This window comes from Sminthopsis crassicaudata, chromosome 4 (assembly GCF_048593235.1).
Source record: "Sminthopsis crassicaudata isolate SCR6 chromosome 4, ASM4859323v1, whole genome shotgun sequence".
Taxonomy (NCBI): domain Eukaryota; kingdom Metazoa; phylum Chordata; class Mammalia; order Dasyuromorphia; family Dasyuridae; genus Sminthopsis; species Sminthopsis crassicaudata.
Genome location: NC_133620.1, coordinates 68,283,485 through 68,571,842, shown reverse-complemented (window position 1 = coordinate 68,571,842; position 288,358 = coordinate 68,283,485). Strand labels below are relative to the sequence as shown.

The 288,358-nt window shown below is 37.4% G+C and overlaps 4 protein-coding genes and 1 pseudogene across 11 annotated transcripts; 3 read left to right on the top strand and 2 right to left on the bottom strand.

The window, feature by feature from the left end:
- Window positions 1-16,354: 16,354 nt before the first annotated feature.
- On the bottom strand, window positions 16,355-53,776 carry TOR1AIP1 (torsin 1A interacting protein 1). Of its 4 annotated transcripts, none has more exons than XM_074308505.1 (12): window positions 53,580-53,776; window positions 50,879-51,063; window positions 47,261-47,338; window positions 39,748-39,810; window positions 39,090-39,137; window positions 33,067-33,105; window positions 32,055-32,150; window positions 26,542-26,583; window positions 25,768-25,836; window positions 22,239-22,283; window positions 20,174-20,230; window positions 16,355-18,755 (listed from the first exon to the last, which is right to left on the bottom strand). In XM_074308505.1, the coding sequence occupies exons 1-12, from the start codon at window positions 53,651-53,653 to the stop codon at window positions 17,977-17,979; spliced, it is 1,575 nt and encodes a 524-aa protein (XP_074164606.1). In that variant the 5' UTR covers window positions 53,654-53,776; the 3' UTR covers window positions 16,355-17,976. The 4 variants fall into 4 exon arrangements, with proteins under 4 accessions (XP_074164606.1, XP_074164607.1, XP_074164604.1 ...); XM_074308506.1 differs by having other exon boundaries at window positions 50,912-51,063; XM_074308503.1 differs by lacking the exon at window positions 53,580-53,776 and having other exon boundaries at window positions 50,879-51,389.
- Window positions 53,777-59,930: 6,154 nt separating this feature from the next.
- Window positions 59,931-71,504, top strand: TOR1AIP2 (torsin 1A interacting protein 2). The gene is made up of 5 exons (XM_074308502.1): window positions 59,931-60,087; window positions 64,618-64,809; window positions 66,034-66,459; window positions 69,776-69,934; window positions 70,320-71,504. The coding sequence occupies exons 2-5, from the start codon at window positions 64,776-64,778 to the stop codon at window positions 71,081-71,083; spliced, it is 1,383 nt and encodes a 460-aa protein (XP_074164603.1). The 5' UTR covers window positions 59,931-60,087; window positions 64,618-64,775; the 3' UTR covers window positions 71,084-71,504.
- An 18,001-nt stretch (window positions 71,505-89,505) lies between these two features.
- LOC141565444 (ADAMTS-like protein 2) lies at window positions 89,506-121,471 on the top strand. Of its 3 annotated transcripts, none has more exons than XM_074308500.1 (18): window positions 89,507-89,814; window positions 96,373-96,515; window positions 98,792-98,867; window positions 99,093-99,195; window positions 100,164-100,309; window positions 103,374-103,497; window positions 105,042-105,122; window positions 105,604-105,779; window positions 107,030-107,465; window positions 111,217-111,661; window positions 112,897-113,003; window positions 113,334-113,460; window positions 115,604-115,817; window positions 116,297-116,452; window positions 116,851-117,021; window positions 119,259-119,435; window positions 120,594-120,738; window positions 120,840-121,471. In XM_074308500.1, exons 1-18 carry the CDS (start codon window positions 89,701-89,703, stop codon window positions 120,956-120,958), a joined length of 3,060 nt encoding a protein of 1,019 aa, XP_074164601.1. In that variant the 5' UTR covers window positions 89,507-89,700; the 3' UTR covers window positions 120,959-121,471. The 3 variants fall into 3 exon arrangements, with proteins under 3 accessions (XP_074164602.1, XP_074164601.1, XP_074164600.1); XM_074308499.1 differs by having other exon boundaries at window positions 89,508-89,814; window positions 113,331-113,460; XM_074308501.1 differs by lacking the exon at window positions 120,840-121,471 and having other exon boundaries at window positions 89,506-89,814; window positions 113,331-113,460; window positions 120,599-120,731.
- A 2,670-nt stretch (window positions 121,472-124,141) lies between these two features.
- Window positions 124,142-246,260, bottom strand: LOC141565443 (protein FAM163A-like). Of its 3 annotated transcripts, none has more exons than XM_074308497.1 (3): window positions 246,006-246,260; window positions 131,866-131,980; window positions 124,142-125,146 (listed from the first exon to the last, which is right to left on the bottom strand). In XM_074308497.1, the coding sequence occupies exons 2-3, from the start codon at window positions 131,956-131,958 to the stop codon at window positions 124,751-124,753; spliced, it is 489 nt and encodes a 162-aa protein (XP_074164598.1). In that variant the 5' UTR covers window positions 131,959-131,980; window positions 246,006-246,260; the 3' UTR covers window positions 124,142-124,750. The 3 variants fall into 3 exon arrangements, with proteins under 3 accessions (XP_074164598.1, XP_074164597.1, XP_074164596.1); XM_074308496.1 differs by lacking the exon at window positions 246,006-246,260 and adding an exon at window positions 132,304-133,004; XM_074308495.1 differs by lacking the exon at window positions 246,006-246,260 and adding an exon at window positions 132,495-133,003.
- A 3,633-nt stretch (window positions 246,261-249,893) lies between these two features.
- On the top strand, window positions 249,894-250,440 carry LOC141540550 (polyadenylate-binding protein 2 pseudogene; annotated as a pseudogene).
- The last annotated feature ends 37,918 nt before the right edge of the window (window positions 250,441-288,358 follow it).

Here is a 288,358-nt window from a genome sequence, read left to right as displayed (position 1 = left end):
CTTCCCCTCTCATAGTAATAAGCTCCAGTCCCACACACTCTTCCATGAGAGAGGATCAACATGCTTTTTTCTTCCAATGTTGTGCCCTTGGTTTTTTCTACAATAAAGATGTTAAGAATCTATATTAATATCCCAAAATGGTCAAAAAGTATGAGAACCACTACTGGCCCTAGATATGGAGATAAATAGGGTATAGCTAGATTTGTCTAGATCTGGGTCAATTCAGAACAGATAATGAAAGTACTTTATCTCATATCCTTTTTTCAAAAACTTTCTGATTCAAACATACAATGTTACTTACACAAATTTACATTTATACAATAATAGAATGGCAACAGAAGCCATGAAAATAGCTGTGAAGTAGTAATTATGAGGTATATCTCTACTACAGGCAGAGAATTAAACATTTTGGACTAGTAATTTTACATAAGTCCCCTAAAGTCCTACTTCAAAATTTGATCATGTTGTAGAGATAACTCTGAGTTCCCAAATGCAATGCTGTCTTCTTATAGGTTCCATCAATTTGAAAAAGCTTCAGGTATAAGCCCAGTGACAGACAGTATGCCTTATCATCTGAAAGCTATTGTAAATTTAGAGAACCACCAGGGGTTTGGTTACTAGGCAATGATTGTAGTTTCGTAAATTATGGAATGGGTTCTAATCTATGTCAATGATTGAAGCCACAAATCCTTAAAGTATTAAAATACTTTAAAAAATTACTATAAAATATATTTGTTTTATTCCAGGGGATGAAAATTATATATATATATATATATATATATATTTTTTTTTTTTTTTTTTTTTTTGCAAAACACAATCCATTTCTTATTTGTGTATCCCATTTATCTTTTTTCTTTTTTACTTAAGTGTTTGTATTTAGTAAGACTTGGGGGGTGAGGTGGTAATTATAAGTAATTAATAAATGTGGGGAATTCCTGGTATGAAAATACATCCACAAATACAATTTAGAAAGTCATCTGTAACTTACATTCTTAAAGGTTTCCAAAGAAACCTGCCTCAGACATCACTAATATCTGTCAGAGGCAAGATTTGTCATGTGTTCCTAATTCCGAGGCTAGCCCTCTATATTCACTAGATTGTCTGTCTTAATAAGGATGTACTTATATGGTCCACATCATTATGCCATGATCACATGATTGATGTTAATTGAAACACAGGATCAAAGAAAGAAACAGAGTGTCCTAGTGGGAGTTGAGTGGGGTGGGAGTTGAGCCAAGAAATTTAGTAGTAAATAGACTTCTTCTAGATTAGAAGACCCTACTTTCTAGATTAACAAGTGGACCTTGTCACTTAAAAAGGGAGTGGACTAAAAGGAGGGTGGGTCAGTTGTTAATTTGATGAGCCTTCCAATAAAAATCAATGCTCAACAAAAAAACAATCTCCTGTCTGTACTAATAACTGATTCAACTTGTTGCTAAAGCCATGATTCACTTATGATGAATAGTCCTCAAATAATGATATATAAACAGGCACAGTGTGGTACTTATTCCCTTCTCAAAAATATCATAATATAGAACATCCTTTAGCTTTCTTTGAAGAGTGCTGTCCTAGCTGTGCTTTCAAATCATTTGTAATCATATTAATCTTAATTATCATAGATATTTCATCTAAAAAGAGAAAGAAGATCCTTATGAATGGACCACAGATCTGACCCAGAATGGCAATTTCTATGTATCCCCTATAGTAACCAAACTTTTTAGTAAATAGGAAGTTAGAATTAATACCAGTGGATCCCCAAGGAAACTTCAAACTTCTCAAAAGTTGAGCAAGCATTTGACTGATCACTTCACAACCCCAAGTTGATATAAAGAAAAATTATTATTGAACAGATTTTAGAAAAATGAAAACAGAATCCTCTTCATACCTGGATTTGGTTTATTACATGCTATTGACCCAAGCCAAGTCATCCCAGGACACTGAAGGGTAGGTAGGGGTCCTGATCAATTGGTTCTTTTCCTATGCAATGATGGGAATATTCTCAATTCTTACTCCCCTTGGGGTTCAGAGTTGACATTTAGTAAAGTGAAAACACTTTTCTCCCTTACTTGTTCTCTTCATGTTCTTATCCTTATTCACCTCAACCCTATCTTTTGGAGTCCATACCTTCCTCTATCTGCTCTTTCATTTTGTTGTGCTCTCTGGAACTCCCACTCTATTGTTAACACCCTTTCATTCTGGATCTTTTCACTACCTATTCTTTTTAACTTCTTGGATTAAGGGAAGCCTGAAGAGAAATAAGAATAACGCTTGCTTCTCAATGCCATATCCAGATCGTCCCTTTGGTAAAGTTGCTCATCAGCCTCTTCTGCTTTGAAATCTGATCTCTCCAGATATATCAGAAAGTCCAACTCTGTGTTGCAATAAAAAAGAACTTCTTTTTCAAGGTTTTTAATATATGACCCACAACTTTTCTCTTTACTCTAATCCCTACCTTCATTCAAAGGACTTTAATACACACTTTATTGTCTTCTCAAATATTCTAGTGTTCCTCTACCACTTTACTTCCTAGCTACATCTTCATTTCACTTTATTCATCTTTAGGGATGCTCATGCCTTTGATTTCATCACTATTTTTAACTATGCTACCTCTATAATACAAGACTCTGAAATTCCTTTCATTGATCATAACCACTCATCCTTCCATCTTTTCCCATGCCTCAGTGGTTCATTCACTCAACAAGCATGTATTTTCTATGAGTCTGACCAGCAAGAGACACTTCTGGTTACTTACATGATCCTGTTTAATCAATCATACTCTTACCACCACATTTTTGCACTCCATCTAGCACCAAAGAGAAACTGATTCCACGTGATTCTCAGAAAGGAAAGTGGACCTCCTTTGGGTCCACTCCCTGTTTAGGTGACAACATCTACTTGTTAGTCTAATAGTGGGGTCTATGTGGAATTTACCACTAAATTTCTTGGCTTAACACCCACTGACTAGGAGACTCTGCTTTCTTTGTTTGATCCTGTGTTTTCAATTAACATCAATCATGTGATCATGGCTTAATGATGTGGGCCATATAAACATGACTTAACTGAATGTATCACAGAACCAAAAGGAATAAAATCATATATATTAAAACAACTTCCACATGAACTGTCTATCTTTGACTCCTTCCAAACTCAGATAATCCTAAACAAGTCTATAGGCATATCCCTAATTCAAGAAGTTCAAGAGATACAGTTCAGATGCTTAGGCTCAGTCCCCCCAAGTCAGACACTCCTAGTTGGGAACTGGTTATTTTTTCTTATTTTTTTTATTTTGTTAAAGCTTTTTATTTACAAAACATATGCATGAGTAATTTTTCAACATTGATCCTTGCATAACTTTCTATTCCAAATTTTCCCCTCCTTCCCCTCACACACTCCCCTACGTGGCAGGTAGTCCAATTCATGTCAAATATGTTAAATATATCTCAAACATAATATATGTATACATATTTATAATTATCTTGCTGCACAAGAAAAATTGGATCAAGAAGGGAAAAAAAAAACTTGAGAAAGAAAACAAAATGCAAGCAAACATCAATAAAAAGAGTGAAAATGCTGTGTTGTGGTCCACACTCAGGAACTGGTTATTTTTTCCCATCTGCTTTTCTAATCATGGTCTTCCAAAGGGTCAGTGTTCAGTAAACAGGGGAATTTGGAACCTGTGGCACTAATTATTCTTCCTTGTGCTTGTGTGATAGAGTGTGCTTGAAGGCAGATGTTGGCATGGAGACTCTTCCCATACCCACACTACATTCTCTTGTCTTGGAACTCTCTCCTTGGATTACACAATCTCTATCATTTCTGCCCCAGTTGGCACACTTGATAACACCTACTCCCCTTTCATCTTCCTCCTCCTGTTTGATGACTACATTCCTATCCCATTAATCAGAGGAGTAGGGTAAAGCAAAGAACAAGAACATGTGCAGGACACTATGGTAGATGCTAAGGATACAAAAATATAATGAAACATTCCTTGCCCTCAAGAAGCTTACATTTTTCTGAAGGGAAACAAAACAGATAAGTTTATTCATGTATATATTTCACATATTGGGGGAGAGAGAAGGGAAAAGTGGGAAGTACTAACATGGAGAAGTATTAGGAAGAGTCTTGTACAGGAGACGGCACCCAAGCTGAGCCTTAAAAAGCTAGATATCAAACAGAGGCAAAAATAAGGAGGGTATGCTTTCTAAACTTGGAGGACAATTTATGCAAAGAAAGGAAATGAATGATCAGTAGACCAATTTGGCTGTAATATAGATTTTGTGAGGGGAGATAATATGAAATCGATTTGGAAAGATTCCAAAACCTTTTCTTTATTCTGTCATTCCTGCTCTGGTGTGACTTTCCTCCCTTCACTATCTTGATCTTCTGGTTAGTCTGGTAAAAAATTAAATATCATCCTCTACCCTTGAATCCCTTATACCCATCTCATGTTGCCAAACACCTTGCAAACTTTGTGTTATTCTCATCATCTACCTTCTTCACTTATAGTCTCACATAACTCAGTGTTAATGGGGAAAGTATGCCCTCATGCTGATTGGTTCTACTACAGATTTATATCAACTAATCTCAACTGAATCCTCATTACTGTATAGAAATCCATTTATTTTTTCCTTATTGACTGTCAGGTTCTCCCCATCAGGTATTCTAAATCATATCACATCTTCTGTCCTCAACACTCTTTCCCTCTCAGGAGAAGATCTTGGCTCCTTCCTTAATGAAAACATAAAGGCCATCTGATGTCATCTTCTTCTTCTATCCTAGTCTACATCTCAACATCCCCATCATCCCCTTTCTTTGTTTCATTGCTTCAGTCTCAGAGGAAGAGATGACACTTTTCCTTGCCAAAACCAGCCCCACCACTTATAATTTTGCTCTTAATTCCTCCAAATCTCTTCTAGAACCTTACTCTTTCTGTTATTTGCTTCTATGGGTTCCATTATAATTTGGATGACTTCCAGATCTATCTAGTCCCTGTTTCTTTCCTGAACTTTGGTACTACAACATCAACAGCTTACTGGATTATCACCACCTGAAGGTCTCAGAATATCCCAGAATCTCAAACTTAATATGTCCAAAATGGAATTCCTCCAAAACTCATTCCTTCTCCATAGTTCTCTGTTTCTGTTGAAGTCATTACTTCTCTTCTAAATCACCCAAGTTTTCAATCTCTGAGCCATCCTTAATTTTTTTCTTCCCTGTATTCAGCTGGTTGCTAAGTTTTATCAATTTTATCTCCATAGCATTTCCTTTTTTGATATGCATATAGCCCCTAATTCATCATTGGTCCTTTGGAATACTGACTGGTCATTGAATTGATCAGAATTCTTAAATCTTTCAAAGTTGTTTTTCTTTATAATGTTATTACTACTGTATAAAAGCTCCAGGTTCTACACAAAGAAGGTACTTCCCTTTATCAGTACACCTTCTCTGCAACTTTAGAGTGCCAAGAGACCAGTTTAAAGCATTGAAGGGTTAGGGAATTTGCCCAAGCTTCCACAACAGTATGAGTTAGAAGGAGACCTTAAATTCAGATGATCCTGGCTTCAAGGTTAGATTCCTATTTACTATGTAATTTTGCCTCAACAGATGCCCTAAGAAAGTGAAAGATTACTCTTTGTAAGAAAAATAGTATATGGTCCAGTGTCCCAAATTGGTCCCTGGAAATTGGCTTTTCATCATTATATCCCAATATATTATTTCACCTATCATGTCCTGTCTTGCAGATGCCATGAGGTCACCCTTCACATACTTTATATATTTTTGTTTTTGAGAGGCAATTTGCATTAAATAATGCATCCAGGCTTACATAACTAGTAAGTTTCTGAAGCCAGATTTGAACTGAGGTTCTCCAGTGCATCCACTGCTTCACTTAACTATCTACCTCCTCTCCTTTCATATATATATGAGAGATTACAGGGAAATTTCAGAAAAACTTGGAAAGACTCATTGAACTGATGTAAAGTGAAATAAGAAGAACCAGGAGATCATTGTACAGAGTAACAAAAACATCAACTGTGATCATCTGTTCTCATCAATAAAATGATTCAAAATAATTCTGACGGACTCATGATGGAAAATGCTATCCACATCCAGAAAAAGAACTGATAGATTTTTTAATGCAGATAGAAGCATAATATTTTCACTATTTGTGTGGGTGTGTTTCCTTTTAACCTGTTTCTCAACATGAATATGGAAATATGTTTTACATGATTGCACATATATAATATATTAAATTGCTTGCCATCTTAGGAAGAAAGAATAGGAGGGAGGGAGAAGATGTAAAAATGAATGCTAAAAAGTGTCTTTACACATAATTAGGACAAATTGAAGCATACTCTTTTTAAAAACTATTTTTCTTGAGGGTTTTGGGGGTAGAGATCTATGTGTTCTTTCACAATGTGACTTTTGTGGAAATGTTTTGCATTATGTCACATGTCCCTTCTTAATGGTGGGATGAAGGTGGGAAGAAAGAGAAAACCTAGAACTTAAAGTTTTAAAAATTAATGTAAAAATTGTTTTACATGTAAGTGGGGAAAATAAAAAAATATTAAATACTTAAAAGTTAAAAGGTACACATAATTGGAAAAGTAAAATATGGCTTTTTAAAAAATGCTCATGTAACATGTCTCTTTTCAACACTGAGGTGATTCAGGCCAGTTCCTATGGTCTTGTAATGAAGGGAGCCAACTGCATCCAGAAAGAGGATTGTGGAGAATTGAATGTGGATCACAACATAGTCTTTTCAACTTTTTTGTTGTTAGCTCGTTTTTTTTCTCATTTTTTTCCTTTTTGATCTGATTTTTCTTGTATAGCATGATAAATATGTATGGAAGAATTGAACATATCTAACCTATATTGGATTACTTGCTATCTAGGGGATGGGGTGGAGGGAAAGGAGGGAGAAAACTTTGGAACATAAGATTTTGTGAATGCTGAAAGAATGTGAAAGAAGGGTGAATGCTGAAAACTATCTTTGCATAATTTTGAAAATAAAAAGCTATAATTAAAAAAAATTCTCCAGGTTCTTTTCACTTGATTCTGTACTAGTTCATACAATTCTTTCCAGGTTTCTTTAAAATTATCACTTTCATCATTTCTGATGGGAGCAGTCACGTTTTATAACACTCATATACTATGATCTATTTGGTTATTCCCCATTACAAAAAGAGATGTTATAAATATTTTGTATGCTGGCAACTAGGTGGATAGACCCTTGCACTTGGAGTCATGAAGAGGTAACTTTCAAATATGACCACATACATTTACTAACTCTGACTCTGAAAAAGTTGCTTAACATCTCTTTGTCTCAGTTTACTCATCTGCAAATTAGGTATAGTAGAATAATAATTACACTTACCATTTGTAAAACATTTAGCACAGTGTTTGGCAAACAATAAGCACTAATAAATGCTTGCTAAATCTAAATCTAGTTAAATGCATCATAGATTTAATCCTAGGAAGATTTTTTTAAAATTTAAAGAAATTTTAAAATTTAAATTATTTCTTTGCATACTCCTGTTATAGATGACATTATGTTGATTTGGAGCAGCAAATGGTACAGTGAATAGAGCTCTGGGCCTGGAGTTAGGAACAATTAAGTTCAAATCTGTCCTTAGATACTTTCTAGCTGTGTGATCCTGAGCAAGTAATTTAATCAACATTTGCCTTAGTTTCTTCATCTGTAAAATGGGGACAATAATAGCAGGTTTTTACAAGTGGTTACAAGTGCAAAATAAACTGGATCCAGAACTGAAGAAGGAGCACAGTAAGGCAGATTGCTCTTGAGAAAATGCACCATGTCTTTATAACCCTAAAACAGAATCCATCTTTTTAGTAATATCATTCCAGTGATATTATCCAACCCTGAGATATAAAATAATAAACCTCAGAGTCATCTAAAAGGTCACAGAGAAATGTATGCTTAGATGGGCCTAGGTAATAAAAATGAAGAATTGCCTGCAAGAAATGGGGTAAAGGATTCATCAGGGAGCTATGCGTATGACTAGAACTAATCGTGGGAAGAACAAAAAGAAGATCCCCGCCCTGTGATAATGGATCTTTTATGGAAGAATTTGGACAAGAGTGACACACAATGAGTAAGCATAGATGAGTTGCTGCTGTATGCATCACTGGAGGGAGTACCACATCAGTGAGAACACAGGTCCATATTTGTTTCCTAATAATGATTGTAAATCTTCATTTTGAAAATGTCTTTGAAATCTGGTATTTCCATCAAATCAACCAAATCAGAATTTCCCATATTCAACCTTCCTGTTGACCTTTCAAATCTCTCCAAACATTTGTACCATTTAATGGTCAGCAATGAAAAAGAAGTAGCATTTCCTTTTCTTCAAAACTGGGAAGTCATGATTTAGAATCAGAAGACCTAGGTCAGAATTGTAATTTTATTTCCTTACTACCTTTATGATCTTGGGCAAATGACTAATCTTTTGGGGCCTCAGTCTCCTTACCTGTAGGAGAGATTAGATTTGATGATCTCTAAGGTTCTTTAAATCTAATTCTGAGATTCCTTGCTGGCACCCCCTTTAGATAATATAATTAACAAATATGGCAGTTCAATTAACCACAGGCAAAGTAAATGCTTTATAGAAAACGAGTTCATACAGATTTCAGGATTACCTAACATGAACAAGTGGTGTAAAATACAATATGTTGCGGAACATCTTTTAGCAAGACAGCTGCAATTCTAAAGAAACAAAAATATTTGGTGATATGAAGCTGCCAGGGGACATGTGTAATGAGACCAGGCCATATTTTGCAGGATGATCTTTCTCTGCTTCAGCAGGCTGTGGGAAGTTGTCCACTCTTGGCAGGAGATCTGTGTTACCCTTCTAAAAATAGAAAGAGGCAGCTGGGTGCCAGTTCTGAAAAAAGACCCACAGGTTTTAATGAGGCATATCAGTTATTGAAAATGCTCCTGGAATTCTGAGACTGGATGCCTCCACCTGTTGAAAGAGAACACTGGAGCATTCAGTTGCAAATCCAACTTCATTTTCTAACAAAATTGGAATTAAATTGCACAATTGCATTATTATTTATTTTACATATATAACAATGCATCTATCAGAGAACATTTTACATCCAGAAGGTTTGAGGTAGTAAACATGTATGTGGATTTCACTGCAAATGAGCAGTGACCAAGATAAAAAAGCTAGTAATTGGGATTTTGTGGTGCTGAAAAAGGAGCCTTTCTATTTACTGGGCTTATTTCTTCCTTCCCTTGCTGTCTATCCATTTCCTTGTACATGAAAGAGAAAATAAAAAGAGTACAATAGAAAAAAAATTTATGTTCACACAAAGAAAACATCTGAAAATCAATTTTTTATGCCTGAATATCTAGAGTTAAGAATGCTGCATTCATCCCCAATAATGTCAAAGACTTGAAAAGGGTAAGTCTGTTTAGGGATGTGGATATATAATTCCTTGCACTGGTTTAGGGCTTATTGCAGTACATGGCTGCTAAAAAAGAAACCTTTAATCCTCTCCTCAGGCCTTAGCAAAGAAGGTATCCATTTTTCAATGCCCCCATCTAAAAATATACTTAGAGTTCACATTTAATTACATATGGTACCTCAAGTACATCATTTTTTATCCTGTTTTTCCAACTTAATGTTAGCTCAAGAGTCTGCAAAGATCATTTAAACTTCATGTTTACTCATTTTTTTTAGACAAGCAGTATTAAGTGAATATGGAAACTTGTTTTTTTTTTCTGACAGGATGAAAAAAGATCTATGAGAAAATTTTTACTAATGAAAAAGGGTGAGTAGAATTTTTGAAGTAGCATTATTAACCTCTGCTTGTGCAGAATAAGAATACCTTTTGGCCTCATGACATTTGCAGGATCCAGTCAGAATTTGGAAAGGATCCAAATTATGAAACAATCTCTAGACTTCTTTTCTCCCAGGGGAAAAAAAAACAAAACACTGCAACCACTGAAGGCAAAATGGTGTGATTCCACTGCAACTCGAGTGGAATTTGAGTCAATTTTATTAAAACAACCCAAACTAAGAGATTCTATCTTCAAAAATTAACTCCTCTAATTACCTTTCTCCACAAGGAACTAGAAAAAGATCTGCCAAAGTTAATTATGGTAGAATATATAAGATGTTTTTTAAGAAGGTTTATGAAAATCCATGTAAATGATTTCCTTTTCTTTTTTAAGGGTTTGGGAAGGTGCCCCTTGTGATTAAGTCATAGAAAAAGGAAACCTGAAATCCTGGATGACATTATTTCCAGCTCAACTACTGACTCATTCTATCTTCTTAGGCAAGCCTTTTAATCTCTTGGTATCTCAGTTTATCCACCTATAAATTGTGAGTAATAACATTTACTATGAGATAATGTCAGTGAAGTGCCTAAAAATCCTCAGATGAAAGGCGCCAGAAGTATTTTGTTATCTGAAGTATGACTTCATATCACATGAGAAATGGATTCTGTTTGGCTTCTTGATTTGCCCAGAACTTTAAACACTTTCTTCTTAAATAAGGAAGATTACTTTTTCTGTTCCGCATAGTTCTCTACTTCACTCATGTCTATTTGTACAGTTGGTAATGTTTTTGTAGAGAGTGGACTGCTTTGAGGAAAACTTAAAAATGACTTTTTTTCTGTTCCATAGAAATATTCTGGCATTTAAGATTTTTGAACAGTTTTCAAATAAAGGGAGATGGCTAGAGTGAAATTAAAAAAAAAAAAGTCTAAATCTACCAACTCCTCTAAATAATTTAATTTTCATTATATTTTATTATTGATAGCACATGCTCTGGAGTTCCTTTACCAATGTCACTCACAGTGAGTAGTTGGATCCCTGAACATGACTATTATAACCCATGAGAGCTCTAAGATTAGCCCTGAGAGATGCATACAAACCTTTATGTTTTGAAGGTCTTCATCTCAGTTCTCACTGAAACTGACTAATGGGATTCAGAGGACTGGTTTTATCTTCTTCTTAGGGTTTTATGGGTATCTCAGTGAGATAATAAAGTGTTTCCTGTCAGCTTGAGCCCCCATTTGCTTGTCTTAGTGGAGGATGAATTAGAAATTCTATTTGGATGATTTTGTAAAGTCAGGGTTGCATTGGGAGAAATTTCAGGTGCTATTTTTTTTTCAGTTTTCTTTTTTAAAAATTCTTTTATTAACAGTATTTTATTTTTCTAAATACATGCAAAGATAGTTTTCAACATTCACCTTTGCAAAACTTTGTGTTCTAAATTTTTCTTCCTTTCTTCTCTCCTTGCGCCCTCCTCAGGACAGCAAGCAATCTGCTATAGGATAAACATGTGCAATTCTTCTACACATATTTGTTATGCTGTGTAAGAACTATCTGATCAAAAGGGGGGGGGGGGACAAGGAACCAATCCCTCCAAAAAAAGATGAAAATACTATGTTTTGATCCACATTCAGTCATAGTTATTTCTGGTTGTGGATGGCACTTTCTTCCATTACAAGTCTACTGGAATTAACTTCAACCTCAGGTGCTGTTTAGCATAGGAACCTAGGGAAAATTTTCTTGTAATTCTAAAGGGGTAACTCATGGCACATAAACCCCTGGAGAAAAATTGGTATGCCCAGTGTAGAAAGGGACACCAAGAAATGTTGTCTGGACTGAGAAGGAATGTTCAGGCAGGTCCAGGAGGAGTGATATTGCAGAATCCTGAAAAGGAGTGTCAAGGATAAGATAATATCACAAGCTACAGAGGTGTCTAAGGAGGATGAGGGCAGAGAAAAGCCCATTCAATTTGGCAATTGAGAGTTTATTAATAACTTTGGGGGGAGCAGTTTCAGTTGAATGATGAGGTCAGAAATCAGAATGTAGAGTTCACAAGAGGAAAGACAGCAGTGATACCAATTGTAGATTGCTTTCTCAAGGAATTTAATCACAAAAAAGAAATGAGATAATACCTAATGGGGAAGGATCAAGTGAAAGTTTATTTGAGGATAGGGTAGACTTGAGCATGTGTAAGCAACAGGAAAGCAGCCAGTAGATAAAGACTAAAGAAAAGTGAAAGAATGTGGATAAATGGAGGGGGCAGATGGAAAAGATGGATGGATGAGATCACTTTAGTGGATAGAGGGCTTAGCAAGAAGGATCACCTCTTCATCTTGGCAGAAGGCACCTAAATGAGGAGCAGACTGAGAATGGAGTAGACAACGTGATGATAGTAAAAAAAAACCAAACTAAACTTTAGAATTATTAAAGGAAGATATAGAGTAAAAAAGACTAAGCTTTAGAATTATAAAAGGAGACAGAGTAAAAAAAAGATTAAACTTTAGAATTATAAAAGAAAGATATAGAGTAAAAAAGACTAAAATTTAGAATTATAAAAGGGAGACAGTAAAAAAAAAGACTAAACTTTAGAATTATAAAAGGGAGATATTGTTTCATTGCTGGAGAGATGCTCAGAACTAAATCTGTGATCGGTTTTAGCATTTAAACTATAGTCTACACTGCTAATTTCTAAAAACTGAAATTGCTGAAGGTAAGAAGTTGAAGACCTTTCAGGAATAGAAAGTTTTTGTGACGTAACACTGGTACAGTGTTCGAGGTCAGGCAGAGTTAGTGGATTGAGGAGTTGAATTTCCCTTTGACTAATGCACCTTTTCTCTTGGGTTTGAACAGACTTGACATTTACAAACCCGCTTCTCCTAGGGGAGCAGAAATATTTCAAAGGGAAGAATTTTGGCTTTTGGAACATACCAATTTATGTCACAAGATACAATATATTTTGGAAATTTTATTATGGTATGGCATTTCTGCCATCTAAGGAGTTTTCTTACAAATTATCAAATTCAAACACTAAGTCATTGATGAAGTCATGAAGCCACTGGGAGTGAAGAGTCATGAGATTACCAAAGGGGTCTTTCAAGTGAGCTTGCTTCCCAAGCACCTGGTACTTTGATTCATGGATTTCTCAGACTGTAGTATCACCTGCTTCTCTAAATTTCCTTTTAAAAGCTGGACAGTGACATTATAAGCACCCAAATAACTTTAATTGAGTTATCCTTTTAAGTTATTCATTTCCATGACTGTTATATTTCTAACATAGAAGAGGGCTAAATGTTTAGCAGGAAGTCAAATTATTTCTGGAGCATGAGTCCGTTTTGCTGTTTTTGCTCCTTATGAAATTGAAATTATGTAATAATGAAGCATATTTTCCTCAGGTTTGCAGATACCACCAAGGTTTTGGATAAATACCTGTCCTTACTTTTTCTGCTGAGAAAGCTCAGAGAGGAAGAATGGAAATGATAACTCTTTGGTTGTTGTCTTTGGTAGTAAGAATATTTTTATTATAACTTATTTCCTATTTATGACACGATTTGCTGAAATACCATTATATACATACATGAAATGCCACGAGAAACTTTATCAGGTTTGTCCTGTTTAAGTCCTGCCCATGACACTATCTATGTGACCATAGGCAAGTTTAACCACTTGGATTTCCAAAGCAACCCATCCAAGAATATTTGTTGCTAATATATTACTGATTTGAATCCATGGAAGGGATTTTCCATAAAGTACTCATGATATGATGTCAATGAAATCACAGGTCTCTATGAAAAAACAATTACATGTGTGTAACTTTTAAGATACTAGCTCTGTGTGGTTCTAAGTAAGTCTTCTAATCATTCAAGCTTTCTCATATGTAAAATGGGGATAATAGTATCTACTTATAACTTATAGGGTTTGTGAGTTTTGTAAACTTTAAGTGCTATATAAATGTTAATGATTAATAAGTACTAATTATTAGTAACTACTCTGATAGAATGTTTGAATACAGGGAATTTTGTTTTTTTGTTTCTGTATTCTCAGGCCTAGCACATTAGTAGGTTCTTAATAGTGTAATTTTTACATTACATTTTATATTAAAAATGTGTACTTACACATCTTGTCTATCCTAGATTTTAAGCTTCTTTAAAAAAAAAAATCCATTTCCCCAAAGTACCTAAGTATAGAACTTCGAACATAATAGGGATGAAATATTTAACAATTTTGACTTCTGTTTGGTCTGTTTATTTATTAAAAATCAAGTCTGCTTTACAGCCTTATCTCCTTTTAGCATACACATTCAAAAAACATCACTCATAAGTTCCATCAGAATAATCACTTTACCTTCATTTAATTCCAATTAACTACTACAATGAAGCCCATTTTGAGAAGGTATGCTACCATCAAGAATCTGGGCTTTAGCTTTCAACCCTATGCAAGAGGCTTGTATAGCCCCAATGATGGGCTGTACAAGTTATTTCCTACATATACTTTCCTTACGACTCCTTTTTTGAAGATCAGTGGTCTTTTTAAACTCATCTTACTCGAGAGGTGCCAAATACAAAAATTATGTAAACAAAAGCAGACTGGTAGTATCTTAACAGTTCTTAAGCTGTAAATCAATTCTCTTGTTTTCCTCAATGAAAAAAATGAGAATTTACTCAATTTTCTAGAATTTTGCACTGATGCTTATGGAAATACTTAGTTGATTTTTTTTTCTGAAGAGGATTATGAAGTACATAACTTATTAGTAAGTCAATATGCTCCCTACATCTTTGCTTACAGAAATCATCACTTCAAGATTTAGCTCTAATGTTACCACTTCAGTGAAGTCTCTCAAGGTCCACCCACAGCTAAAAGGGATCGCTGTATTTCCAAATTTCTTGTCCTTATACATAGTAAGCTCTTAGCATCAGTTGAATTGAATGATATTTGTGAAGGACACACAACTTTTTTTAGCCTTAGTGTCTCTTAGCAAGAGTAACCAAAACATAAATAAATCTCCAAATGTAAAAACAAGCTCCTTCAAAAACTGTTCAATTCGAAACTATATCACTCATATGAAAGAGTGTTCCAAATCACTACTGATCAGAGAAATGCAAATTAAGACAACTCTGAGATACCACTACACACCTGTCAGATTGGCTAAGATGACAGGAACAAATAATGATGAATGTTGGAGGGGATGTGGGAAAACTGGGACACTGATACATTGTTGGTGGAGTTGTGAAAGAATCTGGCCATTTTGGAGAGCAATTTGGAACTATGCCCAAAAAGTTATCAAACCTTTTAATCCAGCAGTACTAAATTCACGCTTATATCCCAAAGAAATACTAAAGAGCAGAAAGGGACGTGTATGTGCCAAAAATGTTTGTGGCAGCTCTTTTTGTAGTAGCTAGAGACTGGAAGTTGAATGGATGTCCATCAATTGGAGAATGGTTGGGTAAATTATGGTATATGAAGGTTATGGAATATTATTGCTCTGTAAGAAATGACCAACAGGAGAAATACAGAGAGGCTTGGAGAACATCAACTGATGCTGAGTGAAATGAACAGAACCAGAAGATCACTGTACACTTCAATGTTGATCCACTCCAGTTGATCAATGATGGACAGAAATAACTACACCCAGAGAAGGAACACTGCGAATTGAATGTAAACTGTTAGCACTACTGTCTATCTACCCAGGTTACTTATACCTTCGGAATCTAATACTTAATGTGCAACAAGAAAATGGTATTTACACACATATATTGTATCTAGGTTATATTGTAACATATGTAAAATGTATGGGATTGCCTGTCATCAAGGGGAGGGAGTGGAGGGAGGGAGGGGATAATTTGGAAAAATGAATACAAGGGAAAATATTATTAAAAAAAATTACTCGTGCATATATACTGTGGGAAAAAAATTCTAAATAAAAAAAAGATTTTGAGTTCAACAGACAATTCTCAGATGATGAAATTGAAACTATATCCACTCATATGAGTGTTCCAATTCACTACTGATCAGAGAAATGCAAATTAAGACAACTCTGAGATACCACTACACACCTGTCAGATTGGCTAAGATGACAGGAACAAATAATGATGAATACGTATATACTGTGGAAAAAAAATTCTAAATAAAAAAAAAAAAAACTTCAATTCAACAATTATTTATTTAGCACCTACTATGTGTGAAGGAATTGTTGAATGCTGGGAATACAAAGGGAAAAAATGAAACAGGCCTGTTCTCAAGGAGCTCACATTCTACTGAGAGATTATTACAGGTACACAGATGAGCAAATACATAATTACACAAAGCAATTTCAGGAGGGAAATGTCTAACAAACTTGTAGAAGAAAAGTTTGCTACAAAAGGTAACATCTAAAAAAAAAAAGGTAACATCTGAGCTGTGGTTTGGAGGACACTAATAAAATCTATATGATCCACGGTGAGAAGAAAGTACATTTCAGACATGCAAAGGGACAGAGGTAAGAGATAGAAAGTGACATGTCGACAATGCAGACAACAACAAAGAATGTACTGTCATTAAGTTCACACCATATTCAGAATAAAAACCAAAAAAGTAAATTTATTTAAATTACTAAAATAGTTTTGAAAGTCATTTACAAATCAGCTGCTACAATTAATGTTTCCAAAGGTACAATAAGTAGCATATTAATCACTTAAAATTATTTGGTCAGCAAAACATTTAATAAAAAACATTAACTTCCCTATCCAATTCTTTTTGTAGGTATAAAATGACAATATATCTATCATTTCCTGTTCATTTGGAAACTTTTTTTGTAAGATGATTCAAATGATATGACTTTGGATTGCCAGAAAAATCATTTTAATAAGGATGTGGTTTATGAAATGTAGGTAGCCTCACCAAAGAACTGAACTACCTATCCATTTATTTACTATCAAATGTAGGTCATTCAAAGGCAATTATGAAATCAATGTCTAGCTCTAACAACACTCAAAGAATAAAGATTTCCCAAGTTTTACAAACAAAAAAACTCCATAGGTCACTCCATAATTATAAGAATATAAGAAAAACTACAGCAACTTAAGAGACAGGAATACTATAAATTACAGATTGAAAGTTAAAACTGAAATATATAAGTACATTCAATATACATTTAAAAATTCTTCATCTGTGGTACTTTATTTTCTTTTTGGCATGAGGCATTCAAAATAAACTTATATGCATAGTAAATCTTCATATTCTTCATGGAGTTTCATTAAATGACTCAGAATAAAACACATATACAGAAAGAGAAGTTAATATTATTTACTGATCCTGCAAGTTTAAATTTTTATTAAAATAAAAAGTTTAACCTTTATGTTTACCAATAAACTACCTAGAATTTACCCACCCTTTCAAGAAGTGGGCTTGAACTTAGTCTTGTAATATACAATGCCTTCCAAATCTTATTAGGATCAGAAATTTCTTATGGGAAGAATATTTTAAGATGGCTATACTAAAAAGGAAAAATTGAATCATTAACTGAGATGTTAAGGATGCTATAAAACACCTAGATCATTCCAAGTCTCAATGGCTTATTGTTAAATTTAATTTTGTGCAAGATTCCTGTCCATCTCTCCCCATTTCCCCAACACTTAAAAACTTCCAGTGCTTCTGTTATTCTAAGAAATAGAATGCCTAAAAAGAAAAATGTGCTAGGGAAAGAGAACAGAAAAGTCCATAACTGAGGAGCTGCCATACTATTAAGCCAAAGGATAAGCACTGCGGGTGGGGGTATCGAGAGCAGGGGCAGGGCAGGTGGCAAAGAAAGCTTTGGAAGAAAACTCAAACTAAAAAATTGGAAAAGTGTTGGGAAGGGAAGTCTATCAATTCATTAATCAGACCAAATGTAGAATGATTCTGCCCCAGTTTCTCCAAGAGAACTCTTTGTAGAACCTGCAAACAAACTGAAACTTTTAACTTTTTGCTATTCTGCAAGTAACAAAGAAACAAGATCCTTTTTAGACCTTATTAAGATGACTCAGAAATTAAAAGCATTTACAGTGCTTTGCATTCACTATGTCCTATTGTTTACAACAGAACTTTAATTTCCTTTAAAAAGAAAATAGTTCTTGCAAAAAGAGCTCTGATTCTTATTACTGGTCAAAGGGCTTGAGAAGTTCTTGAGATGTGAGGCATATTTCCTTTTCTCCCAACAGTTATAAACACACCCCACTTTTCAGGGAATTTTCAGGCTGGACAGGTAATACTAGATGGGAGATACGGCTCCACAGTCCACTTAATTTGTCTGAATCCATGTGATTATAGGAGTTAGGGGTGTCTGAACTGGTAAACTTGGCCTTGAGAAAATCCCTCACTTTTTCTTCAATCTCTTTCAGGCCTAAATCAGTTCCCAAGGTCTTTTCTTCCAGTAGGACTGTAAGAATTAGGGCCACATCTTTGAAGGCAGCATTTTCATGATCACAGTACTTATAGAAGATGAGAGTGGAGCCTGCAGGGAGGGATTCAAAACGGTGAACCACAGCTGCATTCTGGCCATTCTTGAACCCATCATTCAGTTTCTGATCAACTTGCAATTTCACATAGTCACTGTCTTGCGTAGATTTGTCAGTCCCATTAATTCGGATTGCACGGACCCTATGGAAGGAGGAGTAGGCGTCTGCAATCTGTTCACTTAGACATTTTAGCGTTTCTTCAGCATCCTGGGCAGCAGTAAGCAACAAGATGGCGGGCTGTGGCCGAGGATGAGAGCTATTCAGATGTTTCTCCAGGAACATCTGGCTTCTTTTCCATAACTTTTCATCCTGACTTCGGTACTTATTCATAAGTTTTTTCATCTGGTTCTGGAATTTCTGCACAGCAGTTGTTTCTACACTTGGGGTTGAAGTCCAGAAAAAGAAGAAACTGGAGGTAACAAGGGATAGTGCTAACCCTACCAGCAGCCACACTTTGACAGAAGACTTCTTTTTGGACTGATCTGCTCCAGGATAACAGAAGTGACAAACACAAATATTATTTTCTCAGCACCATAGAAAGATAACTTGTTGAAATTTAACATTAAACTTTGCAACATGCCATTTAGTTCTTTTAGAAATACTTAGAAGATAAAGGGTAGTGAAAAAAAGAAGGGTTGAAGAAATAGAAGGATATAATTTCTTCAACTAAAGACATAGTTATTACATTTCAAAAGAGAGCAACCTATTAAATTACACATATGCAAAAATATTCAAGATTGCATAAGAAAATATGTGTTATGATTCTTTTGATATGGCACTAGGTAACAGGAGATTATTTCTAAGATTCTAATCTAAGAAATCCAAGATTTCTAAAATTCTAAAGCTGTAGACATGGTTTAAAAAATAACCTTAAAGTAATAAATAAAAAAAAATGAAGCAAGAAGCTCAGAAATAACAGCACAGAGCATATCTAAATATAATTTATTTCTGCTGTGGCACAGGACAATATAAAATTAGGAACAGTATTAGACCAAATTTATAAAATATGATTTCTTATTATAGGAAATTAACAGTTCATATAACACCTAAAAGATGGACAATTTTAGATTAAATGTTTTCTAATACTGCAACTGTAATATGAGAATAAAAATAAAAGGATAATTTAATCTCATGTATCACTAATAACAGCTGTGGTTTTGCTTTTATATTCAGTCTTCTATGAAATCTAACTTTTCCAGTTGCTAGAGCTTTCCCTCCTTCCCAATTATCTTATCTTTTGAATATACCCATATATATATACACGGAACCCTCGAATATGTACTAATCCCAGTCTCAGTGTACACAGCACTGTCACATTAGTAAGTGCATAATAAATACTGGAAATGTTATGTTTTTTTCTGTGATATGAACAATTTAACACTAGCAAAACTGAGTTGTTTTTTTTTTCTCATCCTTGATTACAAAAGAATGAAAATGGGGCTGCTTTGTTCTTCAGCTTCACATATTATTTTAAGAAGCAGAATTCTGAAAGGTCCAACTTAAGTAATCATTAGCATTAAAAATATCTCAAAGTCTATTCTGGTCTGTTCACTTCCTGCATCCTTCTGATTGTGAGACCAACAAAATTTAAAGGGAAGATTCCCATGTGTGGTTTTTCTGATATTAAATGTTTAACAGACTCTAAAATCAATGTTTTCTTGAAGTATTCAAGTCACCTTTAAGAGCAGCAGGCTTTAACAATCCTATTGTCAAAACAATACAGAAAACTTAATTGTGGAACAATTAGAAAGGAATCTTGGCTCAGGTTTGAGGTATAAATTAGAGTACGTGGTCTCCAAGATCTATTTCAATTCTGAGACTTCTATTTTTGTGAATTACCTTTTATTATCAACATAATTTCATTGAAGAACAAAGTCAAGTAGAAATTAAAAATACTTACTTTGGTTGACAGATAATGATGATTTGTTTCTAAGTTTTGCTTTATGGAAGTTATCATCTGTTGAAAGGATTGAAAAAGACAATACAGTTAGGTAATTTAGATTTTAAAATTTTGGTATTTCTCTCTAAAATAAGAAAAATAACTCTTTAATTACATGGTAAAATAAAAACTCTATCATATCATAAAAGAAATTAAACAAGAGAGTGTGGTCTGCCTTTCAACTCCACAGCTTCTGTTTTTACTCTCTTTCCATCTTTCCAATCATCTAAGAGGAGGTCACTTCCTTTTCCTAAATGGGTCTCTTCACTCATCACTGCCTCCTCCCTTTCTCCTTTCTCTTTTGATTCTCTTTTTCCATGAAGCTAATTTCACCATACTGATAAACATTTTAAAAGAATAGTCATCCAATGTCTCTTTTTCCTCACCACCTACTCATTTCTAAATATCTTGCAATATGGATTCCAATTTTTCCCCCTACCTCAACTGACTCTCTTGAAACTACTTCCCCCAAAAGTTACCAGAAAACTTCAAAGTCAAGGGCCTCCTCAATTCTGACCCCATTCTGACAGCTCAGTAGCATCTAGTAATGCTATTATTACTACCCTCATTTCTGATTCTACCTCCTGCCTTCACCTTCATTTAAGAGGGGTTTTTAATTTAAGGTCCATAAACTAGCTTTTAAAAATACCTTGATGAGGACATCTGAATATAACTGATTTCCTTTGTAATCCTTTATGACCAAGAAGGGGTCTAGTGTTTACCAGATTGCTGAAGAGGTCCATAGCATGAAAAAGTTTAAAAAAAAAAAGACCTACTTTAGTAAGTCTACCAAAGTAAGTACTTTGCATGGCTGAGCATTACTAGGGAGTAATTTTTTCCACACAACCTTGAGCTAACATAGTTTCTCCCTTCTGGAATTTCTAATTTTTTTTCCTCTCCTATTAAATAGCATAACCTGTGTTGGGTTCTATTGTTGCTGGTGCTTTGCACATATTTTAGGTATTGAACTGAATTTGAACTCTATATATTCAAGATTGAGCTCATCATTATTCTCTTAAATTTTATTCATCATGTTTGCCTTCCTCATTTCCATTAATAGCCTAACTATTGTCCGAATAATCACTGCTAGAAATTCTAGGGATCTGGGCACAACACTCTATAGCAAGTGCCAGATAGCCATTCTCTGAGTGAACCAAAGCAACCAAGTAAACATCCCTTAACATTAAAAAATTAAGGGACAACACAATTTAGCTCCAGGAAAAAGGGGCTTCACCATTGGATCCTGAGAGATCGTGTTACATGTGAAAATAAGATGAGAAAAATCCTGGAACCCCCCCACTTGGGGGGCTAGACTCGCTTAAGTTCAACTTCTCTATGCCTCAGTTTCCTCATCTGCAAAATGAGGATGGTGGACTAGATGGCTCTAGTTCCTAAAGATGATGGCAGGTATTGATAGGGCTTGAAATTAAATCTGGGGCCAGATAGTGAATGATTGAGTTCAAATCTCAGTTTTTCCACATTCTACTTTTGTGATTAAAGTCCAGTGACTGCCTGGGCCTGTTTCCTCATCTATAAAAGTTAAACCAGATGAACTTTTAAAAGTTTTTTCCAGCTCTAAATCTCAGACTTCATGATTGAAACTCCCCGCCCCCCACCTAAACTAGAAAGGACCTATTTCTCTTCTGATTTCTTTATTAATTTATAAATTTTTTTTTAATTTTATCTCTGTACTTCTTTCAGGGCCTAGGCTTTGTATATAATAAAAAGTCAATATTGTTTGTCAAATAGAAGATTAAACTGCCCATCAAATTATAAAATCCTTATAAAAGTAGATCAACACATAGCTTATATGTTATGTAGTAGTTGTAATTTGAAGTAGTTATAATTATAAAGTAGTTATAATTTGAAGATCCAATACTGAAAGTTCTGATAAGGTCTTTTAAGTCAATTAAAGTATCACCATCTTTTTTTACTCTTAATTATTTAACAGGAGTAGAGAATGTTCTGGGATAAGGGAAAGAAGAAAACAGGTCAAGCACATGATAAAATTTAACATGCATCATACCATCTGAAAAATGATCATGAATCAAGTTCTGGCCTACTGTAGATGCTGTAAGGAAAAGAAAAGAATTAAATGTAGGCTTACTGTAGACTTTTTCAAATAAATTTTGATATCTGGTGTCTGCAATACCCAAATATAGGACACTTAAAAAAATTTTTTAAACTAACATTAGATGCTTTTTCCCCAGATAAAAAGAAGTTTTGTTTTCCAAATATCCCCCATGTGATATCCAGGTTAAGAATCCCTGGAATAGATAAATTTTTGGCCTCAAGATGAAAAAGCAAATACACCCAGAGAAAGAACACTGGGAAATGAATGTGAACTACTTGCATTTTTGTTTTTCTTCCCAGGTCATTTTTACCCTTTCTGAATTTGATTTTTCTTGTGCAACAAGTGAACTTTTCGGTTTTGCACACATATATTGTATTTAAAATATACTTTAACATGTTTAACATGTATGAGACTGCCTGCCATCTAGAGGAGGGGGTGGAGGGAAGGAAGGGAAAAAGTTGGAACAGAAGTGATTGAAAGAGACAATGTTGAAAAATTACCCATTTATATGTTCTATCAATAAAAAGCTCTTAAAAAATGAAAAAGCAAAAAAAGCAAAAAGCTATATATATTAAAAATTTTTTTAAATCCCCAAAAGCCTCAAGACAATTATGAACTCACTAGCATCATCAAAATAAGTCTAGCTGAGATAACTCATTACCTATAACAGTACTTACTCAAACTGATTTTAAAAATTCCCATCATGATGAGGTTGCCATAATAGTTATTATGTAACATAGCTAAAAGTCAATTAATTAAAAAAAAAAAAAAAAGCTGACATATAGTTACCACTCTCAAATGGCCAATATACAATAACAATACCATTGGTAAGGCAGGACACGTTCTAAAATCAGTATATAGAACACTGTCCATACTTAACAATAAAATCAAAATTTTGAAAGTAGTACAATTTTCCAGAATGAAACTTTCATAGACTGAGGCTCCAATCATTCCTGCCCAAAGAGTGGAGTGATTAATTACTTGCTGCCTATGAAGTAAGAGTCCTATGGCTTCAATCCTTTGATCCTCATCAGTAACAGATAGCTTTCTAAGGAGGAGACAAGTTATTAACACATCAACATGGAAATGAGACAATGCAGTATATAGGTCAGGAAAGTGTAGAAAAAAAGCCAACCTCAGGTTCAAGTCTCAACCTTTCCACATACTAATTATGGTGACTGTGGGTTTTGGCCAGTTACTTTATCTCTCCTGTACTTCAGCTTCTTTGTCTATAAAAAATGAGGGGGCAAGGTATTGGAACAGATGATCCCTATGGTCCTTTCCAACTTTAATCAGACTCCTGTTTGAGGCCCCAGCACCAACACTAACTGGCCATGTAACTTTGGGCATACCCCTGACCCCAAGTTTCTTCATCCGTATCACACTGACATGATTTATATGACACCAAGTGCTAACTGTGAGATTATCATCATTATTCCACAGTAATTTACGTGACACCAACAATCTGAAGGGACAATAACATAGCTGAAAACAATGTCTTTGGCTCATCCATTTCTCTGTTCTTTGCTATTCTGAAGCTGAAAACTGGAGGAAATGCCCTTATTAGGAAGGAAAACAGACCCGTTCGTCATTTACCCTAAAATACTGGTATAAAACCACTAGTGACAGTAGTAGTATAGTACTGCTTTCTATCTGAGCTGAAGCATGAATTCTGGAATGCTGAGGAAAGGAAAGTAAGTCATTAGTTTGGGGAAAGAGTGAAGAGGAGAGAAAGTTACTTCTCTTCTGAAGTAAATGTAGAATTCTACAGTTCTTCCCCAAACAAATAGACATCTTATTATCTAAATCTTTATTATTGCCACTCCAGGCACTACAGTTTAAAATAGTAACTATATCGCCTAGAATTTTTACTTCTCCCTCTACATTTGCAATGTTTTTAAAGCACTTATGAAATGCTTTAAAATGACATCATGGACAGGTTTTGTAAGTTATATACTCAACACAGATAATAATTTCATTTTCTATAATCTTGAACTACAACCTGGAATGATATTAAGGTATTCTTGGGAGGAGGGTACTTTAGACTCACTATATCATAAAAAACAGATGTCTTTTAGGTAACTGATACTGATCTTGGAAACAGCAGCTACAGAAATTAACTATGAATAGGTAAGGGAGGGAAGGAGAATAGATTGAGCCAAAAAGGAATGTTAAGAAAGTCTGCCGAGGATTATTCCAAGGCCTGATAAACAGCAGCAAATAGTAGGAACATAAAATAAGGAAAAGATAGGGAGACTATGCTGTCCTGTACAGAAAAGAAAGGACAGAGAATATGTATTCTAGGGATGATAATAGACAATAAGAAATATTAATAGCATATAAACATACACATACAAGTGGCCAGGAGAATGTTATCTTAACGATAACCAATGATATCTAGATTATATACTTAAGCCCAATTATAATAAAACATAGGTAAAGATTATGAAAAAGTTTAATAGGAAAAAGACCAATTTTATTACAAAGTCCCCAACTCTTATTTTGTGGAAAAGCATAGGTGAGAATAAACTATATCTTCTCTGCACTCTTTACATTTCCATTCATTCATCTAGCTTCACGAGCCCCACTATATTACTGACCTCTATGTGTCCTATATGAATGAATGCGGAGTAGACACTTGGGTTTTATGACACTTCAGACTTAAGTACTATATAAATTTTATCCAAAAAATTGACATTTTTCTGCTTAAAATATTTTGCACATTGAGTTTTTAATGTCATTCTGGTCCATGATGAAAAGTTAAAGAATTTCTTAAGTTCTTTAAAAACAGATCAAATAGGCTACCCAAACTATATAGCTACAAACAAAATCAAAAGGCTATAGCCATTATTTCTTCAGACTGAAGTAAATTAAGCTTTTGCAAATAATGTAGGTATGTTACACAAACTAAACTCAAATGTCTTAGTGGTAGAGAGGGCATCTCCAGAAAAAGGAATCATCAGGTAAAGAAGTAGCAATATGATATAAGAAAAATGTACCATTAAAACTGTCATTCTATCAATTTAAAAAGAGCCTACACATCTTAATATGTCACTGCAAATCTACAGAGCAAGTTTGAGCCCCACCTTGGAATTTTGGTGTTTTGTTTTTGTTTTTTTGCTCATCATGAAAGCAAATTTTTATAACATCATTACTAACTCACCAACAGCCAAATGTTGATAATACAGAAATTAAATATTCTTTAAAAAATTTTTAAAAATATATGTAAGTTTAATAAGGCAGCAAAAGAACTGCTGTTTGTAATTTTCTATCCCTTTCTGTTTTCTTCTGTACACTTTTTTAAAAATGTAGGACTAATTATTGTCCTGTGAGAATTAGGTAAAATAATCTTTTTTTTAGGAAAAAGCTTTTTTTCTTCATCAACAACAAAAATAACATTTCCACATACAAAATAGAACTTTAGGAGGATTATATCTCTTAGAATATAATCTTTATAACAAGCAGAAATTTGTCCTCTTACTTGGTGATTTTGTCCGTAGTCTTGCATTCTGTCCAGACCACTCCTGAGTTTTTATTGGAGCCTGGGAGGCTGGAGTAAAGGAAAGGAAATGAAAACTTGAAAACCTCAAAGCACAGATTTTTTAGAAATAATCATGTCCATTAAGACTATAGTGTTATGAAATGAGTGAGTCAGAAAGGCCAAAACAAGACTAAGAAATAAAGGTAAAAGGCAAGAGAGTGGGGAGATGGCCAAGGTCACTGTTATGCCAGGCAGGATACAAGAGATCAGGATAGGTAAAACCTTTTAATCCCCATTTGACATGATCTTTATATCCCATGTGTTTACTCTACTCATCCTTAAATGTCATGGCACTAGTAAGACAGAAAATAAATATCTAATCAGGGAGGGATCACTTCTTAATTGAGAAGAATTATATAAATAAAATTCTATTTCATCTTGTAGTGTAATTTTTAACAAATGGCATGCATTTAAAAACTGGTAAATAAATGATCTTTCTCATTTTTCTAACCTGCTGTTACAGTTCGGTATTAATGTCAAAAAGGGGGGAAAATTTCAACTTTAATCTGGATGACACATGAAAATACATTTGCACTACATACATTATATCTGTAATGCACATACATACAATATATCTGTAATGTATCTCTGATTTAAGAGGAAAAAAAGAAGCCAAATAATTTGAGTTCCTATTATTATATTTTTTATGGAAAGAAAGCAAGATTATGCCCTTTGTCAGCAGGGGGAAAAAAGCAAACACATTCATGGACTTACTTAGCAATGGTAACTGCTTATTGGGAAGTTTTATTTCTTGGCCTGCAACAGAAAGTAGAGATAAAATAAAACAGAAACTTAGACAAAAATGTTTTTACAGATCAGAATTTGGTCTTTGTTGCTTTCATTTTTTTCCCCCCATTTTAAAGAGGAAGAAAAAATTAACAATCCCAAGATTTTAATGGCCCAAGGTGACCAGAAACCTGACTCCAGGTCTCAATGATTCAAGGTCTCTTTCTCCTTCCTTTCTCTCTTTATTAGTAGAAGAGTCAGGCTTTTTCAATATACCATCTGTCTAATACTAATAACATTTTCTTCATATGGTTGATATTAGCACACATATGAAAAAACTATCTCCAGGTTTACATAAAACATTATCAATTAAATACCCTGAGTATTACCTATGGACAACTTTGTGGCCATTGCCAGATAGATGATCCCAAAACAAGAGTTACATACTCTACCATGTGAAACTTCCAAGTGATAGTTAAGAACCATAAGACTCATGCAGCCAAGTATGAAACTAAAAAATGATTTATTATAACAAGTTTTCCCTAAAAGTACTTATTTTGTTAACACTTGGACATGTTATAGAGAGAGAGATTGAAATTTAAACTTTTCTAAGATCTTAGAAGCAAAAGGCATATAAAGATGATGGTGTTTCTGCTGTGGCTGCCACTGGGGCTACAACAGCACTAAAGAAATGACCATACCATACCCCAACAACACTACAGAAATGACCATACCATACCCCATGGCCATGGGCCTCGACTAGGGCCACCAAATTATCAAAAACGTTTCAAAGCTGTGACATTGCCACCACTGTGGGCACCTGGCCAAACACACCAAGTTTGTGAGATATGAGATCTGGGAGGCATGTGGCTTGGCTCCTTATGAGGCAGGCCATGAAACTGTCAAAGGTCCACTAGAATAATCAAGCCTTAAATTCATCAAAACAAAACAAAAACCAGTTGGGAACTCACATCCGGGCCAAGAGGAAGAAAGAGGAGCTGCCATGAGGAAGGCTGCTGCCAACTAGGACTAAACTACACCATGCCTTCCTTACCCCTCACTTAATAAAGATTTTTATTTTTTTGCTGAGGCAAACGGGGTTAAGTGATTTGTCCAGGGTTCATACTAGGAAGTGTTAAAGGTCTGAGACCAGATTTGAACTGACTTCAGGACTGGTGTTCTATCCACTGTGCCACCTAGCTGCTTCACTTAAAGATTTAACCAAAAATAAATAAATAGAGATAATGGCAGATTTAGAAAAGCAATTTTTTCAAGTATTCTTACTCCATTCTCAGTATTATTTCTATCTTGCCTTGTTTGAGCTGAAATTCAGGCAAAAGAATGAAAGAACAAAATCAACATCTGAAAAAGTTATAAAAGAAACTATTTCAACCCTCAAGTTTTTTAGTTAGAGAATTTTGCAAAAGGGAATTGGGGGAATAAGCTTTAAGCTTGTGTGAAATTTAATTACAATGTAATTTGGAGGTTTGACAGAAAAATTACATCAATTTTTTGGTGCATCCAATCCAAGAAAGTAGAGCAAAGAAGTTCCTCTGTTCCTAACCAAAGGATGCAAGTAGGTTCAAATTGATTCATGATCAATGTAGTCAAATCTAATGAATAGAATCACAAAGCCACTATCAACATTGAATCAATGAAGATCAAATTCAAGCCTGACAGTACACATGGGGAATTCAAGAAATTCAGACACTATAAGATGTATGCTTTCCCTCAGCTTTTTTCTCACTAATTCTCTTTATTGCTTGCTATACTTAACCTGCATAAGAGGAACTGGAAAAACAAGGAAAACAGCACCTGAGCCTACCACAAAAAGAAAAGAAAGAAAGAAATATGCCTAAAAAACAAGCTCTTTGATGGCTTCTGGACATTGACTAGAAGATTTTTATGTTTTAAAAACACAATTTATGTAAGTCCTATTTTAAGTTCTACAATTTAAAAAAGGAAGCTATACTATAAGGTAAGGATTGAAAACAAAAATCAATCACAGAATCTGAAATATTATTTGCTAGAACTATATAATGCACTGTTTGTGGAGCTGTGAGTTGGCCCAAACAAGAAAATGGAATTATACTATAAAAGACCCTGAATTGTACCTGGACTAAGTTAGACTCAGTGACACTACCATTAAGCATTATTATGACCAAGAAGATAGCTGGAAAGATCATCTACATTAGAATTTAAAAGATGTTTAAAGCAGCAGCAATTCTTATAATTTCTGGGGAAAAAAGGATGCCCATCCACTGGGAGTAGGATGAATAAATTCATATATGAACTTGACAGAAAATTATTTCCTTAGAAGAAATGGCCTAGATGAATTGAGAGAAATTTGGAAAGACAAGTCTGAACAGATTCAGATCAAAGTAAAAAGAATGAGGATGATTTGCACAATGAATATATATTCATGGGAGGGAAACCAACACTAAAAGTCCTCAGAATGCTGATCAATGTAGTGAACAGGAATGACTTTTGAGGACTGATTATTTTCTTGTTAGAGAAGTAATAAACTTCAGGTGGTGAGGAAGAGGTATGGTTATATGTTTTCAGGCATGGCTGGCATGCTAACTTATTTCGCTTAATTGCACTTAACTGTTAATGGAAGTCCCAGTTATGTAAAAAAAGAAAAAAAAATCACTGATTTTTGCTTTCCCTCATATACTTTTTGGAGATAATTTTAACAAGACATAGAATATGGCACAGAGGAATGGTGATTAAAAACCTTTTAGTTGTGTAAAACTAATGATTCAAAATGACAAGGCCACAGCAGAGTATTAGAACATTAGAGCAAGAAGGGATCTTAGAGGTTTTCTAGTTTAAATCACTCATTTAATAAAAAACTGAGGCTTCAAAGAAGGAATATGACTTCTCCAGATAAGTTAAAGATAGTGAGAGTAGACCTCAGAGGTCTCTGGACTCCCAACTGAATGTTATTTTTCTTTTAAGTAAACACACATGCCAAAAAGATTTAGATTTAAAATAACAAAAGTTAGCAAACTGATTGAAAGTTGCTGCAAGCAAATCATGATACTAACTCACAGAGAAGAATGAATCCCAGAGGAAAATAAAAATTTCATGTTGATGAAGAAGTAGATCAGGAAGTAAAGCCATAGTTGTCATTGTCTTTTATGTTCAATGACCTAAAATGGACATGCTATTTGTAGAACTGGTTTGTTATATACAGTATTAGGTACTTCAAATAACCTTTAGTTGGTATCATGTTCTTTGATACCTCACTGATTTCATGTTATTGATCATTTAAACAGAGTAAGATTTTTTGGATCTTTGAGCTTCAGAGAAATCATAAATTTCTTGAGCCCATGGTCAGAGAAAGTTATGGTTCTCCCATTTTATAGTAAGATTATGAACATTCACATAAAGTAGAAAATAAAATATAACATATTACTTTCCTGCATGCTTAAGGACTTTCATATTTGTGAGATATTATGCTGCAATATAATCTATTGTGGTTATAATTTTTAAATTAATTTACTTAATTTTACTTGTTAATTGCCACTATATCTAATCTTCCTTTAGAGTATGTACTATATATCAGTATCTGAATTAAATTAAAAGTAATGAAACTCAAATTCCTTTACAAATAAGAAATTTTTAAGGTAATAAATTCACATTTCTATAATTTTGCTTTAACTACATCCTAAGTCAGATAACTTATAATTCACTATTAACAGATGGCAAATACTAAGTAATCCAGGAATCATTAAAAAATTTCAAAAATCCATTCTATTTGATTAAAAAAAAAAGTTCTGAATGACTTAATATTTCTTAAGAATAGTAGCTAGCATTTACATAGAACTTTTAAAACCTGTAAATCAATACTCCTGTTATTTCATCTAATCCTCACAACAATGCGATGAATTACATTTCACAATCCAAGAAACTGAGGCAGTAAGGGCTAAATGACTTGCACAGGGTTGCACAGTTAACATCTCAGACTGAATTTGAACTGAGGCCTTCTTAACTCAAGTCTAGAGTTCTAACCACTGTATCATGTTGTTGCCCAATTTTTACATATTGTTAGAAGATGAAATTTAGTCACCTTCAGGGCAGTCCCCATTAAACATAACTAGACAATACAGCAACATCTCTCCTCTGTCCATACACCTCATTTTTCTTCTCTAGTAATATTCTTCCTACCTACCTTTGTGTTAAGAAATTTGCTTCACTGATCAGCAAACAATTTTCCAAACCCTTAGCCACTGTGATAGAGTTGCAAATACAAAGACACATGCCACCTTCTCATGGAGCTTAGGAGAAGAGGAGGAAGGGACAATATGGAGGCAAATAACATATAGCCGTGTCACTGGGGATAATCACCATTAACTGAAGAAGGCCTTTTGAGCTATGGTGGGGGGAGCCAGTCCAAGGAAAGCCTTGAGAAGTCCCAGGCAGTCACACACTCCCCTAGATAAGCAATGGCATAAAGCTGTTAACTGCCACTTGCCTCCCTCCACCTCCAGAGCTCTGTTTTCTGGCTGTACTTTCTCAGCTATTAAAAGCAATGGCAGAAGCACAGCCTGTATATGCTGACCCTCAATGGTAACTATAAGCTTTTACTTCGGGAGTGTTTTCACAAGAGCTGTGAGAGGAAAGTTTGAGAGTCAACATTGTAGAGGGACTAAAGCACAGACCACTGGTTCCACTGAGTTAAAATTCTGTATTTGAGCATCTTCTTGTTATCACTGGTGCTTTTCCCTTTTTGGATAAATTCTCCCTTGATTGGGGCTGAACAACTGAGAAGACCAGTAAAGTACAGAGGAAAGAGCACCAGCTTTGGAATCAAAGCCCTCCCCTTTGACACTTAACCCAAGTGAATGTGTTCAGATTGTTCCCCTGCTCTTTGGCCTCAGTTTTCTGTATGTAAAATGAAGGAGTCAGACTCGACGGTCTGTGAGGTATCTACCAATTCTAGACTTATGAATCACAGAATAACAATTGCTGATGTGGAGCTGAATTTAAACCAGAGCTAGGGATAATATTTTGGTTAAAATTACTATCAATTTCTTAAAGCCAGAAAAATCTTTAGGAACTGGCATACCAATGTCAACATAATTTCTCTTAAACTTTCAAAAAACTAGAATAATGGTAAAAATTTTTAACTGACACATTTAAGTTAGAATTTTTTTTTGCCAGTATTGAGAGGCAATATGACAGAAGAGAAAGGATAACAGTTGTATTAGTCAGAGGACCTGGGTCCAAACCTGGGTAACTCACAATCTCTTTTCATCTCTGTTTCTTCATTGCTAAAATAAGAGGAGTAGGGAAGGTCCTTCTCAATTCTATGATCTTGTGATTAAAGTATGCTAAAAGCTGGTTAACTTTGCTCAAACATTATGATTCATCTCATCAAGTTTTTCCAGAATATATAAGAACCAAAAAATTTTAACAATGCTCATTTAAAATGTATGTGATACCAAAGTTTTTCATACACATTTACCAAATATCTATCAAATATTGTCATTTACCTCTTGACTTAGTAGAATCCTCATCACTGTGGCTGAGAGGATTCACATCATTGTCAGAGATGTTGTGGTGTTCTGCCTCTTCCTCTTCAGTTTCTCCTGGAAGTGTATAAAATTTGTTTAAAAGAATTACTGGTAGAAAAAGGCTTACAGTCCAATATTCAAAAGCCTTGATTTGATCATGTTTCTAGAAAACTCATGTATTTATCAAATAGGCAAATTTTTAAATCATGTTATGTACAGAAATGCTTTTTCATTTATTATGTTTATTTTTTGTTATTGCACTTTATTTAACTATCTTTTTTTTCACCAAAAGACTTTCAGTGCTTTCAATATGATTACAGGTTAGTCTCACTTCATAGTTAATAAGAATATATGAGACAGGGTTAACAAATGCTGTCTGTGTCTTCACCATCTCTTTTGAATGAGCAAACCACACAGGTGTCTATTACCTGAATAAATACTTAAAGACAAATCTTAAAAAGTAACTTCCTAAACTTAACATAGAAATCACAGAGAGAATAAATATTCACTAAGTATTAGAAATGTGAGCAAGAAAACCTATAGTTTAATATATAACTGAGGACTAGTAAGCATACCAGTTGTGGGTTGACAATTACAATAGAAAATAAAGACTCTTAAAAAGATCAACTGCAAACAGAATGATATGAAACCTTGGAACATATGATTTAAAAAAATTACAGTAATAAAATCTAGGATGTATCAAGAGCTTGTAATTTCCCAAAAATGTTGTGGAAAAGATACTACATATATACAGAATATAACAATTTCTAAAAACTACTCTTATCAGCTCAGCTCATTCTGTATTTTGTCTAAGTATGCTGAAAAAGGCATGTTTAAGTACATGTAGACCCCTTTTTCTATGAATTTCAACCCCAAAGGACATTTTGTTTTCTTCTTGGCCCAACCTCTAGTTTTAATATTACTTATAACCAGAATTAAATTGCTTGTGAGGTAACAAATATTGAATTAGACAAATGCATGAATACAGTACCTTCTTCAGAGAACTCAACCTTCTGCATTCTAGTGGCTCCTAAGGGAAGAAAAGTAAGTTGTATATAATTGTATATAGTTTCAGTGGCAAAAAATAAAGGTGTAAATTATACTTAAGTTAGTAATTCTGCAAAGAGAAAATGAAGAAATATGACTCCAATCACTCCATCATTTTCAGCTGGATAAAACTGTTAACATTCTCCAGAGTTGCTTTAAGACTCAATGAGATATCTTTGGCTAGGGGGCACAATAGAGTGTCCTGAGCACCGAGAAGCAGAAGACAGAAATTTTAATTTGGCTTCAGATACTTATTAAATGTGATCCTGAAAAGTCACTTGAGTACTGCTGGCCCTGAATCTCCTCATCAATTATATGAAGATAATAATAGCACCTGCATCCCCAGGGTTGTTGTGAGGATCAACTTTTTTTTTTTTCTAATATTTTAATAGTTTTTATTTACCAGATATATGCATGGGTAATTTTACAACAACTGCCAAACCCTTTGTTCCAATTTTTCCCCTCCTTCCTCCCCGCGCCCAAGATGGCAGTTTGACCAATACATGTTAAATATGTTAGAGTATAAATTAAATACAATATATATACATGTCCAAACAGTTGTTTTGCTGTACCAAAAAAATCGGACTTTGAAATACTGTATAATTAGCCTGTGAAGGAAATCCAAAATGCAGGCGGACAAAAATAGAGGGATTGGGAATTCTATGTAGTGGTTCATAGTTATCTCCCAGAGTTCTTTCACTGGGTGTAGCTGGTTCAGTTCATTACTGCTCTATTGGAACTGATTTGGTTCATCTCATTGTTGAAGATGGTCACATCCATCAGAATTGAGGATCAACATTTTGTAAAGATCATATTTGTAAAGTGTGTGTAATAGTGTCTGGCACCTAGAAGGTTTTATGTAAATGGTGGTGGCTATTGTTACTGGATGTATACTTGGCTAATTTAGAAATCACCCTGGAGGGTGTTTTTGATGACACAGAAGTTTTTGTTATTATAGCATAACAGCAATTCCCACTAATATATTAAATTTCTGACTACAAACAAAAAACTGAAGGACTAAGGGGAAAAAATAATTAATATGAAGACTAGAAATGAGAATAAGTGCTACTGTATTTTTAGGGGTTACTAGAAGGCACAGTAGATAAGAATGTCGGCCCTAGAGTCAAGAGGACCTGACACTTCTTAGCTGTGTGACTCTGGTCAAGTCACTTCATCCTGTTTGCCTCAGTTTCCTCATCAGTAAAATCAATTGAAGAAGAAAATGGCAAACCACTCTAGGATCTCTGCCAAGAAAATCCCCAATGGGATTATGAAGAGTTGGACACAACTGATAGAGTAAACAACAATTCTAGAATAAACAAATTAGATTTTAAAAATCCTAGACAATTGGCCAAGAGAAATAATTTTTCTGATGAAACTGTCACTGTAATTGACTAATACATCACAAAGGAAGAGAGAAGACTGAAGCAAGTTTCTCTCAGCATAAGTAAAAATTTATGCCTTGTACTTCTGTCTTTGGATTGTTGAAAGATGAATTTATTTAACCAAGAATAATAAACTTACCTAAATGTGCAAAAAACTCAACAACTTATTATAAATAAAGTATTTTATTTTAATTTCAATAAAAGCTTTTTTACACTATGCATTAATTTCAATAAAAGCTTTTTTACACTATGCATTAATTTCAATAAAAGCTTTTTTACACTATGCATTTTTTATATCGCATTCAATAATGAATGCGTTCCTTCCCTTCTACTGTACATTTAAGAAGCTTTTGCTTGTAGTAAAGATTAATGATACTAGAAAATTAACCAACAGCAAAAATTATCATTGATTGAATTTTTAAAAATCCTCCAGGGGGAAACATTTTGCTAGCCGATTTCTATTTCATGTATATACCTGAGAGTAACAAAACTATATATTCTTATATATTTTAAAAAAGACATAATAATTTACACTTTTATATTGTTCAGATACCTGGGTGCTGGAAATAAAAATACAAAAATATGAAAACAAATGTTACTCTCAAAGAGATTACATTTTAACATAGTTATTTAATTAGGTATTCTCAGAGTATCCAATTGAGAAACAAGGTACTGGGTAGTGAATGAGGTTATTTGGCAATGTTAATTATTTATTAGTCTTACCTAGTTTTTAAATAAAACATTTAAATTTTAATAGGGTTAGAATTCCTATTTTAGTAAATAAGAATTCCAAATTGAATCTGATAGACCTCATGCCCAAAATTAATTCCTAAAACAGTTATGGCTAAATTTAAAATGCTATTTTATTACAAAGAATGAATTAATTTCTCATATTTCACAGCTCTTAAATGTCTTCAAAAAGTATTTCTGGAATTGGTTCACTTTGCAGTTTTAGGATAATGACACAGCAACAACTCATGGACAGTTTGGTCATCTGCTATAAAACCATATTAAAATAGTGATGGAAAAGATATTTTTGCTTGTATTTTAAGATGCAACAGGAGGCAGAGGCAAGAAACTCAGGAAAGTATTAACCAACAGGCTAAGGCTGGGCTCAGATTTAATGCAGGGTTCAAATGTGATTTAATGAAATTTACAAAAACTACTGACAAACATAAATATTTAAAAGTAAGCCAGACCGTGAATTGGTAACTTCTCAGTCTAAGTTTCAATTTCACTTCTCTAACAGATATTTCAACTTCCTATGTTTCAACTTGCTTCTCAAAGGGAATTAAAATTTGTTTCTTCTCAATGTCATTCAGACGCTTTATTTTAAAAAATCCTATTTAGGGACAAAAAAATCTTGACAAAAAAGAATTATAAATGCTTTAAGATATATTTTTTAAAAATAAGAAATCAGACAGGCAGCTAAGGTAATTTCTAAGTTCTTTTAGTATCCTTAAGATAAATAACTTCCAAAGATTAAGGAAATAAAGAATGGTGATTTTGTTGACATAATGTTAACATTTAAGTAGTGCTTTAGGGTTTGTAGACTATTTAAGCTTTACAACAATTCTGTGAGGCAATGTCCTATGATTATTTTTTCATTGCAAATGGAGAAACAGGCAAAGGGGATGATTTGCCCAGCCAGGTCATAAGTCTAGTAAATATCTGAGTCAGAATTTGAACTCAGCTCTTCCTGATTCCAAGTTTGGTGCTTTTTTGCTTGTTCTCCCTTAGCTACCTTCATCTCCAACCTCATGAATTAACTCATTTTTTCCCCCAGGTATATTCATTTTGACTCATCCTTCAGTTGGTAACCCCAAAGAACTCCTTATAAATTACATTCAAACAACTCCAATTTCATTATAAACGACTATTATCCAGTGATTTATTGGCTCCACTGGAGGCTGGAGAGAGAATACTGAAAGGGGAGAAAGAAGGTTAGAAAGGGAAGGGAGGAGGGTTTTAGCAGAGGAATAAAACAGATTAACACAGCTCCCAGTTTCACCTACTTGTCAAGTATAGAAAAATGATATCATCAAGAAAATCAAGATGTTGTTCAAAGACAGTCTTCTAAAGTAGACGGACTCCTGAGGTCCAATGACATTGCGTTTCTCTTGTCTACACTTTTGGCAAGACAACTTAGGAGTTGTTTAATAACAGTAAGAGAGCTACCCAAAAATTAGAATGGAAGGCCACAGACCCCAGCCTTCAAGCACAGGCCCACTGAAGCTACTGGACACATGTTGGATTTCTGTAGGGGAAATGTTTATTCTGGTGGGCGTTGATCTATGTGACCTCTGAGGTAATTTCCAACTCAAAGATGGATGACATATTTAATAGCATTTGAACATAATTGCATCATCCATATGAATGAGTTTTTGCTTACTGACCAATTGAATGTGATTCCATTAGAACAGATATTTCAAATTTAGAATCAACAACATATACTAAACACAGTGCTAGATACTAGGATTAAAAGATTGTTTTAAAATGACAGTGCTTGTCCACAAGGAGATTAAAATCTGTTGGGTGTGGTAGAGGAAGTAAGATATACAGCTAAATAGGTCAGGGCTAAAAGGGAGATAAAAAAGTGCTCTAGGAAAATGTGAGGAGGGAGAGAATTTTCAACTAGAAGTTAATATCAGGGATGATGTTAAAGAAAAGACAGAAGGAGATGAGCCTAAAAGAAAGAGGAGGATCCTGAAAAACAAAGATAAAGTAGGAAAACATTCAAAGCCCTAAGGGAAGCCTAAACAAATGCAAGATGACAAAAGTGCTGTTCTAGTCCAGCACTACTACAGGAGCCAGTCAGGCTAGCTGTGGCAAGTGAATGAAGGGAAGTAACAGAAAATACAAATAGGAAGGTTGGTTAAAAATAAGAGTTAAAAATTATGTTCAGGACAATTGATGCTTAAAGAAAAAAAGGGAGAGGCACTACAATAATTTGTGGAAATCATTTCAATTGAAGCTTAATGTTTCTACTGCATGTTCCTAGTTGTTCTGAAATTGGGGTACAATTAATCAGAAGGACCCACACTTCAGGGATAACTACATAATTTTATTTTAGTGTTTTAACTAGTGATTTATATTTGTTTTGGTTGTTTAAAAAATGGCTTAATAGTATTTGTAAACATTCATCTGGAAAATAAGGGTATTGAAGCAAATGATCTCTGGGGCCTTTCCAGTTTTATTACAAAACAAATTAATTTTATGATAGCATTTGAGAAAGAGCCACCTTTCAAAGCTCAATAGTCATAAGATGTAAATTTTGGAAAAAAATGACACTAGTTTAACTCTAAGCTGCGCTTCATACCAAAGAACAGTTTCTTTTAAAGAAAGAAAAACCCCAAGCCTTTCCCTTTTTGACTCATTGCGAAATTAAGCTGTTACAAGATAAGAATCGAAACTAATGGGCCCAGCAGCTCCCCACAATAAAAGCAGATTCACCTCAATGCAAGGCAATCTGGCATAATACAAAGAATCACAGATTTAAAACTGGGAAGAGATCAAAGAAGTTAACTGGTTCAAAACTCCTGTTCAAATCATGAATCTTATATTGAAATCACAAACAAGTAGCTTTCCAATCTCTCTCTGAGGCTAAGAAGAAACTCAATTACTTTCTGAGACAATCCTATCAAAAAGTCAAGTTGGACTCACTTCTGGGAAATTTTTATGTGGAAAAAACTGTAACTTCTACCCATTGATCCAAGTCCTTTTAGTCAGGGCAGTTAGCAGAGGAAGTCTGACTCCTCTGAATGCCAGCCTTTCAAATATATGAGACCTCTATGCACTGTGATGCAATGTGGTGGAACTAGATTGTCATCTGAGCTCTGTCAGGTACCACCTAACTGACCTCAAACAGGTGATTTCCCCTCTTCATCTGTAAAGCAAGAATGTTGGATAGACCCCCCCAAACCTATGATCACCTGTCCCTGCCCACCCCAGCTCCCAGGTTTTCTCTTCTTCAGCTTAAATACGTCTAAAGTTCCTTAAACAAATCCAAAGGGCAATTTTTAGTCCCTTCATTATCCTGCTTGCTCTCTTTTCCTTTGGATGTGTCTCCATTTGCCAAAAGCTCCCAAACAGGCCACAATATTTCAAATGGGATCTGCAGAGGAAGGTCACATAAGAATCATTACTTCCCTTGCTTTGGACATTAAGCCTCTTTTAATGTGGCAGTAAATCATATGGGCTTTTTTGCTAGATTATTAGCCTACATCAGCAGATGCCTATTGAGTTAGAGATTCAAGAAATCTGAGGTCTTTTTCAAATTAACTGTTTTCTAGCCATGTAATTTACCCCTCTCCTCCTCGAAAGTGTAAATTTGAAAGAAGTCAAAACAAATGAAAAATATTTTTCAGGAATCCATGAGTTGAAACAATTGTTTAATAAACAAATTTGCTATCTCATAATTGCCTATTTTTTTTTGGTAAATCTGAAACCACAACTTACAGGTCAGAATGCTGTTGTAATAGAGGATATATTATTTTTGGTACAGTAAGCCCTCAAACCTCAATTATATTCTTAGAGTCACAAATCAGAAATTCCACAAAGAACAAATTAAAAAGTCACTAACCTGTTTCCTTCATTTTAGTATTTCCATTTGTCCCAAATGAGGAGTAATCTGCAACAAAGAACAAAAAAATGAAGAAAACAAATCACATACTTCCTGCCACCCAAAAGGAAGCAAGAAGCAGTGTTCTTCTAAAAGTCAAAAATGGCAGAATTAAAAATAATTAAAAAAAAAAAAAAAAAAAAGAGGGAGGACATGGAGGCAGAAAACCTCTGGAAAGGAAAGGAAAGGAAAGTACCTTTTCAATTCATCTGTTATTATTACAGTCATGTATCTTTTAGGTATTAGTCAATATGCTGACATTAAGAATAAGTAGAGTCTTATAAGGAATATGTTATTTCAGCCCCTCCTGATGGAAAAGCAACTAGCAGACAATACAATTATTTAAAAAGCTTTGGTCATAAAATAAGTGTAAGCAAAAGCATACACACACACACACACACACACACACACACACACACACACACACACACACACACACACACACATATATGCCTGATTACATAAGATAATTTTATGGTTCTAAGACAAAATCTTTTGGTTGGTTTTTTTTTTTTTAATTATCAAGAAAATTTATAGACATGAAAACGTTTTTCTTAATCTTAAAAATCACCATGGTAATAAATTGAACTATAATAAAACATAGAAAATAAGCTCTTACCAGATCCGGAACTTTTTATAGGTGGTCTAAGAAGGTCAGCTACAACTGTAGAATCCTTATTAGCTATTAGTATGGAAGAAAATACATTTAAGGGATTAGAAATCATAAATATATTATACATATACTAAATTACTCTCCTTACTTCTAGCCAACTCTAAACTTGTCACACATCAAAGAATAATTTAATGTCAAAAGATCTGTGATTTAATACTGTTTCAACCTTTTGGTAGGTCCCTTCCCATTCTTCTTCCTTCCTTCCTTTAAAATCCAATCTTGCAGGGCTCCTTCTGGAGATGAACTGTCCTGGCTTTTGCCATGCTGTGGCCCTTAGACAACAGACAACAGGCAATGTCTTTGCTGTCCTGTGCTCAAAGCCTTTCCAAAGCAAGCCAATATTTGCCTTTTGTGAGTATCTGACATTTCTACACTATGATGAAAAATCAAAGCTGGGGAAAAAAGTAAATGAGCAATATGACATTCATAAGAGGAAACACTGAATAAGTCCTTGATTTTCTTCAACTCAAAAAAATAAATAAAATCCCAAAATATATAATTTGATTTAAAATTTATCTCATGTTTGTCATTATCTGTTTTATGAATTATCTTTGGAAATTTTAAATTCAAATTTGGTTTCCAACTACCCAGCACATTCTTTTTCTACTTGATTAGCTTGAATTTACTTAAGAAATGCAAATTAACTTTAATTATTAAAAATTTAATAGTTAAGTTAGGAAAAACAACACTACAAAGGTAATTTGCTTAAAAAAATAAAAATAAAAACGCCCCTTCCCTCCCTGGACAATTTAATGTATTCTCAAACCAACATAATATGTCTTTCAAACCAACATAATATGTCTTTTACTTTAGCTAATGCTCTACATTAATCATTAGCATTTAAGAAACTTATCAAGCATCTTTTTTGCCAGATGCTATTCTTTTAAAGTGCTACTCCAGCTCTACCATTGAGGCAAGTGGGTAGTTGCAGGAGTGAGACACTAAACCTGGAATCAGGAAGACCACAGGCAACTCCATTTTCCAGCACTTACTAGTTATATGATCCTGGGGGAGTTACCAGTCTTTTCTTTCTGTCTACCTCAGTTTCCTCAAATCTGAATGGGCACAGTAATAACACCCACCTCCTAGGGTTGCTTATATAATGCCTGGCACATAGGAGGTGCTTAATAAATGCTTATTTCTTAACTTCCTTCATTATGGCACAGAGATTATTGATTTAGGTTTCTAGTGGCCAATGGAATACAAGTCCTCCTAAGTACTATCCATCTGAAATGGCTTTGAGTATAGGCTCAATGATTATTAGAAGACCAGTTCAGGTCAATTTGGTGAGATTCATCAGGAAACTGGCTTCAGGGTGATGAGTTCTTTGCCTTTGGCAGCTCTGGCAAGACTTTCTAAGAAAATAGGCTCTGTACTTGTTACATCACTTCTCTAGCTCTACAGCACAGATAATGGCATTGATGATGCATCGTTTAAAAACATATATTCTTTATATATTAACATTTTTCCTTAAAGCAAAACTATTCAGTTAAGCAACAATAATTCTTAAGTTATTATGTGCCCTCCTTTTCCTGTGACAGGTGCTGCAAGCTACAAAGGGGAGAAAGGGCATCAGCGCTGGCCAGGGGATCTGACACATCCATAAGTAAATAAAAAGTAGCATATGACTGGAGGACAGGAGGAAGGCTAGGATGGAATGTTTTCAGTTCCACACCAGCATGGCTCCATGCGAGGCTCTTTTTTCAGAAGGCATTCTACATTCTAGACAAATAGCCTGCTAGCTGGACCCCAGCACTGGGTGGCCATGGTCATGTCCTCGCATGGGCTGCTCATGGCCAGAAGGGACTCCCACCTCTCCAGGGCCTCACAGAGTCCTTGGCTTCCTCCCAGGCTCAGATCACACCAAATCTTGGCTGTTTTTTTCTAGCCTCCCCTCCTCAAATTACCTTTTATTTCCCTATCTTCAGATAAGAGATTAGGAGAATAAGGCTAGAGACCTCAAGTTGAAAGAGACTATCTAGTCCAACTCCTGGTGGTTATGTACAAAAAGGAAACTCCAACATGGTAGGGTTTATTTGCTTCTTATCTCTGTGTCACCAGCACCTAGCACAGGGTTTCACATGTAGACATCTGTGGCACAGAACCAAGGGAGCAGCACCTGAGTAGAGCTCTGAAAGAAGACTTTCTTTAGCAGGCAAAGGAGTAAAGTTCAGGCATCAGAAGGATGAGAGTAGTCTCCACAGATGCAGGGAGGTGGGAGGACACAGGGTAAGGCAGAGGAAAAGTTTCTAAGTCCCCCTGGATATGTGGAAGAGACTTGTGTAAAATTCTATAAAGACACCTTAGACCCAGACTGGAAAGGACTCAAGGATTCAAGCACTGTCTAGGCTAATGATTCTCCAGACTACTTATTTAGCCCTAACCTCTCCACTGGGCTTCAGTCTTCTACCTCCAACTGGATGTTTTCAAAACAGCTTAAATTCAACCCGTCCAAACCAAACTTCCTTCCTGAACTATCCCTCCCTAAATTTCCCTGCTACTGTTGAGGGGGCCACCATCCTCCCCAGTCTCCCAGGCTTGGAAGCCAATGTTTGATCTTAATTCTCCCACCAGCCCTCTCCATCCCATAGTAAATCTGTTGTCAAGTTTGGCTATTTCGACCTTCATAAATTCTGACATTGCTACCATGCTTATCACCTCAAGCCTGATATCCTGAGGTAGCCTCTCCCAGTTCAGTTCAGTTCAGTTCCACCTCCACTTAGTGGTCAAACGGATCTTCCTAAACCAGTATCATACCCTTGCTCAGTGCTTCCCTGCCACCTTTGGCTTTCAAAGCCCTACCTAACTTGGCCTTTCCCCTACTTTCTAGTCCTCTGTACCCTCCCTCCCCCCCACATGCCCTCTGACCCAGCGGCCCTCCTTGCACAAGACTCTCCATCCCTGGGCTACAGGGATTTTTTCTGGCAGTCTCCCATGCCTGGAAGGCTCTTCCTCCTTACCTCCCCTTCCTGGCTTTCCTGGCTCCCTTCAAATCCCAGGTAAAATCCAGTATTCTACAAGAAGACTTTCCCAGGCCCTCTTAGCCATAAAGTGCCTTCTTTCTGTCGATAAGTGCCAGCTGGTTCTGCCCGTGGCTTATGTGCAGTTGTTTCCATGTTGTCTCCTTCATTAGATTGTGATCTCCTTGAGAGCAGGGACTTAATTTTTGTCTTCCTTTCACTTAGGACAGTGCCTGGCACACAGCAGGTGCTTAATACATTTGTAATGACTGTCAGAGTTGCCTTGTCCTTCACTAGCAATAGGGATCATCAGGGTCAGATTGGTGCATTAGAGAGATTCTGGTAGCTGGGTTTAGATGTAGACTAGGGTGGATGCCCATCAATTGGAGAATGGCTGAATAAATTGTGGTATATGAATGTTATGGAATATTATTGCTCTGTAAGAAATGACCAGCAGGATGATTTCAGAAAGACCTGGAGAGACTTACATCAACTGATGCTGAGTGAAGTGAAATGAGCAGGACCAGGAGATCGTTGTATACTTCAACAAAAATACTATATGATGATCAATTCTGATGGACGTGGCCCTCTTCAACAATGAGATGAACCAAATCAGTTCCAATAGAGCAGTAACGAAATGAACCAGCTACACCCAGCAAAAGAACTCTGGGAATTGAGTGTGAACCATTACATTGCATTTCCAATCCCTCTATTTAGGTCTGCTTGCATTTTTTATTTCTCACAGGCTAATTGTACATAATTTCAAAGTCCAATTCTTTGTGTGCAGTAAAATAACTATATGGATATGTATACATATTTTATTTAACATATACTTTAACATATGTAACATGTATTGGTCAACCTGCCATCTGGGGGAAGGGGTGGGGGAAGGAGGGGATAAGTTGAAACAAAAGGTTTTGCAATTGTCAATGCTGAAAAATTACCTATGCATATATCTTGTAAATAAAAAGCTATAATAATAAAAAAAAAAAATAAAATGATGTAGGGTAGGGAGGCTCTTCCAATGGCCCAGTGGAAAGGAGGTGAAGGCTTGATGTGGACTGATCTGTAGCCACATGAAGAGGAAAACACAAATGTGCAATGCTGCCGAGGTGGAATCAAAAGGCCAAAATGGATTTCACCTTCATTCTTCCCAGAGCTTTTAACCTAGCACCCAACAGTCTTTTTCAGTTCTTCTTTCAGCCCTTTCAGCCCTGCACATGTCCCTGGGCCTCAGAGTTCCAGCAGTAATTCTGAAAGGAAGCCTCTACTTGTGAAGATGAGTGGAAGCTGATTTGGGGTTCCTCCTGATTAGTGACCATTCTCCTCCGAGCTTCCTGGGCTGTTTTCCCTATTAATCCCCTCCAACAGTCTGAGGGACAGTGAACTGGCCCCCTATTTAAAAAGTTTGAGGACCACTGCTCTAAAGCATCTCATAAATCATCTCATTTCATTCTTAGAACAATTCTGTGTGACAGGCAATACAAGCACCATTATTCTCACTTTATAAAAAACTAAGGTTTGCAAAGGCAATCTTCACAAGACCTCTACTGGAAGAACACTAGATGGCATCTACTCCAATTTAATCTGAATGAGAAGCTCCTCAAACTGTACTCATGACAAGTAGTCATTCCATCTTTGCTGATATTTTCCAATTTGGGCAGAGGGACAGTAGAGGGAGGTACAGATGAAGGACAGCCAATGATCCCATGTTTAGGGAACTATCACTATCAATAGCCCTCACCTGGAGTTAATGAATGGCAGAGGGCCAAGATCTTGACCCAAATTTTTGAATTCCAAGTCTATTATTAATCTCTAACTAAATAGTCATCCTTATGTATCAAATACCCTTCCCCTTTCTTTTTTTCTCTTCTCCAGTACTTTCTCTATCCTTTTTTCAAAGGGATGCTGATTTTTTCAAACATCTTTTGTATTACTGAATTATTTTTACCTTCCTTGTCCTTAATTTTAAAAAGTACTAGATGCAGCTAAATGGCAGTGAATAGAGCACAGACCCTGTCCTGAGTTCAAATCCAGGCTCATATACTTGATCCTTACTATCTGTGTGATCCTGGGCAAGTAACTTAATCTTGAATGCCTTGTATCCTCTCAAAATTATTGAATTGAATATTTTATTTTTTCTAAGAAAGAAAAAAAAAATCAGATTAAGCTTCTTTATGTATGAGAGGATTGAGAGCCTCTCTATGGTCTCATGTGCTCTTGAAGTTTTTTTCCTTGTAGGTCATTTGCTCAGGTAATAAAGAATAATATCAAGTAATAGTGTTTTAGGAAGATTAATCTGGCAGCATTTGGGAGACTGTTGTATTAATGCAGATATGAAGAGATAAAAACTTAAAGGTAGTTACAGATGAAATTAATTAGATTTCTAAGGAAGAATTATTCGGTTTGTTGATTATAAAGAAGGATTTGATGGTATATGGAGGAAAAAGAGGAAGGATTTTATTATTACTTAAATTTTTTGAGCCTAGTACTTCAAATAATAGTGGTAAAACTTAACATAATGCGTTTGGCTTGGAATATGTAGAATCTGAGTTATAAATAATAACAACAACAATAAGCATTTCTATAGTTTTTCAAAGTTTGCAAAGTACTTTATACAAAATCAATCATTTGATCTTCACAACAATCTCAGGAAGTAAGTATTATTACTATTTCCATTTTACATGGCCATAACTGTGCTACCAAAGTAAAAATGCTTATGTATTTTTGAGGATAATAGAACCTATAGTAGGGGTTCAATATGTAAAATTAGCTCAATAAGTAATTCAAATTTAAAGTTTGGGGGAAATAAAAAGCTATTAACATTCAGGCTCATATAAAAAATGTTTGATAAACACACTAATAACTAGAAAGCCATAAAAATGTATAAATCTTATCAAGTCCTACTCAGGTATTCTGTAATAGAATTGATTTTGGATTTTCATCAAAAGCTACACTAAGGGAATACAAACTTTAGGCTCTACTAATCTAGAAAGCTATTAGGTACAAGATGCTAATGAATTATGGCTACTGCCCAAGATTCAGCAAAAAGTGATTTATCACCAGAAGACTAACACTTAGGTGACGAATATTTTTGGTCACAGAAAGTCGCAAAAACAAAGAAGGATTACAATCTACTTTAGTGAATAGAGGTCCCACAAAAAAAGGTTAAAAGGAAAAAAGGTAAGGAAATACAAGTATGTACATTAATTCTGAATCTCCAAATTATTTTATTACACTGAAATTTTGCTATATTAAGTGGATCACATTTTAGGAATTGAAATTCTAAAGATTTTTCTACTGTTATGATAGAGGCACTGCAGTGGATAAAGCTTAGGACTTGGGAGTCAGGAAGACCTGAGTTTAACCCCTACCTGACATTTTCTAGTTGTGTGACCTTGGGCAAATCAATTGATGCTTGTCTGCTTGTAAAATTGGGATGATAGCAGCTACCTCCCAGTATTGTGAGGATGACATAATAATTGTAAAATCTTCTGCAAACCTAAAAGCAATATATATATTGTGCTAGCCATTCTTCTTCTTTTTGGCTGATGTAGGAAATGACTTCTGCTGTTGCTAATATAATGCGGTTATGCTGAATAAAGCAGCGTCTCTCAAGAGATAATACCATATGTATCACCATCATGCTATGCTTTATTGTCAGTCATTGATCCTTACTGGGTATATGGCATAGTAGTAGTTATTCTAGTTCTCCTTCAAACTTATAATAATTTACAACTAATATTTATATAAAGCTTTAAGATTTACAAAGTGCTTTGTAGATATTAACACATTTGGTCATATTTGAAAAGAGAATTTGTTTTCCTGTAACCATTCAGTAAAGCTATTCACTAGACAACATTAACAATTTACAGTTTTACTAATTGGTCTTCTATATTTTGAAGGACTTCTTAAGCTGGTTCCATTATAAGCTAAACTTATAATCACACAGATTTTATTAAATATTCAGCTAATAAAACTAGGTCAAGAAATTTATTTTTAAAAAGGGAAGGAAAGAGAACTTAACCAGCAAGTGGCTCTGAGATGCTTTAACTCAACATAAATTAGCTTTTTAAAAATTATTATTATCTTATCTACTTCTCCTGTATTATCTCATTGCATCTAAAATCTAATTGCAATCTAAAATCCTTCATTCTCTGCTAGTTCATTAATGACTACATCCCAATAGGATGATTTTTGTTGGTATTATCAGGAAGCAGGAAAAATATTTTGCAAGTTTTTTTCAAAATACATTTAACAACAAAATAATAACATACAGTACTATAATACTGAATATTATTGCAGGGCAACATCATAAATGCAAGGCAACAATTGGAATACTGTCTCCAATTTTCTGGATGCTATAGTTCAGGAAGGACATTGTTAAGCTTGAGAACAGAAATAGTATATATTCTGAAAAATCAACTTTAAGAGATTTGATATGTAGTCAGATGGCAAAGAACAGCAAATGACAAGAAAGAAAAGCAGACTTTTCTTACCTGGTGTCTCTTGTGCTTTCCTGAATGATTTCTTTGAGACTGTCTGGCTTATGATGGTTTGGGAAGATGGTTCATCCTCTAAAGAACAAAACACATTAACAGTTAAAATTGAGCATATATGTACAGGGAGAAAAATTCATTCAGCTCAAGTGCCTAATCTCCTTGGGCTGAAAAGCATTCATTGCTTTTTCAACATATTTTTTTAAATTTATTTTTCAAAATTAATTTTATAATTATAACATTTTTGACAGTACATATGCATAGGAAATTTTTTTACAACGTTATCCCTTGTACTCCCTTCTGTTCCAAATTTTCCCCTCCTTCCCTCCCCCCCCCCCTCCCCTAGATGGCAAGCATTCTCATACATGTTAAATGTGTTATAGTATATCCTAGGTACAATATATATGTGCAGAACCAAATTTTGTTGTTGTTGTTGTTGCAAAGGAAGAATTTGATTCGAAAGGTAAAAATAATCTCGGGAGAAAAACAAAAAATGCTAACAGTTTACACTCATTTCCCAGTGTTCCTTTTCTGGATGTAGCTAATTCGTTGATCAATTGGAACTGAATTCAATCTTCTCTTTGTCGAAGATATCCACTTCCATCAGAATACATCCTCATACAGTATTGTTGTTGAAGTGTCTAATGATCTCTTAGTTCTGCTCATTTCACTCAGCATCAGTCAACATATTTTTTAAAACAAAATTTCATTCTACCTTTCTCTATTCATATTCCACTTTGTATCATACTCATTTGTTATGTTCTCATCTTCCTCCTTGGGGAGAAAAACTGTATCCCAAGCCTTTAAAGGCCATGCACTTTGTAGTTGTTGAATAAAAAACTGTTAAATACAATACCTTTTGCACATATTTAAATTTTAAACCTTTATATGTTAATGTTTTAAAGCTAATTTCTCTAAGTGTCTCCTACAAGGCCATAAGCTATAAGATTTTATTCACTTATTTTTTAGCACCTAGCACAGTACTATATTGTGTATATAGACAATTAATAAATTTAACTGCATTAAGGTTAAAAAAAAAAAGGGATGTACAAAGTCAGAAATAGTGCAAGTAGTTATGAAGACATGAAAGTGGAAGAAAGAGAAAATATTTCTAAATAAATTCAGGTTTACTTGAAAAGCCTACAGAAGTAGTAGTAAAGAAGTGAAACCAGTATTTCCCTTTGGGGCCTTCTACTATGTGGACAAAATGAAAAAGGAAGGATAGGCTTCCATCTGCACTGAAGGACTATACTCTCAAGTTGATGAGATGAAAAATCCACTAAAAAGCCGAGAACATAGTGCTTCTTTAACTTTTCTCAATTAGTGACCATCAATTGAACACTCATTATGTGCACTGTTATTGGGGGTAGGATACAGAAAAAAATATCAAGACCCCAAATCTACCCTCAGGAGTATTTATCTTGCTACATACACACACAAACTATTTTAGAGAAAATATACATTAAGGCAGCAAATCTGGGTGAATGTGAAATGTAAAATCAACAAGTCTTCAAATGTCATCAAATGCCACAAAAAAAATAATATAGCTAGTATTTATAATGAACATTATTCATAGAACCCCTTTAACAGAAAATAAGGCTATAGAGAATGGCTCTGGGAGTTTACTGATTATCACAGAACTGGGGAAAGAGGGAGCTACTCCCTCTAGCAGTGAAGACAGCCTTTTACCTTCGGGTAATTCACAAAGTCAGCTTCTGTCGGGAGTCAGGACTTGAATCTGGATTTCACTTTGCCTCTTATAATACAGATAGGATACACACTAGTATGTATATATGCACACACTCTTATTTTCATTTTACTGATGAACTTGGAATTAAGGTCTAGAGATTCCATTAGGTTGTGAACTCCTTGAGGGCAGGATCTATTCTTTGACTTTTTGCTTGACACACAGTAGGCACTTAATAAATGTTTAATAATTGAGAGGTTAAAAGACTTAACAAAATGATCTCCATAAAGTATAGGTTATTCCCCTAACTCAATAAACTTCAGGGGCCCCCCACCACTCCCTTCATGATCAAATATAAATTCCTTTGGCTTTTAAAGCCCTTTATAACTGGGCCCCCTTATCATCTCTGCAAAGTCTTGTGCTCAGGATCCTTTTATTTCTTGCATACAACTTCTGTGTTTTCATCAGCTGCCCCATATCCCTAGAACGCTTTCTCCTTTCTGCCTCTCGCTTCTTTCAAGATTCGAGATTCAAACCCTTTATTCTGCAAGTTGTCTTCGCAGCTCCCCTCTACAATACCGTGACTTTTCTGAGATTACCTCCAATGGATCCTATTTAAATATGCTAATGTATATTTTAATCTTGCAAATGGATAGCTGTTTGCGGGTTTGTTTCCACCAATAAAACGAGAGCTACTAGCAGACGGGGAGTTTTTAATCTCTCCTTGTACCCCCAGCACTAAGCACAGTGGCGGGCGCACCATCAGTGATCTTACTCTGTAATTCAAACCCGGGTGTCGGTCAGACCTCACTAGTGACTCACATCCTTTGCATGATATTTCGCTATGAGTCAGTGTCACCCCCCCTCCCCGCACACGCACCCCTTGGGGTAATTTCCAGCCTCCACTCTACCTGGAATTACCAAACGCAGGTGTAGCCCTCTCCTCCACACACAAGAGCTCCTGACACAGAGCAGGCTCTTAACCGATGTTCCCTGGCGTGAATCACCCTGTGTCGGGTTTCTTCATAACCAGAGCAGGTTCTCATCTCTTCTTCCCGACTACGGAGACCCTCTTCTCCCCTCCCCCCAACTCTTTCAGGGCAAGGACCCTTAAGAAGGAGATCTCTTAGAGGGGGGAAGACTTCAGTTTGCTGAGTCCCTCGATACCGGACGCTCCGTCCTCCAGCATTTGCCTCGGTTGCTCCTCCTGCCTGGGATACCCTTATGTCCTTACCTCAGCCTCCGGACTACTTCAAAAGTCCAGCTCAAACCCACCTTCTACTCCCGACCCCCCCTTGTGTTAATACCTTCGAAGCCTCAGAGGAGGACCACCCCGCCCCCCATTGCTTCTGCAAGTCTTATTTATGCATGTTAATATCTTGACAGACATTAAGCTCCTTAAATGCAGGGATGCTTTTGGCCTTCTTGGATTCCCAGAGCCCTCACGGTGCCCGGCACACAACAGGAGCTTAATAAGTGCTTACTAAGATCTCTCAAGGATCAGGACAGATGCCAAAATTCCCAGTGAGGGTGGGGTCAGCGCTCCCCATCAAGCACAAGGGTTAAAAGCCTCGCCTCTCTCTATTCTCAGCGGGGGGAGGGTATGACAGGTGAGAAGGGGGGATGGGGGGGACCCCTTCCCGAGGAAATGTGCCCGGGGGGGCTGCTGAAGGGTTTGTTCCGCTCTTGCCGTCCCACTCCCTCCTTTCTCTCCCTACTAGGACGGCCCGTATCCCCCCAGACCCGCTCCACTAGCAGCGGATTCTTCCTCTTCCTCCACCTCCACCTTCAGGGGTCCCCTCCCGGAACCCCTCCCTCGCGAGAGGCCGAGCCCGGGAAGAGAAGAGGGCCCCCCGGGGCGCGGAGCAGCGCCCGCCCGAGGCGGGAAACATCCCTCCCGCCCAGGCGCGCGCGCCTCTCCAGCCCGTTACCTCGGCGGCGGCGGCCGGCTCCGCTGGCCTCACCTTCGGAGGACTGCAGGTCCCGCAGCCCTCTCCTCGTGGTGGCCGGCGAGGGCGGCTGCGGAGTCTGGGCCTCCTGCTGCTGGAGCCGGGTGGATCTTCTCGTATTCATCTCCGCCGGTCCCGAGCGCGAGGGGTGTGCTTGCGGCCGAGACCTAAGGTAATAATAGGCTCTCTCGTCTACTTCCTCTCTCTCCGGCGCAAGGCGGAACTCTCGTGTCGGAGTCCGTTTTTCCACCGGAGCACTTCCCCCGGACGCCAGCGGCTCGAAGTCGCCGTACACTTGGGGCGGGAGCTCCGAGAATCTCACTTCCCGTCGGCGACTACGCCGAGCTGAGGGGCTTCCGTACGCGAGCGCGTTCCTTCCGTCGCCATCTTGAGGGGCGGGCGGCCGTCTCCCTTGTCGCAGGGGGGCCCTGGGGGTGACGTGCGCTGTCCACCCCTCGAGCTCCGGCTCGCTGCGCCACCCCTCGCCTGCCATGGTCCGCGGGCCTGGGCTGGCGCCAGCGCGGCCTGGGGGCCGGGGGCCTCTCCGGAGCGGCTGCGGGGACTTCGCGGCCGTCAAGGAGGCAGTTGCGAGTCTCCGGGGCCGCCGGGGCCGCCGCTTGTGTCGCTGTCGCTGCCGCGCTGTCCGGCCTCCTCTGGGCCCATGGTAGCTCCGCCGGGTTGTGAGGCAGGCAGGCAGTGCCGGGCTCGGTCAGCTGCTGCTGGGTGGATGTCACCCCCGCCCTCCTGGCCTCAGGCCCGAAGGAGGAGGAGAAGGAGCGACCGGCCCTTCTTTGGGGAGCCGGCCCCAAAGAGCACGTCACGGGGGCGGCGGGCAGAAGGACGGCCGACCTTGGCCGGGAGCCGCTGTGGCGCAGCAGTCCTGATCGGGGCCGCCGGAGGCTGCCTCTGTGCCTCCCGCCGGGGGTCTCCCCCGGGGCCGGCGGGGGCCGCCAAACCTTGGGCCCCCGGCTCTCCGAAAAAGGCCTACCCGCAGCAGGAGCCTTGAATCCCCCGTTTCCTTAAATCCCAACCAGCCAAACCACCGCCTTTCTGCATTTGCCCCTTTGGAAAGCGCTCACGCTGACCACTCGCTGTCAGCTGTCTCACCCTGGCTGGTGGTGTTGTGACGGAGCCTTTCACGTTTTGCACTCGAGTCATGTTTTTGTAGGAAAGAAAAAAAGCTTGTTAAATGGGGGAAAAAAAAAAAAAACACCCGCCAAGTGGAAGTGTATACAGGTTTGTTTTCAGTCACTTGAAGAAAAAGCTACTGTTTTTGAAGTCCACTATTAAAGAAGTTGAGAAATCTACACAAAGAATGACCCAGTCACCTTCCAAAAGCAGAATTTGAGTAACGCAAGAAATAACAAGACAGTTTATCGATTAGCCATGTAATACACTAAAGTGGTTTTGGAGAGCTGCTCACAAACGTTTGTGCTTGTTCTGCAGCGGGATTCCTTTCACTTAGGCTTGCTGGGCCACTTAGTTCCTCATTAAAATGAAGACATATAATCCCTTTAGAAACTGACATTTCTCTATTGTGAAATTAGTCTCCTTTCTGCTTCATTAGCAGTTTGGTAAGGTCGTCTCTTTTTGTTTTTCCTTTTTTAATCTGAGGATCATTTTATATAAGCTTATTTTGGATATATTCTGTAATTCCTAAGCTTAGTTTACTATCAATCAAGCACTTATTAAGTTCTGAGTCTGCAACAAAAAATAAAATAGGAAATCTCGAAAGGTAGAAGCAAAGGAATAATATACATAGCACTTTCCTCATACTTAAGAAGAACCACTTTGAAATCCCCAGGGTTACCAGAGGTAGTCAGAATTGGTGAAAAGCCTGATGTCTTAAAAAAAAAAAAAATTAAGGACACAGTAACTAGCACTAGTCTAACATCTCTTTGAGACCAGGGAAGATGATTTAGTGAATGAATAAAAAGAAGTATTCCTGTAACAGTTTTGTGTAGAGGGTGACAAATACTTGAGCATGCTTTGAAATTAAGGAATTTAAAGTCCTTACAATCTTAACTACTCTTGGTATATATGAACTTCAGTATCTCAAATTTTAAGTGATCACAAAATCAAGAATTAACATTTAAAAGTTTGCTGTTATTTGACCTTTATCATAAAATATAGAAGCTGATTATAAGTATTGGTAAAGGATAGTCTTGGTATTAGGTAACACCATACAGAGATGTAATGGTACTTTTTAAAAAACAGTAACTTTTTTTTTTTTACATGTTTGATATGAACACTGCTCTGCAGTAAAATAATAGAGCAAGTGTCAAAAAAAAAAAGGAAGAATACTAAGGAAGAAATAGCTCTTTATTGCCTTTTGCTTTTTACTGTCTTCTATGGAAGGGAAAGTGAAAGTGATCTGTTTTAGTTTAAGGGACATACTTGAGACCACATTTGTTTTGCTGCTTTTAAAATCATTTAAAAGCATAGAGTAAGTTGTTAACTAGCATTTGGTATTATAGAAATCTCTCTTAATAGGAGTATAGTATTAACATAAAAAAAACCCACTGTTGCTACTTAGTTGGCTGTACAATAATATTAAATTATATTGTCTACAATAAATCAAATGCTATAATGATTAGACATTGTCATTAGAGCCCTCAAGGGCCTCATTTTTTTAAAGGATAGATTAATATGAACAAAAATAATAGAGGCATGAAAAACTTACCTTTGGGCCCTTTTTGTTGTGGAGGGTATTTGTTTAATTTCTTTTGTGTATGGTGTAGAAAGGAAGGGGTTCATCTACTATTATACTTAGTGGTGCACTGCTAAAAATAGATCAAGAATGGCTTCCCCAAAGAAATGAATTTTTTAAAAAAGAAAAGGCACAGGCAATTTTAGACAGAGGTTTGCTTATTTGTGATCTTGGTCTCTCTGAGAGGACCACTTATATCCTGGCCCCTCCTCTGTTTGTGAGGTGGCAGCAGAAGCTACAGATACCTAACAGCATAGGCATTTCACCCAGCAACCCTTCAAAGCTCAACCTAGAGAAGAGTTTTATGACAGCTGTCCCACTGTGGAACTGACTATCTTCAGGAGTCCCTATTGGGATGATAGATTTAGAGCTGGAAAAGACTTCAAAAGCCATCTAATCCTACCCCTTATTTTACAGATAAGGAAACAGGCTCAGAGAGAAAGAGCAAGTGACTTGAAGGTTCACTGGTAATCAGAGATGAGATTTGATCCTTCAGCCTCTGATTCTAGAGTTAATGTAATTTGTGTACTCGAGCACAGAATTTATCTCTTAGGTCTGTATAAGGGATTCATTCCTTCATGTCAGATTAGTTTTAACACCAGTAAAAACTTTTTGTCATTTCAGTTACCAGTCTCTGAAAATTACTGTAACAACCTTTAACAAGGGTTTGGCTAGGATTTGTAGTTCTCTGTTGGGAAAGACTGCAACCCTGTAAACTGGCAAGAACTACAGATCCCATTGTATTTTGTGGCTAGCCAATTCCTTGCTAGGGGTTGTTTGATTACAGTGATGAAATTTTTCTTAGTAAAGCGCCTAGGATGTTTGGAGAAAAATTTTGTCTTTTAAAGCTTCAAAGCTTTATTCAATGCTAAATTCCATTCTGAACTTCTGTGTGGGGGAATTGCCCCCTCCTCAGTCATTTAGGTTCAAAACCTTGTCCTGTTCTTTATTCCTTACTCTTGTTGCTCAAATTCAGTCTGTTATCATCAGATCTTATCATTTCTACTTTTATGACTTCTCTCATACATCCCATTCTCTCTACTCATACAGCCAGAACTTCAGTTCAGGTCTTTCCTAATTCCAATCTATCTTCAATCAGCCCCTGGAGTAGTTTTTCTTAAGTGTGAACCTAATTCTGACACAACCTTGAATTCTGGGGCTCCCTATTTCAAGATGAAATAAAAGACTTCACTTTGGCTTTTAAAGCTTTTCATAATCTGCCTTATTCCTCTTTAAATTTTTAAACTTTACTCAATTATGTACCCATTGTAAGCTAGCTGAGTTTTCAGTTCTTGCTCCTGGTTCTTTGCTAAATTCTTTTTGGAATTTAGCCAGCTGTTATTAGCAATAAATCTTTGCCTCTTAATTGGAGACAAACTGAGTTTGGGAATTCTTTTTGCCATATCTGTGACACCAACCTGAGGACCTTAACATTGTTGGGGTGTCTTCCGCCTCAATATTACTTGTAGTCCAATGTTCTAATATACACTCTAACAATAATAGCCAATGACCTTTGATCCTACTCTGCTCTCCAGCTGCTACTATCCCATCTCAGTGTAGCAGACATAATTTGACATTATGTAATGAAATCATTGGCTTCAATTATAAATATGTTAGTATAAGAAATTTTATAGAGTAAGTTTAGTAACTCAGAATTTTTTTTTTAAATTTATTTTTTGGGGTAGGTTTTAGGTTCTGAACTGCCTCTCTCTCTTTCCACCTTAACTAGAAAAAAACAGTTTGACACAACACTGTGGATAAGTTCACTTGCCTTGGCAATATACTTTCTAGGACTGTCCACATTGATAATGAGATTGACACATATTGCCAAAGCTAGTTTAGTGTTTGAGAGGCTTGGAAAGAAAGTGTAGGAGAGGAGAAGTATTAGACTGGCTGCTACACAAAGTCTACAGAACCTTTGTGCTGACCTCATTATTGTAAGCCTTTGAAACCTGGACAGTATGTCAACATCATGCCAGTAAACTGAATTGCTTCCATTTGAATTGTCTTAGGAAGATTCTGAAGATCACCTGGTAGGATAAAGATACCAAATAATGAGATCTTTTCTCAAACTAAACTGCCAAGCATAGTGCAGAAAGCTCAGTTTGGCTGGCTACATTATTTGAATGCCAGATATACACTTGTCAAAAAAAATATGTACAACTCCCACCATAAGAGCTCATAAGGGGTTCAAAAAAAAAAAGTGATTCAAAGACACTCTCAAGGAATGAAATTGATTGACATAGGAGAAACTGACACAAGACGATCTAATATGACATTAAAGAAGGTGCTGTGCTTTATGAACAAAATAGAATTGAATTTGCTCAGAAGAAACATGAGATGTGTAGTTAGAGAAGCCACCCCGGTATTCATTGGAGCTATTTGTGTCGGACATGTTGCAGAGTATTCTGAGCTCATATTGGTTTGATAGCCACAGTTGGACACACTATAACTTTATTCTTAACATAGTGGTGTCATTTTGGTTCTCTTTGAGAACAACAATCTATCCTTATACACACACACATACACATATGGACATATATATATATGTAAAATTATGTATATTTCTAGTTATCAATTTTTCTGGAGGTGAATAACTTCTTAACTCCTTTATAGTTGGTTTAAGTATTTATAAAACTTAGAATAACTATGACTAAATTTACATATGAACTTTATTCATAGTTTTTCTTCACACAACATTGCTATTATTGCATTCAACATTCTTTTGGTTCTGCTTATTTCATTCTTCATTATGTCTTGTAAGCTTTCCCATGTTTTTCCAAAATCAAACTGCTCATCATTTATTACAACACAGTGATTTCCTATAATAATCATAATACTACTTGTTTAGCCATTCTGCACTTGATGGGCATCCTCTCCATTTTCAGTTTTATGTCACTACAAAGAGAGCTGCTATACATATTTTAAAACATGGAGGTTCTATTTTTCTTTTCCTTTGATCCCCTTGAGAGACAGACTTAATAGTTGAATTGCTGGGTCAAAGGGTATACACAGTTTTATAACTCTTTGCACATAATTCCAGTTGCTTTTCCAAATGGTTAGATCAGTTAATAGTTCCACCATTAGTATAAAATAGTGTCCATATCCCCTTCAACACTTATTTTCCCTATTATTTAGGCCAATCTGATAGATGTGACATATCTCAAAAGTTGTTTTAGTTTGCATTTCTCTAATAATTTAGAGCATTTTTTCATGGGATTACATACAACTTTTATTTCTTCATCAGAAAACTGCCTATTTATATTTTTTGATCATATTTGACTCATATTCTTGTATATTTGACAAAATTCTCCATTTTAGATATATATCTGATATATGCAATATATATACATAACATTATGTATATATATAGATAGATAGCTATAGATCTATATAGATTTATATATAGATCTATATATATCTATTTCTGAGACTATAAAATTCCCTTTCCCCCAATTTTTTACTCTCCAGTCTTGGCTACATTGGTTTCATTTTTACAAAACCTTTTAAATTTAATGTAATCAAAATTATTTATTTTATATCTCTCAAATGTTCTTTCATTTATTCTTAAGTTTTTCTATAAGTTAATCGTTAACATGTTCCCTGTTCCTTAATTATCATATTTCCCTTTTTATTATCTACATTATGTATACATTTTTTATCGTGGTAAATAGGTCTGTATCCAATTTTTGCCAGACAATTTTTCATTTTTCCCAACAATTTTTTTTACCAAATAATGAATTCTTATTCCATGAGCTTAAATCTTTACATTTGTCAAATGTAAGGTTACTGTAATCATTTCCTACTTATTATTATATGTCTACTCTGTTTTACAGATCTATTTTTTATTTCTTAGCTAGTAACAGATAGTTTTAATAATTACTGTTTTATAATACAGTTGAAGATCTGGTACCGTTAAAACTTCCTTCCTGTACATTAAAAAAAATTAGATTCCTTTGATATTCTTGACCTTTTGTTCTTCCAAATGAATTATTATTTTTTCTTGCTCAATAAAATAATTTTTTGTTGATTTAATTAGGATGACAATTGAATAAGAAGATTGTGGGTAAAACTCACTTTTAAAATTGGTTCTGACTCCCTATGAACAATTAGTATTTCTCTACTTATTTAAATCTGATTTTATTTTTATAAAATGTTTTATAATTACATTCATATAGTTTCTGGATTTCTCTTGTGGGTATAATCTCAAGTATTTTTATTATATTATTTATAAATAGGGTATTCCTATCTTTTTTGGAGTACAAAATGGATGTTGATTTTTAAAATAATAGCTTTTTTTCAAAATACATGCAAAGATAGTTTTCAACATTCACTCTTGCAAAACCTCATGTTCCAAATTTTTCTCCCTCTTTCCCCCTAACCTAGACAGCAATATAGATTAACGTGTATAATTCTTATAAACATAGTTCCATGTTTATCATGCTGAGCAAGAAAAATCAGATCAAAGGGGAAAAGAGAAAGAAAAAAAACAAACAACAAAGGTGAAAATACTATACTATGATCCACATTTAGTTTCCATAGTCGTCTCTCTGGATCCGGATAGTTCTTTCTATCAGAAGTTTATTGTGTTTATTTTTTTGCTGAGGCAATTGGGTTAAGTGACTTGCCCAGGGTCACATAGCTAGGAAGTGTTAGAGTCTGAGATCTGATTTGAACTCAGGTTCTTCTGACTTCAGGGCTGGTGTTGTATCCGCTGGGCCACCTAGCTGCCCCCACAAGTCCATTGTTAAAAAGAACCAAGTTCATCAAGTTGATCATCATAAGATCTTTTTGTGTTTAATGTTCTTTTGGTTCTACTCACCTCATTCAGCATCAATTCACTTAAGTCTTCCCAGTCTTTTCTATAATCAGCCTGCTCATCATTTCTTATCGAACAATAATATTCCATTACATTCATATGTCATAACTTTAAATAGAATATTTCATTTACATCTCTACTTGCAAGGTTTGTTGATTATACAGTAACTCAGAAAACTTAAGTGGAAGATGAACTGAGCTGCTAATGTTAGCCTTCTGTCTTTTTCTTTTTTAATTTCAAGGTGGTTGATATTTTATTTTACATGAATAAAATTATGCATTGAAAATTTTGCTACAATTAAGCAAATCATATTGATAGCATTGATAGCATCTCTTATATCAAATAGGAATTTAACTTTCTGTCTTGCTGATTTACTAACATAGTTCTTTAAAAAGCTCTTTATTCCTAATGCCTTAAGTTCTTAATTACCTGTACTTAATGTTTTTTTGAATTTCTGATCCAATCTGTCAGACTGGAATTGCTGCCTCAAAAAATACTAGTGATCACTAAATTGTCTAATACCGGTCTTTTGTTCCAGTGCTAATTAGTTACCTTACCTAATTTCCTTATGAATGCTATATGTTCTTAATTATCATTACTATAATGTATATGTGATGCTTTGAGCTTCATAGCTTTCTTTACAACAACAACACAACAACTGAGCAGTTCAGTGCCGGTGTTGTTGTTATCCCCATTAATGTAGATAGAGATTAAGGCTCTCAGGGGGACTGTCGACCATGACTTCCTATCTAGTAAGTTTGATAGTCACTTGAAGTAAATGGGATTGTTTATCCTAGAAAAGAGTAAGCAGGGAGAAGAATATTATAGCTATATTCAAATATTCCAGGGAAAGAACTAGGAGCAACAGATTAAAAAAAAGTAAAAGGGAAAATTAGATCTTTGCATTAGGAAATTTTCATAAAAATTGTCCAAAATTATACATCAGAACATAATGGGTTTTTTCTTCGCTGGGAGTTTTCAAGGGATCCTTTTTTGTATTTGGATTGGGCTGGATCTCTTCAAGCTCTGAGATGCTGTGATTCTATACATTTAAAGTGACCAGAATAATTTAGAGTACTTTATAGGTTGGGAGGTAGCTAAAAAATTGGTAATAGTTAGGTTTGCAAAAGCACTTTACTTTGATTTTGCATGTAAACTCTTGATCCTCACTACACCCCTGAGAGGTAAGTGCTATTGTTATTATTCTAGAACTGAGACTGAGAGTAGTGTTGGGACTTGTTGGAGAGAGAGTGAAGTGTCCCTCTGTTAATAGCTGTCAACTATTAGATGTCAGCAGAAGATGGGAGCATATCTTTAGAATTTTCACAATTTTCTGAAAATAAGAATTTTGATGTGCTACTTGCCAAAACAAAATGTGACATGTATGTGTTGATCATTGTTGCAACTTGTAGTAACATAAACTTCCTTATAGGAAGGATAGAAAAAACTACTACTCCCAGCATTCCACTAGAGGTCTTTTCCCTGGGGCAGAGTTCACAGTCTCTGACTGGGAAGGATTTGAAGGCACGGGTGTGTATACCTGTTTTTCCTGTCCGGGTTGAAAACCGAAAAGTTTCATGCCTTTGGAATTTGATTATTGAAGTGAGCTTTGATTCAAAATCCACTATTAAGAAGGTTTTTCCTCTCATCAAGGATCTATGAGTAAGTAAATTCAATTTTTTCATCTGAAACAGATAAAGAGCTTAGATAATTAATCTTTAAGTCCTAGCTGAAAAAATTCTGTGATTAAAATACTCAGCTTCACATAGTTTCATTTTCCAAAATGCTTGCTTTTTACTAGTGTCCTTTTACTAATCCCCTCCCTTATCCAAAAAAAAAAAAAAAAAAAAATCCATCAAATAAGGAAACATATTTTGTGTTTTGGTGAAAAGGTGTTAAAAAAAAGGGAAATTCTTATAAAATTTTATATTTTTTTAGAGAATGAACTAGAAATCTAGCCCTTGGGTCTGGTTGAAACCCTATTCAGTTAGCTATATAGTAAAGTTAAGAGTAGTGAAGAGTTGAAGACGGAACTTCAGGATGAATTTCTCTCAAGCATTTAAGAGTTGGGAAGGAGCAAAGTTTGAAGCTTCTGAACACGTCGGTTCTCCAATGCATCTAACACTTTGGTTACGTAATATAAATGTGCGGACCCTCTTTTGTCTTCAAATCACATGATATTTTGAATGACTTTGCATTGTATCAGTCAGTAAGTATTAACAGGTACTATACAAAGCGGTGGAGATACTTATGGAAATGAATCCAGTCCTGCTTTCCTACTAATACAGTGTTTGTTGAACTGATATTATTTGAATTATCTAAAACTCAACTGTACCCAGCAGGCCTCTATAACTGTTCTTTCTGTTAGCAGAAATGCTGAATTGTGAAACTTTTTTTCCCACCAGACCTCTAGTGTCAGCTGTATTAGTTCCCTGTGAGGAACTCTTCCTCACCAAGTAGAACAGGCCTGCATACATCCTACTAGAGGCTTCTCAGGTTGCTTAAGTGACTTCCCCAGAGTCATACATGTATGTGTATAAAAGGCAGGATTTGAACCCAACTCTTAGAGGTCAGCACACTCTCAAAACTTTATATTTTAACTTTGTATTGTTAACTAAAATGGATCTTCCTACCTGGACAGACATCTTTAATGTTGTTTCAATTCTTATATTAATAATAAAATAATAATAATCATAACAATAATAGTAGTTTTGCCTCAACTTATTTTCTCAATTCTCTTAAAATTAAATTTGAAGGCTCTAACCTAATACTTTTTTAATGTACCTTATTAGTAAATAAATAACCCATTTGGGGTAATAAAAATTAAATCACCTAATAGTAGGAGAGTAAAAAAACATTTTTTAAAACCTCACTTAATTCTTGGGGCACTCCAATGTATTCTAAACAATTTGAGGAAACAAAGGTACCAGACATGGGGTAAAGTGTTTATAGGGAAACACACACTTCTTGGTATGGTGGTAGGTAGATCTGAATTCGATGACCAGTTACTCTGTAAATTTATCATGTAGCCTTTGATCAAGTGAGTCACAGATTCTTTTATTTACTTGACTTTGTAATGTAGAGATAATAGCACTGGCCGGAAGAGTTTTGCTCGGTAATTGGCAGCAGGGTAGAAAGAGCATTGGGCTTGGAGTAAGAACCTGTGATATAAGTTTCCACACAGATAATAAAATGGCAGTAAGAATTTGAACTTAAGCTTCAGATTCCAAATGCTTTTTCTTTTACATCACTGTGCCTTGATAGTTGTCAAAATCTGAGTACAGTCAAACTAAGAACGCTTTCAAAGGATTACATATACAAAGCTTACAAGGGAAACTCTCCTAAAAATGAAATGTAATATTATGGACTAGGAAAGTCTTGAAAATTAAATTTGCCATAAAGGAAACACACACACATATACGTATATTTTATATACATTTTTAAATTTTGAATTCCAAATTCTCTCTCCTTCCATACTCATTTTTTATCCATTGAGAAGGCAGACAATAATTGATGCCCATTATACATGTGGAGTCTTGCGAAACATTTTCATATTAGCTAAGTTGGGGGGGAAGGGAAGGGAAGAAAAATAAGTGGAAAAAAATGTTTGAATATGTAGTCGAAGTTCATCAGTTCACTTCCTTCAGATGGATAGTATTTTTTATCGTGAGTACTTTGCAGTTGTTATGGATCATTATATTGATCAGAGTAGCTGTCTTTCATAGTTGATTATCTTTGTGATATTGCTCTTAGTAATACTACTATTACTCTCCTTGTTCGGTTCATTTCACTTTGTATCTGGATGTTTATATAAATCTTTTCAGGTTTTTCTGAAGCCATGCCCCTTGTCATTTCTTTTAGCACAATAGTATACCATCACAATCATTTACTACAACTTATTTAGTCATTCTCCAATTGATAGGCATCCCCTCAATTTCCAATTTTTTTGCTATCATAAAAAGAACTGTTGTAAATATTTTTATACACATGAATCCTTTTCTTTTTTCTTTGATCTTTTTAGGATATAGACCTAATGGTGCTATTGCTGTATATTATAAATGAGAACCCCAAAGTTTTACAAAAGTTTTCTGTATCATATGAAAATTTAGCTGATTAAAATTACCCAGAGGAAGTTTCTTTTATCTTCTGTCAGAAACTGCAAATTATTATTACCAGTGAAAGATCCAGGGGATTTTTCCTTTAATAAAGTAATTGTATAATTTCTATTTAGGAAAAAGCAAGTGGTAAAGAAAGGTAATGATGTTAGGTGAGGGAAAAGTACAGAAGACAATAATCTCTGACTTCTCAGAACTGATATTCTAACCCAATTAAACCTGAAAATTTGACTTAAGTATTAAGAGAAGAAATGTTTTGTATTCTGATGTCAAAGTATGAACTTCTTTTGAGCTATACTTAACTTTGTAATACAAGTTTAGGAAAGATCCTTCAGAACAGCCTAGGGTTTGTGCTTTTTTCATATACAGTATTGTAAGATAGATTTGTATGGGAATGTCAGCAGAATGGCTTTTCTATCATTATCCCTGAACTAGCAATTAAATTACAAATAATGATTCTTGGTACTAGTTTTGGTCTAAATTGATCCTTTCAACTGTAGATATTTTTGAAAGTAAGTTTTATTGATGACTTCCATTTTTATGTCACATTTTCAGATAAGCCCCTCTCCTCCAACCTTTATTCCTTCTTTGTAACAAAGAAAAAATTAAGGAAAATCAACTCATACAGTAAACACCTCTGAGAGTGCTTATATACAACACTCTAAAACTGTGGTGTCCCATACCTCTAATGAATGGAGAGAAATCATCTCTCCTCCATGAAATTATTCCTTCTAATCAGAGTCTGGCTTCTTTTTACCACTCTTTCTATTTTTATTATTGTATTCATGGTACAATTAGTCCTCTGTGTTCTGCTTATTACGCTTTGTTTCAGTTCATATTAGTCTTCCCATGTTTGTCTGAATTCCTTTAGAAGGCAGAACCAGGAATAATGGTTGGAAGATTCAAAGAAGGAAATTCAAGTCAGGAAAACATCCTAAGGTTCAAAGACATCCATAAGTTGAATGGGGGTGGGAGAAGGTAGGTTGAGAAATAAATTTGTGTTCCATTAGAAGTTTCTGAGCAGAGACTGGATTACCACTTTCTCAGGTATGTTATAGAGAAGATTCCTTTTTGGTTATGAGTTGAACTCAAGATAGTTGGTGAGATCCCTTCTAAATATATTTGGAAATTTTGTGATTGTGGTAAATAATAGCTTCAGATGAACAGTAACGATTGTATTGATCCATGTGAACTAGGGGAAGTGGATTGAAGTCTCATGAAGAATATAGTATTGAATACAAATAATATTTTAGCAATGATTTTCTTTTCATTTTAATTCAATTCTAGCATTTTAAAGATTCATTTAAAAACATTAATGTTTGTATAGCTTCTCTCAAATATAGGCTTACAACATGCTCCATCATTTTTGACATAGGAATATCTTTATTTATAATACTTGGCAGTGATATAGTTATTTTTAGTTATGTTTATGACTTCAGGACCATGAGTTCCATCCCCATTATAGCTGGATAGTTTTTGTCCCTTTGTTTTCCCAAATGTTTCGTAGTGGAAATAAATCTTTTTAAAAAATTAAAAACAATAATTAATGAATTGTTTTCATATTATGCCTAATTATAAGACATTATACAGGATATTGAAGGAAGTACAGAGATAAATAATACACTGGCTCTACTCACAAGGAGTTTACAATCAAGTAGGAGAGATGAAGCATATTTGCAAATAATTATAATACAAAATAAATATGAAAAATTCAGACTAAGAGACTTCAGCAGCAGGGGAAATCACTTTCATTTAGGAGAGTAAGAGGGGGTCACTAAAGATTTCATAGATGGGATGGGATTTGAGTAGGGCTGTAAAGGAATTATACATGCATACACACACACACACACACACACACACACACACACACATATATATATATATATATATATATATACATATATATATATATATAAATAGTTTCAAAAGGAAGTAAAAATGAGGAGAAGATATTATAAGCACAAGAAATGTAAATGTTTTACTACAATTTTGTTTTTGCCATCATGTGCATAGAAACTCATTCATTAATTTATTTCATGTTTGCATTAATCTACTGTATTTTTGTGTTTGCCTTAAGGTACTCTGAGGCCTGGTCTTTGGGCCCAGGGAGGCATGAACTTATTGAGGTTGAAAGAGTTGTTTCTGAACAAAATAAAAGGAACCAAGATATCATCATAAGGAAAACCTGGGAGTGAAACTGATTACATTACATCCAGAAAAGAGAGGGGCACAAAAATGACTGACAATGAATATAGAAATCCTCAAGAAGGTATGTCCGATCTTTGTGGTACTGAAATCAGAGGCTCATGGTCTCTATTCTAGGAGACAAGATGCATTAAAACAGAAAATTGCTGTCTATTAAGCACATTTTTAGAAAAAATTTTAGGGAAAATATTTGAGTTAGTTTCTCTAGTTTGGCATAGGTTAATTAGCTGTGACTACTATTATTTAAATTTTGTTGGACATCAGAATGATAGTAAGCACATGATAGTTAATGTATGGGGTAGCTGATAGAAGACCAACCTTGGAATTATGAACACTTAAGGTTTTAAGTCCTGCCTCTGACCCATTTATGTTGTATGATCACAGTACCTCAGGCAACTTTTTAATATTACATGGTATAGAATATGTACATCTTCATTGGTGGAAAGAGCATTTAAGAGGTCTCTATACTGTTAACATTTCAGGTTCAGGGAAAACAAAAAGAAAATCAAGCATTTTATCAGCATTTAAGATAGAGACACATATACAGTCTCCTTCCTCTCATCCTCCCTCTCCCTCTCCCCTTCTCTTCTTCTTCTTCTCCCTCTCTCTCCCCCTCTTTAAGAAGACATGCCCAAATTGGTGATCTGTAATTTTGGATAATGATGATATAATTCACAAACGATAGATAAGTTAAAATTTAAAGGGCATTGGTATTTTGTCTAAATGGGTGAGCTCTGATAATTTTCATAACTAGGGAATAACTCTATTTAAAAATTCCAGCCTGCCAATAGATATATAAGAAATAGATGAAGAGTTTTTCCAGGATAAAAATTGATATATTTTATAAGTCACTTAATAAGAGCTTACTAAGTCTGTGGGATAAAATTATGACAAACCAGGTAGTCTGTACTAATGGGGAGCTTACATTCTCAGGGGAGAAGATAGTACATTAAGTGGAGCAAGAACTGGATGGGGAGGATCTAAGGGGTAGAATCTAGGTAACTGGGAAAGAGATTGAGATAAAAATCCAAATAGAGAATGAAGGATGAGGCAAATTGGGCCAGGATGGGCTGTGGAAAGATAAAGTAAAAACTCACCTAGTAGTAAAATCAAGAAAACCAAGAATAAAACTTAGGTAATTGGTGATTTAAAGAAAATATGGCTCTTCAAAAGTAGAATGATAATAATATTAATATGATGTTTAGGTGACCAATTTTTTAAAAGGCAGAGGAACATTTTCAGTCATTCTCAAGAAAGTATACTAAATTGTGAATTTTTATCTAAACAGAATGTCAAATGGAAGAGAACTTGGAAGAAGACCCAACAATGACTCTTCAGTCTCAGGAGGCTATAACAGTATCAAATGCAATTGAAGAAATCCAGACTGGATGTCCTGTTTCTGGACTTGAGACAGAGCAGGAGGAAAACCAAGATGATCCCAGGAGTAAACAAGGGGATCCTCACAATTCAGAGGGATCGTGTGAAAAAGTGTTAGATCAGAACACTAACAATTCTTTAAATGAAAAGGAAAGTCTGTCCCTTCCCCAGGAGAACATTTCTGCTGTTCTCAGAGAAGATAATGAAAAATCCAGTACTTCACAGGAGCTTAATACTGATCAAAAGTTTCCAGACACTGTGGAAACCCAGAGCTTAGTTCCTACTAAAGAAGCATTAGAGACTGATGTTATGGTGAGGAAACGATTTGCAGTACAAGGTAAGGAAAAAAATTTCAGTCAAGTAAAGTAGCTAATCTACATTTTAAAAAACATACTAATTCTATTACTGTTAACATGATTTGAATTAGTACCCAAGTTATCTCAAAACCCTCATCATTGGTGCTATATCTGTATCTACCTACATTTCTTTTCAATTGCTTAAACTGTTCCTCATACATGACTTTCCAACTTCTGTGCCTTTGGATAGGCTGGCCCCCAGGCCTGGAATGCATTCCTTTTTTACTTTACTTAGCCTATTAAAATCCTTCTATTTTAGTTTTATTCAAAACTCAGCTCAAATATGAGATATTTATGAGATCTTGCCAAGTCCTCTGAACTGCTGTAACACCCCAGCACCCAAAAAATTACTTTTGTATTTATTCCTATTTTGTGTGTGTGTGTGTGGGAAAAACTTGTAAAATATAATAATCCCATTTATGTACAAACACCCAGAAAAAAAATAATTCAATACAGTTTTCAGTTTATCCTTAAGTTTAGTGGATTTTTCCCTTGATACTTGTCTCATAAGAGGGAGGCCTCCCTATTAATTTTGCCTCCTAAATGTGTCTCAAGTTAAATTTAGGTGTGCCTGTATTTTTCCCTCTAGAAGGCCAATAGCCTGGTGGTAAGAATGCATCTTAATCTACCATAAGCAGAAAGAACTAATGTAGAACTTTTACCACCTTGAGTAAAAACTGATTGTAACTTTATCATTTATTTTGGAAGCTATTTGTTAATGTATTATTGGGTACATAAATTAGCTATTAGCCAAAAATTAAATTTTGTTTACAACATCATGTAGCAGAAGCAGCACTGGAGAAGAAAGGAGTCAGGATACCGGAATTCTAGGCCTGATTCTGCATCAATTTGAGTCATCATCTTAAATCATTTTTTACCCTCTATGAACCTGATATACCTGATCCGGAGGGTATGGAGATTGGAATAAGGCACCTTGTAAAGTTCATTCCAGTTCAATATTAGTTTAATCAATCAATTAACTTTTTTTAATTAAGGTTTACTGTATGTCAGTCCCTCTGTTAGAAATTGGGGAGACAAAGACAAAAAAGAAATTGTCTTGAGTCCTCAGGTAGATTCTATTCTGGCAGGAGTGACAGACCATCTCTCTATTCTGGCAGGAGTGACAGACCATCTCTCTATACATATACTCGTATGTGCAAAGTGATAGAGTTATTGGAGGAAGGACCTGGAGCTGGGAGACTTAGCGGATGGCATTTAAGCTTAGCTTTAGATGAAACTAAACCAGGTATTTGGGGAGGCTGGCTTGAGGAGGAGGAAAGTCTTCCAAGCTTAGGGAGATGAGATGTCATGTGGAAAAGACATATTAAGAAGGACATTATGAGTAGGCTATAGTGTAGGTGAATGAAAAAATTTGGAAAGATAGGCCAGAGCTAGATTGGGAAGGCTTTAATGCTGAACAAAGAAGATTGTATTTTTACCTAGAGTTAATAAGGCATTTTGATTGTCTGTTAAGCTGAAGAGCTACAAAGTCTAATGTGTTGGGGAATTGCTTTTGTGGAGAATGGATTTGAGAAAGGAGAGACTTGAAGCAGGAAAGCCAATTAGGAGACTAGCAGTACTAGGCCAGAGGACCTGAAGGGGATGCCTAGCTGTATGAGTGAGTAAAGGGGACAGATGCAACAGATGTTGTGGAGATAACATCTATAAAACTTGACAATTGATTAGATATGGGGTGTAAGTTTTTTTTTTTTTTTTTTCTGAGGCAATCAGGATTAAGTGACTGGCCCAGGGTCACACAGCTAGGAAGTGTTAAATGTCTGAGAGTCAAATTTGAACTCAGGTCATCCTGACTTCAGGGCTGGTACTCTATCTACTGTGCCACCTAGCTGCCCCTAATTTTTTTTTTTTTTTTTTTTGGCTGAGGTAATTGGGGTTAAGTGACTTGCCCAGGGTCACACAGCTAGGAAGTGATAAATGTCTGAGTCAGGAGTCAAGGGCGATTCCAAGGTCATGAATCTGTAAGACCAGAAGGATGATCATGATCTCCACAGAAATAAGGAAATTTGGTGATATTCAATTATTCAATGTAGAACTGATAAAGTTGTTAAGAAAGGGAATGTAGAGTATAACCTATGTCAGGTAAGGCGTGGGGAGGTAAGGGAAGGAGAGAGAAAAAAACTTGGAACTCAAAATCTTATGAAAATGAATGCTGAAAACTATCTTTGCATGTAATTGGAAAAAATAAAATACTCTTAAAATTTTTTTAAAGGATACATAGAAAAGGACTCAGGAAAGAATCTATGGATATAATCAATGTTAGGGGGAGGTTATGAGATCTAGCAAAAGAGTGTTAAAAATAGCAATTGGAGAGGTAGTAGGAGAATCCAGAGAGAACAGCCATGAAACTCATTGAGGTGTATTAGTGTGTCAAAAGCTACAGAGAAGTTAAAGAAGTACTGATAACTTTGGAGAGAGCAGTTTGTTGGGTTATGAGGTCAAAAGCAGAAATAAGAGAGAAAATGGAAGAACTGAACAAAGACAGCTTTTTCTAGGAGGTTATCTGTGAAAAGTAGTAGAGAGATAAAGATAGAAGAATGCAGTAGGTTAAAGGGATGTAGAGTTAGTTTTTTTTAGGATGGAAAGACCCAAGTGTGAGACTCAAAGGTAGTCTTATTTTTACATATGACTCTCAAGATACTTTTGCAAATCTCTTACTAAGCAAAAGAGCCTCATGACTAATTCTGTCCCATAGAGTTCATATAATGTAAAATTCTAATACAGAAATTCAGAATCTTGAAAAATCATAGGTTTTTGATGACTTAAGAGCCAGAATATTTATCTGTTATTTTATGGTGGTGATTCACTTTCAAATATTTAATAAATTTCTATTTCATTACATTTTCAAACTACTTTTGTACTTTTTCCTTGTACTTTTAAGATCTTCTTTTCGGTAGTGAAAACTACTACATTTATTTGTCAAGATAATTTCATGCTGAGTTCACATTCTTAGATTTGGCTTCATAGTCTTGTTTCAGGTTATCACTGCAGTATCTTAAACTGAAAGGAATTAAAAATCTTTGGATACAGTGTCCTTCCCTTATGAGGTAATGAGTTTCACTTCTTTCCAGTTACTAATATTTTGTGTTCTCCCTTACTGGAAGGAAAATAAATGTCAAGTCTTAAAGAAAAGTGAGAGTTATAAGACAAATAACTTTCATTTTAGATTTGTACTGTTACAGAGTATAAAAATCCCTTGTGGAAACTAATCTTTTAGGTCAGTGATAGCTAGTAGAATTCTTTTAGTGATTTGTCATGTTTTTCTTCTTTTGTTCCTAGAGGTTAAAAGTCATCAACAAGAACCAGTGGAAACACTCATATCTGGAGAAAGCAAAGAGAGGACCCAGGATGTGGGAAAGAACCTTGAAGAGAATCTCTGGAGCAAATTAGCTACTTGTTCCAAAATTCTAAAAAATAACTCAAAATATACATTTGCAGGTAAAAAAAAGAAAAAGAAAAAAAGAAAAAGAAAGTTGGTGCATTAGATAATTGATACATTATTACATTGAGAGCTGGCAAGCAGCTTTGCTGTGTGTAGCAATATAGAAGTTCCCAAAATAGGAAGGAAGTGTCACAAGATAAACTGAAAGTAATCTGGTGTTAGTCATTTTTAAAGGTTGGTTGGCATTTTCTTCCTGACCTTTGTGATATTAGATCTTCTTAAGAGGAGAGAATGGCTATCTAGGGGACTTTGGATAGAGAAAAGGTCAAAGAAATTAAGGGACCAGCCAAAAGGGATGTGGGGAGCATTGTCTCTATTGGTTCCTCTTTAAATTTGTCCTGAGATTTGTGTGTGGCTCATGCTTCCTCTACCTTCTTGCAGGACGCTTCATCTGTCTTTTGGCTGTGTGCCTTTTTGTGGTGGTCATTGTCTCCAGGTGTGGCAGCTTCTCTTCCCAGGCCCAGCGGGTGCCAAGAAACCCTGCTCTGGAAGCCTTCTTGGATCAGTTCAGTCAACTGAAGGACAAGTTTCCAGGGCAGAGTTCTTACCTTTGGCAGCGGGGGCGCAAGTTCCTTCAGAAGCACCTGAATGCTTCCAACCCCACAGAGCCAGCCACTATCATCTTCACAGCTGCTCAGGAGGGAAAGGAGACCTTGAAGTGCCTGAGCCACCACATTGCTGATGCCTACACTTTCTTCCAGAATGTCTCTGCCATCAGGATCGATGGCGCTCAGCGTGTCTCCGAGGACAGTGACACTATCAAGCTGCTGGTGGATATTGAGCTAAGCACTGGGTTTGAGGTTGGACATAAAGCCGCTGTGGTCCATCGCTTTGAGTCCCTGCCTGCAGGTTCCACTTTGATCTTCTACAAATATTGTGACCATGAGAATGCAGCTTTCAAGGATGTCGCTCTAGTGCTGACAGTTCTACTAGAAGAGGAGACACTTGATGCAGGTGTGGGACCACGGGAAACTGAAGAAAAAGTAAGGGATTTGCTTTGGGCTAGGTTCACTAACTCATCCACTCCCAGCTCCTTCAATCACATGGATTCAGACAAACTGAGCGGCCTGTGGAGTCGCATCTCCCACCTGGTGCTGCCAGTCCAACCAGTCAAGAAGATAGAAGAAAAGGGTTGTCTTCTATAAAGCTAAGCACAGAATTCTATCAAGTATAGGCTTTTATACTAAGGACAACGTAGATATGATTGGTCTTCGAAAATTTTTGAGAGATTCACTCTGAAAAGCAGCATACTAATTTTAGGACAATTTTGCACTTTTTAAATCTTTTTACCTCTTGTGGAAGCTTCCTCAATGAAAACTGATGAAATCAATCGGGTCTGAAATGCTGCACAATAGTTTTTTTTCAATTGAGAGTTCTTTTAAAATATGACTAGATAACATCACAGTTAACTGCATTAGGACAATATTTTTCCAAGGTTTTACTACAGGGTCTTCAGTCTCACTCTCTTAAGTGAGAATATAAGAAAGCATCTCCTTATCAGAGAGTTAATATTCTCATTAGAGGATTCTAGTCAAACACACAATAAAGTTTTATTGAAGACGACAACACCAGGTAGATTTTTCTAAGGTTTAAATGACCAGTATTTTCCAAAGTGAAAACAGACCAAGGATCAGGTTTCCAGGTAGTTGAATTGTTGCATCCAGAACTCTGACCATATAGTGAGCTGTTTGTAATATATTTGATCTCATGATGGGGGTTAGTGTGCTTTTTTGGGGGGGAGGGGCATCTTGTTTCTGTGTGAAGTTCAGGATAAAAGAAGACATCAAAGAAATTACAGAGAAAGGTAGTTGAATGTATCAAAACAATAGAAGGATCTGGAATTTGTTGAGAAAAAAAGATCGTGGGGTGAACTGAGGTACATTATTTTTATTTAAAAAGAGAACAAGGATTTATCAAAGTGTTTTGGGAAATAAGTATAATGGAAAAATACATAGACTTTTAAATCAAGTCTTTTCTTTGAGGTTAGGCTTAGTTTGGCAGGAGGTAGCCCAACTTTAGTTTTGTAATTTTCTGATTTAATGATGGAATCTCATCCAAATTGAGGTAAGATATAAAACATTAATGGGTAATTAATATCCTCATGGTAATATAAAATATAATATAAAAACATAAAAAGAAAAAGAGTCAGAAAAAGTGATCTAGTTATGTTTTGGTCCTCTAATATAAGTAAAACCAATGGTGCCTTGAAGAACTATTACTTTGGTCCACAGAAATGTGCTACCTCAGCTCTGATCTAAGGTTCTGTTTTGTTAGCACTTGATACTGGGATTTTTTCTTTATCCACTTCAACTTCATTTTTCATCACCTCCACTTCAAGTTTTGACCAAAAAATATTCTTAGTGATTTATTCTTTGCTTTTATTAAAAACACACATAAAGATCAAAGCTAATTCTCTCAAGATATTTATCAAGTTTATGTATTTAGCTTCAAAGACCATTTTAATAAGAGCACTATATTAAGAGATCTTCTTACATCTTCTTACATGAGGATTATTTTTAAAGCTCAAGACCGTATTTTTAAAACAAAAACTGACCAAATTATGTAATCTATTATAATCTCTTAAATTATTCTCAACAGATTCTTATAAATGCTATTCAGATTTTAAAATAACCTGTTCATACTACTTCATGTTTCATTACTTATATGTTACTTGCTTGGCTTAAAAGAATTGTTTTCTTAGACATAGACAGTACATAATATATCACTTGTAGCTTTAAATTTTTTTATGTATACATCTGAATTAAAAATAAGCAAGCATAGAAACCAACCCTTTAATGTTAAGGTTGGAAAAGAAATCTGAAATCACAAATCTTGCCTGTCGATTAAGACTCTGCCTTTATCCTAAGCTTCAGTTGTTCATCTAATGGCTGTTAGTGTACTTGCTTTAAAAAAAAAAAAAAAAAAGGGCTATTACTATCATATTCATCCAAGAGAAGTTTCTAATATCATTAGTGTAGCATCATTCAGATTACTTTTCAAATGTGCCTTTTCTCTGGTTTATGCTAAAGTTCTAGATCTCAGGTTGTAATATAATTGATGATGAGGTCTCAAATTCCGAAACCCCTGAGTGAAGAATTTATTAATTAAGCTCATTTCCACTGCCCTTAACCTCTGGCTCTATAGTGGTGTTTCTCAAACTTTTTAATTTTTTTAAAAATAAAGAATATAATGTATTAAGCTGTATGAGAGCATGAGAACAAAACCAATAGGTTCTAAAGTCCTTGTGTATTCAAAGGATAATTTACAGAGAGTTAACAAAGAACTGCATAACATATATTTACCCCTTCCCTTCCCAAACTGATCCCTTTCTTCCCAAATCATTTCTATTTTGTTTTTCAGCTTCTATTAATTTTTTGGAAAAAACCCATAAATTGGTTACTGTAATGCAAGAAACATCCTTATACTCTTTTCTCTTATTGAAAGAGCCAATTTTATCCTCTAGAAAGATGACATTTCTGATTAAAAAAAGACCTAAGTATTCTGAAGCAGTATGTTTGGAAACACTGCCATTGAGGGAGGAAAGGATGTTGGCCCTCAAACCATATTTAATTATGTAAATTAAGAGTGGTATTTGTATTAATATCAAAATTCCTGATAATTCCCCAGGTCCTTTCACAATTTCACCATTATGTAAAAGTGGCTGCTTTTGCATTTATTTTTCTTGGATGATAAGGAATGTGCCTTATTCAATATAGTTTGTCATAACCAAAAATAAAATCCAGTAATTTATTCTAAATAACTGATTCTTGACTGAGGCTGATGAAATTAATACATTGCAGTTTTCAGGTTATTGTGATATGCTTTTCATTTGGCAACAGTTGAGTCTAAAAAGAAGAATCAAGAATATTAGATGTATCAAGTGACTTTGTAATAATCAGCTTTGTAAGGGCATCTGTGCCTGGAATCTACCACTTTCATTTAGAGACCTTGCTATTTTCATTTAGTATCCCTCAAAGTAATAACTTTCTTTCTGCTATTGATCACGTTAAATTTAATATGAAATAATTTGTCTATAGTAAGGGTGGGTGATAGCTGTGAGTCTTAAGGGAAATGAAGTGATCTTAATGCAACTAAGAGATGATGGTGAAGGGACATGCTAGTCGGTAGCTCAGACGGAAGCTCTCTTCAACTTTTCATTTTCAGAAACTCAATTTTACCAGTTCATCCAGTAAGTGATCAAACTCTAGGAAACTGGATAACATGAACCAGATTTATAAGAGATTCATTAATTAATAAATTAGGATATTAGTATATTACTTTACAATTGGGATATACCATTTTGGTGACCAAAATAATCATATTTGTGATCCAGAGCTGTTGGCTTTTCTTTTAATAATTCTGGAGAAACTAAATTATTAATAGTAATAGCTGATTAGTATAGTAAATTAAAGTTCACAAAGCATTTTTCATACATTATCTCATTTGTTCCTTGTTCTGCTATGAAGCAGGTGTAACATCAATATTCTCTCTTTTACTATTGAGGAAACTGAGACTGAGGAATTAAGTGTCACGGTAAAGCAGAGTCAAAGCCACTTTTTGTCTTCTTTTAGCTCTCACCTTCTTTCTCCCATACCATTGTGAGTTTCCCACTTTTTACTCTAACATATATTTTCTTAGTGACTAGGATACTTGCATCCATCAGATAGAGTATTGCTTTTCCTTTAGCAATGCCGGATAACTGAAAAATTAAATTCAATTCCTTTGAAACATTTCTTATTAAGAATTTTCATTCTTGTCCCTGAATTCTGAGAAAATGTCCTATTTGAGGCTTATCATTCCTCTATTCATTGACTACAGGCCTTAAACTTTCTAGGGAATTTTATATTTGTGTAATTTGCTTTAATAATTGTTTGGGTAAATAAAAATACTACATGCTTAGAAATATGACTTGGTAGTAATATTGCTCAGCTGTTATTAATTAAACGTGTTGTGTCCCCTGAATCTGACCTTCAGAGAAAATTTCTGAAACACTTCAATGAAAAGTACACCTCTACTATCAAAACCTCTCTCAAATCTTTCATCATATAACTGAGCATTCAGTCAAGCACAGCAAGAGTCAGGTTCTAGTTTCTTGTTCTTGATGTGTTCAGGGGAATAAAAGGTAAAGGAGGAATTTTTTTATGCTGGTAAGTATTGAACATAAAGAAACTATGCCATATTCAGAAATAACAAGGAAAGATTTAAAATTACATAAAATTAATCGCTACTCAGCCTTGTTTTAAATAGCCAGCCTGTAAAGAAATAACAGGACAGCTAGTTGGGGTAAGTAGATAAAGTACTGGGCTTGGAACCAGAAAAACTGATCTTTTTGAGACACTCAGACACAAGCTGTGTGACCCTGGGCAAGTCACTTAACTATTACTTCAATTCCTCAACTATAAAACGAGAAGAGAAAGAAATGGCAAACCACTGCAGTATTTCTGCCAAGAAGACCCTAAATGGGGTCATGGAAAATTGAACACTGTTGAAAAACGACTTCACAAAAAAAGCAGGGAAATAACTCAGAACTATACCTAGAACCAAGCTTCTTAAACTGTTGGTCTTGACTCAATATGGGGTTTTGTAATGAATGTGGGAGTCATGAAATTATGATTTATTATCAGTAAATGTTTGGCTTGCATATCTATTTTATATTCCTATATACTTGGGATCATATAAAAATTTCACAGGCGAAAAGGAGTTGCAAATAGAAAAAGTTTTAAGAAGCCCTGCTCTAAAATACTTTGCATGAGAATTCCCTTACTTTGGTAGACTACAACCTTGAATTTTAAAATAAAGAAGCCTGGCTAGTATACTTTCTCTACATGTAATGACAGTGGTAAAGGCAGGAGAGTACGTACCCCTCTACAACTCAGGTTAGAGCTTGTAATAAAGTTGTTCAAAGCAATGCCATTTTGCATTATCATTAAGCCCCTTCATTCCTTCAACCAATCCTAATATGCACAACTAGCTTAGCTTTTGTTTCCCAGTTTAAATATTCATTTATATTGCTAAGTATCACAGGGAGATTTTAAGCACTTTATATATAATTAGGACAGCAGAAGTTCCATTTACAGCAAAGAAATTAATTTCACCTACTTGTTATTGGACATGAAAACAAAAAAAAAAAAAAAGTGAGGATTTAAAAAAATATAAACTTTGAAGGCAGCTAGATAGCACAGTGGATGGAGCACAGGCCCTGAAGTCAGGAGGACCTGAGTTTAAATCCCTTCTCAGACAATACTTCCTAGTTGTGTGACCCTGGGCTAGTCATTTAACCCCAATTGCTTCAGCAATATATATATATATATATATACACACATACCTGGGCTAGTCATTTAACCCCAATTGCTTCAGCAATATATATTTGCACTTTAAGCCAAATTTACACATTGTCCACAAAGGTGGATTAAAATTATGCAACTGTTCAGGCTTGATATCTAATCAATCTAATCCGCTTTTGACATTACACATAGCTCACAACTTGTCCATTGTTTCATTGCTTAGTTCCTTTGGAGAGATGGGTCGACTGTAGTTTTTATTGTTATAGAAACTATCCAAACTCATCTGGGAGTTATCATTAGATTTGACAGAAGTCAGAGATTTTCAGGAGAGAAAAGAGAAGTTCTTCCCATCTCCTTTCATTTGTTTATGTCTGCTAGCCACCCTGCCCCTCTCACCCCCAGGAACCTCCAGGATCATGTATTGAGAGCTGGGCAGGGCTTTAGAGATTATCTCATGCAATCCTCTTGTTTTACAGATGAGGAATCTGGAGAAATAAAGTGATTTAACCCTAAGCAATAAGTTATAGAACTGAGATTTGAATTTGCATTCTGGGACTTCCAAGTTCAACATTCTTTCCTCTGTACTAGTTGCCCACCTCTAGTCTCCTTCAGATAAAAATGTCCTATAGCTGATAGGGTTTATAAGCAGCCTTACTGAATCAAGGCCTAATATAGTCTCTAATTTCTGTGTAGATTTTAAGCTTTTAATTTTGGTTACTTATAAATATCTACCATAATTTTATAACTTATTGCTAGGAGGTGAACTGCTTCTGGCAATGTTGTTCCACCTCAAGCTATGTTTTTATGGGATCAATTCACATTAGGTAGAGTATTTCTGCACCAAAAAAACCCCCCCAAAATTTCTATTTTCAGATGACATGATTACATATTTTAAGAAAATAGTATATTCAACAAACATAAATTGATGTGTTAAACAATTTTATCAATGTTGAGTGTATAAGCTAAATGAACAAAATTTGCTTTTTATATGTTTCAAATGTCAAGACAAAACAATTTACAGTAATAACAAAATTTCAAATATATGGGCATTAAGATGAAATCATTTATTATATTTTATATATATATTATATATATAGTATATATAATATTATATATTAAAGAACTGAACAAATGGAAAGATATACTATGAATGCCACTGGGTCAAACCTAGTTAATATAATAAAAGTGTCAATACTTCCTAAATTAATTTATGTGTTACATATAATTTCTATGATAATTGGATATTTTATAAAATGACAAGTTTAAGAGAAAATAAAGTCCAGAGGAACAACATAATCAATAAAGGGGAACTTTTGCCTTAATAGATTTCAAAAGATACTATAAAACTAGAATTACTAAAACTATCTGCTAACAAGCAACAAAATAGAAAAAAAATCAAAGTAGAAAATCCATAACAAAATCCAAATATATGCAAAGCATTGGTGCTTAATAAATGCAACTTTGGGTGACAGGAAACACTGAATTAAAAAGTTGTAGAAATTGGGTAGTTGTATGAGGAAAAATGAGTTCAGACTCAGCTTAATTTCCACTTGGATCAAGAGCCCAAGTATATGATGTGGTTCAATGTTGAGCTAATAAAGCTTTAATAGTTCTGAGAGACTGGCCAAAATCTGGTATCGTTCTACTTCTTGCCTCAGTCATAGAGGCCAAAGGATGAATTAGGACCCTCTGATAATGCATGTCCTGTAGTCAGAGACATAGGCACAGATGAATCAAACATTAAGCACCTCCTGGATACCAAGGACCAGGCTAACTCTGGAAATACAAAGAGGAAAAAGACAGTTCTTCAAGATGCTCACAATCTAATAGGAGACATGTAAACAGTTACATACAAACAAGTTATATTCAGGATAAGTAGGAAATAATTAACAAAGGGAAGATAATAGAATTAAGAGAGTTGGTAAAGGCTCCCTGTAAGAGGTTTGAATTAGCACTTAAGGATAGCATGAAAGTCAGCAGAGTTGTGGAGGGAGACTATTCCAGGTGGAATGTCTTGTTCTGGAACACAGAGGCCAGGGTCACTATATTGAAGATTATGTGGCAAGGGAATAAGGTGTTGTAAGAAGGCTGGAAAGGTTCAAGGAGGCTATTATAAAGGACTTTTCATTTTTTTCTCAATAATATTTTTCCTATAATTAGTTTTCAACATTCATTTTTTTAAAAAATTGCTTTTTATTTTCAAAATACAAAGATAATTTTCAACATTCACCCTTGCAAAACCTTGTGTTCCAAATTTTTCTCCCTCCATTCCCCCACCTCTCCCCTAGATAGCAAGTAATCCAATATATTTTAAACATTCAACATTCATTTTTGTACAACTCGTGTTCCAAAGTTTTTTTTCCCTTTCTTACCTTCCTCCTCCCCAAGAGTGTAAGCAATCTGATATAGGTTAAATAGGTGCAATTCTTTTAATTATATTTCCATATTTGTCATGTTATGCAAGAAAAATCAGATCAAAGGGGGAAAAAAACTTGAGAAAGAAAAAAACAAGCAAACAAGAACAACAAAAGGTAAAAATGCTATGCTTCAATTGTAAAAGGCTTTGAATGACAACTTATTCTGTATTTGATCTTGGAGGCAACAGGGAGCCATTGGAGTTTATTTAGTAGCAGAGGGTGACATGAGCAGACCTGTCTGTTGGGAAAATCACTTTAATAGATGAGTGTAAGATGATTAGTGGGGAGAGACCTGAGGCAGGCTGACCCACCAGCAGGCTATTGCAATAGTCCAGCCGTGAAGTGATGAGGGCAAAGTACATGATATGTGTGGGTTACTGTGAGGGCCCTCTGTGGGGTCAAATCAGACCACTCCTCTGCTGGGCCAAGCCTCTTACTCCTGAGGTAGTGCTGTGGTCTTTCAGACTAAAAAGAAACTTTTAGTTTGGAATTTGGAGAAGTTTCTGTTCCTTTGGCTGAACTCTGAAGAGTGTACACCTTGGAGGCAGCAGATGGCAGTGCAAATGGGTCTTACTGCTTTTGTAGCACACAGCTCTTGTTTTCTCATGAACCAAACTTTCTAGTTAATATTTTTATTTTCCTCCTTTTCTATCTTCACTTCTTATTGAATAGTTTAATACTGTCTTCTTGAGCCTTTGCCCCCATATCTTGTTGAAGACTTTGCCAAGCCTCAACCTTAAATTACTCTCACTATCCTCTGCCTTCATTTCTATTCAGATACTTTGGTACAAAGCCATTTTGCCTGTTATTTTTCAGACAACTCTGAGTTCAGAGTCAACTAAAATCTCAAGTCTAATTCACACATAACATTCTGCCCTCCATTTTCCCTTGTGCAGATGAATTTTTGAACCTAATCTTACATTTATGCCTATTTAACATCAACTTATTAGATTTGGCCCATTAAAAAAAAATCTTTTGAGGTCTTTTTTTTTGAATCCTGATTCCATCATGTAACGTGTTAATGGTCCCTCCCACATTTTTGTGTCATCTTCAAATTTTGCAAGTATGCCCTCAATCAGCAAGCAGACCATCCTGCACCTTCCATGCTTATGCCGCATCTTAGCTATTCTGCTCCTTGGATGACAGACCCGAAGTTCTTAAATGCTTTTAATTCATGCGTTTGTTCTTGTATTCATTCATTGCCAGGCCCATACATGAAACTTTTCACATTGTGTAGGATCTGTTAGAGCTTGCTCTGTACCTGCATGGCTTTAAAGAACCTAGGGTTACCTCTAATACTAGTATGAAAAATTGGAATAAGACTTTTAATGGAGATGACCAGTCTGGCAACTTTGTCTAAAGGGAGAAAAAAAGAAAATATTAGTCCTGCATGATTTTTGTCTTTTTAAAAAATTACATTTATTGATTCTACTTGTCTTTGAGCACAGTAATTTCCCAATCCCTCTCCAGCCTGAATTTTTCCTTGTGACAAAGAAAAATAATTAGACAGACATCCAATACAGTGAATATGATAATGTACAACATTCAGGAACATCAATCCTCCATATCTCTGCCATGAGTGGGGAGGTATCTGTTCTTTTGAATTTTCATTGGCATTTCCAGGTACTTAGTAAAATTTTAATTTACCTTTTCATAATTGTTTTTATATTGTTCCCTTGGTTCTACCTATTTTACTCTGAAGACTAAGATTATATAATTCTTTCAACATTTCTCTTTCTCATATTTTTTCATTACTGTAGAGTCAAATTCCTTCATATTAGTATAGAATACTTTTTTTCATTTGTTCCTCAATCACATTTTTTTTCTTTGAAGAATTTGTGCTGTCTCATATCACTTTTAACCTATTTAAGTGTCTACAAAATATCTTTTTAGCAATTCGTTCTAGGATTATGTAAAGAATTGAAGTCAAGCTTACCAAAAAGTTTGAAGACTTCTGCTTTAAAAATGTTGGTCCCAATTCTTTAAGAATTTAAATTCATGTTACCATAACTAGGGCATGGCTTCACATGTCCTGTGAGTCCATCCAGCTTTATAACCTCTCTTCATTGTCTGACTTTTCCTTGCTATTGAAATTTTTTTTAAGGGGGTAGAGGATGTCCAGCAGACACAGAAAAATTTCAAGTGATTCTAAAAAATTATTGGAATTCTATAATTCTCCTGATATTCTCCTATGATCCTGTAACCTTAGTGCCTTTGGGCCACCTTTGCCTTGTAGGAGTAATAGGTTCCTTTCACTGTTTCTGAGAAATATGACTAAGGGACTGAATTTCTTTAATTTCTTCTTGCCATTCCTAGATTCTAGTAAGGAATATGCTGTTCCAGATTTTGAGAAGGGAGGATGTAAATCACTAAGCTACAGGTTTTCGTTACACATGCCTTCAAGAGGACATTGTTAGTGTCTGGGTTTGGCTTGCATTATGGATGATTTCCTGGACCACACATGTTGAATCTATCAAGCCTTATAGGTCAGTTCTCTAAATGGCTAATGATTTTTCCAGCTGGAGCATGGGGCTGTAAGTGACCTGAGGAGATTTCATCCGAAACACATAGACACATATATACCAAAGGGAATGATGAACAGGCCTCTGACAGATTTGAGTTGGCGAGCCTTGAAGACCCAGTGGGGATGGACCAGCTGCTCTGCAGAAATGTCCTATATGCAGGGAGAATTCATATAGAGTGTGCTGTGGAAAAGAAAAAAATGCATGAATATCATGAATCTGTTGTATAAAGAGCATCAAATGGCATTATTTAGTTTCTGCCTGCAATGGTCCAATAAATTACATCTTTGATCCACAAATGGGAACTATAAAATAATAATCCACCCTCTGAGGTAGATAATGCAGGATATGGTTATCCACATTTTATAGGTGAAGAAACAGAAATAAAATGATTCAGCTAGGATCTTATAGCCAGTAAGTGTCTGAGGCAGGATTCAACTTCAGCTCCTGACAATAATAAAGCAACTTGACGCAAGGTAGCTTCTTAATAGTACCTATTCCATTCCATTAGATGTCTACTAAGTACATCCAAAAGAGGCATAACCTCCAAGAAACAAGTTTCTGATTTATGTTTTTCACACTTAGGTTTCCTCTTTCTCTTTAGGTTATATGCATGGGGCACATAATTTTCTTCAGGAATTCTGAAAACTGGGCAGTTGGGGGAAGTACATCAAATTAAGGCTAGAGGAAAAAACCCCACTATATCATACTAAGAAGCTGCTTTCTGATACTTTTGGAACAAGCAATAAACAGTCCTACATTTACTATACTTAAATTTTACTATATTTAGTTTTTTGTATGCTATGGTCATTGTGCAATGGAATTTGAAAACACATATAATTTAATGTTCATGAGACTTAACTTTTTCAGAAGATTGTAAAAGTAGATATGATTTGAATCACTGAATTGTTTAAATAATTTAAATATGTACTACAATTCCACCACTCTCCCCTCCCAGGTGTAGAATTTCTTTCTGTGTAGGAATAAATTACCTATCCCATGTTTAATGTATATTTGTCCCACATATGATTCACATTTGTACATTGAATATCTCTTATCAATCTATTTGGAGTTCTATACTAAAGCCATACTTTAAGACATAAATTTGATGCTACAGTGGGAAACTTAATGAAGAATGTGAGTATGGGGAGGTGGTTAATACCCATAATTAGAGATTAGATTTCCCCAAAACTGAACCTCAAATCACTTACAGTGCTTGGGTAAGATTCTGGGACTTGTGGGATCAGTCAGTGGTTCCATTATGTTAGGTAGATGCTGATAGGTACATCAATTTCTATGAAGAAGCTGATATATATTTGTTCAAAACGTGTTCTGTCCACATTGATAATTTTAAAATTTGTTATTTTTCAGTTATGTCTGACTCTTCGTGACCCCATTTGTTTTTTTGTTTGTTTGTTTTTAGCAAATATACTAGAGTGGTTTGCCATTTCCTTCTCCAGCTCATTTTACAGATGAGAAACTGAAACAGTTAAATGACTTGCTTCCCATTGATTGGATATTTGAAAAGAGTATCCAACTGGGGTATATAAAATTGAACTAATCAAAGTTTTTCTTTTTTCTTTTGGACTTCCAAACTGGAGCACATCAGAACAGACTTTGCTTTTGGGAATACTTGTGGGTTGAGGAAGGGAGTTCTACTCTTCTGAGCCACCAGAAGCTCAGAAGAAGAAGCTATGGTGACATAGCAAAAGTCCATGGCAGTAGTCAACATGTCCTGACCTGAGAGGAGAGTTCAAGAACACTATTCCTGAATCCTAGAATCTTGTGTAGAGGAAGGAGACTTTTAGTTCCTTAAATAGTGTGATCTCAGAATCCAGCTTTCTAGCAAAAGGAGGGAAATTTCTTGGGGAGCAGAAGTTTGAGGAGTTTCCTTGTGGATGGCTTTGACACCTAGAATTCAAGAATTTGGTCACTAAATCTTCTGATGCTAAATCTAGTTTCTGATGCAGTGGTAAACCTGGAAGAAAGAAGAGCATAGATTAAATGGTCCTTTGAGATTCCTTACAACTCCAAGATTCTCTTGATGTCTTTGGATGTTCTCAATTTCTCCTTTTCACTTTTCCCTTCCTCTTCATGCTTTCACCTTCCCCTCCCTCCAAGGAGGTAGTTAGATGGCTCAGTGGACCTGGAGTCAAGAAGACAAGTTCAAATTTGGCTTCAGATACTTACTAGCTGTATGACCCTGGACAAGTCACTTAATCTCTAATTGCCATGATGAATTTCTACTTAGCCTTAATCATGGATGCAGACTCAGTCAAACTGTGCCTTAAAAAGCCCAACATCTCCCACTGCATCCAGGGCCATCTCCAGTCATCCTAATCTAGAGACAGGTAACTTTGCACAGCTCTCCCTCACTGAAATCCAATGCACTTATATGTCATAGCATCCCTTCCCTGATGCCATGGTCCTCTTTGAGAATGAAGGACAACAGTCATGGTGGATAGAGTGCTGACTGAGTCAGGAGGATCTGAATTCAGATTTTGCTTCTGACATTAGCTTTGTTAGACCCTAAACAGAACGTTTGCCTTCATAATTTTAAGGCTGGAAACTCAGTCAGTAAACTTATTTTTATTTTTTGCTGAGACAGTTAAGTGATTTGCCCAGAGTCATACTGCTAGGAGGTGTTAAGTGTCTGAGACCAGATTTGAACCCAGGTCCTCCTGACTTCAGGGCTGGTGCTCTATCCACTGCGCCACCTAGCTGCCCCTGTCAGTAAACTTATTAAGCATCTACAATGTGCCCATGGGCTTAGATGGGCTTAGAGCTAGAAGACACCAGAGAAGACATAGAAGGGTCAGCCACTGCATCCCATGCCATTGCTAGCTGTCCTGATTTTGGTTTGCCACTGGACTTTGATGTCTCAGGAAGAAAGAGGGAGGCTGATGACTGTGCAACTCAGCCTCCTTAAATCCAATTGGCAGACAAATCAATATGTTGTGTTGTCATTGGTCCTCTTGCAAATGTAGGATGAACAGCAAGCCTTTAATCCATGGGGGGAGGAAATACTTCAGTACCTTTGCAAAAAAACTTCATGCACAATCTGGTCCATAGGAGCAGGAAGAGCTGGACATGACTGAACAACCACCTCCTCGTTCTGTCTTCTCCCCACTTTGTGTCTTTTTGATGTCCCCTTTGGGCTGCAATTCCTTTTTTCTTCTTTGGTCATTTTTGGCTGCATTCCAGTCCATCCCTAATTTCAGCAAACTGCTTTGATCAGTGATTCCCAGCCCCTCCCTCTCCTGGAGATTCCTCTTCTCTCTAGCCTGAGGCTAGATTGGGAGAGAAATGCTGATCATTTTCCTTCACTAATTATGCCACATCTGGCATGCAGATCCATCCCCAGCTGAATCCCCCAAGTGAAGGGCAAAACACCTGATTCCATTTTTCATCCTCCAAATCCTCAATCTGCATTTGGAGTCAAGTCAGAAAAGGACTGTGGAAGAAGGCATTAAGTTGTGCACATAATAAGATGATTATTAAAAATGCCAATTCAATGGCCATAATTAACAGTAGGCCATCATGACAAATATTGCAACAAGAGAAGTGTATAAAAGAAAAAAATTCCTAAGTTCTAGTCAATTACTCATTTACCACAAGCAAAGTTTTACATTAAAAATTAATATACAATTGAAAAAATAAGATATCATTTGTAATTTATTATACTAGAATTTGCTGTGTACAAGGTACTACATAAATGCAAGGTAGAACAGTATAAATGCATAATTCAAACATAAAAAGGTAGAAATGCTGAAATAGTATGGAATAAACCACTTTGGTGGAGTTGGGGAAGAGATGAGTTTTGGGTCAGTTTTTATTTTTAAAAGGTGATAGATTTGGGGGAGGAGAGGACAACTAAGTAAGATGAGAAGTGGGAATTCTAAGAATGAGGAAGTTGTATATGAGAGCAAAGAGGGGCTATGTTGAAGGGTAACCAGAGTTGAAATTGAAGATATTTTTCTTTAAAAAAGACCCAATATTTTATTAGAAGAAACATTAAACATTCACTTGATTAGTAACTAGCCATATGTAAATTTATTAATATAAATACATAATCAGAACAATTCCTTTAAATCACCATCAGGATCCATTGTCCACCAATCACTTTTAGTGGACATTCCATTTTCCACCTATAATTGTAATTATTTTCATTTTATTCTTCCAGTTCTATGAAAATCCTTAAACTGAGGGGTTTTGGAGGGAAGAAGGGAGATGACATCATTAAGGTATGTCCTAAAAATGGAATATGTCAAAAGGTATGATGATTCTTGTAATTTGTATTTCATATACTTATGTCATTAGTTTAAAAAAAAGCAATGAAAAATACTGGTAAGCTTTTGGAGGATTGGATGTATTCATTTATTTCTGGTATACAGCAAACTTTTAGAATCTTTTTAAAGTTGAAGATTTACTGCAAAGCCATTTGATATATAGTTTGGAATAATAGGAATGTGTATCATTATTACATTCCTATTATTTAAAACCATTCAAAAACAAAAATTATTGCAAAATTTTTATGGTTCAAATTTTCTGAATAGATACCTACCTGTATGCTTTAGAGATCTACCTATAAGGGTAGCAATATGATATAGTATGAAATACACTAGACAGGGTGTTAGTCTATTTGAGGTCTAATGCCAACTCTGCTTTATTTTAGCCAAGCCAATTCTTTTTTAAATTAAAGCTTTTCATTTTCAAAACGTATGCATGGATAATTTTTCAATTTTGATCCTTGCAAAACCTTGTGTTCCAAATTTCTCTCCCTTTACTTCACTAGATGGTAAGTAATCCAATATATGTTAATTATGGGCAATTTATCTATACATATCTCCACAATTATCATGCTGCACAAGAAAAATCAGATCAAAAAGAAAAAAAAAATGAGAAAGAAAACAAAAAGCAAGCAAATGACAAAAAGAATGAAAATGCTATGTTGTGGTCCACACTCAGTTTACACAGTTCTCTCTCTGGGTGTAGATGGCTCTCTTCATTATAAGACCATTGAAATTAAGCAGTAATTTCTTTAAGCCCCAGTTTCCTTATTTGTAAAACCAGGAAATTGGGGTCATTTTCATTTGAAGGTTTCTTGAACTTGAAAATATCTATGCATTATTAAGTGAGACTTAAGTTCCTTGAGGAGATCATGAGAGCAGCCTGTGTAACGACCCACAAATATACTGTAGAATGAAGACTTCAGCAAGTAGTCCAGTTGAGTTGGAACAAAAAAGTGTGAAGGGGAGAATTATGGGGAGGGGGAAGCTGGAAAAATAGACTGGCCTTAGATAATGGAACTCTTTAAATGTTAGGCCTAGAAATATGAATTTTGTCCTGTAGGCAAACAATTAAACATAGAGAGCCACTAATGCAGAGATTCCAGCTTGCAAAGACAGACTTGCACTTTAGGAAGATGATTTTGGGCATTGGATAGAAAGAAAATGTGGAAGCAGAGAATCCATTTAGGAGATTATTGAATGAACATGAAGAGAAGGAGATCAATGTGAGATATAATGTAATGCTGGAGAAACTGAGGCAAGGTAGAGATTAGAGAGTAATAATTTATTTAAAAGGGAGAGATGCACTGGTACCAAATCCATGGTTTAGTCTCAAGGCTGAATGAGATCCAGCAAACAATGTGAGTTCTCAATGACATATATACATGTGGCTCAGTCTTAGGGAGGTAGACTGAGGCAGGGGCAGTGTCAAGGTGCTGAAAGCAGAATGGGACTCTGACAGGGTGGGGTGAGCCACCGGAGAGGGGGATGACATAATAGGGAGAAGCACCCCAGAGATGGGGGGAAGCATCTTGATAAGACTGTTTCTGATATTCTGATAGCTTGAGATGGGGAGAAGCATTCTGATATTCTAAAACAGTGGTCCTCAAACTTTTTAAATAGGGGTCAGTTCACTGTCCCTCAGACTGTGGGAGGGCCCGACTATGTAAAAACAAAAACTCACACTGTCTCCTCCCCTCAGCCCATTTGCCATAACCCAGTGGGCCGCATAAACGTCCTCAGAGGGCAGCATATGGCCCAAGGGCCGTATTTTGATCTTTTATCCTTATCAAATATTCTGATTTAGGGAGGGGTGGTTTTGCAGGACTGAGCAGACAATTATAAACTGAAGCAGAACACTTAGGGAAACCGAGGCAGGACTGGGTGAGGATCATTGGGTAAACTGAGTCAGGACAACAAAAGAGAACTGTGGCATAGCAATAATAGGGAGAGAACTGGTAAGTCCCGGCAAATTATTGCATGTGGGGGGTTAGGGAGAGGGAAATGTCAGGGATGACTCAGAGTCAGGAAAGTAAGGGCTGAAGGAAAAAGAATTTGTGTTGAGGGAAGGGAGGAGTGAATAAAGAGAATATTCAGATTTCTAAAGGGAAAGCCTGTTGTGAAACAATGGAGACTGCGGGCCAACCTCCAAATTCTGCCCCAGCCAAATGTGAAAGAATCCAAGTCTGTTTCATAATGCACTCTTCCTACAAAAATACCTAGTGATCTCATGATCCCTCTCAAACTCCATGGAACACTCCTCCTAGAATGCCTTATCTGGACCTGTCCTCCTAGAAGAGCACACCACAGCCTGGCCCTTTTTAAAATTCTCTTTATATCAAAACACACCTTTCAGAAGGCTTTTTAAGTAGGTGGTATACAACTTGTAGGAGTGGAACTGTGACCAAAAGATTACTCCCTGCTTAGAGTGGTTCTTGAAATTTCACCATAAAATGTTCATTCCATTGGTTTTGAGAGGTCTCAAGAATCCTTTATTAAGATGGTAATTATTGGAAGAGGTAATTTCTAAAAGGTTTGAGCTACTTCCTTAATGTTGGCAATGGAGCTGATCTGGAGCTATTCCTTCACAGATAATTGAAAGAATGGGACAGGACAGTACGGAAAGTAGATGTTTATAAAGTGACTTAAGGGTCTTGAAGACTAACTACTTTTCAATATTATTGTTTTTGTTATTAGCATTAAAAATACTAATTATTCCCAAGTTTTCTCCCAAGAATGAGGTGTGGGGAATGAGATTCAGCATCTTTCATTTTCCTTTGCATCATAATAACCCCTGGGGCTCTTTAAAGATAAGAAAACACTTTTTGTCCCAACTTTAGGAAGTCGGTGTCAGCATTACTACCTCCATTTTAAGGATGAGAAAGCTGAGATTTAGGGAAGCTAAGGAAATTTTTAGGGATGTAACAGGTAGTATTAGTCAAATTTAGATTTCTTGATTCTAACTCCAGCACTTTTTTCTACTCCATCACATTGTGTCTCCACTGTAGCCCATCTCCCTGCTCTTTTTCCTCATGCTCACTATTTCATTTTTTATGAAATTTCATTGTGGAGACTCCTCCAAAACTCAGTACTTAGCCAGCACAGGTAGTAGTGGTAGTAGTAGTAGTAGCAAAGGATTTGAACCCTCTGACTTCAAATTCAGTGTTCTGTTTACCACAAGCCATTATCATCGATAGAAAAAAATGTGCCTTGGGATATAAACTAATTTTTTAATGGATGCTAATTAGCTATTTTACATTTCACTTCAATTGAGTAGCATCTGATCAGATAGCAACCTGGATTTTTTTCTTTGGAGGCCATTTTCTCTCTGATTCCAACTACCATAAAGGTTTGGAGAACTTCCAGGATAGAATCTCTCTCATGCATGTAAATCAACAAACAACTCTGCAACTACATCTTAGAAAGTAACCTATGGCATTGGGAAAGTTGGTGGTGGTGATAAATCATTCACTCAGGGTCACAGAGCTAATATCTGAAAAAGACCAGACTTAAATGCAGGTCTTTCTGATGCTATGCGGGTAGCCCTTCATCCACTAACGCCCTCAGCCTCTTGCCTTCCTTGTTACTAGTACTTAATGTATCACTTGGGCCTGTCTTCCCACAGCTCTTTCAACAATTGACATCTTACATTTTTATCACCTTTTCCAATCTGATGGCACGGGAACCTCAAAATTGTTTTGATTTCTTTTATTGTTAGTGTTTTGGAGTATTTTTCCGTATGGTTGTTGATAGCTTGATTTTCTTCTTTTGAGATCTGTTTATCCAAATTTTCTGACCATTTATACAATGGGAAATGGCTCTTGTTTTTATATATTCATATCAATTTCCTTGGGGATCTTATCAGATTTTTATTGCTGCGAAGGTTTCCTCCCTCATTAAACTGTTTAACTACATTGTGTGTGGGGGTGCCGAAGTGCTTCGGTTGTACATAAAGCTCTGGGCAGTGACACAGCTCCCTTTCTCCCCCTTTCTGTCCTCCTTTCTCCATCCCCTCCCCCACTGCCCATCACCCCAGCTCTCCCTCTTCCATTTCCATCCTTCCCCCTTCCCGGGGGCTGCGGGCCTGGGTGTCTCAGGGCTGCCTGTCAATCACTTCTTGTCGCGGGCCTCCCTGGCTCCCAGGAGTGGAGCAGGTTGTAAAGTCATTAATTACTCAGCCATGCAGGTTTGCATTGAAACCACTGCCAGGCTGCAGCCTCGCCTCGTTGCTCAGGGAGCAGTAGCACAGGATGGCCGCCCGCCTTCCTCCTGCCAGCCTCCGCCGCCGTCTCCTCCTGCTCGCCCTCTTGGTGCTGTCCCGGAGCGGGCTCTCCCGAGCCTCCGCCGCCGCCCTCCGAGCTAAGGTAAGAGCCGTGCGATCGGAGTCCCCCCGCCAGCCAGGGTGCATGCGGAGAGACTACGTATGGGACGCTCACTTGATCCCTCTCCGACCCCCCGAGTCTTTTAATTGTTCTCTCCACCTAACCTGGAGTGCATGGGGAGAGAACTTTTTTCCTGTTTGTTTGTTCCCCCTCCTCACCTTTTGAGCTGACTAGCAGCCTGGATCACAAAGGTAGCTTTGTCCTTTCCCTCTCCTCCCCATCTTTCCTATTTTGAATCAGGACCCTGCATTGTCCTCCACCCACCTCTTCATTTTTCCTTCTTAAAAAACTAAGTGAATTCCACTCACCCCGTCTGAAGAATTCTTGGGGGTTTATAAATGATTATTATTCCTCTTTCTTATCTTTTAAAATTAAATTTTATTTAAACATTAACAGGCATTTATTTTTCCCTCTTACCTTCCCCCTCTCCCTAAAAAAGAAGAAGAAAAAAAAAAAAAAACACTAAAATTTTATAGCAAATATACAAAACAAGGTCATACATTGGCTTGGTGCAAAAATGCGGTTCACTCTCCCTGGAGTCCATCACCTCTCTGTTAGAGAGTGAGGAGCAGATTCCATCAGGAGCCTTCCAGAATTATGTCTGGTGATTGTGTGGATCAAAGTTTTTAAGTCTTTCAAAGTTTATCCCTTTACAGTATTACTCTTATTGCAGAAATTGTTCTGAGCTTGCTCATTTCATTCTTCATCAGTTCATATAAATCTCATCAAATTTCTTTGAAACTCATCATCTTCATCATTTCTTATAGCAATATTGCTTCGGAATTATATATCACAGCTTTGTTCAGTTATTCCCCAAATGAATATTAAAATTAACTGTTCTTTAAATGTTTGACAGAATCTTTTTTTTTTTTTTCCAAACCCACCTGATCTTCGGTTTCTTTTTTTCTTTTGGAACTTATTTATGACTTTTTCAATTTCTTTTTCTAAAATTTTGCTACGTAAGTACTGTAATTCTTGTTCTATTCATCTGGGCATTTTATATTTTTGTAAATATTAATTCATTCTGCTTTAGTTCCTACATTTTCTTAATGGCCCTAAAATGACCCTTTTTGTTATTTCTTATAAAACAAATAATATTCCATTACATTAATATTACATAATTTGTTCAGTGGGCTATATTCTTGTTGAGTTTTCCTATCCATGCCCCATCTGAAAAATCTAGTTACTGGATTCCCCCTCCTCTTACTCTCTCACTTGGCAAGGGGCTAGATGCAGGAGAAGTCGAATTTCAATACTTGGTTGGGGGTGGGGGTAGGGATAAAGTCCAGGCTTTGAATTCAGTCCTGGAAGATATCAGATCATCTGAAGTGAGATTTAGTCATGTGTAGGTTGGTGTTTGCTCCCTTTCTGTGTAAGATCAATATTTGGGAGCCTTCTAGGGTCAGAGACCCAGGGCAAATTTGGTCTCCTAATGCAGACACAGTTTAACTCTTGTTTAAGTCAGGCCAGGTGTTGGGGAAAAGAAACTATGCAATTGTGAGCTTAATTACTGTTTGTGTCAAATCCCCTGCTAGTAGTGCTGGATTCCTCAAAATTAGCCTTCTTTCAGTAAGCTGCTTCATGTGAACCTGAGCTGGGAGACTAGGAGGGCATAACAGACAGAAACTTTCCCCCCAAGCAAATAAACCTCCTTTCTCAGACCCTCACCCAGCTCAGAGAGAATTATGTTGGGAAACAAGGGGGAAGGGTCATTCATCATTTCCAGTTCTAAGTCTCAAGTTGGTTTTTCCCTTACAATGCATCTACTGCTAAAAGAGATCTAATCTGCAAGCAGCTTGCTTTTAACCATTTCCTGGGGAACAAAAATTAGGTTATTTGTGAAAAGATGATCCAAGCCCCACTATTTTTGATATACTTCCCTTTCATGAATAGGAATTTTTCAGTATGGCAGTCTGTCATGTCCATCTGGGCTTTAAATGAACTTCTTGGTTATAATAGTCAATCCTGTATTATCCTCAGATTATTTGCAGGCTTCTCTTCTCTGGTCACAAGGTTTTCTTCTCCTCCTTGTCCAGTATGGCTTTGGGTCAATTTTACTTCCACCAGCTGAATTATAGGTAGAACACAATTCACTTTCTTCTCTTTCAGATTCTCTACACCATTCAATGGAGCATATTTTCTGGAGCTGACAATACGTATTGTGCAACCAAAAAATACAAAATAGGATTTGGAGAATTTATACACAGAGAAACCAAGTAGCTATTGAAGCATCAAGGCTTCCCATTCCAGTCTACCCCAACCCTCCAATCCCAATCATTAAAATCCTTCAGAAGGAGGGGAATTCCGATTGCCTTCCCATGAGTGGAATTCCCATCCGTTATAAAGAAAAAATACTTGATTCGGTTCAGTCCAGTTCAAATAAATATTTTTAAATTTTGTTTTCAATTAACAAAATGTTTTTATCTTTTCCTCCTACCTCCACCCTATTTGGGGTAGAGGAAGGAAAAACAAAACCTTTGTAAGAGATATGCATAGTCATAAGTGTCTACTCTTTGTAAGACACTATGCTGGACATTAGGGCTACAAAGAAATAATGAATGAAACAGTCCCTATCTGCAAAGAAGTATTAGGAGGATTTCCTCATTCCTAAGCCTCAGTACCCCTAGATGGAATGTGAAACAAATTTCTGTAACCTAGGGTCCATTTCACTTGAGGAGTGTGTGTGTGTGTGTGTGTGTGTGTGTGTGTGTGTGTGTGTGTGTGTGTGTTTACTTGCTAGCTTAACTTTAGAAGCAGAGTGTTAATTTTAGCCCCTGATTTCCTGGCTTACCAAGTATAGCATGGACCCATAGGAAATGTTGGTGAGACCAATGGCTATCCTGCTGTCCTTCTATACTCAAGGTTTCAGCCCTTGAAGTTGAATAGCATTATTCCCTAGTTCCTTTTGGAAAGATACAGTCAGTGTTTCAAAAACACTGGTCATTTGATATAGTCTACAGTTGGATTAGAATTAGGATCCTTAATTCTTAGGGCTGCTAAAGAGATGTCCGTTCCTCCTCCAATGGCACACATTCAATAAAATTTTATAGAGCAGCAGTCCTGGTTCAATTAATGATTTTTCTCCCTCTACTCTTTACTCTTCCCTTTCTCCAATTCATCCTTCAGAAAACTGACAAAATAATCTTTCTAATGCACGTTTGAACAGGTCACTACTTGGCTTCAATGGTTCCCCACTGATAAAATGAAAATTCCTCACACTTTGTGAGTCTAACTACACTACAGGTTATTTCCATATCTCATTCTATCCTCTCCTATCCTCATGCATTCATGAAGGCAATACCATTAAAGAATCTCAGTCTCAGAAGGAATTACTGACATTACCTTGTTTCATTAACACCTAATAATCTCTTCTATATCACATGCAACAAATGGTTATCCAGTTTCCATTTGAAAATGCCCAGTACAGGATAGCGTAGGGGGATCTTTTAGCTCCTGTGGTAACCCATAGTACTTTTATTTGTCCTGTACTAATTGTTTGGAAGAGTTTCCTTGAATTGAATCTAATTTTTGTCCTTTGCAACATCCAACCAGTTTTGCCTTCTGAGACCAAGAAATCAAAGTCTAATCTAGCTACTCTATAATAGCCTCTCAAAAATGTAAATATGTGTGTCACATTCCTTCAAAATTTCTTCTTCAGACTAAATATTTCCAACAATTCTCATAGACAGTTCAGCAAGCATTTATTTATTTTTAATTTTTTTATTATAGCTTTTACAAGATATATGCATGGGTGATTTTTCAGCATTGACAATTGCAAAACCTTTTGTTCCAATTTTTCCCCTCCTTCTGCCCACCTCCTCCCCCAGATGGCAGGTTGACCAATACATGTTAAATATGTTAAAGTATAAGTTAAATGCAATATATGTATATATGTCCATAGTTATTTTGCTGCACAAGAAGAATCGGACTTTGAAATAGTGTACAAATAACCTGTGAAGGAAATTTAAAATGCAGGCAGATAAAACAGAGGGACTGGGAATTCTATGTAGTGGTTCATAGTCATCTCCCAGAGTTCTTTCACTGTGTGTAGCTGGTTCAGTTCATTACTGCTCTATTGGAGCTGATTTGGTTCATCTCATTGTTGAAGAGGGCCACGCCCATCAGAATTGTTCATCACACAGTATTGTTGTTGAAGTATACAATGATCTCCTGGTCCTGCTCATTTCACTCAGCATCAGTTCATGCAAATCTCTCCAGGCCTTTCTGAAATCATCCTGCTGGTCATTTCTTACAGAACAAGAATATTCCATAATATTCATATACCACAATTTATTCAGCCATTCTCCAACTGATGGGCATCCGCTCAGTTTCCACTTTCTAGCCATTATGAAAAGAGCTGCCACAAACATACAGGTCCCTTTCCCTTCTTTAAGATCTTTTCAGGATATAAGCCCAGAAGTAATGCTGCTGGATCAAAGGATATGCACAGTTTGATAACTTTTTGAGCATAGTTCCAAATCTCAGCAAGCATTTATTAAATGCCTATTGTTTGAAAGGAATTGGGCTAGATTCTGGGTATGAAAAGTCAATTAAAAAAAAAAAAAGGACCAGTGCTTGCTCTCTAGGAGATTGTGTTTTAGTTTGAGTCCCATTGACATCCTGTTTTTTCACTTCTGAATATGTACAAGTTGTAGAGTCTTTCCTGAAAATGTGGTACTGAACCTGAGCATATTTCAGATATTGTATGATCACAATAGTAAAGAACTATACCATCTCTAATTCTGACACTATACATTTCATAACATGGCCATAAAATCACATTCATTTTTCTGATAGTTATTTTGTGCCATGCATTCATTGGATTTTTAGTGTCTTAAAATTCCCAGATCTTTATTTATAGGAATTCTTGTCAAGCCACACTACCCCCATACTATAATTGTATAGTTTTTTTTTTTTTTAACATAATATAGTTAAATTAGTAAAATTTTAACTTATTATATTTGGTCCATTTTTTTCACCTTTCAAGATCTTTTGGGTTTCTGACATGTTATTTGATACATTAGCTATCTTTGCTAGCACTGTGTTACCTAAAAGCCTTTATCCAAATCACAAGTAAAAATGGTTAACAGCCTTGGGTAAAGAATATGCTCCTGAACTAACTATACCTCTCTCTCAATTGACATTGATCTCTTAATAAGCACTGGTCATTCAACTGGCCCAGAATCTACCTAATAATGCTACTGTCTAGTCTTCATTTGCCTAACTTACGCATGAAGAAAGAAGGAGAAATTTTGTCAAATCTTTTGGTGATATTCCTGTGAATTACTAGTTGGGTAACCCTGTCAGAAAAAGAAAGGAGCTCTTCTGGCATGACCTGTTTCTACCTCTTAGTGATCACAACTTCTCCTTCTAGATCTTAACTAAGGATCCTTTTAATAATAAATTGTAAATTTTTTAGGAATTGTAATCAAGTTTATTGGCAAATTATTTGAAAAGTTTTCTTTTGTCTCTTTCTGTTGACTAATCAGAATAAATTGTGGTATATGAATGTAAATGAGATAATATTTATCAAATGTTAAGCACAAGTTCTTGGCACATAATAGGTGATTAATAAACTTATCCCTTCTCTCTTTGCTATTCTCTTCTTCTCCCCTAATGGAAATAATGAAGAGTTAATTCTGAAGAAATATAAGACTTTTATGAACTGATCTAGAATGAAATTAGCAGACCAGAGAATAATTTATACAATAACTATAACAATTTACAAAGACTTTGAAAAACTCGAGATTCCTGATCAACTTATTGGCCAGCAAAGATTCTGGAGGATAAGTGATAAAGATCATTACCCACTTTCTGACAGAAAGATAATAGACTCAATATGCTAAATGAGACATAGGCTTTTTGGACATGACCAAGGTGGGATTTTGTTTTAGTTGATTATACATATTTGTTACAATGACTTTCTTTTTCTTCTTAAGTAAAGAATACAAAACAAATGATTTTAATTAAAAAATAATTTAAAAAAGAAGAGAAATCAAGATAATATTTGCTGATTATTAAGCTTATAACATCTCTATTCTTTATTTTCCAAGTCAGTAAATCGTCAACAAGCATTTATTAAGTGCTTCCTTTGTTTTAGGTACAATACAAATAAAAGCAAAAGGAAAGATAAGTCCTGATTTCAAGGGTGTCAGAGACAGGACTTAACTTAGGTCTTCATGCTTTACTCTTTATATTACACTGCCTTCCACATTCCATATAGTGGGTATTCTTAAAATGTTTGTTGAATTTTGTTGAAATGAACACATACCAACAAAAACAGGCTTTGGGACATCCAGAGGAACAATTGGAAGTACCTACTAGGGAGCTCGCTGTGCCTAGGATGCTCTAGGACCTGGGTGGCAGAAGTCCCTAACTGGATAATAATTTCCCAAAAGGACAAGGTAACATACTCTCTGGTTCCTCCAGGTTTGGTGAACTCTCTCCTTTTTTGTCATCATCCAAGGGACTGGATTCCTTCTTGAAGGAGACCTCTTCCCACCTGGAGTTCTTTAGCTAACTGTCTTTTGTTTTGGTCAGGATAGCAGTGGGGCATCTGAAGGGACCATTGCCTGGGATGAAGACGTCCTAAAATGGTGGGGGGAATGGAGCTCTTGGTCAACTTGCTCACGTACCTGTGGAGGAGGAGTAATGTCTCGGGAGAGACATTGTCTTCAACAGAGGTAAGTCTTTGTAGTTGGTTGGAAAGATGGGGGATATTTAAGACCCAGAAAAGGAAAAAGGGGGATGGACTGCCTTCTGAAAAGAAGATCCTGGTCTACAGGAGGAGCACTTTAGAAGAAGGCTACTAAGGGCTTCTTTCCTCACCTTTCATTTCAGGCTTTGACAAGAGCTCCAACCTGATTGATTGTTTTGTTTTATGATGTAAAAGCTATAGGTTCTATCATTCCTATTTTTGAATTCCTATTTGAGGCCTCCAGAAATCTCATTTAATATAATTAACATTTTTATAGCATTTACTGCCAAGTGCTTCTTTTGATCTCACAAAAACCTGCTTGTGTGGCTCTTATCCAGAGGAAAACATCATCTGGTCCATCTTCTTTGCTTTCAGACTCTGACAAAAGTTTTAGCTCACCTCCTTTATCTCTGATTAAGCCTTCTTTGATCATTTCAGCCTAAATCCCTCTCCTCTTCTGGATTCTAGGCTTGGTACTCTGTGCACTATGGTGTCACTTATCTGCCCCCCTGAACTCTTAACACTTTGGACAATTAATGCTTCATTGACCTTGTGACATTTCTGTTGTGACCCTGAACTATTTAAATATTTTGTAAGTAAGTTTTCCCTACATTATTCTCATCTTTCCAATGAAACTGAAAATGCTTTGAAGTTGTTAGTCTTTCATTCATATCTTGTAGCCTCCATAATACGCAATGATGGTTATAATAACCATTCCAGAGTATTTTTCTCATCATAGTTCAGTTTCATAAAGAGTACAGTTATTGTTTGTATTTTGTGAATGAAGTAACTGAGACCCAGAGGGGGAAATTATTTTCCTATTGTCAATTGCCATTGTGTCAAGACCAGGTAGATAGGGGTCACAGTGAATAAGTACCAGGCCTAGAGACAAAAGTCTTGGGCCCAAATCTAGCCTCAGATACTAAGCTGTATGATCCTGGGTAAGTCATTTAGCCTTGTTTGCCTCAGTTTCCTTATTTGTAAAATGAGCTGGAGAAGGAAATGACAAACCACTCCAGTATCTTTGTCAAGAAAACCCCCAAAAAGGGTCATAAAGAGTTGGACATGACTAAAAAACAGCAGCACTAGGATATGAACTCAGATTCTGAGAATAGACTTCTTATGTTTTACTACTCTTCTTTGAGAAAGTGCTCATTCATTAAGTAGGTGCTTAAGAAACTTGTTTGATTTTTGTCCATTCTGAAGAAGACCCTGAGGTCAGGGAAGTGATGCTGAGATGTGCCAGTGAATTGGATTAAAGGGAGGAAGGGCTATTCGGAATCACCACTCTCCTCCAGAGCCAGCTTTGAATGATAAGAGTCTGAGACAATCTGACTAGCTATTGGGAACCAAGGGACAAAATACATTCATAACTGAGTTCTAAGTTTTTAAAAGCCTTCCCCAGATCCTTGTATTCCCTGACCTAACTGCTATTGTTATTAAAATGTTAGTGATAATTAACATAAATAATAAAGTTCAAAAATTAAATGGTGGCTAAAGTTTGCACTATAATCTGTTCCCAGTATAATAAAAGGTTGGTGCATTGGTGGAGCTGAAAGTCTCATTGGTCAAAATTTGATGTAGCTGTTAGGGGAGGGGACTAATTGACTGAAGTAATATTAATGTTTATTATTATTGTTAATTATAATTTCTGCTTAATCATGCTGGCCTTATGTAATAGAGAGGGTCCTGAAAGCCAAGTTGAAATTTGTAAATGGAGTTGTTTTTCCATTGGTTTCTATCCTTTTCTCAGATGATAAAAGAGATGTTTTACATTTTATTGCTTATTGCTACCCAACAGTTTGGTTTTAAGTATCCTTCCAGGGAAGCCTCTTTCTCCATTAAGGAGTTAATAGCCAATAAAATGTTTAAATACTCCATGGGAGCCAAATAACTAAACAAAGCCTCTAGTGAATCTTTTTGTAATAATCATATGCATTCTACCTCCATAACATCTTTCAGAGTGGCTATATCAGTGCCTCTCCCATATAGCACTCCATTTCCTGTCTTTTCTGGTCGTATTTCTTATTCTTCTCTTTCACATATTCTACTTTCCATCCAAACTGTCCTACTTATTGTTTCTTGAACTTAGCATTCCATCTTGTACCTTCATGACTTCACACAGGCTGCCCACTACTGATTGAGGACTAGCCACAGAGGGAGAACTGGATGATTCTATGTTGGAGAAGGGTCCTTACTCATTTTCTTGGCACCATCCACCCCCTTCCTTCTTCCTCTCCCTGATTCTTTTATATCTTTCAGGCTTCTTACACCTCAGGGGACAAGCAGCATCATGTGCACAGGTCATTCTAAGGACTACCACCTTTGCCACCAAGAGGTAAGAGCTGATAATGGTATTTAGCTTATTTATAACCAATCCTGAATCCTTACTGAGACCAGCATCTGAATAGGAGCAAGGCTGCTAGGCAGTTAAAAGTACTTTATAGTGAGGTGGTGCAGTGGTCAGAACACTGGGTCTGGAATCAGGAAGACCTGAAGTTGTTAAGCTTAAGTGACATAAGTGATCATTATTTGCTATCGTCATTTTCATTATATTTTATAGCCTTGCCCAGCAAACTCAGACAGCTTTAAGCAACAGCAGTGTGCCATTTTCAATGGCAAAGCCTTTGGAAAACATCACTACCACTGGATTCCTCTCTACCCAGGTAACCCCACAACTTTAGGCATCTCTCATCCAAAAACTGCTGACTTCTGGCTCACAGGACATAGCCAGAGTCAGAGTCCAGCCCTGACATGTTGGGTGCACAGGAAAGTGAGTGGGCTGGTGGGATTGGTTGGGATGTAGTTGTCTGGAAGAAATGAAAAAAGGAAAAAGGAAAGTAAATTTGTTGGTTATGGAGCAGATATTCCAGAAAACACAGCAGAAGGGATAAGTAGGACGGTAAAGAAAGAAGACTGATTTGAAGGAAATGGGATTATGGGATTTGGTGGGAATAAGAGTTCTAAATGTTGGCCACTTGAGATTCAGAATCACGGGGTGGGTAGGAGATGACTTGACAGTAGTTTGTTAATCAGTGAGCAATGGGTTTAGACAGATTTTCATTGTCTAATTGAACCCTATTCATAAGGGTTTAACAAAAGGGTAGAGTTCTTTCAGGGTCTTAAGTAATTCAGGTGAGGGAACAGATGCTTTGAGCTATAGAGCATAGGAGGTATACCCTGGAGTCCTTCCTTGATTTCTCCTGGCATCTCCAGTATACCATTGGAGCACTCATTCCTTGTTCTTGCCATTTGTCTTTCTTTTCTTTTAGTTATACAGTTTCCCAATGACTTCCTCTATGTTTCCTCTTCTCTAGGATTCCTCCCAGATGAGGAGCTGAAGTCCAGAGGTGTTCAAATTTAGCCAGGGTCACACAGGTGGTCAGTGGCAGAGCAACAACTTCTCATTCTAAAACCATGGTTCCACACTGCCTCCCTAGGATGAACCTTGGGGCAGGTGGCTTCAGTCTAGCAATGGAAATGGGGAATAGGGAGTGCCATGAAGGGGGTATTAGCTACCAGAGCCAGAACTGGAACTCAGCTCCTCTGACTTCAAATCCATTACAGTTTCTACTGTACCATGCTGCCTCCCCTTGTAAATCTTCTCTTGCTTCTTACTCTTCCTCAACTGTAGATGATTACATCAGCATCTCTAACAGACCATGTGACCTTCAGTGTACCACCAAGAGTGGGGAGAGGCAGCTGATGGTACAAGCACAAGATGGAACCTCCTGCAAGGACCGAATGTATCAAGGAGTCTGCATCAATGGCCAGTGTGAGGTAGGGTCCTCTAAGAGGAGAAGGTCAAGAGCTGCTTTCTCACCAGTTGGAAAATTTAGTGTTTGAGAAATCACTGTCTCTTCTACTCTTGGTAGCCAGTTGCTGGGGCAGCTACATGGGGCAGCAGATAGAGGGCCTGGCCTGGAGCCAGGAAAGCTCATCTTCCTGAGTTCAAATTTGTCCTTGGATATTTAATAGTTATGTGACTTTGGGCAAATGACACTTAAAATCTGTTTGCCTTAGTTTCCTCATTAGTAAAATAAGTTGGAGAAGGAAATGGCAAACCACTCCTGTATTTTTGCCAAGAAAACCACAAATGGGGTCAGAGTTGGATGGGACTAAACAACAACAACCCAATTGCTACAAAAATGGACATTTTAAATGTGTTGTCTGACATTTCTAATAGCATCACAGATTCTAAGGACTTCAGAAGCTATCTGTTTCAAACCCTCATTTTTCAAATGAGGAAACTGAGATCCAGTCAGGTGAGAGTGGCCAAATTCTCTTTCATGTCACCTTTATGTCTCTGGAACTTGGGTAGTAGAGTAGATTAGGAAGTATCCCTTTGACCACCACAGGAATGGAATAGGAAATCTAATAGCCAACCTTCAAAGCCTGAATCTCACTAACCCGGGCAAAACTGGTGTGGTAATGACAAAACATATAACCAAGAGGGGAAACCCATATTCTTTCTGCTCTCTCATGTTGAACACTGACTATTCCTGGCATTCCCCACAGGTTATTTCTATCCATGGGGTACATGCAACAGGCCACATGAGAATCCTGATTTCTACCGTCTTTTGATCACCAATCAATCAATCAATCAATAAACATTTATTTAGCACCTTGTATTGCCTTTATTTTACTGGCATTGTTTTCTAAGTGCCAGAGATACAAAAAAACAAAACAAAACAAAACAAAACAAAACAAACAAACAAACAAACAAAAACCGAAGAGGAATTGTCCTCTAGTTTATAATCTAATGATGAAGATAGTATGCAGAACTTGTATATGTGAAACAAATTATATACAGAATAAAGAGGGAAAGCACTGAAATTAAGAGGGATTAGGGAAAGCTTCCTGTTAGGGGTTTTAGTTAGGATTTAAAGGAAGCCAGGGAGATCAGTAGTCAGGGAGGGGAAATAGAAGGGTGCTGAAATGCCTCTTTGCAAGGCCTTTTTACATCATTTTTGCAGATGAGAAAACTGATTTGACCAGGGTCATAAAATTAATCAGTTTATTCAGTGTGGCCAGATAATACTCTGGGCATTGGGGATAAAATAAATGAGACAATTCCTACCTTTAAGGAATTTACATTCTAATCTGATAACAATGGAGGCAAATGTTAAATATGTACAGAATGAATGTAAATACAAAGTGCTTTTTATGTATGATAAATTACATAGAAGGTATATTGAAAAGGAGAGAGTTAGCAGTTGAGAATTTTAGGAAAGTCTTGACTTGGAAGCTGAAACCTGGTGACAATAGGGGCAAATGTTAACTATGTACAGAATGAATCTAAATAAATACAAAGTGTTTTTTCCCCCAGAGGCAATTGGAGTTAAGTGACTTGCCCAGGGTCACACAGCTAGGACGTGTTAAGTTTCTGAGAGCAGATTTGAACTCAGGTCCCCCTGACTTCAGGGCTGGTGCTCTATCCACTATGCCATTTAGCTGCCCCCAAAGTGCTTTTTATATGTGGTAAGTTACATAGAAGGTATATTGAGAAGGAGGGAATTGAGAGTTGAGAATTTTAGGGAAGTCTTCACGTGGAAGCTGATGCTTGAGAGATGTCTTGAAGGAAGAGAAGGATTCTGTGAGACTTAGTGAGGAAGAATGTTCGAGGTAGTGAGAAGACCCAGCATAAAGGTAAAGAGCAGGAGGAGGAGGGTCGCATGTGTGAAGAATAGTGACAAGGCCAGTTTGGCTGTGTCACTGAGTGTGAGAGTGGGAGTAATGTACAATGAGCTTAGAAAGAGAAGTTTGAGACAAGATTGTGTAGGGCTTTATATGATTTCTAGAGGCAAAAGGAAGCTGACTTTAATAATTTTGTCAAATCTGCTCTGAAGAAAAATGACTTTGGCAGCAGTGTGTAGGATGGCCTAAAGTTGTGAGAGACTTGAATCAGAAAGACCAATTCAGAAGTTATTGCAATAGTCCATGTGAGATGTGATGAGGGTCTGAACTAAAATGCTGATTTTGCTTGGAGTAAGCTGGGGTCAGATATAGTGAAGCTGGAAATGTTGGGATCTGACAGATGATGGCTGTAGTCTATGAAGGAGAAGGAGGAGCTGGAGATATTGGGGAAATTATAAACCGGGAGACTGAAAAGATGATATCATTTTCAAAAGGAATAGGAAAATTTGAGAGTCTAGCATTTTGAAGAAAAGACAATGAGTTCTGTTTTGGACATGCTGAGTTTGAGATGTTTTGGGGGCATGCAATTTGAGATGTACTACTATTCCTATTACTACCATCAAAGCCTAGCAGCAAGAGACAGAAAGAGAAATTCCATTTAACTTAGTATAAACAATATAAACTACTTAAGATTCTACTTGCTAAAATACCCATGATTGGTGGGATTGATGGTTGGGGAAAGACTGGGGCTTCATAGATACATATGACATCATTGACATCAAAATGATAATTAAATCTCTGGGAGTCAAGGAGGTCACAAAAAGAAATTATAGAAAGAGAAGAATAGGGGACCTATGATAGTTTTATGGAATATATACTTAGAATAGATAATTTGGATAATGAACCATCAAAGGAAACTGAGGAGAAATTAGATGGGTAATAAATGTCAGAGATGATGAGATTTGAACCCAAATCTTCCTGGCTCATGTTCATCATTCTCTCTACTATGATATGCTATCTCCTTTGGAGTGACCATTACTAGAGGAAACAGGCATTCTGGGAACAGTGCACTAGAAGAAGAATCCTTAAGGAAATATACTCTTGGAGAAAAGATATTGTGGAAAAAATAACTTTTCCTAAGAATCCCTAAGAGAGATCCTAGGTTGGACAAATCTTGGAAATCATCTTATCTTTCTTCTTTTTGCAGCCAGTTGGGTGTGATGGTGGCCTTCACTCCTTCCAGACAATGGACAGGTGCCGGGTTTGTGGCGGGGATGGCAGCACATGTTACCGAGTTTCAGGGAGCTTTCGAAGGGGGATCTCACAGTTAGGTACACCCGACTGATAATATGCCAGGGCTCTTCTACGGGCCGTGGGGAGGACAGGACAAGGAACTGTATCAGCCTGGGGAGGGGGTAGAACCCATATGTCCTTTTCTCAGGCCCAAGGACTGGTAAGATTATAGAAGCGTGATTCTCTTCCCCTATTCTTAAGTCTTAGTCTAGGTGGCCAATTTCCTTATATGTAATTCTGACCTGCCTGGGTCACTGAAGAGGGCAACATGGAATAGATGGAAGAGTTAATCCCTTGGAGTCAGGAGAGCTGGGCTCTAGTCCTGCTTCTGCTACTAACTAGCTGTGTGACGTTTGGAAAGTGCTTTCACTTCTCTTAGGCTCAGATACCTCATCTGTGAAGTACGGGGACTGGATTAGGTTACCTCTCTGATCCTATCAAAGTCTTTCGCTCCCCAGGCACCTAAGTGGTCTAGTACATGGAGCGCTAGACTTGGAGATAGGAAGGCTAGTTCAAATTCAGCCTTATATAATTTTTAGCTTTGTCCCCCTTAACTTCTGTCTGCTGCATTTGTAAAGTGGGTATAATAAATCTCTTAAGATTGTGGTGGGGATCAAATTAGATAATATTTGTAAAGCACTTTGCAAACTTTAAAGTGCTATCTACTAATACTATCACTACTATTACTAGTATTACCATTACTCTTACTAGGACTTCCACTACCACTACTATTACTATCACTACTATATGTTACTAGTACTACTATTACTAGAACTACCACCACCGACCACTACTACTATCACAATTTCTATTACTTTCATGACTACTATCACTAGTATTAACTATTATTACTACTACTATCACTAGTACTGCTATTATTATTACTTCTACTATAACCATCTACTATCATTACTACTAGAACTACTACTATTCATACTCCGATTATTACTATCACCACCACTACTATTTTGACCACTTTGACTACTACTACTTCTACTATTATTTTTCTGCTCATGTTACTACTATAACTAGAATTATTTTTACTATTCTCACTAGTACTACTACTTCTATTACTATCATCATCACTACTACTCTCACTAGAACTATTAGTATTGCCACCACTACTATTTACAACTACTACTCCCACTACCCCACCAATTCCTGCCACTACTACCAATACTATTATTATCAGTACTATTAATATTCCTACTACTAGTACTAGTACTACTATTACTATTACTAACACTATTATTGCTACTTAAACCTCACAAGATATCTTGGGGTTTAAGGACAATTATCTCTTCTCCCATGTAGTTTCATTTATGATTTCTTGAAATAGAGCTCTGGAAAACCAGGATCTGACCTGGTTTCTTTGACTAAATTCAGAGCTTTGCTCACTGATAGACCCAATGCCTTTCCAGGCTTTCCCTTTCCTCTCCACTTGGTGCTCTTCTGCCTGAGATGAATCCTTTTAACCAGTCTTTCTTTTAGCCCTTGGCCCCTCCCCTCACTTGTTATTCAGCATTCTTAAGCTGAGTATGGAACCCTTCTTTCCCAAAAAATTAATTTCTTATCTTTTCAGGTTACATATTCATCACCAATATCCCTGCTGGTGCTACGGATATCCTTATCATTGAGCGCAGGAAGACAGAAAACATTCTTGGTAAAGGATCTAGAGACACAGCATGGCCATGGGCCTTCCCTTCCTCAGGATAACAGCTCTGGGCCCCCATGGTGCAATACCTATCCACTGAAACACCCCCCTGGTTGGATAATAGCCATCCCCTTAATTCAGCTCACTGGGTCTTCTCTGCTCATTTGTAAAATATAAGGGTTGGGCAAGCTAGACTCTGGGGTCTTTTCCCAACTCAGAGCCTATGATCCTATCAGCCCCCCTTCCGCTTACGTGCAGGCTCTTCAGCACAAATAACCAGATGCTGATCCTGATGACTTTGATATAATAATCAAGCAGACATGGAGGAAGAGCCCAAATTTAGAAATACATGTTTTCTTTGACAGATTCCATAACAAATCTCTTTTGTTATCACAGCCTGTCTCTGGGTACTTGGTCAGGATCTTTGCCTTTGCCCTTGCTGGATGCCCGTCTACTTGGTTGCCATTCTTGTGTCCCCTTTTCTCTGTAGCACTGGCAGATGATGCTGGGCACTTCTTCTTCAATGGGAACGCTGCTGTGGATCCTCCTCAGAACTTCCGAGTGGCTGGAACTGTGTTTAAGTACCGGCGCCCACCTAGTCTGCATTCAGAAGGTCTGGAGTACATTATAGCCCAGGGTCCCACCAACCAGTCCTTGAATGCCATGGTATGTAAGGGAGATACTGGTGGGATGGAGAAAAAAGAAACATGGAATGGATGATTGGGCTGGCTAAAGTAGAGTAAAACCTGAAAAAAAGTTTAGAGAGGGGTGAGTGAAGTGAAGGGGTTGGAGCTCTTTGCCTACTGCTTGGATCTCTGGATCTCTAATTAGGAAAACCCAAGTTCAATTCTGGCCTCAGATACTAACTGTGTGATCTGGTGCAAGTCAGATCTTCTGTCTCTGTTTCCTCTACTACAAAGTATAGATGATAATAGTACTTATCTTGTAAGGCTTTTATGAGGATATTTCTTTTTTTTTCTTTTTTTTTTCCCTATGTCTGGGGTTAAGTGACTTGCCCAAGGTCACAAAGTCAGGAAGTGTTAAGTGTCTGAGATCAAATTTGAACTCGGGGCCTCCTGAATTCAGGGCTGGTGCTCTATCCACTGCGCCACCTCGCTGCCCCCTTATGAGGATATTTCTTAAGAATTTAGCATACTGCCTAGTACATAGGGGGTAGTTAATAAATGCTTATCTCTCTTCCTTTCCTTATTTAAAATGATGAGTTTAGAACTGATAATCATTTTGGTTCTTTCTGATTCAAAATTCATGTGACCAATGATTCCAACCATAATTGTTTGTTTTCCTTCTTCTATATTGAGATTCATATTATCATTATTCTTATTTAACAAGGGAGGAATCTGAGAGTGAAAATGTAAATTCTTAACTAGAGTCACATAACTTAAGATATCATGAAACTGAGGATCTCAAAAAAACTCAGATTTTGGGACTCAAAAACCTGGGAGCACACTTTCTAGTGGGCCAAACATGTATGTGATCTCTTTATGACTCGATAGATTGAATTTAAATAGATGAGTTTAAAAGTTGGTGATTTTAACAGAAAACCACCCCAAATCTTCTGGTATCCAGCCTCCTGGTGATGAGTCTCTTCAGCTTAGATCATGGTCTGGCCTTGGAGTCAGGGAGATCTGGATTCACATTCTGTTTCTGATACATACTCTGTGAGCGTGGATAAGTCACTAGCTTGTGTCCTTAGGATAATTTGCTAAGCTTAACATAAGTGGAGAGAGCTTCCATGCCAAGAATTCCCTACATTGATAAAATCATATATACAATATATATAAATATTTTCATATCTCAACTGAAAAGAATGGGATAAACTGGGGAAGAGGGAACATGATTTCTCTCATAACATGATTGGGTGTAATAAAAACTTGCTTTCTGATTTTCACTTTCAGTATTATAATTTCAATGGGAAGGTACCTCACATATCTTACGACTTTACAGTGCCGAAGGTCCAAGTACTAGCTCTCCACACAAATGCTCCAGCTCCAGAGTCTCCCCTTTCTCTCCACGGCCCAGATTCTCATGGCCACCAGAACCAGGATTTTGATTCACCTGAGACTAGACCAACTGCTGACTTCAATACCACTTGGAGCTTTGCCATTGCCCCAGGGGAGGTGAATGGCCATATTTTACTGGGAGTAGACACCAGGAAGACCTTGGGCCACAGAAACTTTATTCATAGGAATGCTGCTACTGTTCAGGTTGAAGGTTGGGATCGGTCCTTGGGACAAGAGGAAGAGAAGCTTCATTTCCAAATGGAACAAGCATATCCTACTACCAGGGAAGGAGAAGCAGAGATGGCAACTGTTGGTGGAAAAGCAGACTTGGGTATGTGAATTTCTTTGACCTCTAGTAGGGTGGCAAGCAATAGGGAGGGTTCTTATTGAAAGTAAATAGGATCTTTTAAAATTTAGTATTAGTATTTATATTTCGGTTCCTGCTCTTTAGTTCACCTGATTATGGAACTAATAAAGAGCTAGTGTTGTATAATAGAAAAAATATTGGATAGAAGACCTGAGTTCCTTCCAGTATGTAACACTCTCCATGTGATGAATAAGTAAAAGCATGAATGACTGTAGTCAGTATGGGGAGAACCAAGGAAGGGAAGTAAGAATGAATATCTATTGTGTGGAGAAGAGGAAAGACGTCTTTCTTTTTAGAACAGAAAGATGATGAAGAATTACTAGTGAGTGATAAATAATCAGGGCTCAAAGGTGAAAAAATGTAATCTAATTTGCTTTAGTCTTTATTTTTAAGTTTAATGTTTTATTTTAAAAAACCCACAATTGAGCATTAGTACAATCAGTTGAATTTTCTTAGAAATTATTTATATATAAATTTATTACTGTATATATGACATCATAATAGTTTTTCAGCCATTCCGTTTCTTTCATTTTCATTCAATTTTGCCTCCTTTTTGGTCATAATATGTACTATATTCTTCTTGTTCTGTATTTTCCCTCTTTCTCCTTATGTTCAAAAAGTGACATAGATTTCTTTGTATTCTTCATATTTATTGATCTTAAATGTATTATAACATAGTCCATTGCATTGATGAATCACAATTCATTTAATCATTCAAACATTTATTAAGTTCTATGTGCTATTTTAGTCAGTATAGAGACAAAGATAAAAATGAAACAATCCCTGTCCTCAGAGATCTATTTTATTGGGAAGACAACATGAACACATTTAAGCATATGCAAAATAAGTAATTTCAAAGAGAGCCTTAGGAGCTCAAGAGGGGGAGTGCCAGACTGGGAAGGAGGTGCCAAAAAAAAAGTTTCATGAAAAAGGTGACGCTCAGGATGAACTTTCAAAAAAGGTACTGATTCTAAGAGGCAGAGAAGATGAGGGAGGCATCCTAGGTATGTATGGTCAGTCTGTGCCAAAGAACAGATGGAATGTTATATAGCTGCAGGTAGACCAGTTTATTGCATCAGGGATTATACGAAGGGGATTAGTGGTCAACAACAAGCCTGGAAAAGTAAGCTAGACATTGGCCAATTGTGGAAGGCTTTAAATGTCAATATGAGGAGTTGTACTTTGGAGAGGAGAGTGAATAAGACAGAGACATACAGGGAGAGAGAGAGATAGAGACAGACAAAGAAAGGGGAGAGACAGAGAGTGAGACACATATACAGAGACAGAAAGAAAGAGGGGGGAAGGGAGGGAGGCACAGAGAGAGAGAGGCAGAAAGACAGAGAGAGAATAGAGGGAAATCAATTAGGAGGCTATTTCAGAGATCCAGGTGATTGGTACTGAGGTGGTGACCATATGAACGGAATAGTAACAATCATGAATGTGATAGCTAACATTTATGTTATGCTTACTACATGCCATGTGCTGTGTGCTAAGTCTTCACAGTTTTATCTCATCTGATCCTCACAACAACCCTGGAAAGTAGGCGATGGTTTTACCCTCATTTTTACAGATAAAGAAATTGAGACAAACAGGTTAAGTGGCTTGCCCAGGGCCACACAGCTAGTAAATATCTGAGGCTGACGTTAGACCTGGTAGTCTATCCACCATGCCACTGATATTGTGGAGGGAGAATTAATAAGCTTTGGTTACTTTTAATTGTGTTTTTAAAAATTATATAATGCTGTTATCAAAATTATATAAAGCTGTTATTTGAATAGGTAGCTCTTTTATGTTTTAATAATGCTTTTAGATTATATACGCAAGGTGTTATTGTGTCAAGTGTTTGTATATGTGTGTGTGTGTGTATTTACTGTATCCTGACACATTGCTGCTATCCATTAAGATCCTATATATTTGCACTTCTTACTAGCTATGAATCAGTATGCTTGTTACACCCAACTTAAAACTTATTTCTTAGGGCGGTGAGGTGGTGCAGTAGATAGAGCACTAGCCCTCAAATCAGGAAGACCTGAGTTCAAATTTGGCCTCAGACACTTACTACTTCCTAGCTGTGTGACCAGGGCAAGTCACTTAACCCCAACTGCCTCAGAAAGAAAAAAAAAGAAAAAGTTTTTTTTATTATTATTATAAACATGACAAACACCATTAAAAAAAAAAGATTTTCTTATACAAAAAGGTGGTATTTGAAACTGATAATCTCAATCATGTACTTTTAATTTTTTATGTGAAACAATTTTATTTTTTATTTATTTATTATTTATTTTTAATTATTTAAAATTTTTTAAAATTAATTTTATAATTATAACATTTTTGACATACATATGCATAGGTAATTTGAAACAATTTTTAAACATTGCTTATTTTTTAAAAATTTATTAAAGGTTTTTATTTTCAAAATATGTACCTGGATAATTTTTCAACATTGACCCTTGCAAAACCTTGGGTTCCAAATTCACCCCTGTTTTCCCCCTCCCCTTCCCCTAGATGGCAAATAATCCAATATATGTCAAACACGTGTAATTCTCCTATAAATTATGTACTTTTAAAGAAGTATATATTATATTCAACATGTCAGCTCCAACACTGCATGGTGTTGTCTACGTTTTTTTTTTTTTTTTCTGAACTTTCCTCTGCATTTTTCCATGTATTTTTAAATGCTTCAGTTACACATGTTTTCCTATTTTTCTTTTTCTTATCATTCCCCCCACTTCTCCCTATAACTATTTCCCCATCTTCACTCCTCACATAAAAGCCTCCTTGTAACAAATAAACAGTTCAGAAAAAATGGATTGACAGATGGACTATATCTAAAAATATTTATCATTGAGTTTTGTTACTGTTTGCTAATCTCATAGATTTGAACTGATATTTAAGAATTTTTTTGATCTGTATATCTTTGATTATGAGGTTGAGTATTTTCCAAGTGATTATTAACAATTTGTATTTGGGAAATGCCTGTTCATATCCTAAAAAAACAAACAAACAAATAACAACAACAACAAAAAAACCACAACCCAACAACAACAAAAAACTATCCATAGGGAAAAGAAATCCTTTGTGAATTAAACTTTTCAAATCAATAAAAATCATCATTCATGGTTTCAAATCTTATCCATAGAGTTAAATTCCAAAAATAATGAAGATCTGTGATTTTGTCAGCTTAGAAAATTCTTTGCATGGTACCTTAGAAAGATCCTTGAATTTGGAATTGGGAGGATTTGCTTCAAATCCTGGATAGGTCATTTACTACTTTGGTTCTCTTGAGAAAAAACATTTTATATCTTTAGGTTTCAGTTCATTATCTATAAAATAAAGGACTAGATAGTCTCTTCCAGCTCTAAACCTATCTATGATTTAGGAGACAGGACCAAGGGACCCTAGATTAGAAGTTAAGAGAGTTGCACACAATTAGCAGACTTGGGATTTGACTGAGTCTTTCTCATTCCAAGCCACTACCTCAATTAAACAATAGGCCAGTATCCCATCTAACGGACTCCCAAAATACCAGTGATAGTAAGGATGGATCGCTGGGTAAAGACTCCTTTGCCCATGCATGGCATGGATGGATACTTATGATACTTTCTTCCTTTTAATACCCTATCTCTCCTGAGCCCGGAGATCTGGGTGCTCCCAGTTTGGGAAGTGCTGAGTCCTGCTTCTGGTGCTTGTGATCTGTCTTGCTTTTGCTTTCTAGATTTCCCATGGAGCCAGGTTTCCACCAGTACTGCTGTGCCATACTCCATGATTGGTCCAGGGATCCTGGAGAGGGGGCGAACCGGAATGACCCAATTGCACATCTTTCGGAAACTATGTCACCGAGATTCCCGACGGTCTGCCTTCTGCCGAAAACTGCAGCAGCTTTCCACCCCAGTACGGGGGAGAAGCCCAACCCTAGAGCCCCTGGTCCAGACAACCAAAGGCTGGCAGGAAGGACTATCCCAAACACCCACCTCTAAAGCCTTTCCTGAGGATTTGTTAAAGGCTGAGGCTGTAGGCAAACCAGAGAAGAAGGAGAAGGTAGTTTTTTCGAGTCCTACCATGATAGCTGCCAAACAGAACCTTACAGCGGATTCAAGCTTCCAGGTGGGCTTAGGGCTTGAATTTCAGGCAGAAGCCCTCCAGTCCCCTGGTATGGAGAGGTGAGAGAAACTGTTGTAATCTATTGCATGTAGAAATGACAGAGGCCAAGTGTTTCATGGGGCTGGGATGCTACAAAATTCCCCCTTTATTTGGGATCGACTTTTATCAGTTAAAATAGCCAGCTTTTATGTGTAATATAATATAGTGAGTATAATACAAAATAACATATAACATATGACATGATATATTGTAACATAAGGATAGTGTTTGACATGATTAGTATATCTTTTAATATGATATAGTGTAACAAGCGTAGGGTTTGATAAAATATAGTGTATTTAGTGTTTGACATGATATAATGTAACTTAAGGGTAGTGTTTGATTTGATATAGTATAAAAATAGTATTTGACATGAATGTATGTGTAGTGTTTGATAGAATATAGTGCAAAATAAATATAGTCTTTGGTTTGATATAATAAACCAACTGATATATGTTATGATATAATGTGATGTCAACATAGTGTTTGATTTGATATAATGTGATATTGTATGATATGATATATGTGATATAATAGTCTGATATGATATTTAACAACACTCTTAAGTTTTGCAAAATTCTTTTCATATTTCATCCCGTCTGAGTCTCCCAACAATCCTGGCGGGCAGGGGCTCTTCATAATTATTTATAGACAAGACAACTGAGGCTGAGAAAGATCACTTGCCCAGGGTCACCGAGCTCATGAAGTGTGGGAGACAAGATTCAAACGCAGACTTTCCTAACTCCGTGTTCAAAACTATCCATTTTTGGCACTAGTTTTCATTTAACAAAGAGCGGCAAATCAGGAATGTTTGTAATAACAGGGAATTGTATGAGAGAAGCCCTTTTTTGAAAAGTTAGCTTGGGCTCTGGGAATGGAAACCAAGCTCATCAGTGAGAGGGGGGAGAATAAGGTCTGGCTAGGTTACTCACCAATCAATCACATTTCTCCAAGGCTCCTTCTCTTCCTTTGTAAGGGTGGATATGGATTCTAGTGCCTAGTGAAAGGCAAACATTCCTCTTTTTGATTAAGAAAGAGAGAAAAATAAAGAGAAAAGTTAATAATTCATGAGGAGAGAAGAGCTTTTGGTGGGTTCAGAAGGGAGGCAGTGGAATAAGGTGGTCCACGTGAGGCAGAAGAGAGGGGCTGCCGGCATGCAGGGATTTCTGAAGAAGCTATGTTTGGTTCCATTCCTAGCCTTACAATGGCCTTAGCTGCTCCTCTCCCGCCGCCTCACCCTGGCCTTTCTCCTCAGCAATGATTTTAACGTGAGTCCTCCCGGTCATGAGGACATCAGCCGGGCTGACATGTACCGCTGGAAGGTCTCTGCCCAGGCCCCCTGCAGCTCCACCTGTAACTCAGGTAGGTCCAAATGAACAGTCTAGTGCTGAGTTCTGAGGGGGAAGTGTGTGAGAGCTCATTGGGCTGGGGGAGAGAGGTGGAAGAATACTGCCTGGCTCCGTATCCACTGGTTTTTTCCTTCTTCAAATGCTATCTGTACCTAACACTTCACTTTGGGGGTCACCACTGGTGAGTGGATTGATAGTATCTAGGGCTTCTTTCCCAGCTGATCTGAATTGTAGGAGGCCAAATTTTGGCTCTGACTCTATGTGGGAAGAATCTAGAACTTTGGTTTTGCCATGGGATCTAACAGGGGCTTCCTGGCCAAGGACCACCCTGATTATCCAGCAGGTATCAGTGCCTCCTATGCCATGTGTGTGCGTTATGATGGAGTGGAGGTGGAAGAGGCCTACTGCGATGCTGTGACCCGCCCAGAACCTGCCTATGAACTCTGCACGGGGAGGGATTGCCAACCTAGGTGAGCAAACAGGGAAGACCAGGGCCAGGATGGGTAGTGTGTGTGTGTGTGGGGAGGACATTACCTGAATCCCAAGAATGGGGGTGAAGAGACAGTGTGGATGGGAGGGAGAAGACAAGATTCAGTGTAGCAGTGGGGAGAGAGTCAAGGCCTGGAGTCAAGCTCAGATCTCACTCTAAACTCTAGCTGAGTGGCCCTGGAGAAGCCATAGGGTCATAGACACAGAGTTCAAGGGACCTTAGAGATCATCAAACCTCTCACTTTGCCAATGAGGTCATATCATCTCCATATCTCAGCCTCCTCATTTATAAAATGAACATAACAGCAAACACATCCCAGAGTTGATTGGATGATATAATTCTTGCAAAGTGTTTTGCCTGCCTCAAGGCATTGTATAAATACCAGCTTCTTCTTCTTCTTCTTCTTCTTCTTCTTCTTCTTCTTCTTCTTCTTCTTCTTCTTCTTCTTCTTCTTCTTCTTCTTCTTCTTCTTCTTCTTCTTCTTCTTCTTCTTCTTCTTCTTCTTCTCTTCTTCTTTTTCTTTTCTTCTTCTCTTCTTCTTTTTCTTTTCTTCTCTTCTTCTTTTTCTTTTCTTCTTTTCTTCTTCTTCTTCTCTTCTTCTTTTTCTTTTCTTCTTCTCTTCTTTTTCTTTTCTTCTTTCTTCTTCTTCTTCTTCTTCTTCTTCTTCTTCTTCTTCTTCTTCTTCTTCTTCTTCTTCTTCTTCTTCTTCTTCTTCTTTTCTTCTTCTTTCTTTTCCTTCCTTCCTTCCTCCCTTCCTCCCTCCCTCCCTCCTTTCTCTCTTTCTTTCTCTTTCTTTCTTTTCCTCCCTCCCTCCCTCCCTCCCTCCCTCCCTCCCTTCCTTCCTTCCTTCCTTCCTTCCTTCCTTCCTTCCTTCCTTCCTTCCTTCCTTCCTTCCTTCCTTCCTTCCTTCCTTCTTTCCTTCCTTCCTTCCTTCCTTCCTTCCTTCCTCCCTCCCTCCCTTCCTTCCTTCCTTCTTTCCTTTATTTTGTTCTTTCTTTTTCTTTTCCTCATCTTTCTCCTCCTCTTCTTCTTCCTCCTCTTTCTCTTTCTTCTTTTTCTTTTGTTTTCAACAGATAGAAACTGTGATACCCAAAGACAATTACGCATGCAAATGCAGCACACTCTAAATAGGGTCTGTGTATTCCCTTTTATTTATTCCACAAACATATACTGGGGTCCTGCCATGTACCCAAATCTGTAGAAGACCTTGCTATGCACCTAGTAGAATGCTCTGCACAGAGGGAAGTTTAGCTGGCTCAGCGGGCTGACATTATAATGACTGTTAAATATACAGTTCTGTCCCATGACTTTCTAATGAACAGTAGCACATATCATTAACTGACCAGTTGTAGCCAGGCTTTAGTGTTCTAGGACCAGCCCACAGACTAGAAAGTTTACTCTACAAGCACTAAGCTTTGGGATAAGGCCAGTATTCAGTGCATGGACCTAAGCTAGTCAGATCACTCTTTAAGTAAGCCACTGAATAAAGGGGTCAAAGGGAGAGATTTGCTAGGGTAGCCAAGAAGCTGAGACACCTTCTCCAATGGAAATATCCATATCTTATACGAGATGGCTACCTCATGGCTAGGATCAGGGATTGTTGTTGATTTTGAGACATTTCATTTGTGTTTGACTCTTTGTGATCCCATTTGGGTTTTCTTGGCAAAAGCACTAGAGCGGTTTACCATTTCCTTCTCCAGCTCATTTTATAGATGAGGAAACTGAGGTATACAGGGTGAAATGACTTGCCCAGAAATCACACAGCTAGGAAGTATTTGAGGTGGGATTTGAACACAGGTCTTCCTGACTCCAGATCTGGCACTCTCTCTACTGTACCACCTAGAAGGAACTTTAAAAAAGGTCATCCAGTCCAACCTTCCTCATATAAATAATAATCTTAGTCTCAGAGGAGCTGTGATCTCTAAATTTACATAGGTATAAAGTGGCAGAAACAGAGTTTGAATCCTGACCGTCTCACTCTAAACTCTTTGTATCAGTTCATTTCTACTGTTCTTTTTACTGCTTCTCTGGGCCTGAAGTTTTGATGGCCCCTGTGTCCCCCCTGAGAACTGTGACTCAGCCTCTCCTATGTCTATGCACTGTCTCTTTTTCTCTGCATGGAGGTGGGAGACAAGTCGATGGAGTGAGTGCTCGAGGACTTGTGGGGAGGGGCGGCAGGCACGAACAGTCCGATGCTGGAGGATGCTGGCCCCTGGCTTTGACAGCTCAGTCTATGATGAGTTATGTGTGGCAGCCGGATTGACCCGCCCTCTGGAAAAGAAGCCTTGCAGGAACAAAGCCTGTGGTCCTCAGTGGGAACTCTCCGAGTGGTCCGAGGTAGGGGCCTCCCTTGGCTTTGGCACAATCGTCACGGGTGATCTGCGGGCCTGGGGGGAGCCTTGTTGACCTCCATTGGTTGGCCCCAGATTTCTGAATTTACTGGTGTCTGAATTCCCTTCCGCTTGACTATGACCAAGTCATTCACTCAGGGGGACCTAGGAGGTGTTTTCATAGAAAGGGGTACTCTCTGATTCTGTTCTTGTATGCTGAACAGGAAAGAGGAATACAAAATACAAATACAAAACTGGAGAGGAGGAAGAGACACTCATCTTCCTCTTTAACTGTATCAAGATGACATCATTCAGTAAAAGAAAGTGAGAAATATATACAGCTTTAGGATTTTCTCATATCCTTGGTCTGCCTGGTTCATGTGTGGGGTGGGATGCTACTGGATCTCGGACTAGATTAAAGCTGATTTACTGAAACCATAACATATGTTGTCTTGCCTCTTCTCCCCTCTTCTCCGGGGGACCCAGTGCTCAGCTCGATGTGGTGGGCAAGGGACCATGCGGAGGGAGGTGCGCTGCTCCCTGGGGCCATCTCTGTGTAATGAGTCCATGAGGCCGGCTGGTGAGAAGGACTGCCTGGGTCCACCCTGTGATCGGCAGTGGACTGTTTCTGATTGGGGACCGGTGAGTCCAGCCTGCCAATGGTTTTTCTGTTCCACCAACCTTTCATGATCCTTGGGGATTAGTATACAGAGAGGACAGGAAGAGGAGCGGTCTCAGTAGAAGTGAGACAGAGGAGACCACTATCTACCTTGCGGGCTCAGTAGCCCACACTCTGAAGTTGATTCCCCTTTTAAAGCAAACAGGAGTTTTCTGTGAGGGTGTAGGGCATATGTTCCCCTAATGTTCCCTCAAATGTTCCCCAGGAGATAGTGAATGGTTTTGGTTTTTTGAATAACTTGCTAGTGAAGTACTATTAATGAGAATTATAATGAGAAAGCCAGCTTAGATGTGATCAGGACTCCCTGTTGTCTTTCCAAAGCTCCCAAATGACCCATCCTATGACCCCCTGCTTCTCCAAGTGCTCAGGTGCCTGTGGGGAGGGCCGGATGAGCCGAATCATCTCGTGTCGAAATTTGGAGGGGAAGGTGATCTCAGGCTCTCAGTGTGACCCGGCCACAAAGCCACTGGCTGTTTATCCCTGTGGAGGTTGGAACTGCCCGGCTCACTGGGTGGAACAAGGATGGGAACAGGTGAGTTTCAGTGAGACAGTGTCACTTTGTGTAGGAGGTTGCCTGCTTTTAGAAGCTAAAATGTTGGCAGATTGAGGGGGCCCCTCAATCTCTTGCCCTAAGACATGGGGGGAAAGCTTCAAGACAAAGACCTGGCTACTTCTTAGAAGTGATTTTGAGGACTCTACTATGGGAGATCAGGATGATTTTATATTTACTGTGAGCCTATTGGGATAAGCAATATGACCAAGCTGGAATGGGCTCTAGAAGGTAAGTCTGCTACTCACACCTGAGAAATCCAAGGGGAGAATAGGATTGTTCCCTCAGGGGAATTTCTTGGTCTTTGATAAAGCACTCCTGCTTACTCCACCACTTTCTCTCAGTCTCTAAAAGGGTAAAGAGGAAAGGCACAACTGGAGTCCAAACTATGTCCCTATTACCAGCATCCCCAGGAAAATGCAAGTCTCCAGATCCAATTCTTATCAACATGGCCATCTAGCTCATGAGTCTCCGGGCTTAATCCTGTTCTAAGCAAGCGCCCTTAATCCAGAGGGCAGTAATGCAGGTGATCAGTCATTCTGTAACTTAGAATATTGACTAAAATACTGGACATCATAGGTTCAAATGCTAGCTCTAGCATCTGGCGCCTGGGGGTCGAGGTGAGGAGAGGGAGTTCTGGATCTGAGGGAGAGTCCGTGAAAATGCCAGGAGTTGGGAGATAGAGTACTGCATTTCAGGAGCAGTCAGGAATCCAGTCATCGGGCCACAGAGTAAAAGGAAGACAGTAAGCTATGAGCAGACTAGGGAGAGCCAGGTGATAAAAGGTTTTAAAAGCCAAAGAGAGAATTTTATACTTGATCCCGGAAGTAATAAGGAACCACTGGAGTTTATGGAGTGTATATGTATTTGGCTCGGGGAAAGGAGTATGTATATGTTTATGTGTGTGGGGGGGAGTGTTTTTTACATGATCTGTGTTTTAAGATCAGTTTGCCAACTGTGACAAAAATAAGTCAGACTGTTAATTCCCATCAATAGATTTTAAACTCAAGAGGTGGGACTGTTTTAGTGTCTGGGTATCCAGCGCTTAGCAAAGCACATGGCACATTAAAAAGCATCTATTGCTCTGAAGCTGTGATTTTATGGGTTTGAGGACTTTGTGGGGCGCAGATCAGCTGCTCATCTGTAACTTGGATTCTCCTGGGGATGCCGGTAGAGAGGCAGTTTGGGTGTGCAGTGTGGCTAAGTGCACCTCTCCTCTTCACCCTTTTGGGAGACTTTGGGGGAAAGTAGCGGAGCAGACAGCAGAGCTTTGTCTAGGTCCGAAAGTGTTCATTTCAGGAAATCCCCACTAGGGGGCAAGAGCGGCCTTGGATGTTTTTCTCCCCATCCTCCCCTTGGACGTCTCAGAAGAGTGGGGAGCAGGTTTACCCCGCAGAGCTCATTCCAATTTCATCACATTACTCTGTTCCAAGAAGGGTTGCCTTTATTCCTCAACAAACTGGTTTCTAAACTCTGCTTTTCTGGCCATCTTTCTCTGCTCGGGCTTCATCCCTTGCCACCCCCCCACTAGGAATTTTAGATGGTTGTGAATAAGTCCCTTCATCTCTCAGAGAAGCTTTGATTAGCTCTAAGATGAGACTGAATTGTGCTCTTTCTGTGTAATTTAGACAATTGCCTAGGACATGAAAGGTCAAGGGATTTGTCAGTAGTCCCACAGCTAACATCAGAGAGAATACTTAGATCCAACCAAGCCCTCCTGCCTCCAAGGTTGGCCTTCTATCCTCAGTGGTCCTCAGACTTTTTAAATAGGGGCCAGTTCCCTGTCCCTCAGACTGTGGGAGGGCCGGACTATAGTAAAAAACAAAACCTCACGCTCTGTCTCCGCCCCTCAGCCCATTTGTCATAACCAGGCGGGCGCATAAACGTCCTCAGTCGGCCGCATCTGGCCCACGGGCCCTAGTTTGAGAACCCCTGCAGTCTAAGCCTTGCTGCTTCCCCCTTGAGAATTTAAGCTTTAATAAAAACTTGTTGAATGAATCAATGGGGTCAAGAAGGGTCCTGTGCTGTAGGGATTGGGGAGAACTGATAGTCCCAGGCTGGGGCCATGTTTGTCCTAGTAGAAAACCTGCCAGTTCTTGGCAGAGACATTGTTCCCCAAAGAGAGGCACAAAGACATGGAGACAGACTATAGCTGAGTAAGTATGAGGGCCTCGGGCTCCATCACTCACAGAGCGCTTTTCTTGCCTCTCGGACCCTAGTGCAATGTCAGCTGTGGCCGAGGGATAAAGGTCCGGAGGGTGCTGTGCGCAGGACTGGAGAACGGAGCCTACCGTGAATACCCCGAAGGGCACTGTGATGTTTCCCAGAAACCTGAGGTACAGGCACCTTGTTTCAAGAGACCCTGTTCCACCTGGTTCACCACAACTTGGTCTCAGGTAAAGAAATGGAGAGAGCTGTAATTAACAGTGGCAATAGGGCAGAGAATTATGGGTAGAAGGAGAAATTCCCCCAAGGAGGGTGGAGGAGAAATTACAGAGGAATGGGATTAGGGTGGGAGCAGGCTCCTGCCTTCATTACTTATATCTTGGGTCTAGAGTCAGATTCAAATCTCAGTGTTGCCACTTCCTTTGTGATCTGTGTGTTCCCTGGTGTAAATCACCTGTGTAACTGTCAGCAAATCACTTTGCTTTCTTAGGCTTTAGTTTACTCCTCTGTAAAAAGAGATCCATAGGTCCCTTCCTGCTTTGAGTCCACAATCCTTTGATCTTAAAGCGTTTGCCACCATGCGCCCTGCTTTGTGGTGCGGGGTGGAGTAAGCTGAAGGTCCACTGTCACTGCTGCTCTTTTTCTGAATAGAACTCAAGCTGGGCTGATTTCCCTTCTTATTTGCCAGTCACTGACTCCTCAGGGGAGGATTAGCCGTCTCTAAGTTCTGGGGGGTGCCAACAAACACCTTTGCAGATCACCCAGCCGAGGACAAGCCAATTTTGTATGGATTTGGGGATGAGGCAAGATTTCTCTGCCGAAGGGGCAGATCTGTGCTTTGGGGCTACTCTCTCTGGAAAGTGGCGGAAGCATGTGAAATGCTGGGAAGTAGCCCGGAAGGAGTGGAGAACCTAAGGTATCATAGAACTATTAAGTATCTGATCTAAGGGTTTACGCTGGATGGAGGGATTTTGTATCTTGAACTAATGGACCAGGACAAGGAGTGGGAATTGAGATGGTTGAGACCCTGAAATGAAGAGGAACTATTTCATTTTTGTATTTGACTGGCACCAGACAGGGTACCTGACACAGAGCAGGTGCATGGTAAATGTGACTTCATTGATTGGCAGCTAGGTGACACGGTGGATAGAGAATTCGACTTGTAGACAGCGAGAGTTGAGTTCCAATACAGCCTTAGATGCTCTACTAGCTTTGTGCTGGACAACTCACTTAATCTCTGAGTGCCTCAATTTTCTCAATCTGTAAAATGGGAGGATCAGCTTCCAACTCTAAATCTGGATCCTCTGATAAAGTCCCAAGTTAAGGTTTTGCTCCTTTGACCCTTGCTTCTTGTTTTTCCTCCCCTGTTCCTCTTGGTCTGTGGACAGTGCAGTAAGACTTGTGGTGTGGGACTGAAGCTACGAGAGGTCAAATGTTACCAAGGAGAGGAGTTGGGCCAGGGATGTGACCCGAATTCCAAGCCGGAAGCCAAGCAGACATGCCAGGTCCAGCCGTGTCCTACGGAGGCACCGGGTGAGGGCGTGGGGAGACTGGCTTCTGCCTTGGGGCCTGAGGTAGGTGGTAGGGAGGGGGCTGGTGAATTATGTCCTCATGGCCTGATTTCTGTTGTCCAGATGGAGACTGTGAGGACAAAGCCACAGCCAACTGTGCCCTGGTGCTGAGGGTGAAGCTGTGCACACACTGGTACTACCGAAAAGCCTGTTGTGGTGCGTGCCGTGGTAAAGCTCTCTGACTGTCAGAGGGCTCGCCGTGGCCTGCTGCTTGCCAGGGGTAGCTGCGGAAGGAAGCACTCCCCCTTGTTGGCCACTTGTTTCTCTAGGGTCATGGAGCATAGATGTAGAACTCCTTCTGCAGATAAGGAGACTGAGGCACGTCTGCCTCCTCTGCACTGCCTCACACACCATGCTGCCTCTCTAGCAGAGTCTTGGAGGCATTTCCTTCTTCCTTCACACCTTCCCTGCTGCTGTTGATCTCTTCCTAGAGTCCTACCTGTTTGTCTCTTTCCTTGTTCTCTTCCCGTTCCTTCCACAGCTTGGAAATAATGGAACTGAATTGCTACTGGGTGCTAATGGAGGTGGTGGCTGTGGTAGAGAAACCTGTTAGGCTAGGTGACAAGAGGGAAGAAATGGCGGAAGCTCTGCTCCTTGTGGCTTCCTGTCCCTTGTCCCCTTGCCCCCATTCCTCTGGTTGCCAGCTCAGGTCTGCATTTTAAAAGTCCTGTTTCACAATTAAACAATGGATCTCATTTGGGTGTGAGGCTAAGAGTTATGTGTACAGGGAAAGGGGTGGGGGTGAGAGCAGATTGTCTTGTGGATGTGTTGGGAGTGGAAGGTTGTGGTGATGAAAGGGCTCCAAGTGTGACGGGAGGGGAGTGGGGGAGGAGGATGGGGATCCCAATTCAGCCCAAGCCAAAGCGAGCCCTCCCCCTTCAGTGAACCTTGAAGGACACAGGCCAGTGCTCATCGGGTATTTCAAATTCTCAGTTTATTTCTGACGTCCAACCTGGATTCACATCCAAGTTGCAAAGATGCAGAACAAGGAGATGAGACATCTGGGGCAAGGGTAGTGAGTGGAACAGGACTGAAGTCCTGCCGTGGCTCCCAGGTATCTTCTAGTCATTTAGGATGAGGCTTAAAAAGTGTAAAAACAAAACAAAACAAAACAAAAAAACAAAAACCCACAAAAGCCAAATCTGCAGAGAGCTGAATGGAATCCTTATCCATTGCTGCAGTTCATCCCCACCCCGCCAAGATGATCCCAGCTTTTTAGCAGTGGGCAGTGGGGAGATGCTCTAGGAGATGAGGGCAGGGCAGAAATTCCCAGAAGTGAGTGTGGGCCTGGACATATATGGGAGAGGCCCAAGAAACCTAAGAGCCTTCTCCATTTCCCAAACTTAAGAGTATGGGCTCCTGGAGGCTAAAAGAAGGAACAAATTAGCACTTACTGGTTTATGACCAAGAGAAGATTCCCAGTTTTGGAGGTGGGAAGGGGCAAGGTACAGTCCCATAGGTTTATATAGTATCATATTATAGGTGCATCATCTGGGGTTTTTCCCTCAAAGGTAAGAAGGAAACAAAGAGGAACTCCTTCACTGGCAGATAGGAGGACAGAACTATAGGATAAACAAGTCCCTGGTACTTGTTGGATGCTGTTCAGCTGGGTACTGATTGGCCCACTGACTGATGTCAAAGAACCCTGAAGGAGAGTTGAGACCTACGTTCGCTGGGTTCACACCAAGGACAAACTAAATGTGAAAACTCCCAGAAGAAAGATGTTTCAGAATTAAGGTGCAGAACACAATTATCTATAATTAGCAGGAAAGTCAGACCATTTCTATTTCACTTAGGAATTAAGGATCTTGTCAGATTTATCATTTTCTGTCCCCAAATATAGGGGTCAGTTGATTGTGTCAATCAGCACAATTAATAAGAAATGTCAATTAATCTGAAAATACTTATCACGTGCCAAGGAAGAATTTCAGAGAAGAAAAGCTTATCCTTTTACAATGACAAATATGTCTCCCATAGAGAGGGGATGCTCTGCTTCCTCAGCCCTCCTCCTCAGTATTTGTGTTCCATGGCAGAAGGATGTCAGGTAGTCTCTGCCATGTTTCTTATTAATCAGTTGCAGCACTGGGCACTGCTTTCCACTTTTGATAATACATGAATTGGATGAGGTGGGATTTATTTACTTATTCCCATAGATATGGGACTGGGAGCATAAAATGTGGGCGTTCAATAAAAGTACAAATTGAGCCGAGCTGATAAACTCCATAGTAGGGGCCTTAGTCACTCCTTATTCCTAAGGTATCTACAAAATTTCTCAGGGGCATCTGCTCAAAAAACACAAGTCCAGTGACAAGTGATGAGCCAGTGTGGGGACCTGGCCTTTAGGCCTCAGTGAGACAAGAACAAAGGGACATGTTGCAAAGGGAGGAGGGTTGTGACTGTTGGTTAAGCAGTGAAGTCCAACTGCTCAGTGAATCAAGGTCCTTAGAGGGTTTTGCAATGTGTGAAGCTGGGTCTCTGTCAACAGCTCTCTCCTTCTTGGCGAGTGTGGGTAAAAGCTTGGTGAGTAGTGACAGCTGCCAGTGTTGTAGGACGCCTGGTTTATTTCTCGGTTTGTGCTATCACAATGGGGATTGATCTGCCTCCATCACTCAACTCAAATGCTCACTGGAAGTATGTTTAAGACAGTGAGATTATCTTTGGGCAAGGGATAACCTCTTGAAGGAGATATGTTATATAATTTTTGACCTTTTGGTGACTGGTGTGCATATGGGGGGGGCCATCCTTACAGGTCCATCCTTTTCAATGGACAATTGAAGTGGAAAAGTCAGCCAAAATTTTGTTTTTTAAAGCCAGTTAAATTCTGAACAGAACTAAATGAAAGAGAGGTGGAGAGAGATGGAAGGAGGAGATAGCTACATACACACACACAGGCAGAGAGCAAGACAAGAGAAAACTGAGACAGGGAGACTGATTTGAACATATACAGAAAAAGGCAGACAGACACACATCCTGACAGGTAGAAACAGACCCAGGAAGGTTGCAGGCAGGCACTGAGACAAAAGAGATACACATATAAAAACAAGGTAGAAAGGTATGTTGATTCACCACAAGGGGTAGCAAGTCTCTAAGGCTTCTGTGTGCAGCAACCAAAAAGAAAAAAAATCCTGTATATTCTAGGACATGTTTCAGCTTTTTAATAAAACCCTGCCATCACTAAGTCTCCAAATCAAGGCAGGGTTTGTTTTATTTTTATTATTAAAAATCGGCATGGTCCAATCCTCTCTAAAGGCATCTCCCCCACAATGAGGTCAATGGCCTATTGCCCCTGGGGAAGTGTAGGGATAGTTTATTTATGTGTGACATCATGTGGTTGATATAAAGGAATTAGTCACAGGGCTTCCTAGTTAAGTGCTAGAAGAATTTAGTCATTGCAACTATTACAATACCAGGATTACAAAATGATCAAACTATACATAATTTTTATCTTTGTTTCTGCCAGAAAGTGTGTCTTCCCCTCCTCGCCTCCTGCCAGATCCAAGGTCTCAGAATCCCTTAGCCCCCATTTTCTGATTTTGCTCAGTTCTTCTAACAAGACTTGGTTGAGGGCTCCAGGGTCTTGCCACAGCTTACCCGGGTAGGCTTACTCTGGATTCTGCAGTCTTAGTGAGAGGTGGGGGGTAGCCATGGGTGTATTTGCTTTGCACAAAGCCCTGGGGAAGAAGCCCCACTGGTTGATACAAATGTAGTTAAAGTTGTAGTGAGCTGCAAATGTTCCCCATCAGATGAAGGGGTCTACCTTCCCCCCTCTCCCTTCCTGCTGCAACATCCTCTTAGTAGTCAGATGACTGAGTGTCGTTATCACATGTGGTACCTGATTACCCATTAGCACATCCCAGAGAACCTTAGATTTTGTAGCAAGAAAACCTATGAAAACAGACCATCCATGGGGCAGGGGCTTTTCACTGCCCTGCTCTGCTCCAAATAGGGCAGCAGGGGGTGGTGGGTGGGTAGGGTTATACTTCTGTACTAATAGCCCTTGGATTAGTAAAGGCCTCACGTCCAAGGCCTGCTCGGGTCACCGGGAAACTCTGGAGCGATGACATTTTGAGGGGTGGGGGACCCAACTCCTTGTAGCAAGTGGGAGTGTAGGTGAGCCTCTCCCCACCATTGGGGACCATGTCAGCTGTCCGTATGTAAAAGGGGGAGCTGTAGGGGGCACAACTGGGGCAGTGGCTCTGAGCGCCTCGATGCTGGTCAGGGGGCTCACTGGGGAGTGGTGCCAGGTCACCTTGTCCGTCCAGGACTTGGCTGTTGCAGGAATTGCAGGTGGAAAATCTTGATGGAGCAGAGAGATCATGTCCTTCTTCCTCTTCCTCATCATCAGAGTCATCTTTCTTACAGCAGTAGTACTGACCAGCAGGGAGAAAGGAAAGTTCAGATTAGTGAGCATGAAGCAATGTTCACACTCTCAGTTCCAAGCGTACTTATGTGTGCATGAGACCCACCTGCAGAACATGCATGTGAGCCACACAGCTCCACCCAAGCACAACATCAGCTCCATGTATGGGTGGAGGATACATGTACTAAAGGGAAATGATTCCAGAGGCGCACAAAAGTTGTCATTATGTGATCATAAATTCTATCATGCATCACTCTTTTGGCTTAAAGTAACAAGACCTCAGTTTTTGCAAAAATATCACTTTGGAAAAAGCAACATTTCAAGCTATTATCATCATCAAAGCTTTACCAGGCTCTAGTTTTTCAGATGTAGCTAGCAAAGAAGGGTCCCAAAGAAGTAAGGATTTAGGTCAGGTTAGTTTTGATTAGAAGTGGAAGGAAAAAGGGAAATAAAAAATCTGGAGCATTGGTTATTGTTTGAAGAAGGTAGCCAAGGGCAATGGGAGGACACTGGGGATTCTGTAGGGGAAGGGAAAAAGGAAAAAACACCAAGAGGGAGAACGGACACTGGGAAAGATGGCTGGAGGTTCCCTGACAACAAATTCCCTTTTTTGAAGCTTGGTGTTGGTCTAGCACAGACTCTCGTGCACAGCATAGTTATTAATAGCATATAAATGCCATTATTTGAGGTTCTCGTTATCTCCAGAAGCTCACATTTCAGTAAAGCAGAGGCAACCAGTCTTGGTGTAATTCCCAGCAAAAAAGACATCTTAGAGTTGTCAGGAAATAATAAGTAAGAAAGGATTGTCCCAAGAGAACTACTATTGTGGCAAGGAAGATCAAGAAATAAACTTGGGAGAAGACAATGATATGAAAACAGTTACAAGCAAAGCCTCAAAGAAGAATGCTAATTGAACTCAAGGCCAGCAAGAATTTCTGGAAGAGTTAAAGAGATAATAAGAGTGGTAGGAGAAAAATTATGAAAAGAGAATTAACAAATTGGTAAAAGAAGCACAAAAAATGCTGAAGAGGATGTTACCTTAAAAAATTGAATTGGCCTAATAGTTAAAAAAGGAACAAAAATTTACTGAATAAAAGAACTCCTTTGAAAGGAGAATAGACCAATTGGAAAAAGAGATACAAAAACTCACTGAAGAAAAGAATTCTTTAAAAACTAGATTTGGGCAATTGGAAGCTAATGACTCTATGAGACATCAAGAAACAATAAAACAAAGTCAAAATGGGGAAAAATTGAAGAAAATATGAAATATCTCATTGGGAAAAAAACCAACTTGGAAAACAAAAAGAGATAATTTACAAATATTATACTTCCTAAAAGCAATGATCTTAAAAAAGAGTCTATACTCTTACATTATATTTCAAGAAATTATAAAGGAAAACTGACTCGATATCTTAGATCTAGAGGGTAAAATAAGAATTGAAAGACTATCAATTATCTCCTAAAAGAGATCCCAAAATGAAAACTCCCAGGAATACTATGGATACAATTTTAGACTTCCAAAGTTAGGGAGAAAATATTACAAATAGTTAGAAAAGCATAATTGAAATATTTTGAAGCCAAAGTCAGGATCACACAAGATTTAGCAGCTTCCATGTTAAAAAGAATAGAGGGCTTAGAATATGACATCCTGGAGGCAAAGGAATTAAAATTATAACCAGGAATCAACTACACAGCAAAACTGAGTATAGTTCTTTAGGGGGAAATGTATATTTAATGAACTAGAGGATTTCCAAGCATTTCTGATGAAAAGACCTGAGCTGAATAGAAAATTTGACATCCAAACAGAAGATTCAAGAGAAGCATAAAAAATAACATGAAAGAGTCATTATAAGGGACTCAATGGAGCTAAATTGTTTACATTCCTATATGGGAAGCTGATATGTGCAATTTCTAAGAGCTTTATCATTATTAGGGTGGTTAGAAGAAGTCTGCAAAGACAGAAACCTTGAGTATGAAATGATTATGTTGGGATGTTCTCTAAAAAAAAGAATGTGGGCATTCATTGGGAGAAAGGGGAAGGAGAATGGGAAAAAATTTCTCATAGCATGCAAGAAAGAACTTGTAAAGTGGAGGGGAATATGGGGAATGCTTGAATCTCAGATCAGAATTGGTTCAAGGAAGGAAAAAATATATGCACACATACACACATATATATATATATATTTATATATACATTTTATGAATATATATATATATATATGTGTGTGTGTATATACACACACATACATACATACGCACAGCTGGGTATAGAAATCTACCTTACTGAAGATAAAAGGAGAAGGGGAATAAGAGATATGAGTGGGACAATAAGAGGAATGGTAGATTAGGAAAGGTAATGGTTAGAAGCAAGACAGACTTTTAAGAAGGGATAGGATAAAATAGAGAAGAATAAACAGAGGAAAATGGGATGGAGGGAAATGCACAATTAGTGATCATAACTGTGAATATGTGTGGGATGAACTGACCCAAAGAAGGGAAGCAGATAGAATAATGGATTAGAAATCAGAATCCAACATTATGATATAAACAAAAGAAAAATTTGGGACAGATAAGACATACATAGTGTTGAAATGAAGAGCTGGAGCAGAATCTATTGCGAAGTAAAGAGGGCAAGGATGCAATCATGATCTCAGTCAAAGCTAAAACAAAAATAGATCTAATGGAAAAAGATAATCAGGGAAATTACATCATACCATAAATAATGAAGTAATATAAAATTCTATATCAAGGTTTTCTAATAGAGACCTAATTTCTCAAATATATAAGGTACTAAGTCAAATTTATAAAAATAAGGAGCCATTTCCCAATTGACAAATGGTCAAAGGATATGAACAGGTAATTTTCAGAATAAGAAATCAAAGCTATATGAAAAAATGCTCTAAATCACTATTAATTAAAGAAAAGTAAATTGAAACAACTCTGAGACATCAACTCACACCTATCAGAAATGAAAAATGCTAAGGTGGAATGATGGGGGGAAATAGGTATATAAATGAACTATTGATGGAATATTGAACTGGTCCAATCTGGAACTATGTTCAAAGGGCTATAAAACTGTATGTCTTCTGACCCATCAGTGTCACTACTAGAGATAAAAGGATAAAGTTCTATATATACAAAAACTTTCATAGCAGTTCTTTTTATGGTGGCAAAGAATTGGAATCGATTTGGGAATGACTAAACAAGCTGGGGCATATGATTATGATAAAATATTTTTATTCTTTAAGAAATAATGAGGGGGTAATTTCAGAAAAAAATCATGGCAAGACATAATTGAACTGATGCAAAGTGAAATGAGAAAAAATGGAAGATTACTGTGCACAATAACAGCAATGTTGTAATGATAAGCTGTGCAAGGCTTGGCTACTCTGATCAATACAATGATCCAAGGCAATTCCAAAAGATGAAAAAATGCTAACTCCAGAGAGAGAACTGATGAACTCTGAGTATAAATTGAGTATAATTTTTTTGCTTTCTTTTTCTTTTTTTTAGATATGGCTAGAATAGAAATAAATTTTGTATGATTTCACAGCATAATTGGTATATTATTTCCCTTCTCAGTGGATAAAGCAGGAATAGGAGGCAGGAAGAGAATATGGAACTCAAAACTTAAAAAGAAAGAATGTTTAAAATAAATACTAAAAAATAAAATTGGAAAGGGTAAAAAAAGAAAAGAAGAGAAAGAGAGGCCCATGATCATCTCTTTAAGCAGTGAAGGGAATAAGTGATTTTTTCAGGGAACCAAAGTAGAAGCTAGCCAGAGGAGCTGGCCAAAAGAATTTCTTGTTTCACCCTCATTGCTTGTTCCTTGATGCTTTTTTGCTCTAATGAGCTTACAAAAAAACCCAAAAACTATAGGATCATTAGAAGCCATCAATCAAGTTTAACCACTTCATTTTACTATAACAAGAAGAGCTGCTATAAATGTTTGTGTATACAAAGGTTATTTCCTTCTGCCTTTGGTTCCTTTGAGATATATGCTTAGTAAAGTTACTACTGGTACAAAGGTTCATAGAGTGTAGGGGGGCTCTTGGGAACATGATTCAATATTGCTTTCTAGAATTACTGGACTAATTCATAGTTCCACCAATGGTGCAATAATATGCCTATTTTCTTGTATTTTTTAAAATTGAATTTTATTTTCCAAAGGTCCATATTTCACCTCCATTTCCCTCCTCACTCCATTGAGAAAACATGTTCCAAAGGTAAAAAGTCAAGATAAATAACTTCCTATTTTCTTTGTCTGTGTCCAAAATAAATATGTCTTTATTCTGAATCCATCACCTCTATCTGGAGAGAGGTAGCGTATTTCATCATGAGCCCTACTCATCATGAATTATTGTATATATCATTCTCCTGGATCATTTTGTAACAGTTTATGCAAGTCTGCCTCAGGTTTTGCTGAAACAATCTCCTTTGTCATTTTTTTTACAGCACAATAGTATTACATCACATTCATATACCATAACTTGTTCAGCCCAACTATTGCTTAATTGATAGTCACCTCTTCAGTTTCCAATTCTTTGCCACCACAAAGAAAGCTTCTATAAATATTTTTGCACAAATGGGTCTTTTTCCTATTTCTTTGATTTTTTTTAGGGTAAAGACCTAGTGGCGGTATTACTGGGTCAGAGTATGCCCCCTTTTTATAGCTTTTTGGGCATGACTCCAAACTGCTATTCACAGCAATGAAAGCGAATGGTCTTCACAGTTCCAACAGTCTATTGATGTACTGATTTTTCCACAGTCCCCCAAGATGTGTCCTTTTCCATTTTTGTCAACTTTGCCAATCTGCTGCAAACCTCTCTCATTTAGAAGATTTTAAAGGAGAAAATTTAAGTGACTTGTTTAAGATTTTTCCAATGTCTTCCCTCTGCCTCTGTTTCTAGTCTATCAGGGCAGTTTTCTTTCAAGATATCTTGAAGAATGCTACCTATACCCTTTTTATTTAGTCATGGCCTTCATGTAGACAAATTATTTTTATATCATCTCTCCTGTATCTATTTTCCACGTCAGCTGCTTTTGCAATGAGGTTTAAGGTATTGAAATTATCTGGCCTTCAATTTGAACCCTGGTCTTCCTCACTTCATGTCCAGTGCCTAATCTACTATACCATACTGCCTTTCTTTTTCCATGGTGACTCATATTCCCTAATACAGAAAGGTCAGTAGCTTCCCAGCTCCATTCCTCCTATTTACAAAATTTCAATAGTTCACATTTCTTTGGGGCATTTCAGCTTACAAAGCACTTTCCATATTATTACTCCCATATTATAGAGGAGGAGGAGGAGTCTTCAGCTCAGTGGTAAATCAGTTGCTCACATTCACATAGCCAGTGTAACAGAGTTAGGATTGGAAGCCCTGTCCTATGATCATATTCCAGCCTCTTTCCTCTGAAGATGGAAGGGAATAGCTTCTAATTCTTATTAATAGAGAAAGACATTGCTGTGAATCTCTGGATGCAGCTTTTAAAGAGCATTTAAAAACCATGGAAATTGAGTGATTCCTTTCCTATCACTCCTGAAATGCAATGACTATCTAATCTCATACTCTCTGTTGAGCCTCCAAGGTACCACAGGACCTTGAAGAAGACCCTTTCTCTCTAACTAGCTAAATGGTGCAGTAGATAAAACACTGGGTCTAGTCAGGAAGACATCAAGTACCTCAAATAATAGCTATGTTAAGCTTGGGTAAATAATTTAGCCTCAGTTTCCTCAATTGTAAAATGGTGATAGTAATAATACCTTCCTAGGATGGCTGTGAGGATCAAATGAGAAAATATAAAGTGCTTGGCTCAATGCGTGATATATAATAGGTGCTATATAAATGTTAGTTGCTATTATTATTAACATCTCCATGTCAATGGTTGAAAGGCAGTATAGTGCAGTGGATAGTTTGGATCTGTATTAATGAAGACCTCAGTTTCAATCCAACTTTGGATTATTGCTATGTGATTCTGGGCAAATAACTTAATTTCTTTTTTTAATAATAACTTTTTATTTTTCCAAATACATGCAAATATAGTTTTCAACATTCATCCTTGAAAAACCTTGTGTTCCCTATTTCAAAGTCTGTTTCCTTTTGTACAGCAAAATAAATGTATGGACATGTATACATATATTGTATTTGGCTTATACTTTAACATATTTAACATGTATTGCTCTACTTGCCATATGGGGGAGGGAGTGGGGGGAAGGAGGGGAAAAATTTGAACAAAAGGTTTTTTGCAGTTGTTAATGCTGAAAAATTGCCCATGCATATATCTTGTAAATAAAAAGCAAAAAAAAGAAAAACCTTTGTGTTCCAAATTTTTCCTCCTTCTCTCTTCCCCAGATCCTCTCATATAAACAAGCAATCCAATATAGGTTAAACATGAGTCACTTATAGACCTCATATCTATCAAACAAAGAAGTTGGACTTGGTAGCTTCTAAGTTCCTTCCAGCTTGAAATTCAGTGACCCTATGTTTCACAGAAAGGTATTCAGGTGTAGTGTACCAAGCTCAGTGTATTATAATTCCCAATTTAAAAAAATAATCCTGTGTCATGAGCAAAAAAGTTTGAGAACCATACTCTTCCATCTCTTAAAACCCTCCATCCATATCTCAGAGCACTTGAACTAATTATACCCAGTAGATTTTTAGCTCAACTTTCTAAGGTCATGGAATTTGCTGGCATAAAGCCATTCCGGGGGCCCAGGAAGTTACTGACCTGGAGCCGACAGTAGCACAGGACAGCAATGATGCAGAGTAAGATCACAGTTGCTAGGATTCCGCCAGTGATTACAACTGTTCCCGCTGTCATCCGAACGATTCTCCATCAAACTCTGCAAAACACAAGCAGAAAGGCCATATAGAAACGTTGAGTCACTTGGAAATAAGAGTCAGTTACTATTCTGGAGGCCATTGTGATGGATGTTTAGGGCCCACTCTCTACTGGACACAGGAAGATAAGACATGAAAAACTCCTTTATAGACAGTTAACTCTAAGAAGTTCAGGTCCCTGAATCCATATCCCAACTTCTTTCTCTACACATAGGGAGGCACCATTTACTAAGTTAATGCTGCTTATGCTTTTTTTTGCTGAAGTAATTGGAGTTGTGACCAGGGTCACGTATGCTTTTTTTTTTAGTATTTTTAAGTGATTAACCTGTTAAACTGTTGACTTAGATGTCCATTCTGTGGTAGCAAAGAACTGGAAACAAGGTAAATGCCCGTCGATGAGGAAATGGTTGAACACATTTTAGTACATAATAATGGAATGTCATTGCTTTGTGAAAAACAATGAATATGAAGAATTCAAAAAGCATGCCCCCAAGAGAGAGCCCTGTGCTACTATGCCTAGAGAGGGGAGGAAAATCTCAGCACTGAGATCCACTCCAGTCCATTCAGCAGTTTCTTGGTGAGCAGAGTGTGGGATAACTCAGAGGAGGTCGAGAGTCCTATGGAGTTATAGCTTATTCTGTTTCTGGTTTGAATCTAGGCCAGACAAGTTGAGAGAGAGAACCATAAATGCTGGAGGCTGCTTAGAAGGCAGATTTAGGCCATAACTCAAGATCAACATTTTCAGGCTGGCCAACTAAGCACATTCCAAGTAGGATATACTTTCCTAAGGAGTTGAGGTTAAGGGCAGGGAGGATGAAGTAGCATGCCTTTGCTCCTTAGCATTCCAGCTCTCCTTACCCTTTACTGTTTCACTGCCCACGCTATATCCTGGCACTCCCAAGTCCTGGGGAGGCTAACCTATCTCTGGAGTTCTCACCCCTAAGAGCTAGTTAATTTGTGACTGGGAGTGTACAAACTATCCCACCGTGTCCACTGACTGGCCCTGGACAACAGACCACATTACATATCTTATCCTTTTTGTTTGTTTGTTGTTTTTTCCTTTTTTAAAAAAAAAATTAATATTTTATTTTCCTCCAGCAACATGTAAATACAATTTTAACCTTCTTTTTTAAAACTTTGAATTCCAGATTTTCTCACTTCCTCCTCCCCCTCCATCCCCTACACTGAGAATGCAAACAATTCAATACAGGTTATATCATGCACAATATTTCCCTAATAGTCTTGTTGCATTTACCATGTCTTTTGTCTTTTTTGTATCCCCAGCTCCTAGCACAGTAACTGGCTTATTATAGCTACTTAATAAATGTTTATTGATTGATCTTTCCATTTCTATTATCATCATTAAGTTAGCTGAAGCTCCCATCATTTAAGACTTGGATACATGTGATAGCCTCCTAATTGGTCTCTCTACTTCGTCCTCTTCTGACCTCTGATCCATCCTATGTCCTATAGTCAGTCCTAAGTCAATCTTCCCAAAACATTGCTTTTCTCAACTGCCTGTGAGGTAACTTCAAAGCTTCTTGGCTGGAGCCTCAGGGCCCTCCATAATCTGGTCCAATTCATCTTCAAACCATTAATGCCCTCCGATGCAAATGTCCTTTGTGCAGTTAATTAGATGAGTTAGTCAATGTCACTCAACCATGCTTTTGTGGGCTTTTTCAGGAGAAGAAATGTCACTATATTACTTTATAGATCTCAAAGTATCCTTGCACATAATTGTATTCAATAAACATTTGCATATTGCTTGGTGCCTTATTCATTCCTATCTTTGTGTTTTTTGCTAAATGCTCTTCCTGGGAGGCTTTCACTCACACTAAATACACTTATTAGTACCTTCAGAGTGTACAGAACTGTAATAGATGCTCCAGGAGAAACAAAGCTTAGACATTCCTTCTTTCACAATCTAATAGGAATAAAACGCAATGGAGGTTCCTATAATGTAATTATTACGTGATAAAACTTGGTATAAACCAAAGGATTTCCTTCTTTTTTCTCTCCCTGGCCAAAACCTTCTCATCTTCAAGTTTCAACTCAAGTCTTCTGTCTTCGGTGACATTTCTTTTTTTTGACTGTCTTAGTCTCTAAATAGTCCTTTCCTGTCATGAATTCCTGTAGCATTTAAATGATCCATTCATTTGTACCACAGAATACCGAGATGGAAGAGCTTTCAGGAATGACCTACTTTTTTTTTTTTTTTTTTTATTAATAATAGTTTTTATTTACCAGATATATGGATGGGTAATTTAAACACTGACAATTGCCAAACCTTTTGTTCCAATTTTTCCCCTCCTTTCCCCACCCCTTCCCTCAGATGGCAGGTTGACCCATACATGTTAAATATATTAAAGTATAAATTAAGTATAATATATGTATACATGTCCAAACAGTTGTTTAGGAATGACCTACTTTTATAGGTAAGGCAAGTGAAGCTCAGAGATAAGGAGCAGTTTGAAATTATGCAGATAGAAATGATCAGAAATGGGATTTGAACTCAGGTCTTTGGAGCAAGTTTGTTAGTTACACAGATAGAAATTGGAGATGGGATTTGAACTCAGGTCTTTTCCCTCAGGCACAGTGACTGCCTTACAATATTGTTATAAAGCCTGCATGCAGCTCTCCCAGCCAGTGTAAGTTCCTTGAGAGAAAGAACTGTCTTTAAGTTTTATGTGTTTCTCTCCACAAGGATCTAGGACAGTGCACAAGATAGGGAGTTCAATTTTCTCATGAAAATCTCATGATTCTTCAGCACTTTGACCAGCTTGTTCCTTACAGCTCTGTCTACCACCAGAGGGCAGCAAATACTATTTTGTCTGGGGAGCCCAACTGGGAACTAACTGATCAGCCCCAAATGGACAGTTTTTAAAAGCGAAATGGTGGGACCACTTCCCAGTAGCTGTGAACCCAACAATATACTGGGAACTACAGGGACCTGACTGAAAGAAGTGCTGAGAATCACAACTGGGGTTAAGGATAGTACTTGGAACAAAGTAAGCTCTTAGTGCATGTTGGTTGACCTGATAAATGGGAATATAATTCATAGCTTCTGCCAGAGCACTGGCATTAACCCTTCACAGTCTTCTCCACAGGCTGTGTGTGTAGAGGAGGCAGAAGCAGGCGCAGAGGCCAACCACTGCATCACTCCAGCCTTATACAGTCTTTCTTAGGGGTGCATCTGAAGCAGCTGGTCTCCTGCCTCATCTTCCCCACTCCACCAACTAAACTACTTCAGAGAATTATTTGGAATTCACCTGATCAGGAGGCAGTTTTTCTGGTGGCTTAGGGGATAAACTGTCCTTTTTGTGCTTTTCTTCATGTGTCTGGGACTAGCAGGAGCTAAAATTTATGGGAAGCTAGTGCCCTAGAAAAAAGAATGTATTTGTGAGTCTGTGGATTTGGGAAGACAAGCTGAATTCCGAAGGTATAAGTAACCTGGGTAGATAGACAGTAGTTCTAACAGTTTACATTCACTTCCCAGTGTTCCTTCTCTGAGTGTAGTTGTTTCTGTCCATCATTGATCAACTGGAAGTGAGTTGGGATCCAATCTTTTAACAGGAATCTGAATCCATCTACTTGTACTTACCTTGTCTTGCCTCAATTTCCTCAGCTGCAAAAAAGGGAAGATAATAATATTGGACTCCCAAGATTTGTATGAAGATAAAATGAGACAATATTTATAAAGCACTTGGCAAATCTTAAAGCACATTATAAATGTTAATAATAATAACAACAACAATCATTGTTACCCATCTGGCATCTCTGCATTCTCCTTTAAGAATAGCGTAATTATAATAGCATTTTATACCTAAGTTTATTTAATAAGTATATTATTTATTCCCACACTCTCTTCCTTCCCCACTCTCATTCTTCCCACAGTTAATCTTGGCTTAAAAGGGTAGCGGTGGCCCAGTGCAAAGATTACCTACTCTAGCCATCAAGAAGCTGAGCTAAATTTGTCTCCCTGACCGCTCCCTTACTACCTGTGTAACCTAGTTGTCTTTAACAATTATTTGATTATTATCATTATTGTTGTTCGGTTATGTCTGACTCTTCATGGCCCCATTTAGGGTTTTCTTGGCAAAGGTACTGGAATGATTCAGCTCATTTTACAGATAAGAAAACTGAGGCAAACAATGTTAAGTGACCTGCCTGGGGTCACTTAGCTAGTAAATGTCTGAGGCCATAAACTTAGGTCTTTCTGATTCCAGGCCTGGCTTTCTACTGCACCCAAACAGCCGCCTAAATATCTGTCTGTTTCTCATTAAATGGTAGCTGCTGTTCTAAGTGAGAGATGCTAAAAGGAGACAATTTATCCTGGCTCTAGGATTCCCTGGCCCAGCCCTAAGGGATCAGGACAGATCCTTCTGGATTTAGAAGCTCTTGCTTGAAGAACAGGGGGACTATACGGGATAGGCTGTGGCCTGGTCTGACATTCTGAAAATAGCTGAAGTAATACCTCTGTCACAAAGACAAGAATCAGGTATGCTAGATGGCAAGAGCATCAATCCCTGAGAGAAAAAATAGAAATTTAAAAGAAAGATGTTCCAATGTGGAGGGAGGGAGAAGAGGTTAGAGGAGAAGAGGAAGAAATGAGGAGAAATTGGCATTTTGATATAATAGCAGTTGCTTTAGGGGAGAATTCTATATGGGGTAGATTGATCTTGGGAATAGGTCAATGAAGCTCTCTAAATGAATTGCTCCCAAGAGCATGTCCTAAGGACAGTGTCTAATGATAATGTTTCACCACCATTTACTTAGGTTTTCCTCTGGCACATACCTCTGGCCCATACCTAATTCCCCACTAAGATGTTGGGTGAAAATGTTAATTTCTGAGAGCTGTGAATAGACAAATCAATCACCACTCACTTTGACCAGGTTCATTCTTAGTTCTAGGAGGGAGGGTCTCTCCAGGCAAAGTGATCTTTGTTTGCCTTTCTTGTTGGTGTCTATTCTCTGCTTCTCATTCTCTATATAGGAATGTTCTCTAGGAGTTTTCAGTCCTTTTTTCTCCTCTTTTTACATTCTTTCCCTTGACAATTTCATCCATAGTTTCAATTATCACCTCTCAGCAGATGACTGACATATCTGATATCCAGCTTCAATTATTTCCCCAAGCTCCAGTTATCTGCTGGATCTCTCCACTTGGATGTCAACCAGTGCCTTGAATTCAGCATGTCCCCAACCAGCTCTCCTCTAACTTTTGTCTTCCCTCCTAATTTCTCCATTTCTGTTGATGGTACATCCATTTCCCTAATCACCCTGGTGTGAAATCTCATCATTTTTGACTTGTTCCTTTCTCTGATTTATTTTGTTATTCAGTCATTTTAGTTGTGTCCAACTCTTTGATCCCTGTTGGGTTTTCTTGACAAAGATACTGGAGTGGTTTGTCATTTCTTTCTCCAACTCATTTGACAGAAGAGCAAACTGAGGTAAATATGATTAAGTGATTTTCCCAAGGTCACACAGCTAGTAAGTACCTCAGACTGGATATGAACTCAGGAAGATGAGTCTTCATAACTCCAAACCCAGCACTCTATTATGATACTTAGCTATCCTCTCTGAATCATCCCTCTGCAATATCTCTGACTTTTGTCTTTTTTCCATTCACAGCCAAAATCTTATCACCTGTCCTTATAGATTATTGTAATAATCCTGTTTCTTCCATAATTTCCCCTCTCCAATTTAATCTTAAAATAAATACAAAATAAACACAGAAATGATTTTCTGATGCATAGGTCTGAATATATTGTTCTTTATGCTTCCTATTGGCTCTAAGACAAAGTAAAAGCTGCTTGAACTTGACATTTGTACGTTTTCAAAATTTTCATTGTTTCAGTATTTTGGATGACTGCTACCTATTTCCTACTGTATAAAACATCTCTTTCATGTGAGCATTTGTCCAAAGATGTCTTATGGCTGTAAATCACGGAACACCATGCTTGCAGATGATTCAAACTTACAAGCAATGTAAACAGCAATAGAAAAATGCATGGCGAGTCTAAGTAGCCTGTAGCAGATTACCAATGATCTGTGAATGAGGAGTTCACAAAAAGACACTGTTGAAGATCTGTGGGACTGGAAAAGGAAGGAGGTTGTTTGAGAGATAACAGATAAACAGCCAAATGCTATGCTAGCACCCCTGAGATATTAAAAAGAATAGAGGTGTGTGACTTGGGTAAGTTAGTTAACCCTGATTGCCTTAAAATTTTTAAAATTAAATTTAAAAAATTAAAAGAACAGAGAATATGTTGGATGGAACCTCTAAGGAGGATTTAGGGAAAGACAGAGAAGAATTGTTCAGGTTCTGAAGGCCTGGCAAGGTTATGATCCCCACATCCTTGTGAGGGGTACTCTCAAGATGCAATTACAGATTTGCCACAGCATCACCAAGCAGCCTGCGGTGACTGGCCTGCTGCCTGATTGATAGATCAGCCAGACTATAACAGGGACACAAGATTAGTAGGAGGATGTCAGAAGCATCCTTTTCTGTCTCTTCTCTTCTGATTAAAACAAAAATGCCCTAGTAGGCAGTAGTTTGAGGATGGATATGTAGATGTACAGCTAGAAATGCCCCAGGGGCCATAAAATCCAATTTCTGGTTTTGCAGATAAGGAAACTGAGGCTCCAGGAAGTTGTCCAAGGTTTCATAGAGGACTCAGGTCCTCTGACTTCCGAGTTATCGTGTATGCCTGAAATGCTCTCCCTGCTGATCTCCACCTTCTGGTTACTCTGCCTTCCTTCAAGTCAAGAAGCTTTTCCAGATCCACCCCTTGCTCCACTGCTAGTCCCTTCCCTTTATAATTGGCTTCAATTGTAAAATGAGTAGGTTGTATTTGATGACCTCTAAGATCCATTCTTGTTGTAGTCTATCAGCCCATGGTGGAAGTTCAGAAGTAATTGACACCAAGGCATAAATCATAGACTATCTGAGCACAGACTTTAAAAAGTCTTTGAGTCCCATTTCTGTATACCATAGTGCAGTGGAAAGAGTATATTTGCTTAAAAAGGGAACCCAGTATTCTGATGGAAGTGGAAATCTTCAACATAAAGAAGATCCAACTCACTTCCAGTTGATCAATGATGGACAGAAATAACTATACCCAGAGAAGGAACACTGGGAAGTGAATGTAAATTGTTAGCACTACTGTCTTTCTACCCAGGTTACTTCGGAATCTAATACTTAATGTGCAACAAGAAAATTGGATTTACACACATATATTGTATCTAGGTTATACTGTAACACATGTAAAATGTATGGGATTGCCTGTCATCGGGGAGAGGGAGTGGAGGGAGGGGGGGATAATTTGGAAAAATGAATACAAGGGATAATATTATAAAAAAAAGATAATTGTTATGTTTACATATATTGAAAAAAAATTAAAATGTCATCTTTCTAACAACAACAAAAAAAAGGGAACCTAGAGTCAAATCCTGATTATTTTTAAAGCATATTATTTCATATCAACCTCAAGCATGGCCTGCAATGTAGTATGTACTTAAGGAATTATTATTCCCACTTTACAGATAGAGAAACTGAGACATCTCCAGTGGTTCTCTATCACCTCCAGAATCAAATATTGAAATCTCTGACTTTCAAAATTTTTTATAACCTGCCCCTCCTTTCCAGTATTCTTCCATTTTTCTCTTCTTCCCCAAACAATGTATTCTGAAATCCAGTGACATTAGCCTTCTTGCTGTTGCAAGAGCAAGAAACTCTCTCCCCTGGCTCCAGGAATTCTTCAGTTCTAAAATGCTTGGAATGCTCTCCCTCCTCATCTCCAATTCTTGGCTTCTCCAGCTTCCTTCAAGTCCCGGCTAAAATCATATCTTCTTCAATCAGCATTTCCCAAATCCCCCTAATTCTAATGCTTTCCTTCTATTGATTATTTCTAATTTAATAGCTTCTTTTAATAACTTAAATATTAATTTAACAGCTTGTTTGTACAGAACCATTTGCATGTTAGTGATTTAGATAGAGCAGGGTCTCCTTGAGATCAGGGACTGTTTTCTTGACTTTGTCTCCCTAAAGCTAGTTTATTCACGGTGATGCAACTTCTTCAAGTATGGGAGCCAGGAATCAAATCCAGGTTTTCCTGACTCCAAATCCAGGACTCTGTCTACTGTACCCCTCACTTCTCTAAAAGCAAGTTTCTGGACTTCAGTTTTCTCATCTGTAAGTAAGGGGAAGGCAGACTCAATGAGCTGTAAAGTCTTTTTCAGCTCAAAGTCCTTCTTTTTATAAAAAGGGAAATTAACTCCAAAAGAGGTAAATGAATGCTCTAAGGTCATGCTTCTAGTCAGTGGTAGAGTGGGAAATAGAACTAATCCAGGACTTTCCCTACTTCACTTTGCTAGATGTGCAATTTAAGCAGAGATCAAAGCCAGACGATGAAGGAAGGAAAGCCTTTGAAGTTTAAGGCATGTATTCTGCATGTGAGAGAATTAAGGGGATGGATAAGCCAGAGGGACCATTCCAGAAGTCTTAAAAATTGTATCATAGAGACCATTGCTTATTCTGCCTATGTTACAGACTTAATATTATATCGGGCAGACTGAAAACCCACCTAATATTTGAAGTCGGAGAGGGCAAAGATAGCCTTGGATGGCACAATTCCATAATAGTGGAAAGAGCATTAGTTCTGATACTAAATGAGGTGATTCAAATCTTCTCTCTCCTGCTTATGATCTTGTGATTTTGAGCAAGTCACTTAATATACATGGGACTCAGTTTCTTCATCTGTAAAAATGAAGGGAGTGGATCTGAGTAAATGTTCTCTAAGGTTCCTTTTGGCCCTAAATCTATCATCCCTGTGATGGGCAGCTTCATACCACTAGTGATAGCAGCAAGAGCTGGGAGACAAGAGGACAGTTATCTCTGCATGTTGATGGAGCCCCGAGAGGTCATTTCTTTTGCTGAACAAACCGCATAGACATTGGGAGGAGGTGACAAAATCACACTGAGTGAATGTCCTGGGAGTCAGTGTCCCGTATTTCCCCAAATGAATGAATGAATAAGAAAGCTTTTGTTAAGCACTGTGCAAATACACATACATATACTTGTGTATGTGTGTGTACATACATACATACACACACATGCATATATGCATACACACATTACCAAGAAAAGGACAAAGTCCCCAGGAGGAAGGCTAGAAGTGACAGTTCCTGCTCTCAAGAAGCTGACATTCTAATAGGGGAGACATCACCTCCGAGAGGTTTCAGCTGCAGATCAGAGGGAAAGGGCTCAAGGTCCTTAGGGGGCAGCAGATGGTAAGGCATCTTCTTGGATTTCATTTCCACTTGAGGAAATCCTATCAGAGGCAGGATGCTGCCCTCCTTCAGAAGGTCCTCTGCAAAACCACTTAATCTTCACTTTACAACAGCCTGGGTCACCTCACTCACTCAGAGACAGTGGGCTGGCAAGAAATGCATGCCACAGCTGGCCTGATTGAATGTAATTAACAGTCTTCCTGCCCCTGTGCTCCCTGCCTCCGCACCCTCAGGAGTACAAGTTAATTGAGTGGGACCTGAGCACCGGCTGATCTCAATTTTGTTGGATCCAGTTAAGCGCTTGTAGATGCTTTATTAACTCATAAAAATTGACAGAATGAGGTAGAAGCATGGAAAAGGGAGGGCCAGAAAAACGTCTGGCTCCCTCTCCTGCTGGACAGTGGTACGTGGACACTCTAAGAACAGAGAAAGGGAGACTTTGCCTTCAGCTATCTACTGGCAGCTAACAGTGGGGCCTCAAACTCCAGGTTAAATGTTCCAATATATTGACTGAGTCAATTTAATATATTCATTATTTAATAAACCGACAAAGCTCAGGTACTGGATGTAATGGGAGGCCCTAGGCAGAGTACTGTCCAATCACCTCATTTCTCAATGACGTCACTGAGTCAGTATAGCCAAACTCTTCCTTAGGAAGAGTCATCGGGATGTTAGACTGAGATTTGTCCTGCCTGACTTTTGCTTTGGCTCTTCAATCTCTTCTCTCCATCTCTCCTCCTTAAGCTGGCCTCCACCTAAATAACTTCTTAATTCATCCTCCTTTTCCAGGAAACTTACTCCAGCTTCTGACTGTCTCTTCTGAATTACCAAAATCCTTACAACCCTTACCATAGAGTTTTATATTTTCACATACGACCCAAGGTAATAATAGTCTGGGGATCCAGACTGTGCTCACAAGTGAAAGTTGGGGAGGAGTAACTGGTTTGCTACACAAGGATCTATGACTACCATGAATGTGTTCCACAGATATCTTAGGAAATGAGTTTATTTGGCCCACAAGTTTATTGGGCTAAAAAGTATTTTGGAAATCTCACAGCACTATAGAAACAAGAGCTACTACTACTACCTCTACCACTAAGTATTTTGGAAATTTTATAGCACTATAAAAATAGGAGCTGCTGCTGTTACTAGTACTATTACTATACTACTACTACTACTACTACACTACTACTACTATATTACTACTACACTACTACTATTAAGATGACTATTACTACTACTACTACTACTACTACTACTACTACTACTACTACTACTACTACTACTACTACTACCACCACCACCACCACCATCACTACTACTATCCAAAATCTTTTTACACTGGCAGGATTTAATAAGTGTTTTGCCCTGCTGGTATAGTCTTCAAGAAATCAGAATTACTTCTATGATTTCTTGAAGCATGGGGGAAGATTTGTCTTACTATGGTTTGATATGTGTATTGTTTCCCAGGCTAGTTGGAAACTGCTTTTGGACCAGGCCAGGATAAAATGCTATATATCTGTATCTCTCACGGCCCTCACATGAACACATTATTGTCCCAGTTAATTGGCTAATGTAAGATACCTCTGTTTTCTTCCACTGCTGGATTGTATACCTAGTGGAAACGGAAAACACCCATTGCTTAAAGTAGGAGTTCTTAACCTGGAGCCTTAGAACTAATCTATTTATCTATTTATCCATCTACTCTATAATATACCTATTTATAGATATGTACATATATAAATAGATAGATAAGAACATCTTTCATGTAACTGGCTTCCTTTGTGATCCTATGGAGTTTATTTTGTGCATTTAAGAAAGAGGTCACCAGACTGCCAAGGGAGTCCATAACACATACAAAACAGATAAGAATTAAATAGAAATAGCTATATCTATAGATGGCTATATATGTAGATAGATAAGTGCATCTTCCCTGTAATTGGCTTCCTTTGTGATCTCATTTAAGAAAGGGGTCAGCAGATTGCCAAGGGAGTCCATATACAAAAAGATAAGAACCTCTAACTTGGTACCTTCTGCTTTTTATTGGGAGTTCTTTCCACACTTTAATTGTTAACCTTGAATAGGTTATTTAGCCTCTATGTGTTTCAATTTTTCTTCAAATGCACTTGACAGCTAGAGCCATCTGGAAAGTGCTTCGAGATCTCAGGACAGCAGGCTTCCCATCCTAGTGAATGCCAAGTCTTTTGCAAGATTGCAGAAGACCCTGCCGTGTTCTTGTCTCTGCACCAACAAGATGTCAACATCCTGGAAGAAACCTCAACAAGAACCTAGAGATGGCAGGATTGATTTCTGAGGAAAGAAGAAAAGAAAGAAACTGGCTAATGTGAGCTACAGGAGCTTCGTTAGAGTGGTGTGGGAGTATTTAGGAAGTCTGCAAGCACAGCAGTTATCCTTAGAAATCTAAAAGGGGGAGAGAGTGTGGAATGAAGAGGTTAAGTCAGGGACCTCTTATTATTGCACTTACACATAAATCACAATGATCATGGGAAACTCCCAATTCACAGCAGAACTGTAACTAGAAATTTTTGCACCTGGGGCATGGGAGAGATGGGAAATATGGAAATTTACTTGCAGGGCAGCCACTAGGGGGAAGTAGTGGTCCAGGTTAATGCTCCTGCATTAATTATAGTTCTGATACATAGAGAGCTTCTTGTCATGATGGTTGGATCTCTTCTCTCTCACTCAGTTTGTATAGACTGGCTTATTAGTCCATGTCACAGTAACCACGAGTCCTGTTAAGGAGAAAACTGCTTATGAACTTTAGTAGAAAGAATGCTGGATTTAGAGTGGAGTTCAAATCCTATTTCTGCCATTTACTGCCTTTGTGATTTCAGGAAAGTCACTAGCCATCTCTGGGACTCAGTTTGTCACATAAAAGGGTGGGACCAAATAACCTTTAATGTTCCTTTTAATTCTGGGTGATGATCTCTGGTCCATACAAGAGTGTTGATATGCTCTACAAACTCATGCATTTAATCCCCATTCTGTACTCTGTGATCCAGGCAAACTGACATTCTTTCTGTTCCTTGCACATACACTCCTTCTTCTATTTCCTGATCTTTGCACTAGCTGTCCTCCATGCCTGGAATGGTTTCTGTCTTCACTCCTCTCTCAGAGTTTCTCTCTTCCTTCAATATACAACTCAGGGCCCATATCCTACCTGAAGCTTTTTCAAGTTCCTAAAAGAGCTAGTGCTCTCCCCCCAAGCTTCCTTACATTTAATTGCTTTATATTTTTTTGAATTTCTTCTGCATATATCTATATTTGCATATTTTGTCTCTCTTATTAGCACACAGGTTCCTTGAGACCAAGAATAGTTTCATTTTTTGAATCTCTAGCACCTAGAACAGTGCCTGGTTCACTGTAGATGCTTAATAAATGTTTATTGTTGATTGATAGGTATAACCAGTCCCCTCTTTCAGATACTTTATTGTTGAATTGGCAAGGATATTTAGATTGGTGGTTTGTGTAGTAACCTTACTCTAAGTAGTAAATTAGAGCAGTGTTCTGGTCAAGAGGCATTTACACTTTTCTCTGGAAGAGCCTCGAGGTTCATAGTGTAGCCCCTTTCTAGCCCTTGAAGAATCCTGTTGTAATCCTCTCTCTGCTCAGGAGGTGATTTTGTAGCTCACACACTCATGTAGGAGAGAAAAAAGGGATCTTGGAGGCCGGTTACAGGCAATAGAGCATAGTTCAAAGGGCTCTAAATTTCAAATCAGGAGATCTGATGTGGAAATTCAACTCTAGCTGTGTGACCTTATGGGTCATGTCACCAATTATGAAACTACTGCAGTGATTTAGGGAATTGATATTGGAGGGAAAAGTACTGGAATAAGAGAAAAGGTTATAAGAGGAGAATGATGGGAATCAGCAGAGAATGCAACCCAAGGAGGGAGAGAATTCAAAAAAAATATGGTAAATATTGATAAATGCTACAGAAAGATTAGGGAGAATAAAAACCAAAATGGGCAAGGCAATAAAATTCCCTGTGCCTCAGTTTCCTTATCTATAAAAGGAGAGGACTTAAAATAAAAAATATCTTTCAATTTAAAATCTGTGATTCTAGGATCTCTCTGTGCATTAGCTTTTTCATCTGTAGAAAGGGAATATTTTATCTGCCTCACATTCTTAGATCATGGAAATGATTCTAGATTTCCGAGAACTATGAAAATGCTTTATGAATTTTAACATAAGCAGGGGTGACCTGTAATTCCTTCAGCTATAAAACTAAATCATGCCCTCATTTAGACCTTATCTTGGTATACAGTGTGAAATATTGATCTATAAACTTCTCTACTAAGAAGAAGAAACTTCATTTCTTGATATAAATGCTTTAGGCACCCAAAAGGTAAGTCATTTGTCCAGGCTAATTCCAACACTTTATCTACTATGCCACATGGTCTCTGAATTATTAACATTCTCATTTCACAATAAGAGAAACCAAGGCTGCAAGAAATGACTTGCACAGTTTCACAGCTAGGAAATGATGGAGGGGAGACTTGAACCCATTCCTTTTGACTCCAAGGCTGCTGCCCTTTACATTACATCACATGGCCTACAGAAAAATTGTGAACAAAAGATGGAAAACTTTCTTGGCAGAGGTTATGAATGAGGTGAAGAAGAAAGAAATTAAATTCAGAAAGTCAGATAAGGAAGAAGGAAAAAGAAGAGAGGTGAAGGATTTGGCAGCAGTTTGGGGTAATAAATTGTGCCCTGCTGATTGCCTCTCCCTCTGAATGCAGCCCAAGTGGAGCTTCAGGGGCAGGTTATGTACTGAGACAGTAATAATGGTGTGCCTCCAGCTGTGTGCATCTGGAACACAAGCCTTTGGCTTTGTGCTTAATCACTGTGCCCACACACAGCTGTGCAGACATGCCAGCCAATGCAGGGTGTCTCAAGGCTATACTCATAATTTCTTTTTCCACTTCCACATTTCTTTGTCCAGCACAAGAGGTCCTGAGCCATTTTTTTCTTACACATCTGGGAGCAAACCACTATTGACTTCTCTATCAGTCAAAGGAAGGGAAAGATCTCCTGGGTGTGTGGTAGGCAGATAAGGAGAGGAATACGAGCCTTTCCCTCAGTGGAAATGAAGACACTTTTCCACCCCTTCGGAGAAAGGCAGAGAAGAGCTCACACAACAAATCCTATAGAGCAGTGCTAAGGTGAATCATGTTCTGGAATTGTGGGATTGACCAGATCCTGTCACAGGGAAGCAAAATCTGGAGATAAGGAATCACAGCAAGCACGAGGGTAGCCTTGCTAGGCCAATCAAGGTGTAGGCTGTGATTCAGAGCTGAGGGACCTCCCTGGACTTTCTAGCTAGGTATAAAGCCACCATACATGGCCCCAGCAGCAGTTACATTTCTAATAAAGAAATCCTGATGACTTTTTTCTTGTTATTAAAATGCTTCATTGACTGGGACTCGGTATCCCAAAACTCCAACCAAATCGTCATAGATTCACTAGAAGAAATGAGAGATGAGATCCCAGAGAATATCTAATTTAGGCCTTAGTTACCAGGCCATACTGGTAGTGCTTTGAGGCAAAATAAACAATGAGCATTATATCCAAGGGTATGCTGATTAGTTTACTAGCTCTTTAAGACAAATTAAAAAACAAATACTGTTTCCATGATAAATTTTAAAATTTAGTCTCTGTTAGCATTTTCTGTATCACTTTCTTAAGGCTAGGCAATCATCAAAAGAATAAATTAAATCTAGGTTTGTAACATTTGCTGATTTCCATATTGAAACTTTAACAACCAGCTCTCCCATTCCAGATTATATTCCTGTTGCTAGCTTTTTTTTTGAAAGTTTGTTTTGCTGGTGAGAAAAGGAAAAATGGGCTGGTAGTATATAAAAATTAAGTTAAATTCCATTCAACTCCACAAGCATCTATTAAGCTCCTCCTATCACTGGGCACTGGGTTAGGTGCTAGGGTTATGAATACCAAAACAAAATAGTTCCTCTCCTTGGCTCAATGGATAGATTTTCTATGGAAGATTCACTGAAGGACATGACGAAAAATCACACAGAATTACGAAGTACGGATGGGTTATGATCTGCACCATAGGACAGACCATAGGAACATAGATTTTGATCTTAAAAGGGTCCTGAGTGGTCATTCAGTTTTTTATTTTGTAGCTGAGGAAAGGGAGCTCCTCCCCTGTCCAAGGGTTAAGTGGCTTGCCAAGATCACAGAATCAGGGCTGGGATTTGAAATAAATAAATTCTGTGATGTCAAATACAACACTCATTGTACCATACCACAGAGCTCACAGTAGTAAGATTATGGTCGCACCAAAATAATGAAGCATATTGTACTGTGGTAAATAATGAATTGCTGGCCCTGGAGGTGAGCAAAGCTCACTCTCATGCTCCTGATTGCACCTCACCCTTTGCCTCCAGAATAAAGATCTTTTTTTGGGTCACATCCTTATTTAGCACTCCCTCCTCCTCTTTCCCAATATCTTATCTCCACCTCTTCATATGACTTTTCCTATCAATTCTTTGAAGATTTGAGGACATGAAAATTGCATCTCAAGTGATGGAGACTAAAGATTAGGGCATAAGAATTAAAGGAAGATAACATTTTGTGGTACACTGAACTCAGGTATCTTAAAGATATCCAAGGCCAGCAAATTTAATCCTCCCTAGAGTTCAAAATGTAATTTGGAATTCTCAAATTTTGGAAGAACCACACAAAACCTCACCACAAGTGGCCTCTTGCCTTTGATAGCTTCCAGCATTGGTTTCCGGGAGGGGAGGGAAAATTGAACAGAAGATGTGTGAAGCTTCACCTCAGGTTCTCTTTGACCCTTTCATACAGGATTTCTTTATTCGTCTTAGTTTTTTTTTTCCTCTTCTTTTCACTCACAATGCATGAAAGCATAGATAGCAGCACCAAGATCAACAATAAAACTTTTGCAATAAGTGAGATCTATAAAATTGTACCCAAAATATCAGATCCAGATCTGACTCTCTGAAATTTGAGGTAAAAATTCAAAACAACAAAGATCAGCTGGTCAGGAAAACAATATAGGTTATTGAAATGATGTTTGTAAACTACAGCTAATAATACAGAAAGGTCTACACATGGTGTAGCAGATGGACAAAGTATCAGAAGACCAAGAAGCCCTACCCTACTACTCACTAACCACATGATGTTGGGAAAATCCTCTGCAATTTTTTGGGCCTTCATTTCTTTATCTTTAAAATGGAGACTCTAGCACCCATCTGGCTACACTTTTGGGATTTTATGAGAATTAAAGTAAGTCCTTTGCAAACTGGAAAATGTTATGTGATTTTAGGACGTGGTTATTACATGCACATAGCAATGCTTATTTGACATGAGATATCACAATTGGATAGAGATACTATACTGTGACATGCTATGAGATATCATGGTAGAGTGGATAGATAAGCCTTGAAAGACCACCTTGGAAGACCACCTCTGACATGGACTACCCCTAAGTAACTTAACTTTTTTTATGGCCTAGATAACTTTCTAAAACTAGAAGTCCCTGAGAAAGGATCTACTTGCATTGGTGAGGAGGATCACTTCACTTGGAAGTTCCTTTTATCAAACAAATCACAGTCGCTACGCCTTTAAAAAACATTTGTGTATTATCAAAAAATATGGGCTAATATTTAGGAATAGGGAATATTTATCAGAAAAGTCATTGACATGAGACATATTTATACTCTGAATCTCCTCTCTAATCATTTAGCTGATTAGCTGTGTGGCCCTGGGCAAGTCACTTAACCCCAATTGCCTCAGTCAAAAAAATCCCAACAAATCATTTAGCTGATATTCCCTTTAAAAACCAAGCAAAAAAACATCAGAGCCATTGCTGCCCATTCATAAGAAATAAAAAGCTTGACTTTTCCAAGGCCTGATGCTATACATCTTTTGCTTTTCTTCGCAAATACTCAGCATCGCTCAAGGCTTTCAGGGAACACCAGTTGATTAAACCACATAAGTTATTCAAGTTAGTGAGTGATTATTCTTCACGAGAGCACTGCAAGTGACTAAAAAAACAAAGCTTCAGCTCATGAATTTGTGAAGAGCCATGCGCTATTTAGAGACAAAATTCTAATTGTCCTGCGTGTGTGCACACAAATATATCAAAGAAAGGCAGAGCAAGAAAGATTTTGAATGGATTTAGCATAATTATAACATTGATGTATTGGGAGACAATATGTGTAGGCACAAATGAATACACTCGCATATATGGCTACATCTAATACACATATATTATTGGCCCCTGGACTTAGATCTGAGGAGTAATATTTGCAATCAAAGCCCTTTAAATATTCCTAGTTATGCCATAAATTTGACAAATGTTGCCTAAATATAGACATCAATGAGTGATCCTTTTATGTTTCTCACCATGACATGAAGACCTATGAAACATGGCATAGTAGATAAAGTGAGAAACTTGGGTTCAAATCTCACCTTTGTTAATTACTAGCTGTCTGATCTTGGAAAAGTTACATATTTAAATATCTCTGAGCCTCACTTTCCTCATCTGTAAAACAGGGATAATAATACCTGTAGTCCCTATATTCCAGGATTGTTGTGAGACTCAAATGAGATAGGGGATATAATAAAACTCTTTATAAGCCCCTAAATGCTACACAGATGCAGTTATTATAATATCATAACTGTTTAGCCAAGCAGAACTAAGTCCTGACTCATTACTGCATAGGATGTTCCTAGTACTGGAAGATGTGGTCATGGGTATATTATCTCCTGAGACTTTGGTGATGTAAGAAGGAGTGTGAGAGGTAGAAGCTAAGGAGGAAGGGAAATTGGTTAACAGTAGCCTGGTATTCTAGAGGGCACAATGGAAAGGGGAGGACATTGTAGCACAGCAGCTATGATATGGTAAGCTACAGAGGGACAGACATATGGTAGATGGGGATAGGAGGGCAGGAAGAGGCAGCAGGATAATGAGGCTTTTAACTTGGTAAATGATGAAGAAGAATTGCATTCATGCTGAGGTCTCTATAACAAAAAAAACAAAAAAAAAAACAAACAAACCAAAACAACATTCCTACCTTGAACTTTTTTCTCTTTTTTAGCAATTATCTCCACCTTTCTTCTCCCCGTTATTGAATAGTTCTAGAATTCACTTTTTGTTCTATATCACCTCTCCTCCAAACCTCATAACTGGGTTTCTGTCCCAAGTATTCTAATGAGTCCAAAAATCAATGACCTCCCAAGAGCCAAATACAATAGCTATCTCTACCTTCCTCCTCCTTTGTCTCCTAATAATAATCTTTAACTCTAGAAAACACTGAATACTGTTGTGTATTTCTCTTTCTCTTAGCATGTTCTCTCCTTATTCATCCTTATTCTCCTGATTAATAATAAGACCTCATAATGACCATAGAAGACAAGTGACAATATCTATTTCCTCCATTTTTCGCTTTTTTCTTTTTCTTCTTTTCTGTTTATTTCCTTCATTTTCTCAATGGAGGCCACTAGGGCCCTTCCAGGCAACTTTTCTTTGTTCTATTAACTTTTTAAAAATTAACAAAAATCTATTTTCTCTTTTACCCACTCACCCCTCCTCCCCATTGGAAAAAGAAAATCTTTGTGACAAACACGTATAGTCAAATAAAACAAAATGCCATATTAGCCATGTCAAAAAACACACATCATTCTTTTCTCTGAGTCTATTACCTCTCTATCAGAAGGTGGGGAGCATGACATATAATTAGCTCTCTGGAGTCATGGTTGATTATACTGATGAGAGTTCTTAAGCCTTTCAGAGATATTTGTTGTTATTGATAAGATGTTCTCCTGAATCTGCTCATTTCTTTCTGCATCAGTTCAGAGAAATCTTACCAAATTCCTTTGAAACGCACTCCCTTCCTCACATATTATTCCATAATATTCATACACCACAACTGAACAAGTTCAGTAACTTGTTCAGTTACTCCCTAATTGAATATTGGAATCAATTGTTCCTTAGGTATTGGATAGAATTTGTTTGGAAATGTACCTGGTACCCCCAATTTTTCTTTGGGAGCTTATCTCTTGCTTAATTTCATTTTCTGAGATTGAATTATTTGAATTCTCTAATTCTTGTTCTACTAATTTGGGCATTTTGTATTTTTATAAATTTTAATTCATTTGTTTTATATTGACAATTTTATTGGGATATAACTTAGCAAAATAGTTAACTATTTTATTTTTAAATTTTTCATTTGTTGTGAATTCATCCTTTCCATTTTTAATACTAATAGTTTGGTTTTTCTACTTAAAAAAATCAAATTAGTTAATGTCATCTATTTAATTCTTTCCTCTAACCCCTAATTTCCTAGTTTAATTAATTAATTCAATTTTGTTTTGGTTTTATTAACCCATTATCCTCATTTTACATATGAGGAAACTGAGACAGAGACCTGCTCAGCTAAGAAAGCTAACTGAGGTGAGATTTGAATTTATCTTTTGCTTTTAGAGACCAGTTCTATATCCACTATGCCACATTGTTTCTCCTGTAGGGTATGGACAAAAACAACCCCACTGCTTTGTGATATGCTTTAAATTTACCTACAGAGAGTCACATATGGAACAGAGAGACTCACAAGCTCCTTGACACTGGGATACTCTCAGGAACTGAGAGATGCTGTGACAATGCTGGCTTTGTAATGAGAGCATTTTAATATTGGGCCTGATGGTCTTGAGATCACCATGAGAGTTTCCCCTTAAGGGAGACTGTAGCTGGTAATTAATGCATGGAAACCATTGTTAAAAGATGAGGTGTACGCTCCTGCCTTTTAGAACCAATTAACAACAAGTACCAAAGTACCACTCTAGATTTAAAAAGAATAGCAAGTCATACATAATTGATTTGCAGTTCCATGTGCAATCATCTTTTAAAAATTATGTTATGGAAATGCTTGTCTTATTCCATAAATTAAAAATTAAATAAATAAAAATTGGGGGAAAAAGATGAGGCGTAATGATTTTGAGGCCATCATGACAGTCTCCCCCTAAGGGAAACTGGCCCACAAAATAATATTTTGCTCTGATACGTAAAACACAATTCGCCCAGTTCCAAGGAGGCCACCCAAAATCATAGTATAAGAACCTTACTCTCAGAAGAACACCTTCCTTTCCATCAAGAGCACACCTTCCTGCTGGAGCATCCCCTTTCTGCTGAATGGACCTATTTTCTTGTGTTCCCCAATGCAGTGCAGCCCTATGTAAGTCATGCTCTCTATTAGTGTGTCTGCCTGAGTCCTACATCAGTTCCCTTTTTCTTCCTCCCCTTCCTCCTCTTCCACATTACTCACAGTAAAATTTTGCATTGAACTGACTCTTATTATTTTACATGTTGTTCTTAGCACCTGAATTCTTTAAAGGGTTATTTTCCCTCTTGTCTCTAGCTTGCCCATGGACTGTTCCTTAGAACCCAGGTACCTGAACAAGGATTGATCCTACTGACAGCCACACCTATACTGGAAGGCAGTAGAGCAATGATACTGTGAACCCAGATGTAGAAAGCAAAGGTCAAAAGGGGAAACTTATATCCTCGCAGGAGGGACTCTCATTGGGAGGACTATCTCAAAACAGAGGGATTGGGGTTCAGTCCGTCTCTGCTACTTTCCACAATGCCATCTTGGCAAGTTACTCAATCTCTCCATTTCCTCCTCTTTAAAATATGGACATTGAATCAGTTGATCCTAAGGGCTCTTCTAGCTTTGAAACCATCTCTCTCCTTGGTCTCTTCTCTCTTAGTGAACAGGTCTTACTTCTGTTAACTCAGGTTCTATATTCGACATATGGAATAGAGACAACAGGGGTGACCTGTTGTAGCTGGGCTCTTAATCTACCAACTCAGAAGTTTAATAGCTTTGCTACTAAGTTTTGAGTAGAATGGCTAAAATGGGAGCGATTTTAATATTCCAGAAGATGCCCAAGTTGACTGAATTGAATTGATTGCAATTGCCCTAGTTTTATTTCCGTATCTGCTGGCAAACACATTCTCATTTCTTCTCTGGCTGCTCATGCAGGCCTTAGAAAAAGAGAAAGTCTTCAATAAACATAAAACTCCCTATGATTTTTGTTCCCAGACCTCAGAGGACTTTCCCCCTTTCCATACCATGCCTCTCTCCTTCTCTCTTTATTGTCTGATCTCCTTAACAGCCAACACCACATGAACTCGGTTGAGGTAGAATCTGTGTTTCCCTCTCCCCTCCCTACCTTTTAATGCTCCAGTGAGCTTTGTGAGTCATACAACTGAAAGTGAGGATCCACTCTCAGTGAGGGGATGAGGGAAAACCTCAAAAGATGAAATTTTCATTTTCCCTTTTACCAAGATCACTCTGACAATGAACCTGACCTCTTCAGGATGACGATTCCAACAGAGAAAACAGTCAGCTCCATTTCTATTCCCTTTTCCTTTCTCCCCAAATGGTCTCTTCCCCTTACTTCCTTCCTTATTTCTTTTCATAGAATCTCCATCTTACAGTCATCCAGGATGAAAATCTGGAGTCATTTTTGACTACTTCTCTCTCTCACCTCACACATCCAATCAGTCGCCATGTCCTGTTGATGCTGTTTTAGTAATTGTGCTGTTTCTTCTTTTCCATTCCCAATGCTATCACCTTAGCTCATGCCCTTCTCCCCTCATTGAACTCTATCAATAAACTCCTACCGCTTCCCTTGTCTTCTCTTCCCCCCCCACATTTTCTATCCTATATACCATCATTACATCAGTTTTCCTAAGACATAATTTTCATCAAGTGACTCACCTACTCAACGATTTTCAATGGCTCCCCCTTGCCTACAGAATAAAACTCAATCCTTTTATTTTGGCATTCAGAGTTTCCATGATATGGCCCCAATCTCTCCCTCCTACTTGAATGACAAGCTATTCCACAACCTGAACTTGACATAAGTGGCTCTATATATGTAGCTTTGCAGTTCTCATGGCCAGAGTCAGGTAACCTCCAAATGCCCCATGTTCCCATTAGAGGGAACACAAAGACTTATGGTTCCATGGTTTGTGTTAGCTTTGCCACTGGTTTCATTCTGACCTTGTACCTTAGTTCTAGTAACTGGAGTCTGGTTCTTTTGGAGAAAGCCTTTGCTTTGTACTACAAACAAGTGAGTTACTATCTTGCTCCCTTGTGACTTGAATCTTCAATCCATCAATTAATATTTATTAAGGGACCATTATATAGGCACCTAATTAGGTACTAGGGATACAAATATAAAGACTGAAATAGCCCCTATCTCAAAGGGGTTGACATTCTAATAGGGGAGACAAGAAGTACATGTGTAAATATATATTGCATAAATATAAAGTGAGTAAATGTAAGTAGTTCAAGGAATTAGCATTGGGGAGGAAGAATCATAGGAAGCATTATGCAGAAGATGCTTCATCTTAAAGGAAAAAAGAGACTCTATAAGATAGAGTTAAGGAGAAAGAGTAAATTGTCAGCATAAAGTACAACAAGTTCAAAGGCAAAGAGATAGAGGAGTGTCATGTGTGAGAAGTACCAAGAAAACCATTTTGGCAGGACTGAAGAGTGCGTGGTAGAATAATGTCCAGTGAGCTTGGGAGGATGAGTTGGGTCCTAATTGTACAGGGCTTTACAATCTAAAAAAATAGGTTATAGGAAGCCACTGGAATTGAGATCAATCATATGATCAGATATATTCCTTAGGGAAATTGCTATCCAGACTTTCAGTTCCTCTGGGCTAAGATTCCTGCCTTGCTCTTGCCAGCCCTTTCAAGGGAATGGATTCTTGTGTCCGAATTCAACTATCTATAGTCAGACTTCCTTGACCCTGCCTGTTTGCCAGTAAAAACTGGATTCAGGACTAATTAACAATTTTCCTTTTTTAAGCCACTAATTTTAATTGAAAAAAAAATTAAGTCTTTTTTTTTTCCTTCTGTAGTTAATGGTTTCCTTTCCCACTTCCATCCCCATGCCATTCCAACTTTCCATTACATCTCTCTGAAGCTAATCACTAGTATCTGCTTTACTACCCCTCTGGCAAGGATGGGAGAATTCCACTCCAGTTTCTCAGAAGTCTAAATGATTTTCCTTTCATTGATCTCTAGAGTAATGGAACCAGAATAGATCCAATTCACTGTCAAGTTGGTCTTCTAGTCATCTTGAAGCACCAGGAGAAGGCATTGTTACAATGATGGCCTGAGTGTGATTAATGGAATGATGTCAACCTGGGATAAAAAAAGGACCCCAGAATCTCAGAGCTAGAGGAGACCTTAAAAATCTCTGGTGCAACCCAGGCCTGAATGGGGAGCCCTGAGAAGTGAGAACTCACTCCTTATTCTTAGTTAACACAGCCCTCTCCAAGTTTTGAGGCTAATTAGTGACAGGTGGTGCAGGGTGGGGATGGAATATTGGACCTAGTCAGGAAGACCTGTGTTCAAGTGCAACCTCAGATACTTGTTTATGAGCAAAACACCCCCTGTCTACCTCAGTTTAATTGTAAAAAGAGTTAATAATAGCACATGGTTCCCAGAGTTGTTGTGAGGATAAAATGAGATATTTGTAAAGTGCTTAGCCCAGAGTTTTGCATATAGTAGATATTTAATATATCTTTATTTCCTTCCTCAGTTTTATCTGTAAAATGTAAAAATATTTAAGTGGAGCAGGGATGAAGAAAGAATGGAATAAGCATTTATATAGCACTTATTATGTGCCAGACATTATGCTAAGTGCTTTTTTAGAGATATTATTTCATTTGATCCTCACAACAACCCTATTTCTCAGTTGAGAAAATTGGGGCAAACAGGTTAAGTGGCTTTTCCAGTTAATACATACATAAGGCTAATTTTGAACTCAGGTCTTTCTGACTCCAGGCCCAGCATTTCATATACTCTGCCATCGTTATTGTGGAGTTCAGGGGAGATAATATGTAAAATGTTTGGTGAATCTTAAAGCTAGTATGCTTGGTTCCCTGGGACAATCCATTGAAGTGGGGCCTAGGACACCATTCTGTGTTAATGGAGGTGACAAAGGGGATGACTACCTCTCCCTTCTGTATACTGGGTTTATGGGATGAAGGGTGAGGTAGACTCTGGAAGAGCTCAGCTGGAAAGAAGAAGCAGTCCAGCTGGTTGTCCTTGCTCACTAGAGGCTAAGTTCAGTTGTTTCCACACTTGTTGTCCTATTCAGTATTGGGGAAAATTGCTCCCAGGGACAAAGTGCAGACCACCTTGCCCTAGTTATGGCTTTGTTTAAAGTAACTTGCTCAGGATCATAACATTAGCACCTTTAGAGATTCCCTTTTTTTATCCCAGGAATTTGAACCCAGAGCATCCTGATTTTGTGTCAGTGATTTTTATTATATCCACATTCATCCTAATTTCAAACCTCCATAGTTGCTCCAAATGAATTTAATATCAAGCTAAGCTCTTGAGGGAAAATTAGGCTCAATCTCCTTGTCTTGCCAGTGCCTTCTGGGAATACATACTGCAGCATTAATACTTGCTGGCATATAGACTGCTCTGAATCTCACTTATGTATGAGTTGAGATTTCTACATCTTTGCTCAGATACTTTTCTTTTCCAACATTTTATTAGTTCCTCTTCTCACTGAAAGTAATCGGCTCCTGTTCTTTATCTTTCCTCTCTTTTTTAGTCCCTCATCTTCTCTCCTCCATCCCAGAACTTTCCCCTCACCCCTTTCATTTCTATTTGTGATGTCTCTGGGCCTGCTGAGTCCTGTCTGAGTCCTGGCAGATCTGTCCATAATCCCACTTTAAGCCTCCCGATAAATTCTGCATCACACGGAGCCTATTAATATCAGGAGAAATCCCAGAGAAAGGCTGAAGCTGACAGAGGACGCCTCACATCAGGGACTATATTCTTTTCAAACCTTTCTCTTCCCTCTACTCCCCAACCCCATGCCTTTAAAAACACAAGGTTAGGGAACTGAAGGGAAAATCATGAGGTCACAATTCTCCTGGAGGCTTGAACTGATGTTCTAACAAGAAAGAGGAAGCAGCATCTGCCCTCTCCTGGGAATGTAGTGATTTATGAGATTAAGGAGAGGGCTGTTTGTATCTTGAAGGCCTTCCTATTGTGGGGACAGTGATTTGATTTCCAGTCATGAAAACAGCCTGATTATCTCTCAGTTCATAGAAGGCAGCCTGGCTGCAGAGAATCATATGAAAGGAAGGAAGAAAGAAGTGGTTTGCCTCAGTGTCTGGCAGATTACAATGATATCATAACTTCATAGACTGAGAGCCACAACCTTCAGTTTTTAGATGAGGAAATAAAGATCCAGGGGCTTACTTAAGTCCACATAACTGTTAAGTGTCAGAGGAAGGTGAGACAGTATCATGTAATTAAAATAACAGTAGGCAGTAAAATTAAGAGAAACAGAGTCAAGTTTTGGTTCTGCCAGTTGTTAGCTTGAGCAAAATCACCTCAGCCTTTGGGATTCACAAAATGAGAGATTGCATTAGATCATGTCGAAGATCCTTCTAGCCCTGAAAGCCTGTGATTTGGGAATATCATAATATTAGCTGATGATAAGGGGGCAGGAGAAGAGATTGAAATAGTGAATTCTGAATGGTCAAAATATATTCCTGGAATGTTAGTCTCACTTCAAACCAAGCCAGAGAGAAAGAAATACACACACACACACAGAGAGAGAGAGAGAGAGAGAGAGAGAGAGAGAGAGAGAGAGAGAGAGAGAGAGAGAGAGAGAGAGAGAGAGAGAGAGACAGAGAGAGAGACAGAGAGACAGAGAGACAGAGAGAGAGACAGAGAGACAGAGACAGAGAGAGAAATAGAAACAGAGACAGAGAGAGAGAGAGACAGAGACAGAGAGACAGAGAGACAGAGAGACAGAAACCCATAGAGACAGAGAGAACTGGATTGAAATTTACCAAACAGAAAAAAAAAGTTGTGGGGATGATTATTCGACTACAAAAAGATTCTTCATTTTATGAAATTCTATCATATTTAATTGTCAAATCAGAAATGAAGACAAATCATTTCTGAAATTATAAGAGGTTAATAGGAAAATATGAATCTAACCTTTGCCAAAATTGAATTCACAGCAAAATTCTCTAGGAACATGTCTGTTGATCAGTTTCCTGCCACTGATATGAAGAAGTCAGGATTTGGCAAGAGACTGATTCCATATGATATCCTGGAGTTTTGCTTTAGGTTGATCTACCCTCAAGAAAAAATTAGGTCTCTAGATGTCCGTGGAAAGGGGTAAAGGAAACAAATTGGGGTACACCATAATAAATGATGAATATATTGACTTTAGAGAAGCCTGGGAAAATCTGTATGAACTGACGCAAAGTGAAGTAAGTAGAATCAGGAAAATAATATGCACAAGTACTATAACATTAATAGAAAGAACAAGAATAATTGAACCTTCTGCAATTATATTGATCAAGTGAGACTCCAGAGAAAAGATAAAATATATCTCTGGTTTTTTATTTGCAGAGGTGTTGGACTGAAAGTATGAGACAAGGCAGATACTGTCACTTTGTTGACAGGTTGATTAGTTTTAATGAATTATTTTTTAAAAGTTCATTGTTGTAAGAAATGGCTTTTTCAGCAAAGGAGAGGGCAAAAAGCTATTAAAAATAAAAGGTGATATAAAACCAAAAGATAGCAATAACTTTTTTAAAAAGGTAATATATGAGAATTTCCTCTTTGCCAAGATTGCTGGAAAACCAAAGAGAAACTGAATAAAAACAAGTTTTAGACTAATATCTTCTACCATGTATATGAGGGAAATGAAATGAACATATGGAAAAGCATTTGCTACAATAAGCTCAAAAATGTGTATGTGACATGAATATTAAAGATAAAAAACATTAAAAATATGTATATACATATTGGATTTAACATATATTTTAATATATTTAACATTATGATGTTAACATGCCATCTAAGGGAGAGTGTGGGGGGAAGAAGGGGATAATTTGGAACAGAAGGCTTTGCAAAGGTCAGGTCAGTGTTTAAAAATTACCCTTGTATGTGTTTTGTAAATAAAAAGCTTTAATAAAATTTTAAAAAACCCACTAAAAAATGAGAAGAGAACCAGCTAGGTAGCGAGAGATGAATTCTTCATCAAATAAGAGATAGCAGTGATTGATTACAAAAAATAAAAAGAGATGATTTCTATGACATGAAATTGAAGTGCTTTATCATAAACAAAATTAGTATAAATAGCATAGAAGAGAAATGGTTGCATGGGGAAAAATCTTTGTTTTAAATATATAGATGAGGGTCTGATATTCACGAAATTCAGGCAACTAAAAGAAAAAATATTTAACCAGTTTCTGATGGATTTGAAAAATGAATTCTGTGAAGTTATCACATTATTCAAATTCACACTGAATATTTCTATTGAAGTGGGACCAAAATTCTAATTTTGAATAGTGTGAATTCTACTACATGTGATTACTTCACTGGTAGGTTTCATTATTGGAACTGATTGGGACCTAGATGTCAGACCAAAATTCTCAATAGGAGAAGGATCAAAGGATATGGACAAACAGTTCTCAAAAGAAGAATTTTAAACTGTTAACAATAAAATCACTAATAATAAGAGAAAGCAATTCAATGTACCTCTCTGGTTTCATTTCACACTGAGCAAAGTGAAAAAGATGACAAAAGATAAGAATAGGAAATGTTAACAGGATTGTGAAATTGAAGTGAAATAGAGAAAGCTTGCACAAATACAAAAGAAGCTAATCTTCAATAGATACATTGTTAAAGGATGTGAACAAACAACATATGGAAATAGTGGAGAGATTGTGAAAAGACAGGTACAGCAATGTATTGTAGGTAAAGCTGTGATTTGGCCCAATTGTTCTGAGAAGCAAAGTAGAATTATATTTATATGAATTAAGTGGTAGAAACATCCAATTACTTTGGCCCAGAGCTTTCATTGCTAGACTTATAACCTAATAAGACTACTTTTTTTAGTTCTTTGTCCTAAGGATGGTCTCTGGGAAGAGGAGGTGAGAAAGATATATTGAAAAATTCTGGTGATGTAAAAAGAGAAGATATCAGTGAGATTCACTAAAATAAAAGATCATGTAGATCTCTGCGTTGGCAGAGCTAAGTGAAAAAATAAGGTGCTTTTATGCATTGTTGTTGATAGTACAGATTGGGAGAATTATTTTTAGGAAGATACAAGAATTCAGAATCTCTGGGAAGACATCTCAGAGGTCATTTATTAATCTAGCCCATGCGTGAGTAAAAATCCTCTCTATAGCCGAAGTTGTGTCTATGTGGTCTTTTGGGTATGATGGAACATATGTTAATGTCTCTAAAAAGGAGTTCTGTTTTAATTTAATTGCATGATACATTCTTTTAGTATGGATTGTTTGTTATGCAACAAATACCATATTAAAATATAAATATCATAGGAAAGTATAGAAAGTTAAATAGAAAGCTTCCATTTGCTCACAGCATTCATCTTCACTCTTGTGGTACTATATCACCATTGATCATCCTCTTCTCCTTTATTATTTTAGAAAATTTTTTGACTTATCTATTCTATATTGTTTGTAATCTTTGTCATAGAAACTAGATAGTACAATGGATAGAGTGCTAGACATGGAGTCAGAAAGACTTGAATTCAAATCAGGACTCAAGATACTTGCTAGTTGTGTGACCCCAGAAAAGTTACTTTACCTCTGTTTACCTCAGTTTCCACAATTTTATAGTTGTGGGAATAATAACAGCACTTAGCTCTCAGGATTAGTGAGAGACTTACATGGGATACTATTTGTAAAATACTTAGCACAGTGCCTGCCACATAGTAGGTGCTACATAAATGCTTAATCTCTTTCCTTCCCTTCCTTTTTTTCATCCTTCATATATTTTTTTGAAATACCCTAACAAAGTTTTATATTTTAATTTGGTCATGTAACATCTTTTAATTTTAAAATATGGGTCAGTTCAATGTTAAGACAATAAAAGGAGCAGGCAAATTGAATTCTAATGAATGTGCTGATAGCAAGGTACATCCTTTAGATGTGCTCCTTGATTAGGAAATAACAAGGAGATTATGCTGCTGCCACTTCCATGGCATGAAATAAATTGAGTAATGATGAACAAAACAGTCTTTATCTCTTCATTCAGGTCAGTGTAGCTCCTAGACAAAATCATTCAACATTCATTTCATCAGAGGACATGATTCTGTGATATTCTAAAAAAAAAAAATAGATTAGAATATTAGTCTTGATTATCTAGTAGTCTTTACCAGCCTAGAGAGAGCATGTCTCCTAAATGTAAAATAGGGAATAAACAAAAGACTTTTTCAGTCTGATTAGTAGGAGGAGTAGAGGGGTTAAAATACTGTCTATCAAAGGATGTACCACTTGCTTTGTGTATCACCTTGCTCTTTTGTTTTTTTCTCTAGTGATATATCAAAGAATACACTGATCCTGAGCCATTATTTTAAAAGTATTCAAAATTGGATCGAGTATTTTAAAAACCACTAACTATCCAATCTTGCAGATTGACCAGTTCTCCATGGTCAAGTTTTAATGAGTGGGAACCTATTGGAATGTAAGCTTCCTGAGAGTAGAGATTTTCACCCATTTATATCCCAAATCCAGCATAGTAGTGCAGTGCCTTAACTGTAGTAGGCCCTTAATAAATGCTTATTGATTGATGCTTCATTGGATGAGAGCAAACTAGATAATCTCGCTGAAGATGATTGTCATAAGTATAATGGTGCCATTGACTGGTATGGTCTGTATTTTGGGAAAACTGAGAGAATATTCAGGGAGTGAAATACAAATGAATAGTCTTGTGAAAGGTTTATTTCTAAGTGTTGTCAATATGCTCTAAAATAGGATACCATAATGACAAACTCTCTGAGATTTTGTTACAGCTCTAGTTCTATGACCCTATGAATACCTTCTGAAATGCTATCTATTTGAGTAATCACATCCATGTAGGATTTATTTTTGGCTTTGCTCAATGTTGTGAGGTAGGTACTATTATTACTAAATCTGTTTTCTCATCTCTAAGATAGTAATAGTAGTATCTACCTCACTTGTGAGGGAGTTGTGGAGTTGTGGAGATGACATAATAAATGCAAGTTTGTTGCTTAATTCAATTGAGTCTACTCTTCATGACTCCATTTGGAGTTTTCTTGGCAAAGGGACTGGAGTGGTTTGCCATTTCCTTCTCCAGCTAATTTTACAGATGAGGAAACTGATGCAAAGAGGACTAAGTGACTTGCCAAAGATCACACTGGGATGATTTTTCTTATTAAAACAATCCTGCATTGAGATATTGGAAAACTTCCATAAGAGAAGGGTGGATGTGAAGGAAGGGATGTGGTGAAAGATTCTCACTATTTCGGAGATTTTCTTATTTCTAAAACAAGTCAGTGTTTAGTCTGAGCACAGAACCCTTGATGGAAGCTGATGATGTGTTTATTTATTTAAATATATACATCAAACATGCATTGGATCTTACACAGCAGACAAGGGCTAAGCTATCAAGGGGAAAAGGAGACCAGAGAATCAGGGAGAATTTGGAAACCAGGAGGCTGCACAGTTTCTTTTTCCTGGTTGTAATGACAGATACAATTACTTTGCCACTAATTGATGTAGTGATTCACCTCACGTGATGAGCTTTCTGGTTTGTTTACTCTCCAGTGACGTCCATAGCTTGCAGCCTTAAATATCCTTCCTTCTGCAACCTGGTCACATACTCTATAGCCAGGGCAAACACAATATACAGCTTTGTTCAACATAATTGAGTTGATTGGGACAAGATGCTTTAGGATGCTTGTTAGGGAAGCAAACAGAGATATTTATGAGAAAAACCAAAGGAAATGGTTTGATCTAGAGAGTCTATTATTAGGGACCTTATTCTTTGACTTAAAGAACCTTCTCTTTCTCATTTTTAATAAAAATCACCAAACTAGCAAATACTCATCTACTTCGGAGACCCTTTTCATTGAGAGGTGTAGGAATAGCTGTTTTATATTCATCGATCAGTCCACCTGTGTAGCTAGCAGAACCAGAGCTCAAGGAAAGTGGGATGGGATGGAATTTCAACAGCATGAGATGGGAGTGAGGGGTGGGAAGATGTCTATAACTTCTTGTACTTTATGTTATTTTTGGTGCTGTTTTTAATATGAACACCTAATTCCTTACAAAGCTATATCTAATGATTTTGGCATCCAGGACAAGCTTTGCCAAATACATCTAAGGTTAACAGTTCTAAATGCTGCACCCTCAAATTAACTTTTCAAAAGTTAATTAATTCAGTTAATGAGAGGGACATAGGGTATCAGGGACACTGACCCTCACAGGTGAAGACCCAAAGATTCTGTGAGGCTGCTGGTGGAAAAGCACAGGAAAGTGTGGGAAGAGGAGGGAATGGCATGGTGTACATATTCCAGGGGAAGAGAATGTACGACATGGTAACTATTCCAGTTAACTAGGTCTTAATCTCAGTGATTTCTATGTTGCTATAGGAACACAATGTTGTTAGTACCCCCTAGATTTTAGTTTCCTGCTTCATAATATAATGTTAGGTTTAGTACTACCAGACCACCATCTTTTGTATTTTTTTTTATTAATTTCCTTGATATTCTTGACTTTTTGTTCTTCCAGATGAATTATGTTATTATCTTTTCTAGTTCTATAAAATAATGTTTTGGTAGTTTGGTATGGTACTGAATAAGTAGGCCAATTTAGGCAGAATTGTCATTTTTATTATATAGTTTCATGCTTCAAGAGACCTGTTACTCCTCTCTAGTTTTAGCTTTGGTTCCTAACACAAAACTTCTCTTGTTTTCCCTATAATTGCTTCCTATGTATACATTCTGATTGCATAATTTTAGTTTGTGCAACCCTATTTCATTTAAATCCAATTCATGCTCAAGTCAAGATATCAAGACATGGAGCAGGTAATATTTCTTTTATATCTTCTAGTTCCTAGGTCTGTGTTAGCTATAGCATCAACTGTTTTTACTGTATCATCTTAATAAATACCTAATTCTAAAATCTAATACCTAAAATTCTAAAATTACTCTGAATGGCTAATTGATATCAAATGATAACCAATGAAGCATGCAACTAGAAAAAAAACCCACTCCTGGCTCCTTGGGACGGATCCTCACCAATCCCGATACCAATGCGAGTCAGGGATGGGACAGTGAAGTCCAGATAATGTGCTACAGTAGGAATGCAATGAATATTTGCTATTTGATATAGAAGAGATTAACCAGAAGAGAAAGCCACAAACTCTAAAGTTGATGCAGGTAACTGGTTAACTTTCTGCCCTCTAAATACCTCTCTACCTTTTTTGTCATTCAGTATCATAGAATACTAAATATATATGGTTGGAAGGAGCTTCAAAGATCATTTAGTCTAACCTCATTATTTTTACAGATAAAGAATCTAAGACCTAGACAGATATCTACAGACTGTTGACCAAGGTCATACAGATAGTGAGTTAGTGGGGGAATCACGATGCAGACCTGGCTCTGCAATGCAGGAACACCTATGTGGTGCAAATCTGGCCTCAGATACTAGATCTGTGACTGGACAAATCACTTAATCTCTCCCTGAAACAATTTCCTCACCTGTAAAATGGGAGTAATAATAGCACCTATATCTCAGAGAAGTTATGAGGATCAAATGAAATAGTTGTAAAACACTTTGCAAACTTTAAAATTCTATATAAATGCCAACTATCATTACTATTATTATCAGGTATCATGTCATTCCTTCAAATCTGACACCATTCCCTGCATATGGAATGTTCTTCCTTCCCTTTCTTCCCCATGATACTAGCATTTAAGTATGCAAATGGTGGTTATATCAAAGAATATTAGGGTTCTTCTGTTTGGTCCCAGAAGGCAGAGCCAAGGGAAATGAATGGAAGTTGCCAGAAAGGCTCATTTAAGATTGATATAAGAAAAAATAGAATATATTGTCCAAGAAATAATGGGCTTCTTTTCATTCCAAGTTTTTCAGAAGTTGGGCCACAGTTCAATTATAGTTAATCCTAATAATGATTCTTTATCAAATTCCTCTTCCAATTAAAATTCCATATTTCCCCATCTAAATCTGCCCCTCTTCTAGACTTTGCTATTTTTTTTTTTTTGATAACATTGCCATCCTTCCACTCATCCAAGTTCACAACCTCAGAGTCATCCTTGATTCTTCACTTTCCCTCATACACTATATCTATTCAATTATCAAGTCTTAGTCACTTGACTTTTACAACAGCTTTTTTGGGAAGCAATTAGGGTTAAGTGACTTGCCTAGCTGCTAAATATCTGAGACCATATATGAACTCAGGTTCTCCTGCCTTCAGAACTGGTGCTCTAACTACTGCACCACCTAGCTGCCCCTACAACAGTTCTTCTTTATCTACACACTTAGCCACTACTTTAGTCCACATATTCATCACTTTTTACTGGTCTATTATAAAACCCTTTTAAATGGTCTCTCTGCTTCTATGTTCCTAAAATCTAAATTTGACCATATTTCACCCTTGTAAAAATCTTCAGTGACTTCCTGTTATTTATAGTATAAATTATCAGTTCCTGAGACTGGCATTTAAAATTTGCCCCACTTTGGCTCCCACGCACATTAACATCCTCATTTTGTACTATCCCCTTTTATTATCTCTAAAATCTGGTCAGTCACCAAACAATTGTTAAGCACTTACTATGTGCCAAGCTCTGGGATAAGCACTGGGGATACAAAAAGAGGTAAAAGACAGTTCCTACCTTCAAGAAGCTCACAATCTAATTCACAGTTTAAATTCTAGCCAAATTAGACTGTTAGCAGTTCCCTGAATTTAATACATCTCTTACCTCTGTACACTGCATAAGGTTTATAAGATATTCAGGGAAGACTAGCACTTCTGGTGTAAGAACTTGCAGGGCTGTTCATCTACCTTTGAGTGACCCTTCTCTTAAATTCCAAGTTCCAAGAAGCTGCAGCATGTGCAGTGGCTACAACCCAGTAAAATCATCTTAGCAGACGAGCTAAACCAGGTTGATGAAAACCAAGAAGCTTCAAAGCCATTGGTGAGTGAGGGTGGTCTACCTCAAGCAAGCAAAGATGGTGGAATGGGTGGATGAGAACAAATTGTTCCAACAGTCATGAAGGCAGCTGAGTAGAGTATTTAGATTTGGTCAGTCATCTAAGATGCCCAAGTTATCCACCACATCCCAAGCCATTGCCTAACTTTGGTCTTGCCACTGGACTTTAATGACTCTGGAAGAGAGAGTGAGAGAGCCTTTGTATAACTCTGCCTCACTTAATCCAATTCATGCTCAAATCAAGATATTACCCTATCATGTCATTGATCTTCTTCAAAATGAAGGAGAATCATTTGCATAAGTCATTCCTCATGCCTGACATGTAATCTTTCTTTTTATTGCCTTTCATGAACTTCATTCTTCTTTGAGAATCAACTCAGATCAAACTCCATTAAACTTTTCTTCATCCACCAAGTTATTTAGTTGTTAATCCTCACTCTCCCTTTTTTATATTCCTTGAAGTATACTTATTTATGTATATTCATGAATCACTACATTGTTTCCCCCTTCCTCTTCAAAATGTAAACATCTTGAGGACAGGGACTGTTTTATTTTTGCTTTTGCATAATCAGCATTTAGCACAAATGTGGGGAACACATTTGGTACTTAAACATTTACTGACTTGAATTGAATCTGAGAAGTCACTTTAGGTTAACGAAGGCTAAGTCAGCAGTGACCAAATTTTGGCAGGTCCTACTGGGCTGGAAAGGCCTAGAGTACTTGTTTGGCAATATATTCTGTCTGTTATTAAGAGAACAGAAGGTTAGCCAGTGGGGTGCCAATCTTTTTGGCCACAGCAACTCATGAAAACAGTCAACCAGGAAATGTTGAATTATTATCCTTACTGGCAGAGGGGGTGCCCCACACTAATGAAGTTACAGATTTCTAGAAGCATTGGTGGGGGCTATCACTATAATGAGGATGGGCATGATGATGATGATGGTAGTGGTGGTGATAAACTTTTTACCTCTGTTCCCTCAATTGTAAAATAGGGATCATTATAGCATCTATCTCCCAGGATTGTTATGAGGATCAAATGTGACTGTATTTGTGAAGCGTTTAGTATACTTTCTGACACGTGATAGATGCTGTGCAAGTCTAGCTATGATGAAGAAGCTGACCTACACTTTATATAACCCTTCCCAAGTGATACTGAGGTACTTTCTCAACATAAACTGCCAAGCTTTCAAACTGTACTGCAGCTCAATAGGCTAGCCACACTGTTTGAATGCCAAATATATGCTTGCCTAAAAGCCTATTTTTACAAAGAACTCATATGGAGAGGGCACTCACATGGTAGTCAGAAGAAGTGATACAAAATTCTCTCTGAACAACTTTGGAATCAATTGTGTGACATGGGAGATGCTGGCAAAGGGTCGCCCAGCATGGCTTATCTGCATCAAAGAAGGTGCTATGCTCTATGGGTAAAGCAGAATTGCAGTAGCTCATAAGAAATGTGAGATTTGCAAATTTAGAGACATCTCCACCCAAATTGTGCATGTTGACTATTTGTGCCCATAGGGCATTCTGAGCTCCTATTGGTCTGATGAGCAATAATCAAGATATGATGTACTTTGACTGCAACATAATGATGTCATTTTGGTCCTTTTTTGAGACTATAGGACATCAACCAAGCAACTAACCAGATGATTAAAGACTTTTGTCAAGATTATCCGGTGAGGTGAATGGTACAAATATTTGAATTTTCTACATGGTAAAACTGAAATCCAGAGAAGTTAATTTATTTTTCCATGTCAAGAAACTACTAAATGTCAGAACTGGGAATTTCCCTCTTGTCTTCTGACTCCAAGTTGAGTCAATCTGCCATGCACAGCACTAAGCTCTGAGGACAAGAGTCAAGTAGTCTTTCTACTATACCACACTGCATCTTTGTGTCTTTGTCATCACTACCCCACCTCCTGCCATTGGGTTGGATAATCATGTAAGATCATAGATCTAAAAAAGAAAAGGACCTTAGAGGTAATCTAGTCCAATCCAATCTCTTTGTTTTTCGGATAAGGATAATGAGGTCAAATAAGGATGAAGATGATGATGATGATATTAACTAGCATTTATATAGCACTTTAAGGTTTCCAAGGTTTATAAATATTACCTCACTTCATCCAAGTGTTATTCCCATTTTATGAATATCTAATGATTTGTGTAAGGTCATGCAGTCATTATTAGGCTTTTTATTGGGTCTACACATTAAACTCCAAATTTGATGATTCCTTGCCAATGCACTATAGCAATGATACTCTGTAATTGTGTGTGTGTGTATGAATATATGAAGTGATTACAAAAAATTAACATTCAATTATATAAAATTTATTGTGATTTTAAAACTGTGGTAATTTGAGTCTTGGGGAGGTTAGTAAATATCATAGTCAGAAATCATAATGCAAGCCAATTCAATAAATATTAAACCCTTTCTGTGTTCCAGTACTGTGTCAAGCACTGAGGACATAAAGACAAAAACAATTCCTACTTCAGAGAGCTTCCATTGAGTTGGGAAGGAGGTAGACGCAAATATATCCACAATGAAGTCAATAACACACACACATATTATATATATATATATATATATGTATATATATATATATATAATGCAATACATATATATATATATATTATATATGTATACACAAAGTCATTTTAAGGGAGAGAGGTACTAATAGCTGGAGACATCAGGACAGGCTTCATGAACAAGGTGACATCTTAGTTGTGCTTGAAAGAATGTTGAGAGGGAGGGAAAATAAGGGCTTCCATTTCAAACCTTGGACACAATTGCAAAGGCTATGTACCCTTCTAAGCATAAAGGGAGGAGGAATGGAAAGATAACAACCTGTATAAGGTATCCTGAAGATGTCAACATTACATCTGGAATAAGAGGAGTGGGACAGGCAGACAGCAGCAACACAGAGCTTTTGGATCACCAACAGCCCCAGGAGTTAGGAATGAGAGAAGGAACCAAGAATCTGTTCTGAGCTGTGACAAGAGACAGGCAGCACCTTGGAAAACAGCTTCAAGTCCCCTCGCCCACTAACCTGAGGAAGTTCCTGATTCTTTCTTTTTCCTTTTCCGTCCGGCTTACACATCCTTTCTCCCTCTCTGCCTGGCTCACACATCCTCCCTAATTATCAAGTGGCAAATGAGAAGAAAATTAGATATAGCCTCCCTGATCACGTCACTGGAAGCTTTACAGCTTGCTTAATAGATACAACCTATCCTATCCAGCCTCTCACTACGTTAGCAAGGCCAATGCTAGTTGCCTTCTAACTCTCCATTGCATAGGCTAATTCAATGAGACGTCTGTCTGCTAAATTAAAGCCACTACTGCTTCTACCAGAGTCATCTAACAGCCTAATTGGGAAAACAGCTCCAGTTTCTGACTTTTCAAAACAGATTATATCTGCAAACAGCTGGGGCCTGGTCCTTTTCTGGCTGTTCATGCAGCACTCAGGTCTGGGTGATATCATCTCAGCCCTTACTCTTGGGTGCCTTCTGCTTGCTACAAAGGAATTAGCCCCAAAGAGAACCTTGGCAGGCCCTCAACAAACCAAAAGTAGAGGAGTTGGCAGCCAAGACTGAGGAAAAACTGAACATTGTTAGCTCAAAGCAAGCAATTTTTTCTCCACCTTTCATTTATCTTTTCTCCTCAAACACAGCTGAGCCCAATCTGGGAAGCTTTCCATTTATTATACCATAAGATCACCTTCAATATTGCCCACATTAACAGAAGATGAAATAAAATACTTAAATAGTTCCATTAAAAAAAAAAGAAAAGAAATTGAGTAAGCCATTAATGAACTTCTTAAGAAAAAAAAAAAACTTCAAAGCCAGATGGATTTACGTAAATTCTACCAAATATTTAAAGAAAAATTAATTCCAACACTATATAAACTGTTTGGAAAAAATAGATGAAGAAATAGCACTACCAAATTATTTTTGTGACAAAGATATGGTGCTGATAACCTAAACCAAGAAGGACCAAAAATGGTGCTGATACCTAAACCAGGAAGGGCCAAAACAGAGAAAGAAAATTATAGACCAATTTCCCTAATGAATATTGATGCAAAAATCTCAAATAGAATATTAGCAAAGAGATTACAACAATTTAAAACCAGGATAATACACTCTGACCAAATGGATTTACATCAGGAATACAGGACTGGTTCAATATTAGGAAAACTGTTGGCATAATTGACCATATCAATAACAAAACTAACAGAAATCATATGATTATCTCAATAGATGCCAAAAAAAAGCATTTGACAAAATACAATGTCCATTCCTAGTTAAAAAAAAAAAAAAGAGAGCATAGGAATAAAATGAGTTTTCCTTAAAATGATAAGTAGTATGTATATAAAACCATCAGCAAGCATTATATGTAATGGGGATAAACTGAAAGCATTCCTGATAAGATTAGAGGTGAAACAAAGTTTCCCATTTTCACTATTATTCAATATCATGCTAGAAACATTAGCTTTAGCAATAAGAAAAGAAGAAAAAATTGAAGCAATTATGGTAGGTAATGAAGAAACAAAATTATCATTCTTTGCAGAAGATATGATGGTATATTTAGAAAATTCTAGAGAATGAAAAAAATTACTAGAAACCATAACTTTAGCAAGCTTGCAGGATTTTAAATAAACCCACATAAATTATTGGTATTTCTATGTTATCAACAAAGTCCAGGAGCAAGAGGTAGAAAAAAATGCCATTTAAAATATCTAAAGACAATATAAAATACTGAGGAGTTTACCTGCCAAGACAAAGTCAGGAACACAATTACAAAACACTTCACACAAATAAAGCTAGATTTAAACAACTGGAAAATTATCAACTGCTCATAGGTAGGCTGAGCTAATATAACAAAAATGACTAATCTACCTAAATTAATCTACTTATTCTGTATAATATTAATCAAATTGCCAAAAATTACTTTATAGAACTAAAAAAACAATAACAATCAATCTGGAAGAAAAAAAGGTCAAGAATATCAAGGGAATTAAAGAAAAAAATGTAAAGGAAGGTGGCCCAGCTGTACCAGACTAAAACTATATTATAAAGCAGTGTTCATCAAAAACATTTGGCACTGGCTAAAAGATAAGAGTAATGAATCAGTGGAATAGGTTAGGTACATATGACATAATAATCATTAACTATAGTAATCTAATATTTGATAAATCCAAAGACTCCAGCTTCTGGGATGAGAACTCTCCATTTAACAAAAATTCCTGGGAAAACTGCAAAATAGTGTATCAGAAACTAGGCACTGATCAACATCTAATATGTTATAGCAAGATAAGGTTGAAGTGGGATCATGATTTAGACATAAAGAGTAATGCTATAAGCAAATCAGTGAGCAAAGGATAGTCTACCTGTCAGACCTGTGGAGAAGGGAGGAATTTATGGCCAAAGAAGAATAAAAAATAATATGGAATACAAAATGGATAATTTTGATTATATTAAATTAAAAAGGTTTTATGCAAACAAAAACAATGCAGCCAAGATTAGAAGAGAATCAGAAAGCTGGGGGGGGATTTTATAGCCAATGTTTCTAATAAAAACCCAATTTCCAAAATATATAGAAAACTGACTCAAAATTATAAAACTGCAAGCCATTCCTCAAGTGATAAATAGTGAAAGGATATGAACAGACAATTTTCGGATGAAGAAATTTAAAGCCATTAAAACCACATGAAAAAATACTCTCAATCACTATCAATCAGAGAAATGCACATTAAGATAACTCTGAGGTAACACCTCATACTTCTCAGATTGGCTAAAATGACAGGAAAAGATAATGATAAATGTGGGAGAAAATGTAGGAAAAGTGGAACACGAATACATTGGAGTTGTGAAATGATTTTAAAGAGCAATTTGAAACTATGTCCAAAAGGGCTAGCAAACTGCATATCCTTTGATCCAGCAGTCTCACTATTGAGTCTGTATCCCAAAGAAATAATAAAAAAAGGAAAAGGACCCATATGTGCTAAAATGTTTGTAGCAGTTCTTTTTGTAGTGGTAAAGAACTGGAAATTGAGTGGATGCCTATCAGTTGAGGAATGGTTGAATAAGATATGGAGTGTGCAGGTAATGGAATATTATTGTCTTATAAGAAATGATGGGCAGTTTAAATTCATAAAAGCCTTCATGAACTGATGTTGAGTAAAGTATACAGTAATAATAAGATTATATGATCAGCTAATGATGGACTTGGCTCTCCTTAACAAAGTAGTGATTCAAGGAAATAGACTTGGGATGGAAAATGTCAATCACATCCAGAGAGAATGATGGAGATTGAATGAGAATGAAAGCAAAGTATTTTCACCTTTTTGTTTGTTTTTTTCTTTCTTGTGTTTTTTTTTCTTTTGATCTGATTTTCTCTCACAACATGACAAATATGGAAATATGTTTAAAAAGTTAGTACATATTTAATCTATATCAGATTGCTTGCTGTCTTCGGCAGAGAGGTGAGGAAGGGAGAGAAATCACAAAGTTTTACAAAAATGAATGTTGGAAACTATCTTTACATGCATTTGGAAAAAATAAAATACTATTGACAAAAAAAGATTACCTTCATGTATGGAGATAAGGCGCACTGATGCAAGATTGAAATCAAAAGAACTTTCTAGACCATAGGGTCCAATCCCTTATCTTAGAGATCTAAATATACTCATTTATTTTTGCATATCTTCCTACCTTTCTTGATTTAATTTTTTATCTTTGGTTGTCAGTTCAGTCATGTCTAACTCTTTGTCACCCCTTTCAGAATTTCCTTGGCAAATATACTGGAATGATTTGCCATTTTCTTTTCCAGCTCATTTTATAGTTGGAGAAACTGAGGCAAGGAGGGTTAGGTGACTTGTATAGGATTACACAGCAAGGAAGGTCTGGATTTGAATTCATAAGAAGAATCTTCCTGACTCCAGACCCAGGATTCTATCTACTGTGCCACCTTCTTAAAATGAGTATCACATGGAAGGCAAAGAGAGAGGTGCATAATGGGTGGGATCAGGCTGTGACATTTAATCATCAAGAAACTAATGAACAAGGGTAAAATATATCATTAAGGAATTGTGTGATAGGAAGAAAAGATAGAATGGTCATGTGTCAAGAATAATGGATGATAGGTGGTTAGTTTGAGGGTTCCACTTGCAATGTTAGGAGAAGCAAGAAATGCCTTCAGAATGTTGGATGGATTTCACTTAAGGGAGGACAAGGATAAGAGTCTCATCATATGGGAAGGAATGTTTAGACTGTGACCTTCATTGTCGGAGAGAACTTAATGAGATGACAAATCTATTATGAAATTAATAGACATCAACATTTCCATAGACAAAGAATAAAATATGCTTGTATATGAAACTGAACTAATGCTACATGCAGTTATTTTTTAAAAGCATGTATTATATTTAACATAATAGAAACAAAACTATCTTGCTTGTCTCTGTCACTTTCTAAACTTTATTTTGTTCTTTCTTTTGTGTATTTTGACCACTTTATTGATATCCCTTTCTTCCTTTTACTCTCTCTGTGTCCCATTATCACCTTTTACCAATTCCTATTTTCCCTCATATTCAAAAAATAGTAAACCAAAACAAAGTAATCTATTGGCTACATCTTTACATATCTCTCTATGTCTATTCTTCTAGTTCATCACTTCTTTGCTAAGAAGTGAACAACATGTTTTATAACTTTATTTTTTTGTAGTCCTTCCATCCATTGCCAGGCCTTTGTGGCCATCAATTCCCTCTTCTGGGATTCTGTTTATAAATACTGCAACTATTCAACTATTCAATAAACACCTATGAAGTGCTTACTATGTTCTAGGCAATAGAATGATTCTCTTCTAGAGTTTTATCTTGAGGTAGCATTTAATATATATACATTTGTCATTGAACCAGGAGGTGTCTTATGTCTCTTTTTAGGAATAGCAAATGAAGACACAAATCTCTCCTCTCCCATCTCCTAACCACCAACTGCTATTTCTTCTGAACAATACTGGGAATTATGATTGTTGGAGTTACTGCCACTGTGGATCCGTGGTGCAACGAAGAGCTGACATTGGAGTCAGAAAAACTTGCTGCCTCTGAGATATACTGGCTGCTTGACCCTGGAGACAAGTACTTACACTCTCAGTGCCCCAGGCAACTCTCAAAGACTCTAAATTACAGAACACTTGAAGAATAGCATGTTGAGTCATTTTTAAAGTTATGTCCAAATCTTGACTCATTTGGGATTCTCTTAGCAAAGATACTAGAATGGCTTGCCATTTATTTTTCTAGCTCATTTTTGCAGATGAGGGAACTGAGGCAGAGTTAAGTGACTTGCGTAGGATAACATCACTAGTAAGTGTCTGAAGCCAGATTTGAATTAAGGAAGATGTCATCCAACTCCAGGATCTGAGTTCTATCCACCACACCACCTACCTTCTCTTTGCCAAAGAAATCACGTCATCTGTTACATATATCTCTCAGGAAAGGATACCAGATGGAAGCAGAAGGTTGTTGGAAGTTCTGCAAAGCAACCAGAAAGCCCTACTCTTATCCTTGATACCTTGGAGAGCTCCCTTCTAAGTAATTCCTCTTCAATGTACCATTATTATACCTGGGCAATCTCCCATCCAAACACAAAGCCTGACTGGTCCTACTTAACTTCCGAGATTCATTGCCTCAGAATGAATGTAAATAATAATTGTTTCTGTGTTGGCCAGAAACACTGAAGGTCTTCCCCTCTCAGATTGCTTACCTTGTTTTTTTTTTTTTTTTTTTTTTTTTTTGGACTAGGTAAAAGAGGACATTCTTTGCCTCATTTCTTTCTAACCTAGCCTTAATCACTGAATGGGTGTTGCCTCAGTCAAACACCTCAAGGTCTCCCACGGTCTCCAAGGCAATCTCAAATTGTCTTGATCTATATCCATCCACTGGACCCAGATGGGTCTTGAGGAAAAAAGTGAAGGTGGTGATTTTGCAGAGCCCACTCTCATGTCAAGCTAATTCACTTGTATGTCATGACATCACTTCCCTGATGTCATAATCCTCTTAAAAAAACAAACAAACAAACAAAAAAAAAACCTAATGACAACAACTTCTATATAGGACAGGATGCTTAGCTAGATGATAGTGGCCATGCCTAGTCCTCACTCTTGGACTTGTTGTTATTGCCAGTGTCTCACCAGATTATGAAACCCTAAGTAGCTACGTGGCTGAGAGAGTGTCAGACAAGTCCAGAAGTTCAAATTTTGCCTCAAACAGTTACTAGCTATGTCATTTAACCTCTATCTGCCTCAATTTCTTGATTTATAAAATGAGAATAATAATAACACCTATTTCATGGGTTCTTCTCAGGATCAAGTGAGAATATTCATAAAGTGTTCTATAGTCTTTAAGATCCTGTATGAGATGAAAGAAATGTGGCAAATGTTTAATAAATATTTATTGATTGATCCAGCTCCAATTCCCTCTGTTCCTCAGTTTGCTGAATCAGATAATACTATTCTTACTTCTGCTTGAATATCTTTAACAGTGGGAAATTCACTGCTTCAAAAGACAATCCATCACATTTTTGGACAGCTCTAATGGGGAAGGACTGATCTGTGGAGTAGAGAGCTCTCCAAATTATATTTATGATTAAGGATTAATTCATATTTATAGCTTCAGAGGTCACTGCATCCAACAATCATGACCTGCTATGTAACCAGCACTGCCCTAGGTTCTCTGTAGAAGACAGAAAAATAGGAGATAACAACAGTTCTCATTGAACTATCTTATCATTGGATTCAAAAGCCTTCTACACTCTACTTTTTCTTCAAATCTATTTACAGACAAGCATTAGAAGACTAAAAGTCATTGGTGTGGTATTTATATGAGATACCTTTAGTTCAGAGCCCTCAAGACTTTTTCAAAGGTATACTTAATCATTTTTTTGTGACAAACTCATTGTTTATATAGCCAATTTCCCCTAAATACTGTCTTTCTCTCCCAGAGAGTTATCCTATATAACAAAGAAATTTTTTAATGAAAAAAGAAGAGGGAAAAACTCAGCAAAACCAATAATTACATTGAAAAAATATGACAATGTTCCACACCCATGAATTCCCACCTTTGCAAAATAGTAGTGCAGGGGTTCCTCTTATATCTCCTCTTTGGGGTCAAGACCAAGAATTGGATATGGAACCAATAATGACTCCAAGATTGAATTGTTCAGAAATCCCAAGTCTTTCTAAGATGTTTGTCTTTACAATATTGTTGTTATTGTATAAATAGTTCTCCTGGTTCTTACTTTATATCAGTTCATAAAGACTTTCCAGGTTTCTCTGAAACCATCCCCTTCATCATTTTTTTTTATGGCACAGTAATATTCCATCACGCTCATATACCATAATTTATTCAATCATTTCTCAATTGTGGGGCATCCTATAAGTTTCCAGTTCTTTGCCATCACCAAAAAGAGTTGACTTGGATGTGACTTATAGCTTTAAAGAGCTGTTTAGTGTACTGAGAGATTAAATGAAGTGCCTAGGATCACAAACCAGAATGTGTCAGAGGTAGGGCTAATGTAATGATTGATTGCTACAATGACTAATTAATAATGTTAATATAGGAGGATTCTGGGAAGACAGTAAAGTAGGTCAGTAAATTTTAAGCATTCCAGATTTCCCCCACAAATAGAATAAAATTGCATCTCAGGTGAACAAAAACTGGTGAGAGATCAAGAAGGCTTGGGATAGAACAGGGGTCCTTCTGGTGCAATGAAGAAAATGCAAAGAAAGACACTGAGCTGAGGATTAGCCATTTTGAAGTACAGACACCTCTAGTCTAGCTCCAGAGAAACACCAAAAGAGTAGCACTAGGGTTCCCTGTATTTGGCTGGAGCCTCTGCAGGAACCACAAAAACTTTCCTGGACTGCATACAGAGTATGGGTCTGAGTGCAGGCAGACTGAAGGAACGTTGGCTGATTAGGAATGCCAAACCCAGCTGTGCTGCTGAGAAGCGTCCCTGGGCAAGAAGTAATCAGTACACTGGAACTGCAGAAGTAGTGCGGCATGGAGGCTGCTGGCTGCTAACATTTGTAGGAGTGGGGGTTTCTTGGTTTGGGGTTCCAGGCCAAAGGAAGTAGCTGAAGTGAAGCTAGAGGTACCATCTTGCCACCCCACAATTAGAGGTGCTTACATTGATACTTCTCATTTTTAAAAAATGAGCTGACATAGAGGAAAGAAACTTACTGTGGGAACAGGGAAGACCAGGGTTCATTTTCAGAGGAAGACACAAGTTAGAAAAGCTTCTTCATGTTAAATGGATCCCTGTCCAGAGAGAATTTGTAGAAGAGCGTAAAACAGAATTTAAAATTCAAACAAGAGACATTGAGGAAAAACTAAAATAAAAAATAAAAACCATCCAAGAAAAACAAGAAGATTATGGGAAAAAGATCACCAAGTAGAAAAGGAGGGTTTTTTGTTTGTTTTTGTTTTGTTTTGTTTTGTTTTGTTTTTTTGGAGATACAAAGTCTTAGACAAAAATAACTCTTTGAAAATTAGAATTGGACAAGGGGAAGCCAGTGAAACTATAAAAGATCAAGAAATAATTAAAAAAAATAAAACAGAATGTGAAACATCTTATAAGAAAAACAACCGATCTGGAGAGCAGATCAAGAAGAGAAAATACAAGAATAATTGGATTACCTGAAAGCTATGACCAAAAGAGGAACCTTGACACAATAATGTAAGAAATAATCCAAGAAAATTGTCCTGGAGTGATAGTACATGTGTAGAAAGTAGAAATAGGAAAAATCTACCAATCACTTCAAGAGATCCTTTGTAGAAAACACATAGGAATATTATTGACAAATTTAAAAGGCTCCAGATCAAAGAGAAAATCTTGCAAGGAATAAGAAAAAAATTCCAACATGCTGGAGCTATAATTAGAATTGTACAGAACTTATCAGCAGCTACAATTAAAGACTGTAGTTTCTGAAATCATATATCTATACACACACACACACACAGACACATATATGTATGTATGTATACTGGCAAATAAAAGAATTAGGCCTGCAGCCAAAATTATAATATCTAGCAAAATTGTCTATAATATGGAATGAAAAAAATGTCATTCAACAAACTTGCGGATTTTCAGGGCTTTCTTTCAACTAAACCCAAACTCAATAGAAAAAAAAATTTTTTTTCTGAGGCTGGGGTTAAGTGACTTGCCTAGGGTCACACAACTAGATAGTGTTAAGTGTCTGAGAGCAGATTTGAACTCAGGTCCTCCTGAATTCAAGGCTGGTGCTCTATCCACTGCGTCACTCAATAGAAAATTTAACATATAAAAGCCAATAGCAAAGATCAATTTCATGGAACTTGACATGGCCAAATTGTTTATTTTTTTTTACATGGAAATGTTATAACATATTTAAGGTTGACATTAGCAATAGGATAGTTAAAAGAAAGACTGGAGCAAAGTTAAGGTAAAAAATAGTAATTGTATTACAAATGAGGTACACAGGAAGAATAGATACAGAGATGGGGGTAGGGGAAGAGGAGGGTTCATAGTTCTGAAAACCTACTCATATTGGGAATGGGTTAAATAGGCAACACTAATATATACTATGAAGGGAATAGCACCCTCCAAAATCTTTAAAGAAATAATGGGGGAGGAATGGGCAGAGGGGAAAACAAAGAATGGGGGAAGAAGAGAAGGGAGGGCTTCATGGATGGGGAGAGGTTAATTAATAGCAAGACAAGTTAAGGATTAGAATTAAACCAAGGAGTTAACAGGGATAGGAAAGATATGTGTGTATATGTGTGTGTATGTGTGTGTGTGTGTGTATTGATGCAGATATGTGTGTGTATGTATATATTTATATATGTATAAACAAATATATCTTTACTTAATTATAGCCTGCTATAGTAGGGGAGATGAAAGGGGAAAAAGAGAATAAATTTTTTAAAACTGCGCAGCAGAGAACAAAAGAATATATACAAGAAAGTAAATATAGATGGACATTGATGGACATTGATAAATATAATTTCTTCTATCATCATATATCCTTTTTTGAACAGATAATTTTTTGTTATATATTTGAATCCTCCCTGATGTTCTGTTGGGCACATAACTATGTAAAAAAATGAATGCCAATATACATCACAGTTAAGTGGGCTAATCTCTACAGCCACAAAAAGTCCTTCATCATCCGGACTATTGTGTGACAACCGAGTTAGCACCCTTAGAATCAGCCACAGTCAGAATAAGCAAAAGTCCTTGGTCCTTATTCTTGGTCTTTAGGAGTAGAAGTGAAGAGGATGGACACAAGCTCTCCATGACCTTCCTTCTCCTCGTTTAACGCCAAAGTGACTCTGGCTTGTCTTACTCCACCCCCTGATCCCTCCTACAGTTCTCTGTATACATCAAAAGATGGAACCAGCACAGAATAGTGAGAAGGACCATTTTCCAAGCAAAAGCTAGTAGAGTATTGCCCAATGGGTAATTAGCCTTATGTGCTCAGTTGTCTGAATCCAGCACACCTACTCAAAATTTCAGTCCTTTACACTATTGTCTAGACTTCTGTGTTAAATTTAATTGTTTATGCAAGAAGTTCTATTTTGATCTTAGTAGGTAAAGGTATCTCATAAGTATATTTGTCTTTTGAAAGTCTTCAATCTCACATTAAGGGGACAGGATTAGCAGCTCTTTAATAAGTTTGGCAGAAGCCTTTAAATAACATAATAATTACCTTTCAAAACAGAAATGTGAACAAAAGTTCAATTAATGAATTGTTAATTATTTTCTTTATATGTTCTGATGTTCACTCTTATTAGAACAATCAGGACTGAGACTGGGAGTATACAAGACAAGAGGAGGCAAAAGTAGAATATTTCTTAGCTCTTTTTATAAATGTGTATATATTTCATGCTAGAAAAATCTGCTGTCCATGCCACATTGAAATTTTCTTTGTAATAAATTACACATTACAGTGAAAGCTCCCATGAATAGGCACAAAGGGCACATGATTTTCAAACTTTTCCTAAATTTAAAGCGTGAATGATGTTGTCCCTATAGAAGGAGAACAAAGCATAATGGAAAAACCAATAGCCTTGTACTCAGAAGACCTGATTGGGAGTCCTATCTCTGTGAGTCACCCACCATCTCTGAATCTCGGTTCCTTCATCTGCAAAACCAAGACAATAATCTTTACACTTCCTAACAAGGCAGCTGCTGTGGGGGCCAAGGAAGAGAAAATTTGTAAATTAGATGGATGTGTTGTCATTGTTACTATCATTACATACAACCACTTCTTTTGTGACTTTTTTTGTCTCAACATCTGGGAAGCTTTTCCTTGAAAATGGTGGTGGTAATTAGACTTAGTATTGCACCATCCCCAGTGACATCATTACTTGCCTCCTTTCCCCTTCATACCCTGTCCTTTATTCTAGTGGGTAAAAATAACAAAAAGACTTTTGGGGGTTAGAATATGATTCAGAACCAGAACATTCTCTTGGTCAGTCCCCCTTTATATCAGATGTTTTTAAACCAGGATTCATAAACCTGTTTAAAATTTTGTTTTGATAACTGCAGTTTAACATAATCCTTTATAATATTCTTATGTACATATTTCTGTGTACTTTATTTTATACATTTAAGACCATTGTACTAAGCATGGAGCCATAGGTTTCACTAGAGTGTCAAAGGAGTCCATGGCACACAAAAAATTCTGCTCTATGTAGAGATGACTTAGTTACTACTACTGCAATCAAGGCAACATCCCAAACACCCCCAGTTTGATCAGTTAAAACTTTTAAAACTGGAGAGTCTCTCATCCAAATTATTTAAGAATCTGTAAACCAGTGGTCCTCAAATTTTTAAAATAGGGGGCCAGTTCACTGTCCCTCAGACTGTTGGAGGGCCGGGACTATAGTAAAAACAAAAACTCACACTCTGTCTCCGCCACTCAGCCCATTTGCCATAACCCAGTGGGCCGCATAAATGTCCTCAGTGGGAGGCATCTGGCCCACAGGCCTTAGTTTGAGAACCCCTGCTCTAAACATTTGTCAGCTATATATTCAGGCTAACCTCTCTGGATCTTAGGTCCTCAAATGGAAAATGGAGGAACTGAACTCAAGTGTTAAACCTCTAAGGTCCCTTCTTGGGCTAAGTCTAGGATCCTTTTTTTGGAGATAGATAAATATAGATTATAGAGAATCTATATATCTCTTTATATGTATGTAAATAGATAGAGACACACAGAGAGAAAAACAGACACACAGAGAGATAGAGAAATATTGAGAGAAAAAAGAAGTAGACAAAGACTCACAGACACAGAGGCAGAGACAGAGGGACAAGAGTTTTGTTTTTGTTTCTGCAGACCTTTCAGGTTCAGGAAGGGACTTCAGAGATAACCAGTTTGATTCTTTCAATTTATAGATGAGGAAATTGGAAGCCAGAGTTGGTAGTCGCACCAGTGCCCAAATCACAGATTTTAAGAGCAGAAGTGGAATTGGGTAACTTGCACCTGACCAAGAATTGCTTCTAGTCAGTAAACCAGTGAGGAAGCACTTTTTTGAACACTTACTATGTGCCAGGTACTACACTATAAAGAAAGGAAAAACCAGTTTCTGCTCTCATGAGGATAGGCAACATGTATATAACTAAGAATATACAATATATACACTATGAAATATTCCATGCATATGGAAGGCAGTCTCAGACTGCATGCAGTAGGTATTTAACAAATATTGGTTGAATAAATAGGTTCTTGACCCTCAGCTACCTATCATCTCCAAAATAGAGACAATAATATAACCTTCTTTGTAGAATTGTGAGGGAAGTGCTTGTTTACTTAAAAGCTCAAAAAAAGCAAGAGGCAGTTTGATGGTAAGGTAGCTGGAAAATTGGTTTCAAAACCAGCAGATTTCAACTCAGATTTAACAACTATAGATACTGGCTATCTGACCTCAGGTAAATTACTTAGAATATAAATTGCAGAGATGGGGCCAAACTACTTTAGTCAAAGGAGATTTCCTATGGGGGGCATTATCTGTATTAGCGAGACCCCAGACCCAGTCTCCACTCCTTAGGATCATAAGGTATTGTAAGGGTAGGACCTCATGACTAAGAACCCTTTCAAAACTGAAAGGGACCTTAGTGTTCATCTAGTTCAATCATTTCAGATGTCCAATCAATGTGGAAACTAAGGCCCAGAGAAATTAAGTGACTTGACACCTGAAGATAAGAAAAATAAAAAACAATCCCTGCTCTTAAGTAGCATACACTTTAATAGTGGTAGTTAAAAATTAGAGAACCAGGATTGGAACCTAATTCCTTCAATTTAACATCCAGCATTCTTTCCATGATATCATATGACTTTTAAAAATTACAACTAATGATTATTATTCTTATGAAAAGTTCAGATGTACTATTTTGCAATAGTCTATATCTAATGTATTACACTTCCCCCTAAATGATGCATTAAGACCATAGGGAATAGGAAAGTAGGAAAACATCTGTGTTTGGCAATGTAACATTTTAAGCTTTCAATTTCCAGAAACAAGACAATGTTCCCAACAAAATTTTTGCCTATTCATTTAGCTGAAATTCAATCTTGTCTCCACATGGGCTTCATCACTTAAACCTTCTGACTAGATCTCAGTGGCACTTTTAGGTTTTTACTAGGTTTCCCTCCCTGACAAATGAATTATCTCTCCTGGCTAACTGACTTGCCCTTGACTCTAAAGCCTCCCTTACTCTGGATTATTATGGAGGGAAAGAAGAAAAAAACGGTGAACCAGAGACAGAACTTAATAAATCATCTCCTCTCATTATTTTGTGTCTCACCATTTGGGAAGCTTTCCCAGTTTCTAGAATAGTATCTTTCTTATAGTGGGCATTTAAAAATGCCTGGAAATTAATAGATTGAATATGGGAATAGTGGTGAGATTTAGAATCATATCATCCACAACCTCTTAACTCTATTACTCCCCTTTGTCCCTAGTACAATATTTAGTCTATGGCAAATATAATAAGAAGTCCTTTAGGGGTTAGAATCCTCAGGTTCTTACTAAAGAATTCTTATAGGCACATATTCTTTGTAGCATTCAAAAAACATTATTACATGCCTTCTATGTGCAAATTGCTATGCTAAGTACCAAATATACAAATACAAAAAACAAAAATGAAATAATCCCTAATCTCAAAAATTTTATATTCTTTTTTTAACTAAACACTTTTTTGCTCATTTTCATTGTCTTTTTAAATGAAAAATTATTTTTTCAATGAACAAGAATCTATTTTCTCATTCTTACCATGTCCTCTATTGAAAAAAAATACACAATCAAGCAAAAAAAAATTCTCACATTGGCTATGTCCAAAAGTAAGGAAGATTTACAATTCTATGTTTAGATTTTCATGTTTCTATTGCCAGTATTGTACACAAAATAGGAACTTAATTCAATAAACATTCATGTGTTAAATTGAATGGCTTACCCTAAACAAATGGATTTAGACACAATAGTTTTTTTTGTTTTTTTTAGTAGTGTTCACTGTGCTCTCATTTCACATCTTGCTCTGGGCATTATGCTCTATGCTCTACATAATTTAGACAGTTTGTATTTTAGGAAATTAATAATAAAATTAATAGCTAACATTTATATAGTTCCACTTTAGGTAACTGGTAACTCAATGGGTAGACAGCACTTGGCCTGGAGTCAGGAAGACCTGAATTCAGATTCAGACTCAGAAACTTCCTTCCTAGCTCTGTGACTCTAGGCAAGTCATTTAATCTCTGATTACCTAACAAAAGGATTTACTGGAAAAAATAATATCAAATCACTGTAGTATTTTTTCCAAGAAAAATCCTACTGATCATCTGAACAAAAACAACATAGAACTTATTATGTACCAGGCACTGTACTAGATGGCTTACCAATATTATCTCATTTGGTTCTCACAACAACCTTGAAAGATAAGTGCTACTATTATCCCCATTTTACAATTGAGGAAACTGAGGCAAACAGATCAGGTAACTTGCCCAGAATCATACAGCCTTTAAGTATCTGAAGTTAGGTCTGAAATCAGGTCTTCCCAACATTCCATGCACTCCACCATCTAAGTGATTTAGCAGGAAAAAGTTTTTGTTAGAAAAACAAATTTACAAAACCTTTAAATAGGTATGAATATGGAGCTGTGAATTAATCCAGACATTCTAGAAAGCAGTTTGAAACTATATCCCCCAAATCACTAAACTGTGTTTGAATAATGGTTTCTGAGTTAGATACCATTGCTTTGAGAAATCAAAGAATGAGAAAAGGACCCATGTGTAAAAAAATACTCATAGTAGCTGAAAACCAAGTAGCTTGAAAACAAAGGGAGTGCCTGTCCATGGGGGAATTGATAACAAATTTTAGTATATTGGTTACATGGATGAGATTTAATGACAAAGGGAAGGCCAGTGGTAATAATTCAAAATTTATACTGGCTTATAATAGCTCATGATATATTTGAAAGAAGGACACTACAGTCCAAAGTCCTGAGTTGAATTCTGCATTTGTCACTTATAAATCTGTACTTCACACAAATTCCCTTCAAGTCCCCTTTTTAGAAGCCACCTACTTTATGAAACCTTTTCTGAAACTCACTAATCAGATGCTGATGTTTCTGCCTCCAAATTACCTTGTATTAATTTTGTATATCTCTTGTCTATATTCTATATGTTGTTTCACCTATTCGAATATAAGTTCTTTGAGGGTAGGCACTGTTTTACCTTTTTTTTTTAAATTAATGTAACCAGTTCTGAGTGTGTCTGATACATTGAGGGTATTTTAATAAATATTTGCTCATTGATTAGCTTTCTTGCCCTGCTAATTTCATCATGTGTAAAATAAATATATTTATCTCTTCTTTTTCATTTTTTTATTTTTTATTTTATTTATTTTTTTTTTTGCTGAGGCAGTTGGGGTTAAGTGACTTGCCTAGGATCACACAGCTAGGAAGTGTTAAGTGTCTGAGGCCAGATTTGAACTCAGGTCCTCCTGACTTCAGGGCTGGTGTTCTATCCACTGTACCATCTAGCTGCCCCTCTCTTCTTTTTTAAATGGAAAACATTCAAGGACTTTAAAATTACTCCCCCCTGCAAAAAAAAATGCCAATCATCTAGAGCCACAAGTCCTTGAATTTGTTTTAAAAATAATATTTCAAGAATTGTGTTGCTGCTGTTGAAGTCAGTCATGTCTGACTCTTTATGACCTTACTTGGGGTTTTTTTGGCAAAGATATTGGAGTGGTTTGCCATTTCCTCCTTCAGTTCATTTTATAGATGAGGAAACTGAGGCAAACAAGATTAAGTGATCCGTCCAGGATCTTATAGATAGTAAAGAATCTGAGACCATATTTGAATTCAGGTCTTCCTTACTCTAAGCCCATTGCACCTCCTAGCTTTTGTAATTCTATGTATTTTGTTATCTAATTATTTCTAAATTTTTTCCTAAATATTTCTAAAATATTTTCTAAATTATTTCTAAATATTTGTTATCTAATTATTCTGACAAAAGATCAGCAGGCTTCAATAGCTTGCTAAGGGAGTCCACAACACAAAAATAATCTAAAAATTCTTGATCTACAGAATATCCTAGGGTCACACAATGGAGTTGCAAAGAATCTGAGGCCAGTTAGTACAATATTCTTTTATTATCTTATGATGTAATAATAGGTTTTGCTTTTCTGAACTCGACAAACACCATGAAACAGGAACCTTAACATGGATATTCATATTTACTAGATCTGCTCCACAAACCTGATGGAAGAGAGAATGTGCTTATGCTGTTTTATAAGCTCTAAATCATGACAGAAATATGGGTTATTATGATATAGTAAGACTAGGGATGGAAGCTGGGGATAGGGTTTACAACAGAATGTCTCTTTCTTTTTCATGTTGTTTCATATCGAGGTCATGATAAAACAAACATAAATCGTTTTTCACTCATGGGAGGCAACACTTTCACTGTTTGTTCCCTAGGAAGGCCTTTGATTGCATTTTGGAGCAAACACACTGTTACATGCTGAAGATGAAAGAAAGGAATTGGATCCAGAAATAGCATCCTCACACAAACTGAAAACATCGTTGTTTCCTTCCAACACTAAAAGCTTCACTGTCACTGCAATGGCTCAATGGGCCCTTAAGAACGTTCTATAGAACCTGAAAGTTCTGAAAACCTGGAAGGTTTTGATACAAAGTATAAGTGATTCAAATATGTAAGAATAAGAGCCATTCTCCAATTGATAAATGGACAAAAGGTATATATAGGCAGTTTTTTAGAACAGAAATCATGTGGAAAATATTCTATTTTACTAATAAGATACAAATTAAAAGAAGTCTGAAGTTTCACCCCACATCCATTTTATTGGCAAAGATTAAAAAAAAAAAAAAAAAAAGGAAAATTATAGGTATTGGAGAGACTATGGGAAAACAGGTACCCTTATGGAGACATGAAGATGTGAATTGGTGCAATCCTTCTGGAAAACAATTTGGAACTATATCCTCAAAGTTACTAAACTGTGGGTAAATGCGTACTCTTTTAAACCAGTAATACCATTACTAGGATGATACCCTTCAAAGAATTTAAAGAGGAAAAAAATCCATGTGTGCAAAAATATTTATAGTAACTCTTTGCAGTGATAAAGAATGGAAAACTCAGGGGATGGATGTTTATCCATTGAGGAATTGATGAGGAAATTATGTCATATGAATGTAATGGATTTGTTGTGTCATAAGAAAAGGTAAAAGGTATGACTTCAGAAAAACCTGGGAAGATTTACATGAAACAATGCAGAGTAAAGTAAGCAGAACTTGAAAATTTTATTTAGCAATTAACCCTATAAGATTTAAAAACTCCGATCCATGTTATGATCAACTACAATCAAAAGATTGGCAATGAAATACTCCCAATTTCTTGGCAGAGAGATGGTAGATTCAAGATTTAGAATGAGGCAAACATTTTTGGAGGTGGACAATGTGGGGATCAATTTTGCTTGATTGTGCATATCTGATATAAATATTTTATTTTTCTTGTGTATAATTGTTTTTATTGGGGAACTTTGGGACAGATAAGAAGGCTAGTGACTGGCTTACCAAAAAGGGGGGAAAAAAGGAGAAAATGAGAAAAAAAAAATAAGTGAAACATTTTTTAAATGAGAAAAAGAGAAAAAAAAAAACCAGTAGGACCTTTGTAAGGGATACAAAGAAAGGTCAAAAAACCAACCAAATGTTCTCAAGGCTCTCACCATCTAATGGTGCTGAACTAGGAGTCCAGAAGACTTGAATTTGAATGTTCATGGACATTTACTAGTTGTGCATCCTGAGTAAGTCACTTAGTATTTTTGGACTCAATTCCATCTATGAAATGGGACTATTAATTGCACACACCTCCTGAGGTTGTTATGAAGAACAAATTAGATACCATGTAAAGCATTTTACAAGCCGGAAAGGGCTTTATAAATATTAACTCTTACGACTATGATTAACAAGGGGCTGGTAAAGGAGGGGGCAGAATCAGACACTTCATCTCTGGATCCCAAGCATTTTAACTGGCAGTCATTGGTACATAGAATGTTCTTCCTCATTTCTACCTTCCCTGGCTTTCTTCTAGTTCCCACTAAAATCCCACTTTCTACAAGAAGTCTTTTCTGAGCCTTCTTCAGGCAAGTAGGTAACACAGTAGGTAGTGTGCTGGGCTTGGAGTCAGGAAGATGTAAATTCAAATCCAGCCTCAGATTTTACCTTATACAACCCTGGACATATCACTTCTGTTTATCTTAGTTTCCTTAACTGTAAAATGGACACTTACCTCCTAGGGTTGTTGCAAGGATCAAATCTTATACATACAAACATACATTGCTGAACTTCACTGTTTAAATACTTATCCCCTTTCTATTCTTGAGACTGTAAATTAGGAATGACTTGCTGATCTGTATCTGTGGAGGGAGTTTCCATACTAGGAATTCTGATGAAAGTATCTTTTCTGGGAATTTTGATGAAATTGAGGGTCTAGGCCAAAAAAAATAAAAAAGCATTCTCTGCTAAGGACAGTTTTTTTTTTGCACTAATTTTGCCCCACTCCTCTGATACCTTCATGTTTACATTTCCTCCTTGCCCCCCATCTGATAATAATAACTAATATCTAAAACAGGACATGTGGTTTGACAAAAAAACGATGAATCTTTTGCAAAATCTCAGTGAAAACACCCTTTCTTTTCTTGAATTTCATTTCCAGACCAGTGGTCAAGGGTACTACTGGCCCACCTAATGCCAGTTTCTTGTCTTACAGGATAGTCCTAGAGGCCAACTAGTCCAACATGAACCACAAAAATACCCTCTACAGTGGGTCTGACAGTCTGTCATGGGAGAAGCAATAGACAGCCTGATGCCTTGAGCTGAACAGGAAATGAATGCCCATGGGGAGGCAGGAGAGGTGGCATTAGCCCACAGTAAAGCCTAAAACAAGATCATTGGGTTAAAAATTTGGAGTGACCTTTCACACCTGCTTCTTCCTTTCTCTGCTTGGGAGAGATTTATAAAGCACTCCCTACTGCTGAGGCCCTTCACTCTCACAGCCTTTTTTTCCCCCCCAATTGATAAATTTCTTATTGATCAATTTGTCTAAACAGCCCACCTTGGCTAGCCAGGCTAGTCCTGGAATGTGCCTGGAAGCCTGCTTTGAGGTTTCTGATTTAATTTATAGCTCATTTAGCAGAGATCACTGCTAGATGGGATTCAGATGTTCTCCAGCCAGTCTCTGGCAGGGTATTTATCACTTGCTTTGTTTAACCTAATCTTCCATCCTCCCCACAACCTTTCGTTTCCTTCCCACTCACTTCTTTCTCCATGGGTTCCCTCTTTCTCTCACCATTCTGTCCTTTCTCTATTTTCATACTAAGCCCAAATGGTTCTCTTTTTCTCTGGCTAATTTCCTCTATCCCTTTGCATTCTCCAAAATCATCTGACCTACCTTTAGAAAAACAGTTCAGCTCTAGAGCATTCCCAAAGTGCCTTGAGGCAATGCTGGGAAAGAGGGAGAAGGTTCTGATTGAACAAAAACTGCCAGGGGGCTAATCCCTTCCTTTAGGGACCCTTGACCAAACTTCCCAAAGCCTCCGAGGGTGAGAACAGCTGGTACCCAAAAATGCTGCAAGAAAAAAAAAAAAAAAAAAAAAAGCAACACTGAGGAGAAAAAGAAACTCAGAAAAAATGGTATGGATTTGTGAAATTTGTAGGTAATTTTAGAATTTTACTTTTAAAAAATCTTTAGTAATTTAGGAATACTTTACATATTCCAGTTGTAGAACGTAATGGCAAACCACTCTAGTATTTTTGCCAAGAAAACCTCATTTGAGATCATGGAAGATTGGACATTAAAGAAACGACTGAAAAACAGCATATACTCCTATTCCAAAGTTATAAAGTATATGGTAATCATATCCCTTAAGTTACTAACGTAATACCATATGGTAAACAAAGATATCTTAATATTGTATCTGACCTAGTTCTATATATTTTAAAATAGACTAAAGTATAAATTAGGGGCAAATAAGGTTTTTTTATTTTTATTTTTTCTCAATAACTATTATGGCAACATGCAAGTAAGGGAATCACAGGAAGAGTCACTAAGGGCTATTTAGTTTAAGCTAACCTGAACAAGAATTCATTCTATAATATATTTGACATCGAATTTTTGCCTAAAAAATTATAGTAAGAAGACAACCCCCAACTTTCTAAAGGAGCTCATTTCAATATACCACAAAAATGTATTTTCCAAAAGGCTACAAGGTTTGAGTGGAATGCACTGTCAATTTAGTGTCAGTTGGGAAATTGGGATCTTAGATAACTTATAATAACTCCTTTATGTATGGTTGCTTCCTTTGAAAGTAGTTCATGTGCAGTGGAGATTTGAGAACTGACCAGGATTCTGAGATTTATAGTTCAGAGAGGCAAGAATTCCCTCTGAGCCCTGATTTGGACTATTGTGATCTTTGATCAGAAAGATGGACTTAAATTATACTTTGGAGTTTTTTTGGGGGGGGAAATGGATAGTCTGCAAAAAATAAGCTGAGAGGAATGATCCTCAGCTCTGTTTGAGATTTAATAAACTGAGCTAGACATTGAAAACACAGGGATAACAACTGATGAGATTCCATGTTACTATTCTGGATTGGCAGAGAGAGTACTCTGAAGTACTGATAAAATTACTCCCTGAGGCAAGCAGGGAGGGGTACTAATGGGGATCAGTTCAATTTTATAATCCCATCCTCAGCAGAAATTATGAGTAGCTCCACTTTGCTGTATCCAATCAGAAAATTTCCTCTATAAATCTGTCCATGGCTCATACCATCTTTGCTGATACCTCTTGGCTTAAGTCCTCCATGGCACTCTGCCTCATGGGGTCTTTCCTCTCATTCCCCCCCACCACCATCCCCACCATGCCTCATGGTGTCTTTCTCCTTCTAACTTACTCTTTTAGAGTGCTAAATTCCTCTATGAATTTAGGTTGTCAGTTAAGGGCATACTTCCACCTCATGGAGTATATCCTTTCTCCTGGTTTATGGTGAGTTCCACCAGGGAACTTGTCTTTTCTATTGCTAGTCATCAAAACCCTCCCAACTCAAATTTACCACTCCTGGTATTTATTGTATCTCTTCATTTTTTTCTTCTGTAACCTTTTCTAAGTAAACTTACCTTATGCCAAAGATAATGGCCATTATGAATTCTCCACATGACCAAAGTGCAGCATTTGGTGCCTACATCAATCATATCATTTGGTACTAAACCCTAAACATATCCTTTGGAACTAGAAATTGCTAAACTCTGAACACATAACAACCAATTGAAGTTACTAGAGGAGAAATTGAAAGGAGCTGGGATTGTCACAGGGTAGGAGGAATCAAGTTGGACCAGCAGCCTTCTGTAACTATCTTGCAACAGAAAACTCAAGATTTAATTTATTCTGCTCTTATTTTAAGCAAGGACTTAGATAATTAAAAAAAAAAAAAAGGTGGGGAAAGATCAACTCTTTGTTCCTCATCTCTGACTAGGAATAGACATTGTGACATACATAGCTTGCTTCTTTTATTTAAATGTTTCTGGTATCCTCAGATTGTTTCAAATATAGAGGTCAAGTGTCAGCAGGCCATACATTTAAGTTAGAGAACCTAGATGGCTTACTGGATAGGTTTGGAGTCAGGAAGATCTGATTTTAAATCTGGCCTCAGACACTTACAGCTGTATGACCCTAGGCAAGTCAGTTAACTCTATTTTAAGGTACCAGAGAAGGAAATGGCAAAACACTAGAGTTTCTTTGCCAAACAAAACAAAACACCAGTACGATAGACAGTATGGCCTACAGAGTCATGGAAGAGTTGGATGCAACTGAAAAACAATAGGGGAAACAAACCCTTTGATATCAACTCCCTAAAATGGAAGAAGGAGGGACCTCAGGGACCTCATGGATCTAAGAGACATCATATTGATCAGGGTACCAGGAAAACTAATCATTTTGATAGTGTAGCTAATTAAGACTTCCAAAGGAAGTCATATCAAACAAATATGGAAAGTGACTCAACTCTGCCCCTTCTGGGATGGAGAACAGGACAGAAAGAATAGTATTTCCCATAATTGGACTTACTGAGGTTACACATAATAAGGGGGAAATGTGCAAGATGAAGAATGGGCTTCTTGGGTTCCTGACAAGAATTAAAGTTCTCTCAATTTTCATTTCAAAATATCTTTTAGACTCCCTTTTCCTTTTTTCTAACCTCTATCAGCAATTTAGAACAAACTGATCATCTCATGATTGTGTTATGACAATATCTTCTTATTTCTACCTCTGTGATAGATGGAGCAGTGGATAGACAGCTGGGTTCAATTCAACCTAGCCCTGTGACCCAGGGCAAATCACTTAATCTCTGTATGCCTCAATTTCCTCAACTGTAAAGTGAGGATAATAATAATACCCACTTTTCAAAGTTGTTATACAGATCAAGTGTTTGTAAAGTTCAGCACAATGCTCAGCATATACTAGACACTTAACAAATACTTGTTTTCCCAGTGCATCCCTGATTTGTTTGTCTTCACTGTCATCAGCTTGGCAGAGTGACAGAGCATTGGACTTAGAGTTATGAAGACCTGAGTTTGAATCCCATCTCAGATACCACTAGCTGTGTGACCTAGGCAAATCACTTAATTCTTCTCAGCTTTAGTTTTCTCATTTACTTCAAGGGTTGTTATAAGCATCAAATCTGTTGACTGAGAAACCAAGCTGAAGATACTAACACAAAGAATGAAAAAAAAAAATCTGCCCTCCTTCCAATGCTTGTCCTCCTATTTATACGACTTCCAAGCTTATTTTCCTTTTAGATCTAGACATTCCTCTACTCTAAACCCTCCCAGAACTATTTCCTTTTCATTCAATAGCTCACTAAGTGCATTTCCCCCTTGGATCAGAGATAATGCACTACCACCTTTTAGTTATCTATTAAATTGGTTTCATTTTCTCTATTGCTTCCTAATATGTATGTCCTCATTTGTGCTGCCTCAGACTGTAAGCATCTAGACAGCTGTGCCCATGTGTCTAATTTGCTTTGCACAAGACCACACATACACAATAGTAAATAAATAGTTGCACAAATGAAGAGGAAAATGATGAATGGGGATCCAACAATGTCTGCGTATACACACATCATCATTATAAAAATTATGTATTAAGTGCATAGTTACCTATCTACCATACCTACTACAAAACAAACTGTATAGTGTCCTTTCCTTAGAAGCTTATAGAGACAGGGATATTTGATTGCTTATATTGCAAATGGACAGAGTCTGAACTCTAGTCAAACTAATCCAATACAGCAATACTTCAAATGACAATTTTTTCTAGGAACTAAGTTCCTCTTGTCATCAGCTACTCACTCTTCAATTCCTTTCAGTCTGATTTAATTCTACTGAAACAGTTTTTATCCAAGGTTTTTTCATAGTCAAGTCCAATAGTCTTTTTCTCAATATCATTCTCTTTGCCTTCTCTGTAGCTTTGGACACTACCTTACCTTCCCATCTCTCCTTGTTTGAGTTTTGTGCTACTTGTTTTTTGGGTCCTCTTCTTATCTCTGATCCTTTCTCCCTCTTCTCTCTTCTCCCATGATGATTTAATCAACTACACTAGCTCCAATGATTATTTCTAACTGGACCCTTGAACTCTAATCTGCATATCTGATAGTTTGTTAGATATGTCCTACTTGCACCTTAAATTCACAGAATTTGAGTCTCAAGAAGAGGACATCTAGTCCAAACCTTACCTGGGCAAAAATTCCCCTTATAATACCTTTTTAGTGGTCAATCAGTCCCAGCTTCAAAACTTCTAAACCCATTTTTCCCCAAGGTAGACCATTTAGCGGTGGACAGCTGCAATTATTATGCCCCAGGCTCATAACCTCAGTATTTTCATTGACTATTTTTTTTAAGTGACCACACAGATTGGAATGCCATCCCTGGATTTTTTGTGGACAAGATGGAAGGATATTGGCTAGATAATAGCACATTTAGTTATTTACAGAACTGGTAGACCCAAAGAGTAGTCATTATTGCCTTTAGTGTCATGGCTACAGATTAAATTTTGGCCCTGACCTGATTACCATTTTTATCAATGACTGAAATAAAGTCATAGATGGTTTACTTATAAAATTTGCTGAAGATCTGAAGCTAGGAATATAAGAAGTACAGCTGACACATTCGATGACATAGCCTGACCCAAAAATATCTTGGCAGCCTAGAAAGTCACATAAGATGACACAGAGGAAACCACCTAAGATGAAATCTAAAAGAGGTATATAAGAAAGTCTTAATTTCAGGTATTCCCTATCACTACCCAGGGTATCCTCCCCTCCTTTTAGTCATCTAGCCATCCATAGTTGCAGCTTTGATACTATCCTAATTTCTCAATTTTTCTCATGCCAATTAGTTGTTAAATCTCATCATTTCTATCATTACACTTACATCTATACTCTTTTCTTCACTCTCATAGACATCACCTTAGTCTAGGCCCTCTTCACCACTTACCCGAATTGTTGATTAAAATAGCATCCTATCAATCTTCTTGTTTTAAGTATCTTCCCATTCCCAGTGCATAATCCATTCAATTTCCAAAGTGATTTTCTTAAAGCATAGGTTTGCCATGTTATATAGGAGGCAGCTACATAGCACAGTGGATAGAATAAAATAAAAGCCCTTGTTTATCTTTTACAGCCCTACATAGTTTGACCCTTATTCTGCCTTAAATTTCCTCTTTTCTTTTAAGATACAATTTAATCTTCACAGGTATAATTGATATCATATTGTTTGCCTTCTCAATGAGGGAAGGAGAGAATTTGGAACTCAAATATTTAAAAAATATTTGTTAATGTTTAACTTATATCAGATTGCTTGCTGTTTTGTGGAGAGGGAAGAGGGAGAGAGAAAAAAAATTAGAACATAAGGTTTTGTTGAGGTGTATGTTGAAAACTATCTTTGCATGTATTTGGAAAAATAAAATACTACTAAAAAAAATAAAAGTAAACAAAAATGGATGTTAATTTTAAAAATGTAATTGGTTTATTTAACTAAATAAAATAGATTAAACCTAAGACAAATATATTCAGAACATTTAAAAATGCAGCTCAAATATTGCTTTTTGCATGTAACTTTTCCTTTTCCCCAAATGCTAATGCTCTTTCCCCTCTTAGATTAATTTCATCTGTTCTACATATCTCTTATACATATCCAGTTATTTACATGACTTTTCCTTCATTAAAATGTATGCTGATAGTAGAGAATTTTTTTTTTTGCCTTTTTTTCTATTTTAAGCAGCTACCTCTCCTCTCTGCTCTTCTCTCTTATTCTTCCTAAACCTATACTTTCACTCCCCACATACTCTGGACACCCTATCCCTCCCTCCCAGCTCTCCTAGCCTATTATCCCAGCAGTCACCTCACTTGCATTCTTTGGTTCAACCAGATTCTGTCCTCTACTTTTTGTCCCCCTGCCTCTCCTTGCCCCAGCACTCATGTCCTGATCCATCCCTCTGCCTTCTCCAGGACAGTTATCAGTTGTTTATTCCTGTCTCTACAAGCCCAACCTATCTCCTTTTCCAAACACACACCTATATGATTACAGCTTTTATGCTGCTTTATATAACTCAATAGTAATATGTTCCAGTCTGACTCATGCCCATCATATACTTTTCTCTTGTCCTTTGGGTGAACTGCAACTTGAATTATTTAGAGATGGGTATTTTATGAATTTTAGTCACATAGTAGCACCAGAAAAATACTGATGTTAAAAATAATGATAAACTAGCATTGTCTCACGTTATCCTTTTAATATAGTTCTGGGAAGTTGGTGCTATTATTATTATTCCCTTTTTACAGATGAAGAAACTGAAGCAGATGGAGGTAGTCACTTGGCTGGGATCATATAGCTAGTAAAGTGTCTGAGACTGGTAACATATTACTATGATTTGTGCACTGGAAGTGGTGAAAAGACAACATCAATGGCATTTATAAATGGCATAGGAGGTGGGGCAATCCAATAAAAAGATTCTTTCCTCCTTCCCTCCCTCTATCCCTCCTTCTCTTTGTCATTCCCTTCCTCCCTCTTTCGATCCTCTCCTTTCTTCCTCCCTTCTCCCTTATTCATTCCCTCCTTCCTTTCCCCCTTTCCTCCCTCCTTCCTCTCTCCCTTCCTTGGTGGTCAGTGAAGATTATTACTTCCTGAGTGTATGATTTCATAGAAAGGAAGAGAAGCATTTATATAGCACATTATATGCCAGGCACTGTCCTAAGTGTTTTTGTTTGTTTGTTAGTTTGTTTTTTTACAAATATTCTCGTTGGATTCCCACAACAATACTTTGAGGCAGATGCTTTTATTATGTGGGACTAGATTTGAACTTTAGATTCGGAGTGCCATTCACAATATCATCTGGCTGTCTATGGGAAGGAAGGAAGGAAGGAAGGAAGGAAGGAAAGAAGGAAGGAAGGAAAGAAGGAAGGAAGGAAGGAAGGAAGGAAGGAAGGAAGGAAGGAAGGAAGGAAGGAAGGAAGGAAGGAAGGAAGGAAGGAAGGAAGGAAGGAAGGAAGGAAGGAAGGAAGGAAGGAAGGAAGGAAGGAAGGAAGGAAGGAAGGAAAAAAGGAAAAGGAAGAAGGGAGGAAAGGAGGGAAGGAGAAAAGAAAGAAGGAAGGGAGAGAGGAAAGAAGGAAAGAAAGAAGGGAGGGAGAGGGGAAGGAAAGAGAGAATGCTGAGGCTGTTGGATTACCTCTAGAGTTTTGAGGTGCAATGGAACGAACTAATTGGATGATTGTACTAAGTTTAATACCAATGTGAGCCCCTGGGAGCAAGATGCCATCAGGCTGCCTAGGAGTCAACTGGATCAGACTGAAAAGAAAGCAAGTCAAAATTTCTAGGCCAGTCAGCCGTGGATCCTGTCTGTAAGTGACCACTGTGTTTTCAACCTGAGTAACATGGGGAACAGCTGGTCTACAAAATAAAAATCAAACAAACAAATAATAGATTGGATTTAACAAGCTAAGGACAGTCCATATACTCTACTAGGTATATATAAAAGTCAGAAGATAAGTCCTGCCCTCAAGAAGCTTAAAATATGTTTGTCTGTGGACTATAGGGTTTTTTAATTTTTAAATTTTAATTTCTTAAAAATTGTTTTTATTTATTAGATACTTTATAATTACATGTAAAAGATTTTAATAATCATTTTTAAAATTTTTGAATTTTAAATTCTTTCCCTTTCTCAAGCTCCTTCCCACTTCTTGAGAAGGCAAGTCACTTGATATTAATAAACATATTTCCATATTAGGTATGTTGTAAAAGAAAAAAATAAGCAAACAAAATAAAACAGTGAATTTAGAGAAAATTTAAAAAGCATGCTTCAATCTATACTCAGAATTCTTCAGTTCTCTCTAGAGATAGAAAGCACAATGCTTCATTAGTCCTTTGGATTTATCTTGGCTCATTGTTTTGATCAGAATAACTAAGTCCTTCACAGTTGAACATTCTTAAAATATAGCTGCTACTGTATACTGTATTCAAGGAGCTTACACTCTAATGAGGGGGACAACATGCAAACAACTATGTACAAACAAGCTGTATACAGGATAAAGGAGGCAGTAGAATTACTGGAGAGTTTGTTGAGGGAGGAGGTAAAAATTATACAGACCTGGAAAAGCAATGGGGGCTGGATTATGAAGGGTTCTGAACAGAGAAGGCCTCCAGCATACCCAGCATATTGTACTTCCTATTGCAAATTTATGAAAAGCCATGGACATGCTATAGGTAGAATAAGCACGAATGGACTGTGAACCAGGTTTTTTTGTATTTGTGTCCCCAATGCCTAGCATAATGCCTGATATATAGTAGGTACTTAATAAGGACAGATAGATTGATTGTATTGCTACATTACTGAAGGGAAATAATCCATTCATCAGTGTACTGGGGTGGAGCCCTTCTTTAATAAGCTTATGATTCTACAACATTGTCTTAATTCATCCTCCTGTCTAGTTGGAGGAAAGGGAGGCTACATAATGATCTTTGAAAATTACTGGTCAAACTCACTTCCAGTTGATCAATGATGGACAGAGGTAGCTACACCCAGAGAAGAAACACTGGGAAGTGAATGTAAATTGTTAGCACTAATATCTGTCTGCCCAGGTTACATGTACCTTCGGAATCTAATGCTTATTGTGCAACAAGAAAAAGGTATTTACACACATGTATTGTATCTAGGTTATATTGTAACACATGTAAAATGTATGGGATTGCCTGTCATCGGGGGGAGGGAGTAGAGGGAGGGGAGAGATAATTTGGAAAAATGAATACAAGGGATAATATTATAAAAAAATATATAATAAAAAAAAAAGAAAGAAAATTACTGGTCAGCTTCTAGGGGAATGATCTCAGCTAGCCACCTCCTTCTCTCTGGGCCTCCTCCATATTTGATGTTTCCAGTTGACTCCAGAAAACTCCTGAAAGAAGGGTAGAGTGCAGCAAGATGAGAGTTAGAATTTGATGAAAAGAAGATGGAGGGAGATGGAAGAGGAAAACATATAAAGCATAAAACCTTTAATAAATAATGAGATATCCTCAGGGAACATTCTGGGAAGAAAGGAGAAAGCTCCCAGTTGGCGAGAGAGCAACCATGCGAGGGATCCAATGTGGCAGATACAAATGTATACTACACTCTGTAGACAAGGGGAAGATTAAAAGGGCATGGATTCTGTAGAGGAAGGAGGTGGAGACAGAGGAAAAAAAAAACAACTAAATCCTTCAATCCCAGTTCCAGACACTGTCTGAAGAATGCTGAGAGCTCTCATCAGAAATCTCAGCCCATTTTTGGGAACACAAGCCACAGGCCTAAGGGAATTCCAGCATCAGGCCTCAAAGAAATATAACAAACCCAGTTTCATTCCACAGTTTCTCATCCAGTTTTCAGAGAGGGAAAATGGCTATATAGGAAACAATGATGTTCACTTAACCTGTGGGTATGGGGACACTAGAAGGGAAGGTAGAAAGATTATCTGTTGAACTCTGGGTCTGGTAAACTACAACACATCCAAGGGAAATGTGGCATATTGAAAAGATCAGAGGACTGAGGAACTAGTGCAGGTCCTTATCATCTCACATCTTGATTATTACAGCAGTTAGTGGTGGACCTGCCCACCTCAAATGTCTCCCCACTCAATTCATTCTCCATTCAGTCATTAAAGTAATTATGCAAAAACTCAAAGTCTAATCATATTACCCTCCCACCCCACTTATATTCCAATTAAATAAATAAATTCAATTCCCTATTGCCTCTAAGATCAAATACAAAAAGCTTTTGGGTATTCAAAGACCTTCATAGCCTTTCCAGTCTTCTTACACCTAACTCCCAGGCATGTGTTTTTTGATCCAATTATACTGACCTCCTGGATATTCCTTGATCCAGGAATTTCTCTGGTTTTCCCACATGCCTAGAATACTCTCCCTTCTAATCTTGTCCTTTAGCTTCCATGGATTCTTTAAAATCCCAACTAAAATTTCACCTCCTGCAAGAAACCTTTCCCAAGCTCTCTTAATTCTAGTGTCTTCCTTCTGTTAATTATTTCCTATTTATCCTATATATAATTTGCTTTGTATAGATTTGTTTGCATGCTCTCTCCCCCATCAGAGTATAACCTCCTTGAGGGCAAGGGCTATCTCTTGTCTCTTTTTGTATCCTCATCACTTAGTACAGTGCCTACCAATAGTATGCATTTAGTACATGTTTATTTATGGATTGAAGGCTAGATTCTGCTTTTAGCCATGTGTAAGCTAGAATGGCACAGAAGGAAGAAAATCTATTCCTAGAGTTAATAGTATCTCAACTCTGCCCGTCACTCCTCACGTAGTGACCTTTTCAGTGTCCTCATTTGTTTGAAAAAAAAAAAATCCTAAAAACAATAACAAAAAGAGCTTGAAACTAAATGAGCAATTCTCAAATTTTTTAGTCTCAGGAACCCTTTATATTCTTATGAATTATTGAGGACTTCCTCCAATGCTTTTGTTAATATGTTTATATTTAGTTTATATTTCCTATATTGAAAATTAAAACAGTTTGGTATTATTTCAAAATTGTCACAAAAATATCTTTGACCCTGCAGACTTCCTGAAACTATCTTGGGCATGCCCAGGGGTTCTCATTCTGAACAATAAAAACTTCGGATGATCTCCAAGGTCTCTTTCAGACTATTACACTTTATGATTTCTGAAGTTCTGCTAGTTCCAAAAAGCTATGATAAAAGGTTAGTTGTCATTATTTCTTATTTTTTTTTCATCCTTTTGCCCAGTAGGGCTAATCTTCTCAGTCACCTTCTGGGGTGACAGGCATGTAGCCCAGGAGGTCAGGTGACATTTTCTTAATGGGCCCCCTTGGAGAATGGTTAAAAGCTTTTTTTGTGTGTGTGTGGATGCCTTATGGAAGCCATTTATGTTTGGTTCAGCATCTCTCCAGGTAGTTCAAAAGATAAATTAGTTCTTAGCAAATCTCAGTTAAAATTTCCTTCTATTCCCTGCCAGGGTCACCTCAAAAATCCCACGAATTCTCCCATTTGCTGAATAAAAGACTGTTGGAAAAGTGAATGCTGAGAATCACCCCTCCTCTTGCAATAACATTCAAAAGAGGCTTAGCTTTCTTTGCAACGAAGTTTTGCTGTAATGAAGCTTGCAATAAACTCCAATATCCTTCGATCTGGTCAGCACTCCTTTGGGGACAGATCTAACAAGTTAATAGCACCTGTTTATAGCATAGGAGAGCCTCAGAAAGGGCATAGGGAGTACAGAAATAACCAAGAATAATATTTGAAATTGTATGTGGAATACATTAGATACACACAACACAATAATCAAGGCCTATAGCAATTTAGCATTTGGTAAACTCCAAACTCCAACTTTTGGAATAAGAACTCAGTATTTGACAAAAATTGCTGGGGAAATTGGAAAATAATGTCAGAAACTCGACATAGACCTACATCTCATACCCCATACCAAAATAAGGTCAAAATGGATACATGATTTGGGCATAAAAGATGATGCCATAAACAAATTAGGAGAACAAGGGAGAATTTATCTATCAGATTTTTGGAGAGGGGAGGAATTTATGACCAAAGAATTAGATAACATTATGAAAAGCAAAATGGACAACTTTGATTACATAAAATTAAAAAGTTTTTGCAGAACAGAAACAAGATTAAAAGGGAAATACAAAGCTGGGAAAAAAATCTTTACAGCCAGTATTTCTGATAAAGGTCTTATTTGTAAAATACATAAACTGTCAAATTTATAAGAATATAAGTCATTCCCCAAATGATAAATGGTCAAAGGATATGAAATTGTATCCACAGGAACCAAAAAATTATGGAATAAATATCATTTCCCTGGAATGGGTGTGTGCTTAGCTTAGCAGGTAAGCAAAGGACTGGAGGTAGAAGAGAATAGAGGCGGAGAAAGCTATTAAGAGGCTATAGTAAACATGGCCACTCAACTATCTTCTTTTGTCTAAGAAGGAGTAATAGGTAAAAATGAGAGACATGGGTTAGAAGACATGGTAGATCTTCCAGCCCTAAGCTTCTAACCCTCCTCTTGGGTCTACATCAGATCTACTTTCTGTAATGTTCCAGCTAGTTCATAAACTCAAAAAAGGATTTTAGAAATAATCCAGTTCAAGACTTTTAATATTAGATGGGGAGTTTAAGTGATTTAATTGTAACTTACAGATTTGTCAGAATCACAAAATCTAAGAGCAGGAAGAGATCTATTTTAACCTACAACCGACTAAGAACTTTTTCTAGTTGTAAGTCAACCAAAAAGCATTCATTAAGTAATTACCAGATACTCTTGGGAATACAAGAACAGTTGGAAAACTTGGACAACAAAAAACAGTTCCTAATCTCCAATAGAATGCATTCTAGTGAGAGAGATGTTATTAACAAAATATGTTGTTAGCTGGAAAATAATCTGAGAGGAAGATAAGTATTTACTTAATGGCCTTTGAGTTTGTTGCAAAGAAACTTAGGAGGATCAGGAAAAGCCTCCTTTACACAAGGCACTGAGGTTTTGATGAGGGTCAAAGAAACCACAAAACAAAAGTGAGGGGTCAGAGAGTTCTGAAAGGTATGAAGGTGGAAGATGGAGTGAGAAACTGAAAGAGGCAAATACTAGCTGTATTGTAGAATGTGTAAAGGAGAGATCCACTCAAGTCCTCTTATGCTGGAAAAAAGGTCAAGGTCTTCCACTGCATCTGGAGCCATTGACAGTCATATTGATCTATGCCTACTGGATTCTACTGATTCTGGAGGAGAGCTTGACTCCGATGAACTTTGTTTCACTTACATCCAATTCACTTGTTGTTCAAGACAACACCCTACTGATGTCATTGGTCCTCTTCTGTAATGTCCATACTAGCTCTCTGGAGGATCTGGGGACCAGTGTTGATCTTAGTGGAAAAGTGCAAGAGACAGGAAAGCCACCAGGAGGATGGTCAAAGATGGACTCATTTCCAGTCTTCTCAGCCCTTAAATACTTTGGTATGATTACATCATTATAACACACTATGTATGTGTGAACTAGAGAACCATTACATCACCATACTAAGTACTAAATATATGTGAACTATGATCTCATCATTATCTCATCAATCACACTGAGTAAACACCCTATTGTAAATATTCTTGTTTCAAGTATACTCAGAGTTCTGGCTCTCTATACTCTTCAAGAAGGAAACAAACAGTAACAACTATGCTGATAACTCTTTTTTGGACAGCTCCAATTTGTCTACAACTTGTCCAACTTGGTAGCAAGGAGCAAAGTTGGATTTGTATCCTCACTTTGTTACTCTATATCTAAGATGCTTTCCTTCATATGTTGCTTCCTTTCAGGAAATCTCATTTCTTCTGAGTTCCTCGGAAGCTTCTTTCAGAATGGGGTTTGAGTACTGTCTTGGATATTGAGCATTGTCTTGGGCTGACAATATGACTGTGGGTAAGTCATTGATAGGATCATAGAGCTGAAAAACATCTCAGTGGCCACTGAGTCCAATCCCCTCATTTTACAGAAGGGAAAACTGAGTCCCATAAAAGCAACATGATTTGCTCATAGTAACACATATGACAACATTTCCAACATTCAAACCCAAATCCTGTGGCTCTCATCATCAACAAGATGATTCAGGCTAGTTCCAAAGGTCTTCTTATGAAGGGAGCCATCTGCACTCAGAGAGATGACTGTGGGAACTGATTGTGGATCACAACATAGTATTTTCACTCTTTTTACTGTTTGCTTGCATTTTGTTTTCTTTCTCATATTTTTTCCTTTTTGATCTGATTTTTCTTATGCAGCATGAAAATTGTGGAGATATGTATAGAAGAATTGCATATGTTTAACATATATTGGATTACTTGCCATCTAAGAGAGGGAGTGAGGAAAAGGGAGGGAAAAATTCAGTACACAATGTTTTTGCAAGGTGAATGTTGAAAATTATCCATGCATATATTTTGAAAATAAAAGGCTTTAATTAAAAAGAAAGTGTATTTTAAGCCCAGGTCTTCAGATCCCAAATCTAGCACTTTGAGCTAGAATACTTTAGTAGGCCTCAATTTCCTTCTCTGTAAAAGAAAAGATTGGATTTACTGACCTCTAAGGTGTCTTAAATCTATGATACTATTATATGATACTGCATCATTTTGGTTCACCTGGACTTCTTTTTTCCCCATAAGTTCTAATAGATTTAGGCAGGCTAGATGGTTTGGGAATTTGTTAAAATGTTTGTTTTTAAGGCAGGTTGGGAGGCATACAATTATCATTCAGGTTCTAAACATCATATTTTATGGCCAAAGAGAAATTCAGTTGCAATGAGCAATCCCTTGGGACTTAAGATAACTAAAGAAAAATCAGCTGAATTGGCTACTTTGGGGAAGATTAGACAGCACTGATCTAACTGGACTTGGGCAGAACACTGTTCTGGCTGAAATTTCTTCTGATATTATGATGTGTTCCCAAAGGGCAGAAAGAGGAGAAAAGAGAAAATTTAAAAATAAAGAAAGCAAAATGCATTGAACTTTAACATCCTTGAGATTTCAATGGCACCCCAATTACTATGGCATTTCATGGAAATCAATATGCTAGACTTGGAATCAAAAAAGCTAAGTTCTAGTCTTGAATCTTACACTCAGTAGCTGTGTAACTATGGAAAAGTCAGTTTTCTCATCTGTAAACTGGGGATAAGTTACCTCTCTCAAAGGGTTGTTGTAAAGATCCACGTAAGATAACAGTAAAATCATTTTGTAAATCTTAAAGTACTATGTAAATGTTATTAGCCATTATTATTATTATAATCACTATTTTTGTGGGTTGTTATTGTTATTTTCAGGACAACTAAACTTGGTGCATGACTTTAAACAAATTGTGTTTCCTATTCAAACTAAGGGATCTTAGTTTCTCCACTCCACAAATGGGTATAATGCTATCTACCTCACTGTTTCCCCATGCCTACTGAATAAATGTTATGGGAGTACATGAAATCATGTCTGTAGAGCACAGTTAGGGCTTCTTGGAGAAAGAGGCCAGATAAAAATACAACCATTTTTTGCCATTGTCAAGGTCACCCAACACCCTCATGTGGATTTCTCCATCAGGTCTATTTTCTGCAGTGCTGCCAGCCAGTTCTGTGATTCCTGTTTCTACTGAGCCCCTGGGAAGGTTCTTTGATTGGTTCAAGCTTCTATTTAGCCCTTGAGCCATGATGATTTTGAAAATAAAATGAAAAAGATCTTGTTCAGAGAGCATATGTGTGGTTTTTTAAAGTGATATTTGTAAAAATTTTATAATTATAAATTTTTTTGACAGTATATGTGCATGAGTAATTTTTTAAATAACATTATCCCTTGTATTCATTTTTCCAAATTTTCCCCTCCCTCCCTCTACTCCCTCTCCTAGATAACAGGCAATCCCATATATTTTACATGTTACAATATAACCTAGATACAATATATGTGTGTAAATCCAATTTTCTTGTTGCACGTTAAGTATTAGATTCCGAAGGTGTAAGTAACCTGGGTAGATAGACAGTAGTGCTAACAGTTTACATTCACTTCCCAGTGTTCCTTCTCTGGGTGTAGTTGTTTCTGTCCATCATTGATCAATTGGAAGTGAGTTGGATCTTCTTTATGTTGAAGATATCCACTTCCATCAGAATACATCTTCATACAACACTGAAGTGTACAGAGATCTTCTGGTTCTGTTCATTTCACTCAGCATCAGTTCATGTAAATCTCTCCAAACCTTTCTGAATTCATCCTGCTGGTCATTTCTTACAGAACAATAATATTCCATAACCTTCATATACCATAATTTACCCAACCATTCTCCAATCAATGGACATCCTTTCATCTTCCAGTTTCTAGCCACTATGAAAAGAGCTGCCACAAACATTTTGGTACATACAGGTCCCTTTCCCTTTAGTATTTCCTTGGGATATAAGCCCAGTAGTAGCACTGCTGGATCAAAGGGTATGCACAGTTTGATAACTTTTGGGGCATAATTCCAAATTGCTCTCCAGAATGGCCGGATTCTTTCACAACTCCACCAACAATACATTAGTGTCCCAGTTTTACCACATCCCCTCCAACATTCATCCTTATTTGTTCCTGTCATCTTAGCCAATCTGACAAGTGTGTAGTGATATCTCAGAGTTGTCTTAAAAATTTGCATTTCTCTGATCAATAGTGATTTGGAACACTCTTTTATATGAGTGGAAATAGTTTCAATTTCATCATCTGAGAATTGTCTGTTCATATCCTTTGACCATTTATCAATTGGAGAATAGTTTGCTTTCTTATAAAGTAGGGTCAGTTCTCTATATATTTTGGAAATTAGACCTTTAAAGTGACATTTAAAAAACCAATTCCTGAATCAAAACTGAAGATGGCTGATGGGAGAAAGCCGGGGGAAATGGAAGGGGGACTTAAAACTATTCCTGAACAACATAGGGTCCACACTACTCTTGGGATTGTTGTGGAAAGTTAATCTCTTTCTAAGCAATGGAAGGCAATGAGACTATTAGGCTTTTAATATCAGGCTAACTCCCAGGTTTTTCCATGTTTACTTTTAGACTCTGGATTGGCTTATTGTCAATACTCTTTGGAGGGTATGTTGTTCCTCAACTTCAGTTTCCATATGTGAAAACTAGCATTCACTATATACTTAATAGTATGTATGTATCCACTGAACTTTATAAAATGTAGTTCTTTTTGCCCCCCTCACTTAATAGTATTTTATTTTTTACAATTACATGTAAAGAAAATTTTCAACATTTACTTTTATAAGATTTTGATTTCTTTTTTTTCTTCCCTCCTTCTTTCCTCGTCTTCCTTCCCAAGATGGCAAGTGATCTGATACAGGTTATGTATGTGCAATCATTTTAAACATATTTCCATATTAATCATGTTGTGAAAGAAGAATCAGAACAAAAGGGAAAAAAACATTAGAAAGAAAAAAAAGAAAGAAAAATATGCTTTGATCTGCATCTAGACTCTACAATTCTTTCTCTGGATATATATGATATTTTCCATCATGAGTCTTAGATCATTGTATTGTTGAAAAGAGCTAAATCTATCAAAATTGATCATCTGTACAACATTGCTGTTACTGTGAACAATGTTTTCCTGGTTTTCTCACTTCATTCAGCATCAGTTCATATTAAGTTTTTTCAGTTTTGGGGCAGCCTCAGGGGGAAAAAAAAAGTTTTTTCAGTTTTTTCTGAACTCTACCTGCTCATTTTGTAACATGAGTGTTCCACTACATTCATATACATTCATACAATTTGTTTAGCCATTCCTCAATTGATGGGCTTCCAATTTTTCACTACCACAGAGCTGCTATAAACATTTTTGCATGTGTGAGTTCTTTGCCTTTGTTTATGATCTCTTCGGGACACAGATCCAGTAATGACACTGCTGGATCAAAGGATATATCAAAGGAAATCCAGCTCTTACAAAAATTATGGTGGTCCTTATAGGACCAAAGTTTTAATTGGAAGAAATCTGGGAAATCATCTAGGCCAGCCCTCTCATTTTTCCCCCTCCTGAAGCTGGGATTAAGTGACTTGCCCAGGGTCACACAGCTAGGAAGTGTTAAGTGTCTGAGACCAGATTTGATCTTGGGTCCTCCTGAATTCAAGGCTGGTGCTCTATCCACTGCACCACCTAGCTGCCCCCTCATTTTTTTTTTTTTAAAGAGGGGAAAGTAGAGATACAGAGAAACTAGGTGACCTGACCTAAGACTGTCACAAAGTTAATAAATAACAGCTCCTGGATTCAAATTCCGTTTCTTAACTTTAAATTCAAAGTGCTCTTCCCATCATAACAGAGCTTTTGCCTTTCTTGGAGCTAATCCCTTTCAAGGATGCTTTCCTGATGAACCCCACCAAATTTTGAAGAAAGAAGCCCATAATTATAGAAGGTTAGAGTTAGGAAGGAAGCTTTGAAAGCATTGAGGTCAACTCTCTTATTATAGAAGAAATGTATCTCTCTTTTACTCTGAAACCTGGTAAGTAGGCACTGAGCCACCAATCATTCAGGCTAAATGCAGAAAGTATGGCTGCTGTATTATGCATGATACTGACTCAAGGGGAGCACCTTTAGAATAGTCATCTCTGCTCAGGAATTGGAGAAGGTAGAATCACACTGTGAAGAGCCAGCCAAAGGATTAAACAACAGTCTCACTCAGTTAACTAAATTCTCTGCTGACATTATGCTTTTGAAGTTTCCTCTTCATCTTTCTGCCTTCTTCATGCTTATTAAAAATTGCCAAACTGAGTATGTTTCCTCTGCCCTTCCCTCCAGTTCTTATATCTATTCCTTGATTCTCAGCCCCAACATTAACTTCCATCTCCCAAAGCTCAAGAATCTACCCCTTTAAAAGTTCCTTTCATAGGGTCCTATGTCATCTATTTTTCTTCAAGCAATCCCCATCAAATCTTCTATCTTTTCTACCAGGTTTCTTTTTTCCCATCTTTACCTTAAGTGAGATTTTGTTTGATTTGTTGTAAGTGAGTCATTTTAGTCATGGCTGGCTCTCTGCGACCCCATCTGGGTTTTCTTGGCAGAGACAGTTGAGTGGTTTGCCATTTCATTCTCCAGCCCATGTTACAGATGAGGAAACTGAGGCAAACAGGGTTAAATATTTTGGCCAAGGTCATAAAGCTAATAAAATGTCTGCGGCTGGATTTGAATTCAGGTGCCCTTGACTTTAGGGCTCGAGCTCTATCCACTGTGCCAAGATTTGCCTTCCCTTTCTTATTAGTGTTCCCCTCATAACTCTCTCCAATGAAAATAACTTCCTTTTCCCAGATGAAGAGGGGATTACTTCCTTGTTCCCCATGGTGTTGTGCCCAATTCTCTTTTATTGTCCTGACTCAGTTTCCCTAAATTGTTCTGCCTCAGTTTCCCTAATTGATCCTGTCTTAGTTTTCTTAATTGTTCTGCCTCAATCCCCTTACTTACAAACACCTTCCCTTCATAAAGACTGATATAACTCAGGGCTATTTGCTTTAAGGTTATAAATTGTCAATGTGTAAACTCAGAAAGAAGGCCTCCAGACATTGTCTCTAGTCAGACACTTTCTTAACTCCAAGTTAGTAAGAATTTATGGTCCTACCCCCTCAATCCCTCAGAGCCAAGTTGATAGTTCCTGTCTGGAGATTCCTGATCACCAGTTTGGACTCCACCCCCCTGCCTTTGTTTAGTTACTGTGATAAATATGTCATTGAGAACTAGCATTGGCTGCCGGATGCTGGCTGGATGCTGGATTCTTGGAGACGATAGTCTCATTCAGCCCTGGGTCCAAACCATGGATCCATTTGGTCCCAGTATATCTCTCCCTTCCAAATAAAATATTAAAAACTCTCTAATCTCTATCTTGCCTCAGTTTCTCTGGCATTACAATGGTTGCTTGCAAACTATTGCTTCACCTATTTTGCTACTGGGTCTTCTCTTTTGAAATCTTAATATCTTCTGATTCTATAGTCCTGTCATCCATCAAACTCAAGGGCATTGTCTCATCTTTTTTTCTAATTTTTCTGTCTAGTTAATATACACACACATGTGCACATACATACAAACACACACACTAACTTTACCTCTTGCTATAAGAAATATAATCAAATTAACACAATCATTGCCTCTGGAAAAAGTTTGTTCCTGCATTACTTTATGATTCCATTACCAAAACATTCTTTTGTAGCTTCCATTATAGTCAAATTTTTGTCTTCCTTCTATTATCAATCAATCAACCAATAAACATTTACTAAGCACCTACTATGTGCCAGGTGCAGCCCCTCCTCAAACTTTTTATTTTTGGTTTTTATGTTTCCAAAAATTAGCACAGATACTGAGTATAGTAGGTACCTAGTAAATGCTTGTTGAATTGAATTTCAGAGGAAGGTTACCAGGTACATGAGGGTGCCTTGGGATCATGCTGTACAAGGAACTGGAATGTTTTACCTAGAAAAAACTTATTGGAGCATGAGAACCGTCTTCATGTGTTTGAATATGAGAAAGAGATTCATCTTGTTCTGCTGAGTCTAGAGGATAGAAGGAGAAGAAGCAATGGGTGGAAATTTAGAGACAAGGATTTAGGTACAATATAAGGAAAAACTCACAATTAGAATTACCCAAAAGTGGAATGATATGCCTTTGGAGAGAATGGATTTCCTTTTAATAGTGTTCTATAAGAGAAGCTATAAATGTTGTAAGGGGCAGTTAGGGGTAGAAATGTCTTCAATTAAATGCTCTCTGAATTCCTTCCAGGTGGTACAGCGGATAGAGTGCTGAAGCAGGAGTTAAGAAGATTCATATTCCTGAGTTAAAATCTTTGGCCTCAGATACTAGCTATGTGCCTCCGAGTCAGTCATTTAATCCTGTTTGTTTAGTTTCCTCATGTATAAAATAAGATGGAGAAGGAAATAGCAAACCATTACAGTATATTTGCCAAACAATCCCCCAAAAGAGTCACAACGAGTTAGACATGACCAAAAAAGAGATTTCTTCCAACTTAAAGATCTGTGATCCTGATTGTCTTCCTCATGCTCAGCAAGAACTCATCAATATCCCTCACCTCCTATCTATTGTCATAGCCCATCTTGTTGTTGTTTGTCCTTTGTTCTCAAAGAGGAACATATCATCAGGGAGATGGTGCCATGACATGCAAATAAATGGATTTAAGGTAGGGAGGGTTGTGCAAGATATCTTGCCTCATTTTTCCCTCCAGAGCCATCTGAGTCCAGTGGCAAGACATAGATCAAGATGATTGGATATGGCTTGGATGAAATGAAAGACCTTGGGCTTTTTAAGCTAACGACTTCAACAGATTTCAATTTCACTGAGGCTTCACCAATTCAGTGATTAAGGTTAGGGAACTGAGGCAAAGAATCTCTGTAGCCTAGTCCAGAAAAATCTAAGTAAAGAAATGAATGAATCTGGGAGGGGAAGACCCTCAAGGTGTCAGATCAAAGCAGAAATGACTGTCAATCAGGACCCAAACAATAACCAAATAAAATGGGGTTTGGCTTAGGATCTGTTGGTGGCCAATGAGAATCAGAATGGTTTTGGTTTAAGACCTGGTCCTTAAGAAAGAAATCTAGTCAGTAAACTCAACCTAATCCTGTCACTATTTGTTTTCAATACACCTTGGACTTCATTTCAGTCATTCCAATGCCCTTTACTTTAGCAACCTGGAATCCTTTGTCCCCTTGATCTTTACCTACCACTAAGAAATTCCCATCATCTGTTTTCTTTGATCCCACAGCTGGGCTACCAGGCTATGCTGGAGAAAATTGCAGAATTGTTGATTGAAACAATGATAAATTAATGTTTTCTAACTTCAATCAAGCAACCAGACAAATAGCATTTTTTAAACACCACTGTCCTAGGCACTGGGAATTCTGGGATAAAAATGAAGCAATCCCTGTCCTCTAGGCTTAGCTGAGTTTTCACTGTAGTTTAACATTCTTTTTTTTTTTTTTTTGTCTGTCTTATTGATTACATGTCAAATTTCTTCACAATGGCTATTACAAATCTTCTCTACTTCTTTCAACTTCCTAAGCCCATTCTAACTGATTCCCACTCTCAGCATACTAACTTTGTTTCCTATTTGTCTAAAACACCAAAAGACATATGTTTTAAATTTCTGCAACTTTCTTCCTTACCTCAAAATTCTATGTATTTTCTTACATCCTAACCTCCACTGTTTTCTCTAAAAAGTATCCTTCCTCTTTTCCATGGCTAGTGCTAAGGTCTGTTCCCTTGATCCTCTCCCCTCATGTCTACTCTACTAACTATGCCTTCTTCCTCTTGAAGCTTTTTTCAAAAGCAAAATTATCTTTTTTAAGAAAAAACATTCAGGAACAACAATGACAAAAAAAGTAACTTCTAGCTATCAACAAAACCAAAAATTTACTAAGAAATTTCAACAAAATGATTCACAAATTATACTGGAAGAGTTTTTTAAAAACATGTGAGGAGTATTGTTAGAGGGTAGATGACAATAATGTGAAAGGAATCTAGGAGTCATGGTTATTGATCTTTTGTACCATGCAAATTTTACATTTTACAAAAAAATGGATATAATCAGGTCTCCAAAATTACAAGCTGTAGCATTTGAAAGCAAAGAGGGAAGTATATATCTGTACAATGTTGTGTATAGAAATGCAACTTACCCATAGGAAAATAGGAGGAGGAAGGGATAAAAGAGGGAGGAGATGATAAAAGGGGAAGGAGGATTAGGGGAGGTAGTGGTTAGGAGCAAAAAAAGATTTTAAAGGAGGAATAGGATAAAGGGGAGGAGGGAGAGAAAAGGAGAGGAAGTGAGAGAGAGAGAGGAAGGAAGGAAAGAAGCGAGGGAGGGAGGGAGGGAGAGAGAGAGAGAGAGAGAGAGAGAGAGAGAGAGAGAGAGAGAGAGAGAGAGAGAGAGAGAGAGAAAAGGAGAAGCAAAAGGTACTATATGGAGGGAAATACACAGTTAGTAATCCTAACTATGAATGCTAATGGGCTGAGTTCACCTATATAACAGAAGCAGATAGCAGGATGAATTAGAAACTGGAATCCAACAATACATTACTTACAAGAGACACACTTGAAAGAGAAAGACATAGAGTTAAAACAGAGCTGAAACAAAATCTAATATGCTTTAATTGAAGTAAAAAGGATAGGGGTAATAATCATAACCTGGGACAAAATAAAAGCAACAATAGACCTAATTTAGAAAGTTAATCAGAGAAACTATATTTTGCTAAAAGGTACCATAGACAATGAAATAATACAAAAATTATAGCAAGTTTCTCTGATAAAAGCTTCATTTCTCAAGTATATTTGAGAGAGTACATATATGAGTGTAGAACTGAGTCAAATTTGTAAAAATAAGGGCCATTCCCCAGTTGATAAATGACTAAAGGCTATAAATAGGCAGTCTTCAGAAGAAGAAATCAAAGCTATTTAAAACTCTGTTGCAAAATGCTTTAAATCATTATTAATTAGAAAGAGGCAAATTAAAGCAACTCTTGAGTTACCACTTCCCAACTATCAGAAATTATTACGGGCCAGAATTTGAAACAAGGTGCTAAGTCAGTAGAATTGATAGAGACAATGATTATGTACTTAGTACTTACTAGAGTTCTACAAGATTCACAACTTTAAGAGAACATATATAAGTTAGGAGCCTTAACCAGGATTCAGTCCAGGAGATTCAGAAGCCAGAGAAGGCAGGCGGGAAGAACTAAGGAAGACAGAGAAATGATGGCAGGCTGTCCTGTGGAGAACACTTAAACCAAGATCTGGAAGGCCTCCAGAAAACTAGCCGAGCCCCAAGTGAAAGAAATGAGATTTTGAAGGAGACAATAAAGGATTTGGACTTTAATACCTGGCTGCATTTGGAGTGATTACTGAACTGAAAAGAAGGCTGCCCCCAAAAGCCCCCCCAAGAAACCTGCTCCCAGAGAAGATTACATTTTAGAGAAGAATATTATAAGAAATGATAAATGCTGAAGGGGTTGAGGAAAAAATAGGTACACTAATGAACTGCTGATAGAATAGTGGACTGGTACAACCATCCTGGAAAACAATTTGACACTATACTCAAAGGGCTATAAAACTGTACATACCCTTTGACCTAGCAATAGTAGGTCTATATCTCAAAGAGATCAAAGCACAGTGAGGAGGGACTATATGTACAAAAGTATTTAGCAGCTTTTTTTTGTAGTGGTCATTTGGGGAATGGCCAAACAAACTGTGGCATATAGTTGTTATGGAGTATGAAGTGATGGAAATAACAAGGAGAGAACTGGCTTCAGAAAAATATGACAAAATCTATATACACTGATACAAAATGAAATGAGAAGAACCAGGAAATCACAGTGCCCACCATTAGCAATGCTGTATGAAAGACCTGGCTGCTCTGATCAAGAATGCTACCCTCCACAAAAAGAAAACTGATGAACCAGATCTGAGTGAACATTGAGATATAATTTTCTCACTTTATTTTTCTTGCTTGAAAAATATGACTAAAATAGAAATATTTTGTGTGATTTCACATGTACAATTGACATTGTATTGTTTGCCTTCTCAGAGAAGGGAAAGGGGATAAAAGAGAGGGAAAGAATTTGTAACTAAAAAAAATTATGTAAAATAAATAATGCATTAATTTTTTAAAAATTATTGCTCACTACCAGTTTATACTGTGACTCTAATTCTTCACTCATCTTCTTACGTACTTTCTCTGTATTGAATTCAGATGTTGATCCATGGTTACCTATGAAAGAAGGCAGTTGGAGTGTTCTTTCTTTCTGGCTCTTTTAAGCTTTAAGACTCTTCATTACCCAGATATGGTGCCTCCCATTTGCTAGATCCAAAGTCATCATCAGGGGAGGCTGAAGATTTCACCCCTGTGTGAGTCTTATTCTCAGACACTGGCACTTTCAAGGTGTGAATGAATAAATGTAGGCTGGGTCAAACTGGCTTCAAAAGCAGACTGCATGGATTCCAACAATATCAATATCAGGGTGAGTTCCCAGAGGCAGAAGCCATTTCCATTATTTCTTCCCAGGCCAGAAATAAAGCTTCATTGTGCCGACCTTTTGGCAACCTACTGGACCCTCCTTGGATGAGCATTTTTCAGTGGACAAACTTTTTTTGTGTATTCTGAACCCAGTATTGTTATCTAGAAATTTCTGTGCCTGGAGAAACAGCACTAAACATTGTATTTAGGAAGAATTAATACAGTGTGTTCACCTGGAACAAATCACTGTTAGGTTGTGAGAAGGATGGTGTTGGAGCTTTCCATTTTCTGAATTTCCTATTTTTCCTAATTATGCTTCAAATTAGGTACTAAGCTGAGTTATTTCCAATGCTGTCACTTTCTAAATTTAAGCACCCTATGTAAAAGACAATGTTATTTTAAAAAGCAAAATGGCCAGGAAGACATCAAAAATTACTCACCTTTATGCCTACTTTCTTATCTCTATAAAATGAAGAGCTGGCCTTGAAGCCAGGAAAACTTGGATTCACTCAAATCCTGCCACCTTTAGCCCTTTAACCCTCTTCAAATTCACTCTAAGGCTACAAACTCTCTAAGGCCACTACAACTAAGTAGTGAAGAAGGCACTGAACTGCATTGATCAGAACAGGTTTTCTCACCTGGAAGGAGTACTTTGCACAGTTTCTGGAGCAGTAGGCACTAAATATAGTGCACAGAGACATTTAGGAGGCAGAGCAGATAGAGCACTGTGTCCAGAGGCAAAGAAAATCTGAATTCAAACTAGCCTCTATACTCTCTGTGCAATCTTAGGCAAGTCACTAAATCTTTGTAATCTATTTCTTATACTGTAAAATAGGTATAATGATAGTATCAAACTCCCAAAGTTGTTGTAAGGGTAAAATAAAATCATTTTTATCAAGTACTTTGCAAACCTTAAAATGTTATACAAATGCTACTTTTTTTTTTAACTGTATAAGATTTGTATGGTTTTGATTATAATGCATATTCATATGTGTGTGTGTATATGTATGTGCATGTTGCTTTCCCCATCAGAATGACAGCTTTTTGAGGGTAAGGACTATTTTGCTTTTAGATTTGTATCTCCAGTGCTCAGCACAGTTCTTGTGTTTAGTGTATAGTGTATATATAGAGAGAAAGAGTGTATAGTGATTCAGTACTTCATTAATACTTGCCTTGAATGAAGGGTTGATTGGATTTCAAATTGTTTTCCAGAATGATTGGATCAACTTATTGTCTCCTTACTACTTGAGCTATGGAAGCTTCTTTCCTATCTGAGAAGTCATAACATCCATTTCAAAGACTCCTGCAAAAATCAGTGATCTTCAGAGATGACCCTTTAAAGTATAGTAGACTAGAACTCAAGTATGATGTAATTCATTTAACAGATACAAGAAGTGTCTTAATAGAATTTTTCTAAATGGAACCATATTTTAAATGTATCAAGGGAGTTTTTTATGTATTTCCATGAAAAAGAAAAGCTTAGTCAGCAATGCAGAAAAAATAATGCCAATGAAGAATGTCTATTGCACAGACTATGACATAAAGTTGAATGGGAAGACAATTGAATTATTGAATTAGTTCCATAGCATATATATATATATATATATATTGCACAAGTCCTGTAGTTGTGCAATGAGCTTGTACTAGAATTGAACAGAAAAAAAGAGGTAAATTGCATTTTTGAAATAGAAAAGTACTCTCCATAATTCCATGCTGGTCATTGTTATAAAAATCTATTTTATGAATGTCAAAATTCTTTTGGTTATATCCCCTCCCCCCAAAAAAAATCTTCTTTTCCAGATTTCCCTGATTCTCTTCAGAGCATTATTGGCCTTCCAATAACCTAGATTTATAATCTCAATGTCATTCTTGACAACTCACTCTTTATTAAGTGTCTAATATGGCAGGCACTATGCTAAGTATTAAGGATACAATGAATGCACTCTATTCTCAAGAAGTCTCTACTCTCAAGAAGTCATAGACTAAAGGTTAGAAAGAAACTGCTTTCTACTCAGTTATCTAAATATATAAATGTAATATCTCCACCTCACCCTTCCCCCTACCTCAATATGGATATAAACTTCTTGAGACTAGGGATTGGTAGTGTTTTGTATATGCACCATGGCCAAGACATAGTCACTTACACATATTTAAAATATTTGTCTTTAAAATAAATATTTCTCAAGCAAAAAGAAAAAGACACTATGATATTTTGGTAAGACTGAAGAATAAAAGATGGGCAACCTCAGTGCTTTACTGGTATGTAAGATACACAGATAAAGGGGACCAATGGAAGGCTTCCATCCTATTGGCAAGGAATTCTAGAGAGGATCTGTGAAAGGAGGGGCAGGAAATATAAAAGGGGAGACAATGTTTCAATATGGGTTACAATATGTAAGAGTATAAATGTTTTCCATAATCTTCTGGCAACTTGAAGTCTAGAAGAAAGGGAGCTGTCCATCTAAAGACACTATAAAGACACTTTCCCCTTTGTTACTGAACATGGAGGAGGAGGAAGAGGCGGAAGGGGGAAAATGCCAAATCAGAAAACTCATTAAAAGCAAACAATATTAATAAATCATGAAAAGATCTCTTAAGCAAATTTTCTTGGGGGAGAAATATAACATTTTATTAACATGAAAAGTCATCTCTTATTGGAAATCTGGTTTTGATATATCAGGCATTCTTAAAATGGGGCACATTAGCAGGTGCAATTTTCCATGACATTGGTATTCATTGCAAAAATTAAGCTAAGTGCCTAATATGCAAAGATACACAGAATTCTTCCCAGTTCCTGTCCTCTTTCCTAATAATGACCCTCAGCAACTACTGAATCAGAAACAGGTTTGCTCAGCCTATAAAAATGACAAGTTGAGCCCAGGCTTGAGCATCCTATGTTCAATTTCCTTACCATCCCTCTTTATTCTTTGTCCTTTTTGCTTCCTCCTGCTGTTTCCTTCTTTTCTTCCCAATTTCCTATATCTTTTGACTTCTGACTGCAATCCTCTTCCAAAGCTTATAACACCTGGAGAATATTCTCTTTTTCAAAGTCTTCTGAAGAGCTTTTTGAACTCAAGGGAGGATAGATACATAAAGCTCAATTAATAAATAAGCAAACAGACATCAAGGCTACCAGCTGTCTTGGTAACAAGACTTTATGCTTTCCTGGCTCATGCTATCTTCAGGACCTAAGAGCACTTAATGAATTAGGCTTGCTCACAGTACTCAAGAAAAATGCCCTGGTGTCCACAAGAACAGTCTTAGCAATAAGGCAGTGGCTTTGTATGTGGCCACTTGCCACAAGTCCTCCAGACTTCCCTCCCAGGAGCCAGGCTGTCTGACATTTGAAGGGTCCTTCTTTCCTTCATCCTGCCCATCCCATGCTAGGAAATGGGCAATGGGAGGAAGATCCAGGGAGAGTTCCTTGCATCCAGTTGTAACAGAAGACTTGTTCTCCATCAGCCTGAAGATGTCCAATGAAATACTATACAATAGGACCATCAGATCACTAATCTAGAGAATTAAGGGATCTGGTGGGGGCATCTCATCCCAGTCAATCGTTCTATGGATGGGATAACTGAGACCTGGGAAGGTTAAAGTGTCTTTTCCCAGAGGAAGAACAGTAACCTAGATTCTATCTCCAAAATCATTGTACTTTCCAGTATGGGTATATGTACCAGACATACTTTTAGGTTTAACCTACATTATTAATGTTTTTCCATTGCTTTCTTAAGTCTCCATAATCAATAAAAAATAAATCAAGCCCTCATAGCATTTGATGATTTCTGATTTGCAAATATTCATACTGAAAACTTTACTGACTCTATATGACACACTTTTAAGTTTAATTTGTGTCATTAACATTTCTCCATCACTTTCTTAGCCTTGACAATCAACAAAACAATAAAACAAGCCCTGATTTGTAGCATTTACTGATTTCTGAGGTGTCAATGCTCATGCTGAGCACTGATCATTGGCCCTTCAGCACCTCCCATCCTAACTGACCTTTGTCTAATCCTTTACACTGTATCATTTAAACCCTGCAATGACCCTAGAAAAAGAGGGCAATAGCTATTTATTATTCCCATCTTTCAGATAAGTAAACTGAGGTTGAGAGGTTATATGACTTGCTCATTTCTTTGTAAGGAGAACAGGCAAGTGGCACAGTGAAGAGAACTGGATCTGAAAACAGGGAAAATTGAGTTTGAATTCTACCTCATGAAATAACTAGTTCTGTGATCCAAAACAAATCTCCCAGTTTCCTTATTTTTTAAATGAGGATGATAATAGTATTTACTATGAGGATCAAATGATTTATGTGTAAATTACTTTTCAAACTGAAATATACCTTATAAATACTATATGTCATTATTATTATGTCTAACATAGAACAGGACAATTGCAGTGAATAGAGTAGTATCAAGAATACTTAATTTCATATCTGGTCTCAGACTCTTTACTATGTGTAAGACACTGTTTGTCTCAGTTTCCTCCATTGTAAAATGATTGAAGAAGGAAATGGCAAACCACTGCAGTATCTTTGTCAAGAAAACCTCAAACAACAAACACATAGGATTAAATCCAAGTTGTTTTGATTACTACAGTCTAGTACTCTGTATAGGATAAAGTTTCATCAATCCCTGATGAATCATAAAGTAGGTTGGGAGAAATCTTGGGTCTCCCTGCTTCAAAGACAAGAATGCATTTTGTAGGCTACAATAACTGACTTTAATATAATCCTGACAGATGCTATTCAAGAGAGGGGAAAAAGAAAGGCTGACTACTGGAGCAGTCTTCCATTAGGGAGTTCAAGTGAGCCCCTATCAATAGTTCCAGTGACATTGATTATCCCCATTTTACAGAGAAGAAAACTGAGCCTCAGGTGAAGTCATTTTCCTAAGGGTATAGCTAAGTATTAGTGGGGTCACTGTTTCTTCCCTTACATCCTGCTGCCTTCAGCTCACAAGGCTGCAGTGGCTCCAGAGGAATTGAGCACAACACATCGCCCTGAACCCTTTGAAAAGGCTCCAGCTGGCACCAGTTCTCAATCTCCTCATTTCCTGTCTTGCTGATTTACTACTTTGGCCAAGGATTCCGGTGTTCATCTCCCCTCCTGGACCCTGCTGTTGCCTGGCATTCGGAGCCATTTGACTAAGTTACAAGGATTCGTCCTTGTGCTTCTGATCCTTTCAAACTCACTTTGACTGATTGGTCCTCAACCTAGTTGCTGCAGAGAAGCACCAGTTTCTGCTCTTTCTTCTATGGGCTGTCATCTGGCTTGTTCTGAGTCACTGGAATGCAACATCCATCAATCAACAAGTGTTTATTAGGCACCTGCTATGTGCCAGGTACCTTCTCTCACACCTTTCTCCCTGCCTTCCCCCTTCATAGAGGGAAGGATCTCTATGGGGATTGTCCAGGACTTCCATATCAGGGGTTATCAACTCCATTCCTTCAGTTGACTTGGAGAGACCACCAGGCCTTACCCTCTGTCTGCCACAACCTTGTAAGGTCTTTCTAAGACTTTTCATTTGCCCCTGTTCTATTCCCTATCTAATGAAGTAACGACCCAAGGACCCCTGGGTTTTTCTATTAGCCTTTCCACTACTCCCTTAGGACTTTTGGGCTTTTCCATTCATCTGACTACTAAACTTCCTTTAATGAATGGTCCCTCCCAATTAGAGAGCTAGTTCCTTAAGAGAAAAGACTATTTAGCTTCTTCTTTTTATGTTCCTAATGCTTCAGCAGAATATTTGGTATTGACACTTTTTCTTCATTCTATCAAAGAAAACAAGATATGTACATATATCACATATATATATATATGCGCACAAACATGGCTGTATATAATACCCACACAATAACACAGGATACATATATATGTACACACACACACACACACACACACACACACACACACACACACACACACACACAGTTATAGCCCAGAGATTAGAGGCAAGGCTTTAAAATGAAGACAAAGTAATTTCTATGGGAGGGTACCAGCAACTGGAGGAGTCATGAAAGCCCTTGATCCTTGGAGGAAATCAGACATTCTAATAGGTGGAGGTAAGTAAGGGGGCATGGAAGGGATGAGGAATAGCCTGGATAAGGACTCGGGGGCAGTTGATAAAATGTTGGGTATGAGGAGCTGCAAGACTATAGACAAGTGGTGTCAAACTCAAATAGAAACAGATTTCTGTGAGTGGCAGATTACTTTAGAAAATCACAATTTAACATTATCTGTGTTGTACTGTATTTTTATTTATTTCTGTTAAATATTTCCCAGTTGTATTTAAATCTGGTTGGGGGCACTCTGGAGTTTTTTGGACCTTGGGAATTTGATAACTCTATTCTAAACTATAGTGTACATGAATAAGAAACTGAGGCAAACAGTTGCTCAGGATCACCAGCTAATAAGTGTCAGAGTCAATTTTTTACTCAGGAAGATGATTCTTCTTGACTCTAGGCTTGTCAAGTCTATCCACTTGACCATCTAGCTGCCCCAAAAGGAAATTACTGTTATTTATTAAGTAATGTAATTATATTTGGGTTTTAGGAATAGGACTTTGGAAGTTCCTTATGAATGGTGGGGAGATAGTTCAGGTCAAGCATCTAACAAAAAAGCTATTGCAATAGTCTAGGAAGCAGGTGGTCTGAATGGGGGATGGTAACTTGTTGTCTAGGAAGAAGGAGATAATTTCTAAAGATGCTAGAGAGTACTAGACAATTCTTTATAGCTGATTGGATACATGAATAAAAAAATGAGAGATCTAGAATAACTGAGGATTAAAATGATGGCTATACCCTCAAAAGGAATAGAGACTATAACTTGGAATACTTAGTTGTCACCCTGAATGATCATTAGCCCACTTTGCCATAAGGCTGCTGGGCAGCATAATGGATAGAATGCTGGACCTGGAGTTAGAAAACTTCACACTCATTGTGTGACTCTGGGCAAATCACTTATTCTCTGTCTGCCCTAGTTTCTGCAACTGCAAAATGGGGATAATAATAGTACCCATCTCCCAGGATTGTTGTAAGGATCAAATGAAATAATATTTGTAAAGAGCTTAGCACACTGCCTGACACATAGTAAAGACTTAATAAAAGCTAGCTTCCTTCCTTCCTTCCTTCCTCCCTCCCTCACTTCCCTTTCTTCTCTTCCTTCCTTCCTTCCTCCCTCCCTCACTTCCCTTTCTTCTCTTCCTTCCTTCCTTCCTTCCTTCCTTCCTTCCTTCCTTCCTTCCTTCCTTCCTTCCTTCCTTCCTTCCTTCCTTCCTTCCTTCCTTCCTTCCTTCCTTCCTTCCACCCAATCCCTAGGTAAGATCAAACTGCACAGGGCAAATGATAAGATAGTTAATTTCTTGGGGACCAGCACAATGACTTTTCCTTCCTAACATCCAAAGTACTTTGATCAGTGCCTTGCATCTAGCAGGTATTCATCAAATTTGGGTGGAATTGAATTCACTGAGATTGAAATCAAGACCCAGAATTCCAGTAACATATTTGTGGTAGAACTCATGGAAAAGAAGAGGATTCTGGGAAGTAGATGGAGTAGTTGGGCAAATTCCAAGCTCTCCAGATTTCCCTCACAAACAAGATAAAATAGTGTCTCAAGGTGAACATAGAGCGGGTAAAAATAAACAAGAATTGGGGCAGAGTAGTGGTCCTTTTAGGGTAAGGTGAGGATAAAGGTTTGGCTCATGTGAAGTATAAATACTTCTAGGCTAGCTCCTCTAGAATAGCAAGCTGTGAAACCTGGGGCTAATTGGGGTGGGAGATAGCCTTAACTCCAGACACTGGAATTTTCACTTTTTGTACAGTGTGGGGGACTTGGGAATCTGGGTGGGAGAAGATTAAGGGAACCTTTGCTGATAAGGGACACCAGACCCAGCTGTGCTGCTGGGCAAGTAGGAACCAGCACATGCTTGGTGAATGCAGAATAGTGGGGCATGGACTCTACTAAAGGAGGACTTGAAGCCAGAGACCAACCCCCATACAACAGGATTAGAAGTGATTATTATAATAACAAGTTGATATTTTTAAAAAATGAGTAGGCAAAGGAGAAAGAACACAACCATAGAAAGTTACTATGAGAAAATAGAAGGGATTCATTTTCAGAAGAGTATACTGAAGCAAAAAAAAAAAAAAAAAAAAGCCTTTTCTATCTTAAAGAGTAATGTCAAATGATCATATGTCCAAAAAAGAATTAAAAGAACTCAAAAAAAGACTTTAAAAATAAAATGAGAGAGATTGAGGAAAATAAAAAAAGAACAATCCAAGAGAAACAAGATTAGGCAAAGAAAATCAAGTAACTAGAAAAGGAGATACAGAATTTTAAGGAAGAAAATGACTCTTGAAAAATTAGAATTGGGGAAGGGGAAACCAGTGAAGTTATAATAGACCAAGACAAGATTTAAAAAAAATGAAAAAAATAGATGAGAAGTGAAACATCTCAAAAGAAAAAAAAACAGATCTGGAAAACAGCTAAAAAAGAGTGAACAAAAATTAATCTGACTACCTGAAAGCTAAGACAAAAAAAGAATCTCGATATAAGAAATAATTAAAGAAAATTGTACTAAGATATTTGAACAAATGAGGAAAATAGAAATAAAACCAATTTCTTTCACCTTACAGGTGAAAGAAAACCTATGAGGAAACCTACAGAAATATCAAAGACAAATTCTGAAATCCCCAGCTCAAGGAGAGCAGAGTGAAACCACAATGAGAATCACACAAGAACCTAGCAGCAGCTGCATGGAAAGACCACAGGTCTTAGAACACAATATATCAATGAAGAAAAGAATTGGGGTTGCACCAAAATTAAGCATAATTCTGAATGAAAAAAGAACCTTCAATGAATTGCCAGATTTTGAGGATTTTGCTGCCAAAAAATCTAAACTTAATAGAAAATTTAACATGCAACAAGGGACTCAATAAAGATAAACTGCTTATTTCTTATATGTGAAAATGTAAATCAGACATCTCAGATAGTCATTAGAAATCAGGAAGTTCAAAAGAAAGACTGGGGTAGAGCTGAGTATGATGTGATTTTAAAAAACAAGACTGAATAAGAAAAGGTAAAAAAGAGTAATCATTCTATACAAATGAGGTACAAGAGGAAAAACTGACATAGAGGAATTAGATGAGAGAGGAGGGCTGGTAGTTGCTTACTCTTTTTGGGAATGGCTTAAAGAGAGAACAATTTATATATAGCTAGAAGGGTAAAAATGTCTTCTAAATTCAGAAAAAAATAAGGTAAGGGGATAAAGAAGGGGAGAGGATAAGGGGGAGATTTTTAGAGGGAATTCTACTCTGCTTCAGATCTGAGTTAAAGAGAGAACAACATATACTTTTAGAAGGGAACAAAAGACTTCTAAATTTATAAAGGACTAAGAGGCTGAGGAAATAGGATTAGGGACATAGAAGGGTGTATAGATTAATGGGAATGGGATAAATAGGGAACTATATATATATATTTATATTTGGAAGGCTATAAACAAGAGGGCAAGGAGAAGGGATGTGAGAGAGGATAAGAGAATTCTTGGAGGCAGGATAGGTTAAGTGATAGGAGACCAAGGTAACACAGGTAGAAGTAAAGCAGAGGAATCAGGAGGGATAAGAAATGAGATACACACAAACAAAATAAAAATCAGGAATAGAATTTTTTATGTAAAAAAAGCAGGGGAAGTAATCATGATCTTAAAATTAAAGCTAAAATATATTTAATCAAAATAGAAAAATAGGGTGTCAGACATATTGATCAATATTGTTTTAAACTATTTAAAATAACTATACAGTACCCCCAACCAAAAATTAAACTCGAAATACAAAAATTAAAAGGAGAAATCAATAAAATTGAAAGTAAAAAAACTATTGAATTAATAAATAAAACCAAGAGTTGGTTTTATGAAAAAGCCAATAAAATAGATAAACCTTTGGTAAATTTGATCAAAAAAAAGAAAGAGGAAAATCAAATTGATAGTCTTACAAATGAAAAGGGGGATCTTTCCACCAATGAAGAGGAAATTAGAGAAATAATAAGGAGTTACTTTGCCCAACTTTATGCCAATAAATTTGATAACTTAAGTGAAATGGATGACTTTCTCCAAAAATATAGGCTCCCTAGATTAACAGAGGAGGAGATAAATTGCTTAAATAGTCCCATTTCAGAAAAAGAAATAGAACAAGCTATTAATCAACTCCCCAGGAAAAAATCCCCAGGGCCAGATGGATTCACATGTGAATTCTACCAAACATTTAAAGAACAATTAGCCCCAATGTTATATAAATTATTTGAAAAAATAGGGGATGAAGGAGTCCTACCAAACTCCTTTTATGACACAGACATGGTACTGATACCTAAACCTGGTAGATCGAAAACTGAGAAAGAAAATTATAGACCAATCTCCTTAATGAATATTGATGCTATAATCTTAAATAAGATATTAGCAAAAAGACTTCAGAAAATCATCTCCAAGATAATACACTATGATCAAGTAGGATTTATTCCAGGAATGCAGGGCTGGTTTAATATTAGGAAAACTATTAATATAATTGACCATATTAATAATCAAATTAATAAGAACCATATGATCATCTCAATAGATGCAGAAAAAGCATTTGACAAAATCCAACATCCATTCCTACTAAAAACTCTTGAGAGTATAGGAATAAATGGATTATTCCTTAGAATAATCAGGAGTATATATTTAAGACCGTCAGTAAGCATAATATGCAATAGAAATAAACTGCAACCTTTCCCAGTAAGATCAGGAGTGAAACAAGGTTGCCCACTATCACCATTACTATTCAATATAGTACTAGAAACGCTAGCCTCGGCAATAAGAGCCGAGAAAGAGATTCAAGGAATTAGAGTAGGAAATGAGGAAATTAAACTATCACTTTTTGCAGATGACATGATGGTATACTTAGAGAACCCCAAAGACTCTGCTAAAAAGCTACTAGAAATAATTCAAAATTTCAGCAAAGTGGCAGGATACAAAATAAATCCACATAAATCCTCGGCATTTTTATATATCACTAACAAAATGCAACAGCAAGAGATACAAAGAGAAATTCCATTCCAAACAAATGTTGAGAGTATAAAATATTTGGGAATCCATCTACCAAAGAAAAGTCAGGAATTATATGAGAAAAATTACAAAACACTTGCCACAAAAATAAAATCAGATTTAAATAATTGGAAAGACATTCAGTGCTCTTGGATAGGCCGAGCGAATATAATAAAGATGACAATACTCCCCAAACTAATCTATTTATTTAGTGCTATACCAATCAGACTCCCAAGAAACTATTTTAATGACCTAGAAAAAATAACAACAAAATTCCTATGGAAGAATAAAAGGTCAAGAATTGCAAGGGAACTAATGAAAAAAAACTCAGAGGAAGGTGGTCTAAGTGTACCTGATCTAAAGCTATATTATATAGCAGCAGTCACCAAAACCATTTGGTATTGGCTAAGAAATAGACCGGTAGATCAGTGGAACAGATTAGATACAAAGGACAAAAAAGGGTACATCTATAGCAATCTAATCTTTGACAAACCCAAAGATTCCAACATTAGGGATAAAAATTCATTATTCGGAAAAAACTGTTGGGAAAACTGGAAATTAGTATGGCAGAAATTAGATATGGATCCACACTTAACACCATATACCAAGATAAGATCAAAATGGGTCCATGATTTAGGCATAAAGAGGGAGATAATAAATAGATTAGAGGAACAGAGGATAATCTACCTCTCAGACTTGTGGAGGAGGAAGGAATTTATGACCAGAGGAGAACTAGAGATCATTATTGATCACAAAATAGAAGATTTTGATTACATCAAATTAAAAAGTTTCTGTACAAATAATACTAATGCAAACAAGATTAGAAGGGAAGTAACAAATTGGGAAAATATTTTTAAAAACAAAGGTTCTGACAAAGGTCTCATTTCCAAAATATATAGAGAACTGACCCTAATTTATAAGAAACCGAACCATTCTCCAATTGATAAATGGTCAAAGGATATGAACAGACAATTCTCAGAGGAAGAAATTGAAACTATATCCACTCACATGAAAGAGTGTTCCAAATCACTACTGATCAGAGAAATGCAAATTAAGACCACTCTGAGATACCACTACACACCTGTCAGATTGGCTAAGATGACAGGAACAAATAATGACAAATGTTGGAGGGGATGTGGGGAAATTGGGACACTAATACATTGCTGGTGGAGTTGTGAAAGAATCCAGCCATTCTGGAGAGCAATCTGGAATTATGCCCAAAAAGTTATCAAACTGTGCATACCCTTTGACCCAGCAGCGCTACTACTGGGATTATATCCCAAAGAAATACTAAAGAGCGGAAAGGGACCTGTATGTGCCAAAATGTTTGTGGCAGCTCTTTTTGTTGTAGCTAGAAACTGGAAGATGAATGGATGTCCATCAGTTGGAGAATGGTTGGGTAAATTGTGGTATATGAAGGTTATGGAATATTATTGCTCGGTAAGAAATGACCAGCAGGAGGAATATAGAGAGGCCTGGAGAGACTTAAATCAACTGATGCTGAGTGAAATGAGCAGAACCAGAAGATCACTGTACACTTCAACAACAATACTGTATGAGGATGTATTCTGATGGAAGTGGAAATCTTCAACATAAAGAAGATCCAACTCACTTCCAGTTGATCAATGATGGACAGAGGTAGCTACACCCAGAGAAGAAACACTGGGAGGGGAATGAAAATTGTTAGCACTAATATCTGTCTGCCCAGGTTGCATGTACCTTCGGATTCTAATGTTTATTGTGCAACAAGAAAATGATATTCGCACACATGTATTGTACCTAGATTATATTGTAACACATGTAAAATGTATGGTATTGCCTGTCGTCGGGGGGAGGGAATAGAGGGAGGGGGGGTAATTTGGAAAAATGAATACAAGGGATAATATTATAAAATATATATATATATATATATATATATATATATATATATATATATATATATATAAAAGATAAGCATAAAAAAATGCAAAAAAAAAATAACTATACAGTATAAGGCTGGAATATTGTTATGATGTAAAAAATGATGAATTGATGGAGTTAGAAAAATATGGAAAAATTTGGATTTATGAAGGAAGAGTTTTCTACCTTCAGAGAAACAGAGGACAAATAAGCATACTATGGTCTTACATAGATGTACATCAATGTAGAAGTATATATGTGTGTGTGTGTGTGTGTGTGTGTGTATGTGACTATAAATATCTATGTATATGCATGTATGTGAATATATCTTATGAATATCTATATATATGAATATTATGTATACATTTATACATATATATGTGTATACATATTCATACATACATATATCCTTGCTTAATTGTAGTCTTCTTGGAAGAGGAGGAAGGAGAAGAGGGAAGAGAGAGGAAAAAGAATAAAGTAAAAAGTGCACAGCAGAGAACAAAAGAAGCAAAAGAAGCAAAGAAAAGATGGACAACTCTGAGCACAATGTATAACACTGTATAAAATGGAAATTAATTGCTTTATATTTTGAATCCTCTTTTATGTTCTGTTGTGCACATGACAATTTTTTTTCTTTTCTTATTTTGTGTTTAAGTTTTAAATAAATAAATAGCAAAAAAAAGAAGAGCTCATGGAGGATAGATACATAAAGTTCAATAAGTAAATAAGCAGAGAGATGTCAAAGCTACTCACTCACATAATTACGGAAGCACAGATTCTCTGAGTTGGAAGAACATCTAAGGATATCTAAATCTAAGCCAAACCTGAAAAAGACACGTCTCTAAAACAAACCCAATAAGTGACCATCAGGCCTCCATTTAAAGACTTTTACTGAGGGAGAAAGTTCACTTGAAAGCTAGGTAGCTCAGTGGCTAAAGTGCTTGAGTCTGGAAGATCTGACTGAATACTGCCCCTGACATTTTTTAGCCATACAATCTTGGGAAAGTCACTTACCCATTCTAAACTTTAGTTTCCTTTTCTGTAGAATAAAGACAATAATAGCACTTACCTCTCAGGGCTGTTGAAGATTAAATGAGATAGTATGTATGAAGCTATATAGTGACATATGTGTGTGTTGTAACATCTATATATAGACATATGCAAGCTATACCTCATAAGGCATCTACTGTTGGATGCCACCAATGTTTAGGATGTATTCCTTGGATCAAAACAAATCTGTCTCCATCTTTCCAATTCTACCAGATATTTTAATTCTGGCCTAGCAGGGCAAAAAAACAAAACAAAACAAAAAAAAACAACCTAATTGTTCTTTCATTTGATAGCCCTTCAAATACTTGAAATCAATTTCCATGTCCTTTTTCTCCTTCTCCCCATATTCTTTTCTTCTTTAGAATAAATAAACCCAGTTCCTTTCAATAACCTTTGTGTGACAAAGTTTCTATTTCTGTTATCCTGCTCAATGTCCTTTCGAAAATGTAGCACTCTGCGGAGTACATTGGGATTCTCACCTCCATCATTATGAACATTATGCTTCATAGTACTATATAAGGTAACATTATGGTTTCTGGCTTTAAAGTCATATTGTTGACTCATTAGATCAACATTTTATTTGCCAAGCCTTGTAGTCTAAGAAAATCCCTAGATCCCCCCTCCCCCAGCTGATCTTTTGAACTTAAATGTAGAATTTTGTTTTTTTTACCAAATAAATTTCATCTTATTAATTTGACCTATTATTCAAACCACTGAAGATCTTTTTGGATCCTCACAATAGGAAATGACATTTAATAGCACTTTAACATTTATAAAGCACTTGAACTATATGATCTCATTTAAAATTCAAAATTTAAAAGTTATAGGATGTCTGCTCTGTGCCAGGCCCAGTGTTAAGTGCTGGGAATACAAAGAAAGACAAAAGATAGTCCCTGTCTCAAGGAAGAGACACTATGTAAATAAAATAGGCACACATTCAATACACAGAAATAATGGAAGGTAATGTTAGTGAGAAAGCTCTAATAGCAATTCTGGGAGAAAGGGACTAAAAGGTGCTTACTTTGAGCTCTTTTTTACAGATGAAAAACTGAAACTCAGAGTGTTAACCACAGTCACATACCTAGTAAGACTTAGAGGAAGTTTTCTTTCTTTTTTTTTTTTTTAAATTACATTGATTACATTTATTGTAGTTTTGTTCTTCATACTCAATAACAATTGAATTAGATGTTCTGTGCACTTATAGGGTTTTGCTTGGATAGACCCAAAATCAAGTTTCTGTATACCAATTTAAATCAACATTTTATTTGCCAAGGCAAATTTCTCCTTCATACTTTCTCCTGAAAATCTGCTAATAAAATGTTGTAAAGATGCTTAGATATAATTTAGCTTCTACTATTTACAGATTGCTCATATGATCTTGATGATGGAGATATAAAACTTGCAATGAACATTTGTAGCTTGCAATCTGGTCAAGCATTAAATTAGTTAAAATAAACATTAAATTATCTGGTCTAAGTATAACAAAATAAAACTTAAATTAGTGGATCTTATCCTGCATTCACTATTCATAAGAATCCTTTCTTGTTTGTAATCTGGTAAAACAAATTAGTCTAAGTAGAGCAAAATTAACTTAAAATTAGGTGGCTGTCACCTTGCATTCACTATACATGAAGGACCCTTCCCCAGTCCACATTCAGGAATTACCCTTTTTCTTCTTCAGTTCAATCCCTATACCAAGCAATCCCTAAACAGTAATATTGGGATTCCTGTTACAGCAACTGGAGAGAGCCAGGGGGTAGGGCTGGTTTTTACTAGCTTTTTTTTTTTTTTTTTTTTTTTTTAAACATAATAAGATAGTGGCAACACAGAAAGGAATTTTTAAAAACCCTAAACCCTCAGAGATTTGGGGTTATTGCAAATTGTAAGTTAAATAAAATGCTTTTCTAAAGGATAGAGTTTAAATTTATCTTTGGTATAGCACATATAATCAGAGTTATTTGTTAAATATACCTAGGCAATTCAGCAAAAGCAGAAACATCATAACAAATCCTAGCTTAACAACCAACCATATAGAACAAAACATCAACATATTGAAGTTTTCTGAGGGTTAATTCAGGACAAAATTTTCATTTCAGAGATTAACAAGTGTAAATGTTTGCGCACATTTTGATAATCAAGAATCAGACTTTAAGTCACTATATATACACATTAAAATAAAAAGCACAAATCATGAAAAGAATGCTTGGGGGCTTCTATACCATAAGGAAATAATTAGCAATGTTAAAGTATCTTGCATTTTAAACATCATAAACATCAATATCTCCAGTTTCTTTTACTTTCTTTCAGGAAATAACTTTTCCAACAAAGATAATTTATCTGATGAAAGAAGGCCATTCTTTGGGAAGTTTACCTTAAATTCAATTATTGGAATTCCTTTCTTATAAGGTTGTTGATAAATTGGCATATTTTCATTTCACACATTTGCTATTTCCACATATAACAATCTGACCAGGATGAGAAATAATGACTATAGTTTTGTTTTCAAGAGCTATTATTGGTTTCTAAAAGTTTCACAATGTTTCAACCAACTTCCTAAGCCCAAATTTATTGCTCCATGATCTCTCTATTCCTACCATACCCCCTGAAAATTTGATAATTTTTTATTTAATATTTTCATCAGAATTAATGATAAAAATGTTAAAGGGCAAGGGTCAAAGATATTTTCATTGAGTATTTCATTAAAGACTACCTGCTATGTTGATGTTGAACTATTACTGGACTACTTTTTGAATCAGACTATCCAGTAAAATCTGAATCTGACTGCAATATCATCCAGTTCACAGTTCTCCATATTCTCCACAAAAATAGTACAAGATACTTATTAAAGGCTTTAGTGGAATCTAGGTAAGGTATATGTGCAAAATTCTCTAATTCTTTAGTTTAGTAACATTGTTAAAAAATTAAATTTAGTCTGGCATGACCTATTCTTGATGAAGCCATGTTGCTTTCTTGTAATGACTGCTTCCCTCTTTCTAACCATCACTTTAATTTCCCAAATTTCCCAAAGAATCAAAGTCAAGATCAGTAGCTTATAGTTTTCAAATTCTATTTTCTTCCCTTTTTTGAAATTCAGGTTAACATTTTCCTTATTCAATCTTGTAGTGATTCTCCCATAAAAACTATTCTTTGGATCTAGATATTCTAATAGCTTCAATTCTAACCTTTTTTCCACTAGCCTGGGAAACAGCACATTACTACTGGAGGGCCAAATCTAGCCATCTTTTTTGGCAGGGTCCTAAGCTAAGTATGGTTTTTACAGTTTTAAATTTAACAAAACTTTATTTTTTGAACAATGTAAAAACCATGGTTATAGCTCTTGATCTAGCCCAGATTACTCATTTTGAACACAAGGATAACCTGTGAGATTTTGTTCAACGCTTGAACCTGAAATCCAGGTATACTAAAGCTTCTGAATTCCCTTGATCTACCAGTGTGGTAAGGAAATGAGGCTAATCTAGCTTGACCTTTTTTTGATGAAATCCTGCAGGATTTGGGGGATCATTGCTTCCCTTTCTATATACTCACAAATTTTCCTGTTGAAAATATGTCTTTGAATTCTGATAGGACTAAAAATCAAATTCATTGGTCTATGGCTTGCATATTCCACTCTCTTCCTTCTTGTGAAAACTGGGACATTTGCCATTCTCCAGATTTTTTTTTTATCACAATAAGCAACACTTGCTTAGCAACAAGATCTATGACGTTCTGTACCCTAAGACTTAGTTCACTTAGGACAGTGAAACAGTCAACATAAATATGGATAGTTCCTCTATGTCTGTGATATTCTTCAGTCACATCATCTTTAATCTCTGTATCCTGGCAAGTTTATCTTATAAACACATTGGGAAGCTGAAATCACTACAAAAAAACTATGGCTAGAGCTGTAACCATTCTTCGTACCCCAGTCAGATAAATATTCCTTTATCAGTTACATCTATCTTTGCTTTCATTTCCCTGTTAATCATTTGGTTCTTCCCTTCTTAATCAAAAAGCCATTCTCCTCAGAAGACAAAACAGGAGCAAAGTAACATGGCTTCTTGCCATAATTCATCATAATCACCTAGTCGTGCAGTCCTAAATTCGTTTTGATCCTTTTCTTGCCCTCAATGTAGCTAGGTATCATTTTCCTGTTAATACACACACTTTTTTTCATCCTTGATATTCATCAGGAGTTTTAGCTTGTTTTGCCTTTAATGTTCCTGATATTATTTTTACTGCTATCTGCTACTTCTATAGATTTTTTTTTTTTTAACAATTTGAGTGTGTTGCTGAATTACCTGGCTTTCCCCCAACAACTCAATTTTATTTTATTTTCAGTTCTGAATTCTCTCCCTCCCTCATTAAGAAGGCAAGAAAAACAAAACCCATTATAAATATTTATAGTCATGAAAAAATTCTTGCATTTAGCCATTTCAAAAAAGAAAGAGAAGAAAATATGCTTTAGTATGCATTGAGTCCATCCTTCTACTTTCTATAGGTAGATAGAATGTTTCATCAAGAGTTTTTTGACATTGTGGTGGTCATTGTGTTGATTAGCTTTACTCTTTCAAATGATTAACTTTATAATATTGCTGTTAAATAGAAATTGTTTTTCTAATTCTTCTCACTTCATTTTTGTATGATTTCATACAAGTCTTCCCAGATTTCTCTGAAATTATTCTTGTCATCATTTCTTACAATACAATAAGATTCCAATATATTCATATACTATAACATTTTCAGCCATTCTCCAAATGATGGGCACCCTCTCAGTTTCTAATTTTTTTTGCCACCACAAAAAGAACTGTTATAAATATTTCTGCAGTTTTTTCCTCTTTCTTTGATCTCTTTTGGGTGTAAACTTAGCAATACTATCATTAAGGCTGAGTTCCCTATGCAGCCATATCATTATGTAAGCAGATTTGCAGATGATAGAAATCTAGAAAATATAGGTAATATACTGGATAACTGAATTAGGACAACAGATTAGTATACTGGGACAAATCTAATGTTGTCAAACAATTATTTTTTAAGTGCTTACCATGTGCCAGATACTGTGCTAAGTGCTGGGGATACAAAAAAAGAAAAAATTCTCTGCCTTCAAAAACCTCAAAGTTTAATAAGGAAGACAACTTGCAAACAACTATGTATAAATAAGATATGCATTAAGGGATAAATTAAAGATAATCTCAGAGAGAAGGCACAGAATTAAGGAGGATTGAAAAAGTCTTATTGAAAAAAGTGAGATTTTTTTTTTTGCTGACTTTTGAAGGAAGCAGGAGGTCGAGATGAGGAAGAGAATTCTAGACTTAGGGAAGCCAAAAAAAAAAAATGAAATTTTGAGAACTGTAGTGTCTTGTGTGAAAAATGGCAAAGAAGCCAATGTCATTGGATGGTAGCAAATAAGGAGGGGAGTATGTCTGAGAAGACTGGAACGTTATGAAGTAGCTTGGTTATAAAAAGCATTAAAAGCCAAACAGAAGCTTTTATATTTGATCCTGAATGTAATAGGGAATCATTGGCATTTACTGGACATAATCAGTAAAGTTAGTATAAACGTTTACACTTGCGTTTGAAAAAACAAAATAAGGAAGGAGTGACTAGATAGCATTTCAACAGAAAAAGATTTGGGGCTTTCAGTGCACTGTTAGTTCATTATGAGTGAGCAGCATCAACATGGAAGCCTGGGAATGGAGAATTATTGCATCAAGAATGGATCACATTAAAAATATTGTCTTTAGTTCTGGGCACCATTTTTTTAATAGTCAGAAATTGAGAGCATAAAATGAAGAGCAAACAAGATGGTGAAAGAGATCATGTACTCTTAGGGGCAGGTCAGGGAAATAGGGAGATCTGGTCACACAAAAGAAGACTTAAGGGTAATGTGGTGGTTGTTTTCAAGTATTTGAAAAGATGTCACCTAATAGAGGGATTCGATGTATATACTATTTGGCCCTAGATGGTGCAGTTCAGAGTGCCGGATTTAAATTTACATAGAATCAAATTTAGTCTTGATGTCAGAAAGAACTTCTTAACCAAATAGAATGGATTGCTTGTGGAAGGAGAAGGGAACTATTTCTCTTTCCCTGAAAGTCTTTAAACAAATCATAGAAGCCTACCTGCCAGATATTTTGGCCCATTTAAGTTTGGGTTGGACTAAATGGTCTCTGAGGATTTTCCCAAGTCTGAAACATAGTGATTCTGTTTATGTGTCCTGTCAAAATTTCTGCCCTGTTGGCATTTACTTCAAAAATCAGATATCATGGGGCAGCTAGGTGGCACAGGGGATAGAGCACCAGCCCTGAAGTCAGGAGGACCTGAGTTCAAATCTGGTCTCAGACACTTAACACTTCCTAGCTGTGTGACCCTGGGCAAATCACTTAACCCCAATTTGCTCAAAAAAAAAAAAAAAAGAATCAATATTCATTCCAGTGACTTAGCACCTTGTAAGAATCCTAACATACTACAAATACTATATTCAAATAGGATTTTAGAATTTCAAAGCACTTTCACATTCATTATGTTAGTGATACCACTAGTTATTAGTGTTCTCCCCTCAGATTATTTCTTATTTAGCCATCTGTTTGGAGGCTCCCAGCACCTTGTAAGTAGGGACTGACTTTTTCTTCTTCCCATTTTTGTCTTTGTCTCCCTAGACCTTAACACAATGCCTTGCACATGATAAGTTTTTAATAATTATGTTTATTGAATTGTCCAAATTTGAAACCCAGATTTCTTTCCGAGTCCCATAGCTGAGAGACCCTGAACAAATAATTCTACTTCTCTGTATGTCAGTTTCTATACCTATACATTGGAGATAACCATCATTCTACTTATGTGTCTCAGGGGGAAGTGAGTAATAAAGAAGAGAATGACTCTAAAGTATAAGCATTTTACATACTGTTATTATTCTTTTATCCACATTTTCTACTTTAGTAAGGCAGGTCTCTTCACATGGACCATGTTTATTTTCCTTCCTAGAACATCCTTCCTTTCCCTCTAACAACACTTTTCTATAGTGCTGACTTGGTGCAAGAGCTTTATAATTATTAATTCATTTGATTCTCACAATGACTCTGGGATGTAGGTATGATGAATATGTCCATTTTACAGTTAAGCAAATGAAGGCAAAAATTAGGTTAAGTGACTTGCCTAGGATCTCTAAGCTAGTGCCTGAGGCCACATTTGAATTCAGGTCTTCTTGATTCTAGGGAAAATACTGTTAGTTACCTATCCTTCAGTACTAGCTCCTCCTCCTACCTCTATGAAGCTTTCCTCCAGCTCTCACTTGTTGAATTGCTATGGTACATTCTTTCTGCCATTTCACTTGATAACATACTGTCACTTAGACTCTCCCAATTGGTTCCTGTGTCTTGTTACATGACATACCACATAAGCTCCTTGAGAAGAAGGACTGTGTCTTATTCTTCTGCTAAACCCTCAGTATCTAGTGCACAAGGAGATACTTAGTCAATGGGGACTGAAGGTGTATTTTATCTGTGAAGAGACAGGGAGATGCTCAGTTGGGGTGACATGTGGCATCTAGGGCCTCCCCCTGCTGGTAATCAGCCCAATACATTTTCAAGATCTGAACAGAGGTAATGATCATTCCGAATTATAGGTGGAGAAATGGAAGGCCTAAAGACAGAAGAGACATTCCAGAGAGCAGGGCTACTTAAACTTTTTCCACTCATGATCCATTTTCGTCCAAGAAATTTTTATATGAACCTGGATATATGGGCATATAAATCACACATTTACTGATAATAACTCATAATTTCATGACCCCCACATTCAGTTATGAGACTCAATATGGAGTTGAGAACCACAGTTTAAGAAACTTTGCCACAGGCTACTTAGAAAAAGAGCTGGACAAATTTGTCTCATTCAGGCCTATATTCTTACTCTTCCTTCTGAAAACAGTCATGAGAGGTATCACCACCACCACCACCATCATTAATTAAGCATTTATCAAGGACCTACTATGTACCAGGTACTGTGTTAAGCATGGAGAATTCGAAGGCAAAAATGAAATACTTCCTCCTCCCCTCAGGGAGTTTACATTCTATGGAGAGAGATGTGTGTGTATGTGTGCTGAAAATGTATTCAGTCATGATGTCAAACACCTTTAATAAGGATAAACATGGCATCAAAGTCAGTTACCACATTGATGGTAAATATATATACACATATACATAGACAACACTAAGGTAAAATTTTAAGACTATATCAGCTGGGGGTGAAGGGATTAGGAAAGGCCACATGTAAAAGAAGCTAGAGATTATATAAAAAGAAGATGAGATATATAAGTGTGGTAGGAATTAGGGATTCCAAGAGACTGAGGTGAGGAGGGAAACATTTCCTCTAGAATGATGGAATGTTATCTGAAGAACAAAAGTAGTTCGACTGTCCTGAACATTTTGTAAAGGAAGATGTTCCAAGGAACTCTAGGAGTGACTATGGACATATAAAAATCATTGACAGTATTTGTGAGTCCTGCCTGTTTCGGGGGGTTAGATTCAAATGACGCCCCTTTCCCATTTCTTCATGAAAAAGGTCAGAGGAGGTTCTGACTGAGATCTCTGGAATTAATTGAACTGCTTCTTTCTTTCTGCCTTGGATCAGTGCCCTGTTTGCTGATTAAATCCCCTAATGGAATCTTCCCTGGCTAAGAGCCCCACATACAAATCCCTTCCGCAGTATGTAGTGGAAAGGCTTCCGATTGTTTAGAGAAAAAAAGTGATTGGCCCCTGAAATTCAGTTCAATTCAGCAGACAGTTATTTAGTACCAACCTGCTGCAGAACACCATGCAAGGTGATGGGAGAATTTGCAAAATTTACATAAAATATAGCTCTAATCCTTATGGAACTTATGGTCTTAAAATTCAGAAATAAATATAAACTCTTCAGCTTGTCCCTTAAGGATCTCCACAATATGTCCCAATTACCTTTGAACAAGTGAATGAAGAAGCATTTATTAAGCATTTACTATATACAGCAGTAGGGATATAAATAGAAAAGCAAGGCAGTCCCTGTTCTAAAGAAGCTCTCATTTTAATAAGGGGACACAACACATGTAGAATAGTTCAGTCATCCGGAGATAGAAAGATTCATTGATCCTTTGGGATCTTTCAATTGTATTTTATGAAATTTCCCTTTATGCACTATGCACTCCAGCCAAATTAGATTACTAGCTGGAACCTAGAACTCAGCATCTTTTCTTTTTCCTTCCCTTTACACAGTTATGTTCTTAACTTTAACATTCTTATCTCCAAGCATTAATTCAAATACCATCTCTTCCATGAAGTTTTCTCTGATGCTCTTTCCCTTTCAAATGACACTGAATTACATTTTTCTATGTATATGTTATTTCACCAGCAGAACATAAGATTCTCAAAGGTAAAATCTATTTTAGTTTTGGCTTCATATATGCAGGATTTATCATAGTGTCTTGCACACAGACCCTTAATTAGTATTTGTTGAATCTGATTTGAAACAGGACAGAGAGGGAACTCACCTTTGCCCTCCTGTCATCTCCTTTCTGTTTCTTGTTACTCTCTATCACACCATCATCCTCCCAGGTGCCCAGGCTTAAAAGCTAGATGTCATCCTCAAATCCTTAATCTTTCACCCCATATCACTCATTTGTTGCCTGTTTTACCTTCATAATATCTTTTGTATATGCTCCCTTCTCTCTTCTGATAGGGGCCACTCTGGTACAACTCACATAGTGACTATTGCAATAGCTTTCTGCTTATTTTTTTCTGCTTTGGATTTCTCTCCGCTTCAGTCTAACCTCCACTTACTATCAAACTAATGGTATTCCTAAAACAGAGATCCAACCATGTTATCCTTCTCTTCAATAAATTTCATTTTGATTCCCTTTTACCTCCAGGATTAAATCTAAAATTCTCTGCTTGGCATTCAAAACCTTTCACAATTGGCCCTTTCCTAACTTTTCAATATTCTTACACCTCACACCTCTCATTGGTCTTGAATGTGACACACTGTCTCCCCACTACATGTATTTTCATTGGCTATCCCATATTCCTGGAATTCTCTTCAACTTCATATCTGTCTCCTGGCTTTTTTGGCTTACCTTCAAGTCTCAACTAAAATCCTATAACTAAAATCCTACCTTCTACAAGAATCTTTTCTCAATTCTTCTTAATACCATTGCATTCTCTCTGAGATTATCCCCAATTTATCTGGTAATACACAATATACATATATATATATGCACACACATGTATATATAGACACATACATACATATATGTTATATATCTCTATATAAAATACGTACATAATTGTTTGCACATTTATTTTATCATTAGAGTGTGATCTCTCTGGGAATAGTGATTTCTTCAGCACTTAGCAGTGTCTGGCACATAGTAGATGCTCAAATGCTTCTTAGTTTGACTGTAAGCATCAATTAAGGAAGGAATTATTAGGTCGGCAGAATAAAGGACCTAGGGGAATAGGAAGGCTGGGCTTAAATACTTAAAAAGGCTTTTGTGGCTAAGAGACTCGTTCCATTTGGCCACAATCTGTAGCCCTAGAAGCAATGGGAGGAATTTTCAAAGAGGCAATTTTGTTTTAATGTAAAGAAAAACTCTTTAACCAAATGACCCTAGAGAGTAATGAGCTGCTGCAGAAGGTCTTAAGTTCCCTTCAAGTGGGTTTTTTTTTTTTTTTTGAAGCCTGAATGACCACTTTTGGAGGCCTTTGTGGAAGTAATTCTTGGTCAGTTTTGAGCTGAACCAGGTGGCCTCTGGGGTCCCTACCAGCTTTGTGGCAACAGATGGTGTTATAGATAGAAGGCTAGGTTTGGGATCAGGAAGAAAAGTTCAAATCTCTTCTCACTAGTTTTATGACTCTAGCTTGTTTCATGTCTCCGTCTCAGTTTCCTTATCCATAAAATGGGGGTAATAATAGCACCTACCTCTTTGGGTTATTGTGAGGATCAAATAATAGTTGTAAGGTGCTTAATAAAATACTTTTTTTTTAATTTCTGAGATTCTGTCATTCTTTATGGCTGGATCTGGCCACCCTACTGTCCTGCTTAAAAAAAAAATCTTTCAGGACTCTTGATCATATTCAGACTCTTCCGCTGGTAATTGAGGCAGGCAAAGGGACATAAGTCTTTCAGCTTTATTTCCTTTTCCTCTTTCAAGCCACTATAGAACAAACAATGGTATTTCTTTTGTTCCTCAAATATACTTTTTGGTTTTCTTACTGCCAAGCCCTGGATCAGTCTATTCCCTAGGGTTGTAATGTGCTGTCCTTATGTTTGTTGAATTGCTTTAAAACTTAAATAATGCCTCCTCAAAGATTTTTTCCCCTGACTCCTCCTGGGAAGGAGGGTTTTACTTATATCTTAAATATCATCCTATTTTTCTATTTCTCATAATCCATCATCATTATTATTATAGTTGCATTTTATATTGATATTTTGTCTCTGTTCTACACCATAGGCTCATAACAATAAAAACTGAACTTTTGTTTCTCTCCCAGAACCTAGTACAGTTTTCTGCACATAAAAAGTACTTTTTGAAGATTTGTTGAATGGGGGAAAGATTGCCTTGAGCTCTTTTCAGTATGTCTAAGAGTTTACAATAGAGGAGAGTTTTCCAATACATTCAGAGAAGGCAAAAATGGGAGACTGCCTAGTCCTCTTCTTCTACCCCTATTCCTATACCCATCCTTAATCATAGTCAGGCAGGCTGGGAAAAATGGAGGTGGAAAGGATAAATAAAACATATCTTTATGTCTGCCTCTAATATCTGAGGTGAATTTGATATCTGTTTTGAAAATGTGAGTCTGACTAAAAGACATTCCCCAAAAGAGAATTGCAAATTATTAACCATATGACAGAATGTTTAAAATAACCAGTAACAAGAGAAAGTCACATCAAAACAATCCTAAAGTTGCCACTCGGCTAAGTGGCAAAGAGGGAAAAGGTTGGGAATAGTCAGTGCTGGAGGTATTGTGGCTTGAAGAGAAGCATATTTAGTGCATTGTTGATGGACCTTCTAGTTTGTATAACTATTTTGGAAGACAATAGGAATTTTGCAAATAAAGTGACTAAGACATAATACCTTTTGACTCAGAGATTTCACTACTGGCCATATATACCCAGAAAGTTTCTAATTAAAACAAACAAAAAGAATGTCTATAATATATACTCCAAAATATTTATAGCAAAACTTGGAGAGTGGGGTGTAGCAAAGGGCCACAAACAAAAAGCACATATATCTGGAAATAGCTAAACAAATTATGGAGCACAAATGTAGTAGAATATTATTATGCCATAAGAAATGGTAAATATGATTGATGAATATGGGAAAGCATGAAATGACTTAGATGAACTGAAGTAAAACAAAATAAGCAAAATCAAGAAAGCAATAGATATAATAGCAGCAACAATGTAAATAGAAACAATCACAAAACAATTGAAAGTGAATGCCGCAAAATTACAACAACAAAACAAACCAAAACAGTTTTCCCCATGTATAAATATGTAAATGAGAGAAGAGGTGAATAATTCAAGTTGGGATAAATAGCTGAACAATATTTTTCCAAGTGTGATTGGCAGCCTAGTATGGTAGATAAAAGTTCTAGATTCAGAATTAGAATGACATCAGTTCAAAATCTTGCTTCTGACCATTACGAAGTGTGTAATGGACAAGTCACTTAAATTCTGTAAGCTTCAAAAACTCTCTAGAGTTTGTCTACTAAGTCAATAATTGAATTGTGGTTTGCTTTGGTAAATGAGAGTGCCTATATTGATGAAATCACAGTTCCTTTGAGTATTGTTCTAATAGAGGCTGACTTTGAGTATAAATCAATTTTTACCTTTAGAAGAGAATTTATCTTATTGCATGAATTAGCTCAGAAGTAAACAGGATAATTTTAAAACTTCTAGGACCCTAACTACCCATTGGATCCAGAAAATATTTATTGATTGTTTTCTATGTGAACGAGTTCCAAGACAGACTGAAATAACTGCTTGACACATTTAAAATAGAGCTTCTTTGGGGGGGGGGTGTATATATGTGTGTTTTTGTGTATATACATATATAAATACATACACAGAAATATATATGTATATATGCATATGTATTGATGCTTATTTATATACATATTAGCATGTTTGTTTATATACTATTATATACATAGCATACAGAATATAGATTTATAAGTTAAAATGGATATGGAGCCAGGAGACCTGCATCTCAGTCCTAGCATTGTCATTAATTTGCTATATGATCTTGAATAAATTACCTAGACTTTCTAATTCTCAGATATCCCATCTATAAAATAGGGATAAGAATACTTGCACCACCTACCTCACAAGGATTGTTATGAGGAAAATGCATTATAAACTGTAAAGTGCCATTTAAATGGGAATTGTTATTATTATGAGTAGTAGCAATCTCCTGGTGATTTGGCAAATATCAGGAAGTAATACCTACTATGTGCTATTATCAAAATATGACATATTGTTATATATACATATACATATAAAACAGATGTATATAACTAATTTATAACATATAACTAAGAAGTCATCACTAATATTATTCTGAATATTAACCTACAAGTACGTCACTAAACTGACAATGATTTTCAAAGACCATTCTTTATGAGGTATGTGTGGATACCTATAACATTGCTGCTGCTTTTCATGTTTCAATGGTGTAAGATAAAATGCATTTCTTCCTTCTTACTATTCTAACAATGGAATATCAAAGGTGTCATCATCAGGGCAGAATGCCCTTTACAAAATTACCTGGAAAACTTCTTTAGACAGACAAGGGAGTGATAATTTCTAAGTCAGGTTGAAATTTAAGAGCTATGACTTAAAAACACATGAATTCAATGTCAGTAGCAACATTGCTAATGGTGTGGAAGCTTTTAGCCACCAGTACTCTGGTATTTGTCTAGAATCAGATTCTACTTCATGCCCATCATTATGATGAAATAACACCCAGATGATGCAGCTGCCCTGTCTGTTCCAGAATTTATAGGTTAGGAGGAAAATTCAAATCTCTTTCCTTTGATCTGAGGGAAAGTCAAAGGTGACTCTTCGAAGATGAGCTATGTGGAAGAGGAAAGTTTGCAGTGAAACAACAACCTTCAGAGCTGATTTTTATAAAGTAGTAAACCTCTCCAAGGTTTAAAAACAGTTTCAGCCTATATGAAACCACAAATGCCTCATAAGAGACCTGTTCATCATATTACTCTCAATAATTGTCATGCCCAAAGAAAATAACATACACACAAACACACACCATCTGCCATAAGGTATACACATAAGGCCACAAGAGAGTATGAAATTCAGATCTTGGAGAATCTGGTTTTTCTATTTGATTATAGTTTGCGCAGGCCTGACAAAGGAGGCAGGGGGAGAAAATCCTTAGAGTTCTTTAAAACCATAAAGTGAGCAGGCACAAACTGCTATGGATAAAGTTAATTTAGTGGGAGATTGTGTGAAACTGTTTTGATGGAAACCATTAACTGTTGTGTAGACAATGGAGAGCCAGAACTGATCTGAGAAGGCAGAGAACAAAGGTCTTTCCTGAACTGACATGTGGTGATCTGAAGGTGTTTGAGGGACCAGGATTGTTCTGCCTGGAAGCAATTCTTTCATCTCTTCTGTTCCTTTTATACACAAGGGAATGAAAATAGTGCCTAGTACCCTATTACACACCCTTCAAATATCTGTTGACTGACTATTGTGCTTTTAAGTTGGGAAAGCAGCAAAGAGGAATTATGGGAGAGAAATAGCAACTAACTGAGAATCTGGGCTGTTGAGAAAGGAATCCTCAAAGGTATATTTAGGTACCCAATGATCTTGTCAGAGGTAATATGTTGTGTTGGAAAGATCTGAAGTCAGGAGACCTTGATTCAAGTCCTGAGTCCTGATTATGTGATCTTTGAACCACTAATTTAGTATGGGATTTAGAATGGGAAGGGATAGAATCAGAAACAGATCCAATTTCCCAGCTCCAAATCTTTGCCTAAGTGACCCCCCCCACACATCTGGAAAACATCCCTTCAATTTTTGTCTTATAAAATCCCCAGCTTTTTTCAAAGTATACCATAGATATCATCTCCCACATGTGATCTTTCCCCAAAGTCCCTTTATATTGACTTTTTATTTTGTAGAGAGGCAACCTGACATAGTGAACAGAGTGCTTCTCACATTAATAAAAACAGACATGTTTGACTTAATGGCATTTCTTCTTTTATTTTCACAAGACCATGCATACCTCCCCACATTCATCTTATACAATTTAAATACTCTGCTTCTCAAATCTGTCTCTACCTCAAGTTTCCAAAATCAATTTCACTTTAGTCCTAAAAGAATCATTTTATCGGTCTATTTAAGTGAGACCACTTTGGCTCATACTAAATTGTGGAGGGTTAGGTGTATCTAACTGAGCATGAGTGTCTAACGGATTCTTCTTTCCTTTTAAAGTCAGAGTAAGTCAAAATGTTGACCTTCTGTCCCTTAGTGAGGGAAACTACAGCTCATCGACCTTTATACATCATAGGAAGATACTTATCTAAACACAGCACTAATCATGATGGCACATCCGTTGCCTGGAGATGTTCACGCTCAGACTAATTCGTACTTTCTGGACAAAGCAACTCTCATTTCTAATTATGTATGGACAAACCAGAAGCTAAGCAGAGAGTTCTGGGCAAAACACACAAGGGATTTTATTTGATCCACATCAACAGACTATTTTGCTTCTTCCTTGGGTGGAACTGGGGAGATATTCCAAGATTGAAACAGACCCAGGTTATTAGTGCTTACTGCAATATTGATGATGTCACCATATCAATTTCTTTCTTTCAATGGACTCTTCTGGCCATAGATCTCCAACTATTTAAAATGCACATAGATAATCTTTTGAGGCATGAGCCAGTATTTACTTGTTTGATGTCATAGATGAGGCAGGACTACACTTTACTCTGGATGCCTAAGATTTATGCCTTCGCCATCATTAGGCAAATCTCCTAGACCTAGAGTTCTCCATAAGTGCTGGACTCTTCAAGCAGAATTCTTTAAATTTAAAATTTATTTAAAACTATTATTGAAGAATACTATTTTTCTCATTCTATTCCTTTCTCAAGTCCCCACGTCTTCACAACCACTCTAAAGTTTATGCAAAGTCTGACCCCGCCTTCCTTCACCTCTTCCCAGGGACATAATCATTCCCCAAGAAAGTCCTAGGACTCCAAGAATATAAATATGTGTCATTTCCAAGCACTTCATCAATACAGAACACATCCTTCCTTTTCCCCAAAGGACTCTAAATCCAACCTAACTTCAATCAAAGCAAACATAATCCTAAAGCAATCTCAGTCCCTATCTGATTCCTTCTGTCCATCACTTCTCTTCCCTACTGCCCCCAACTCTTTTGAAGTGTAAAAGATATTAACAGTGTCTGGGTAAACCAAGGCTCCGAAATTTGCCTGAGTAAAAACAGCATTTGGACAACTCTGATCAGAAACAGCAGAGACAATTTAAACCACCATTGCAACAAAAACCTCTCAAATATACCAAGCAAAAAGGAGTGGGGTTGGGCAAGGGTTATGGGCTGGGCAGAAGAGAGGAGAGGAAAGAACCTAAGAATGAGTAGCAGTTGACTATGGGCTTCAAAATAAGAACAGGTGGGAATATTTAATTGTCACCGACCTCTCCTCCCAATATCTCACACAACGCGTCAGATTTGACACGAAATGCAAAATTCAAGGACATCAGGATTTCATGTGGGGTGGGGGGCAGGGAACCTCCACAGTCATACGTTGAATTATAGAAGTGCTGGAGGGGGAGGGGGACAAGGGACTAATCACCGAACAACATCATTTCCCTAGGCTGGCTCTTCTTCCCTTCTCTCTCTTCCTCCGACCCCTACCCCTCAGCAAACGAAAACATTTCATAGTTAGCATAGGAAAGCATGTCTTTTTCCGTCTTCGCAGACCCCTCCATCCCTGGCCCGACGTGCCGAGGGACAAGAGGACAAAGGGACATAAGGAAGGGGAATGAGTTACTTACCAGGGAAGCTCTAGTCTTCTGAGAGCAGCTGTCCCCACTTCCTCCCTTTCCCTCCTCTTTCCCCTTCCCCAGCCCAGCCAAACTCGGTCCAGGCAGCGGCTCTTGAGAGGCGGCGGGCGAATTGGATAACTAGAAGGGAGGGGAAAGAGGGAGGGCGGACGCGGGGTTTCTGGCTGTGGCCAGTACCTCCTTCCAGCTCCCGCCCCGCTAAGTCTTGCAACCCAGCGGCCATATGCCCCCCACCCCCACTCCCACCCCAAGGAAGCTTTTACACCCGGGAGCTCACAAGGGCACTGGCTGGCAGGGGTGGGGTGGGGGGGTAGCAGATGCGAGGCACAGTAGGGTCCTGCAGCCTTTAGCTGGGGGAGAGGAGCGATTCTCTAGGCAAAAGGGGATGAAAACACTTTGTAACGGAGTTGGTCTCACGCGCCCCACCTTCCCCCGTGCTCTGCGCCCAGGGCGCAGACTGACAGGCAGGCCGGCGGGCCAACAGGCACAGTCTGGGTCAACACGCCCAGGAAGACGCCCTGGATAACAGAGCTCCGCGGAGACAGGATCGGGACAGGGGGACACGAGCGCTCAGAAAGGTAGCCACACCAGTCAGCAACACAAACAGACCTTGGTCCCGACGTCGGGCTAATTCTCAAAACTTCAAGGTAAACGAAGAATGGACTACAGCCGGATCCCCCCCAGGGCTGATGGGAACGTAAAAGCTCATTGAGCACGGCCAGACCGACCCAGACTGATAGATGGAGAGGAAGAGGGAGGGGGAGGCAGGATACATGGACTGGCAGATAGAAAGACAAACAGAGGGGAGGAAGGAAGAGACTAAAGACTGACAAACGTGTTTATTCCCCGCCCCCACTATCTCCGCGAACATTGAGCGTACACTCTCACCCACACACCTGGTTATTCCGTAAAACTCCAGCGCTCCGCCGTCGGTGTTGCCGCATCTCCTCCCGTGGACCGAAGCACGGAGAGTCGGGTCGGCCAGAAGCAGAGCCGCAAAGCTCGAAGGCCGGGAGTGGGGGCTGGGGGCAGGGCACAGGCAGCTGGAGACTGAGGGGCTTCTTTTTCTTCCCCGGCACACACCCACTTTCCCTGCCTCGGCCCGATAGCGAGAGGAGGAGAAGCAACGTCGCGGCCTGGGGGCGGGGAAAGGAGAGCCAAGTCCAGCCCGTGTCCTCCGGGGGACATGGGAGCCCTGCAGCCAACTGCCAGGGCCGAATCCGAGGAAAGACAAGACACCTTCGGGGCACTAATGGAAATCAAAGGATGAACGCGGACACACACACACACACACACACACACACACACACACACAATAAACTTGGCAAAGCGGTGGGGAAGGAGAGAAGAAGTATCACCCAGAGCTAAACCCAGGTGGAGCTGTCCGTGGTATAAACCTCCCTCAAATGCCCAATCTCATCAAACTACACAAGCCAGCCTCCAGATCATTTAACCGCGCTCATTCTGCCCCTCTATTTCCCTTTTCTCTTTATTCTGTCTCCCTGCCCTTAGACGCCAGTTTCCTCTCCCTGGAAGAAAACTCTCTGTGGACCGTAAGAAACGGGAAACAGGGGAGGGCATTCAGGCAATCTTCTGAAGATCCCTTACCCTAGTAAGATTGAGACGCTTTTTCTGGAAGTTTTCGAAGACCAATTTCGTGGGAATTCAGCGAGATTCAAAGTGTTCTTCTTTTCCCTTCCCTTTCTCAAAAAAGTGAAGTTTTCCTCTAATCCCAAGTACTCCAATTACTTGACTTTGCATGCTAAGGAGACAATCCAGTAATGTCTCCAGGTGACTTGGACTGAGGACAGGTAATTGTGCCTCGTGATTGGTGCTAGCAGGGGCCCTGGATGAATTCCTAGGAAAGACTTGGAGAAGGGCAAATGGAAGGAAGGAGAAGAAAGCATAAGGATTGGTATCATCCGTAGAAGACAACTTTAGCTCTACTATTGTCCTTTTGTAGGGTAGATTTGAATTCCTAGTGAGAAGCCTTCACAATCAATTTGCTTCAGTTTTGTTTTTCCTTGTAAAATGGGGATAATAAATTGTTGATCAATTGAAATAATTGAGATCAATGAGATAATGTTTGTTTAAAAAAATGTATTTACAATACTTGGCATATGTTAAGTGCTACATAAATGGTTATTCCCTCTCCCCCACCTTACTTATAGTTAAATGGTCAAAGGATGTGAACATATAGCTCTTAAAAGAATTGTAAACTATTAATATCTTTATGTGAGAATGATAAAAGAATATAATGAATCACTAATAACAGAAATGTGGTTTCATCTCAGACCTACGAAATTGGTAAAGCTGATGAAGTATGGAAATAGATAATGTTGGAGGAGTTGTGGAAAGATAGACACATTGATGCATTTTTGCTGGAGCTATGAATTAATACAAACATTCTGGAAAACAATTTGGAATGTACAAATAAAGTGGTTACCATAACCAAGGAAGTCATTGACAAAAAGGAAGACTCCATTTCTGCTAACATATTTATAGCATTATGTGTGAGTTTGTATATGTGTGTTAGCAAAGAACCAAAAACAAAGTAGATACCTATTTATTAGAAAATGGCTAACAAATTGTGGAATATGAATGCAAGGGAATATTACCGTGCTATAACAAATGACTAATACATAAATATGGAGAAACATGGAAAGACTTACATGAATTATTTCAAAGCATGCTCCCCCACCATATGCACAATGATTACAGTAATAATCAGTGGAAAGAACAACCACCATAAAGTAAACAAACAAAAAGAATGTTGCTAAATGACAAAGAGCAAACTTGGTCTCAAAGAAGAACTATCAGAACGCATTTCTTTCTACTTCTTTGTAAAGATAGGGAATCCAGAGATGTATAACACTGAATATAATCTCAGATTCTAAGAGTTGACCAGTTTTGCTAATTTTTTTCTTTTCTTATTTTTTCTTTTAAATTCCTTGTTATATGAAATGACTCTCAAAGAGGGGAAATGGAGGGAATACAGTGTGAAATCTAGGTAATGAAAAAACAAACAATATCAATAAAACTTATGTTAAAAAAGAACTCCACTTGTGGAACATGACTGAAGGAAATGCATTTTGCAGTTATTCCTGACCCTTCTTTCCTCCCTTTTTGTTCCCTCTCACAGATTTCAGCCACCTAGAAAGCATCAAAGTACCTGAGGACACATCACCTGCAGCTTGGATATTTCATTTTTGTTACTGTTTGGCCTCTCAGGGAAATTATATATGGCCCTCTGCTCAGTTCATTGTCATGGAAGGGATGGAAGGTTCACAAGTTCAGCACATTTGGTTGACTGATAGAAATCAGGTGTTGGAAAGGAGTGGCCATTTATTTGAATTTTGGTGACAAAACTAAGGGGAAACAAAGACAAACAAAGCAATGCCCAAGTGCTTTCCCCTCTGATGTACTTTATTTTTTATTGTCAAAAGTAACAAGCATATAATTTCTTTCCCTCCCACCATCTTCAAGAAGGAAAAAAAAAAAACTCATAATAAATATGCAATCAAGGCTAGATTTGAACTCAGGTCCTCCTGATTTAAGAGCTGGTGCTTTAACCACTACCACCTAGCTGCCCCCCTTTATTTTTAAAATACTTGCAAAGATAGTTTTCAATATTGACCTTTGCAAAACCTTCTCTTCTGAATTTTTCTCCTTCCCTTCCCATTCCTCTCTCCCCCCAGACAAGTAATCCAATATAGGTTACACACATACAATTCTGTACATATTTTCACATTTATCATGCTGCACAAAAAAATCAGATCAAAAAGGGAAAAAAATGAGGAAAAAGCAAGCAAACAACAACAAAAAGGTGAAAATATTATCTTGTGAACTCTACTCAGTTCCCTAAGTTCTCTTTCTGGCTCTCTGCATCACAAGATCCTTGGAACTGGCCTTAATCATCTCATTCTTGAAAAGAGCCATGTCCATCAGAACTGATTTCTGTATAATCTTGTTGCCAAGTGCAATTGTTAGGATTTTACTAGGTCCTAAGTCGATTGTCTGATACTTAACAATTCTCTAGTTCCGAGTTCACACCTTTAAAAGGAGTTTACACCTTTAAGGGAGTTTACACCTTTAAAGGAATTAGCTCATTGGCTCCTTAAGGAGTTCCCACAAGCCCATGGTGTACCCCCAAGCCCATTCTCTGAGAGGATAAAAGGAGCCAAGACTTTGTGGGGAGGGTCAGTCTGGAAGAAATCAATCTGGAAGAAGAGAGTCTGAATATAGAGTCAAGATTTCATTCCCACACCTATCTTCATGCTGGCTGGAGGCTTTGGATTGAGAGGGAGCTAGAGACTGAAGCTGGCTGGGGACATTCTGACAAGAACTCATTGGGGAACCAAGGAAAGAGACAGTAAAGGACTTTAACTCCTAGCTGCATTTTGGAGATTACTGGAACAGGAACTAAAGCCAAGGCTGCCTCCCCAGAAGTTCCCCAAGAGATCTCCTCCCAGAGAAGGAGCACGATTTAGAGGAAACAGAAGAACACTACATTTTGGTGCCCAATGTGGGGCAAGGACTTTTGCTTATCCTGACTGGCTGATTCTGAGCCCTTCAGGAAGCTAGCTCGGACTTCACATTTTGGGGCCAGAGGAATTGCTGCTAGAGCTCGAGCCAGAACCGGAGTCCAAGGAGGAGTCACCCCAGCCCCACGTCCCCCTGGGAGCCTCTGGCCCTGGGCCTGGTACAGGAGCCCCTGGCAGTCAGGAGGAGGAGGAAGAGCTGGGCCTGGTTGAGAGTGACCTGGGGGACGGTGCTATCAAGGATCTGGAGGCCATCAAAACCCTAGTAAGGGAGATGGTGAAAGAGGCTGAGAACTTGAAGGAGTTTCAGAACAAGGTGGAGAAACAGATGAACTTGAGCTCACCCCCAGGCAATTCTTGCCCAGTGATCATGTCCATTGAGGAGAAGATGGAGGCTGATGCTCAATCCATCTATGTGGGTAATGTGGACTATGGTGCAACAGCAGAAGAGCTGGAGGCACACTTCCATGGTTGTGGTTCAGTTAATCGAGTTACTATCCTTTGTGACAAAACTGCATACATAGAATTTTCAGATAAAGATTCAGTGAGGACAGTGATGGCCTTGGATGATTCTCTTTTTAGAGGAAGACAGATCAAAGTGATACCAAAACGGACCAATCGGCCGGGGATCAGCATCACAGATCAGGGTTTTCTACATGCTTGATATTGTGCCAGGGCTACTAACTACAGTAGTTCACTCTCTTGATTCTATAGTGGCTTCAACAGCAGACCCTGGGGCCAAGTCTATAGGGGCCGGGCTAGAGCGATGTCATGGTATTCCCCTTACTAAAAAAAAAAAAAAAAAAAAAAAAAAAAAGTGTATATTGAGAGGAGAGAGAGGAAAAAAAGGAAAGAAGGAACTCTAAGAACTCAATCAAAAGATAGGTGGGGCATGATGGCAGCTGAGGTTACACCCAAGGAACCTTTAGAAGGTCAGTACTCTGATGTGATCTATCAGCCAAAAAGCAATCACATAAAAGAAAGGGATTACAACTGGGGAGAATACAGGCCTTTTAAACTAACAGGGCAGTGTCCAGAGCAAAAAGCTTCAATATAATTGCCAGATGATGAGAAGAGATTTAGAAAGTAGTAAATAGAAGGAAATTAAATGGGAGAGAGGGTTTGCTTGTATTTTTATAGACAGAGAAGGAAACAGATGAGTGCCAACAAGCACCTGGAGAGAGACAGGAAAAGGAGAAAAACCTCAAAACAAAGGAGAAGATCTAAGAAACATCTGACACTGAAAGAGCATGGCTGATAAGGAGACTGTTAAAGAACTTTAAAACCAGCAGGAATCCCTAACACAGGATGAGACTCTTGCAGGACTTTAAAACTTGGCAGAAATTATTGGATTCCTGGCACATGAACTAATGGACAATGGATTCCTTTTGGACTATTTCTAGGACTTATGGACATGTATAGATTCTCAATTTATGATTATTTGATCATGTTATTTGTTACATCACTTCTAGCATGTCATGACCACCCTATGTTCTAAATCAAAAGAAAGGGGGAGATGTTAGGGTACAGCAGAAGGTGCATGGGTTTAGGGATTAAAAGACCTGGATTTTAGTCCTAGTATTCTCATTACTAATTTTGTGACCCTATTTGGCATCTCTTAACTTTGCAACCCAACCATGATACCTATCCTATAAGATCTTTACAGAGTGGTATACTAGTAAATGTTTAACATCTAGCTCTCCAAAAATGCACAAAACACTTTTAACCTTAATTTGCATTTTCATCATTTTCTCCCTCTTTTCCTTAAGACTAAAAGTAAACAATAACTCAAGGTCTGACTTAAAAGTGTTTGGTGATTTCCAAATTCTTAAGTACTTAAACAGAAAATTTAATAATTGGCTCTTGGGAGTGGGATAAGAGATTCATCACGCTTCTGCAACTCATCCCTATTTCCCCATAAATTCAAAGAGGGGCTACCCAACAGAATTCTAGAGATCTTGATTTCTTTTGCTATTGTGAAGATATTAATAAAACATGAAGATTGTCCCTTAGTTATCTCTCACACTCACCAAATGACCAGTCTAATTTCTTTTTAGATCATATGTCAAGTGATAGTAATAATAAATAATGATAATAATAAAAGTTGTCATAGTAGTAACAGTCATCATTGTCATTGTAATTATATTCAGAATCTGGGCAGTCCTTTTATTTTTAATGTGTTATGTTTAATCCTTTTTTTTTTAAAGGAATTTTCATAAGATATGTCTAATCATTCCAATAGATTTTATTCTTGCAAATATGTTCCTGTTTCTTTTATTACTTTTGAATGGTGAGCTAAGGCTTTTGATGTAGTATCTTCTTCTTTAACTAGAAACAATCTAGGACACTTTTCTTCCTCATCTTTCTTTCTTCGTAAAGGCAAGGGGGGAAGTGAAGAAGGAGAGGTAAAAAGAATTGCTTATATCATTTTTAAAAGCAAGAAGACATGCTTATTTTTAGATCAACCATTTTATTTTGAAAAAAAGCATTTAAAAAGGATTCAGTCAAGGGAAAAGGTTTTTCTAAGTATGCCTTACTTTATGCAATAGGTACACTATAGTAAAATTGGCTTTAAAGTGCATCTTTAGATATAAAGCCAACATTTCTGTAGACTTCCATTATAAAATTGGCCCAATGTATTCCCAATAAAAGAAGAAATTCTCAATAAAACCAGTAGAAAAATTTTGTCAAAGAAGAGATGAAACCAACAGAATGAACTGCCTTGGAGGGCTTAGAGTTTTTCCCATTACTGGAGGTCTTCTTATAGAAACTAAATGACTATACTTACTTAGAATATTGAAGAGAGGATTCCTATTTAGAAATGAATTGAGCTATATATGTCCTAAAGTCCCTTCCAATTTTGATGCACTTAAAAAAAGGAATATTTAACTCAGAATAAGGGGGAAACAGTAATTAGCACTATTGCAAAAATGGAGGCGGGTGCTCCATTACACATATATCAGAGTTAGTGGTAATAAACTAGAATATGGAAGAAATGTTCCAGCAGAGGCTAAATGTGGGCAAGTAAAGGATTCTTGTTTACTCACAGATTAGACTTAATGGCCCTGAGTAGCCAGCCTTATGTCACCCTCAGCCTTGCAACACATCAGTAAAGGTATGTCTACTGATGGTTGTAACTTGCATACAGCCCTTCCTTTTTGCTTTTGTAATACTTGGAAGGTCCAAGGATGTCTCCTCTGAGTAGATTTCTTCTGCTCCCCTTTTCAATGCTAAGACATTTTCTTATGCCTTTGTATTTCTTAACTACATACTCATAACTCCCCCAAATTTCCCATCTTTTTCATAAGAACTAGATTGCAAAAAGATCCTTTATTAATAGGTACTTCCTTGTATAAATGCCATTTGTCAGTCCTGGAAGTTCAAAATTTTGTTTATCACATTAAAAACATTTAGGATGAAAGAATACTTGTATTTTTAAATGTTACTTACAATTCTTCAGATAACTTCTATGGCAATTTCCTCTTTTGCAATTTCCCTAATAGGAATGGAATAAGTCACTCTTCTCTTCCTAGACAGGAGTTTGGCAGCACAACATTCCCCTTGCCCAATATTTCATTACTTGACAGTACAGCATTATTTCTTTTCATTGGATTTCAAATGACTATAATTCAGAACCTATTATAATTACTATTTGGCATCTGACTCCTCATTTATTCTCCACTGACATTACTGGCATACATCCCTTCATTTTTCCTATTGCAGAATATCTTTTTGAGAGTTACTGTATGAACATCCATCCATCCAAATCATGATCATTTTACCTGCCTGGCAAGGACAGACTTGAGTTCAGAGATGGAACTTAAAAAGAAAATGATTAAAATAATCACTTTACAATTGCTGCTAAAGTGTTAAGTTCATGATTACTTCTTAGTGTGCTGCATTGGAGGATAGAAAGGCAATCTACCTCTCAGTGTCCATCTGTTTTCTCTTGCACTAAATTTATATTTCTCACTGTTTGTATGAGAGGCTGTGTGGTGAAGTAAAAGAGTGCAGACTTTGCAATCACAAAGACTTGTTCCTAACTCCTACTTGGATATATAACCATGAACAAAACACTCAAACTTTGGCAATTCTCTAAAATTTTTCTATTAAGGTATGGGTTGGATGTGACAGAGAGAGATATAACTTGGAATCCTGAGATGTTAAATTTAGTGGATAGGCATTTTATATGTCCTATGTGTGTTGGAAGAAAAATAGAAGCAAAAGCAGTAGAACTGGAAATCAAGAGTTCTTGAAGGAAGATGGGGGTTATGGTGGCCATGATGATCATGAACTTTTTTTTTTAATTGGAGAAGATGGAGAGTAATCTAAAGCCTTAAATATGATAGCAATGATAATTTGTAGAGGACAAGGTAAACTTTAAAGGTGATTACTGAATGATGGTGTCAGAGAGAAGTGCTGAAAGTAGCACTAGGAAGTAAAGAAGTTATACTATATTTTCAATAATGACCTTCTAGAATCAGGTTTTTAGAATGGGTTCTAAGAGTGCATCATCAGAAGAAAGCCTGCTTTCAGAGAACAACAGAAGATGGAAAGAATTTGAGAGGAAGTGATCTAAGATCGTAGAAGCATAGATTTAAAGCTGAAAAGGATGTTAGAGATCATCATCCAAAACCCTTCAGGAAATGATAGCCCATAGTGAAGTAACTTAATAAAATCATATAACAAGTAAGCAAGTAGTTCCAGAATTCAGTCTCAGATTCCCTAACTCTAGATCCAGTAATTTCCCCATGGCAGCACAGTAGAGAAGAGAGTGAGAGGGAACAATGGGCATGTAAAGGAGAAGGTAGGGACTAAGGAAGGATAATTCTGAGAGATTACAATGGAGTGCCTTGTAATCAAGACCAAAATAGCATATATACTTCCTCTACTTCCAGCAAATCTGACCCCTGTGATTTGAAGACCCATGCCATGTAATATATCTGGGATGAATAGCAAGCTGATCCCTTCCTTCTTTTCCAGTCTTCTTCCTCCTTTCAGCTCTCCAAATACTCTGCTGTTCCTCAAACATAACACTCCATCTCCTGATTTTGCAACTTTTCACTAGAAATAGTTCATGCCTAGAATGCCCTCCCTCCTCAACTATGCTTCCTGGCTTCCCTGACCTTTTTCAATATTCCACTCAGATCTTATCTTCAAAAAAAGCCTTTCTAGATCACCTTCCTCCCTCTCCCCACTTTGTTAGTGTCTTCCTTTGAGATACCTTCCATTTACAATGTTGTGTATCTGGTATGTAACTGTGTAACTTTAGAATGTATGTAATTTGTGGTTCAATGGGCTTTGAAACCTTGAATCAAGCTTGGAGATAGTGGGACCCATACATCTAATGCTCTTGGGACCTGTGAGTTTGGTGGAAATCTTAGAATCACTGCATCTAAAGATATCCTTGGGACCTGGTAGGTTGGTGATTTGAGGTCAGAGGAACTTGCATTTATGGATTTGGGTGTTAAGGGCCTTGATAACCTAGGGTATTGATTTTAGTAATGTGTAGAATCTTTATTAGTCCTTTCTCATTATGTTTCTTAGCAAACTTTGTGGTTTTCAGAAACTTGAAGTTACTTCTCTTTAGAGATTATCTCTGTGACCTGGCTTCTTAATGCCATTTTGAGACTGGTTGTTGGGTATATGGATCTTAGATTTTGCCACTTTTACATTCACTACCTTTTCCAGACCAAGTACTGAGAGTATGAAATAAAAATATGATTAACTTTAGCATGATATCTTGTAATTCCTAAATTAAAATTTTCAGATTTGTTTTAATTCCATATGACTTGGACATATCAGACCACTAAAATCATTTCATAAAATGTGCTATGCTTTGAGCATAGCAGTTTCTTAAACCATTAGCTTTAAAATTACAAAAAAGAAAACACAACTCATTATCTTGCTAATTGTCCTTCCTTCATTACAAAAAAAAAAAAAATAGAGTTAACATATCCTTATTTATTTATTTATTTGACAACAGGAAACTGAATGGCCAGAATCAGCCATCACCACTGGTACCAAGCTGGGGGCTAGGGACTTTCCTCTATGCTCTCTTCCATTAGCCTGTGAACAAGTAGCACACAAGATAGACTAGTGTAAAGTGCTAGAACTGAACAAATGCACTTGGATAATGGAGCACATGAGACTAATTGCCAATTGGATCTTCTCTATTAACTTGTTTGAAGGTGCTCCCTGTGCTGACTTGATTGGTGGGACAAAAAGGGGGAAGTGATGTGTGTGGGGGGAGTAGGAGAAGGAAGAGGAAATTGAGATGCTCTCTCTCTCTCTCTCTCTCTCTCTCTCTCTCTCTCTCTCTCTCTCTCTCTCTCTCTCTCTCTCTCTTCTTTCTCTCTCTCTCTCTCTCTCTCAAGAATAAAGACGTTTAGAATAAAGATGTTTAGTGATCCTGACTCCTGCTGATTTCTCGGAAGACAGAGTTCCACATTTTAGCGTCCAATGTTGGGCCGGCACTCTACTTCCATTGAAGTCCTCCAGTGACCAGGAGATTAGGTGAGTATTCTAATAGACAAATAAGGAATTTACCTTGTTAAGGACTAAACCAGCAATCTCTTAGCTGAGATGGGGCAGATGTTACCTATAGACATTCCCTCTACCTCAGCTGACCTTGCTCCAACTGCAGCCCCTGCTCCAGCCTCACCTAGTAGTAATGCTATAGAGGATATAGTTAAGATAATTGAGGAGGAGAGTTTACTTGTAACCTGCCTACAGATTGATAAGCTCTTAGATACACTGTCCCCTTGGTTCTTAAAGGAAGAAAAACTAACTGTAGATAAATGGAAGCTAGTGGGACTTTAACTGAAAGAATTTTATGCAAAAAATGGGTCTCATTCAATTTCCGCAGAGGTATTTTATATATACAATGTGGTTCAATTAGATTTAAACTATCGAGCAAGTATAGGAGAAGGAAAAGTTTTTAAAATGAACAGAGGAGGAAGTATGAGGAAAAAAAGATAGAAGATAAGCAATCTCAAAACCTTCCCGGAGGGCAAGGGGATTTGAATGAGGAATTAGGGTGTGTTGATTCTGATTCTCCGGAAGAGACTTCAACCCTGCCTAGAGAGCAGATTATTGACCAGCCCACATCAACTCCACCTTCAGGGACCGAGGGAGGAGGAGTAGTGGGAGGGACAGTGACATCATCAGCACCTCGCCCCCCCCCCCCCCCCCCCAGCAATCAACAACCCCTATAACTAGATTACAGAAAGGGATTTTTGAAGCAATTAAAGATGGAAAAGAAATAGATAATGATTTCAAACTTCAAATTTTTCCCATGATTCAACAGCATAATTCTGCAGGTCAAGAAAGTAGAAGATATGCTCCTTTTAATATGGATGTCCTTAAAGGCCTGAAAAAAGCTTGCACTCTCTTTGGGGCTTCATCAGATTATGTTAAGATGTTACTACAAAATTTGGCTTATGAAACCTTAACCCCTAGTGACTGGAAAGTCATTGCAAAGGTGTGCTGGACAAAACTTGTTGTGGTTTTCTAAATATAGTGAGCTCTGTAGGATTCAAGCCCAACAAAATAGTCAAAGTGGAGTTAATATTTCAATCACCTGTGACCTACTAATAGGTGTAGGTTCTTATACAGACGCTTCAGTACAGATTAATTACTCCATAATAGCATTTGAGCAAATTGCTGCTGCTGCTATCAAAGCATGGGCTTCTCTCCCCAGTAAAAACGACAAGGGTGAGACCTTCACAAAAATTGTACAAGGACCAAATGAACCCTTTGCTGATTTTGTGGCACGTTTGCAGACAGCTGTCATATGGACTAATGGTGAAAATGCAGTAACAGACACTTTGGTAAGGCAAAGAAAATGCCAATGAGGTTTGTAGAAGGATTATACTAGGACTACATAGGGATGGTCCTTTAGAGGAGATCATAAGACGTTGTGCCACAGTGGGCACAAATACCTTTTATAGCCAGGTTATGATGCAGATTTCCCAAGATCCCAACATAGGAAGACAGGGTCCCTTTTGGCAAGGGACTTCCAGAGAGACTCGTCAATGCTTTCAATGCGGTAAAGTAGGCCATCTGAAAGCTCAATGTTGGCATAGAGACAAAGTGAGAAAATAGGCTTGGAGAACAAGACCCAAAACCCCATGTCCAAAATGCAACAGAGGACTCCATTGGGCATCAGAGTGTAGACTGATTCAGGGAAATGGGATGAGAGACCCAGCTCCAGGGCCCCAGGGAAAAAACACTTGGGGCATGATGGCAGCTGATGCCACACTCAGAGAGTGCCTCCAAGTGCAATACCCAGACATGACCAATCAATCAGGAAGCCATCTGAGGGGAGAAAGGGATTATATAATCAGTCAGCCAGGAAGCAACATGATGGGAGAAAGGGACTACAATTAGGGAGGATAGAGTTGTATGCAGCTAGGACAACTGAGATACCCCCTGGAGAGGTGAAATATGTTCCTCTCCAGCCTATGGATCCCTTGCCTCCAGGCACAGTAGGCTTGACCATTTCACCTCCTGAGAGTACTTACAAAACAGTGTTCATTCATACACTGATGTGGAAAACTGGGGAATGTGTAGATAATATCCCAGTCACTAACACAGATAGACTATGTGTGACTTATCAACCAGGGGAAGTAGTAGCATTGGATTTATTGATACAGACCCCTAATAAGCAATCTGGTGACAGTCACCCATGTTCTGACTCCAAGCAGCAAAACCCAGGAATATACTGGACAGCAGCTGTGACAGTTGACCATCCTATGCTCACCATCTATATAAATGGCATACCATTAGAAGGACTGGTGGACACAGGTGCAGATTGCACAGTCATTAGAGGTGCCAACTAGCCCAGCCACTGGCCAAAGACTAAGGCAGATACCTACATGTCTGGGGTAGGAGGATCAATAGCAGCTGAAGTTAGTGCTACCCCTTTAAGATGGATATTTGAAGATTAAACAGAAGTTTTTGCTCCTTTTATAGTTGAAAAAATCCCCATCAATCTGTAGGGAAGAGACATTTTTACAACAATTAAGGTTAAAAATGAGTACTTCGGTTTTTTAGACAGGGCTGCTGTTGAAGGCCTGCCACCACTTTTACCTGTTCCTATCCAATGGAAAACTGATACACCAGTGTGGATAAAACAGTGGCCCTTAGGTAGCAATAAAATTCAAGCCTTATTAGAATAGTACAGGAACAACTTGACCAAGGACACTTACAACCTTCTCTAAGTCCTTGGAATTCCCCAGTATTTGTTGTAAAAAATAAATCTGGAAAATGGAGGATGTTGACTGATTTAAGAAAGGTAAATGAACAGATGGAAACTATGGGAACTCTTCAACCTGGACTTCCATCTCCTACTCAATTGCCTAGAGAATGGCCTCTGTGGGTTATAGACATTAAGGATTGTTTCTATTCTATCCCTCTAGATAAGGAGGATATGAAAAGATTTGCCTTTTCAGTGCCCAGTGTTAACTTAGCTGAGCCTTATAAAAGATACGAATGGACAATTTTGCCACAGGGAATGAAAAACAGCCCTACTATGTGTCAAATGTATGTTTCTGCTGCTCTTACTCCAGTAAGAAAAGCATTTCCAAAAGTAATGTTATTACATTACATGGATGATATATTGGGATGTGCACCTGAGGAACAAGTGTTAGAGGCATGTCTACAAAAAAACATAGAAACACTAAGGAATTATAAATTATAAATTGCACATAGCTTCAGAAAAAACCATGCTTCTTTTCAATATTTAGGATATAAAGTATATCCTAAGGTGCTTACAGTACAAAAACTCTCCTTAAGAACAGAGAAGCTAAACACCTTAAATAACTTCTAGAAATTGATAGGAGATATCCAATAGATGCATTCCGTGCTAGGCTTGACCACCTGTCAATTGCAACCATTATATGACATTTTAAGGGGAGACAGTGCTTTAAATTCACCACGCCAGCTTACAAAAGAAGCTCAAGAGGCTTTGAGACAAGTTGAACTGGCTTTATCCAATGGGTTGAAAGAGTCACACAAAAACCCTTGGAAATATCAGTTTTTGCTACACAAGAGGCACCCACAGCAGTCCTTCATCAAGGAGACAGTGTGATAGAGTGGGTGAACCTCCCAGCACAACCAGAACAAAGCCTTATTCTTTATCCAGTGCTTGTGGCTAGAATTTTATTAAAGGCCATTAAACGAGCAGTACAATTATCTGGGATAAGACCTGACAAGATATATACCTTTTATACTAATGCCCAAGTTAATGTGTGCTGTGAAACTATCCCAGAGTGACAAATTTTATTAGCCATGGCTCCAAATTTTACACACGGGTCTCCATTAAAGATAACCAGATTGTTACATAATTGGCGATGGATTCTTGAAGAAAAGGTTTCTAAAGTTCCTCTTAAAGGATCAACTATCTTTACAGATGCATCCAAACATAATTGCACTGTATACTCTCGTGACTTAACTATAAAGAGAGTAATCAGAACTCCTTTTCAGTCCACTCAGCAGAATGAATTGTATGCAATCATTCTAGCTCTTGTTTATTATCTGGGAGACATAAATATAATATCTGATTCAGCCTATTCAGTAGGTGTAGTAAAAGAATTGCCACAGCCCAAATAAAATTTGTAGCCTCCAATATATATCAGCTCTTTAAGAAACTTCAAGAGTGAGTGAAAAAGCATCCAGGTAAGATTTATATTTTATATGTCCACTCCCATAGTGGACTTCCAGGTCCTATTTTTGATGGTAATTCAAAGGCAGATAGCCTTCTAACCATGTTGGCCAATACTCCTTTATTTCAAGAAGCACAAGAATCTCATTCTAAATATCATCAGGCTGCCTGAGCTTTACATTTACAATTTGGAATAACAAGAGAAGAAGCTAGGAGTATAGTAAAAGCCTGTACAGCTTGCCTTCCTTTCCATGCTCCTACACTCCCTCCAGGGAAGAACCCTCGTGGTTTGAGACCTAATGAAATTTGGCAAATGGATGTGACCCATTATACGTTTTTTGGTCGTCTATCTTTTATCCACGTTGTGATAGACACCTTTTCAGGATTCACTTTTGCAATGCCAGCAGCAAAAGAGACAGCCTGAGTGGTCACTGAATTCCTTATACAAGCATTTGCAGTTATGAGTGTGCCACAAGAAATAAAAACAGATAATGGACCTGCATATAGTTCTAAACATTTTGCACACTTTTGTGCACAGTATAAGATTTTATATACCACTGGCATACCTTTTAATCCACAAGGTCAGGCAATAGTAGAGAGAAGAAACAGAGATATTAAGACACTCCTCCAAAAACAAAAGAAAGGGGGAGCCACAGGTAGCCCTAGAGAACTTCTAAATTTAGTTCTCTATACCATTAATTTTCTAATTTTTGACAAAGATGCACTGGCTCCAGCAGACAGTTTTTATAACCCACTGGAAAGGCAGTGTCCAGTGCAAGCAGCTCCACTGTCTTTAGATAATCACCAGGTGATGTGGAGAGACCCAGAAAGTGGTGAATGGAAGGGACCAGATAGCTTAACTGCTTGGGGGAGAGGGTTTGCTTGTATCTCCACAGATGGAGAAGGAATCAGATGGGTGCCAATGAGCCATATTCGCCTTGTCCATTGGAGAGAGACGGAGCAGACCCTTGAAATGAAGGAGAAGATCCAAGAAACATCGGGTGGTTCTGTTGCTGACTGTGCCCATTACTGAAAGAACCTGGCAGTTATGGCGTTTGACTCATGGACATCAAAAATTGTTGGACTTGAAAATCCTCAGGAATCATTGGATTCTCTGAGACATCATAAGACTATTGTAGGACTGAAAGTCCTCAGAAATCATTGGATTCTCTGAGACATCATAAGACTATTGTAGGACTTGAAAGTCCTCAGGAATCATTGGATTCTCTGAAACATCATAAGACTGTTGCAGGACTTCAAAACCTGTAGGCATCATTGGATTCCCTAAACATATAAAAAGACTGATGCATGATTTCAAAAACTTGTGGGGATCACTGGATTCCCTAACACCTGAAGCAATGGACAATAGATTGGTTTGGGACTATCTCTTGGTTGCTGAAGAAGGTGTATGTGTGACTGATGTTTACATACCCTCCTCCTTCTAGGACTTCTGGAAATCTCTTACAATACCATGTTGATTTATATTGTTTGTTATATCACTACTTACATGTACAATTCATGTTTGTTACATCACATCGAGCCTGCACTGACTGTGGGGAGAGTCATCACTAATAGCCTCTGCATTATTGCTATGTGCTTGTGTAATAACTCCCATGCTGATGGGTTTGTGCATACTTGTCTCTAATAAGACCCTTCAACCCAGAAACCAACTAGCAATCCCAACTTCCCTTTGGTGCTTTTCATCTCCCTTCCTGAGATGTCAGGGAGGGCGTGATTATCTCCTTTTTAGTGCTTTCATCTCCCCTCCTGAGAAGTCAGGGGGGGAATGATCACCTCCTTTTTGGGGTTCTCACCTCCCTGAAAAGTCAGGGATGGTGTGACCACCTGTGGTCTAAAACAAAAGAAAGCAGGAGGTGTAAAGGGTTAGAACTGAGCAAATGTACTTGGATAATGGAGCACATGAGACTAATTGTCAATTGGACGGTTCTCTATTAACTTGTTTGAAGGTTGACCCTGCCCAGCTATTCTGTGCTGACTTGATTGGTGGGACAAAGAGGGGGAAGTGACGTGGGGGGGGGAATAGGAAGAGGAAGAGGAAATTGAGACGCTCTTTCTCTCTCTCTCTCTCTCTCTCTCTCTCTCTCTCTCTCTCTCTCTTTCTCTCTCTCTCTCTCTCTCTCTCTCTCTCTCTCTCTCTCTCTCTCTCTCTCTCTCTCTCTCTCTCTCTCTCTCTCTCTTTGCATTTGAGGGAGTAAGTTGTGTGTGGAGATTGCTAGATCTAATCCCCTGACCTTGACCGTAAAAGATCAAGAATAAAGACGTTTAGTGATCCTGACTCCTGCTGATTTATGGGAAGACAGAGTTCCAGCAGACTAGGACCACTTGCTACCCCTCAGTCCCCATTGCTTAATCCCTATTAGGCCTTGGACCCCCATTGTCAGCTAGATAACTGTTACATCCCTACTTCTGCCGGGGATATTCCATACCCCACTCTACTTTGACACTGAGGCCCACTATCCTCACTGGGAACCACTTGTCCTGATATTGTTTCTCAAGTTTTTATCATCTGTCCTATTGCATTCTGATACAACTTAAGTATTACCTGGCCATCTGAAAAGATCTGAGCTGTTATGGGTTCAGGGAGGGGAAACTGCATTTATTTTCTCATTTTATTCTCATAACAAGCCTTCAAGGTAGATGCTATTATAATCCCCATTTTACAGTTGAGGAAACTGAGACAAACTGGTAAAAGAAATTGCCCAGAGTCACAGGCACTGTCTAAAACAAGATTTGAACTCAGTTTTTCTCACTCCATGCCCAGTACTTGTTCCACCGTGTCATCAACTCTCTCTTTGTGTTTTGCAATTAGAATATAAGCCTATTGAGCAAGGGGACTGTACAAATTCTTATTTTTATCTTTGCTTATTAATATGCACTTGACACATAGTAGGCACTTAATGTTTTTTTTTTCATTTCATTGGCAACATATTAATTATTACTAGTCCTTTCCACTGAATGTCCCTTCAAAGCCATGCCAGAGGCTCATTATTGGTCACCTAGCAATCTATTCTAACCTTGTCACAAAATCCACCCAGTAATACCTATAAGCACTGCAACCTAATGGCTTAAGGACAGAGAAGGATGGATGCAAGGAGGACCTAGGGTGAAGTGAAAGGGCAATAGCTCTGGAAGACAGTGGGGAGAACTAGGACTGTGAAGACCTCTGTATCAGTTTTTCTGGTTACAGAGCCCTGGTACTGGCCTCATTTCAGCTGGGGCCAGTGGGAGGCCAGGCCTCAGAGGTAGCAGGATGATGCCTAAATCTCCTAATGGAGCTTGACAGCAGCAAAATTGAAAAGCATAAGCAGGGGCCCGAGAAAGCATCAGAAAAAACACATCTCCACTTTCCTCTCCCTCCTTGTTCCCTGCCCCTTTGCTATCAGCCTCATCCTTACAGGAGATAGACCATTAAGATGACTTTTTTGTACTTTTACAAAGATAAAAAACCTAAAACAACATTAAAAATGAAAGTTAAAATTGTTTTATGTATAATTTGAAAAAGATATTAAAATTATGACATTAAATAAAATTGAAAAATAACCAAAAGCCAAATACAAAAGGGAATAACAGAGAATTGTGGATGGGAAAATGACAGTAGTAAATATATTGCAATATTTGATAGGAGCCAGCAGAGGGAGATTCAAAGTTGTACTTATCTAAACATATATCTATTTATCTAATATATATTTATATATGTGTATGCATGTGTATTTGTATATGTGTACATATATGTGTATGTTTATATATATATATGAAAACAAAGATATAGCTTGGAGTAGTCACTCTGCTCTTGGTTTCATATGCAAAATTATTTCAAACTCCAAAAACAGAGGGTTGATCCTTCCCTCAGGGGCATTTATATAGTCTCACAAGTAGCTAAGAAGGTTGAAAACTCAACCAATTCTTTAGTTCCACCTATACCATGAAGCCTTTGCTATTTTGACTGAGAATTCATTCCTTTCTCATTCCAGGAGCACTTTCTGTGTCTCTAGTATTTAATAGCATTTAATAAAAAAGTGCTCTTTTTTATTAAGTGCTTGCTATGTGCCAGACACTGCAGCTGAGGTTACAAAGGCAAAGATCTCTCTCAAGAAAGTCACAGTCTAATGGGAATCCAACATGCAAATGACTTTTGTGTAAACAAAACATATCCAGGATAAATTGGGGGCAATCACAGAAGGAAGGCACTATCATTAAATGGAACTGAGAGAGGCTTCTTGTAAAAGGTGGGAATTTAGCTGGGACTTGATGGAAATAAGAAAAGCTGTGAGGGAGAAGTGAGAAGGAAGAGTTTCCAAGCCCAGGGAAAGTCAGTGAAAATATATGGAGTGATTTTTTTTTTTATTATATATAAATATATATATATATATATATATATATATATATATATATATATATATATATATATATATATATTTTATAATATTATCCCTTGTATTCATTTTTCCAAATTACCCCCCTCCCTCTATTCCCTCCCCCCGACGACAGGCAATACCATACATTTTACATGTGTTACAATATAGTCTAGGTACAATACATGTGTGTGAATATCATTTTCTTGTTGCACAATAAACATTAGAATCCGAAGGTACATGCAACCTGGGCAGACAGATATTAGTGCTAACAATTTTCATTCCCCTCCCAGTGTTTCTTCTCTGGGTGTAGCTACCTCTGTCCATCATTGATCAACTGGAAGTGAGTTGGATCTTCTTTATGTTGAAGATTTTATGGAGTGATTTTTTTGGGAGCCAAAATGGTTGGAATACAATCTAGGACCTAGCTGAACTCTCCTAACATTCCCACCCCTCCCCACAAAAAACCTTTAAAATAATTCCTCAAATTAAACTTTAGAGCCACAGAACCAACAAAATATGAGAGAGAGAGAGCTTTTTCCAGCCTAAGACAATTTAGATAATCCACAGGAGGCAGCTATCCCAATAACAACAATAGCATCTTCAGGAGCTCTCAATTCAAAGATGCCGAAGGCTTCAGACAACTGGTCAGAAAGAGATTACGTGATACTTTTTTTTTGGTACTGGCTTCAGCTGGTGCTGATTGGCAATTCTATTGTCCACAAGAGGTTCTAGGTCAGTTGTAAGACTTAGATGAATGCTTGTGATTGATCACATGAAGACAGGAGCACTGGTCACAGTTCCAGAGCCAAGAGAAATGGTAGTACTTGTGGCTGCAGGAGATCTGAAGAAGGATTCAAAATTTTCCATTGTAATATAAAAATAATTTAACTCACTATTTATTAAAGAAAGACAAATTAAAACAGCTTTGAGATGCTCCACACCTCACACCTATCAGAAATGACAAATGCTGGAAAGGTCGAAAGAAAATAAGTCCATTAATGAACTATTTCTGAAGTACTGAACTGGTCCAAATATTGTGGAGAACAATCTGGAACTATGTCCAAAAGGCTATAAAATCACGCATTCTCTTTGATCCAGCTATACCACCACTAGGTTTGTATCTCAAAAAGATCAATGTCCTAGAAGCCCGAAGAGAAAAGACTGTCAAGAAGAAGAGGGTGATTAGCAGTGCTAAAGGCTGCAGAGCAGTCAAGAAGGATAAGGATTGAGAAAGTCATTAGACTTGGCAATTAAGAAATCACTGGTCACTTTGATTGAATAATAAGGTCAGAAGCTATATTATAGAGAAATAAGAAGAAAGTGAGAGAAAAGGAAATGGATGTAGATGGTCTTCTCAAGGACAGGAAAGATCAAGTGAGGAGAGGGGAGACATGGGAATTTTGTAGGTAATAGGGAAGCAATCAATAGGCAGAAATATTGAAGATAAATAAGAATGGAGATAATAGAGGGGGCAAGCTTCTGAAGAAGACAGTGATGGAACAGGATCATTTGTGCATATAGGAGGGTTTTCTTTGGTTACAGTTGCTATTTCTTCATTCAGGACAAGGCTGAAGGAGGAGATAACAACAGAAAGCCTTTGAATGACTTGAATTGAAGAGGGGAAAAGAGTTCCATTCATTGAATGGCATCATTTCAGTGAAAGAAGAGGCTAAATTCTCACCCGAGAGGATAAGGATAAAGGGGAGTTATGGGAGGTTTGAGGAAGGATGAGGCTATTCAGGTCAGCACACAGAATGTCTTTTCCCCAGTGCAGGTAGGGAGGAATCGGCCAAACCAGAAGATAAGGAGTAGATAGCACGCTGGAAAGCTGTCTTTCTAGTTCCTTGCAGATAGGAAGAGGCAGGTGGGAAGTTGTATAGGGGATGGAAGTTGTATGAAGGAAGGAGAGGCTAGCTTAGACCACTTAACTCTTTTAAACAAAATGTGGACAGGGATGATATTTACCCCTCTTTGTTACACTGTAACTATAACTGAATGAGTATACACGGTTCCCTTCTACCCTCCCAGATTTCTTAGGAAATAGAAGCTGTCATATCAACAGTTCTTATGATTGTTGGTACTTATCTTAAAGTTCAATAAATGAAGTTGTCTAGTTACATATTGTCTATCATGTATATCACAATAAATTTAAAATTTACTCTGTCTAGTTATGTGTCCAACATTGTCCTAGGTGATAGGGGAGTCATTGGGAGAGAGAAACATATTTTAAGATAACAAATAATCACAGAGAAAAATTATGTTAAGCATTATTTCAAATCTAATTTCTCTCAGAAAATAATTCTACTGTAACATTAGTAACCTTATTAGAAAAATAAGAGAGACTGTAGAAGTAGCTTTGAGAGGCTTACAGAGAAGAAAAGACATGATGAACCACTGATTTTAGCTGATGGGCAAAGAGCCAACAGCTCAATCTAATTCTTTCTCTTCAAAAATGAATAGAATAATTGCTCTTCTTGAATAATAAAAGAAATGGTTGTGACTGGTGTCTAGTCTGAGAAAAGGGGCTTCGTGTCTTAAAATGGATAAGACCTCACATGTTCACATAATCTGGGACTTCAGAGGCCCCACAGTTTAACCTTTATCTGACTAAATATCTTTTTTTATAACTTTTTTTTTTTTCTCTTGCTGAGGCAGTCACCTAACTTCTTGTCTGAGGTTGGATATGAACTCAGGTCCTCCTGACTTGAGGGCTGGCACTCTATCCACTGCGACACCTAGTTGCCCTTTTCTATAACATTTTGATAACTGAATACTTTTGGCTGAGATACACATCTCTTTCAGTCTTGCTCAGTAGTCCTCAAACTTTTTAAATAGGGGGCCAGTTCACTGTCCCTGAGACTGTTGGAGGGCTGGACTATAGTAAAAACAAAAACTCTGTCTCTGCCCCTCAGCCCATTTGCCATAACCCGGTGGGCCCCATAAATGTCCTCAGCTGGTGCAGCTGGCCCACAGGATATAGTTTGAGAACCCTTGACTCTTGCTGATGTAAACAATCTTGCTTTATGTAAATTCACATTACAAAATTGACTTTATTGAAAGAATTTTAAAAGCTGCATTCACCAAAAAATACCCACGTTAACTTTTACTGTACAGAACTGTACTCTCTTTCTCCACTGCTGCTGCCCCTCTACTCAGTGCTCAGTAGCCTCTCCTCCCCTACAAAGAAAATTTAAAAAATCCTAAAAAACACACCCTTCTTCAAGTGAAAGCAGAACAGACACATGCAAAGATCATTGTTGCCTATGCAGGTTGGACACTTGCCTTCAGATCTCTGGGCTGGAAGAGGAGACTTTTGCCCTGCTGAAATCTACTTACTACTGAACTTCACTGACTTTGGAGGAGAGAGGGAGGCTAACGACTTTGTACAGCTCTATCCTACTCACATCCAATTCACTCAAAATTCAACATCAACCCTTGTGATCTCACTGGTCCTCTTCAAGAAAGAGAACAAGGGGATAAACTTTTTTTTTTTTTAAACAAGTTTTCTCCACCGTTTCTACTTCTAGCCATTATGGTAAGACACAAAAAATCTATTCCTTCTCTGACATGACAGGTCTTCATATGTTTGAAACCAAGAGTGTTTCCTCTAAATCTTCTCATTTTCAGGCTAAACATTTCTAGTTCCTTCAACCGGTTATGGTCTTTATTAAAGCCCTTAGCTACCTTGATCACTCTCCCCTGGACTTACTGCAGATGGCCAAACAGCTTCCTAAAACATGGTGCCAAGAACTGAGCGACTCCAGGTGTTATTTGACTAAGACAAAGTGTAATACTAGCATCTCTCAATTTCTAGAAGCTCTATCATTCCTATTGTAGTCTAAATTAGTACTGGATTTTTGCTACCATATCACATTGGTAATCCATAGTCAGCATTTAATGCATTGAATCACCTAGATTTTTTTTTGAACATTGTATAGCTATATCTTGTACTAGTAAAGTTTATTTTTTAACCCAAAATGTAAGACTTATTTATCCCTATTAATCATCAAATTTAATTCCTACTAATTGACTTAGAAGGTTATCAAGTAAAATTGGAATTTTATATTATCCCTACTAAATCTTATTAGATCTTTTCCATTGCTCTAGTATTTTTTCTTTAGTCCTGTCATCCATTTTTAAAAGCTAGGTTACCTAGTTTTATCATAAGCATATTTGGCATGTTTGCCACTTACACCTTTATCCGTGAATAGGACAGGACCAAGCACAGATTCCTGGGGAACATCAGGGAAGCTGGTTTTCCAGGCTGAAATCAAGCCATTAATAATTCTCTTTCGGTCTGGGCATTCAATCTGTCTCGAATACACTTCAATTACTACAGACAGTTCTTGTTTTACCTAAGTGGATCCTTTGACAAATCGCTGTGTAATTTAATCATTTGAATGCCTGACATGGGGAAGGGAGGGAAAGAGAGAGATATGAAGGGGGGAAGGGATCTGTGGAGAGAGGGATCAGCACAGGGTTCAAGGACAGGTAAGGGCCAGGTGGGGACAGAGAAGTAAGAATGTTGGATTGGGGAGATGGGAAAACATAGGCAGGAAACAACTGGGGACAGACACATGAAAGTAGACACATGGGAGGATGAGTGGAGAAGGGCAAAGTTCTGAAGGTTGTTGAAGGTGTCAAGTCAAGCCCTCATCTAGCATGAGAATAGCAAGGTAAACTATATCTACACCCTTCCCTTTAATGAAGATTTTTTGCTATTAATATTATTATTAATAATATATTTGTGATTATTTCTAATAATATAATTATTAATTATATTAAAGTAATTAATTATAATTAATAATACATAGAATAATATTTTGCTATTATTATTAATAATATATTTGCTATTAATATTAATAATACTTCCTTTTCTAGATGTTTACAAAGCATTAGTATAATATCTCTAGAATTTTTCTAGAAAGTCGAAGCCCCTAGGCTATAGTTTGTAGATATCACTCTTCCTTTTTAAAAAAAAAATCAATCAGGACATTAACTTACTCCATTTGGGGAACATCTTTCTCATCCTCTAAGATCCTTCAAAGAATACTGGCTGTGGCTCAGAAATCTCATCTTCCAATTCTTTTGATATCTGAGGTTGTTATTTATCTAGGTCTGGTGACTAGAACTCATAATGGTCAGCTAAGTGCTCTTATCTTATGTTATCTTGTTTTTATATTGTCTTTATAAACATTTTATTTACATATTTTGATTTGGGAAATGTGCCCTTGGAAGTCACAGAGGAAAGGAAATCCACAGAGGAAGGGAAATCTAGTAACTTGGGAAAAAAAGCTATAGCTGATTCTTGGGTACCTAGAAATTGATGATTTTGTCTGAGAATTATCTAGATGTATTCCTTCTCCTCTACTCTTTCCTAAAGTGACTTCATTTTGGTCCATTAAGTGCTTTTATCTATGAGGAGGTACTCAGTAAAATCTGTCCCTTTTACTTATTTGTAAAGTTTGGTGGACTATCATTTATTAAGTGTCTACATGTGCTAGGCTCCACGTTAATTTTTTCCTCAATTACATGTAAAATTAACATTTTTTTAAAAGTCTTGAGTTCTAAATTCTATTTTTCCTTCCCTCTCTAAGATAGTAAGCAATCTGACGTAGGTTATACATGTAAAACATTTCCATGTTAGTAATTTTATGGAAGAAAACTTGAAAAAGAAAGCTACAAAGGAAGAAAAAACAGTGAGATACACAAAGAATGTGTTGGTCTGTATTCATCATAATTTCTCTCTCTAGAGCTGGATACTAGTTTTCATTATGAGTTTTTTGGAACTGTCTTGGATCACTGAATTGCTGAGAATAGCTAAGTCATTCACAGTTGCTTATCATACAATATTGTTACTGTGTACAATATTCTATTTGTTCTGCTCAATTTACTCTGCATTAGTTCATATAACTCTTTTTAAAGTTTTTCAGAAATCATTCTGCTCATCATTTCTTATATCACAATATTCCATTATAATCATATTACAACTTGTTCAGTCATTACCCAATTAACAGGCATCCCCTTAATTTCCAATTCTTTGCCACCACAAGAAGAGCTATATTTTTGTACAAATGGGTCTTTCCTACTAAGCCCTTTAAAAAAAATTTCTTTGGGACATAAACCTATTAGTGGTATAGCCAGATCAAAGGATATATACTGTTTTATAGCCATTTAGGCATATTTTTAAATTGCTCTTCAGAATGCTTGGATCAGTTCACAACTCCAACAGTGCACTGGCATTCCAGTTTTCCCACATCCCCTTCAACATGGATCATTTCCAGGTCCTGTGGTTTTTTTTTTTTTAAGGGCTTTAAAAACCTGTAAAAAAAAATCATAGTTATTTGTATGGGATAAACTAAGACTCATAAGAAAGTGGCTTCGAGCTGTGCCGCAATTGTGTCTTGAGACTGCAATAAAAAATTGAGCCATAGCCAAAAAGCTACAGATGTTTGTTTCCATCCCCTCTTAATTAGAATTTAAATACTTCTTTTAAAGACAATTTTTTTGTTTCTATGATAGATTTTCATATTGAGATCATAAACCTGGATTCCCAAAGATGAGAAAAGGTCAAAATGGAGAGGGGGGAACTTCTATTTAATCTCAATTTTGCAGTTTGTGCTTTGTACTACTTGATACCTTATTGGTTAGGAGTTGCCTTTTCTCAGGAGATCTTAATAAGCCCCTTTTTGCTTTTCTTTGACTCTTTTTGTGGTTGTTACTGTCCCACACATTGTTTAAGCAGGATATGTAACCTCTAGACCAACTGTCCTGAACAAACAGAAATTCCCAAGGGGCTCTGCCAGCCACGCTTTATTTGATCTGAATCTTATAAGAGGGAGCAAAAACAGCAGAGAAAAACTGCCAAAAGGAAAGTGATCTTTTCAGTTCTTTGAGCAATATCTAGCACTTGGCAGATTCTTCCAAAGCACTTTTTTAGGCTGAAAGAGCTATCATCTAATCTCATCCTGCCAGCACCAAATGCTTTCTGACAGGCCATTTAAAGCCCAAGCACTTCTATTTACAATCCCTGCAATACAACTACTATCTGCAACAGCCAAAGGAACCATCATTCATAACTGTGGAAGACTGTTTTCAAGCCTCATAGACAACAAAATCTCTAATCCAAATCTTTAAAAAAGCAAAGGGTTTTTGTTTATTAAGTAGGTAGTGAAAAAGTTAGAAAAATCCTTAGCTAGCAAAGAAAAAAGGGAATGATAGCTATTTTTATTGATGCATCAGAATTAGAGAGCATACTTTTTCCTTAATAGTCTCATATATTCAAGAATAATCCCTCTGTCTTGGAAGATAATTTATAGGATCATAAATTAAGGGATAGGAAGGACATTTGAGGATATCTAGTCCAAGCTTCTCATTTTATATTAAGGAAACTAAAAAATCTAATGTCACATAGGGAGTAAGCAGAATAAGGATGAGACTAGATCTTTTTGTCTCTAAATTCTGCTTTCTTTTCACTTCAAGGTATCTGAAGGCATCTGTTCTCCCTACATTGCTCAGCAGCAGTGTGGTGTATCAGTGATATCTTTTAGAATGGGGAGCCAAGGTAAAGAGTAACCTCCTCAAGGAAACATCATGGGCTTTCTAGGCTTCTCTTTCCTTGTCCATCCAAAGCCAAGTGTTCTCTTCCTGCCTTCGCTTTCCCTACCTAGACGTATTCTTTACTGGGGAATAGTCATTCCAGTCACCTTAAAAATGATCCAAGAATGCTTTGGCTCTTTACCTGTCTCCTTCCCTTGGAAGCAGTGTAGTGCCATGAATGATTGCAAGTTCCACAGCTGAGTTTGCCTGCGGGACTTTGGGCTACTTAAATAACCTTCACCGAGACTTTCCTTTTCTTAAATGAGTGGTTGGGGCTAAATGGCCTCTCAAGTCTTTCTAGCTCTAGATCTAGGATTCTATGATACTACAAAGTCATGCTGTGAGCCCAGTGGTCAAAGAAGAATCCTTCCTTCTAAATCCTTTAACCTGCACCTTTGTAACCACTTACTCAACTTCTAACCCTTCCAGGATTACTCTGTCCTTCCCCCTCTGTGCATTTTTAATCTCTGGTCATTAGCTCCTTTCAAACTGCCTATAAATGTGGTCATTTCCCAAATCCTTAAAAAAAATTCCTGCTATCTCTATCCCCATCTTGTTTGATCTCTGGTACTTATGTAAACTTCTGAATAAGGATTATCTACACAATGATTCCTCCCCTAACTGAACCTCTCATTCTGAAAAACATCCCTGATAATTCATTCTCCATCTCCTACCATTCTATTAAAACTGCTTTTTCAAAGGCCACAAAGTCTAGCAGCATTTATTAAGCACCTGCTATAGGCTAGGCACTGTTCCTGCAATGACTCAATTTCAATCTAGTGCCTTCTTTCATTCTTCATTCTTGGATCTCCTTGCAGCATTAAATTTTACTTACTGTGCCCACTCCCTTGACTTCAGAGACTACATTTTCTTGTTTATCTCTTGTACTTTGCTGTTCTAACATGTAAAGGTTGGAGTTCCCCCAAGTTCTATCTTTGATCCTATTCTATCTTCTCTCCCTTGGCAATCTCATTTATTTCCATTGTTTCAACTACCTCAACACAGATGACTGTGAAATCTTATTTTCAGCACTGACTTTCCTTCTGAGTACTAGACCTATGTTTCCAACTGCTAACAGGACCCGAATGTTTAAACAGTTTCACTCATCCTAAGGGTGTGAATTTATGCCCTTTTTGGGATTCAGAATTTTGGTATTGCATTTAATACAGTGCCTGGCACACGGGCGGCTACATAAATGTCAGTGCAATTTGGAATTTTAGTGGATTAACTCTATTGGCTGTTTTTTAATACTCAATATAAGAATTCGTCTCCCTCAAGCAGCTTTTATTTTGAGATAAAGGGGAGCTCAGCTGGAATGGGTTGGGAGATATGTGGTGGGGCGGTTTGGAAATGGCCAGGAAGTAATGGCTGGTCTGGTTTTTCTCACACAAAGTGAGTTTTGGGGTTCCCAGGTTGGAATCCAGGATGATCTGTGGACTACCGTGAGCATAGTGTGCAAAGTCCTACCTGCCAGCCACACCACAATGCCCAAACTAATCTTAGTATCAGAGAATTTTGACCTGGAAGGCCCCTTAGAGAGCATGTATCACAGAGGTCGCAAGTAATGGTGGAATTTGGAGCCAGGTTCAGGGCCTGCTCTCCAATGCTTCATTTCCCCTCTATCTGAGTGGCCCAACCTCGCCGCCTTCATTACTCTCCTTTGTACCGGGGAGTGCATCTGAATGGCTCCTTCTCTTCTCACTTCCAAATTGCTACCGCTTACTACTGATTTCCCAGGACCATCCTCGCAATCTGAGCCCTCTTATGCCTATCATTTTATTACAGACCATCAACATCTTAATGGGTTAGTAACACAGCTCTTTTTGGAAGCTTCCTTGGTTCCCTCTCCATTCCTGGAAGGACACAAAAGAAATACCTCGCTCTAGCACCCAATGGGACAAGCGCGTGGCCAGAACCTCAGGCTTGCTTCCGCAGTTCACGTGACCTTTTTCTGCTTCATCCTTTAGTTGTCAGGGAAAGGACAGGTCAGTGCAGCCACTTGCTCTTGCAGGTCACTTCCAACTGCAGTACGCGACCATGACCTGGAGGGCCAGGCTTCAGGGACCAGTTAAGGGATAAAAAAGGGAACATGATCCAGCGGCGTAGAGAAGGGGGAAGGGCACGCAAAAAGACAACAGGAAAGGATATTAAGTAAAAAAAAGGTAACACTGGCATGCACTTGGGGAACTGGATAGGCTGCCTTGGAGCAACCCTATTCCTACTGCACACAACGGCGGCAAAATCGAATTTATTACACTCCGCGCTGACTCCCTTCCTCTGACCAAGAAGGAAATGACTCTTCAGGCAGAGTCCAAGTTAGACTCCCGTCCAGAGCCTCCCAGTTTGAAGTTCCCCCCACAGGACGAGGTGGCTGTGCGGGCCCATCCCTTTTCCTGCGCGGCCGGCCAGTGTCCCCAGCGGGCGTGCGCCCGGCTCTGCTGTCACAGGCACTAGCGAGCAAGCGGCTCCACTGGAAAGACTCCAACTTGACTTCCGTCCCCAAGTTCCAGTGGACGAAAACGGCGTGGATGAGAACTCACCCCTCGGATGTACGAGTTCTCAGCTGACCACGCTTCCCAAGGCAAAGGCCTCCAAGTACCAGGCCCAGAGCCTCCGAGAGACAGGGCCTGAAACCACCAAAGGCCCTGGGTTAGTGTGGAGGAGTCTTTTTCCAGGCCACAGACGCAGCGCGATTTGCAGCAATGGATGGCTGCGTCTGGTTTGAGGAGTACAGCTCGGTAAAGTGGGCTAGGGAATACCGCAAGGGCACTTGGGAGACCACAGCTTCTGGCTCACGGCGGGAGCCCACGGATACTTTGTGGCAAAACGGGCCATTGCGGCAGGTCCCGCCTTTCCCGCGCGAAGTCACAGCTGTGAGTTATGGGTAAGGTCCCGCACGGATCCAGCCTGGGGGGGGGGGGGGGGGCGCAGCCATTGGACGGTGGACGTTATGCCAGCCCGTGCTGCGGCTCCTCAGGAGGCCTCCGCTTCCTAGGCCTCGAAGGCCCACCGGTGCCAGGCCGCGCTCTGTCTGTGGCCGTGGTTTGAGATTGTGACTCAAATGGCACGCAGACGCGAGAGTTCCTCACTACGGGAGGCAGCTTTTCGAGAATCCTGCCCTGACCGTCAAAAGAGGGATTCACTCCGAGATCAGGAGAGCAAAAACATGGAACAAAGCCGGCAGCTACAGAGTGCTCGAGGACCTCGTGTTTTAGAGCTGGAAAGGGGAGGCGCCAAGCACATCGGGAAGAGTAGGGGCCCGCAAGGCATGCCGGGAAGTGTAGTTCTTGCCTATTGTAGACGGGTTCATAGCGGGGAAAAGGCTTGCTGTAGGTATCTTGTTTCGCCCTGGACTCAGAGGGGCGGAGAAGCATTTGTGAGGGCTGTCTCAAGGCGGGCACCCAGTTTTGCAGCTATCTTAACGGCTCTCCCTCCGCTCCACTCCACGCCACCCTCGTCATTTGTGCATCAAGCCGCGCTGTTGTGTTTCCAAACCGTCATTAATTTCCGGGGTTCTACCGTCTACCATCCCTCTGCCGTGCAAGGTCTGCATCCCAGCCCAACTACACTGTTGTCCTCCAAACACTCCCTTCTCTAGACGTGCAAATTCTTATTTTCCCCTGATCACCCCCAGTTTGCCATCTTGAAACCTTTGATTCACTCTGCTGCTCGCCGCTCACAATTCCCCCATACTCTTATTGCACTTTAGTGTCACACTAAACCGTTTACATATTTTGTTACATTTAAAGATATTACACTCTTCAGTGCTCTGCGTACAGTGCTTAACGTTTGAACCAATCTCCATGATGTTCAATTGATCTAGAAACTAGTTTTTACCAAAACTAGCCCAGTTTCTTCTCATAAATTGTTCTCCAATCTCTAAGCAACCGATAACCTTGGGTTGGAAGGTGGGCAGAAAGAGAGGATTTTTATATGAATTGAGAGGCTAAGTTGGTTCTTGGCCACCTTACTCCCCCAAATGGCAGATGGGACCTCGTGCAGAGATACACCAAATGGTGGAAGTTATTTCTGAATTTTAGCTCAAGGAGTTTCAGGTCATGAAAATAAAGGAATTCCTTAATAATTTGTCAGAATTCATTCTTCCCTCTCCTCCTTATGGGACAATTAGTCCATTACTTCATGCTAGACATAGAGCAGTGAACTTTAAAGCTTTAATATAAGCAAAGATGAAATCTCATTTTGGTTCATCTTCTGGGCTCTCTAATTGTGAAGTTGACTGGGAAGGCAGGAGGGATTTCAATATCACATTGGGGCAGCAATAAGTTTCATGGGTCAATTACCAAAACAATTCCTTAGAATTAAAAAATTATGAAACTAAAATCAAGATACTGTCTCCACAATGGGGGAGAAAGAGAAACTCATAATTTTGCAGAATCATAATTTATATAATCATAACCTCCCCACATTTTTATCCTAGGGCAAGATAGGCCTTAAGGAATTGGAGTTGCAGTCAGAGGACCACAAATATGGGTTCCAATCCTGCCTTTGCCACTTACCAGCTCTATATCTTTGGTAAGGCACTTTCCTCATCTGAAATGAGATTAAGACCTTTAGTGGTTCCTTCTAGCTCCAAATTTATGTCAACAGCATATACAAGCTTTTTTTCTTTCTAGTATCCACAAACATTTCAGATTCTCTGAGAAATTACATGACCTCTGCTTTACAAAGCATATAGTTAGCAGAGTCAACATGATAGGGTTAAGGATTAGGCAGTTCTATTAAAAATATGCATTAAGCATCTCCAGATTCTTATTATTTATGTATTTTTCTTCTCAACATATCTTCACATTTATCATGCTGCACAAGAGAAATCACATCAAAGGGGGAAAAATGAGAAAAAAAAGCAAACAAAAAGGGTGAAAATATTATGTTGTGATCTACATTGTCTCTCTCTGGGTATAAATGGCTCTCTCCATCACAAGTCTGTTGGATTTGGCCTAAATTACCTCACTGTTGAAAAGAACCACGTCCATCAGAGTTGGTCATCACATAAACTTGTTGCTATGTGATAATTTTTTTTTTAAAAGGTCAAGAGTACTAAAACATATAATTTAATCAGAACAGAATGAACCCTCTAATAACTATAAAACACAAGGCTTGAAAATCACAACAAAGGACCAAATATTATGAGAGGCTAGTAGTAGTATAGGAGGAAATCAGGTTAGACTTAATAGATGTGACATCTGAATTGTGAATTTCAAGAGATTTTATGGTGGGAGTATGTCCAGGGAAGAGGTTAAGGGCAAGAGAATGATGAGAATGAAGGATAGCCAATAATCAAATCTGGCTGACAGATTATACAAAGGGGAATAGAATAAAGGGTGGATAAATAAGTTGGGCCTATGTTGTGAAGGGTGACTAATTAAGCTGTCATTTTGTGTCATAGCCCTTGGGCAATTTTATGGACTCATCAGGAAAATGTTTTTAAACACACCACACACAAAATTATAAGGCAAACCAATTAAAGTGAAATTCAATTATCAAGATGCAAAAAAAGTTCACAGATCCCAAGTGAATATCATAGGTGAGTGAGCAGAGAAATCAGACTAAAAAGGTCATTTTACCAACCAGGAGAAGGAACAGTTGGAGAGGAATAAGAAAAGAGGCAGAAGGCCTTCTGTATGTTATTACAATAGTTTAGGTGAGAGGCAACTAGTTGGCAGAGTAGAACACTGGGCCAGAAGTTAGGAAGAACCGAGTTCAAAACCAGCCTCAGAAACCTTCTAGCTCTGTGACTCTGGGCCAATCATTTCATCCTGTTTGCTTCAGTTTTCTCATCTATAAAAGGAGCCAGAGAAGGAAATGTCAAATTGCTCACAGCATCTTTTGCTAAGAAAACCCCAAAGGCAAAAGGAGTCTAAAATAGAATAGTAGCAGTGGTGAGAGGATGGGTTTAAGCAATATCGCCAAAGTAGAATTAACAGTCTCGGGGCAACTAATTGGCTGAAATGGGTTTAGATAAAAGGAAAAATCAAGAAGCCAGGTTTTAAGCCAGGTGCTTGGGAAGGTGAGGTGCCATCTAAGTGATAGAGGCAAGTTCTGGTGTATGGAATTTTGGACATGTTTTGAGTAGACATGAAGATAACCTCCAGGTTACTGGAAATACAGGCCTGAATCATGAAAATGGTACTTGAGGTAAGTCACACAATATCATACATGTATGTTAGGATTACTAGGTGAGAACTCAGGTTGTCTGGACAATGACAAGGTGAGAATTCAGGTTGTCTGGACAATTCCAAGGTGAGAACTCAGGATGACTTGATAGTTCTCTGGCTCAGATTCTTAAGAGGAGCAAGCTCATTGGTTGGAGTACTTCTTCCCAGAAGCCCCTGCATTATTCCACGCCCATTCTCTGGGAGGATAAAAGAGGACAGCACTCCAGAAAGAGAAGTCTCTGTCATTACATCAGGCTTGACGGGGCTCTCTGTAGGAAGGGAAGTCACTTCTCTGGACAAGAGTTAACGGCAACTGCCTGGAGACAATGGTTCTCTACAGGAAGAAGAATCGGAGAGATTTGAGTTGACACAGCAGATCTCTTCCCAGAGAGCGATAGGCAGCTTCTGGAGATGACAGCACGCTACAGAATGGTTACCTAGTAATCCTAACACATGTATGAAAGTTTTTTTTAGTCATCTGCTTGGAGGAGCTAACTGAAACCAAAGGAAAGAGAGGAAAGAGAGGAAAAATCAAAGCTAGATCCTTATACTTGGTCCAACAGGAGGAAAATAAACCAGAAATGGAGGGTAGATGAGAAGTAGGAGAACCAACAGAGAAATGTTATTGAAGCCAAGAAACAAGACACATGCAAAAGCAGTAGTCAATAATTAAAAACAGATGAAAAGTCAAGGGCAATGAGATTCTTTGCCATCTAGAAAACTTTTACCATCAACAAATTTAAAAAAATCAGTAAGGGTTCTGAGCCTTTTGGAAAAGATGGAAAATCAGAAAACCCTAAAGGACTTATTTTAGGCCATGTTGAAGTGATACACTTTAATGGCAGCTCAGTTTCTCTCACCCTTCACTCTGCCTTCTTACTGCTTGATAAGTGGATTTGCACTTCATTTCCACCGTCCCACTCCACTGAGGTTTTTAGGTTGTTGGTTGTCCTCCATTCTTGAGGACCAGAATGACATCACTATGTTAGAGTAGAATCACAGTGGGTCCAACTGTGGCTGATCAAACCAATCCGAGCTCAGAATGCTCTGCCATGGGTGGGACACAAGCAGTTCATGTGAACATTTGGGGTGGCTTTTTCAACTCTTTGCTCAGAGGACAATACCTCAGATGAGGGCACGCCATGCTGGGCAGTCTTGTGCCAGTGTCTGTCATACAATCAATTCTAAAGTTTTTAAAGCGTGATCTTGACAGTGTCCTTGTATCCCCTTTTCTGACTACCTTGTGAGCATTTGCCCTTTTTGAGTTTTCATCTTTTTGGCAAGCACACATTTGGCATTCAAACAATGTGGCCAACCCAATGGAGCTGTGCTCTCTGCCATAGAATTGGAATGCTCAATGGTTTAGTTTCAGAACTTCAGGATCTGTTATGTTATTCTGCCAGCTGATTTTCAGAATCTAAGATAATACAAATGGAAGCAATTCACTTTCCTGGCATGGTGCTGGTATATCCAGGTTTCAGAAGCATATAACAAATAAGTCAGCACGAAGATTCTGAGGACCTTCAGCTGGTAGTCAGCCTAATCCCCCTCTTCTCCCACACTTTCCTTGGAGCCTCCCAAGCACTGAGCTAGTTCTGGCAATGAGTATTAATATTATGATGCAGACATCCCTGGAAAGTACAGTGTCAAGGTAAAATAAATTACCCACAGCATTCAAAACTTCACATTTGCGGTAACTGATGGTTCCACATATGTGGCTGACGGACTGTTTTCTTAGTGTTAACACTGTTAGACCAAGATCAGCACAAATAGCATTAACTAAGGTTATAGGGAAATTATGGCAGATGTTTCCTAATTCACATTTATTATGCTTCATTTTTGGTCTAACCAAAGTAGACACACCTACCTGGAAGATAACATGCTTTGAAGGCTCCAGGGTTTTCTCTGGGGATCAGATGTTTATTCCTTGTCACAGGTTCACATCCTCATAGTAGCAAGTGCTCAGAAAATTATGTTGAGGGTTCTCGGCATACAGGATTGCCTGGGCATGAAGGTACTGTCATGGAATTTTTATTCCTGTGGCTTTTCCATATTATACTCCCCCTCTCATAACAATAATGATGATAACCATCACTTATAAAGTGCTTTATTTACACTGCAGATGCAACTTTTGCCAATAAGGAAATTGGGGCTGAGGGAGGGTAACTGCCCAAAGTCACACAGCTAAGTGTTGGAAGCAGGATTTGAACTCAGTTCTTCTCAATGGCTAGAACAAGACTTGATTCACTAAGCCATGCTGGCTCTCCATATACTCCTCTGATATTACAATCCTACTGCTAGGAGAGTGAAAGGAATGCAGCAGACACCCAATCAAGACAGCTAGTGTTAGTGCATGGTTATCTCATAGCACCTTTCCCAGTCCTTTGCATGCAGTTGAGTGAATTCATGAATGTTTAATGTATGCAGCTCTCATAGTGAAATTATTAAGTATTCTATAGACACCCATAGACTCCTGTAATTGTATCCATGGAGGATCACAGGATCGTGCATTTAAAGCTTCAAGGACACTAGGTATTTTTTCCCCTGGTAATCTCTATCAGTGAACCCATAAATGCTAGCTGACTGAGCATCTTAACACACAGCACATTAATGTCCATCAGACACTGGATGATCCAAACTTATGGTTGTCTGGAGTCATCTTCAATCCTTCTGTCTCCATCACCCCTATATTAACGACCAGGTCTTGTCAATTCAACCTTCACGTCTCTCACATGTGTTCTCTTCTCTCCATTGACGGTTATAAACCTGGCTCAAGGTCTCATCATCTCATCATGCAAGGACCTGGATTATTCCAAAACCTTCCAAATTTCCGGTTGTTTTACATGAATAAAATCAATGCAGCAATTATGTCAGATTATACTTCAAATATAAACTCATTTGACATTTAAGCACTTCACCACTTGGTCTGACATAACTTTATACATTTCCCTCATAAATTCTTTTCAGCCAAATCAGTTCTATTGGCTATTCCCTATACACCATCCTCTGCCTTTTGTCTGTGCTTTAGCAGTCCATCCCTAAGGCTAGTATACTCCCCCTTCTTACCTCTTATAATACCTAATTGTTTTAAAATATTCCTTTTCTCAGATATTTCCTGAACTCAAACTGCCTTCCATTTTAATATATTTTTATATAGCTATGGTTTTTTTGTACATGTACTAACAGAGTGTAAGCTCCTTGAAGACACTATTTCATTCTTGTTTTTATATCTTTCGCACCTAAAATAGTATCTAGCCAAGAGTAGAGGTTTAATAACTGACTAATGTATAGTAATAAAACATTTCCATAAAACTGATTATCATTCTTCAATAGATAATATAGACCACCAAACTATTAGCAATGTAAGATTTCTCCAAGTAGCTAATAAAAACAAAGCAAATTAAAATCTGAGGCTTCAATTCACACCTAGCAAACTGATATATATGACAAAAGATCATAATAAATATAAGTCATGCATACTTAGCTCTGTTGATGGAGCTTTAAATTAGTCCAAATCTTTTGAAAAGTATTTTAAATTGTTAAAAATAGTGTCTAAAATGTCTATACCCTAGAAGCAGAGATCATATTTTTAAGTAATATATCTTAAAAAGATGTTGGAGATAGAAAGTCCCATGTATGCCAAAATATTAACAGCAGTCCTTCTGATAGGAAATAACAAGAAATGAAGTGCCCAATTTTATATATATATATATATATATATATATATATATGTGTGTGTGTGTGTGTGTGTATACATACATATATACATACACATGCTGACATGTGCTCATGTTGTTCTCTTTCATAAGAACACCTTCCTTGAGAATAAAGTCTGCTTAGTTTTCAAGTCCGTATCCTTAAAGCCTAGCAAAACATCCAGCACATGGAAAATTCTTAATAAATACTTGGATTCAGTCAAGTCTCTGTACCTGATATAGCACCAGGACCAAATGCTTTAGGTACTCATGAAGTGGTGATACCTCCTGATGATGGAAGGCATACTAAGGACTTTTAAAAAATGTTAGTGCTTTGATAGTCCATAATTTATTAGTGAACGTGTACATTTGTACATTTAAATTTTCAACAATTATACGTCTTCAACAAAAACTACAGAAGATATAGGTTTATAACAATGTGTATGGAATTCAGAAAACATCTGAAGTTCAAGAACTATGCTACTTTCTCAGTAGAGAAATCTCTCAGCTTCAATGGTAGGATACGGAATTGCAAACACCTGCTTTCAATTCAGAGGAACTGGATTTAAATCCTGCCTCTACCAGTATGTGTCTCTTGGGCAAGTCACTTCACATCCTTGAACCTCAATTTCCCTATCTGTAAAATGTAAGATTTGGACAAGATGCCCTAGAAGATCCTTCTGGCTTTCAAACATTTAATCCTATTTTCTTCATCTTAGTTCAAAGGTGATTCTTGACCAATAAGCTAGTGAAGCACAAGCTGTGCTTGGTTTGACAAAGTTGGAAGACTTTAAGTGTGCTCTTGAAAACAAATCATGACTATTAGCTGAAGACCATTCTAGTTAAGTACCAAAGTCAGCATCACCAATAGGCTGGCTGCTAGTTAAAGGATTTAATACCCCAAAACCCAAGAAATTGCTAATACAAAATAGCCTTTATTCTTGGGTAGCCCACTATTGCTTTCTGTGGTTCAGAGTGGAGAGTATAGAAAAGGGCAATAAGTGCTAAGTTTTGCATTTTTTACAAATATTAGCTTTTCATTACTCCAAAGATATGATACTTTTCTAGTGACAAAATAAGCACATATACTACCAAAAGAACTGAACCAAATTCATAGTCATACTTATTTTAAATGTAACAATCAGATACAAAGAAAAGGAAGATTCAGTTTCTCCTTGGAGAAGCCATAAGAGGTTTGAAATTGTTTCATTCTGAGCCCAAAGACACACTATATGTGCGTGTGTATATATATATATATATATATATATATATATATATATATATATATATATATATATATATATATAAATTGCTTACTAAGTATTCATCATCACAAACAAATGTGAAGCTAAATGTAGAGGAAGCTTACCAGTAATGCTACTATCCTAAAAGACTTAAATAGGCCTAGTGATACCTACATCCTGGCTCAATTCCCCACATATACTTGCTACAAATTTTGGGGTAAGGGGATTCAGCTTCACAAAATTTCAAATTTCCCATTTTTCTTATTCATTGGCTTATTATATCAAATCAATGTGTACCTAATTCAATTATAATCAATGAAAATGGTAATAATGGTGAAAACTTAAAACTCCCATAATTCTTTCTCCTTTGTTGTCAAATCTGGCCCATCACTTTTCATGGCCATTATTGGCTATATCTTATTGGTAGAAAGATGAATGTCAAAATACACATTTATGTATATTTTAAGAAAATCTTGGTATCAAACTTCAGATATAGCTTAATCTCAAGATCATTTTATAATAATCATTCTGACACTTTCCTACCACACATCTATATTTCCCCTTCACCAATATCTAAATCATCTACTAAAGTTTCAAAGCATATTGTAGAATGAGGGAAAAAGGGCAATGGCCATTTCACACTTTGTCCTTTTGATGCCCTCTGAGAAATCAGTGATCCTCTATTCAAACAGTTTAAAAGCCACACACACACACACACACACACACACACACACACACACACACACACACACACACACACACACACACCCCCAACCTTTTTCTCCTGCTTCTACAGTTTTTAAAAATAGAATACATTTACCTACCTCTTTTATACAGGCCAAGAAGACACATAACTTTATCTAGGCCTTAGTTTCCTTATCTGAGCCAGTTTCCTTTTCTGAAAGATAAAGGGACTAGCTGATGCCCAAATTATTTTTAACTGTAAGACCTTCAAAATTCCCTGATGTTTACCTCATAAATCATAAGCAATTAAAATTTCCTATCACTTGAAGATCATAGGATTGAAGGAGAAAGTGCCTCATATATAAAATTCACTTTTTTCTAAAACAAACTGAAATTCAGAGGTAGCAAGTAATTTGCCCAAAGTCATACAGGTGCTAATTACAAAAACTGGCATTTAAGTCAAAATCAATGAGTCAAATTCAGTATTATTTTTACTATGTATTCAAGAAAAGGAAAAATGCAGGAAACAGGGGGACATGTGAGATGGGTGGTCTGGATTAAATAGATCTTCAAACTCTCTCCTCTAGATTATCTGACAATTAGCTTCATTCAAACAGTCTGAATACTTTTCCAAAACATTTTTACATTCATAGACAATAACACAATGAAAAGAATTAATAGTCAAAAACCCATCACAAAGTAAGAGAAAGGAAACAGTGGAAACAGAGAAGACAGGTTCCTGGAATTCCTCAGCAGTTTTTCTTTTGGCATCAATTATTATAAATATCTAGAAGACATGACATTTTCATGGCTTCTGTTGCTTCCACTTAAGACATGATGTAAATTGGGGGAAAAAATAACACCACAGGTCATAAGTACTAGAACCCAATAGTAAGCAACAGGAGAAACATTTCTCCTTGTCTTAGTTATGTCTAGATTTTACAGCATTCATTTGAGCATCAAAAAGCATTATTTAAAAGACTAGTTCTAACTAATTTGAAAATTCTCAGTTTTAATTTTTCAGTCAAGTAATCTAAAGTCAAATCCTCTGGGATCTGCATGGATGACTGGATTACAGATTTAGAGTTAGAAAAGATTTTTCTTTTTAGGTTTTGCATTCCAACCCTTAACTTTAACCTAGTAAGTCAATGGCTAAGTTTCCAAGAATAAAAAAGTGTTAAAACCAAGACTGGTGCAAGGGAAGTTTCCCTGACTTGCATTATAATACAGAAACCTCTGATGGATGTTAAGAAGTTGTACTTAAGATTACTTTGTAACTTTCTCTTTCAAAAATTCCATTTCCTCACCAAAATCTGAACCAAACAAATATATGCTATGAAGGAGACTATTAATCCAAGCAGATAAAACAAGCTCATTCAATTGTCAGTAAAGCTGCTTTACTCAGTTCTAAATTCAAAGTTAAAGGAAACCAATTACATTAACACTTTTCCAGCACATCCTTTCCTATTAAAAAAAAAAGTTTTATTAATGCCATTGGTAGTCACATTACTCATATCTGGATACAAACTTCCTCTTTTCTACTCTCCAGTCCCCACAACGGATGAACTCTCCCTTCTCACGAAGAAAATCAAGCAAAACTGACACATCTACTCAATTTGATAGCATATGTAACATTCTGTACTGAGATTTTTCTGCTTCTTCAAGGAAAGGAATATATATTTCCTTTTCTCTTCTCTGGAGCCACACTGGTTATTGCAATTAGTGTATTAAGCTTAGTTTTTACTTCCATTAAAAAAAAAAAGGCTACTCAAAATAAAAACAATTGAAATAAAAAAGGGATGGTTAGATGGACCACATTAGCAAAGGAAATTATTCCAAACAAGAGGAATATAAATTTAATTCAAATAGTTCGACACACTGAAATATTCATGTATTCACTTAATTCAAGATGATTTTCCAAATGAGAGAAAAAAAATCTTTAACCATGAAAGTTACTTGGAGCTGGCTTCTTTCTTTTTAAAATATTTTATTCCTCCCCTCCAATTACATGTAAAATTTTTGAGTTCCAAATTGCCTCTTTTCCCCAGCCCCAGCACTGAAAAGGAAAGCAATTTAATATAAGTTACAGATCTTTAATCATTTGTTAAGACCAGCCCACTATTGTGGTTTTAGACAAACAAAACATTGTTAAAAAGATATAGTAGTTTCTCTCATCTTAGCTCGGGAAATTCTATAACCTATTTACGGGCTTCTGTCTTCAGAAAAAGCAGCATGACTGGAGTAAGCTTGGACAATTCAGAAGCATGAGGAATAAAATTTAATTTTATAGACTCAATAGATAAAATTTATTTTATTGTATTCTTTTTTAAATTCAAAATTCATACTTCTTCTTGGTCCAGTTTTTGTGTGTGTGTGTGTTTTTACTAAACTGTATGTAATTCCGAGAACATGAGTAAAAAAAAGAACTCCTACAAGTTTGGGGGGAATTATTTTTCTGATGCTCAAAATTTTACTCAAATGTAGATATGGAGGAATTATATAAGTAACATGAAACATTTTATTATATGTCCATTTTCAATAGATCCTCCTGACCAAGAAGAATAATGAACATAACTAACTACAATTATCTGTCCACTTCTCTTTCTTGTTTGTTTTTGTAAGTGTTCTTCCCACTCCCAGATAAAGACAAAATATTATTGTTACTTTTGGCACCAGACTACATGCCCACCTGTCTGACCAAGGTTGTACATCTTTGTAATGGAAGCAAATATATTATGAAGTAAGCAAATCCCTTGCCATTTGAAAGTCTATCACTGCAAGATTCTGTAGTCTTCACTGACTAAGCAGTAAAAATTAGAACAAAGGGAGCAGTATGTCTTAAGCAAAAGATATATTGTCTACATGTATGTAATTAGCAGAGATTTTAAACATTTCGAGTATATTTTTGCAAAGGGAATTATTTATCATTGATTCTTTTACCTTGGGATATGCAGACCCCATTCAAGAATCAGGTGAAAAATAGGCTGATCAAACTATACAGAGTCACATTCAATGAACTAACTGAACAAAGTAAACTATGCAAATAACAAGACTCTGAAAATGTTATCAGTGATTTAAGGTGGTGTGTAAATGGAAGTCCTGAATTTAACTTTTTAGGCAACCAGAGTTGCAGAATCTGAAGTTGGAGGCCTTGGGCCCTTCTCCTGACACTTATTTACTAGCCTATGATTTCAGGCAACTTACTTCACTTCCTTGGGCCTCAGTTTCTTTACCTTAAAAGAAAAGACCAGACTAGAAGGAATCTACAATTTCTTCCAGCTCTAATTAAAGTTAAAAAATTCCATTTGTTCAAGGCATTAAGAAAATTATATCTTTTAAACCTTTCCAAAAACATATATCCACAATAGTTTTTAGATGACATTGGAAGGAACAGTCATTAACCACAGAGTTTTTAAAATGGGTAATAAATTTCAAAATGAAAAGCTTATGAGAGCTATTGGTATTTATCTGAAAAAAAAACATAGTGGAACACAAACCAAAGAAAATTGTAACACCTACTGAATTAGCAGGTCAATAGCCAATTATAAAAAATAGCTGAAAAACCCTGAGAAAACAGATGTGATATTCTGACTGTGAAACTTAGGAGGTCTGGAATAAAATCAACCAAGTTGCTAATGACAAATTCCAGAAATCTGAAGAACTCTGAACTGGTCAGTTAGTCGAGCTTTTTCAATTCAATTTACATACTTGACTCAGGAAAGTCAAGTAACCCACACATAGTAAATAGCAGAGCCAGAATTTGAACCTAGGTCTCCTAATGCCAAGTACAGCATCTTTTTCATTCACTACTCTCCTGATTTAATACTAACATTACCTGAATTTCTGTAACACCATAACTTCCCCTCAGAATGCAAGCTTTAAATCTTGTGTAAGGAAAAGTGAAGACATAATCCATTCTTGAATCAGGAGACTTTCAGCTTCTTCATCCAAATTGTGCCAAGATAAAATAGAATTCAAGTAAAATTGCTTCTAGAAAACCCATTTTCATAAGTTAAACCCCCCCATCATCTATTCTCACTCAAATACTATAATCTGAAACAAAGGCTACTCACAAGCAGAAAGTTGTCATTGCTTTATTACTATGCTGACAACCAAGAAAATTAAGCTATGAGTTTAATCCCAGAGACATACTATATATTCTGTTTTGGTCTCTGGCCAAGACTTCAATTTCACATAAAAAGAACTAGTACATGATTCAGTTCTCAGTCTCTGTACTAGAAAAATTACTGACTTAAAGTTTTAGCTGT

Coding starts and splice junctions, on each gene's coding strand:
- TOR1AIP1 (XM_074308503.1), bottom strand. CDS start 51,389: ATGGCAGGCGAGGGGTGGCGCAGCGAGCCGGAGCTCGAGGGGTGGACA. Junction 32,151..33,066: donor GGTTGAGTTCTCTGAAGAAG/GTACTGTATTCA, acceptor ATACACTTCCAG/GAGAAACTGAAGAGGAAGAG. Junction 25,837..26,541: donor TAAGCAGTTACCATTGCTAA/GTAAGTCCATGA, acceptor CCTTTACTCCAG/CCTCCCAGGCTCCAATAAAA.
- TOR1AIP2 (XM_074308502.1), top strand. CDS start 64,776: ATGACTGACAATGAATATAGAAATCCTCAAGAAG. Junction 64,810..66,033: donor ATATAGAAATCCTCAAGAAG/GTATGTCCGATC, acceptor TTATCTAAACAG/AATGTCAAATGGAAGAGAAC. Junction 66,460..69,775: donor GAAACGATTTGCAGTACAAG/GTAAGGAAAAAA, acceptor TTTTGTTCCTAG/AGGTTAAAAGTCATCAACAA.
- LOC141565444 (XM_074308499.1), top strand. CDS start 89,701: ATGGCCGCCCGCCTTCCTCCTGCCAGCCTCCGCCGCCGTCTCCTCCTG. Junction 111,662..112,896: donor CAGTCCCCTGGTATGGAGAG/GTGAGAGAAACT, acceptor CTTTCTCCTCAG/CAATGATTTTAACGTGAGTC. Junction 116,453..116,850: donor CTGTTTCTGATTGGGGACCG/GTGAGTCCAGCC, acceptor TGCTTCTCCAAG/TGCTCAGGTGCCTGTGGGGA.
- LOC141565443 (XM_074308497.1), bottom strand. CDS start 131,958: ATGACAGCGGGAACAGTTGTAATCACTGGCGGAATCCTAGCAACTGTG. Junction 125,147..131,865: donor TGTGCTACTGTCGGCTCCAG/GTCAGTAACTTC, acceptor CCTGCTGGTCAG/TACTACTGCTGTAAGAAAGA.